Source organism: Lipophrys pholis (assembly GCF_963383615.2).
Source record: "Lipophrys pholis genome assembly, chromosome: 5".
NCBI classification, from domain to species: Eukaryota; Metazoa; Chordata; class Actinopteri; order Blenniiformes; family Blenniidae; genus Lipophrys; species Lipophrys pholis.
Window position 1 is genome coordinate 19615685 of NC_137628.1, and position 220682 is coordinate 19836366.

Sequence of the window (220682 nt, forward strand, 5' to 3'; positions counted from 1 at the left end):
ATGGGCGCTGGTGTAAAGGGCAATGAGAAGCATGTAGAAGATCACTCCGTGAGGTCCAACTGTCGGCTGTGATAAGGTCAAAACACTTGTTTTTAAACTGCGAGTGCGTCAGAGAGTTTTTCTTCATTTGAAGAGCCGACCGTCAGACACCAGTGAGCTCTACGATTTAGCTCCTCTACAGCTCTATAAATTAAATTGTTAAGAATTATTTAGACCAATTAGTGGCTTTAAATTGCCAGCAGATATTAAAGAGTGTGTGTTTCTCTGTGTTTGCGCAGTGAAGACCTGGAGAATAATCCAGGACTCCAGGATGTACCCTGCCTTCAGCCATTGTTGGATAGGATTTGGTCTAGTGTCCCGTCCTGAAGTGGATGAACTGGTATAACAGATGGATGAATAGATTTATATTGTGATTTGTTAAAACCGTTGAATGCACTCTCCCCAACCATGACTCACAGAGTCAACAGAGTTCAGATACCTCTAAAATTCATGGCTCGTTGTGTTCTTTATCAGTACTTCATACAGTTGATTTGGATTGTGCTCTGATTTAGGGCACGGTCAAGAAATTCCATCCCATATATTATTTTTCATTTCAAAGCCCTCATAACTACAACTTTATAACTTGACTACCACCCTAACCTTAACATTGTTTTCAACCGCTCTGTATTTGATATGTACAACAAAAAAAAAATCAACCATCAATGCTGTCACCTATGAGTCAAATCAATATCTATTTTCTTCTGATATCTTTCAGGTCACATTGAAAAGATTTCTATTTGACACAAAACAATGAACCAATGCTTACAGATCTTACTATTTATCATCTAATGTTTGAAATCATTGAAATTATAAGCGCTGATCTGCAAAAGTGCTATTCCAAGCAAGTTAGAACAAGTGGTACAGAAGTAAGAAGAAATCTCATCAACGCAGAAAAACTCAAAGATATTTTCATATGTGAATACAATCCACTCCAATCGAAACAAAGAGTAAGGTGCATCATCTCGTATGAAAAAAAGCAATGTAAGGAGACAGTATATGAAATGTAGTTAGACATTGTTCTTAAAAGGTAAAAGGTCACAGCCTCCTCTCAAACTTAGGTCATGTTTGTTTGTTTTTTCAGATTTCTGCTTTGGTCTTTTTGGGCGCTGGATAGTGGTGGCCAAGAGGTTAGGGAAAGCAAGCTTGTTAACAGAATTTGCTGCCAGCAGGTCACTACTGTGAGTCCTTGGGCAAGGCTGTTTATCTTCACCTGCTCCAGTTGCATCAAGGCTATTTGACATGAAAATGTATGGCGGATCACATGATCTGCTGTGGCGTGGCGTCTGCGTGCGGAGCAGCCAAAACACGATACATGGTCCTTTTTGTTCACTGTCTTGACCCTGTGTGCTAAAGTCAGCCTCCCCCACCTGATAGTCACCTCCCCTCTCTCTACTGTATTTAAGATTTATTTTTTGTTTTTCTTAGTTTCTGTCTGGTTTGGCTCTTGAGTGTTTCTTTACCATGTTTTTGCCCAGACCAAGTCTGATCTTTTGGCCCAGTGGCATCTTGTTTTTGACTCTTGCCTGTCTGACTACTTCTTTTGAATAAATGTTGCCTGAGAGGTGTGAACCTTGTTTAGAGCCCCGCTTTTCAATCTGCATTTTTGCATGTGGCATTGTGGTGAGGGAAACTTTTACCATCATATGAAAAGATTTCTTTCAGTGAGTTTAGTTGCATATCAAAGAAGCTGGTCCTATACTGGCGACTAAGGAAACGCTGACCCTAGTTTGGCGTGGCTGACGGGTTGTTTGGTCCTCGGCTTTCCGGTTTCCCCTCCGGTCACCATTTAACATAACATTCATCTTGTTGGACTGTGGGAGGAAACCCACACACATGTGAAAAGAACATGCAAACTCCACACAGAAAAGCTTAGCCCGTATTTGAACCCTGACCTTTTCACTGTGAGGCTAAATGAGAACGTAGCCCGCTTTTCCACCACAATGATAATCTGGAAACCATCGTCAAATCACTGTCTCAAACTATCATTTGCTGCATTAATGTAATAACGACCGTCTACATTAAGCTCCTGGTACTATACAACATAAGCCCACCCTTTTTGGCCACTTCAAGAGAGATATTGTTATAATTGCTTATCATTATTTGGAAGAGGCCAGCATAACAAAGTATGTACCCATTAACTTCACCTCCGAGGCTAACTGAAGGAGTGGGGCGAGCTCTACAAGCTCATGTGAATCTGTGTGAGAATCTTTCCAGGTGCAGTCTGGTTGATGGTCTGCGTGTGGAGTTTGTATGTTCTCTCCATATGTGTGTGACATTGCTCTGGGTGCTCCAGTTTACTAACACAGTTCAGGAACATGGAGCAGTTAGATGGAACGACGAGTGGAAAAGGCTCAGGGATGGAGATACAAAACAGAAGTCATGAATATGCAGCACATGCATAGCTTTGCCCCCTGCTCCATCCTTTTCCTCTGTATATTTTGTCAGATTCAGCCTTCTCTGAATCTCACGCCTAATACCTCCTCAGCATCTCTTCTCCTCACCCCATCCTCTCTCTCTCCTTCATAAGCCCCTCTTCACTAATCATCTGAGGCCCAATTATACTCAGTTGGCCCCACACCTCCTCTCTACAGGGGCTCTAGAGGGCCAAAATATAGCAATGCTGACTGACGTTAATTTGCATGACTTCTTGGCCTCCATAAGTACCACTGTTGTCTGTCTTCTGCTGTTGTATAGGAAGCCAAAGGAGGAGGAACAGGAGAGGAGCTAAAACATGTCAGTAGTTAGCCGTGTTATGTAATCTGAAGATATGGGAGGGGAGCAAAGAGGGCAGTGGTTGTCGTATCTCTTTCTAACTAACTAAGCACTGTCAAACTTGTGTGTGGCCGGCAGACATTGATTTAACATCAGCTCAGAATTTACCATTGTTGCTCTAACCATGTTTGAGGATGTTGCCACAGGTTGACATTTCAAAGGAAAATGTGTACGATACCCTCCGGTTTCAAACATATTGAATATTTTCATATCTAAATAATGCGTTTTACTTCTTAAGATTATTCCATGTTTTGCTGTCATAAATGCCATTGATATGCTCCAGAAAAATATTCTCTGAACTGCTGATCTGTAAAAATGCTATGGTATTACATTCTTGGTTTAAACATATAATACACAATACTGGACCTTTCGGAGAATGGGACTGTGTTAGTTGTTGTGATTGTAGGCTGATACATGATTTTATAAAATCAAAGCTACTAAAAAATGATCTGTACATGTCAAATCTCAGTGGCTTCAGATTATTTTAGATCCTATCATTGACATGACAAAGCTTGCTTTGCAAATTTTAAAAGGCACAGTAAACAACAGGTGAGAATTACCAAAGCGTATCGATGATTCCTCAAGCAATAGCCATCAAAATGTCTGCAGAGAATGTAGTCTGATAGACCAGCATACTGAATATTCCAAATAGAAATATTGCAACTTCATTACATTGTGCAGGACTTGTAGTGGGACCAGTAACTTCTTGATGATACAATTACAATCTGTCACACCCACACTTTATCGACAATATATAGCACATTTTAATCATTGATCTGTCTCAGACTATTACATGATCCATCACATTCACATGTCAATGTGTTCACACGCCTACCATGCAAGATGCTTGCACGCCATTGGGTGGCAATGCAACATTCTGTGTCTTGCTCAAGGAGCCCTTTACACATGTCCAGGGTCCGATAAGAAGTCAAACTCACAACCTTGCGAATGAAAGTGACTCCACTGTACCAATTGAGCCACAGCAGTCACTGAGTTTGAGGAGCAGCCCTGGTACTTGTTGACTAAGATGCTACTGAATGGAGGACATGATCGGTTGTCATTAATGCCTGAATTCATCAAAATTTACAATAATTCTTCTGAGTACAACATGAAAGTTATCCCACTGCCAGTGAAATTTAGAAGAAGAAAATGACAAAGATGACAATGAAGAAGAAGAACACGACAAAGAGAAAGAGCTGTTGTATCTATGTATGTTTTACATTTTAAACTGAATGAAAAATCAACTTGAATATGAAATCATGTATGGCAACCAGCATCGTTGTTGAACGAGAGGTTGCATTGATACCAGCCAATCTCTATATCACAACTGCTGTCTGTGTTTTTGTAGTTTGAAGCTATTAATTTGTTGTTCAGCTTCATTGTGGAATTTGTCTCTTTCAAAAACAATTAACGACTCTTAATTATCTAACAGCCTTCTAGTCAAATGAGGAAATCTAGCTGCATTAAACAAGTCCACAGACTGATTGACAGATGATAATTATATAACGGCAAACACACAACACACAGTCCTCTAGAACAGTGCAGCTTTTTTTATTCGTGATAATAAAGCCTTGCAAACTTCAAATTTGTCACAGTGTGAGCCACACTTTGTGATTTTTTCCTATGCACATGAAGAATTTTGTCATGCTATAAATTTTGAGGTCTTAAATGATGGATTTTAAAAACATTCTTTGTCCTTATTATTAATTGACTGTGCTTGTCGTATAATTGTGAGATCTCAACATTATGAAAGTAGTGAGTAGTTTAAGTTTTCTGTTTTTCATTCGCATGAAGCATTTCTACAACATTTAACATCATGTATTTACTTCCATGCTCTTAAAAGGTTGCTTTCATTTGGTAAAGAACCAAAAGGAGCGTGGACACACATGCGCACACACACACGCACACACACACACACACACACACACACACACACACACACACACACACACACACACACACACACACACTAGGTGCTCTTTACCCCGCTGATGTCCTGGGCAGGCGCCCAATATGCGGACAGTCTGGCCTGTGTCTCAAGCTGGGTATGTGCTGTTTTCTATGTGTGTGTCGTGTTGTCACCATGTCATGGCTTGTGTCCTATTATCACCCCTCTCTCTCTCTCCCCCTTTCTTCTCCCCCTACTCCATACCCACACACATACACACACACACACACACACCCCTGCCTCCTCTAAGATTCGGCCAGGAGCCAAGACTGCAGCAGAGGGACCCTCCATTCGGTCAGATTGGTGTGCAGGAGTCGGGGAGGGGGCGGGAGTTGAAGTGTGTCCCAGGAAGATGCTCTGTGAGGTCACACAGACACAAAAAAACGTGTGTGTGTGTGTGTGTGTGTGTGTGTGTGTGTGTGTGTGTGTGTGTGTGTGTGTGTGTGTGTGTGCACACAAAAACTTTGCATCCAAAAAATTATTTTTTTTTAATTCTCAAGGACCAATAAAATTATGGCAAATATTTACAAATAATTACTTCTTAGTTTCACATTACAGGTACATAAATGGAATATTTCACCAAGAACAGTCACTCAGGTGGACAGATGGACAGGTACACAGACTGAGTATGAAGAGATGCATCAAGCAAACTGCAATTTAATATTTCACAGAAAACCCAAAGCCAGGAAATAAAATAACAGTAATATCACTGATAGAAATATAAAAAAAAATATTTAAACATAATATTGAGTTCACCATTTATTTCCAGTTTTCTGAACAAAACTGATCACAGTTCAACAAAAAAGAAACAAGGAAAACAAATCTGAGAAAAAACAAAACAAATCAAGTGATATGATATCTTTGGCAAATTCGCACTGCAGTAAATTACATTCAAATATTAAGACAACACACAACACACACAGAGAAAAAACACCAAGTTTTGTTTGCAACTACTAGAAAATTGAATAAAAAACATACACGTTTTCTTAAAGAAGCATTTCTTTTACCTTTTTTTTTTTTTTTTAATCCTCCCCTCCAGAATATTTGAAGGCAATTCTTATCTTCATTTTGTGTTTGTATCTGTAAGTCTTTTCTGCTATTTTATGTTTTTTTTGTACAAGAATCTATCATTTAAAACAGGCATCACAGGCTTTGGTGAATGATACAGATATGTTTTTTTTTTTTCTTTTCATCAGGTTTGATTTTGAAGAAGAGAACAAATGGAATAATTAAAACCAAATTCACTATTTGCATGTGTCATTCAGAATTTGTCAGTCTTGTGTCTGTTTGTTAGGTTTTTTTTTGTTTGTTTATTTATTTTTTTAACAAAATGTCACAGATATAAATATCTCTTTTACACCCCAGATAGGAAGCCATGGACACAAAAAAAAGATTGTTACACGAAAGGCCACAGTAAGGTGAAAAATCATGTATGTTTTCTTTTCTTTTTTTCTCCTCTTTTTTTTTTTGATTGAAACATCTGCTTAAAAAGCACAGTCGAATTTTGTAGGCTGAGTCGTGTGTATTACTCCTCTTCCACAGTTGAATAATATTAAGATGTAAAGAACATTGTAACACTTCAGTATGAGATCTGTCCAGAGCCTAGTTATATCAGCAAGCATGAAACAGATTGTGCCACTAATTGCTGTCAAGATGTGATGCTGAATTCCCCTCAGGTTTTGAGAAGGCAGTAGCCATCTTCATGGATTCATATTGAGATACAGTCAGGCAGTGCACACTTGGTGAGAAATCATAATAAAGGAGGAAAAAACTAATTTGCATTTATTTCAGGTTTCTGTTTGACTTGGAGCTGGGATCAAAATTCAGGATGCAATTTATTTTCATGGACAGTAAATTGTAGCTGGAGCTGGAAATGAAATGTCTTTGTTTGATCTGAATCGTCTGTTTTTCTTTGTGTTTAAAAACGCTGTGTGGCTACATGAAGGGAAAACTGAAGATGAGATGTCATCTCACTGAATGTTCTTGACCAAATAAAGATGCCGGCACCAATATTGCCATTGAAATGACCTCGCTTTGGTACAGAAAACCCACCCTGCTTCATTCCTATGCAGAATTCCTGACAGGACCGTGAGCATCACGTCTGAATGGTCGGAGAGAAAAGTAAGAAAGGAGAGAAAAAAGGATTAATAGGGGCTGTCTGGAGAAAAAAAAAGGGGGGGGGGGGCGACTTTTTGACGAAGGTCACCAGCCTGAAATCAACAGAATAGTTTTAATATTCCTAATCCTGGCGGTGTGGCAGTGCTACAGGAGGCAAAGAGAGGAGAGACGGGCGAAGACGAGTGCACGAGATATGATGAGATTAGGGATGGGGGGGGATGAGCTTCTGATGGCACAGCAGGTTTGGCCTCCCCTGGGGAACACAGGGGCACAAGAGGAGGGGCGATCACCATTTCGCAAAGGACAAAAGGAGTTAGTGCCTGTACCTGTGTGTGTGTGTGTGTGTGTGTGTGTGTGTGTGTGTGTGTGTGTGTGTGTGTGTGTGTGTGTGTGTGTGTGTGTGTGTGTGTGTGTGTGTGTGTGTGTGTGTGTGTGTGTGTGTGTGTGTGTGTGGCCTCGGCCCGCCGTGCTTCCTTACAGTACCACCCACAATGACAATCCCCCACCCGCACCCCCCTGATCGCTGCAGTCAATGTCACAGCTGCCAATCGAAATGGCTGCAGGCCAATGAGAGTCCATTCTGTCTCCAATGTGAACCGGTTAGGTCACAGCAATGGCAAGGCAAGCTGTGTCACTATGAGATGCATAGTTAACAAATAATCCTATTAACGTATCACTGGATCCTTGGCTAGGCCGGATAACGGGCATTGACTTCAACCGGCTTGATGCTGCTGCTTCACGCTCGTGGCCACAGGAGGCACGACGGGGTTTACCTTCTGAAGGAGAACAACTTTCAGTCAATATTGTGTCATGTTTACATTGGTGTGTGTGTGCGTGTGCGTGTGTGTGTGTGTGTGATGCCACTAATCTAAAGCTCAAGTTGATAATGATCATAATTCAAAAATTAACAATAAAAGATTAGACTTGGTACATGTCCGTCACTCACTTGGCATTGTGTCTTCTGCTAATTGTAAAAGCAGTAGGCCATGTTTAACTCAGAATTTGGGAATTGCCAACAGAAGACCCTCTCCGATTGTGGAAAGAATGAAAAAATATGCACTCATGGGATGGTAGGATGTCTTTTTTTCAGTAATGATGAAGCTGGAAAGTAGTGTCAGACACTAGTTGTATTTGTAGTTCCTTTGCTCCTGTTTTAATGCACTTATATCCATATTCTATGTCTGCTTTATGCCGACTAGGGTCATGGGGAATAGAAGCTATTCTTGCAGAAATCAGGAGAAAGGCTGCAAACATCCTGCACAGGTTGTCAGACACAAATACACAGCATACATTAAGATATATTCTTTTATCTGTTCAGAAAGTCAAGGTTTACCTGATTCTACCCAAGCGATGTGATTTGGAGTGATCAAATTGTGCTTTTCAATCTGTATCAATACTAGTTATTACCTGGGTCACCTCATGTTAAACGTCCTCTGCCTTTTGTTGTATGTGCAGTACTGGGAGCTGATGAGCATAAAGGAGTCCATCGCTGGTTGAATTGAAAGAAACAGACCTTTCATTCTGGTGTATGTAATTGGAGCTGCCTGAAAAACATTTCCCACGTTGCTTGTAAGATCGTGAACCACATGTTTGTGTTTTTCTAGCAGATCTGTGACTGTTGTGGTAGATTCTGATTGTGATGCATATATCACATGATCAGTGCTTGGTCCTGAAATGTTACTGTGGATGCATTGGGGGTAAATTAGTGTCTGATATTGAACTTACTGTTTCAGGAAGGCTATTTTTATTCTACTACTCTGTGTTTGCCTGCAGGTGAACAGAGTTTTGTTGAAGGAGCTGCAGAAACGGAGGCTGAAGCCTGTTTTAGAGACTCGCGGTCAGCAGTGGGGGGAGATGCTTACATATAAAACTAAAGGCACTGTCCTTGTTTTCAGCTGGTGTGGTTCAGGTTCAATAATGCCTCAGAAGGATCAAGAGAAAAAGACGGAAATAAGGAAAGGCCCCTGCTGTGGTGCACACTGGCGGCACAGCAGGCGAACCGTCATAAGAGTCTTCTTTAGAGTTGTGTATGCACAACTGTTAAGGTCTACAAATGTAAAAGGATTCACTCTAGTGCTATTTCAAAAAACCCAGAAACAACAAAGAAACTAACAGCTTTGTTCCATGTTCATAGTTATAGTATGTTCATATATTTTATGTCTCACACTGCAGACTTGGTGCCTCCAATCTGTTAGCTAGTAAAAACTACACAGTAGCAATGAAGCGCTACAGTCAGCCACGCGTACCCGAAAACAAACAAATACAACCGAAGATATGTAAACACTCGCAGACAATGGCTAAAACAACACCACGCACCTTTAAAGTCTTTTTAGGCATAAAGAAAGCTTCATCACTAAAATCTAAATTCAAATGTGAATAATTGAAATCGCTATTGACATTGTGACTCTCTTCTCTTTCACTGATTACTGTACAAGGTTCGTGTGGACAGAATTGAAACAGGAAGCTACGTACAGATTTAGGACGACTTCCCCCCCCCCCCCCCCCCCCCCCCCCGCAAGATCAATGTAGTAGATTTGAGATCAGTGCTGGAGGGCAAATCCGTCCCACTTTGTCTGTACATGATGGGTAAGGCCTCGACCCCGGTGTCATGCATTGTCACAGCGCAGAACTGATGTGGACCACAAACATAAAAACAAAAGAAAACTTTCACGTAGATTTTTGCACAAAAGCAATGTTTTTATAGAAACCATTTCAGGATGTGAAAGAGCACAAGGACACGTAGTTAAAAACGGGGAGAAGACAAATAAAGAAAAAAACTTCACGATTTGAAAAAAAAAAAAAAATTCAAAGAAGTAAAATGGCGCCTTTGAGTGATGATTGAGTCTCTTTGTGCTTTTGTAGTTAGTCAGCCGATCCACAAGGGGGGGCCCATCTTTGGGGAGTTTAAAGAGAGAAATAGAAAGAGCAAGACAAAGAGAGAGAGGAAGAGAGGGTGCCAGTGCTTCCAGATTCTTCTTCTGAGTATTCAGGAGGCATAAAAACAATAATTACGTCTTGTTCAGGGGCACCTGCGTCATCTGGTACCACATGACAAACTATAAACAGAAAAATCTCAATCTGATCACATTTATAAACAAAGACTTCTTATATGGAAAGTTTTTCAGAGTTCATATTTCACTGCATCAGGATCATCATCGTCATCATCATCACTATTCTAGCACAACAGCGTGACACTTATAAATCATTACAGGCATTCACTCTCATCACGGAGTGCAACGCAGAAAAGCTTCTTTATATATTACTCTGTGTCTCCCTCCATTATAAATAGCTCTTAATCAGGAATACATCTTGGCTGGGGAGGCAGGATAGCACCGTCCTGTCCAGTAAGTCAACCTGGCGGATTGGATTTCTGCTCCGATGTGAGCACGTCTGTGTTACAGCAGAGGGATCATCTTTTTAGCTGTGCTTTTCTGAAAGGCCTGGCCACTGGTCAATGGTGTTTAAGCTAAAGTGTAGACATCAGACATGGATGTTGTCAGGAGAGCTCAACACGACACTCAGCCTTGATAGTATTTCTTCCCTGTGGTCATTTGTGGTACTGCAAACACAAAAAGAATCTGTTGACAAAGGGCGAAAATATTTCTTCTGCCGATATTCTGATTCTCAAATACAAGTTTGTAACACTGCTGACAAGACACCATGAACAAGTATCCAGTTATTAGGTTTATCTCTGTCATGTAAAATTATGGATTTTTATTTATAATTTTTTTTTTTAATCTCAGCATATTTTGAGATTTGGTTTGTGCATTTTTGTTAGACTCTGTCCCTTTTGTTAGAAACAAGATGAACAACTAGGAAGCAAACCTCAAGGCCATGGTCAGAGTCCAACTCTGCTTAATACATCCAGGGTGTGAGGATACGGCTTTTATGATTGGGCAATCACAGTGGCCTCAACCACTAAAGTTACCTGTTTGCAAAACCTCCCTCCTGAGCAGCACGGGTCACAATTAGACACAGTATAGGATTTCTCCTGCAAGTTGCTGCTGTGTGGATGGACTTGAAGTAGGGTTGACACAATACTTAATGGTCTTAACACTTTAATGGGCCTAAAACATGCTAATTCCAGAGTCAGGATCACTATGACACCCAACCACCCCACCATTTTTCTCATTGGAATTTGTAAGCATTAGAAACAAGGATGGTTTAATTTGTCATTACACATACAAATTCTGCTCTAAAAATATTTCAATAGAGTGATTAGTAGATATACCCTTCACTTGTTTTTATTATTTCTTCTTAAAAAATTAAAAGGGAAAATGTCTTACAGGGAAACCCCTGAAATCCTGTTTTGTTTTGGGGTTGTTTTTTTTTCTCCCGAACCCCGGGAGCTCTTCAGTGCCCCCCCAAGAGAAGGCCGGCCCCATAATTTGAAAGCCACTGAACTAAAACTGAAGTCAACGTCACAAACCTAATCTGCATGTTGACTCGTCAGAGCTCACAGCTATATTAGTAGCATGGTTGTAAAATGCAAGAGCACAAATTGAATATCCAAATGAGCTCAAGGGTGCAGGTTATATTAAAAGTAAAAAAATAAATAAAAAGTGAGTCTGGTCCAAGTCCTTACTGAATGTTCTTGGCCTCTACTATCCTATCCTATCCTATCCTATCTACTTCTGTGTGAAATCAGTCTGAATGGACTTGGGAAATAATCATTTTGTGACTTTTTGTGCTTTGTAAAATTAAAAAGCTTGACAGTTTCAGTACTCATATTGAGGAGTGGGGAATTGCAAACATTTGTAACACAGAATACCTTCATTAAAGTTATGGTATCCCATTTTTTTCCTCAAACACGGTCATTCCAAATTAAGTGTGTCATTGGACCAACTGCAAAGCGGTGATTTTAGTCATTCAGTGTTATGACGGTCGGATTGTCTTGACTCCACTGCACCATGGCATAGAAAAATGATTAATAAATGTTAGGTATGAAAAAAAAATACTGTTTTGTTAGTTGATTTTTCTGAAGTCAATCAATATTGTCCTAAAACTTAATCTCACCAGAAAATACAACATTAGCTCAGAGACCATATCACAGCTGAGTTCAGTGGTCCAAACACAAACTCCTGCACTTATAAGATGATTCATTGCAAGCAAAAACGGGATACTGTATCTTATAGAAGGATTCAAATATCATAAATGAAGCCGCTTATTAAAAAAGAATAAAAATATATATATATATATCCTCACAGTAATGAATCACTGATATCAGATACTTGTGATAATCCCCTCGATGTCGTCCAACCAAGGCAAGTTTGTACTAAGTGGTGCTGGTGCTATCCACCCCCCCTCCCTCGAGTCCAGCTCCTCACCCTCCTCCTCTCCCTGCGTGAGGGGTCAGTGGCGGTCGTAGGCAGAGGCTGTGGCGGTGGCAGCAGGGCCCGCCCCCCGCGATGTTGCACTGTAGTAGTACGGTGATCCTGAGGGGAAACACAATCACACTTTTCATATAACGCTTATATATTACTGAGCAAAAAAGTCACAGAGGAAAAACAGTTTTGGTGACCGATGAATCCCAAACATGATCGTACACGCACTTGGAGTCATCTTTCAGGAAATGAGTGTATGTACTCAATTAAGTCTACTTTATACATTTTTGTAGCGACCAACCATTTTTGAAACAATTCCTAGGCTGCTAAATTTTCCTATATGATCACTTAAACTGCATTAAATGTGTGGCAAATAATTTTGGGGGGAATACAAAACAAGTGAAATATTCAATATTTTACAAGAAATCAAAAAAATAATGATACTCTAACACAAAATACATGAAACAAGCGTCCACATTTTTTCCCATTTTTATCCATTTTGTTCAGTCTGTAGTTCCAAAAGTAGTTTTCTCCTTTGAGCGCAATAACTCTAACAAAGGCTACTGACACCCTCTCGCTCTCTGACTTGCCAAAGTGAATCAAACAACTGAAAGAACCATCCTCAAACATATAAAAGCCTTAGAATTAAAACTTTCGACCACCTCAGAGCAGATAAAGCCTCAGGCCCAAATCAAGGGCGTCCTAGACTCCAGGTTTGGAGCCATCACTCTATGTACCGGTAAGCCATTTGATGCGGAGCAGCAGATCACTTCTTCTACATGCTTACCAAAATAGCTCTAAATCTGGCCATGCTGCAACATACAAGCCAGTGACACGTACACAGGAAGACTGGCATTGGAGCTACAAGTCAAGAGATCCCAAACAAACTGAGGCTGGTCTGTGGAAGAGTCACACTTGAAACTTTATTATTTCATCTGTTCTAGGTTTACTTTTCTTCTGGCTAATTATCTCAACTGAAATGTGAAGTATTGAGGAAGATAGCTACAATACACCTTCCACAAAAATACAATACAATTATTTGCATATCTATTCAAAATATACATTTAAAACAAAATTGATCTGCTATTTGGTGTTAAAACCTGAGTGCAGTGGGCTGCATGGAGATTTTGTTAAAACTTGCATCACGGTCTTTTTTGCTCGTTTCTCTTCACAATGTCATCATGTTCACAGATCTGAGCAATTACCTCACAGAAAGTAATTTTTTTTTTTTACAAATAGAAATGATGGTTAAAATGACAAAAACATGACTTAGGTTGTAATAAATCTGAATTCTCTTGTAACAGCTTGGGATTACTTAAATACAGTGTAAATGTGGAATGAGCGGCTTCAATTTTCTGGTTAAGATTATTTTTTAACTTTGAATGTGAGTCGTGAAAAGGCTGGGATGAGATGACATGAGGTGATGAAGCTAATGACCGAAAAAATATTCTCCCTTTCATGTACCACCAATAAAATTAACTGGGTCTACTTCTTTGATTCTTTCAGCGTTATCGTCCTCCGTCTTTCACTCCTACACACACACACGCACGTACACACACACACACACACACACACACACACACACACACACACACACACGCACACAATCTAAGTGACAGTCTAAGCTGACACACTGAGTACAGCTCTACTACTACTGATCCCTTGAGTCTATTCTCTCCCCGGGGAAGAGGTCAATTCAATACTGTAACCCCAAAGCCACACACAGAAACCCACACTCACACACTTGAACACACACAGAAAAATTCACCTACACACACACACACACACACACACACACACACACACACACACACACACACACACACACTCACACAGGTACACACCTGCCTCTGTCACTTCCATCAATCAGCCAAGCTGTGGGTTGACAGGTTATGTCTGTCCACAGTCCAGGTAATCTCAGGAGCCTCTTTGGGGAAGTGAGGCATTAAGCCGAGCTGACAAACTATTTAGTCTCACTCAAGATTTCAGACGACTTTTCTTTCCCCCTTTGCCTCTTTTTTTTTTTTTTTTAAACAACTCTCTTTTCTTTCTTATCTTTCAACTCCCCCCTCACCTGTCCTCGCCTCTCCACTAAATAACAGCCTCTTCCATCAATCCTAAGCCTTTCATTGTCTCTGGATGTGAATTTGTCCTCATAATATGCGTCCACTGATCCATTATAATATTATAGGTCCTCATGGTCTCCTTTCTGTCCGTCTTTTTCAAATGTGGTCTACCGCCATGTCACGTCATTGCAGCTATTTGTGTGTTCACACTTGAATCTTCACCCATTTGCTCTCTTTCTCTGTTTCGATCTCTCTCCACCTACCTTGCATCTGTCCTGCCTGGCTGGTGAAGAGACTGGAGGAGCAGCCGATTTCCGTCCCCAGGAGAGACCCATAATCCTGCTGAAACACTGGGGGGTGGGTGGAAAGGGTTGGGGGGGTCATCACAGTCAGATTTTTCTCAAGCTGACCATATCACCATATCAGTAACATGTTTCTTCTAAGACACTGATGGGAAGTTTTTGTCTCAAGAAATTACAAATAGATCCCTAAAGTGCCAATACTTGTTTAAGTGTGAAGGCAAGTTTATATTGTTCTTGACAATGAAGACCCAACATGAGCTTATACCATCAGTTTCGACAATAGAGGATCTTTTACTTGGCATTTGTTAATACATATAGCGTGCAACTGTAACTCACTGGACTGTCGAATCTTCAGATGTAATACATTTACAAGACAAATTTGTGAGAAATTATGACTGGATAAAGTAATGAGTGAAATTAGCTCAATCAAATCAAGATGTCAAAGTAACCTTTCTCTCTTGCAGCTAAATTAAAGTAAAAAGCCTCTAAATGGCAAAAATCATAACGTACATGTAATAGATTTATGGTTTGGCAAACCATTAGCTTGCAGAAAATGTGGCAGTTTACAAGACATATATAAACCTGTACATGCAGAGGACAGGTTTCAGAGGAGGATGGGAAGGTTCTGTCTTCTACCCTTTGGTTGATATATCCACTGTTCAGTTGAATAAAGTTTGATGTAAAGAGAGATTCAACTGTCTGCCTGTCAAAGTGGTTTAACTAGCAAAATGGACTAAACGTGGACAGATGTATTATAAATACACACGCGTGTACACACACACATTTACACACTGGAAACATCCTACAAATCACAAAGTAGTGACTCCTAATCTGTCCCTTGCTCACTCTGTCCTCCCTTTTCCCAAAATCCATTCACACTCCAAATTGCTGGTCCTAAAAAAAAAAAAAGCAAACCTGTACAGAAGCATTAGTATGTCTATGATGTGCTGCAGTCCATAGTACAATACGGAATGAAATGTAATGTAATGGAAAAAGTGAACAGCGGAGCATGAAAGATACAAGACAGTATTAGAAGCCGGCAGTGGGATGTGAGGTAGAATGAAATGAAATTCACTGATACAATTATTGATCCAGTCCTGGTAAGCGGAACTGGCTACAGCGATATGGGATATACCAACCTAATAGGCTGGGGTTCGGAAATCTCCATGACTCATTGTATGTGGAATACTGCGGATGGGAATACGGACTCCCGGAGAAATCTCCCCCTGAAAGAGAACACAGAACAAGCAAGAACGAACATGTTTAGACACATATGGAATGAAAACTAGTACAGCTCATGCTGTTGGTTGGTGTTGTTTTCGGGATGAAGCTTTTAGTGTTTCACCTGCAGCCTCCACATCCTGCACTGAGGAGGAGACACACAGATATAGAAATGGATGAATATTAGCAGATAAAAGTTATCTGGAACAGATTTCTATTGTATGTTGCACATTGTGCGTAGATTGAAATAGAAAGTCGTTCACTTTTCATCAGTATTGATTCATTCATGTTTTATTCTGTGTGTATTAGTAGAAAATTAGAATTCAGTTTCTTATTTATCTTATATATATGACATATAACCAGTATACACCAGAAATTAATTCTGAATACTAAATTGCGACTGAATCATATCGTATGGATGTGACGTTTTTAGAGTGCAGTTTAAAGCAGCTTGTTTCCCAGCCAGCGGTTTGCAGACTGGTTGATAGTGACTGGACTGGAGAGAGACTGGAGTGGTCCTGCAGTGGATGATAGCTGAGCTTTTCTCCCTCATTTACTACTTACTGTCTGGGGTCTACTCTTCCTCTGGTCTTCCCCTCACCCCGTTCTCTTTATTTTTCTCCCTCGTCCTCTGGCCCGCCTGACTACAGCCCTCCTGTCACCCTTCACATCAAAACAACATTCTCCTCCATTTCTTCTCCTCTTTTTTTTTCTCCTCTCATCTCTCCACTGACTTGCTCTCTTTTTTCACTCTTTTGCTCTTTCTTTCTTTTCTCCTGAACCTTCACTCCTCCCAGGGGATCCCTCTCCCATAGCTGACAGTCACAGACCCCGATGCCCCCTCCCTTCTTGCCCCCCCCTCCCACCCGTTCCTCCTCTCTCCTTCTCGTTCTGTCGGTTCTGCCTCACTGCTCTCCTACACCCCCTCTGAGTGTCAGCCCCCCTGCTGCAGAGAGAAAGACAGAGAGACAGAGAGGGAGAGGGAGAACAGTGGAAGAGAGTTGCTTGCTTAATGAAGGTATGATATTAGACAGAGTGAACAAAAAGGAGGATAATTTGCCTGAGAAGTGCTGAGATAAAACACAGTGAAGCTGGAGACACAAAGTTTGCAGATTATCTTCCTCGGCTCGCTGCAGTCGGCTCACGGATTTCACTGAAGTCACTGAGAAACATTTAAATGTCTACGCTCTTCGTGTTTTTATGTACCAAGTTTTCTGTGTGTGTGTGTCTATATGTGTGTATGTTTAGCTCCGTCTGTCAGGTGGGGTCGGGATGTGGTCTCCATGGCATCCCTGGGTGCGAACATCCTCTCTCTTGTCATCACCGCAGTGACGGCAATGTGTCAGGTTGTTTAGGAGACGCGGGGCGGAGGGGAGAGAGGAGGGGAAAGAAGGCTCAGGGGTCTCCCTTGTGTAGCTCAGTGTCAAGGTCGCACACACACTGTCAATAACAAACACACACACACAAACTCACAAACAACCGCATGCCAACACACACCAGCCAAAACACAAATATGCTGTCAAACCTGAGGACAGGGGCGAGCACAGGGGGACAGGGCGACGGGGTTACCCATCTTTAGACGTGCTATTCCTACAAGCCCGCTGAGAGAGTGTGTGTCACAGACTGAATGATTGGGAATACACAGAGACAACAACTTGTAAACAATATTGTTATTTGGACTTTGTTTCACTGACACTTGTTTTTTTTCTGCTTTATCCCTCTGCAGTGTTCTTCACGCTGACCATGACCACCGCTGCAAGTCTGAGCCAGAGCAACCAGAGAGAGGGAGAGCGAACAAGAGTAGTGGTCCAGGATTGAAACACAAAAGCGTCGTTGAAGGCGGAGTGGAAGGGAATGAATGAATTAGTCGTGGGTCACTGGTGATTCTCATTAAAAACAAATTACTAATGTTGAGGAGGGACAGCTGTGCTACTGTGGCTGGTTTCTAATGACACACAGAGAGATGCACAAACACAGACATAGTATATGCACACAAAAACACACACACACACGCGCACGAGCTACCCCCTGGGAACACTGTCAGCCAGAGTGTGTAGACAGACAAGAAAGAGGAAGTGGCAAAGCTAAGTACCCCCCCCCCCTGCCCCCTCCTCCCAAAAGACACGCGTGCTTTGGGAACTCAACACATATACAGATGTGTAAGTACACTTATGGATCTGCCATCATGATGGCTGATGATGATGACTGAGTGAAATAGAATATTTTTATTTCAGTTTTTTTGCAAAAACTAAAACATTTGACTCAGGTTCTGGGACTAATTGTATGTGTCACTACTATGGAGACTTTTTGTGGACAAGACGTTGCCCACTACCAAATAAAGTAGTTGAAATATAACTTTAGGCTAAACCTTTGTTTGAAATGGAGTGAAAGATATTATTGTGTGCGTGTGTGTGTGTGTGTGCGTGCGTGTGAGGGTGGGGGGGTGTACTCACCTGGTACCATGCCAGTAAGCGAGGGGGTGGAGTAGCTGCCCTGTCCAGTAGGAGGGACATGAGGAGGGTAGCCTGGCAAAGTGGTGCTGGATAAATCTCGACCTGTAATCCCACAAACAATGTCTGCTGTCAGATTACTGCATTACATCTACCAACATTATCTTTAACATACAACCCCCATCATCAGTAGAGGTGTTTATTAAAGTAGAGTACTGCGCTACAATTGCAAACCTGTCTGTTACTGAGTGTAATTGAATCAATTAATCTATGATTAAAGAGAATTGCGCTCTGGATATACTTATTTGTCAAGCACCGTGGAAGACCGTCGCCTGAGAATAAAGCACTTCCTTTCTATGCCAACTGTTTGCACCAGAAGCTTTTATTTTGACACATCCAAATTGGAACACCGTGGGTCTCGGCCAGGACTTGAACCCCCGCTGAATCAGAGTCGAGGACACTAACCACTGACTAAACTACCAAAACACCTTTGGCGATGGTGATTCTTACAGGAATTTTGTCACCATGTCACTTTCAGAGAAAGAAGTGATTATGTAACAGGCGGAAGTGGAGCGAGCGAGCGAGCGAGAGAGACGGGGTGCTGCATGGTCAGGTAAGAGGACGTGAGGTGTCCTGAATTAAAAGTGTCAGAGAAGAAAAGCGTGGTCAAGTAAAAGTATGAAGCTGAACTCAGAACATTTCTCACAGATGGGAGCTCTCTCTCTCTCTCTCTCTCTCTCTCTCTCTCTCTCTCTCTCTCTCTCTCTCTCTCTCTCTCTCTCTCTCTCTCTCTCTCCTCACATTTTGCCATTGAAACAGTTACATTCTTAATTATTTTTCATTGAATAATATTATTATTGAATCATTAAGACACAAAGATTTCCTACACTGTTAATGTGACACAGTTGAGTATTAAAGTTATGTTTTCATGTTTGGACGTGATTTATCTAGGTTTGTGCCTGCAGGGGTGTCCAAGCTCGGTCCTGGAGAGCCAGCCTCCTGCAGGGTGAAGCTCTCTCCCAGTTGCAGCACACCTGGTTGCAATAAAGGGCTCGTTATTGGCTTTTTCACAACCTTGGTGATGACATCGTCATTAGATTCAGGTATGCTGAAGCAGGGAGAGAACTGAAACATGCAGGACACCGGCCCTCCAGGGGGAGGAGAGACAGTATAAGACAGGGAGAGACTGTGCGTCTTTATTGTATGTGTGATATGGATTTTAATTTTTGCCATTTCGTATTTATGGAAGAGGGAGTTTGTTTGAAGGCCTTCACCATGACATCTCCCTTGTGAGCTGGATGCTAAATCAGTTTAATTCTCCTATATGAATTATTGCAGGTTACCCAGAACTTATGAAACATCTAGGTCTTCATTAGTTCAAGATTTCATGGCAGCAAAACTAGTTACTGCTAAACCCTTTTTTTTAGATTGACGATTCAATTAAGTGACTAATTTTCAATCATCTAATTCAATTATTCCTTTACATAATTTGATTACGGTAATTTTTATTATGTGTGTGATTTCTCAGTGAATATTCACAACTTTTCTCTGGAATTTCTCAAAAATAACCATTAACAACGTGTCACTAACATGTCACTGTTAACCTTATCTATGGGAAATGCTGCAACTATTTAGACATCAAACACTTCTAGAGGACTTTAAGTCATCGAGACCCAGTAAAATCTTTACCAAGAAGGGGTTTGGTACCAACCTCATTGTAGCACATTACCGACTGGTGATTTTGGTCAATAAAAAAAGTTTAGATCATCACAGAAAAAGGTCAGGTGTCAGGAAAAAACACTGAGAATTACTTTATTCTAATGTGTGTCATCCGAAATGCATAACAATAAGACCAAATGTATCTACTTCTATGGCATTAACACCTGCTGTATGATATAAGAGATGCACTTATAGACATACATCCATCCATCCATCCATCTTCAATACAGCTTTGCCCTTTTCCGGGTCGCAGGGCACTGGAGCCAATCCCAACTAATTATCAGGGTTAAAATTTTATCATTATAGTATTTAAAAATTATATTATGATGTTGGTTTTTTTTTTTACTTAAAGCACAGTCGAGTCGTCCTGCTCCTGCCTTTTGTTTTTCCCCCCCCCTCTGCCTCTGTGTTTTCCATCCTCTGGCATCTATTAATTTCCAGACTCCCCCTTCCCTCGTTACCACCGCCGCACCCCCACCTCCACCTCCCTCTGTCTGTCACTTGGTGGATAGGATATATAACTGCATTAGACTACATGACAGTGTGTCGACCCAAATCATTTCTCTATGTTTGCACGCAGTAGACATTGGGAGTGCGTGGAGAGGGGGCCATCCATTCATCTTCATCTTCATCTCTCTCTCTCTCTCTCTCTCTCTCTCTCTCTCTCTCTCTCTCTCTCTCTCTCTCTCTCTCTCTCACCCTCCTCCTTCACCCTGCACATACACATTTATCATCATCATAAACAGCTCAGATGCTAACACCATCAATCCCATTCACTTCCCCTCCACTTAACCACCACTAACTAACTGAGGGGAGAAAAGGGGGAGGGAGAGGGAGAGGGAGAGGGAGGCCATAAAAGACCGAGATGGAAAACTGGTGGGAAACAAAATAGAGACAACAAAGAAAGAAAGGAAGTGTGACTATTATACGACAGCAATTATGGAGACAAAAGTAAAAGCATTCATTAAGACTGCATGCACAAACATATATCTAGTCACATTTAGTTGTTTAATAGTATTATACCACAGTTGTCTTTGTCTCTGCACCATTATGTCTGATTTAAAGCAATTGATCAGAGTTCAGCAGAGAACGATGAACAACCCTCTTCATTTCAATCAGATATGTCTAATGAGGGAGACTACAGCCACAGTCAAACTGCTTTGTATATAATGAATTAACATGAAAATGTACATAAATGAAAGCACACCATTTTAACTCACTCTCTGCGTCTTTGAATGCAAAACACATATAGTTGACAGCTCATTATAAACCGGTGAACTATGATTGTTAATTTGGTATCTGCAGTCTAGTAAAGCAACAAAATGCTTCTGATGCTATTAACAGACGAAGAAGTGCTCCAGTCGCTAAGGTCAGGTAGTTGGGAAATCCACATGTACAGCTTCTGTTATAAGCTGGATGTGCAGCTTGATATTTCACTTTGCAAAAATTTGAACTGGCAAATCACTTTGGTAGTTCCATGCGATGTTAGGAAATTCCTGTAGTTTGCAGAAGGTGCATTTAAATAGTTGGTTAGTTTGTTTTATCTTATCTTATCAATGGTTTTATAAGATGACTCATACTTTCTTGGTCCAACTTGTATTGGAGCAAAATTGGCTGAAAAATTAACTAGTGTTTGCTCTACAGGAAATATAATACAGATTTATTCAATGCTCATGAACTTACAAGCTGCACTGATAATTAGGCTGTGGTTATTTATTTTAGACTGAATTAAATTTATGTGTGTCTCTCCTTGCAAGGCTGTTTTAATAGAAGTCTATTTTATAGTCAAGTCATTATGGTGACCTGCTTTGGCTGCACTAAAAAATGGACAAAAGTCCCCCTTTCTCCAATTGTTCCCTCTGTACGTGTTTAGTTTGGATTCCTGCTGACAAGACAGCCACGCTCTTAGCTCAGAAGTGTTGTATAAAATGCATTTTTACACTAATAACATGAAAACTCTTACAAAGACCAAGATAGGTACAAAACAGACCAACAGTCGTGTTCTCTAAAGCCTTGTGTATCATACAGTCAAACACAAAAATTATGCAGCCATTATTATAATGATCATATTTATATTAATTCTAATAATGTTTTACTTCAGTTTTTTTTTTTTTATTGTAAATCATCAACGGTCCGGTATTACTCAAGCAACACGAGCAAACAAAGAAAAGTGGACAGCACATGAGTGACTACAAATGAAATGAGGCTCTGGAGTGATCGTTTCCTCATTTGTCTGCCCTCTTCATCATATATTAGCTCCTTCAACTCCCTCCCTACATGTGTTTTTCTCTAACAGATCCTTTCTTTACTCCAGCCTCCCGCCGTCCCTCTCCGCCTCCTCTCTCCTGTCTCTGCGTAGTAAAGTTTTTCTCGGTGTTTGACGCGACAGCGAGGCATTAGTGCAGACGGGCTACTCATCCGCTCAGGGTCAGTGCACAGGGCAAGGAGGAGAGGGAGGAGAGTGTGGAAGGGAGGAGAGACGGACTCTCTACAGCCCAACTTAGAAGGGGCAGACAGGGCCAGATCCTCTGAGGTGTGTGTGTGTGTGTGTGTGTGTGTGTGTGTGTGTGTGTGTGTGTGTGTGTGTGTGTGTGTGTGTGTGTGTGTGTGTGTGTGTGTGTGTGTGTGTGTGTGTGTGTGTGTGTGTGTGTGTGTGTGTGTGTGTGTGTGTGTGTGTGTGTGTGTGTGTGTGTGTGTGTGTGTGTGTGTCCACATTTGTGCATATGTATGCCAGTTGTATTGATGTATCTGTTCTCCACAGCTTTACTGTAGAGGTCAACCAACAACTGCGAGTACCTCGGTGCTCTCATGCAGCTACAGATGAACACACATCGTCTGCCTCTCTATCTCAGTCTCTCACAACAAACAGTCATCAGAGCAGCACATGTCAAAGCCGGAGGGATCGCGGGTGAGCAGCGTGTCCCTTTGTGCGTTTGCACTCTTGTAGATTGGGTGAAGTTTAGGGTGACGGAGAAATGCCCTGCAGATTTGAAAAGACCTTAGAATGGCGGACTGAGAGTGTAAATGTTGCTCTACAGTGTGTGTCCAGAGTATCAACACTTCAAGGATGCAATAAGATTGCGTCAAACACACAAACGTCTGATCCCCTAGAGGGAGCTCTATTCTGAGGGAAACGACAGGCAAGAAGATGCATGCATAATATTCAAAGGTGTGTGTGTATGTGAATATGAATGTGTGTGTTTGCATGCATAAGCAGAAATGGAAATTCTCTCTCTCCTTTTCTTTCTCTCGCTGTCTCTCTCTCTCTCTTTCTCTCCTCTTGCCGTGGGCAGGTAATATTCCTCAGTGGGTTCTAAGAGCAAAAAAGAGCCCAATCCCAGATTTCCCAAATTCCCAGCTCTATGATTCCCCTCATTACAGATGGGAACGTGAATGCCTTGTCCAAGTGCTCCCTGGTCTACACTTAATTAACCACGGCCTGTCCCAGTGCCCCTAAATGGAGAAACAGGACTAGACGGCGCTCTTACTTTCCCTCCATCATTCCACCTTTCTTCTCCTTTCCTTCTCTCCTCTCCTGAGATCCAAAGCACCGAGCACTTTAAGTACTTACAATCATGGAGCTTCTGAGGCAGACTTAACAGGCTGCTGGTGTACTGTGTTTTTTTTTTCTTTTTTTCTTTTCTATTTTGTGGCTGACTTGTGTTTAAATAGAAAGTATAAAATCATGCGTATTATGTTTTCCAATGCATATGATTAATTGGAGGGCAGTTCAAACCCATACAATGTAATGCCACCATTACATTGTATGAGTTTCATTGAAGTTTCACACTTCATCGTCAGAATATTAGGCCAGCTTATTTAAGAAAAATGTGAAATGCACATTTGCTGCTTTTGATCACAAATACTAAAGGTGCAGAGTAGACACTGGTGAAATATGAAGTGAACCCATTACATCAATAATGGTTGAAGTCATGGACTTCTCATTTCCCAAAATATAAGGCTTTCATTCATAATGACGTTTCTAATGGAATCAATAGCATTATACACAGACAGCAGATAGGTTATTACCTGCTTCTTTATATCGAGAAGATGATATTTTTTTACTTCCCTCCACCCCGAACACGAGGCTCGGGTTAACTCATCTGCTGCTGTCTTCCTCGTTAGGAGTCAATCTCCACTGTTTTGTGTCTGCTGCGTGTTATTAAAACCAAGAGTGTTATTCATCTTCTTTAAACTATCTGATTTAACGTGAGCTGAACTTAATGGTTAATCAGTCATGCTGACTGACCATGCTCAACTAATGTCACAACATCTCTCCGATGATAAAGCTCTCTGCATGTTAAAAGGAAAGGCCGAGTTGTTGTAGGCAATTGTAACTTTCTTTGAAGCATCTACTGAAGTATCTTCTCTGTTTTTAAAGATGTTTCGTTTGTTGTTGGCATCCATCAGTCTTGGAAGACTATGGTAGTTGTGCCGCTACCCCATTTTCTGTGGCTTGCACTAAACTAGAAGCATATTTTTCTAAAAGTCATGCTGTAAGACAAGTTTCAGAGTAGAAATGAATACATGAATTCATTAGTGAAGGTTGTTTTACCTGGAACAAGTGAATAGGACTGTGGGCCCGACACGCCGGCTCCTAATTCCGCCCCTGCGCCCGGATTGGCCAAACTGTTCTTCATCTCATCCAGTCCGCCTGTTAGTGAGGCCATGGCCGAATAGTCTGAAGTCTGGAAAACAGAAAGAGGGGAAAGAAAGAGTACAATTATGAAGAAATGAAAACCACAACTGTTACTGTGAGCTCCAGCGTGAATGCACAGCCGAGCCTGTGCTGCATACAGCTGTGAGCAATCTGTTCATTATACCCTGCTACATGACGAACATGTCGCACCTTCCTCCAAGCAGAGAGCAGAAGAGCTATTGTGTGACCACACACACACACACACACACACACACACGCACACACACACACACACAGCGACATACAGAAAAACACCTACAGCAGAGAGTTTATTGATCTGTTTACAAAGACAGGGATTTACTGTACAACTAAGTCCAACAGTCTATAACCACAGGATCAGCGTGCTCTGTCTCTTCATCTCCCTCACCCTCACTGGCACACACAGTCCATATACATCCAACACAACACACTGACACGCGCACGTGTCCACATAGACACATGGCTGCATGCACACACATACACAGTGGCATTACATAGACCGTGGCTAACACAAAGCCTCCAGATTCCCCTGGATACCAGCAAAAATAAGAACTATGATGATCTCAGTAGATACATACACACACACACACACACACACACACCAGTGCCTTTTTCACACACACCACAAAGGCTACAAATCACACAGAGCTTTAGAACCTGAAGTGACAAAGCGAAAAGTTTTTTTTATCCTCACTCTTTTTATGCATAATATTTCCTACATATTACAAAAGCAGATCAAAATCAAGAGAAATGCAAAAAAAAAAACCCTAACCAAAAAAACATTAAACTTAACTGATTTTGCCAATTTGTCTGGATGTGTGTTCATAAAGTTGTATTGTTTTGCCTGTAAATATAATCTTCTTCATATAATGCAAGCCACAATTCATAGAAACAGGACAAATCCACACAACTGCTGCAGTCTGTTCACTCAAAAACTACAAATAAATAGTCTGTTTTCAGCGTGTAGATTATGACCTTTAGCTCAGCAGGGATCTCACAGACAGAATTTGAAGCAGCTTCTTTAACGGCCCCAGTCAGCTCGATGGATGGATAATGGAAACTGTCCGCTCACCTGTGTGCGACCCCGACACACAGCCATGACCCATCCATCCTCATTTCACTCCCAGCTCTGAGGGTGAGAGACTAAGTGTGTGTGTGTGATGATTTAAAGTGATGGTGATGACAAACATAAGGAATGTCAGGAATGATGACCTCTCTTTTGGTCGTGCGTGCGAGTCAGCGTTGCCAGTTTATCACTCAGATGACCACTCACATTTACACCTATAGGCAATTTTGATTCATCAATCAACTTCACATTCATCTTTTTGGACAGTGGGAGGAAATGGGATTACCCAGAGAAAATCCTCTCACAGACAGAGAGAACATGCAAACTCAACCCAGAAAGGCCTGGCCGATATTTGACCCAGTCACCTTCATGCTTTAAGGCTACATGGTGTGAGCCACTGCGCCACTCTAGAATTGTCATGTTCTTCAAATCATAAATGTTGTAAACCATTTAGTTGCCAATAGACACACCGTGTGCGAGTGCAAGCCTCAGGGTCCGTGTCTGTTGGGAACATGTGAGCTGCAGGTTAAAACATTCTGTGAAATACGGTAATTACATGTGCCTATGTTGACAGGGAAGTAGTTCTGCAATCCGTGCATCCGCAGTCACAGCGCTCCGTAGACTCACGCAGTCGCTGCAGGGGGGAGTCGCGCCCAAATAAGCTGGTATAAAAAAGTCACGGATGCAGTGGATCCAAACACCGGTGTCGTGTAAACGGACCCCCCAAAAGTGAAGAAAGTTTTGCAGATAAACTAATTTTCATTGTTGTATAAACGGGGCCTGAGCGCAGTGTGTTTGGTGAATGCAGTCCCTCTGGTAACGCTGCAGCCGTCGGTGTCCTCGGCTCAGTATGTTCACTCAATCTGTTCAGCACGAGAGTAAGTGCACACAAAGCTCTTTACAGGGTTTAACTCTGCAAGTCTGCTCTGTACTGCAGAGTTATCTCATCATGAATGTTTCGGTGGCTTCTGGAGTGTGCTAATAAGCCTTCAACCAGGAAGCCATTATGACCAAGCTGCCTGACCTCCTGCATGTCATCAAAGACTGAGATGTAAAAGAGGGGTAGACCTAACCATGTGCGTCTAATGTAAGGACAGTGAGAACCCGTAGCTTCATGAGTGAAAGACAACCAGGTAATCCTCACAATGAAGCAGATTCAGAGCAGCATGGCCTCTCTCAAGAATAATTTAGCATTTAGTTTTATGTTTGGGTGAATATGTCAAATTTCTACATTTACTTTATAAATTTCATCAACAAATATTCACAACGGGACATGTTTGGCTTAGACTTGGAAAAAGTGCACAAGTATTTATCAGGTGTCTAACCACCTAAAGATTCATACAGTGCATGACCTGGCCCATGAAAATTAGTCATGGCTATAGTGTTACTGGTTTCACAGCTCCTGGGTTTGTCTGCAATTTGAAGTATCTTCAACCTCAAACTGTTTCCAATGTAGTGTGTTGGAAACATTATTGCTTTGGATGAAAAGTGTCAAAACCATTGTATTATGCTTTCATATTATTGATCAGCAACATTAAAGTCTAGATATCTCAAAGCAAATTGAATCAGGTCCGCTGGACTTGGTCAAATGCCTAGAAAGTGTGTGTGTGGGTGTGTGTGTGGGTGTGTGTGTGTGTGGGTGTGGGTGTGTGGGTGTGGGTGTGTGTGTGTGGGTGTGGGTGTGGGTGTGGGTGTGGGTGTGGGTGTGTGTGTGTGTGTGTACACTAATGACACCAATCAGAATTTCCTTTAGGTGATGAGGTGAAAGTTTCGCACTGACCCTTTTAATACGTCTGCATCTGTGTGTGTGTGGTTGTGTAAGTGTAGGCGTGTGTTTGTGCTCACTGACCTCTTAAACACCCCTGTGCTCGTCAGCGCACAACACAACCACTGGACTGTGACCTGCCAAATAAGAGCTTACTACAGACACCCCCCACCCACCACCCCTCTATCTGTGTGTATGTGTGTGTGTGTGTGTGTGTGTCTCTCTCTCTCTCTCTCTTGGTTTATCTCTGTCTCTCTCCCTGACTTCACATTTTAAAGCGCCTTTGTCTTACATCACACCTGTAGTTTTTTTTTTTCCGCCCAGTCGTACACGCTATCCCAGCACAATACGTCAGTCCCTCCCTCTCTCCTCCTCACTTGGCCACACTCTGTCTTATTATAATGGCATCTAATATTTCCATGTATCCATGTGTAAATGGGGGCCAGGCAGCAGCAGCAGAGAAGAAGGGGTCTGCCGTGGTAATTGGCCATGATGAAGTTTGGCCAGTGGGGTGACAGGCCTGCTAAGGAAGATGGATCATTCTCATTCGCCCCCGTAAATGTTGTCAATTCCACCACTCATACAGCGCCATCAACCCTCATCAAAGAGGAGGGACGCAGCTGCCGGGTTGCGCAGGGGTTGGGTTTTGGGGGTTGGTGCTGCTGGTGGGGAGGAGTTCTATGGGGCAGGTTGGAAGGTTACAAAAAAAAGGTGCCAGAGGAAACCTAGAACTGAGTGAGTTAGTCAAACGCAGAAAGAAGCTTGAAAGAAGGTGGGTAGAGAACATCTGAACAGAGGGAGCAAAGAAAGATCATGAGGTGGGAGTGAGACGATTAAGAAAACAGGGACTGTGGGATAAATGAGAAAGAGAGAATAATATATCACCAAATGCTAAAAGATAGTCAAGTAATAGTAAGAAAAGATGAAACCAGCTCCACCTTTGTTTAGCGCAAATAAACTGACCTTAACCATTAACTACCTTAGGGTATCTAGTCTTAAGGGTTGTGTCAGTCAGTGAAAGTAAATTAGAATTCAGGTCCTAAAATACTAAAGCACCACATCAGTAAAACATATTTGTAGCTGTGTTTGGTCCAAATTGCACGCAGGCAAGCACGGACGCTGCTGACTCAGATATCGTCAGGTAATGGTTTGGTCCAAATTTCACATCAATAACAGATGAGGCCTAAACAGCACACCCACACACCCACACACCCACACACACACACACATCCAGTTGGCTTGCACCATTTGCATAATAGTATTTCCCCCTTTTCACCATTCCCCAAACAGCTCCCGATTTCTCCATCTCCCATTCCATGCGCCACATTGTCTTGTGTAGCCCTGATGGGGAAAAAAAAAAAAAGGCTTGACTATAAACAAATACAATTCCCTCAGAGGCCCACAAACTGAGACAGGGATTGCGGGGAAGGAATTTATCTGTGCTCAAACTGAGCGTGGCAGCAGCATGGGAGGATATTCATTTCCAGACAGACGACCCACGTGGACCTCAACTCTCGGGAGATGCTGAAAAAGTTCATACATTTTGAATAAAAAAATGGGTTACTATTTCTTCTTCACTAATCAATTTGGTTCAAATCGCGCTGATCATTAATCATTGTTTCTAGACCTGGACTCTATTTGGCGAGGGGTGATTAATTGCAATGGCACATATTGTACTTGCAGATTTCTGTTTCTTCTCTGATTTCTTTCTGCAAACAAATCTTACAGTAAAAACCAAAACCAGTAATGAAGTCACATATTTAAAAGTGACCATACTTAATGATTTACTTGCTATGTTGCCTGCTGAAGCAAATTAAGAGAGAATTATTTGCTTACATGCTCAGCAGTTCCCTTCCAGGATTTATATAGTGTTTTTACTATCTCATTGAAAAGCTTACGGAGCCGTCGCTGTCTAAAATATTACATATTGAAAAGGAAAATTAGAAATGTAAGCAGGTTTCTAGTTTGTCAGTGTCTGAATGTCAAAATGAGATGAGCAGACACAGAATGGAAGTAATGACATGATATGAAAAATGTTATGCCATGTCGCAGACTTATTATTTTCTTGTGTTTTCTCAAGACCTTTCAATGTAAAGCTTGCATGTTCTCCCTGTGGAGAGATTCGAACCTGGTTCTTCTGTTTCTTCCCCGAGTGCAATGACATGCATGTTATGTGACTTTGTATTTTTAAATTGTCCATAGGTGTGAACAGGTGTGATTGTGTCTCTCCAGGCCTAAGTTGAATAAAGTGGGATGGATGGAAAGTAAAGGTGTTATTATGAAATGTGCAGCGCACTCGGTGGATTCATTTGAATCAGTTATTTGCATACAATATACCAAAATACACAGTACTCTGTCCTTGAAGTCAAGGCTGACAAATGTTATCAAAGATAATGGTGCAGAGTATTACAGTCAAAGTAATAGGAAAGTTACTTTTTTTTTTTTAAACTCTGTCAGCCTTTTTTGACCACCGATGCTGTTTCCAGCCTGCACAGGATATCTCTTAATTCTTTTCCCTCTTTTGAGAATCATGAAGAAATCGCTCTTTTTTCTATATACCAGTACAACCCACTGGTTGGTACTGGGATGGGCATTTGGACCCGGGGCAGCACTGATGGGTGGGGGCGCCGTCAGCCCTACTGATTTATCACCTGGGTAATAGGAAGTGATTGAAGGGAAATTCAAATGAACTCTCTCTGACAGGCACACATGCATACACACATACAAGCACGCACACATAAATTAATAGCGGGGCTTAATAGACTACAGGGAGAGGAGGAACAGGAGCCGGAGAGGGAGATGAGATAAAAGGATGGCTTGTTAGAGAAGAAAGATAGAGAAAAGGCCTGAGACAAACTGGATATGAAGACTAACTACTGGTGACAGATAAAATAAGATTTGCTTGTGAGGAACGTGAGCAGTTTTACTTTTTGTCTATTCAAGTGGGATCAAGGAAATAATAAATGAGGCCCGTGTGTCTGTGTCAGAAAGCTTAAAATACTAAGGAGCTTGACCCAACCACTGAAATCACTACATATTGTTGAATCCTGTACTGCTAAAACCTGTAAGTGAGCTTCTCACGCCTTTGTTTTCCACGTTTTCTCTTTCTCTTGCTCACATTCTGTGAAATGCAGCTCTCAAACAATATCACCAGCAGGGCCAAGTCTATCAAGGTCTTTTAGGAATGTCAGTCACTGCGCAACGTGACCCTCCTTGACCGCAACTCCTCACTGCACGCGTGCACACACGCACACACACACACACACACACACACACACACACACACACACACACACACGCACACACACACACCTTGGTCCACATACCAAAGAGGCTGAGCAGTGGCTGTCAGTCTGTCATTGTTAAGGGTATGACTGTCAATCATTCCCTCTGGGAAAAGGAGGGGTTGGTGGAGGTGGAGGAACAGATAGGGTTGTGGATTTGTGTCTGTGCGCGTGTGTGTGTGTGTGTGTGTGTGTGTGTGTGTGTGTGTGTGTGTGTGTGTGTGTGTGTGTGCACGTGCGTGCATTGGGATCTCTTTATAATGCAGTTCCTAAAGTCAGTTTGACCCCACCTCGACCTGCAGTTTAAAGGCACTATCCCAGACTCCGACCCCAGTGGCTTGACTGGGCTCAGACAGGACACTGATCTATGAATCATGGGTATTATAGTCTTGAGTCTATAGAGCTACTACAGCCAGTCCCTGTCGACCTCTCGCCCTGTGCCACTCCAGTCCCCATGTCGGTCAGGGGGAAGAGAATGGGTTAAAAAGCCAACCTGTGCCCCGTAGGTCTAAGGCTGCAACCTATTAGTGTTTCCACATACTATTGCTCCTCTAAAGTGTATTTGTCCTCGTGCCCTTGACACTGACTGAATAAATAAACAGAAGCAGGGCTACGTTTTAAGATTGTGGAAACAAAAGTGTCATTTTGAGACGGCAAAATATTCTCCCTAATTTTGACCGGAGGGCTGCAGATTAGAAGACATTTGAGAAAAGGTAGAGCGAATACAAATGATAGCTTGTTGTCATTTTGTTATTCAGCGTACCTCTTACACCTGTCTATTCCACTCGTATTTACATTAATTTACTGCTGGAAAAGGGCGAGAGGTCAATTTCAACGCAACATTAAGACAACAGACGCCCCTTTTCTCCCCCAAGGTTTTCTCCTCTTTTTCGTTCTCATATACAAGCAGCGCGCATACATGTATCACAAGATACGCACCAGCCTGTCAACAGCTCCATCTCCCTTCCCCAAGCAGCAGGAAGTGAGGTCATAATGACAGCCCGGTCAATATACTCATTAACCCCTGCAGTGTGACTAGATTATGGTAACGTCAATAGAGCAGGCCTGACTGAGTCTTTTCACACTATCGGATCACAGTCGCTCACAGCGGTCTGTCAAGCAAACAGGAAAAAAAATAAAAATTATGTTGATATTTTCAGATCAACTGCAGTGTTTTTTGTGTTGCTTTTTAAGGTAAGAGTTTTGCAGTGCAATGTGACCAATTTTATTTAAGTTGGCGTGGCATGGCATGGCAAGGCATAGCAGGCAGGCTTTTAAGCTCAAAGCACAGATAAGTGATTCTTATGGCAGTCAGAGAAAGCATCAGGCAAACAGGTGAAGTGAAATACTGCCAAGTCAAGCTGTACATCTCTGCAGCGCAAGTTCAGTACTCCAACCTGGTGTGAATCAGAGCTAAAGCATCATGGAACTACGAATTTTAATTTTAATATATTGAGAGGAAAGCCCCTTGAGACGCAACATCTCGTTTACAAGGGGGACCTAAAAAGTTCTCTGTCAGAAGTGGGATTCGAACCCACGCCTCCAGGGGAGACTGCGACCTGAACGCAGCGCCTTAGACCGCTCGGCCATCCTGACTGTTGTGTTTCTTGTAACTATTAGGAAGCAATCCAGCATCTGTCGACCAACGCACTCTGCGTTCAACTTTACTGAAATTGTTTGGAAATGTTCACAGTCATTCACTCACCTTGATTCACCAAAAGCAAAAATGGTTAAGTCTGATTTGCACTAGTCTGTCTTTTTCAATTGTGTTGCCCTCAGTCCCGGTTCTCTTGAGAGAATCTAAACAAACCTAACTCTAATACAGGGTGTATGAGCCTTGTTTCATTTGTTTATGTAAAACTGTGTCAGCACTGCAAATAGTGATACTGTAACCAAGGTTGCTGTTGGATTATCAACAATGAAAGCGGGTGCATCAGTTTTCTGACATTGCACGTTAAATGAGGAAACTAAAGTATGATTAAATGTGTTCTGCAACTGATTCTTTGAAATGAATGTGTTAAAGCCAAAGCCCCAAAATATTTGTCTTCTAATCCAAATTAGAATTAATTCAGTTATCATTTAGCCACGTGAATATAACCAGCACCTTGACTTATCACTTCAAATTGTGCAACCTCTCTGATAGTCACCCCGAAACTCTACGCACTGGTCCTTTAACGCCGCTGGGTATTATATGAAGCTGTAAGTTAAGCATACTTAAATAATGATTTTTTTTTTACTATATTTTAGCTGTCACTAAATCCATATTTGATAGTCTAGTGGAATTTCATATACTTAGGATATAATGGTTGACATGGTGAAAGCTTAATGTTACTGTCATTAGGTTAATTAAAAAGTGTGTTAAGTCTTGACCTGGTACAAATCGTTCGGTATTGAACTAAAGACCAGAATGTACCATACCAGACTTCAGATATCAAGGAGTTGCTTGTCAGTTCATTTTGCTATTCCTCTTTTGGTGTGTTTTGTAATGATAATAAATTATATAGAACACTACTATAGTTATTTTTTAACATTTTTCTACTCAGGCAGCAATGTTGCAACACGGATACTATTGAAGAAGTGGAAATCAACATTGGCCCGAATTTGGCTGAGCTCAGCACAAACGGCTGTGGCTGAGGCAGTAAAAGGTGGATGTCTGACTGGCCAACAGAGTACATCTGTGAGTTAAAATGCTCCACTTTATCTGGTGCGCCATGAGGTGGCATAAACTAACCTTTGCCTCCTGCAGCTGCCCTACTTTTCATCAAACCCACTTTCCAAACTAAGCCTTAGCCCATAGCCTGCGGAATGCCTTGCCCTTACCTTGCCAGAGTCAGGGCTCACATAGAGGTCAGAGCTGGATTGGATTGGACAGGATGGCTGTCTGTCAAAGAGGCGGTCCAATACCTCGATCTGCTGTGGCGAGAACAGCTCCCCCCTCATCTGCTTTCTGAGGAAGTCCCGCCCACTGTGGCCATGCCCATTGGCCAGTGGTGATTCCTGCAAACCTACATAGAAAAGACAATAGCAAGGTCAGGAAGAGTGTTCATGGATAATGTTCATTGGAGGTGTGATGTCCATTGTGAAAAAATGAAAAATCTGAGACAAATGAAAACGGAACGTGATAGCAGAATGAAGGGATGCATGAAGTCATGGTGATATAAATCAGGACAAGTGTGGAAAAAGAAGTTAGTGAACTCAGATGAACTCCAGTGAACTGAATTCAGATTGCGGGACTTCTTAGATTGTGAAAACTCAGAGAAAATGTTACTCAAATGCAATCCATTACAAAGCATATGCTGTCTCTCCTTCTTGATCTCTCAAAAGTACCTTCTCTCCTCTCATACATACACACAGTTCTTGTCGTATCACTCATACACACACAGGCACACAAATATATATTGCTGCAGTATCAGTATTAGACTGTGAGCTCTCGTATCCTGCAGTTATTGCAAAGCTGAGGGACTGAACGAGACAATTATAAGAACTCTGAAGAGTCGCGGCCCACAAATGATTAGAAAAGAGAGAACGAGCAAAAAAGATAAAGAGAAAAAGGGGATGAGGGTGAAAATCCCCCGCTATAGAGCCAATTCATCGCTGCAAACCGCTCCTGAGAGCCTATTTTAGTCCTGGGGGTCACTGTGTGTTTGGTGTGTGAAAGTGTGCGTATTTGTGTGAATGTGTGTCCGGGGTAGTGATATGACAGATGGGTGAAGAGGGGGAGGGTGCCATCAAATATATATATATATATATATATATATATATATATTTTTTTTTTCTTCCATTTGGACTGAAAATACAGATTCAGTTGTGCCAGACTGTCGTCTGCAAGAATAAGCAAAGAAAGAAAGACTCTCCAGTTGATTCAGTGCAATTGTATTTAACATCAACTAATTGTTAGTTTTTTTTAACCTAATTTGGATCGTATAGTAGTTTTTAGTTTGATCACAAATCAATGATGGAAACCTTGATGCCTTTTCACTGATTAAGGTTTGTTGGCTTGTTTTCACCCTAAAAGCTCGTAAGTCAATTAACTAACTCGCTGTGGATGTTTTGCTATAATAAGCACTTGTCTGCATTCACATTAGTAATTATAAAGATCTCTGCACATGCAGGAGATGCCATACTCATGACACTGATTATTGAGTGACAGATTGAGAAAACCTCTTTGTGGGATTAATTATTATGTCTTTGTGTTCACCTCAGTAATAACAGAACTGTGTGCCTCTTAAAGAGGGGATTTGTTTTGTTTACTGGAGGTGATTCTTGGCTAGTTGGTTGTATTTTAAAATGACAGGCCTGTTGTACTGAAGGTTTCTATGTATGAAATGATGCAAACTCGATATTGCGCACACACACACACACACACACACACACACACACACACACACACACACACACACACACACACACACACACACACAGTAGCTGATCTACTAATAGGATTGTGCGGCGTGCAAAATAACACGCAATATTAATTTAGCATGTTTGCCCTCATGAATATGGAATATTGGGAATGTGTTCCAGATCAGGAAAAATACTTCAATGTCCTACAAGCTATGTAATTTACCACATCACAAAAGGTGCTGTTATAGCATTTAGAGGCATTTCCTCAGCGACGCCGCCACTACTTTTAGTTGCAGACTTCATGATAGACTATGTTCTATGTCGTATCCTTTTTAGTTCTTGCAATGCTTCGGAATCTCTCCAGTTGCTTTTCTTTACCCCACAGTCTTCACTTTATTTACCACCCCATATTGCCTTTTTCTTTTTCTTTCATCCCTTTTTAATCCAAATCTTCAGATGTGTTTGCTATAACACTGATATGTCTGATAAGTTCCTCCAGCAACATGGCCAATCACGACACGAGAAGCGCAAGCAAACAAACACAGTCGCCATGTCGCTTCCATCGGATCAAAACCTTCATTTAAACACACCTGTTTATGTGTGTTGTCACTCATGATGTCGTCTTTGCCGACCATTGCTGTGGATGGCACACAAACTGAGAGCACATCCATTGAACAAGATTTTTGCGGGATATTTCTAAGTATAGTCCGATGTTTTTGTTGATGAGTCATTGATCGTTTGACTGCAACCTTTTGCTTTATGCAACTTGATAGACAACAGTTTGCTCTGGATATCCATTGTGGTAAACAAGCCAAGCTGATGTGACCCAAAGCTGAAAGATGGAGTTTCTGAGTTTGATCTATAGTAGAATTATCAATTTTTTATTCAGCTTTATTTTTTTTAACCATTCAATCTTTACACCCAAACATAGTTGCATGAAGTGGTATTAAAGGCTGCAGATCAATGTCAAAAATGTTAATTGCATCCATCCATCCATCCATCCATCCATCCATCCATCCATCCATCCATCTATACCAGCAGACCTTGAGTGAAATGCTGGTTAAACCCTGGCCAAGTTGTCCATCAAAAAATATACCACTTTTGAAATACACAGTATTCACCCCAGACCAAGAGACTGTCATGAATAAACTACATCACGCTAATTTTGATCTTTACTTCAAGTTGAAGAATACTTAAGATAAAAGATAAAATGTTGATTGAACAATTCAACGACATCACTAACAGTTGTTTTATTATTGTGCGATACATCAGTAGCAGCCGACATAGCTGGAACAGAATTGATGAGTTTTGTTCAGTTATCTCAGTTGAATTTCACATAAACATTTATTTTTTTCCATTTTCAACCTTCCAGTCTTCAAACGTGTTTGTTCCATTTTCACATTATTGAATCAAGTGATATTTCTGCTGAAATCGGTTGAAATGCGGGCTACACCATGGACAAGTCAACACTTTTGCACTGTTTATTCTTCTTCACATATACAGTTGCATTAAAATCTGTGCAATCTTCTCTCAAGTACCTTGAATAATCTTGGCCACAATCTTTACTTGTGCAGATAAAACAGGTACTGAATATCCTGAAAGCAAATCCCAGGTTTTACAATGACATTGAGTACCAGAGTCCTTCTTGAGTTGAGTTTCTAAAAAGGCACACAGTTAGAAATGGTATACAAGCCAGTGTGACTTGATTATAGGAACCTTTTCATTTTGGGCCAAAATCAAAAGCAAGGTCACCTGAAATGTCAGAAATAATCCATCAAAAAAGTTTTGTATGGTGGAACAACTGCAGTAGTTAGATCAAAGTTTAATAAGAAAGAGCTGCCAATGTGCAGTTTGGTCGTTTAGTGTTCACTTTAGTTTTCTTTCACTTTTAGGGATTATGATCCATCTAGATGTGTAAAAACTAGAAACTGTGAACAAAAAAAGAGGTGTAAATTTTCTTATGGAAAAATTCATTGCAACACGGTTCTCCAAGTTTATCATTGATACTCTTCATTGATTTTGAAGATGGGCAGTAAACGTCAACTCTATGGATTGTATCTCGCCGACACTGAAAGAGGGGTAACTCACAAAACCTCTCGATACGTTTTCACAACACAAAACCTCTTTCACCCACTCTCTAACAAACACACTCCTTGATCATAATCTCTCTTTCACTCCGAAACTAACACACACATACACACATATACAGATGCTGGCAGCGGTGTGAGTGTATGGTCCAGGTCTCTGGTGACAGACCAATCAGGCGGGAGATAAAGCCGGTATGATGCTTTAGCCTGGTAACCCACGGCAACCCATTTAATCCCACCGGCCAGTCCCCATGATGGAATTCAATTGATCAATCATGTAGCTCTGATGGCACCATTTCAGCCAGCTTATTGCTTTCTGCTTTCTCTGTTGCAACACACACACACACACACACACACACACACACACACACACACACACACACACACACACACACTGAAAGACTGACCCAAACCTGTCATGGTGGAACATCCTCAAAGAACCAGAGAGTGACAGAACGAAGAAGGACCTACTGTAATCAAGCAGTAAGAACAAAGCTTTTAACTTATGGTAATCAGTGTTGTCCATTTATCTGAATGAATGTGTGTAAGTGTGTATGCATGTGTATGTTTCTATGGATGTGGGTGTGGGTGGGTGTGTAGCTTGATATCCGGCTGGTCTCATTGTATCCATGGATGGGTAAAGAAACTCATTGCCGTGACGGGTTAAATCCTATTCACTGTTGGACACACACACACACACACACACACACACACACACACACACACACACACACACACACACACACACACACACACACACAGCTGCCTCTATCTCTGTGATTCAGTCTCAGAAGGGAAACGCTTCTCTTCCCTCTTTTTCAGAGCAGAACAAAACAAACAATGAGCCCTTATTGTTCTCTCCTTTCTGCCTTTTTTCCCTCTCTTCCGCCTTCTCCGTCTCTCTCTCTGTCTCTCTCTCTCTCCCTTCCTCCTGGTTCTCCTTCTCCATTACCATCTCCCTCTGTCTCAGCCAACCTTTCCAATTTTTTCCCATTCTAAAAGCCTCCAAACAGTTGAAATATTAAATTCCTTCAAAAAGTAGATCAGTTGTCACCTGTTAGTCTGCTGCGGCACAAGTGTGACTACAAATGGACAAGACACCGCCACTGTGCACTTGACATAGATTGTTGTCCTGATAGAACAAGAGTCGTAAGTCTGACCTCATAGCCCCTGTGTGTGTGTGTGTGTGTGTGTGTGTGTGTGTGTGTGTGTGTGTGTGTGTGTGTGTGTGTTTGTGTGTGTGTGTGTGTGTGTGTGTGTGTGTGTGTGTGTGTGTGTGTGTGTGTGTGTGTGTGTGTGTGTGTGTGTGTGTGTGTGAGCCCTATCTTGACTCCAGAGATCAAAGTTTTGGCAGAGAAGGAGGTGCTGAGAGGAGCCCAGGGTGAAGGGCGGAGATCCCCTCCCTCCTTCATTTCTTGCTTACTCCCAGAGTCTTTTATTTGGTAAGCTGCTGCATGTCACAGTGGATGCACAATAGGGTGAGAGGTCAACTTGGCATTCTGGGTAAATGCCATTCAAAGTACTGCTTCCTCAAAGAAATTATAGCTGCAAACTGAATTTTTGCTCAAACTGCAGTTTCACACTTGTTTGGCCGATTTACTGAAGTAAATCCTGGCTGTCCTGGGCTCCATATTCATATCAACACAGAAACACACATGCACATGCACACACGCACATACACGATCCACGTATAAGAGAATAGGCTATCGTACAATAGTCCCCTTTTGGCCCCACAAGTCAAGTTCTTTCATTCAGACCTATTCATCTCCATTCTGCCCCGACTCACCCCCCTACTTCCCCTCGCTTTGGCTGAGGGCAAAGGTCACCACAGGGCTTTAGCCCCACACACTCCTCCTTCAATATGGGCACACACACACACACACACACACACACACACACACACACACACACACACACACACACATACACATTCACACACACACACACAAACTGATCTTGCCTTCCTGTGTTCCCATCACTTGCGCAGCTGTTGTTTGTGAGTTTCCTGCTCATAGGTTCACGCCCATGCATAAATATACAGCAGATGACATAAGATACAAACTAGATATTGGGGCTGCTGATAACACCTCCATTACTTCTATTACTTTAGTTTATTTTTTTCTAGGGCTTAATGAAGCTTCTACAGAACCACCCTGTCTTTCAATAACATCACAAGGCAAGCAAAACCTAATGTTTTTCAGCAATATTGATAGGAAATTAAGCTGTCAATGAGTTTTTTCAGTTCATTTCAAGAGGAAGTCATTTATTTCTCTAAAGATTGTCACCTAATGTTTATATTATTTTTGGAAACATTTCAGTTTCAAATATGGAATAACCAAAACCTTCACGCTAAATTTTCCACTGTTCCTCAAATTCTCAAAAAGCACCTATAGATGTGGAGAAAATCTTCTTCTTTTTTTTTCATAAATTAACCAAACACGTATTTACCGAGAAGAATCCGAGGTTCAGTGTAATTGGCTGATTATGTTAAGATTATTAATGACTGTAGCATGTTTATGTCATGTGTGTCTAAGAATGTCTACAGTGTGTGTGTGTGTGTGTGTGTGTGTGTGTGTGTGTGTGTGTGTGTGTGTGTGTGTGTGTGTGTGTGTGTGTGTGTGTGTGTGTGTGTGTGTCTGTCCATGTCAGTGCATGCTGTTCCCCCCTGTCGCCCCTTGCTGTGTGTGTGTGTCATTATCCAGCGGGGGCCGCTCTAATGGAAGCTGTGATTAGCAATGCTGTTAATTAGACCACAGAGCCAGCCGTGCAGACCTCTGCCACAAGAACACTGCAGATAAAACACACAGGCAAAACGTGACACGGAGCGACATGATGCTCGAAGGATGCTCTTAGAGCACTTCAGTGAAACGTGAAGAGACCTGATGCTTTGATTTAAATTGTGCTACACAAAAGTCCAGTCACCGAAGAAAATAAAATAAAAAAAAACAGGAGGCAGATCACACATGTGGTACATGGTACCGCATGTCTTGCACATAAAGAACAAGGCAAAACAATGATGCTGCTAATTAGATTACACATCTATTCCTTCAACTGTAGCTCTGACCACAGAGACTTTGCTGAAGACATTATTGAACATAACAATGTGGGATGCATTCATGTAATTGCACATCATTGATATTGTTCCTATCAATAAGAGATTACTTTAAAGAGAAGCAGACATATTGTGCTGAATACGCCCATATATTGCTCTTCCAGTAAACAGTTGGATAATGTTTAGACTAAAAACGTCTGCTGTAACAATAACACAGTAGTGTAAATTTGCCCCCTTTCCCAAAAAAGGACATTTAATGAAAGAATTTGTATTTAGTTCTCATATGTGAATATTTAAGTCATGAGAAGATTATATGTGCACAAAAAGAATGGCAGTGATATTTGCATTTAAAAAATTACATTTATTTATATACATCATGAGGTCTATTTTGACTAATTGTTCTAATGTCTGTCTGTTTATATGCTCCCTTAATAATGAATATTAGACATTTGTGTTTACTCTCATCCAAGCCTTGAAATGTGGACACAAAATGGAGCTGACATTGTTGAGTTCACACAGGGAGATAAACTTTGATCCTTTGTGTGCTAAAATATATGCATGTGTGCATGTCTTTGTCTGTGTTAGGTCTAAAGTCTTTGTGGTCCACTGATGGGTAAGTGGGCTGCATCCGAGCATATCAAGGTGCACCTGGGATTCACCTGGAACCTGCTGGACTCTTCTGAAAATTCATCAGCAGTGGGAAATGCTCTACTGTACCCCATACTGTATAAGTGTGTGTGTGTTTGTGTGGGATAGAGAGAGAGAGCGAGAGAGAGCCCCCGCTGGAACTCTGTCACCCCCCCCTCGCTTCGACATCTGGTCCTGTCTCATTTACCGTAGGAGACCGTCTGTGTGATGGCTTTTTAATGCCACTGACTCCACCACATACACACTCGTAATCATGCACATATGTACGCACACCCACAAACACAAATATGGACATACCGTACATGTATGTGCTTACACACACTTAGAGAAACATAAAAACACAAGCTCAGGGCTTCCATCAACATGCAACATCGATCTGGTATGACAGCATCTATGATCAATAGTGCATACATAAACTGACTTCTCAGGACGCTCTCCAGCGAAGCACTGTTAGTAAACAAATCTGGGCTTCTGAATGAAGATATTTGGTTTAGAGCTCCCTCGCGCACGGATGTATACGCACACGCACACACACACACACACACACACACACACACACACACACACACACACACACACACACACACACACACACACACCTGTCATTCGTCTTCACGTGTTTTCTTTTTTTTTTTTTTTTTTTTCCATCAGAGCTTCAGCGCCTCTGTGGGGGCGAAGGAGGTCTTCAAGCTGCCCATCATCAGACAGTGTGTTGATGTATTTGTTTTATAGGTGCACATGAAAAAAAAAAAAAAGACCTTTCTACCTAAATATTCATACGGTCTCCAATATAGCAGGTATACTACAGCACAGTTGTTCACTCACCTTCGTCCCTCTTCCTTTTGCCCACATCAGCAGCCGAGCTGATACCCAGAATGCCACTGATGGAATACGAGGAACCGGCCGAGTCGCTGGTGACCGCTGAGACTTGTGTGGCAGCCACAGACGTTGCTGAAGATAGAGCACACGTCAAAGTTTAAAAGGATACGTCACAAAATCACAAGTTAGGTCGTTACATCTATGCCGTCGTTTTGAAGTTTTATTCTCTCAGTTTTTGCCTCATAGGCCAAACAGCCTCTCCAGCCAACATGCTATTCTCAATTTGAACAGCATAAAATCATATAAAGAACATCCAACTGGTATAAGTAAAAGTGGACTTGTTACCCCTCAGTTGCCTATTACCTCCTGTCTTGTTTTGTCTGAATTGAAAATAAAGGGGGAAAAGTGAGGCTTCACCACGAGTTAGACTGAAAATCCAGTGAAAACTGAGTATAATGTTAAAGCCCCAAATCCTACTTTAATCAATGTTGGTATAACGGTTGTGTGGTGATCAGAAAAAATCACGGTACAATAAAAGGCCTCACTGTGTGGTGAAAAAAAGAGGTGGACAAGCGCTTTAATATGTTGTCCTTTATTCTTCGAGAAACACGTTAAAAAAATGCTGCATCTTAATATCTGGGAAAGGAACTTGCTCTAATATGGATGTGGATATAATTTAAACTTCTTTGTTTGGATGGATGGATGGATGGATGGATGGATGGATGGATGGATGGATGGATGGATGGATGGATGGATGTCATTGAAACAAATCATACAATTAGGAATCAATAGATGAAAACAGTACTACAAAATTGACATGCAGAACAACTTCTGGAAAATGATGGTTCATTTTGCTACTTGTCGCAACAAAGATGGAGAACAACAACAACAAAGTAATCCGAGTGAACCCCAAACAATTTAAAATCCTATTTATTCTCTTCATAAACTCCAAATCTATGCACCTTAATCTTTCTCAAACTTTAGTCAGCCATACGGACTAAATTGAAGCTGGAGGGGAGAAAAGGAAACACAAAGGACAGGCCTCGGTTAGTGTTTTGCTCCTTGTCTCTTCCTCTAATCTTCCCCCTGGAGGAGACAAGTTCCTCGCTGGGCGACACAGCAACATACTTGTCACCGCTTCAGTGACACACACACACATCCTGAAACCTCCCAACACACACGCACCCACGGAAACATACAGTCACTCGCTCTTTGGTCCCTTATCTGTGCCCCTGTAGCGGACGTGGGGGCTGAGTGACAGTATGGTATCCCAGGAGGGACCGAAAGGTGTGGAGACAGACAACCTAATCCTCTCTCCCAGCAGACCCCCCAAACACAGAAAGACAAGACCGAAAGGGGAATAAAGAAAAAAACACAAGCAAACCAGGGGATCAAAGTCCTTCCCAGCCGTTACTCCTTCGACAAGGAGAGTATAATGAATGCATATCCCTCCTTTTCCCATCACTTGATTTAGCACTTCAATTATCTGATTTTCCTTTCTCTTTCTTTTCACTCTTTTTTTTTTTATCAGAACGTAACGCTTTTATTCTGCAAATCCAAATGTTCAATTTTCCGCCTGGGAGTGGGACCCATTTATCTGTGTAATCTGTAAGCGTGCGTGTGTCTCAGCGCATCTAGGTGTGTGTGTGTGTATGTGTGTGTGTGTGTGTGTGTGTGTGTGTGTGTGTGTGTGTGTGTGTGTGTGTGTGTGTGTGTGTGTGTGTGTGTGTGTGTGTGTGTGTGTGTGTGTGTGTGTGTGTGTGTGTGTGTGTGTGTGTGTGTGTGTGTGTATGTGCGCCTGTATCTGCTAATGTGAGTAAAAAGGCAGGAGTCAGGGAGCAGCGTGTGTGAAATTAATTTAGATTAATAGACAATGTGCGATTATGAAGATATGAGAGACACTAAAACACAATCCACTGCAGTGCGAACACAGAGAGAGAGAGAGAGAGAGAGAGAGAGAGAGCGAGAGAGAGAGAGAGAGAGAGAGAGAGAGAGAGAGAGAGAGAGAGAGAGAGAGAGAGAGAGAGAGAGAGAGACAGAGACAGGCTATCATATTTATTTGCAGATATTCATCGAATAAAAGGAAATAATGTTTTATTCGTAGTTGTAATAGATATAAGGGTTCAGTCTATAACAGGATAATTACCTTTGGTGAGCGTTCACGCGGTCTTTCTGAATAAAGATTATGTTTTTGGTTGCTTCAAATCAAAATCTACTGTTTGAAACATTAACAATGCAAAACAATTTTAGATTTTGACCATTTTTATCAGGCCTGTGACCGTGATTACTAACTTTCTCACTTCTTTCGGTTTCTCTCAAACTAACCCAGTGCCCAGTGACAATCACAGAAGATAAAAATTGTTGTCTGACACATTTAAATAAAGATGTGCTGCTTGTGTTCAACCTGGGAACTTAAATAATGGCCAAACATAACTTTTCAGTTTTGTACTTTTGCCCTGGAAAAGCACCCCTTACTCCCAGTTAGTTCCCTACGTCACCTGATTGGAACTCTAATTCTTAATATCTGCCCATATATCATATTCAGAATATTTAGCCACATTGACTACATAAGAAAAGAAAAGAAAGACACATTGCATGCAAATCAAGCATGGTAGCCCTGATTAGTGAATGGGATGTTTCAACAACGTTTTATATAATGCTTCAGGGAACTAGTGTGGAATCTATCTCAGTTCGAAATCATAAAATATTTGCAATCAGTTTTAGACATCTGCCACTGATTTTATTATAAATAAGTGACAAATGATTGTGTTTTTTGTATTGTTTTATTTTTTTGTGGGGTTTTAGTGTGTGAAAGTTGACCATTGAAACCCCCCTAAAAAAGTCAAAAAGGGTTGAAATCCCTTTCTTTCATGTGTTTTAGTGAGTGCTTGGTCATGGGTTCAAAGTCGTCCATAGTAGTGTGCCGTTTCATTGTTCGGAAAGATGGAATCAATTATATCTTCACTTCAAATCTGCTGCTCGATTTCTTTTTTTGTACTTTTCTATGTTTGTTGATCAAAAGCTCGGCTGTGCCACCCTGTCCATCATCATTTAGATTTTAGAATAACAGCAATCCTCTGCCGAGCGTGTTCAGTTATAAGCATAGAGGCCACAACAACGTAGATACGTCACAGGAAACCAGCCTGACACAGTCAGCGTGTTGTCAACTTGAATTATCAGTTGAGTTTTATTGTGATTAAGGTCATTCAGGTGGGCTTTTAAGATACTATAAAAAATCAAGCTTTTTTAATTGCTGTTATAGATTAACCAATGGGGATGCACATAGATGTTGCGAGCTCTTACTGCGATCTTTATCTTTTTGTGTATTTCAGTGCATGTCATCATTTGTCGCCATTAACAACTCTGCGTATGTGGTGGCACAGGTCCAGCTGGTAGAGTTCAAACGCCATTTCACCCATTCATGTATCGTAGTGTCCTTGAGCAAAATACTTAACTCCATGTTCCTCCCATGTTGAGCGAATGGGTGAATGTGACTGACGCGATGCCCAGGTACCCTTCATATAAACGACTGTAACTCGATTCAACAAATGAATTGAAACTTGGATGTGAGCATGTGTACTAATCATGTGACGACCATATTTTACTTTTTAGGTTCTCCTTTTGCCGTTAAGGTAAAAACAAAGCCAACCGCATCAGTAAAAAGCCTAAATATTCCCTCCCAGTAGAAAATGAGACATGCAAAGACCTGCATGCTAAACTTTGTGTAGCACAGGATCTAAAAGAGCGTGTTCCCATGGTGGTGCAGAATTTCAGTACATTTACTTTTCAGCTCACACTCTCAGCTCCAGAGGGATTCGCCCCAAAACAGTTCTTCTGTTGGAAAATTAAAAAAAAAAAAAAATGCCTTGACAGTTGGAAACAGGATTTTACGAGAGCGACCTACCTAAGTTGTGAGCCGACACTGAGCCCGTTTGACCGGGCGGCTGCTGCACCTTAGTCCGAATGATCCTGCAGGAAGAGAGCGGGGGAGATATTAGTGTGTGAAGCCGTTTCCAGCAGGTGTGTGTGTGTGTGAGAGATTCTGAATGACAGAGAGAACATGACCATCGTGGGAGCAAAACGGTGTGTGTGTGTGTGTGTGTGTGTGTGTGTGTGTGTGTGTGTGTGTGTGTGTGTGTGTGTGTGTGTGTGTGTGTGTGTGTGTGTGTGTGTGTGTGTGTGTGTGTGTGTGTGTGTGTGTGTGTGTGTGTGGTGTGAAGTGGCTCAGGCTGGCTGACATGGCAGAGGGGCCTCACACTTCCTGCTTGGCTGCTCATGCAAGCCTTTTCTTCCTTCTTCCTTTCCTCTCTCCTCCTTTCCTCCTCCTTTTTCCTCTCCTCTCCTCTCATTTCCTTTCCTCCCTTTCCCTATCTTCCCTTTCCTTTTGTGTCTGTTTTTTTTTCACTTACCCTCACACACCTTCCTTCTCTTTTGTCTGCCTCTTCTGCTCACTCCTTCCCTCTCTTATTTCACTATCCCTCCCTCTCTCTCTGCCTCTATGCTCAGGGGAAAGGGTTGTCATTGTACCATCGTGTTGAACCACTGAGCTGCAGCCACTTCATACATATGGAGTCTGGGGCCTCTTTGCTATTCTTTTTTTTCACTCCCAGAATCTCTCTCTTCTCCCTCTGTCTCTCTCTTCCACTCACACACATAAAACAGACAGCATTATATTGCTCGACGCTCTTCCTCGCTCCGTACCTGTTGCTATAAGTTGATACGCAAACAAACGCAGCAGGTACCTGTTGATGGAGCTGACGCTGGGGACGCTGTCGTTGTCGCAGACTCTCTCGGCCAGGAGCCTGTCCCGGATCTCCCAGGCAAACATGGTGGGGTTTTGGCGTTTATAATCGGCGATCTTGTCGACCACTTTGGGTGTAGCAACCTTTGGTTTGGATCCCCCGATTACCCCGGGGCGGATACTGCCCGTTTCATAGTACCTACCAATTAGAGAAGTGAAGATACTTGCGTTGGTCATGAGGGGGAAACACAAGAGACGCCTGGTATTGAAGTCAATAAGAATTTCACAGACAAACTGCTGTGTGCTTTCACTTGTTTGTCGTTTTGTTTTTTTATTGCACCTATTTCCACAAGATAATTCAAACAGCTTGAACGGTACCATGCTGGCTTTAGAGAATTTCTTAGAATAGAATTATATCCCACACTCAGTATATCAGCATCCTTCCATCTGTGGTGAGACGATTGTGGAGCATCCAAAATATCTATTTGCATAGGAGAGTGGGTGTGTTGTCCAATTTTTTGAGTGGCAGTCTTCATCACTCTTGCTGCTCTGGCATATTTGAATCATTTTAAACATTTTAAACATTATCTATATACTGTATATACATGGTTGTGTGACCTCATCTGACATCAGCCTTTGTGGTATACTGTATATTGAGCATTAGTGATTTTGCAAAACTCCAATTCCTCCTGGATAAGAGTATGTTTACATGTTTAACAGTAACGTTTGGTGATATTGTCTTGAAAGTGAGTTTGTGTAGTGCCTATTTACAGCTGCTGAGAGAACAGCTCTAAATAATCAACATATGTATGTAATGATGGGACGATTGATCTCTGACTTCTTGCTTTGGCACCCGAAGCTGTAATTCTTGAATGATAAAGGGGTCCAAATGTTTTCCGGTGAAATTCAGTTTTGATCGTTTTCATATAATGAAATGATCTCAGAATAATAAAAATGTGCTGCTTAATATTTGATGTTTGTTCAAGAGAGTTACAAGCAGGCTGCTTTTGACTAAACTCTTCTTGTTTCATATACGTAACCCTACACTGTTGAATAACACAGAATACAATGTGAGACACACAGCCAAAGCTGTGATTGGCCAACACATCAATTACTTCATTTGCATGCTACACAATCATGATGCCACATGACTTTAGATTGCATTTATTGCAGACTATATAAGATCTCACTTTGGGCATGCCTGTTGTTAGATAATGTTTGGATTTTTGTTTTTTAATTGACATTATGATAACAACAAAATACTATGTCATGTGGTATTTAGTGAACTATGAACCTGAAACATATTTCTATTGATAGTTGATTGTCATGAAATGCAAAAATGAACTGCAGGGTATATTTTGTGGCACGATCACTGCTCTGAAATAATTATAATGAGCTCTGCTCCATTACTGAACTCCGGACTCCAGAGATTCGACATATACACCATAAAAGACACGCACTTCTTTTTTACTGGCCTTTTAGTTCAACTCTCCTGGTGGTGATTTGAACATTGTTCCACTCAGCCTCGATTTTTTTTTTCCCCCTCTGAGCTCTCCAGCAGAGGAATGACCTTCCCTCTGTGATGAGGACTTCTTTCTGGCTTAAATTCAAACTCCTCAAAAATCACCTCACATCCCACCAGCTCCTCCATCAGCACCCAACCCTACTGTCCTGTGTCTCAAACAGCCAGTCCTGAAGTATTACTCACGTATCCGTGGTAATTAAGTGCTACTGAATCCTTCCTGTCCATGCTGACAGAGGGATCAGTGGAAAGTGATGCTAAAAAGAGTCTTTTTGTCAGTAATTTACCAACATTACAGTTGGTTTTACCATGAAATGTTGCATTTGTGCATTACTGTCCACCTCAAGGAAATATTTTCAGGACAATTTAACGGAAAAAAAGAAACCGTTTATAGTTGTTTCAGTATCCAATACAGATAACTACAACCACATATTTTATGATTTATTCTCCACACACCGAGAAGGAAGCGGCTTGTTGTATCAATATTTTAAAGTCTGTTTCTCAGGCTTGTGCAGAAGGTTCCAAACATACATTTCTTTTCTTTTACTAGTACTAAAATGAGTAGTAATTTTGTGGCATTCCAGGATTTCATTGGCATTTTGGCACCTCAGAGTGTATTTAGCCAACAGCAATCCGACCGTACCCTGTTTAATAAGAGACGGCATAAAATGCTCACCACTGGTTACATAACAGTGTAGTTTGGAGATTGTGCAAGTTAATGGCCTAATGTTAACGTAGCCCACTCAGACGCCTGCCACAAAATATCTCTGATGTCCGACTCGTCCCTGCTGCTGCTGTTTTCTTGAACAATTTCACATTGTGACACAGAGGTAGCAAGAGGCAGGGTGACACGGTGACACACACACACACACACACACACACACAGAGTCAGGCGTTTCGTGTCCACCATGGCTATTTCATGAATGTATTTGCATGCAGAAGGGCCATGGGGGCAGGGGGTGGTGGGAGGACAGCAAATGCGCCACACAGCAAAGAGGGGGATGCTGTGTGTGGATGCAAGCTGTCAGTCAGTCTTAAACCTGCTGCTTTCTCTCTTTCTCTCTCCACTGTACGGTAGAGTAATCCTTTCTGTGAAGATGTGAGTTCCTGTAAACGTGTGCTTCCTTGTCTTTCTTTTTGTGGCTGTACATGGACTTCGCACCTGTGTGTGTGTGTGTGTGTGTGTGTGTGTGTGTGTGTGTGTGTGTGTGTGTGTGTGTGTGTGTGAGATGCGCATTTTGACTTCACAGCTGGAGTATAAACAGGGCTAAAGGAAAAACAATCTATTTTCAAATGGAAAACTATTTAAATTATTCACAGCTGAATCATTGGTGAATAAACGAGTGTGGTTATTGATATCCGTACAACAATGAGCTAATACACACACACACACAAACACACACACACACACACACACACACACACACACACACACACACACACACACACACACACACACACACACACACACACACACACACACACGTACACACATTGTGGTAGAGTTGGTGTTTTTGTTCTGCTGGCACCAGAGAGACAGAGAGGAGAGGATAAAACAACCCTCCCTCCCTCCTTCCATCCCTCGATCCCCTCTCCTCCCCCTCACGGTAACGCTTCAGTGAGTTGAACGGCCAGGAAAGGGGAGGGAGGGAGGGAGAGAGAGAGAGAGAGAGAGAGAGAGAGAGAGAGAGAGAGAGAGAGAGAGAGAGAGAGAGAGAGAGAGAGAGAGAGAGGCATGGGAGAACAATGAGCAACACATTTTTTGATATAGCTGAGGGTCGCTGTGGCTAATCCTTACCCTCCGTCCCCACAAATGGTCTCTGTCTCTCATTCGTTTCCTTTTTTCTGCACCCTTCTTCTTTAACATGTCTTTTCTTTTTTGATTGTGTCTCTTGTTCATGTCTTTTTTCCTATTCTCCATCTCCCTCTGTCTTTTTTTTTTTAGGTGCAGAAATATGGTGCCACTTTCATTTTGATGCTAATTCCAAAAAGTGATGAATCTTTTCCCTTTTGTCCCCCTTTCTTCTCCGGGGGATGGAACGAGCAGGGATTTACTCTTGAATTTAGCTTTGAAAAGGCAAAGGGAGAGCCAGGCAGAGAGAGAGAGATAGAAAGGAGGGGGCAAGGAGAAACACAGAAATGTTGAGAGGGGTTGAATGAGAAATACAGGATACAGGGAGGGGTGAGGAAGGTGAAATAGCAAAAAAAAAAAAAAAAAAAAAAAAAAAAAAGGGGGGGGTGATAGAAAGAGGAGTCAGAGAAATATGAGTTAGAGGGAAAAAGAAGCAACTGAGAATAAATGCTGACAGAAAATGCAGCTTGTGCATGGCGAAGAAACTGAAAGAAAAAGAAAAAACGCTTGAAAGTATACTTTAGTTTGGCCAAGAACTTATCACAACTGGCTAAAAACACATGACATGGGCGACGATGACAGCATCCGATGCCGGTGCAGTCCAGCTCTGTGTTGTCCCGCAGGACGATCTACTTCACAGATTCACTTTCCGCAAATAGGACAAGGTTGAAAATGGTGTCAAACGAGGAGGCTGACATTTCGTCCACCTTAGCCATCTGTCTGACGCGCGCCACCTCGCAGTCTACCACACCAACACAACTTTTTTTTTTAATGTGAGTATTTTTAAGGACTGTCACCACACGAGCGCAGGTGTTTGTGTGCCCTTTACCTGCCCAGGATCTTGCTAACGCATCCATGGCTGACTCGTAGCTGGCGTGAGATGTCGCAGGGCCGAACCCCTTGATGCGCGAGTTCTACTATTCGCTGCCGGACCACGTCAGGGAGGGGCCTGCCGTTTACAAACACACCCCCGAGCTGGTTCACTCCACCGTGTCCTAGGAGAGAGGTCACAGAAGATACCTTGGATCAGAGCAAGAAAAATTGAAGAAACATTCGAGAAAAGTCGCAGCTTCGATCATGAAGGTGTTTGCTGGCATTGAAATCGTCCTTAACTTGTGCAACTTATGAGGCAGCGATAAGAAGAACTTCAGACGTGAACGAGAGATCAACTCTCGTGAATTTGCTCTGTCACTGCAGTTCATGGTCAGCACCTCCATGTGATGGCGATCTTAAATAGAAGAACTGAAAATTGGACTTTCCAACACAATTATAATCAGATTGATTGATTGTTCTGTCGCTCTCTTGTAATTCATTCAAGAAAGATGGACCCAGGGTTCTTTCCAGAAAGAGCTCAACACAATATCTGAGCTCACCAATGCACACTTTCAAATCAGCTGCTTCGCAGACAAGTGACAGTGGTGTTGGTCAGGAGCTCTCCAGGATCGGCTACAGTCCAGCCAGAAACAGCATGTCTTCTGTTCTCTAATTTGATGGCACACGTTTGTTTTTTGTTGTTTTTTTTCAGCCGAATCATTGTCACTTCCTCTTGGCCAGCAGTTGGTAATCCCGTACATTGGCGCTTTCAGCGACCAGGAATAGTAGACCAACGATTAGAATTCCTGAGCTGTCTGAAGTTGGGTTTTAACATCATCCACACTTTCTGGGATAGAATCCACAGCTGTTTGCCCTCTGACTGAAGTTAATTTACTATCTCAAAAGCATCTGATTTCTCTCCTGCCACTGATTTATCCTGCTCAGCATAATATTACCACTCGGACTACTTCAAAGTGCAAACTTTGCCCAATTTCACCAGGGGCAGGCTGAGCAACGATTTCGAGAAAATGAAGGGATTTCAATTAATTATTGACCAAGGCGAGGCCTTGGCCCCCTCGGTGAAAGATACCACTAATATTCCCCCTGAGGGATGAAAGAAAGAAAGTATATGAGGAAATGAGAGACAGCAGTGCTGGTGTACACTAAAGCAGAGGACAGGACAAGCTAAATCTTTACATGAATAAATTGCGTGTGAATCTCAGAGTGGGGAGGATTGTTATACATTTTTTACATTAATTCTTCTGGGAAGCTGCCAATTTCAACAGGTTCGTAGTGAAAAAGAAAAAAGCAGCAACTATACAGAAGAAAGCTGCGAATTGAAGGCAAGCGCAGCTAAACAGATTGATTCATACATAGTCTGTATTCAATGAATCGGAATATATCCTGAGCAGAAGCATATCACAGAGAAAAGAAACACACACACACTCAATTTACACGATTGTAAACTCTGAAAGGTTCGGCTAGAGTTGGGCAGGTCAGAAACCTGGAACATCTTGATTCAAGGAGACGGGGCTAACCACCACACCCACCACAATAAAGTACCGTGTTCCCAAATACTGCGAGAAAAAGAGTTTTAACTACATGGACAACAATCTCTCTCCCTCCCTCTTCCAAATCATATATTTACCAATATATTGTACGTGTACTGTATGTATTAAACCAGAGGCAAAGTATAAATCAACTAGCATGTCTCCACCATTTAATCCACTGGTTTTTGTATTACCATAGTGATTACGTCTTTAGGGGAAACACACACACACACACACACACACACACACACACAAACACACACACACACACACTAATCCTAGCTGTGGGGGTAATAGATTTTAAACACATAACCCCAGCAGGGATACCCCCTGAAACACCAAGCTGTCCCCTGAACCTGTCCCCCTGTCCCCATTTCCTCTCCATCAGCATAAAATAAAGAAGCACACAAAAAAAATGCAGGATGAGAATATACAAAAATGTGAAATCTGGAAAGTGCCATCCTGTGGATTCAAACAAAGGTATTTCCAAATGCAGACGGTCACTCATTTCTTTACCACTTCATTTTATTCCTCTCTGATAGAAGAAGACTCATTATGCAGACGTCTACTGCAGACAGCACAATTTAAGAAGCAATCACTCTTTAGAAGAGACAGCAATATAAAGGCTGAGTAATATCTGTTTATGCACTGTGGGCTGGGTTCAACCAACTCACACTACAGAGTAGGAAATCTTACAACGAAACATAGTCACATCCATTGTGTCAAAACCGGTTTGAAGGTGTGAATCCACTAAATTAAAGAAGATAGATTTTGATTCCTCAGATTACTGTCTGCCATCGCCATGGAGGCACATGAGTGTTATAAGTGCATTCGACGAAATGTTTGGATAAGAATGAGTCTATTCATTACGTACAGCTCGGTTTTTGTTTTACAGTCTTTTCAAAGCCGCCGAGCTTATTTCAGATTATCAGTCAAAATGTGAGGAAAGTGTCTGACCCAGGGTTGATGAAGTTCAGAAACAGAAATTTTAAACATCTGCAGGTTCGATTTCAAATAATCTACTTTTTTTTTTTTTTACTTTTTATCATTTTTATTTAAGGACACAGGCTAATTTGCAGCCATACAATATAACCTGGTATACAGTTATTTCTGATATGAATTTCAAATATGTGGTATTTTTGTGATTGCTGTGAATGTTTCCGGACTCGGTGTAATCTCCATGCATATTTCTGCTCCTGTCTGCATTGCTGTTTTGCAAAGTAAAATGTTCAGATTAGAGATATTAGCAGCGTACCGTGTGAGATAAGCTCCTTCTAGAACAGTGCATAGTGACAAGCCAAGCAAGTTTAGGTCACAATTTATAAGCCCTTTCAGAAGGACTTTATAATAAGCACACACAATGTCCTTATTTCGTTGGAGATACAGCAAACCAGTCCAACATCCAACTGCTGACTCCAGTTTTTTTTTTTTTTAACATATTTTAATGCATTTTGTCCCCTCATTACAAAGGCGAATAGCAGTATGAAGGAAAGGTGATGGAAGAAAACACTTTGGTACTTTGATCTCCAGCTGCAACAAGCCTGGTCATAGTCACTGTTTTCACCCCTGAGAGACAAATAGGTTAACTCATTTTACCAGTTCACTTATAGAGGGACAATCCATTGAGTTCAGGCGACTGACTCAACAGTTTGACGAGGAGACATTGCTGCAATGTCCAATTTGAAGTATGCAGCGAAAACTACACGCACATGCACAAATGCTTGTGCGCGCACGCACACACTCACACACGCACACACAAAACCATCTTCAGATATTGCTCAAAGCAGAGCAGACCCTGACCTACATGCACAGACTCAAGTCTTGAATGCTTGCTCCTGCTTTCTGTGAATACTTTGTATAGTTGTGCATTATTCCTCCCTCCTCTCTTTATTATTATTTCCTGAAACCTCTCGGTGAATAAAAGCACCATTTTTGCAGGGGTCATTTATAGAAGCCTACTGTGGTACATCCTCCTCACCACAGGTATCTGCAGAGAAGACTCACGCCCCCCCCCCCCCCCCCCTCTCTCTCTTTTTTCTCCGATAAGAGTAAATGAAATGGTTCCTTTCACCCTTCCTATCTGGGCCAGGGCATGAAATACGCCTTGCTTTATAAAGAGATGGAGAGGAATGACTTGTGACCTACAAAAACCTCCAGATAACTATTTATTCACTTATCTGTGTATTTACTGTTGGCATTAAGCGTCCAGACTCTTACCATTCTTGGGGTAGGCGATGGGGATTATGTGTTTGAAATTTATTTTCCAAGCTTATAAATACTGATAGGGACGGAAGCAAGAACGTACACATTCTATAAAGGCAATTGTTTATCTGCTGTAGTATAATTCTCCGAATAAGTTATACAAGCTCTCATTAGAAGCTTATGTGCTTTTTTGAAGTATTGATAAGGGAAAGACTAAATTTGACCTTTTTGTAATGATGGAAATGAGAGTAAAAATACCCTCCAATCTTCGCAGGTTTTTCAAGAAGGAACTATACTCCAACATTTCACCCAAATTACTAAACAAATTAACCACTTGCTCCTTGAATTTCAATCAACATTGACCAGCTCAAGAGGCTGAGTTGGAAATTAGGTACAAAGATTTTGCCAAAACAATTCTTGACTTCTGAACCCTGAATCTCTCTATAGGTTGAAGTGCTGGCAGGGGCAGCAGCTTCATTTTCCTCCTGCTGAATCAGAGCGGGACAGCGAGAGTAAGGGGACCGCTGGTCATTATGCATCCCTGTTGTATTTTATTTATTTACCTCTTTAGAGGAGCTGAGTTCGGAGCCCAGCACCTCCTTAAATGTTTGATTGATTCACTGTTTCCGGGAGGGGAAAAAATACAGAGATAAAGAAGAATATATTCGAGCTTCCCCATCCAGAAAATAAGGTCCATTAGGACTCTCTGTCTCTCACTTCACTTTACATTCCTCAATGTCTCCCTCTGTTCCCTCTCTCTCTCTCTCTCTCTCTCCCTCCCTCGCGCTCTCTCTCTCTCTCTCTCTCCCCCTCTCTCTCTCTCTCTCTCTCATCTCTCATCTGTCTCGTCACGGCCTGACGATTCAAAAATAAAGCAAAAGGCAAAACGAAACAAATCGCCACCAGTTTCTCTCTCACACGTACACTCTTTACTTTTCTCTCCGTCAAGAAAAAAAGAAACAAAATAAAGAACTAGAAATTACTTTTGGCTGAAAACCTGTTTGGAAACTTGCCTGCAAGAATACAGATGAAGCACATTTCCTTCAGCAAACAGTGAAGAGATCTGTGAGATGTGCCAAGCAAGCGGTTTGTGACATGTGTTGCGTATTCTTTCCAGTAAGATAATTAACATTTCAGCTCAGGGAAGGTTGTTAAAGATCTGCAGATCCTGGTGACAAAGAGGTCGTGAAAATCACCTATATTTTGATTTATAATTCTCGTTTCTGTATTTGTCAGTGGCCTCAGATCCGTTAAACCTTCATTTATTGGTTTCCTTTGGAAAAAATACGTCTGATTGATTAGTATCTAATCGCTCCCCTTTGGTGGAGCGATGTATTTGATGTGATTTTTTTTTCTCTCCAAGAGTGACCAAGGTAGGCCTGCACGGCCTCGTCTACTTAATATTCAGCATACCTCTATTACCATTACAATGCGTGATTATGAAATTCAGCTCATTATCATCACAATTACCTGGTATATAGATTTTTAAAATATTCCCCCTAAAGCCTATTGTGGAAGGACTACCACTTAAATCATCGCAACGAATATAACGAATTGTGTGCGCAATGAAAAAATAAAAATAAAAACACGTTTTTTCTTTGTAAATAAAAATGGCTGGAAATGATACATACACACAAAGTGCATCTATGAGACATGTAGCCCTGTAAGTATTCTACTAAGCACGCGGTATCAAACTCGAACGACGCCATTAAAACTTTGAAGCACACATATGCAGGTATGATGTGAACTTTACGCAGCGCGCTCTCGTCTCCAGACACACTGAGGCGCACAGCCCACATCCAAAACTCGTCCAGCAACATTTCCACGCGTCACAGTCGATTCATCCAGACCTCTCTTTTCTCTCTACCTTTGACATTTTTTTTTTTTTAGATGTAATCGTTTTAAAGCGTCTCCGGACTCTGACATATATAACTTTAGCTCCGCTGCTACCGTGAGCGCCGCGGATCATTGGCTTTGGGGAAACGGCGGGGAAGAGGAAACACGTTGATTCGTTCTAGCTTTTGGAAGTGTGTGTGTGTGTGTGTACACCCTCTTTTTTTTTTTTTCTTTCTTTTTAATCCTGCAGGATAACACACCGTGGGAACCTCTGTCAGTCACATCTCACGGCTTCTCTCCGGAACTAAACTGCAGTAAGATATATAATGCTTAAACTATTACACGCTAAAGCACCTTTAAGATGCTTTATTCAACTTTAAAGGGAGGGTAAAAAAAATTCTGCGCATCTATCATGCAGTTTGTCAGTATGTCGATTAAATTCTTATAGACATTTAACGTGTGTTTGAGGCTTTTTGTACCACAAAGTTTTTTGCTGCATTAATTTCGTTATTCAGGCCTTGCAAACAATTTTGGTGAAAGCACCTATTGTTCAAAACATTTTTGTCTAAATCCCAATACCATTATTTTTGTTCTTTAAAGAAGTATACAATCTGTAGTCTCGGGTAACAACATTTTATAAACTTTATATGAGGCGGGTGGAAAAACAAATCTGTCCGCGGTGACACGACTGCTCGAACCACGTTCTGTCCCCAATTCGATCCTGCTTCTGGCTGAACTGACTGCTGAAGTACCCTTGAGCAAGACAGTGAACCCGCTATATACTATGGGACATAAACCGAATCCGCCCAGAGATATCCCGCACGTGCACCCGCGTAAAGTAGCCTACCTGGTTTTGTGCAAAAACACCATTCAAGTTCAGCTTTTAGTCCTGCTTTGTTACCCCCCCCCCCCCCCCCCGCTCTCTCTCTCTCTCTCTCTCTCTCTCTCTCTCTCTCTCTCTCTCTCTCTCTCTCTCTCTCTCTCTCTCTTTCTCTCTCCCTCTGACCCCTGCAACTGCTTTTCCCTTCAAATCAAAGAGAGCAACAAAAAACCCCACACATCGTGTCTGAAATACAAGTTTAGGCCTGGCATAACCTGCATTTCATCACATTTCTCAAATCACTCCAGCTGTAAATCCGACCTCACAGTGTAAATTGGAAAATTACAGCGGACGAAGACGCGTAAAAATGAGCTGATAAAATAAAATGCAAATAGTAAAAGGAAAGGATTATTTTAAAGATCATTTCCAAAATGATACACTTGGTACCCGAAGCTTCCTAGTCAACATATTTGAAGCACTATAAACGAATATTCGACTAATCGAACCTTGTTTTAAAAAAAAAAGAATGCGCACAAATTAATTTCCGCAACGCGTACTTAAAGTATTTTTGTTTGGTTCAAGATTTCATTAATACCAACAAAATGATTAATTCCAGCACTTTGAATTTTAAGGAATTAAAGTGCGAACTGGTTTCAGGAGTTCATCTGTCGGTGTTCAAATTATTAATTTATTATTAATAAAGTAAGCTAATGTTGGTGTATTTATGCCATTCTTTAAAAAAAAAAATAGTAAATCCAATATACTCCATGAGTGAAAGGTTGCGTTTCAGCAGGTGTTCAGCAAGGAAGGCATGCACTCTGCTGTTATTGTTGCACATTCGTCTTGTGGTCTCGCGGTTGGTTCAGTTCAGGGCAGAGGCGATCATGCAGATATTATAAGCGTATTGACTTACTGTGCATCGCTGCAAACGGGTCGTGCTTACAGTGGATCTCCATCTGTGAATTTGGGCTGGAGGGCCCCGGTATACGCTGTCAGAGATCTTAAAAAAAAAATGCCACTGGACGCCCGACTTCAGTGGGGCCACTGCACTGATGCACCGTGACCTCCAGTGAGTGGAAACAGAGAGCTAAACAGTTCCCTTTAATGCGGAAAAAAAAACTTTTTGTTTCTCGGTTAAAAAAAAAAAAAGAAGAAAAAAAAAGATTACTGATCAAGGTACAGGTTGAGTTGAACTAGCAAAAAATAGTGAAATTTCTGATTTGTAGATGTGAAGGAAGAAAGAAAAAGGCATCAAATAAAGAATCAAAGACGCCCCCCCTCCTCATGGGGACGGGGCACAACAGCCGGTCTGTCCTGGTGTCTCCAAAACCAGTGGAGGGAAACAACAGAGATGGAGCTCATTCCTTCAGCTGTCCGTCTGCGCCAGGTTGCACCACTCTGACCGCGTCAAAATGTAAAAGTTTACACACACAAAAATCGGGTAAATACGCAAAGAAAGTATTTCCCCTCCTATCTGCCCTTCTCGGTCTGCTGGCTGTGACCTCTGAACTGCGTCTAAACCGATGGAGACTGAACTTTCGCCTCTCAGTCAGTTGAGGGGAAAAAAAAAATACAATTTAAAATACCCCGGGGTGAAAAAAGAGAAAAAGAAATGTTACAGATCCAGTGTCAGGCGTGTTTTTATTCGGAGTTGATTTCTGAACATGTCTTCTGTTAAATCGTCCTCGGCAGCTGCTTTCACATAAACACTTTATCTCCCAATCAAAAACGCCAGTGAGAGCGCACAAGTGCTCACATCTTGAAGTCCCATATCCAACCGTGCCAAAAACGAAAGAAACTACCGAAGACTGACCAAATAAAAAAAAAAAAAACGCGCTCTCTGCTTATAGCTTAGATGAGAAGGACTTGAGAGAGGAGTTTGTTTGAAGGCAACGCGGCTCTTGGTCAGTCTGTCTTCACCCCTCCGTGTTGACCAGGGCTCACTGCACAAACGCAGCTTCAGGACTCCCGGTTTATTTGTGACTTTGGAGACGAATGTCTTCGCGTCGGGGCAGGAAAAAACCCCACCAAAAACAGTCCTGTCCAAAAATTCAAAAAGGGTACTTTTCTCCGCGGTCACGTCAGAAAACCCCCTAAAGACTGTGGTATATATGTGCACATGAACAGTGCGGTGAACAGCTGCCTGCGCCCTGCTTCCACGGTGGCGCACAGCGCGTTTCAGGACCTGCTCTCTCGCGGACAGCGCCCGCGCTCACAACCCCCTGCAACCCTAACCCACACGCGCCGGCCAGCTGCCCGTCACTCACCGGAAAACTGGCCAATCACGAAGCGCGCGCGGGCCCCGCGTCACCGCCAGCCCCAGGTAGATCCGGGCAGGAGGAGGTGGGCGATTGGCTGAAGCGAATCCCGTGGGCCAATGACGCTGCGTATTCATCCCCCGTCCACCAATGAGGATCGCGCAGCGGAGCCGCGCTTGGCTCGGGGAGGAGACGATCATATGTTTAATTTCAATTAACGAAGTAAAAAACCTAATGCCTTTATACCCATTTGCGCTCAATTTATTCATGTCAATATTAAATGGCTAATTAATTGAGTATTACTAAAAACGAGGCTTAGTTGCAGCAAGGCTTTATAAATGAGACAAAGCTCAAGAAGTCAAACTGAATGTTCACCTTTTTTTTTCTATTGAATTGAGTTATTGCTGTGATAAAACAAGACAATGAAAATTTAAAAAAATAAAATAACTACATCCACATGCTTTCAGTAAATCACACTGAATTCAAAGTATTGAATATTTATGTTTCTTTAATCTTCAGGTCCACAGAAGTGAAAGCTGTTGGAAACAATTGGTCCTGCATAATCTCATTCTTTCCCCTCTTCTTCAGCGCAATGTTATAAATCTTTAGCTTGGGGAGGATTGGGAGGAAACACATGAAAACATGCTCATTACCTAATTGATTGTGGATCCAAACGGATGTTGTTTTTAATGAAATGCAATTGGCGAGCTCCGCGTTAACTCTCCAAAGTGAGTGAGAGAGAGGGGATTCAATACATGTTCGTCCCACCTGATTTGAGAGGGCATATCAAAGCCTCGCCCCTGTAATATTAACCACACAAATAGCCTAAAGCATGAGCCAAATTAAAAAGTGTTATTTCCCTTCTTCCTGTTTCTAGACATTTAATCATTTCAGTTCCTCGGTGCATATACTTCACACGCAACCGATAGATTGGGCTCATTTAGAGCTATATCACCCCATTCCTACCAATATTACAGCACAATTAGACATCAATTACTGCGTTAAATGCAGTCTATGTAAGTGCAGTTTATAATTATTTACAATGGCATACCAATAAACCGCATACTCTTTTACTTTACTCTGCCCACTTTTCTCTGAAGGTGTGCGTGCTTGATGTACCTCTAGGCAATGCATCTGTTACTGAAAAGGTCAGTGTATTATATTATAATATTTTTAGACTTGGAAATTCCATATTTTACATGACTGGTCTCTTTCCTTTACTTACTTCTTCGACATGTTGTAGTCATGAAGTACATTTTGAGGTGTCCCTATATCCTGCTTAAAATCCAAATACAGCGAAACAGTAACACACGCAGTGTTGTTACTAAAAGCCAAAGTTTAATAAGGACAAACACCCAGTTTCAGATCGAGCAGTGAACCTAACACATGAAATGAATGTTTCTTCAATGCTCTCTGATCGAAGGCTTCTCATATGAATGATACTGGAGGAACCACGAGGGGGCGTTCAACTGTGGCCAGTATACACACATCAGGATATACAATATACAGGCCCCTTTCTCTGTGCATACTTGAAGTTAAGAGTATTTGAAGCCTTTTAGGGAGGACTTTAGCTGATCAGGAAGTGTACCACTAGAAGCAACTGCATCCAAACCAACACTGAGCATCGAACATTTGTTCTGTGAAACGACCGACTCTCTTTCTCCTATATTCAACACTAAATATGTTTTCATGAATCTTCATTGATCCCACGTCTCTGTTCTTTAATCTACTGACAGTAAACCCCTTTTCCAACATTCACACTAATCCTCATTCATATTTCACATCTCTGTACTGAGTATCCATAAATTATAAGGCCTCATAATAATAATAAAAAAAACAACCTGACAGACAACAAACAGGCTTTATTTTGGGGAGTAGTTTAAAAAACCCCGAAAAGAATGAAATACCCAGGAGAAGTGCGGATAGGAGATTTGGATATTTGGATTGGAGCTGTTTCCCTTCAGCAGCAGGCCACGCGTGACAAAAATCTAACACATATGCTTTATTCAGCATATCTCCATTATATATATATGGGTATATATATGTGTGTGTGTGAGTGCATATATATATATATAAATATATATATACTCTTTTATTTTTTTATTTATACTTTTATTTTTGTCTTTTTTCCATTTTGTCTCCGGAGTTCTCTTATTTATTATTGAGATACAGACACCAGTGCTTCTCTCTCCAAGAGAAATAAATTGCAGTCGTTGCTGTTGTCTCTGCGATTTGCAAATTAAATACATAAGCAATTAAAAATCCAAACACAATCAATCATGTATACAAATTGTTGTTGCTTTAGGGTTGGAAATTTGGAGAAAACTTCCATCAGGGTAGGGCGACTTTAATCCGGGGATCCAACTCCATTACCATATTTCATTACCTCTCCAGTGCTGAAAATGGGAGGATGGGAGAGTGGAGGAAGAGGAGTAGAGGGGGTCTGTGTACTTTTTTAAACATTAGTAAGAATGTGGTTGAGTTGTGATAATCATTTGGAGGCAAATTGAAGCCCATGTTGTTGTTCTAGGGTTTCTTCTCTCTTTCCTCCTCCCCTCCCTTTCCCTCCATCCACCATGAAGGCTTCGGCTGTTTTGCTTTTTTACGCCCGAGCCTCGAAACGAAAAAGCAATGAAAAATTAATAGCGCATGTTAACTCCACCAGCTCGTTTATTACACGCCCGCTGACTGTAAACATAATGAGAAAGCTGCCGTATCTCTTCTTAAGTTTTCATTTGCTTATGAAATATAAAAGTCATAACTAATAAATAAAATATATGGACTGGAGAGTGAACCGTCCTGGACTTCCTGGGGTGGAACTGCACTGTGTGTGTGAAGCAGGTAAATCCAACTGTCAAACCCGATCAGATGGCCCTATTTTTAATCATTTGTCTCTTCGATAAGGAAAGTAAAGCCCAGTCTGTCTGTCAGCTGTCAGGAGTATGAGACAATGGTGGTCAGAACACCAGGCCGCTTCCTGCCACAACATGGGGCGCTTCAGGACAAAACGAAACTAGGCTATGCCTTCCGAGGTCATCTCTCTCTCTCTCTCTCTCTCTCTCTCTCTCTCTCTCTCTCTCTCTCTCTCTCTCTCTCTCTCTCTCTCTCTCTCTCTGTCCTCCAGCGTCCCTCCATCTTTACTTTGCTGGGCCTTCCTGTGCACTGACACTACCAAAGACAGGAATTGACTTGAAGTTTGCATGGTTTGATCTTCAATTTCAGTTTCTGGTGTTAAAAGAAAATGGATCCTGCTCCAGTTTGGTCTTTAGGGTACAGGATAGTAGCACAGTGAGGCCTGGTTGAGAGTAAAAGGTATGATGTGGACCAAAGCTCCATATTAACTGGTGATTCATTCGCCCATAGGCCTACATCCCGCTCCAGGCACGAACTGAGGAAAGACGCTATTTTGGAAAACAGAAACGATATAAAACCACAGCCTATTTCTCCCAGGCTGGAAAAATGCCCTGCAAGTCTAATTGTTTTACTCAGTAATGATTCGAAATGAATCACTGTCCCACAGCGACTGAGTGAAGGACCCTGCTTATTGGAAAGAACAGATCTACGTACTTTTACGCACCGACAACCTGCAGGGCGGGAAGAGAGGCGCTCTGATTAGATCCACACTCATTCTCCCGGATTCTCCTTTGTACCCAAGGCACGTATTTTAAAGTAAGAGGAAATGGAGAGGCTGTAGGTATAGGCCTTGGGCCCTAAAGACTTCACACATCATCAGGGGAGGGCCCCCTTTAAACTCTGATTTCCTCAGTGGTTAAAAGGTTATTATCCAATTGCCACAAACCCCACTGCTTTCACAGTTTGTCAGAAGGTTAGGGCCACTACACGAAATACTGCAAAGAGGGCATTATTTGTCTTACAGACCACAGCCAGCATTTGCTGACAAATATGCATAAAATGTCAAACGAAGGCTAATTATAATTTTTCTTACAATTATTAATATTGTTATTGAGACAACTTACACAATTTTGTGAAAACCAAACGGTGAAACAACTTTAAATGTAGTCTGTCTCCCTTTGAAATTGTATGTAACTTCTACCTTAATCATCTACTGTAAACGTGTTAAGATTTACTCAGCGACAAGCAAATGAGGGCACCAGTGAAGCATAATTTAGCTTTTCTGAGGGAAAAGACTGCGTGAAGCACAGTCATTGCCTGTTCAAAGAGCCTGATCACCTGCCCGCAGTTGCTTAATGACAAACGACGTTTTATCAATGCAGACGCAGCGGGCAGCAATATGAAATGATGTGATATCCATTGGGTGCCATAACAAGGTCGATGGCCTGATCCATTGCTGTACCAGACCCCGCTGGTTTATGAATAGGCCTATAAGAGATTAACCTGTTGAATAAAGTAATGGAGACACAGAGAGAGGAGTCGAGCTCAGACATCTTCAGACAGTTATGACAAACACTGAATCAAGTAGACATTTCTGGCCCACAAACGGATATATTAAAATCATTTAAAGTGTAAGCTGCACCTGATTCTTGTCCACACACCTGTCGATAGATGCACGTTTTAAAAGCATCTAACAAGTAATGAAGCACAAAAAAAATATAAAAATAAAAAAATCTACATCAAATGTGGTCTTTTCTTAGACAAAAACAAGTCCGAGGTACCAATCTGGGGCACTGATGAAGCACAACCACACTTAAAACCAACAAGTTCAACCCCCGTTGCTTCTCTACCAGGCTTGCAATAAATGAAATAATATTTTGAAAACTTGTGAAACTAAATCTAAAGTTAATCAAACAAACACAAAAAAATCCACGATCACAGTGGTTTAATTACAATGTTATATACATATATATATAGAATTGTTTCAGTTACACACAAAAGTCCCAAAGTTGCGATAGGATATTGCAAAAAGTTATATCTTGAAGAAGCTGAAACAGTTGTTTTTACTAGTTTTACGAATTAGACCAATTTAAGAGAACTCCGAAGAACTTGACAAAAAACTTTAAAAAGTTTAAGAAAACACTATCACTAACTTGCATCGCTATATATATATATTAAACAAAAAAAAACCGTAAACCTCTACTTTTTAAAAGTTTCGTATCACATAAACAAACATACAAACAAACAAACAAAAACTACATCAAAACATTTTAACTTTAGTGAGTCGTGGAAATGAAGGTAAATCGATGCGGTGCGGTCCTACCTGCTCTCCCCAGCCGCAGTGCAGGACTCCGGGGCCTCTGGTCCATGTTACCCGGTTAGAACAGGGGGAGGCGATGGAGGGAGAAAAAAGGAAAAGAACAAAAACTTTTTCCAGTGTCTCCCTCTGTTCTCCTTTCTCTCTTCCTCCTTCTCTCTCTCCCTCCCTCCCCCCTCTCTCTCTCTGTTATTGGCACAGTCTTCTTCACTCCCTCTCTTTTTTCTACGTCCTACAGTAGTTTTGGGGCGAGTTGTAGGTTGAAATAATTCGACCCTTCCGCTCCCTATTGCACTCCGTGCAAGTGCTCAGTCAGCTGCAACTAAACGCTTTAGGTGGAAAAAAGGCTTCGGGGGGAAGCGTGAAATGATCACGCCGGGTTAAAAAAAAAAAAAAAAAAAAAAAAAAAAGAGCCTCTCTCTCAATGTGCGTTCATGTTCTGTTCTTTTCCTGCATGAGCTCGTTCACGCAAATGCAACACGTGCACACACACACACACACACACACACACACACACACACACACACACACACACACACACACACACACACACACACACACACACACACACACACACACACACACACACACACACGCACGCACACACACACACACAGCGAAGATCCTCCACCCTTCCCTGCAGGGCTGCGCCCCCTCACTCGCATCTGTTACCAAGTTCCACTTTAGTAAACTTTCCCGCCCCTGCCCCGCTCTCACCCTTTCTTCTCCTCTTTTTTGTTAAATTCATTTCCGCTGGTGCACACCCCGTTGGTAGATGTGGAGTTCGTAGGGAATTTAACATGAAATCACGTGCGTAAAAATAGGGTACCATTACTCTGTGGAGTCTAACGTATCAGGGAATTTGTATTTATAGGTGATTTTATGTTCAGTGTCCTCTCGGAGTCTTTTACAAGAGCGTCTCCGAGTTTCATCTTTCCTTCTTGCTCTGCCAGTGCACCTGTTACGCACGGCGCTCTTTACGCACGGACTGAACTGAGTAGGGGCAACACGTGGAGCTACAACTTCACCTTCGTCTCTCTGCAGTTGGAGAGCGCAGCCCCATCCTCCTGCACAGTGTGTAACGTGTTTGTGACAAAAGGCGGATAGTTCCGGTGCTCAGCTCTGATTGTTCGCAGACACACACCTGTGAGCTCAAAACATTTCATTTAAATATTAATTTGCCAACTGAAAATTTCCACTCATACTGATACTCGCAGTTTTGTTTGGTTCCCATCGAGAACGTTATTCTTTGGCGGAACATTGACATAAAACATTTCCTGAACATGTGTGCTCAGTTTTTGCCTCTCCCGTCTTGTTGCAGACAGATTTTCTTTCTTTGCAGCCATTTGTGACAAACAGAAGGGATTTTACGCGGTTTGCTTGGAGGCATTGACGGATTGCACAGTGCAAACCAAAATGCCTTAAAGGTTAGAATCAATCATACGAATACTGATTAGAACGGCACGATTTTGCTTGTATATTAATTTCATTGACTATATTTTTGCAACGATCCTATTTCAAAGCATTTTCGAATAATTACCCATCTGTTAACTTTTGTATTTCTTCCAAACTAAATGTAGTTTTAATGAGTCATATTATACAGAACAAATAGAATTAGCTTGAATACAGTTTCAGGGATCTTCTAATAGGAAATCAGGAGTCTCAACGTGGCTTACCTGTTTAGCAATATGCAGTACAGCATTATGTTGGACAGAATATGTGTAAATAATCAGTTGTTAAATTCTTTCACATTTAGTGGCAAATCGATCTCATTTATGGATTTATTTTTAGCAATGAATCGAGAAATATGATTAATGTTGTCTATTTTTGTGCATTTCAGTGAATTGTATTATCTTGTAGCATAACCCAGTGTTTCTGCATAATTGCCTCTAGTAAGAAAGTCCTGAACTATCCAACAACATCCTCGCATTTCAATTTATGGTTAGTGTCATTGTATAGTGAAATTGTAGAATAAATGACAGACAAATAGGTTTCTGGTTTGTGTTTTTCGCCACGTCACAATATGGCCAATGGGCTTGACAGGATAGTAAAAAGAATCTAAAAAAATGTCATCACACCAGGGGGAAATATGTAAACGGGGCAACACAGCAGCATAATTCATCTGATGTCTTTGAAATAATATTTTACATAACAGCAGAAGTAAATTAAAAATTAAAAATTAAAAAAAAGCAATATTTGAGAGAGATATGCAAACTGTGGGTGTGTCCCTGTCTTCTCCTGCAGACCCTTGATTTCTGTCCTCCAGACAGCAGCAGGTCTCAGGGTTCACGCGCAGCCCCGACACAATTGAGTGTCGAACAAAGCGCGAGACAGCGACCCTTTTTGCTCTGCTTGTCGCCTCGCGCTGCAACACTACGACCCTGACCTCCGCCTCGCGCCCACAGCTTCCAAACATAGTAGCAATGTGACTCAAATATAAGAGCACATCCACTGATGAATCAATTATTGATGGTAACGTTTGTGGAGACACTTGAGTTGCATTTTAATGTCTGAAATGTGTCACATAAATAAAGATTTTATAAAGACATGTTTAATAAATCCCTATAGAATGTCTTTACTGTACCGACCAGTTCCTCAGCTCCCTCTAAGTGCGGTCACTGAGCAGGTTAAAGATGATTAGACTTCCATATATTGACATACAGTAGTTCTTGCCTGCAGGGGAAAGCCATTGAATCCTCGGTAGACTTGTCTCATCCTTATCTTTTTTTATGGACCCCATAGTTGAATCTGTATGCATGGCCATGGCTGTAGGTAATGCACTGCATTTCTTAAATGACTGTACAATAATCTGCTATAGGACCTATTAGAGGTTATGTTAATGTATTGCACCTTTTGTACTTTCAGGGTTCATTTGAGTTATTTTGTGAAATTCAGGAAGATGAAATAAGCCTTTTTGTTACAAGTGAAAGTCAAACTGCTAATATATGAGATAACACAATTTGTAATTACAAGTATGATTAATGATTAAGTATGTAATTACAAAATTAAGAGTCCATTTGATTAAAACTTGTTAAAAGTTATTTGTGGTGGAAATTGTTTTTTCCACCCCCCATGGGTAAACAAGAGAAAACAATTGAGGCCTACACAGCTGTAGGCTAGAAAATCCTTATGATGGTCATAAAAGGCAATTAAACATTATTATTATTATTATTATTATTATTATTATTATTATTATTATTATTATTATTATTATTATTATTATTATTATTGTTGTTGTTGTTGTTGTTGTTGTTGTTGTTGATGCAATGTTCATAATGATGATATTGTAGCACTTAAAATTCAGGTTAAACTAAAAAATATTCACGTATTATTATAGTGTCTATAATCAATCGGAGTAAGAAGAGTTATTTACATTTAATACTGTACTTTGTCTATAGTTTGTCTATAGTTTTCATTCTAGAGGATGTATTTTTATTTAATTTATTTCTTTTTTTTTGGGGGGGGGGGTTGTTTTGGTTTTTGTTTGTCAGACGAGAACTAAATGAAAAAGTCCCTTCAGGTGTCTCTCCACATTTGCCGTGCATTCAGGAGCTCGTCAGAGAATTCGCTATAGTTTGGATATTAATCATTACTTGTTTGTTTTTCCTCTTCGTGCTAATTAATGTAATTAATGTGAAGGGGGGGTCATTGGATCGGTGACCCGCGGGCTGACCGAGCGGAACCGGAAAGAATCGCATTAAAGCGCGAGACAGAGGAAGTAAAGAGACGATCTAAACACGTAAACAGGGAGGAGATATTTCCCCGTCTCTGTGGGACATTTAGCTTTCAGCAGAGCGTTTAAATTCAGTGTAAACCTCATAAAGACAAAGGTTCAAAGGCCTGTTCTGCTGCGGCGGTTTAGTGTTAGGGGAGATAGATTTCACTGTGGCAGGGACAAATTACATGTAAGCTTTTTACAATGTCACTCATCAAATGTTATCTAAATTATAACCAATCATTTTATTCGGTTTATTGTGGGGTTCTTTTTTATGTTATTATATATTATATGGGGATTTTGCTGCTACAGTCTTATTTGATAGAGCCTTATTAATTTTATATATATATATATATATCAATCACAATATCCTTTTTGTTGAAAACAAGTAAAGTTGCACTATTACTTTTCCCTATATTACTCCTGAACTTGATTAATGAAGTGAATCTATATGTCCTTTGTAGTATTTTGATTCTTGTACATTTATGCCAATGTACTTGGAATATTAGCATTAACTGTGATATTTTTAATAGTCCAAACCTGTGCTGCGTAAAAGATTAAAAGAAGCTGTCTGAAAATCGTATTTGATGGTATTGTTCTAATATGCTCTTTCAACCCCATGAATACCTTTTGGCTGTTTAATTAGGATTTTTTTGCTTTGTCAGTTCAACGCTTTGTTATATTCAGTATTATGAGCATTTTAAACTTTATTTTGAAAATGCCATATGACTAAAAGCACGATTGTCTAACTTAATAACTTGTGCAAAATGTCTCTGTCAAGGTGTTTCTCACTTGACTCTTTTAAAACTCCTGTGACTTTGACATAACTCTACATGTGATCCAGCACTATATTTCTAAACATTGATACAGACAAACCCACACTCGCACTTGGATAAAAAGTTTCCTTCAGTACTCATACCTTTGCCTTTGCTCTCCTCAGAGCCACTGTGCTGATTGAGCTTGCTTCTATATCCCCGGGATTTAATTCAGAGTGGCACTTCACTGTGGCAACACAAGGTTCCTCTTTTTGCAGCCTTGGTGCTTGGGTGTTTTTGTGACTATAGAGGCTAGAAGGGGGCTTAACGGCTGCAGGGCGGATTGAGAAATGGGACACATTATTTGTCCATGAAACATTATGTGACACAACATGACACCAGGCCATTTGTATGTAAAGGTAAACATTTCAGCGTGACGATTCGACAAGAGCGGACAAGGCTCCTGTCAATGTGGTTTTATACTCGCAACTGAGAAAGAGGTGTTGTGGCATCGTGTGGTGGTGGTGGTGGTGGTGGTGGTGTGTGTGTGTGTGTGTGTGTGTGTGTGTTGTATAGAGGTTGTATAGTGCTGCTGTTCACAAATTTAATCCCCATAGACACAAGTCACTTGGTCCGAGTCCGGTCTGAAAAGGTGTTGTCAGGCTTGTTCTCTTGTTATTTTTTATTTTTTTTCGTACTGAAAGCACGAACAGACTGCTGATCACAGGGCTTCAGAATAAGTGTCTCATATAGGGTTTTGTGTGTTTCACCTGTACTGTGAATGTACTTTCTTTGAAAGTGTGGTTGTCAAAGACTTGCGACAACAAAGGTTTTAGTAAACATCAGATTAAGATCCACTGATGAAAACACATTGACATGGGGCGTGTTGACCCACAGATTCTGCCTGTTGTTTGATTTACACTGAAAGAATACCCATGGCCCATCACAGTATGTTTTATATATCCAGATATCAGTACATGTCAAGCTATTGTCAAAGTCTTTGACAATCCATGAGCAGATTTTTATATAGGAAATGATAAGTTACGATGGGACTCATGTGGTCCTTTGATTTGCTAGATGATCCAGAAATGTTCCTCACCGAGGGTTTTCTAAGTAAGGTCACATCACTACTGAATTACCAAATTACATATAATGTCACTGCACATTTTATCCATATCGGCCAGCTCTGTGGAGAGGTCACTTGTGACTGAGTGATGCCGGAAAGGGTCCAGGCAGAAAGGCCTCACTGACCTTCAGCAGAACTGAGAAAATAAAACAAAGAAGGATTCTGTTACATGAGACAAAGTTATAAGCCGTGCCCTTGTGACAAGTTATTATTCGTCTTTGGTTGTTCTTCATCATTTCTTTCTTCTGCTTATGAGCTTTGCCGCTGATTAGTAGTGCATGCTCTACTTGGCATATTAACTCCAGTAGCGGCTGAATCTCCCTAAATACAACACTGGTTTCCTATCCTGCAAAAGCTGTTCGATGCTGTGGTGTCTGTAAGAATTAATGAAAATATAACACCTGCTTTCATCAAACGGTGATACGGAGTGATACGACAGTGCGAAATATGTAGGGAGAGAAAAGCATCCGTGGTGGGACTTCACAGATGCTGTACATACAGAATATGTGAATGAAGTTCACTCAGAGGGCCCCATATGGGTGATGCATGGGAGCCATTTTTGTTCAGAAGCACTGATCCAGGGCAAGTCTTTTTCTTTTTCCTTTTTTTTTTTTTTTTTTTTTTTCAGGAGGAAATTCCTCTTGCCTGGCTGCTTCAATACAGGCTGGGTGGTTGAGTTAAGGTTGTGTTTACATGCATACAGTATGAGGGAAGCAAGGACCAACAATAAAAAGGGAAGCAGAACCTCAATGAATTGAAATACATCAACACAGTTACAGCTAATCTGGTCATCTGGGGAGAGGCTGTGTGAGACAGCAAACAGTCAAACGAACACGACAAAACCCAGGTTTCATGGTTGTTAACAAAACTCACTTTGTTAACAACCACAAAAGGAAATAATGCTCCCATTTCAAAAGCTGAAACTAGTCATAGTTTTGCTAGTTGTGCTCCCACAAATACATTTCAAAATAGCTGCCAAAAATGGTCCTGCCTACTGCCGTTTGATTAATTGTTTCAGTTTTGAAACATGTCCTGTTATTTCTTAGCAAGTGCACTGGTCAAAACAGAACATGAATAGCTGAGTGTTACTTCGAATTTTGTGCAGTTTCTCTAAAATCCTGAGTGTTTCATCACACCGACGCCAAGCAGCGAAGACAGCTACAGGAGAACAGAGGCTTTTCCAGTCTTCTAGACAAGCGTTTCCGTACACACATGGCCATCAGTTGCAGAATATTGCCAATATGCCAGAGTGTCAGACTGAAATCCTGTTCTGATGAAGCACTCTATAGAAAGTGTTGGTGCAGTGTCTGGTAACAAATGGAAGAGAGAGTTGCCATGGCACATACAAATACTGTCAAATGAGAGCAATGACATGCTTCTTTTAACTCCTTCTTCCCAATAAAGATCATTCATCAGGCAGAACCATCCCCTCTGGAATGTGTGATTGGAAATCGGGGGACTTTAAATCCCTCACTCGGACCCCTCCATTCATCTTCAACACGCCATTGGTCTGGGCACCACTGGCCTGGAGATGAATCGCTGAACCAGATGCCTCCATTCAGCCAGTCTGCTCTACCATTTTTAAAATAATAATAGTAAAGACCAGCAAATGCATGGAACCCAAAATCAGGCAGCCACATCACAATTTCACTGAGGCAGTGAGGCATCCCAAACCTGCATCCAATTTAGAAAGATATGAGGAGCATCGGAGGCAGAGGCCCCTCATACGCACTTCCCAAAAACAAAGCAGAGGCAGGATTTTGAATATGTGTGTGTGTGTGTGTGTGGTTGTGTTTATGTGCGTTCAATGTATACATGAACTGGAAGAGGTGATAGTGTTGTGACATGAGGTAACGCCTAACCTTTGAAAGGAAACAATCCAACTTCATGATGGCCTTTCCCATGATGACACGCATGGAGAAACCCCTGGAATCAGATGGCATTCACCCTCTGATTCACTATCATAACGCCATTCGCTCACTATTATTATGAAGGCAACGAGTATAGTTGGATATACAGAGTTCACAATTATTCTCATGATATGAAAGGGAGAAAAAGATGGATGTTACTGTCTGCATGGGAGCCGGGATGGCATAATTGTGCTCTATCCTTCGTGTTCTAAATATGACTGATGGCGATAGCCAGACTGTTGAATTACATTTACATATAGATTTACATTCCCATCAACATGTAATAATAGCGCAGGCCTGAAGGTCCATAGTAGTCACTCACACATTCGTACACATACCCAGTGTGTGTGTGTGTGTGTGTGTGTGTGTGTGTGACAGACACACACACACACCAAACATATACATTGTGACACATTATAACTAATATTTGTGCTTTATTGAGGAAGCCACCATCAGCATAAGAATAGCCTATGCTATGAAAAACAGAATGAGGTCCATACTGGATCTTTTGTCTGCAGAAAGAAACACGATACCAAAGAAGTAAAGAGCAGCCGAGCTGACTATTCACTGTCAACACTGATAATGACATTTCATTGTCGTGGTAGACTTCACAATAATGTTGTTCCAGGCATGAAGAATATTCAAGATAACTTGACAATATCTTGCAAAACAACAGAGCACAACTAGTCCTGTTATTCAGTTTATCTTTGTTCTCCATGTGTTCTTTGTAGGCACTCAATTATACAGAGTGGACTGCAAAAGAGAAGAAATCAAAAGGTAGCTTATATATATACCAAGGTGTCCTGCAGGAACTGAATCAAAGTGACATTCCCCCAGAAAAATTCAAACACAACAAATAAGACCTAGGTTGTGATTGGCTAACCCCCCCCCCCCCCCCCCCCCCCCCCCATGACACTATGGGTTTCATTTCTGATTCGCTCATTGGAGCACACACTTTTAAAAAATTTAAACAAGCCAGAGAGAGAGATGACAGACTTTCTTGACTTCTGGGGCATTATTCCCAGGTATGGAGATGCATATTACTGTTGGACAACCATGAGAAAGTGAATTCTGCATATATGACCCCTTTAATAAATGCAAAATGATCACTTTTATTGTCAGTTTCAGAATATTTTTTTCTGAGCTAGTGTTTTGATTGCAATGGTGGCCTAGAGGCTAAAGAAGCGGACTTGGGATCGGAAGTTCGAATCCCACAGATAGGTCCCTGAACAAGACCCTTGCTCCATCAACTCCCAACCCTGATGTGGCTGCCCACATAGGAAATCCCCCAAGTTTAGTTTATAAAATGTGATTCTTCAGAAAATATATGCTATAATATAAGACAATACCAAACAAACTGTGATCTGAATAGATGTGCTTCTTTGGTAGAACAATCCATTCAAATGTTTCAGTTATGCCATGGGGTCATTTCAGGTCCAAATTAATTTCTTAAATTTGTGTTTAGTTTTAGGACATGATGCTGTCAGGAATATTTCAAACAATTTAAATTAGCTGCAGTAGTGAAATTCAGAGAGGATCTAACATGTTTCATTGCACGGACAAGGTGACACTGTATTACAAACCCTCTGTGAAAGCTGCTTCTTTGTCCCCCACGTGACAGACCCGGAAGTAATTTGCCTGTCACCCCGTGGCTGGCTACGGAGGAACGACCCCGGCTCTTTTAACTCCTCCTGTTTGTTGATAACGGTGAGCTTATTTCTCCTAATATTACACACAAAACACAAAGAGGATCAGTTTTTACTGAGGCCACCCAGTTTCTGTGTATTCGCTGTGTTTGATGCGTGTTTGGAAGTATTTGCCTCCATTGTTTACATCCCACCGGCTGCTCTCAAACACGTGGACAGAGTGGAGAGACAAATGCTAACCATGGACATTCGATATGTGGCAATAATGTGAAATAACCACTTATGATGAAAACTCTCTTAGCTGTCTTGTGCTGTAGGGTGAGATAAATGAAAGCAATCGTTTACTAGTTTCCCAAAGAGCTCAAGTGTGTCTCAAGCTGTTCGCTTGTTAGCGTGTAGCTCACTGCTGCTAACACCAGGCTAACCACAGTGAGATCACATAGTTACCTTAAATCTTTGAAAACACATTACTGCTCTCAGTTTTGTGTGTTGTTATAATGGATCTAGGTGTATGTCTCTCTCTGGGTCTTCTCCTGTTCTTTGACTGTATGCTGTCCGTGTTATCTTGAACATCCTCACAGCACAACTCAAAGTAAAAAACAACAACAACAGTTTGACTGTTTATGATGCCGGAATCTCATTTGTCCTTCATTTGAGACGAGATCACCTTTTGAAAACAGTAACCATTACATTATATCCTGCTGTAAACCGCATTTTGGGCGAAACATGATGCCACGCTTTTCCAATGTGCAGACAGCTGTGAGATAACATTACACTGTCACTAAGAGTTTAATCAACGACTTTGACTGAAGTTTATGTTGTCAGACGATGTTAACTAGTGACCAGCATCCCCCATAACACGAGAAAGAAACCCTAAATATTTACATGTAATGAGGGAAATTTGTCCTTTGTGAATAGTTTTTACAAGAATACTTTTAATAGTCTATGATACACTTACTGTTACTTGACCAATGCAGTTACAGACTGATCATTGCAGATCTACATAGAAACATTTTGAACCAGGCAAATGCATAACTTGACCAATAACTATACTCAATACTTTACAATCTATTATAATAGTTTATTTTTGTAGTTCTTGCCATTGAACGCATCGTGTTCAATTAATATTGGAGATAATTTGAGTTTGCATTTCAGTCAGTAGCATATATTCTCACAGACTTGACTCTAGTAATCATAAAGTTTTAGATTTATCAGACATGGACTGAAATAATTTCAACACTTTTAATTTTGGCAAACCAGTCATGGTGTACATCACATATTCAGTAAGAAAAATAGCAAAAGGTTTACGATAAACAAGTAAAGTGTTTGAAAATGGTGTTCATATATTCTATATGCTTAATTTGGGATCTATTTTCCTTTTGCAATAGTTATTGCCTTTATAGAATTTTCCTCAGTCCACAGACTCTACACAAGGTTCATGTCAGGCCAGTTAGGCAGCCAATCAGAGGACATTTTTTAAAAGATATTTTAAGTACTGTGGGCAGGAATGAAGTTCTGCTTAAAATTAAAATCAGTTTGTCTTTAAAGCTCGTTCAAACAGAAACATAAGCTGCTCTAAAATCTTTTTCGGTTGATGCTGTGTTGACTTTGGACTTCATGAAGTGAGTAGCAGATAACAGGACGCCAACAATCATCATTGACTCGGTTTTTTACACTGGAGTTTAAGAGATATTATTCTCTTCTTTCAAACTCTGGAAGAAGATTTTTCAGTGAGCGCAACTCTCCAGTCAGCAGTCTGATTACAGTAGATTGTGCTGAAGCTGACCAAGATTTCTTACTACAGAAATAGAAAGTAATGTTAACATAACTTCAGGATCATGCGGCAAACTTGTTGTTGCGCTGTAGTTTAAAAAAAAACAACCTCAAACCTAATTAAATAATTTAATTTGATATCGCCATATTACCGATTTACGATATAGGGAAAAAAACACAATATGGCGATATCCTTTAAAATGGGATTCCCCCCCCCAAAAAAAACATGTCAAAATTCTTCTTGCTTACCAAGACACCAATGGATGGACACAAATTTTCAGAAAAGCAGCTTTTGTTTATTTTCTTTCAACATGTGCATTCAAGGGACTCAGTTTAACTCCAATCTAGAGACACTGAACGGGTCAACGTTCAGGTTCTCTCTCTTCTGAGGTAAATTGTACAGCGTGCAAGTGTGCAGCAAATAAGTGAGACATTATCATTTCTTAATATTGTTAAAGTGCTCGATACACACAGGTGGTGGAACAGATTTATCGTTGAGCTGCTCTTTACGGCGACAGTTTTCCTGCATATTTTGCAAATAGCTTTGTTATGAGCGACGTCGGTCCGTTCAGAACCGAACCAATACCAGGCTCATGAGGTAGGCCCACGTCTCGCCACTAAATCGTCCGCTGACGTTGCTGCTGAGACCGGAGATTCTTGCATATTTCCTCCATGCGAGACTGTCATCCGTTTTGTTGCTGCCTACACTGCTGGTGGGACAGTTGTTACCCCCACGTGACTGAATCCCTTCTGCTGAATGGCTTCTGAGGCACAATGTCAAACTACACAATATCAAAACAACATTTATGATACTATGGTAGACAATATATACCGCACACCACTACTCCAGATATACTTTAGATCCTCTGGACTTGCACAGGTGGCTGATAGAAATACCAGTGGTAGATATTTGTAGACACTTTAAATGTTTTCCTACCTAAATAGCATTTGTGTAATATAACGAAGCTGCATGAGTGCAACACTAATGCAACAGTCCTTATTTTGATAGTGTTTTGAAGTTTGTGTCCTAAATTTTACTTGTGCCTTTACAAAGGGATGTTAGGGATTTGAGTAAATATCATTCTAGTTCTTTTATGACTGGGATCAAGCGGGAACTCAAAAATATAACGATTAAATCAGATTTGTTAAAGCTGATTTGTTATTTACAGTGTGTTCCCTTCTGGGACATATCAAAATGTTTTCAGTGAAAAAGGATAGTTTTGCCTGAAGAAGAGGAGTTTCCCCACCATAACACAGGCAGTAAAGTGAACATTAAAGACCAGCCGTGCAGATCACGTCCAGAGCACTTAGTCCTAAGTGGAGCTTTAATTAGGCAGATTAAGTGAAATCACCTATACTGGTGGACCATGACTGCAGCTTTAGGTGCACCACATTAACTCCACAGCTGTAAAACACAGTCGCTGCTTTGTCAGTTCCCAGTCCCTGTGCACTGTCGAACTTTTAACACAAAACTGTTGCCCCTCAGCAGCCGGTAAGACTCTCCTCTCTGTCCCTTTTAATCCCTGGTGGCCAGCTTGTGACCGTGTAGCGTGGCGTTTATGCAGTGTGTGCGGCCAGGGAGCCAATCATCTCCAGCCATCATGGCACAGACACGCAGGACTGGACAGAGCAATGGGCCGGTGCTCCTTCTATGTCGTGTGTGTGTGTTTCTGTGTGTGTGTGTCTGTGTGTCTGTGTGTGTGTGTTTATTTTTGAAGAACTGACACAAGGATTGGGGAAAATTATGAACAGATATTTAGGACACCATGAGTGTATTTAGGACACCATGTACCATCCCTGATGACAAAATCATTAAAAAAAAAATGTCCATGGTTAGTGTTATTAGATGTTAGTTGGAATCAGAAAATGATAAAGTTGAATCCTTGCCATTTAATATCTGCTCTGTTCTGATGATAAGCTCCACAGGTTAAAGAAAAAAATAACTGAGTGCTGCTGAACCGTTCTCTCTCAGCTTTTTTTAACAAGGTCCTATGGCTTTTAGAACAAGACTCATGACTTCTGTAATTGAGGTGGGTCTTGTGCCCACCTCAGTCCTTCTGTGCTATAGATGAGATGTGGTAGATTGTGGAGAGAAGGAAATAACTAACAAACAATCCTGGTGACAATGCAAGCACAGCACCTGGATGTTTTCAGGTGGTGGAAGAAAAGTTTTGTACTAAAGTTGGATTTGCTCTGGTCAAAACTATGTTAGACTTGAGGTCATCAAAATGTTGGAGGATGAGCTTCAACCATATGCCCCCAATCTAGGTTGTAGTTTTCAGTCCAATACGAGTCATCCACCATCCGTACTGCTTTATCCTGTTCAGGGTTGCGGGGCGATCCAAGCTCACTGAATGCAAAGGGCAGGGTACACCTTTTACACAGGTTGCCCATCAATCTGGTTCTGTGACTATAAATCCCAACAAAACGAACAGTAAGATGTTATTGTTCATACAGTTGGGATTCACAGTCATTGAAATCTGTCACTCTTCTGAATTAGATTTTTTTTATTAAAGTTTTTTTAAACCTGGCAATTATTATAATCTGCTGCGGTTACTATCAATCTTAGAGTTTTGTATTTTGATTTGATCACAAATTTGATTTGATTATACTGCCAAAAAATTCACATTTTACTAAAATAACAAATATTGTATTTTCCAGTCTCACGTTTCATCAGGATTCCTCCTGAAACATATATAAAATAAAATAATACTGTAAAAAAGCATCCCCTGATCACAAGACTTTTACTGCTGCTTTTACCCCACTCAAGTTTCCTGGCATCCCCCTGGGATGGCGACGCTCAACACTTTGAAAATCATCTGTGTAGGCTGATAATAGGATGGAAAACCCCAATGAATGTATTTTTTGCATAATTTATTTTCTGACGCACAAAATGCCAACCTAAGTTTTAAAAAAATTTAAGAATCAGACTTTATTTTTTAAGTTATCCAAGTTAACTTGTAGTTGTTTTTGTCATTTAATTCATCAGATCTGATTCTCGCCTTGAGCTGACACTTCTTCTTAAACCACTACTGACATAAAAACAAATCAATGTCGAACTGTATAATCATTTAACCATTGTGGTTTTGAGTGAGGCAAACCAATTACACACTAGATAAGAGGAAATTAGCTTCAGAATATGTTTTTTGTTTGTTTGTTTTATTGTAGTCAACTGGATATTTTTGAGCTTTTGTACTTTAGTCAAGTAAAATAAAATTTTCATCTGGAGAAAAATGTTATACATTTTTATTTCCCCACACTTCAGAAGATGATTCTGACAATTTCTCAGGAATTTAATTTTTTTTTAAAAGATGAACATGCTAAAAGGATAAATATTTGCACAGTTATACATCTGCACATATAAATATATGTGTGCACATACATTCACAAATACAAACTAGGGCTGAACGATTGTGGAAAATAATCTAATTGTGAATATTTTCCTCAATATTGCGATTTAATATGCGATTATTTTTTCAAGGTCCTCTTATGTATTTTTCAACAAACACAAGCAATAAATCAATCTGTATTATAATAAACAATATCAGATTTATTATACATAAATTGTTCTTTCTTATAGGCTAGGCTTATGTTAAGATGAAGTCAAATGAAACATGTATTAATATGAAAGACAGTTTATTTATCTTATACTTCAATTGCAGTTGTAAACTTACTAAATACTGTGACCTGCAGTCTTGTAAGCGTTCACCACAACAAGCCAACCACTTTGTGGTCCATTGTGCTTATCAAAGCCCTAAACCCAGGCTTGGTCACTATACTAATGCAGGGTTTGACATTAAGGATTTTGAGCGGTTTGCTCATCAACATTGCAGTAGGGAAGCACAGATCCACGTTTTTTCACTTCCGATCCGATTCCGATACTTAAATTTGTATATCTGCCGATACGATTCTGATAGCAGAGCTCTTTTTGCTTTATTAATTATTATTATTATTGTTGACTTTAAATGAGGCTGTAATAAACTCCTCTCTATAGTATTGTATGGATTATACAAATGTATGCATGCATTCTCTCAAAAGACAACTTCAGGTTAGTATAAGGGCAGAAAGGGAAGCAGTACAAACTATTTTTGTTCCATTAGGACAATGTAGGGGTCTGCGTGACGTCATCATCTCATCATAAACTAGTTCTATCTTTAAAACCTCAGAATCACTTTATTAATTCCTGGGGAAATTCTTTAGCAACGCAGCACAAACGGCAGTGTTTCCAGCTCTAACTCAACACAAATGATTGGGACTATTTTCTGGGAGTTTAGCGCGGAGTAGGATGCAGCTTCACGGAGGTGTGAATCGACTGCTCCAGCGGAGGAGCGAGCTGTTCATTGTTTTGATGCCACGGTCAGTGCTGTTCTCCTCGGCGAGCTGGCGTTTTAAAACGGTGACGTCTGTTGACAAAGCGACCGCCTCGCTGTACAACTGCTTTGCAAACATCCACGTTTCTGTGTTGCTTTGTGGTGTCTTGAGTGTAAAATCTGTCCAAACAGCAACATGTTGTCATGAAAAGTTGGATAGCTACTTCCCTAGCCTGCTCGCTGGCTGCAAACTGTGGAATGGATTTCCTGACTCGTTACTCCACGTCTCATTGAGACCCGCCTCCCTTCAGGAAATCCAGTCCACAGTTTGCAGCCAGCGAGCAGAGCAGCATCAGGGAAACACTTGTGGAGTCATTTCAGCAACATTGAAGTACAGATGAGGCTTCATGGACCAGAAATCTCCGCAGGTTGGATCGTAAATTTCCGATCCATAAATTACGTTGATATCGGAACCCGATCCCGGATCGGATCGGCTCCATCCCTAAAAACCACTAGCCCGTTCGGGCAAGGTGGGCAGATATAGGGGGACGCGCAAGTCGTCACGTGACCAGATCACGTGAGCGGTCAAATTGCAGCTCTTGTGATTAGAAAATCCTGTTTTATCATATCACGATATTATCGCAAATGCAATTAATCGTTCAGCCCTAATACAAACACACAAATATCCAGTGTAATTGAATGAAATTTTCTTTCTATTATTATGATATAAACTTGCAATGTTTGCACCTATTCCTGCTTTATGGTGGTGCTTTGAGTTTAATAATAATGATTTGGTCGTTGGTTTTGTCTCTGCAGTCTTCTCCAGCCTCTGAAGCCTCCCCAGTTGTGATTGTGTGCCTGTCAGCTGGGTGCATGTGCGTATCGAGTGTGTTTTGGGGAGATGGATTATGGCTACCAGGACCGACTGGACTTGGAGAATGACCTCTACCAGGACGATCACAGTGACCTTGAAGGGTCAGAGGTCGACAGTGAGTTGGAGTTCCACCTCTACGGCCAGCTTCACTACTCCTCTCAAACTGGGGAGACGGAGGAGCAGGACGATGGAGAAAAGGAGTGTCAGGAAAGTATTCCGCATGAGGCGATTCAGAGAACTAAAGACCTGATTAGAGAACCAGAAGACCTCATTGAAAGCAAGTGTCCATCACATGCAAACAGCCAGCTCCAGCAACACCTGAAAAAGATGAAGAAGAAGAAGGAAGAGAAACAGAATAAGAGGAAAAGTGACCCTAAACCTCAGAAGTCATCGTCGCCATTTTTTGAGAAAGTCATTGTGATTGACTCCAGCACTGATGTCATCTCCATCTCTGAGGACAGCACTGAGGAAGACCAGAGTATCTGTTCACTGAAGGGAAAGAACATGCACACGCATCAGACTTCCACCCCGGCTCAACAGGTAGAAGACACACAAAAGAAAAGTTTTATACACTAAAGAAAACAAGCTGCCATAGTAACCAGTTATTATCATGGAGGCAGTATGCAGTACACTGATCAATTTGGTATTTGTTCATACAAGCAATATTTCCAAATGTCTCATAATGTACTAGAATTGTGACCATAATGTGATTTGTCAGTCATTTAATAATGCATAGAAAACAGTTCATAGGGACTGCAGCCTTTATGTTAGTAATTTTTAAATATCGCAACAAAGCTGAAATATCTCTATTCAGTTTTTTATATGCCTTTCAACAATAAGCAAATAAGTCCCACATCTTTGCTGGTGTTATCGGTGTTAGGCCTCTATGTGTAAAAACATTTGTTTGCCAAATTGAAAAGAGCAATGAGTCTATTTATATATTTCCTCTTGTAAACATGATAAGCTATAACATAAACAATAGATGAAGTGAATAACACCGATCATGTCTTCATTGTGGCAGCAGGTGAGACAGTTGAACAGTTGTGATTGCTGATGAACCGGTCAAGGCATCTCCAAAACCTGAGTTCTTGTGGGGTATTCCTCATGTACAGGGGTCAGTAGGTATCAAAAGTAGTTGAAGGATGTGAATTAGTGACAGGGTCATGAGACTCATCAATGCAGGTGGTTAGCATGTGCTTGGCTCCGGGGTCTCATCTAAAGGCTCCCACAAACGGCACGATTTTCGGCCTTCTGAGGCCAAAGTGGGATCATGGGAGAATTGTTCATAAAATCCGCGGTCGCGGCTCAAATCGGTCGGGCTTTGTGCACGACTTTTAGGTCAGCTGAGGTTTCGATCAGAATACAAAAGTGCATTTTAGCTAGTTATGTATGAGGCTGCATAGATGAAGACAATTAATCTTGTCCCATACTGAGTCTTGTCCATCATTCAAAGTTCCAACAATGGGCACATGAGTATCTGAACTGAACCACAGAGCTATTACAGATGGTTGCCTGGTCTGGTCAATCATGTTTTCTCTCACGTCATGTTACTGGCTGGTTGTGTCTGCACTGCTTGTCTGAGTAACACATGGCATCATCACACACTATGGGAAGAAAGCAGCGTGATGCTTTACCACCTTGGATCCTGATATTTCTGCAGATGTTACTTGACACGTACCACCTACCAAAATATAGTTGCAGACCCTTTCATGGAAACGCTTTTCTCTCCGAGTGCCTTCATTCAGGATAGCCACAAAACAAAACTGGTTGAGGAGTGGAGTAAAGATATAAGATCCATTGAAGATTAGGACTGGCCTTGTAATATATGAGACTTAAGGGATCTGCTGTTGTTACTGCCAGATATCTGACACATCCTAACAATACTAGTGGAGTCCACGCCTCAATAGATGAGGACTGTTTTGCCAACAAAAGGACCTATAAAGGATAAGACAGGGTCATAATGTTATGGCTGATCATTGCATGTAAAGTGGAAATCCTATTTTGTTGATTTAAAAAAACCAAACCTGAGCTCTCTGTTGTAACTCTTACAATGAGTCTTGTAGAATCCTTCTTTAAGTGACTTAAGTTATTTGATTTGTTGTCATCACTGATTACAGTACAACAGTACACCCATTGAATTTAGACCCAATTTCCTTAAACTTGAATTCTGAATGCCTCAATCATCATTACAACTAAGTACTTAAATGTTGATGTTCACTGTAGTTACTATTGACTAATTTATTATAGATAATAATGTAGGCGCAGCGTGTTATTTTTCTATAGAAATCAATATGACTTTAACTCGGACTGCTGACGCTTCAGATAAATGATTGATTATCTGTACATTTGAGCTCCCTTTGACTTTGCACTGGATTGTCATCGGTGTTGGATGAAGAGTACAAATTACTGCCGCAACTGACAACTGAATTTTAAAAGCAAGCTTGAAAATTGGTGAATACATGAGCCACCATTCAGTAGATCATTGAATCTTATACACTCTGTTTAGCAATAATTTTTTTTTTTTTTTTTTTTTTTTTATTGCTGTCTGTTACTTTGTGAAGTAGTCAGTTCCAGGTACACAAGTCATCCTGTTGCAACTGCAATCAAAATTCATGCACAAAAGTTCAACACGTTTTTAACTCAGATCTAACATGTCAGTCCAAATCCCCAGTGTAATGCTTTCGTTTTATTTTCATAGTGAGGTGATGTTTTGACATCTAACTCTTGGTTGTTGATTTGTCATGTAGGATTCCCTAAAACAGGAAAGTAGTTGCCATGCACTGGTGATTGTGGACTCCAGCAGTTCAGAGTTTGACTCCGAAGAGTCCGAGTGTGAATCTGAGCCTGATTCGTCTGATTCGGACGCGTTGGAGAACTGGATGATCCTCGGGCGAGGGAATCAGGATGGAGACCAATCCATCTCCCTCAATCTTGAAGGAGGATATGACCGTGACACAGGTACAATTTTATTTGTATGCGTTTTCAATCTCTACTTAGAGTATCAAGCAATGTTTCTACTTTTGTGTTTTTTTATTTATTTTAAAGAGTATGACCAAGAGAATAGAAGCAGTGAGCAGATTCTGTACAGTCCAACCCTTTCATAACACTTATTCTACCTGCAGCGCATTGATAAGGAATGTTTACAGCAACGGGCTCCACTGTGAACAATCTGTGTAAATGCATGTTTGTATGCACATATGCAGCATCTGTGTCTGCATGTTTACGAAGTTGTAAGCTCTTAGCATTCCTGGCCCTCACTGTCTGCCCAGTTGCTCACTTCCCTAGTGCATCTTTAAGTGCGTTTGTGTGCATTATGTGCTGGTGTGTGTGTGGGTGTGTGGGCGGGTGTGCGCAGGCCTGTGCAAGTGTGAATATTTGTGTTTATAAAATATTCCAGTTCTAATCAGCATGCATGTGTACATACACATGGATACCAACAGTCATAACGCTAATGCCAAAAACAAACAAACGGAGAAACAACAACGCAGGAGAAGAGGGAGGGGAGGTTTGGAGAGATGGGAGTAATCAAAAGATGAATAAAAATGTTCCCTGCAAATCTCTTCAGATCTCCACATTATCTTAACCTGCAGCCTCAGCAACCTTTCCTGCCCCCTCCTCCTTCTCCTTCTCCTCCTCCTCCTCGCTCCTGCCTAACGCTCTCTCCATCTCATTCTTTTATCCTATTTTCTCTCTATTGTGCTCTCTCTCCCGCTCTCCCTCTCCTTGTGTCTCTCTCACTGTTTCTTCCTCATTTGAATTTCCCTGGGCTGATGTTTCTGCAAGAGTGCTCACTGCCTCCTCTGCACACAACTGGGCTAGAGGAGGGGTCTGGAGCTGGTGGGAAGGCTCGGGGTTTTGGCCTGGTTTTGGGAGGAAAGGAGGATTTTAGGTCTCTGTCTCTCGTCTGGCTTCTTTCTGTGATCTGTGGAGCTTGACCTCATGTCTGCACATGGGGGGTCATGGGTGTGGTGTGGATGGGGTCTTAGAGTGGGAGAAATGGAGGGGGGGGGGGGGATTTGTCAAAAAAAAGAAAAGAAAAAGAAAATAAAGGCAAGGAAATTAAGGGACGGGCCTCAGTAGTCTTGAACTGTTCCCCAGTTCTGTTCTACTCATTTGTTCAAAGAGGCAGGCGGTGGGTTTGTTGTTTGTTCATGTCAAGGAAAATTCCAAAAATGATTAAATTGTAAAATTCAAAAATACCAACACCAACAAAAGATGTGGCCGAACAGGTTTCATCTGTTTCCCAGGGCCTGATGTAGATCATATCTCAGGACCCTGGAACTCTATTGAAGTCTGAACAACACATCAGTGAGTAACTCTGCTGCACTGGGCGGCCTGTGTGTCCATCACCATGAACACCGGCTCTGTAGTTTATTTTCTACCAATCCTTCTGCTGTAAATGCTCCTTGGTGCAACCAGTGTGTATTTATCCACCACTGAAATTAGTCCCAAGCAAATGCACACTTCTAGAAGTTGTTTCGTATATAGTATGAACAAATAAGGATCAGTCTGAAATTATTAAATCGACCCAGTGTGCACCTTTCCAAGTCATTACTACCTATGCTGTTTTTAGCCTTTTGAAATATGATCAATCTTTAAGTGTTTTGGTCCATTTTCCAAGAGATATATAGTATGAAAATGAGAGCTTTGAAAACCATCAGCATGTGGTTAAAAAGTTTTGCTCTCGTACATGTCAATTAATGTTTTTTTTTTTTTTTTACATCAACCTCTGTTGTGTTAACTGTACGACCAGTGTACTATGATATTAAAGCTATAATACACACTGCAAACACGTAGTAGGTTGGTTGACTTTCTTTCTGACATGTTTTTGATCATCTCTCTTTTCGTCTCTGATAGTGTTGATGTTTTGAAAGTGTTTGAAAATAAGATTGTATGCTGAATTATTTTCTTCTCTTGAGAATTCGTTTCACTTACCCTTTTAATTTGGCAAGAAAAATCTGAATGTGAAAGGCCAATATTAGGTCCTGAGGATATGGCTGGTTGAATTTTTAAGACTAAAATAACCATTACTTCCATTACATGGGGCTTTAGATATAAAATGATTGATTTCCGCTTTTTTGTTTTCACGCTCCATGTTGTGTGTTGACTTCTGTAGCCTGGGAGCCTTGAGTGTGTTTTCACATTTATATGTGTGTCAGTCTGTCCTAGTAACTGGTTTGCACAGCAGTGACTAATGGTATTTGTTCGCCTAAACCCCATCTCAGGTTCACCATCAAATCACATTCACTACACTTAGTCCCCCCTCCTCCTTCATTCGCCAACAGAAATCGAATCCTTTCACCTTCTTTCTTGCTCTTTCTCTCCTACAAGGTGCTATTTGTTCGCATACTTTTACTATCTAATCTTTTCTCACCCCCCCCCCCCCCCCCCCCCCCCAAATATGTCTTTTTAATCGAATACACGGACACACATGCACACACAGATGGAGTGGCTATCTGTCACCCAGCTATAAGGGGCAGCTGTCGGTGGGTGGATCTGTGAGGACATCGGATAAGTAAAAAGAGAAAAGATAGTAGAAAAAAGGGGGATGAGCAGGGGCCGTCTGCCTGTCCGGCAGCTATGCAGCAGCAACCAGACGGAACAAGAGAGTGAAAACAGGGCTTCCCGAAATCCAGCTCAGTGCCTCTCCCACCCGGAATGGTGTGCGTGTACGTCCCCATGAATGAACCTAGGGCGTAGGCGGGGTGTGCTGAAGCTAAACTGGAATCGTAAGTGGTTAAACTTCACTCGGTGGTCACACTTTTTTTTCTCTCTCTGTTGCTCCCCCCAGTTGTCTCCTTGGTTTTTTTGTCCCCTCGTTCTTGGTCAGTGCACACCAAACTTTGTTTGAGGCTTAGAGAGTCAGCCCTGGCTTGCTATCGGGGTGGCCGATCACATTAGAGTGGGTGTGTGTGTGTGTGTGTGTGTGTGTGTTTGTGCTTGTGCGTGAGCGTGCGTGCGTGCGTGCGTGCGTGCATGCACGCATGCTTCAGTGAGAGGTGAATTACAGGGAAAACAGTGTGCGTGTTTCTATCTAAAGGTTAGCTCTCTCAATCTCAGGAGGAAGGTAAGCTCTCTTCTCTTCTCTTCTCTTCTCTTCTCTTCTCACTGTGCAGAAATGTTTTCTTCCTAGATTAGTCAAAACTAGCAGTACAGATGTTTTCGCGTTTAAATCTGACAGCGTGATGGTGCTTTGGGCCTGAGGCTTCTTCCTGCAGCCTCCTGCAGTCGGAGACCTCAGTTGGCCTCAGTATACATCGAGGTCACATGCCAGCATACTGGATGTGTAATATGCATTTAGTTGGCTTCTGTGTGTGTTTATTGCTTCAGGTATGTGTGTAAGCGCATGATTTTGTACAGGACGATGGGATTGTACATTTAGATTACAATGGCATTTTGGGAACCGTACAGTGTGTGAGAGTGTGTATTGCCGAGTGTGTAAGTGTGATTTGTGCGTGGGTGTGTGGGTGGGCGGGCAGGCGCTCCAGAAGGGAGACATGGATAGGATCAGCTCTTATCTTGGCTGCCCAGTGCCACACGAGGTGTAACGCCACACCCACACTACCACACAGTGTGTTTGAACAGGCACACACACACACACACACACACACACACACACACACACACACACACACACACACACACACACCATGAAATCGCTGTGCCATAGTTTGCGTTGTATTATCCAGTTTTTACAGAGAATATGCAAATGAGATGCTGCGACGGTGAGGGCCTAATATTAGCGCATGCGGAAAAAATTGTATGAATTCAGTTGACAGTTTCATATTTAAAAACAGCTTCTGATTGAACAATCACTGCATGCCAACAGCCTCCGAAATGTAATGACAGCTGGAAACGGCAGTCTCTTTGTATTATGAAAAATCTCTTCAGTCAGCGGCCATTTTTGGTGACAGTCTCTCTCCTTATTATGCGTTTGTGTCGTAGTATACAGATTTATAGGCAGGAATTCAATGTTTGAGCTTCACATTGTTTATTTTGGCAAGTTGTTAATATTGATCAACAATGTTCATAGTCTTTGGACGTGCATATGAATTCTTGCTTTTGCTGTTTTTGTTTTTAGAAGAACGTGTGTCTTCATTGTGCAAAATGACTGTCAGACTATTCCTGTAAAGCTCCTCTTGACTTTCACAGAACTCATTACAGAATAATTATCCATAACCGTAATGAAAGCTTGATGAAATTGTCTTTTTTAATTTTTTTATTTCATTTAACATATCAAATATGGCACAGCTGAATTCTTTTGAACTTTTCCGACTAGTTTTCTTCAAGTCATAATATTCCTAAAATAAGGAAAGGGAAAATTGATTGTCATGACATGTGAGAACCAACAGGAACGCGGTTGTAGAAAATCAGATCAAACTGGGAAAAAAAAGCAAAGCGGACCTTTTAAATTTATTTTATATCTGTGTGAATGGACGACTGGTAGGATTCAGCTTCACACACAGGGAAATAGAAATGAGAGTGTGAAAGCTAAAGTGGATGAGACAGGCCTTAAAAACCATCGGCCACGGTGTTGGTCCGTCAGGGACGGTTTGACTCCAGGCTAAGATCTCGGCGTGGCTGGAACACGGTGGATTTCTGTCTACACAAGCTGATATCCAGCTCCGTCTGTCAGTCCTGTCTGTGGACAGCGGACGGTTCTGCTGTTGAACTTCCTCACAGAACACCTTGCCTGATGTGGCTGCAAATCTGGGCTCAACGCTGCATTTTCCAAGTAGAATTAAAACTAAGTTTTGCCGTCTCTCTGAGCTATTTCAGATTTGTAATCTCATTTGAATCGCTTCATTTGAAGCTTGAAGTTGATTCGATTTGACTTGACATCATGTTACAATAGGTTGATTTTGGAATTAATTTGGGCGTATTAACATTAGATTTTGTGTCATTGCTGTAGTCAAATGTGACTGTGATGTGCAAAATAATTTTTAATTTCACCCAAATGTGAAAGCTAGATTATAGTATTTGTTTTTTTTAACCTTCACTTTTTTTCATTATTGAAGAATAATAATACCAAATTGTTATCCATGTAGATATTTTACTTTCTGTTGTGCTTCCTCTGCTGCTGATAATCTTCAGTCTCTTTTTCGCTAGAATGTTTAGTTTATTTGTACCACATCTATCTGCATCTGGATGGGATCAGCCATCCTGTCTGAAAGTAACCTTTATCAAAATAATCTATGAAAATGTTTCTTTTTTTTTTCTCCTGGAAACTTTGAATAAAAACACCCACAGACATCTGCGGTCGCGGCTGCCAGGTGCTCATTTGTATTAATGTAGCTGTTTGTGCTTTACAGTTAGTAAGGGGAAACATTTAAATATAATGCTGTGAAAAACAAATTACAGCTGAATATGCAGAAGTCATCCTTTTTTGTTGAGGACGGCACCTTTCAATGGACGTATGGCAGTTTGATTTAAAATGTTGTAAGGTGGAAAAAAAAACACGTATTAAGATATTTATTAAATCCTCCGTAGAGTTGCGTTAAAGGTCCCCTTTTCCAAGAAGGACATTTTATAACGAAAGTGAAGGTGTGATTCAAGGGTTGGATGTGTTCTGTGTGTTGGAGTGTGAAGGTGTGTGCATCTAAAGACAAAAGTATGTGTGGGTGTGTGTGTGTGTGTGTGTGGGTGTGTGTGAGAGAGAGAGAGCCCGTGTCAGCCTCACCACGCCTGAGGTGAGCCCAATAACCGTGCTGTGGCCCACTGGAACGAAGTTTCACCGTCTTTAGTTCCGAATAGAGAAAGAATGTGACTTTAGATGGATGTTACCACTCTGTGTTTTTATTTGCTGCTGTTTGTGATTTGTTGTTTTTTGTTGTTTTTTTTAAACATCAAATCCACTGCCAAAATTGTCCACATGAGTGAGAGAGACATATATTTTTTAATGGCCAAAATACAGGACTGTGTGTTTGCAGTAACTGTAGCCTGGAGGAAGCGGTAATAACCTGGAGACCAACGGGTCCCTACTGTAGTTTAATGCATGTGTATTTGTGAGTAGGGGTGGTAGGTGGGGAGAACAGGGAATCCCTCTCTACTACTTGAACCTTTATTTAACCAGGATATCCCACTGAGGGCAAGACTCTTTTTTTCTAAGGAATCTGCAGCCGACATTGTGCCCTGAAGCTACAGGATAAGCCATTGAGACAGACGCACACAGAAAGACGCTCATGTATGATTAAATAAAACTTCTAAATCCCAACACCTTAATCTCGCATTGTATGTTGTGGCAGACAGCATAGAGTGAGACTATAACAGTATTTTAAATGTCATGTTGCCAAGTGGTTTTCTGTTTACGCCATCCTTGACGCATTTTCTTCATCGTTTCTTTCGTACGTCTATTTTCACCGTCTCTTTGGGGAAGACCTGAAGTCAGGGAAGAAGCTGAGGAGGAGAAAAAAAATGTCAATTACAATTACCAATAATAATCATTCTAATTAAGCAATCACTTAATAGGAAATCTAATTATTGTGGGGGGTGACAGCGGGACAGAGGGAGGTCCTGTGGGAGTGTATTAATTTCAGTTCTTTTATTTGACCGGAGAACTTTCCCTTTATTGTCTTTCCCTGCTTTTTTGGGGCTGGGAGGGGTTGTAGAGAGGGCTTTATTAACTGGTAGCCTAGGGTGGTGATATTTTTTTGGGAGTTGGAGGAGTCGAGGGGAAGGAGGGTCTGAGAGATATCTATTAATATTAATAAGTTTTTGGGGATGAGGAACAGGAGGAAGAGGCGAGAGTGAAGGATGGGTGGGGGCGCAAAGGCAGTCATGGATCCACAAAATCATCCCTTCTCCCACCTTTTCTTCCTCTGCGGGCACCAGCAGTAGCAGAAGGGGAAAGCTATTTTGGAATCAGAAGTTCAGTTTAACAGTCAACATGACAAGAGGGACACTTGAAACACAAAAATACACACATTTAAGGGTCCTGCGCTTGGTATGCAAAAGCTTGTCTATTAATAGCTGGTCTAATGTTTTTCACAAGGTCCCAGGGGATGACTGTGTGTACGTGTGTGTATGGCTGTGGACATAAATTATAAAACTGTTGTGGGGACTTGAATCTGTTTGCACCCTCACATTATAGTGACTTGTCATCTTTGAGTAAAGAAGCATTAAATGCCAGCAGGTTATACTGAAGGTAGTTAATGTGTGCGTGCGAGCAACACTTCCTATAAACGCTCAGTCCTGAGTACATGACAGAAGCACTGCTACTGCGCTGCCACACCGCAGCTGTAGTAAATAGTTCTTCTGCACATGCGCTAGTAGATTGGACAATAACATAATTTGCCTCCAGAGTGTCCTAGTCCATATTCTCCTGGAAATTGAGGTTTTGTAGTTGAGAGTCACCATAGTAGCAATCCAACTTCGTCGTCTGCTCATACAAAGGTCCCTGTACCCACCATTGTTAATGTTTATAATGTATTGTGCCAACTTGTTGCCTGGCATGTTAACTTCACCGTTTTTAGTGTTTCTGCCATTGTATTGCTGTATGAACAGAACATTTCCATGGGTTTTCATTTGAATCGTCATGTAAACGGTGCCAAGGTTTCATATTAACTTTATACGCATGTGAGGGTTAAGATGTAGATTTACAGCTAAAGTTACAACTATGTTTAGGGTGAGACGGTTATTTGTGATTGATAGGATTTGGTGAAGGAGCTGATGAATGCATTATATCAAGGAGAAGGCCGTACACGGATAAAGCTGCAAGTGTATGCGTGTGTGTCTTGGCAGTGTACCACACAGACACACGTGTGCCTGTTTAGCAGTTTCCTCTCCAGAGGCTCCTGGCAGTGTGTATGTGGCCATTCCAAGGCTTCTCCCCATGTCTCTTAATTAAGGCTTTCGTCAGACAGAGACCAGCTGGGCCTGGTCTGGCCTAACTGGCACTCACTTTAATTTCAGTGAATCCAGCTCTTCCCTCCTCTTCCTCTCTCTGCCCCCCCCCAACCACCACCTTCACCTCCTCTCTTCTTTTTCTCGAGTTCTTTGCCCTTTGTGTCGTTCATTGATTGAATTCTGATTTAACCCACTGTTATATGTGGTGGGACTGCCGTGTAATGATGCTGCTGTTCTCTGCATCTTTTACATGTGTAAGCTTAGCTGGCTGACCTTTCCCTCACACCTGCCTTCAATAAGGCACTAATTAGGAGTCCCATTAGGATCTGAGAGATTGCCAGTTAATAGGCCCTTAAATACCAGGATTTAGATGTTTGGTGGAACATGTTAAACACTTAAGCAGCCGTCCTGAGAGGGGAATGCCAACAAATAACAGATAAAGTACAAGTATTTCCTCCCTGTTGTATAAAATCACTGTGGAAGACACATTACTGTATCTGTGGTATCTGTAATACTTTTTCCAAGATGGATCAGGCTAGTCACATTTCCAGTGACGTCACCTCAATCTTTCAACCTTTATATTGTCTGTTTATTTACAGAAGGAGAATTACTGTAGATTTATTCAGACATGCTGACACATTGGGTCTTTGATGTGCAGGATGTGTCATAGCTCTACAGTCCCATCTCTTTTAAAAACGGTTTCCAGATATGACAAAAGGTACATGCCGACTTTATGCAAACATGCAGATGTAGGCTCTGAGAAATCCGCTGAAAACTATAGTGAGAGGACTGTCACACAGTGGTAACATATTGGTAGTTTATTGGCAGACTATGCTACAAATTTCTTAAAAAAGCACATGTTAGCAAGGAATGTCTCCAAACTCCAGCATAAGAGTGCGTGTAAGCCCACACTCCACTTTTCTCTTTTTAATCCCTTAGCTCCACCCCTTCCTCCATCCACCCCATCTCTTTATGCCTCCACTCCCATTCCCAACCTTTTACCATACAACCAGACCAAGCCCCTGTTACGTGGCTGTTGCTATGCTGGGCCTGCCGTCTTTGGATTCATGCTATAGGCTTTCCAGAGCTAATCCAGCTTGTAACCACGACGTGTTTTAGAGGTCACTCAGATGATGGTGAACATTTTGTCCTCCTCCTGTACTTTGAGACTCGCTACTCCAGAGCGTGACGTGTCTAAACGTATGCTTCATCAGTGGGATGATTTTCCTCTGTATTGATGGGACAAGCTCGATGTGCACATCTGTATAACTGGTTTGACACATTGTGTGTCTGCGAATGAAGTTTAATTCTTTGCTCGTGCACGCAGCAACACACGCACGCACACCCGTGCATTAGCACACCTAGGCCGCCCCTTTATCCGAGGGATTATGGTTAAATGGAATGCTGAGATTCTGGCAGCGAGCGACCGATAAAGCCGAAGTCGGCGTTGGGAGAGAAAATTAATTATTGGGGGATAAAATCAGAGCGAAGGAGATAGTTACTGACTCGTTGGAGTTTAGTCATTGATATTTTGGCACAGGCTTCCAGACAACACGCAGAGTTAATCACACTCTTAATGTGAGACTACTTTTGTGTGTGTGTGTGTGTGTGTGTGTGTGTGTGTGTGTGTGTGTGTGTGTGTGTGTGTGTGTGTGTGTGTGTGTGTGTGTGTGTGTGTGTGTGTGTGTGTGTGTGTGTGTGTGTGTGTGTGTGTGTGTGTGTGTGTGTGTGTGTGTGTGTGTGTGTGTGTGTGTGTGTGTGTGTGTGTGTGTGTGTGTGTGTGTGTGTGTGTGTGTGTGTGTACCTGCAAGCTAGGCTGCGCAAACTTTTAAAAGGTTTAGTCAACGATCAAAAACATTCCTTTTGGATTGTCCCCAGTGTCTCCTATAGCTGCTGTTAGTTTTTACGGTGCCACTTGACAGCATACAGCCATTTTCCCCAGGTCTTGTATTCCTATCTGCCAATAAAATTCAACGTGGTAAGATGTACCACTTGTATCGCTGCAAAGTTGAAAGCAATCTAATGCTGAATTCAAATTACATTTTGTGAATTTAAATCATAAATCAGTTAGCCAGGTGTTTCCAACAAGATTGGTCTCTACTGCTGGTTGTATTAATCCCACTGAAAAGGCAGCACCATCAGAACTGGGTGTATGAATATCTGTGACGACTGAATTTAAACCTATTAAGTGCCAGCAACAAATACAGCATTGCTTTACTAGATTGGAGTTTTCTTGAACCTGTATGCAATTTTAGATGTAATTGGAAGTAACTACTGTGATTCAAAATCCAGATTTATGCTATTTTCTAGCTTTCTTGAAAAAAAATTCCGAAATGTTTTTGTTGAGGAAGACATCGTAAACTTGCTGTATAACTACAGAAAATGTTGTTGGTGAAAAATACAACTGACTTTGTTTTGGGTGCTTGTGGAAAAATGTAATTGTTGGGAGTAATTCAGGAATAAAATATGCCATAACAGTAAATCATTGAAACCGCATTGGAAATAAATCACTGTCATTTCTATATTACTGTATCACATTGTGACAACCAACATAAAATATTCTGGAATTTAATTTCTCATGCTAGCGCTCCATCTTTAGGGTTTTTGCTTTAGTGCTCATCTTTTTATTTTATTTTTGCTATAGAAATTATTTTTTTTTTATATTGACCGTTTAATCGAGTTTTTTGTGTTCTTGTGTCATTCAGTAGCAACAAGATCTGCTTCCATGAGTGTCTTTCTAAAGACGAGTCATCAGCTCTCCTTTGATTTGGCACTTTCATCTTTTTATAACTCAAATCAACAAATGTAAACTATGAGACAGGGTAGATAGTCGCTGTTTTAAAGTCATGGATAAAAAAAGTGTTGGATCTATTTTCCTTTTTTTATTGTAAGACAATTTTGTGCCAAATGTTTAAAAATCATCTGTGAACAAATAATCGTCCCTGACCTTACTGGACTTGTTTTATCTCGACAGATTAGCGTATGAGTGCTTGCATGGCTGTGTGCATGCGTGCAGGTGAGTGCATTGCTGTCCTTTGAGTGCAGACTGATCAATAGTAATTGGGTTGAATGTCTCAGGCCTGTTTCTCTCCTTTGTACTTGGGGCCTTTTGTAGGGTGACACAGGGCCAGGAGAGAAAGGGGGCGAGAGAGAGAATAGGAGGGGAAAAAAGGAGGGGGAGACTGAGTGAAAATGGAGGATGTTTGCAAGTCGACGAGCATGACTGATTCCTTCAACCAAAACTCCGGATATTTATTCAGCATTACTCACTAATCTAAAAAAAATCTTCCTGCCTCCCTGTGTCGCCCCTTTTCTTTTCATCCACACTTGAGGACTCTGTGTGTGTTTGCCTGTGTGTTCATAGCGAGGAGGTACTGTAGGATGATCTTGTGGAGAAGTCTGATAGAACACAGATAACTTGTTAAGATGCATTAACAGGCTTCTCATTTCTTCTTCTCTTTCTCCCTCTTGTTTACAAACAGGCACACTCCTGGAGTATCTCTCCACCCTCATCCCCTCGCCAGTCGGTTTCTTTTATGACTTCTATAAAAGCGACTTGTGATGAGCGAGTGTTGAAGCTCCAGTGGTATTAGCAGGGAGGCATTAGGCATAAACTCTAAGGTATATTAAAGCAACGGCCCTGTTGTTCATATAAACACGGCAATTCAATTTAGCCTGCCCCACGGGGAATGGGATTTCAACAGCTTCCGAGAGCTTGTGGAAGAAGGAGGGAGGAGGGCAAGGGAGGCATTGCGAGTGGCGGGATGAGGTAAGACAAGGAGAAGAGGTGGGATGAAGGGGTCTTGGAGAAGTGCAGAAGCAAGAGGAGGGAATAAGGGAGAGGGGCTGAAGAAAATGAGAGGGAGGTGTTGGGCACAGATGTGGAGATTAACATATTGGAGTGGTATGGTGGCGAGTTGCAGGAATTCATTATTATTGCTGCATTAAGTATCATGACGTCAGCATCCCTCTCGCTCGCCCCGCACAGTGATGAATACTATTGACACACACACACACACACACACACACACACACACACACACACACACACACACACACACACACACACACACACACACACACACACACACACACACACACACACACACACACACACACACACGTAAAACCCACACCGGCAGCCTCTGTGGCGTCTCTGCACTGCTCCACGCTTGGACAGAGCGTTATGTGGGAAACCCTACAGTTATATTATTCAATCCAAATTCAAATGGGCTTGTCAGGAAAGCTCCTGCTTTTTATTACCTGTCAGAAAAACCAAGGGAAGAATGGAAAAGAGAGGAGTAAATTAAACGACAGTAAATAAGACCCTCTATCTCGCCGTATTCTCTCCCCCTGCCATTCTTCCATTCCTCCCTGTGCTCTGGTTTGACGGCACACGCGTTTGGATACTTTGACAGCATGTTGTTGTTAAGCTCGGCCTGTAGTTTACCTCAACCAGGTTTTACATGTCAATCAAATGTGAAAAGGCTAATTATTTTGTTCATCACTGAATAATATCTGCAGCCAATCCGGAGCCCCGTGGGCCGAGCGCCCAGGTTGATATCAAAAGAAAAAGGCCTTTAATATTTGTTGGAATATCCATTTGAGAACAAGGAGTCATGGGACGGGAATTAAAGAGAGAAGACCAAGGGGGGCTTTGAGGAAGACCTGGAGGTGAGATGGAGGGATTAAAGATGAGTTGCACATGTGATGGCAGAGCTTGGTGATTCCTCCCATTACACACAAGCATACACGCAGAATAGCCTCCTCCCGTCTTGCCCCTTCAGCCAGGCATAACCTCTGCCATCTGTCCACCCCCCCTTCTCCTCCTGCTATCTTTCTCCTCTTTACATTTTAGCACTCTTCTCCTTTGCTCTTTCTCTTGTCTCTCAGTCCTCATCCCCGTCTGTTCATTTAGGACCTTACTTTCAAAGCTTTGCTCTCTGGTGGCATTCAGGCAGATTGAAATATTTCGTGGGGTTTTTCCCCTCAAGGCACAGCAATATTCATGTTTCTGTGGTGACAGTTGAAGGAAAGCTGTCCAAAACGATCACCGTTCATGCACATTTTTGTCATGAGGGCTGTTAATTCTTAACACGCAGTGCCCTCATCCATCGCTGTGAAAGAATATGATGTTTTGGTCGACTTGGATTGACTCGTGCATCTTCACTCTATTACATTCGAGCAGGCACCTGTAACCAGGGTTCAGGTCTGGACACCATTTTAGTCAATTCTGAATTTCTAGAAAAAAACTACTCCTATAATTAATCAACATCTGCATTACCTCATCTGGGGAAAACCTTTCATCTGATACTTTCTAAATCCTTTATATCATGCTCCTTTTTTCCGCTTTATGATAGCAAAGATCTGTGCCTCCCACCTCTGTCTGGTCTGCAGTGTCTTGATTAGCTTTTTTTTATGATTGTTAAACTGTTGGTTTGCTTGTTGCTCTCTCCATTCTGTTTTTTCTCTTTTTATCCCCTAATGCAGGGTTGTTTAATTCATTCTAGTCCAGGGACCTGTAAAGCCCAACTTGATCTCAACTGGGTCAGACCCATAAAAATCTTCAAATGCACCCTGAAAATGTTTCTATTTACATTAAAATATTTGCAGATAATTCATTTGGTTTTTACTTTGTGCCAAATTAAATCCTTTTGCGAACTGGTTTTGGCAGGCATCTATGACACCCCCGCCCTAACCCCTCCTGGAGTTTGGATCTATTGGAAGTCTCTTCCTGTAAAAGGCACTTATTCTCTTTCCAGTGTCGATTGTGCTTGCTCACGAGGGAGTGTTATTTTATTTCTTTATTTGAACTGACTCCAAAGTGCCATGAGGTGGCTACGTTGTATTTTGAGTAAAGCGGAGTTGAATTAAATCACCCTTTATATTTTCTCAATAATGTATGAAGTGGAAGAATTGGTTGTTATGTAAGTGAATTGTCTCTTTTTTTCATAAAGAATTGAGCAATTATATTAGGATTTTTGTAAATGTATGACTTTTAGGGGCATCTTGTTAATTTCTTTAAATTAAACAGTGTAAACGAGACCTGAATAACAAACGGGGTCAAGAAGGACATACACAGTGGTCCACTGTCAGGCGTCAAATGGATGTGGTAAACGGTTTACAGATTTAAAGTCGTTGGTTGCCAACGTAACAGAAAAATAATAGGGAAATAATTGGTGCTGCTCTAAAAAAAGGAACATAATTTTATTCCTGTGCTCTCAAATCTATTTGGGACTCCTAACTTCTGACTGCCAGGTGCAAAGGACAGCTGGATGCATTTAGAAACTGTATTTGAATGAAGCGATAAAAGAGCCATATTAGGCGCTCCTCTTCTAATCCTCTATTGTTCTTTGTCTGTCCCCTGTCCCACAGAGGGGCCGCTCTAATTAAAGACTAATAATTGTATTGTTTTATAAAGCCTATAGAGACAGAGATTCTGCTCTTTAATCATTCACTCCTTCCAACGTTCTCTGCCCATCGAGGGCTATCTCGCTGCATGAAGTCTATAAACACACTGTGACTGACTGATTTGTGTCTGTGTGTGTCAGAGGGGGAGCTGTGTGCCATACAGTAGGACTTGGAACGGAAAAAGCCAAATCTAAATTAGAACTTTAAAGCACTATTATTTAATTACCCTAAAGGCTGTGGATTTGAAGGATTTGTGTGTGTGTGTGTGTGTGTGTGTGTGTGTGTGTGTGTGTGTGTGTGTGTGTGTGTGTGTGTGTGTGTGTGTGTGTGTGTGTGTGTGTGTGTGTGTGTGTGTGTGTGTGTGTGTGTGTGTGTGTGTGTGTGTGTGTGTGTGTGTGTGTGTGTGTGTGTGTGTGTGTGTGTGTGTGTGTGTGTGTGTGTGTGTGTGTGTGTGTGTGCTGTTGTCCAGGATTATTTCAGTTTTTCAATTTGCCGTTTCTCCTCCAAGTGTGTGTGTTTGTGTGCCACAGAGTAACCCCTTATTGGTTGGGTTACTCTTTCCCTTTGCCCCTCCTTTACCCCTCTCCCCCATACACATACACATACACACGCATGCATGCATGCACACATGCTGAAGCGCCGGCAGATAAAAACGCATTATGGTAAATTCCACTTAATGACAAATTTTTAATTTGGGGAACAGGGCCTGGTGAATGGAGCTTAATTACCGGGGCCAAAGATCCCACGGAAAAATAACCCCCTCGACGTGCCCAACCTGCCCGATAATGGAGCGCTTCACAAAATGGCTCAGATTAACCAACGCCGTTTATCTAACCCCCCCTGCACCCCCCTTCTGTATAATAACAAAAATAACAATCATGAAAATTCTATCTGCCTCCCAGCCCCCCCATCACCCCGCTTCCTTCTCCTACCGTTTCACCCGCCCGCCCACTGCCTGCCTCACTCCCGCAGGAGGAAATTCATCAAAATGAAATTGAGGTTGCAACTCACTGGTTTTATTAAAATATATTTGCCCCTTACAGCCGATGTGTGCCACCGTGTTAGTGTGTCTCACCGCCCAAGACAAAAAGAGCTCCATGAATAATCTGGCCAGTTTTCCTCGACTGTCGCGTGTTGGTTTGTGCAGGTATGCCTTTTGCCACAAAATAGAAAACATTTGGAGACTATAGACCACTCGGTAACCATACTCAATTAAAACTCCACCGGCTGGTCTATTAAATCAAACATGTTACCATTGATACACCCAAACAGTTGAACTTCTGTGCGAGCATTTTTACTGTTTCATTTGTCAATTTCATCATCTTTTAGGTCTGTGAAATGTTCAGAAAGTTGTGAGAAAATGCCAATTACATGTTCCTAACACACATTTTTGAATCGACACTCAGAATTTTAAAATAAGTATAGTTACACTATTTTTTTTTTTTTATACACACATTGATTAAAATAATGGCTAGTGATATATTAATGGTATGAACAGTTGCTGTATGTGTCAGTGAGCTGATTTCATCATCTCAAAAATCATGTGTCAAAAACTGCTGTTTGTGTGAAGGGACGGCTTCAGTAAACATGTCTTCATTTGCAATGTGTCACAATACTGAAGACAAGTCGATTATTACAATTTTATCTTCTCATTAAAAGTTTGGTTTGCTCCTTTTCATAAATGACCCAAAACTCTTCAAATCAGTTTAAAGCCACGAATCACTGACATAATCTGGTACGGATTCATCATTAGATTAGTGTGGCCATCAAAATGTCATTTGAAATGTAAAAATGGCAAACCATTGTCACATCTTTCATCATTGCTGTATTGTCCAGTAACGTAGCCTTTGGAGAAGCCATCCATGCATGTTTCAGTTGATTACATGGGTCAGTTTTCAGTGCTTTGGTTGGACCAGCAGAACTGGTGGTGGATCCGGACGATGTGTTCAATAAGAACCACTCTGATGATCAACAGATCTGTGAAGATACGTTTTGTGCTCAAATCGAAAATCTCCACTAAATGGGCCGCTAACGGATATTAAAAAGACACAATGAGTACCTGTCCCGTGTTAAAATGCAATGGCTCGGCTTCGGATAACTTGAACATGAATCCTCTGCACGCACGCACACACACGCACGCACGCACACACACACACACACACACACACACACACACACACACACACACACACACACACACACACACACACACACACACACACACACACACACACACACACACACACACACACACACACACACACACACACTCCAGCGGTGCACACATAGCCTTGCTCACTTTTCTTGGCCTTCTCCGGTCCCTGTTGTTGTGTACCCTGATTGGACCATGTGGTTGCCATGCGGTTGCCAGGCCGCGCCCCTGCTGGGTGGTAATTGGTGTCTGTGGTGTTGCCGCGTGGCCACGGTGCTTTGACTGACAGGTTTGGCCACCTGCCCTGCCCTGGCTGCCAACATGGTGTAGAAGGGGGGCAAAGAAAAGAGAGGGAGGAGGTGGCACGGGCTGGCAGGGGGTGAGCACTCGATATGTCACGGGGGGGGGGAGAGGGAGATGGATATCAAATAATCAGAGGCGGCCTGAAATATGTGTTGGCCAAACACAGGCAAACTCAACAGGGACCACGGTGATGGCATCTGCCTGCATTTCAGTTTTTTGCCAAGCTCCAATGGCAGAATATTGTATTTTATATAAATGTCAGTGTGTTACATGAAAGGTTTGTCTCCAGGAAGCTTCTTGAGTTGAGTGATCATGATATTTAACTCACATCGTGCAGCAGAAAGAAATTCTGGTTCATTACTGGCATACTTATTTCCTTGTAAGCCTTAAGTTATTAAGTCATTGCCAAGGTTTTTGAGAGCGATATAAAATATTGGCTTCTCTGTCTGTTTCATTAATTATGCTTTTTAGGACTTTTGCACCTTATTCCTCTTAAACATTTTAAGATTTGGTCGGATATGTCTGACAGTTTATTTTTGTGTCCTTCTCATAGTTTCAGATGTATTTATCAATGACAAATTACAAGTTCTTTGAAAAGACAATCCGTTTTAGGTGAGAGCAGGAAAGCAAGTGGAAACTCACCCTGCAGACAACTGCTGTACTGTAAAAAATTAAATAAAAACCAACAGAACCATGTGATATTTGCAATGTCTTGCAGTTTCCTCCACATTTTCTCCATCCATGCATCATTATCAGAGCACATGGTGTTCGTATATATAACATTTGAAATATGTAAAAGTGTTTTGACTTGAAGACAATGACAAAGGACACAAAACACTAATACTTTGTGTTTTGACTTGTATTAGGGCACAGGAGAATGAGTCTTCACAATTTCTTAGTCTCATTGAAAGCTTTTGCAGACCAGCATTCACAACTCCAAGAGTTGAAATAGAAATACAAAGAAATCCACTAACTTTTAGAAGTGTCTATTACATATGTCCTTCAGCGACTTTTGCATTTTCTGAAGATGGTGTTTTCTTCTCTCCTGTGGCTCATCGAGTGAAGCCGTGTCAGTGGCTGTTCATCTTGACAAACCAAAGACTTAATATAACATAATTTACTCTTCATTTGAAAGGGAGCTGAGCTTCTCTATCAATCAGAGGTGGTGGTGTAAACCGTTTAATTTTCTGTACCGTATATTTCTGTATTTATATACTTCTGCTTTTAGAGCAATAATGCATTCATGAAACCATCTACACCTACACAGCGGATACATTTAAACTGCACAATGAGATTAACTGGTCAGTTTAAACAGACAACTTATTTAAACGTAACGGTAAATTATTCATCCACATTTATTTCATCCAACTCTGCTGCTTCTTCCACTCCTCTTCATTTGTTATTCTGCCAACCTGTGCCCTGTTGTGTTGCAGTATTCTCCATCCTCTCCTCTTTCTCCCTCTCTTTTCTCATCTCACTTGTTCTCCTTTTCTTTTCGCTGTTGTTTCTTACAGCCCGTTCAGACATTTCTGTCACACACACACACACACACACACAAAAACAGAGTTGGAGGAGAGCGGCCTTGTGCGTGCGTCTCTGCGTCTTGACTTTGCCAACCTTTTGGTGTGTTTAACCTCGCAGAGGGCAAGGCTGTAGGGCAGGGGTGATGTCACAAAGGAAGCACTTTTTTTTTTTTTTCCCCCCCATGTGCACACAAGCTCACACGCAAACATATGCAGAGCCTGCACGCTCCCACCCACCCTCACCATTGTCATGTATAGTGTTGCTAATCCAGCCTTGTCGTTTCAGTATCAAACATAACCTCCATTTGGGGGGCAAGGCTCCTTTTTCACTCCCATTTGTGGGTGTGTGTGTATTAGTTAGTGTGTGTGTGTGTATGTCTGTTAGTGTGTGTATGTGTGCGTCAGTGTTAATAGGTCTAGTCAACAACATTGTACAATGGGCGGGCTTGCTTGAGATGCCTGTTTAAGTGTCAGGACAAGGAAAGAGAGATAGCGTAAAGGCGGGTCAGTCCGAGCCTTTGATGTTGCTGTGACAGAAGGAAGAACAGCTTGTAGGTGACGCATACACATATTAGAAAGCAGGGTCATGGTAAGTGTATATGATTGTGACAAGGCTGACACATTTTATAGCAGTTGTGCATTTCTGATGGTGTGTGTGTGTGTGTGTGTGTGTGTGTGTGTGTGTGTGTGTGTGTGTGTGTGTGTGTGTGTGTGTGTGTGTGTGTGTGTGTGTGTGTGTGTGTGTGTGTGTGTGTGTGTGTGTGTGTGTGTGTGTGTGTGTGTGTGTGTGTGTCACCCCCCCGAGAGCTGGGTGTTCATGGTTCATTAGCCACACGTACACTTCCGTTCTGTTCTCAGTGGTAGAAAGGACAGATTCAATGCTTCTAGCACATCCCCCCACCCCCCCGCCCCCCATTCCTCCTTTTTGTTTTGTTCTGCCGACTCTGATGAACAGGCATGCAGCCACCTCCCCTCTCCTCCTCATCTTCTAGTAATCAGGGTACCTATGAGACAGACAGGTAGCATCTGTCGCCTTCTCTCCCCTGATCCATCCCTCCCTCTCCGTTTCTCCCCCTTTTCCATGTCATTGTGTTGAATTTCCCTCGACGACAGAATGATGAGATAATGTACGAGATGTCCCGCACAATCAAAATTAGTGCAACCCTCAGAAAGTACAGCAAATGGGATGATCGGTAACAACTTGGATCTTACTTGCCGTCCCAAAATCCAAGTTTTGTCAGATGTCGTCCCCAGCTATGATAGGCCATGACACCCACTTTTTTTTGATTTGGGCTAACCAAGCAAAGATGGCTAAAAGGAACACTTCACCATTAGATCAGTTGAAATTGAACAGTTGCAGTCAACATGGCGGAGGACTCTCTTGAGTCTGTTCAGCTGCTCGGTGAAGCCGCTGCCATCTGCTTTTTCAGCTCCTGACTCCTTCAGATCTGCTGGGCCACGATGGAACGAAGCTCTGATGGTTTGATTTTTTTTTTGAACGGGGCCTCAGTGTTGATTAGCATATTTTCACCCTGTGTACAGACAACAGCCCACCACCCACCCTCTTCTTCTTTCCTCCCCTCCACGGCCCCCCCCCTCACCCATGTGTTTGATTCCTCGGCCATGACAAAGAGCTTCACCCTTTATCCGTGTGTGTGTGTGTGTGTGTGTGTGTGTGTGTGTGTGTGTGTGTGTGTGTGTGTGTGTGTGTGTGTGTGTGTGTGTGTGTGTGTGTGTGTGTGTGTGTGTGTGTGTGTGTGTGTGTGTGTGTGTGTGTGTGTGTGTGTGTGTGTGTGTGTGTTAGATTAAGGGAAAGCTTCCTGCTCTTTATTTGGGAGATCCCCCCGGGAGACGCTTTGGGAATGACTTTCGTTGAGTCACTAACGCCAACACACACCTTTCACCCTTGCCTGTTTTTTCAAGCTGCCCATTGACTGGGTGCAGATTGTTGTGTAACTCCCGCACATATACCCCCACACAGACATGTGAAAACATCATGTATAGATCTTTGGCTACATTAAATATAAGAGTTGAAGCGAGAACCACGACAAAAAACACATAAAAATGTTCAAGTGAAAATACTGATATGAAAACACTAAACATTTCATTTCAAGCACACTGGCTTTTCTGGCATCTAGTGGTGAGGTTGTGAACTGCAGCCAACTGACTTCAGCAATCCCCTTGAGGTATGTGTGAGAACTTAATGGGGCCACGAAACTTATAAAGTCCAAAGGCTTATTTTTTTTAAATATCAGAAAAACTTAAAAATCCAGTAACTTGATTTAATTCTCATTATAATGGAGTGAAAACACATGGAAATGACCTGACACAAAAAAGCTCCACCAGAGATGCAAATTATTTCCCATTCACAAGATCGACATTGCTTGTGTAAGCCAATGACCAAATTACCATTACATTACATACGAGGTGTACTTTCAGTTAAAGAATTAAGTAATAAGTTAATCAACCCACTATTTCAATAATCACTTTGATGTTTAACTAAATGCGCCTCTTTCATGCCATGACAGCTTTTCTCTATTATGTCATTTCCCATTTATAGATAAGAAAAGTTATGATTGTAGATAAATAAATAAAACCAAGTACTGTAAATGTGAAATTCTCCCCTTTTTTTTTTGAAGTCTTGATCCAGTTTAGGTGTTTGGGTTTTTTTTTGATAGTTTTTGCTCCAGTTAAAGTATTTTTGACTGTACTGAAACCATATGAGCTCAAAATAATCTGCTGAGAGAATCATTCTTTGAAGTATGGGCAGCACATTTGCCTAAACATCATCTAACTTGAGAGGAGTGTCCACAGAGGAGACATTCATCGACCATGTGACTAATTCCTTGTAGTTTCCAAGTGACTCACACCCAGCACATATAGTGGTTAGCAGTCTCACCTCATATTGAGAAGGTCATGGGTCACAGTCCATACTAGGCCTTTCCATGTGGAGCTTGCATGTTCTCTCTGTACATGCCTGGGTGCTCCCGTTTTCTCACACAGGCCAAAAAACATGTATTTGAAGTTAACTGGTGACTGTAAAGTTGCTTGTGGGTGTAAATATTTGTGTGGAATTTTAACGCCAACAAACAGCATTAGTGCTCTCTATCAATCACCTGTAATTAGTTTTATTGAATTTTTTTTATATATATATTTTTTTTAATTATGGGTTCATTCTATTTACCAGTAATCAGACATTCTCTTACATGTAGAGAAGAAAGGGGTGGGGGGGGGGTATTCAAATAGATTTTTTTTCAGGACCTACAATGCAGTATTGAACTACGCCACCTCATTAAGCCGTGGAAGGCTGATTTCTACATTAGTGCAAGGTGTTATGACACGGCTGGTATTGTCCAAATTTTCTTTGATAAATGGTCGACTTTTCTTTTGGAAATGACAGACGTAATCCCCGTGAAACCGAGATGCTGTAGTTGTACACAGTGTTCTCGCTGAGGCATTTTAGCATGAGGTGAAATCACTTTCAAAGAGTAGAGACTGGTTTGGGATTGGATTGGTTGTTTCATTCTGAAGTTCCTCGTTTTGTGCGAATAGAGTCGCATGTGTTTTTTTTTTGGTTTTTTCCGGGGGGCGTGTGTATGTTTTTGAGGTGAAGGTCGTGGCAGAAAAAAGCCCCATCCAAACAGCAGCCATTTTAATTTGTTTGACAGGGAAGAGAGGTGATAACCTCCCTCTGCAGCCGCTCACCCGGGGAGCTGAGGGGAGGGAGGGGGGGGGGGGGGGGTCGAAAACACAGAGAGAGCAAAAGGAAGGAGGGCTGAGCCGCATAGCGATAAGGGTCTGGATCGAGAGAGAGAGAGAGAGAGTTAGAAAAAGAAAGACAGGGAGCGAGCGGCGCAAAGGAGAGTGTAATATTTGATTATGGCTCAAGGCTGTATGTTTGTCCAAAGGCTAAAGACTGTCAAGCAGCTAATCGCAGGGGTCGATGTGTAGGTGTGTCTGTATGTGTTTGTAAAAGCATGCAAGTGTGTGGGTCATTGGTATCAGTACATAATTTATTCTGTGCGTGCGTGTGTACGTGCGTGTGTATGTGCGCTGCGATTTCTGGATGTCAGTTACAGTTCTGTGGGCCTGAGGAGAATTCAGTGGCCTCCCTCAGGGTGCTGTTAGTGCCACTCTTATACAGATGTGCAGAGCTGCCGCTGTGTCAGTTTCTGTGTGTTTTTCTTACCGGAAACTAGACTTACTCCTCAGGGTTTATACTCCTTGATAAGGTTGGATATTGTCTCGTGTTTTTCTGCTCTGTTTCTTATCAAATCCTGCCTCCAATTCTGCTGCAAATTCAAATAAGAAAATGTTAAAAACCCATTTTCTTTTAAAGGTCACAGACATTTGTCATACAAGGTATACTTTAGAACTAAACAGGGTCTTTATTTCACTCAGGAATGGAGAGCTACACTCTTTTCTCTACACGCATATTAGATATATTTCACTCAAACTTTCTGCCATTTTACATTACTCACATTTTCACATTTTTTTCTTGTCCTAAACTGTACATTAGCTCTGTCACAACTTTAGCTTACTAGAAATGTGATGCAGGTTATTTCCCTGTTTGCATTACATTGTCAGGTGATCGGAGTCTATAAATTAAAAACCATTGTAGTGAACTTAACTTTATAGAATTGTAAAGTTCAATGACTGTTTGACAGAATTAAAAAAAAAAAAACATTGACCGTAAATAGTTCAAAAATAGAATTTTACATTTAGATTGTGACTGTAAAATATATATATATATATATATATATATATATATATATATGTTTAATAATGAGTTTTTTTTCCCCCTTATCTGCCAGATGCAAATACGCAAGATGAAAGCTGGTTGATTTCAGACAAAGATAAAGAGGTAAGTGGTAGAAGCTTTTTTTTTTGTTGCATTAAAAATTGTTTTACGTTAATTTAATGAAGCAGTGGAAAACTTACATTTTTCTCTCTCAAATGTATGAGTTAGTATCTAAATGATACAAAGAAATAAACCAACAATCTCTGAAGACATAATGTATGCAGTTCTGTCGAGGCGGTGTTGAACTGTATGAGCATATGTTTGTTGATTTCAGTGGGTTGTAAAATAATAAAAATTGTACTCAGCCACATTAGCCAATGGAGATTTGCATCAACAATCCGATGTCACTGAAGCACTGACTGCGTGTGTTTCAGGCTCAGATCTACAACAGCGACAGGGGCCCCAAGGTAGCAGCCCGGCGGGTGTCAAACAGATACTACACGGACAAAAAGGTGCGCTGCAGGAATTGTGACAAGACTGGACATCTCTCCAAGAACTGTCCTGAGCCTAAAGTAAGTTCCAGTCGGTGCACAGCCACGTCTACAGTTTACAATGAGTCTATCAAAGTGTGTAAAACAACAGTATTATGTTTTTGTGTGTCTGTGAATGCAGAGGGTGTCGCCATGCTTTCTTTGTGGCACCCCGGGCCACATATCCAGTCAGTGTCCCAACAAACACTGCAGTAACTGTGGCCTGCCTGGACACGTCTTCAACTCCTGCACTGAGCGGCCATATTGGCACAAGCAGTGCCATCGCTGCAACAAGACGGGACACTTTTTTGATGTGAGTATTTATCCTGCTACAAACCAAATGCAAAGACACATATCATTCATAGTAGGTTCTTAAGCATGACATTTAAATTTTTCATTACTTTATGAACATTTTCCTCAAGATTTTTACAAACCAGCCTATATAACCGACTGGTTCGAGTACAGTAGCTCCGTCTCTGGTGCCCTCTGAACACATCTGGCTTCTCTGTGCAACAGTTGATCCCAGATGCGTCGATCAGGTTGTGGTCATCATGCATCTGTGCAGACTGGGCAAGCTCCTCTGCAAGTCAGAAAGGCCACGGGTTGTCTTTGCGCTTATTTGTTTATTTGAAGTTTTTTATTTCGAACATGTAAAAAACAAAACGACACACACAAAAAAATAAAAAATAAAACTTAACCTACGACCTCATAGTTTGACAAAGAGAAATCCAAAGCCACATACTACTAAACAGACCAGCAAGCAACATTTATTAAGAACTGTAAATTAACCACAGTGGATTAAAGTGCTGAACAAGAAAATAAGCAAGATGTAAAAGTGCATAATTCACACATTAAGTAGAAATAACAAACGCAGTTAAAACAGGTTTAAAGGATAAACTCATAAGTAATATAAAAGGCATTAAAAAGATAAGACTTTGTAAAATTAAAAGTCTGCAGCTCACATGTTGTCGAACTTCAAAGAGAAAAGGTGGGTTTGAAGACGTGTTTTAAAAACAGACAGGGAAGTGGCCTGTCTGATGGCCAGAGGCAAGTCGTTCCACATCTTAGGCTGCAAAGGCGCGGTTCCCTCTGAGCTTACGCTTGGTTTTAGTTGCTCTCAGGAGCAGCTGATCAGCTGACCTGAGAGAGCGAGTCGGGGTAAAAACCTCAATCAGACCACCCTTGCCCTTTGACATAAATATACACGTACACATTCAAGACTGTGGTGGATGTGCAACTAATAAATGAATAAACTGCAATACAGAAAGATGGGGATTGAATAGGTAGAATACATGCCAGTTCATTCTCCTTAAAAAAACTAAAACTAAATAAATGATGGATTCAACCTTGTCCACTAGTGACCCCACCCACCTCCTCTTTATAATTAAAAAAGAGATTATATCTTGGAGCGGTTTATTTTTTTTCATCGTCCACAATGAGGAGTGGAGCTCCAACACCACTGACTCTATAAGCCAGAACATTATGACCACCGATAGTTGAAGAAAATGACACTGATTTTCCTTTCATTGTGGCACCTGTTTAGTAGGTGTGCTTCACTTTGTACAAAGTCAACATTCTGTCCCCAAATCTGATGTGTTAGAAAAAAAGAATAATCTACAGTTGTATGGATTTGATTGACTTTAACAGCAGACAGCGTGTGATGGCTGTACGGCTGGTCAGATCCTCTACAAAACTGCAGCTTTCCTGCGGTGTCCCAGTCTGGAACACTCAGGATTTTCCAGTGATGGTCTAAGGAAGGAAAAGCAGTGAATTGGTGACAGGAACATGGACGACCAAGGCTCACTGATGCATGCGGTGCCATGGAGGTCCCTCCTCTCCACTTAAAGGATCTGCCGTTAACATCTTGGTGCTTGCAACCCCAGCATGCCTTCAGAGCTCTAGTGGAGTTCATGTCCTCAACGGTTGGAGTTGTTTTGGCAACAAAAGAGGGAGAAACTCATTATTCAGCAGGTGGTCTTAATGTTATGGCTGATCACTATAGCCGTCACTAGACCATAAAAAAAATCAACTATAAATACTCAATACTAAATTTTAGAAAAGAAGAGTATATAATTGAAAAATGTATTAACCTGCTCCCAAACAATACCACCAGTGTTAACACAAGAAGACTGAGTCAAATATTTGGAGAATATTTACACATAAATTAATGGCATGAAAATAAAGTTTTTGGATTAACACAAATTAAGCAAACTCATCAGAATGGCCTCCAGCTTGGGAGAACTTACTGTGATTGAATTTAAATACAACAACCACTGTTATGATCAAATCTTGCATTGTGTTTTCTTTTTTTCCCCATTTATTCAATTGTTCCCTCTTTGATTTTCCCAAATCTCCTTATTTTAACTCTCAACCCCCCCCCCCCCCCTTCTCTCCCGTAATAATGAGCGACCAAGGGTCAACACACGCTGCTGTTCACATTAATTGATACACTTCAGCAATTACAGCTTAGTTATGTCTCTGCCATGCTGCATATTCCAGCTGTGAGCATGTGTGTGCAAGCTCGAGTGTGTGTCTGTGTGTGTGTATGTGCGTGTGCACTGGCGCTGAAGGGTGAATCTAATGACCATCAATGACAATTATCCCACCGCAGCGTTCATTACCCTGCCCATTTCTACTAATGCCATAGAATGGAAAACCCTGCGTGTATGTAAGAAGCTGCCTTATGTCTCCCACCTCCACCTCCACATCTCTCTCCCCCACCACCCCCCAAGTCAGTCATGTACTGCGCTCTGTGCAATGGATGAGTAACCAGGTGAACACCAGAGGGAAAGGGTAGACCAGGACACACATAACCCAATTTTTCTTTCTCAGAATCTCTCACCCGCTTTTTTTTCCCTCATCTCTTCATCTAGACCCTTGGCTTGAGCTCCTTCTTTTTCTTTTGCATATTGCTTCTTAAACAACAAACAAAGGTGTAAAGTTGTATAGTAATGTAATTACCCTTTTCTGCTAAGGCGTAACATTTTTTTTTCTTCTCTTCACACAAATTATACTCTTATGTATTAGTGTGTGTTTGAGAGAGAAAGAGAGTCAGGTCTCAGTCCCCTGGGTCTTTCTGTGTCTCTCATTAAAGACAGACGGTTGATGGAGCGCGAGTGTGTCGCTCGCCTCGCCTGTCGCCCTCAACAACAACACATACTACCCTGGCGGTCTGGAGGGAGGGAGCAAACAGGAGTGTGTGTGTGTGTGTGTGTGTGTGTGTGTGTGTGTGTGTGTGTGTGTGTGTGTGTGTGTGTGTGTGTGTGTGTGTGTGTGTGTGTGTGTGTGTGTGTGTGTGTGTGTGTGTGTGTGTGTGTGTGTGTGTGTGTGTGTGTGTGTGTGTGTGTGTGTGTGTGTGTGTGTGTGTGTGTGTGTGTGTAAAAGAAAAGAAATAGATGAGTGGTGGAGGGAGATACAGTTGTTGAAATTCATATTAATTCCTCCCACTATTCACAGCGAGATCAGAGTAAAGAAAAAGTTGCCATGCAGGCTGTTGTTGAAGGTTCAGATTTAAATGTCACGTAACGCGGTAATTGTTAAACGTGGAGAGCAAGTTGAACACTGCTTTTAGTTTTTCAGAGCGCAGGCTTCCGTCTGTCTCTCTCCGTCGGCCTCTCTCGCACTCAGTAGGTATGTAAGTAGATAAATCTTGTTGCCCGCGGCGACTGCGGCATTTTCAATTTCCCAGTGGGAAGTGGCGGCGGTTGGGAAAGGATGTCGGAACGCTTAAGGAACAGCGTGGAGAAGCCCCGGAGATAATGCTTTAGCCACACCGGGACAAAACGACTGACTGCTTTACTTACTGTTAGAGTGACTGGCTGCAGCAGAGACACCCAGAATGTAAAACAGTGAGAAATCAGAGGGATAAAGGTTCAGACAGAGATGCTGGAAGACACCTGGCGAGGCAGCCAGGCAAATAAATGACACTGTGACACTATAGCCGGTTTCTCAGATTCAGTTTGCCCCCCACTTTCTCAATCAATGAATAAATCAATCAATCATAATTTTCTTTCTTCCGCATAAAATCTGTATCACCAGCGTCGCCAGATGATATATTCCTCCCTTCATTTTCACGATGGAACGAATGCACACTGAAAGTTGTTCTAACTGAGTCGATGTGGTTTTGATGTTTTCTGTTGTGTTTTTTTCTCTCCTCAGGCTTGTCCAGAGATCTGGAGACAGTACTACATCACAGTAAGTGTCTCTTACCGAACCAACACACTCATCCTGGCACTGATCACACTTTCACTTCACCGCTTTTCATTCTATAGTGTTGTGTGCTTTCGATTGTATGCACTCATTTATTTATTTTTTTCTATCAAGATGACTGTTGCAGAGTCGGTCATATGAGTCATATCGAGAGATTAGTCAAATCTGGCGTTATTTTAGAATAATTGTAAACTTGTTGTCTGCGTTGGTTCATTTTCAGATCGTTAGATACATGATTGCACCTGTGGGGAAATTTACTTTCGACTACAGAGTCATACTTGTCACACATGTGGCCAATAACAAACAACAAACTTAAAATCCAAGTACAAAATTCAGGATCAAATAAATGCAAAATTTTAATCTGACATCACTGCATATTAAACTTCATGTTTTGGGCTACTGTTTTTTTTTAAAAACAACAACTTATGTATCAAATTTGTAGTTTCACATGAAAATGCAGAAATATTAGACCAACAATAAGGTTGTGCGAAAAATCAAGCAAATAGCCAAAAAGACGAGTGGTTGTTAAATCATAGTGAGTAACTGAATTTGTGTTTTAAAACAATTTACTACTCATATGACAGTTAAGGATGAAAATATATGTGAAAGATTTATACACAAGTAGTACATACAGTATCTATTTATAAAGACAAAGGTGCTGAACAGTGAAGTGAAACCGCCTTCATTATATATGTATCGTGAAATCATGAGTCATATATGTAGAACATAGATTTTTACAAAATACCACTCTTTGTTCTAATTTTAAGTAAAGTGTTTAACTGGTTTGTACTTTGCCTTTGTGTCAAATTTGATCCTAGTAGATGTTGTCACTTTGCCCAGACTCCCAATTAAAGCAGAAATGTAAAAGAACAAGGTGGTGTTGGAGCGTTGTGACTAAGCCTGCAGCTTTCTGAAGCCAACCCCACTTACAGGCAGTGACACTTAAATCTTTTTTTTTTTTTTTTATGCAAGAACGTGCCTGATTAAAGGAGAAAGTCCTGTACTTTACAATTCCTCTTTACCAGATATATACAGTATGTAGCAATAATAGTGTTTCAACTACAGGTATTTGACAAAATTAGTAACATTTAACCTGAAACTTTATGAACAATGCTATTTAATCAAACTATTTCCATCAATACATTATGAATGAGAAAGTGGAAAGGGTAAAAGCAAACCTGCTCATTTGTACCTAACAACTCTCAACCTCTAAACCAGGGTGGACAGTAGTAACCATGTGTCAGCTTTACTGTTGAAATGTCATTATAATTAACTAGGCAGTGACACTGACTTGATGAAAATGGTGCAACGGTTTATAAAGAGCAAACTGAAAGAATGTTTTTCTGTTACTTTGAAAGAAAAGGTGTCACAGCATCACAATCGATATGCAGTTTGTGATTTGTATTGACCTTGCCCTGTGGCAGATGAGTGAAGCATGGCACAAAATGAAATCAGATTAAGGGAATCAGACTTTTTTTCAGTTTTTGCTTCGTTTTCTTCTTAAATGCACATGTGGCATCTACTGGTGTGTGTGAGAGTGTGTGTGTGTGTGTGTGTGCGCGTGCGCGCTCGCTCGCGTAAAATAAATAGATGAGTGATGGAGGGAGATACAGTTGTCCAAATTCATATTAATTCCTCCCACTATTCACAGCGAGATCAGAGTAAAGAAAAAGTTGCCATGCAGACTGTTGTTGACGGTTCAGATTTAAATGTGCACAACACTCCCTTTGTAATGTTACCAAAAGTCGTGTGTGTGTGTGTGTGTGTGTGTGTGTGTGTGTGTGTGTGTGTGTGTGTGTGTGTGTGTGTGTGTGTGTGTGTGTGTGTGTGTGTGTGTGTGTGTGTGTGTGTGTGTGTGTGTGTGTGTGTGTGTGTGTGTGTGTGTGTGTGTGTGTGTGTGTGTGTGTGTGTGTGTGTGTGTGTGTGTGTGTGTGTGTGTTCCAAAACAATGTGTCAACGAGACAAAAACTGTGTGACAGTCGCATGGGCCATATGTCAGCAGGGAGACATTTACTTTGGTGTGTGTGTTTATGTGTGTGTAAAATATGAAGATAACTAGTTTTCTTGGTGTGTGTGTGTGTGTGTGTGTGTGTGTGTGTGTGTGTGTGTGTGTGTGTGTGTGTGTGTGTGTGTGTGTGTGTGTGTGTGTGTGTGTGTGTGTGTGTGTGTGTGTGTGTGTGTGTGTGTGTGTGTGTGTGTGTGTGTGTGTGTGAGTGAGGGAGTGATATAGACCTCAGCCTAAGAGAAAAGAGCAGCTTGTTTGTCAATTAAAAGACGTGATAAAGCATGAAATGGGCTGCCAACACCACGCGGGACGAGGGAGTGAGAGAGAAGGAAGAAGAGTGTGTGCTTGCATATATCTTGGCGTGCACTTGTGTGTGTGTGTGTGTGTGTGTGTGTGTGTGTGTGTGTGTGTGTGTGTGTGTGTGTGTGTGTGTGTGTGTGTGTGTGTGTGTGTGTGTGTGTGTGTGTGTGTGTGTGTGTGTGTGTGTGTGTGTGTGTGTGTGTGTGTGTGTGTGTGTGTGTTGGGAGGTCTGTCACTCTTCTCTATGGAGATTAATTAGCAGGGGCTGTCTAATGAAAAGGCAGCATCGTTAGCGCCGGGGTAGCACGGTGGGAGAGATGGCAGGAGGAGGAGGGAGCGGGACAGCAGTTCCAGGGGAGACGCCGGCAGAGGCGATGGGAGTTGAGTTTAATTGTTGCTCTTGTGTTGGCGTAGGATGCTCTCAGATTTACTGTAGAGTTTCACTTTCAGCAGAGAAATGCTGACGAAAGTCTTTGGACGCTTTGCGATATGATGAAACCTTTATAACCATTCTCTCTGTCTCTCTCTCTCTCTTTCTTGCTCTCTCCTTCTCCCTCTCTCTCTCCCTACGTATGTGTTTGTATTTGTGTGTGACGATGTGCTTTAACGGGTGGAGGATTGTGACCCAGGTCTAATTGAAGTATTTAAGCCATTTAAGCACTGGGAACAGAAGGTCGTTACAGATCCAAACTGGCATGGGGGTTAGGGGCCCACACACACATGCATACACACACACACACACTTGCATACACAGGGCTCCTTCTGTATAAGACAGTCTCATTTTATTCATGATGCTGCTTATGACCCTGAACTCCCCAATGTGAGAAGGTGTGTGTGCGCACAAGTCTCGGTGTGTGTGTGAGTGTTCGCTTTGGGAGATGTGACTCTGTCACCTTCCGCTGGGCTCAGCCAGGTGTGAAAAGGCATTCTGTCAGACCTCCCTGCTACTGGGTCCATTTATCCTTCGTTTGTGTGTGTCAGTGTGTGTGTGTGTGTGTGTGTGTGTGTTCATGTGTGTGCCGGGTCCGTTTATCTTCCGTGAGGGTTTGTGTTGTCTGCCTGCACCTGGCCCTCAACTAACAAACTCCTCCAAACCACACAGTATAGACCACAAAGCCCTGGAGTATTTACTGAGAAAGTACCACACACACACACACACACACACACACACACACACACACTTCAAATATATAGAGCTGCAAATGGAGTAAAAAGATACCCACAACATTTTCATCATGTTTGTCTCATACTGAGTTACATATTTAGGTATTTTACATTGTAGCTATTTTCTTTTTAATTCCTTCTCTACAGATTGTTTACTTCTACTACTCTTTCTCAGTCTACCTTTTTGTTTCACCAACCCACACACATACACACTTTTAGTGACTGGAACACTTCCCCACTCTTATGAGAATATTATTGTTTTCTTGTGATGATGGTCGGTTTTATTGTTTGCCTTTCGTCCTCTCCTCTTGTGAGCTCAAACGTTTTGACTCTGACTGTCTCATCACTTTATAGAAAGATGGCCTGCCCTGAAAAACACGACTCCTTTGAGAATTCAATACTAAACATGTTTATTGATACAGCAAATCTTGTCTTTATGCAGTTGCTTACATCAAAGGTATCGAATCTCCAAAAATTGGCTAATGTGAGACCACATTTCTCACCCCACAGCGCAGAGATGAAAAGAGCAGGGCGTTAAAGAAACTGCTCGACACTGGTCAATCCAACGCTGCAACTTTCTGTTTTAATTCAAGATTTTTCTTCACTGTCCATCAATATAATAGTGGCTCTTTTTGTATCAGCAGCATTTACAGAACATTAACATGAAATCTGTTGTTCACCGTTAACACTGAAGCTTTGAACCTGGTTTTAAACACGGGTGGCTCCGTGCTGAAAACGTGAGAGTGATGCCATGTTTCTGTTTGGCCAATCAAAGAACATGGTGTCCCAAAGTAGACCCCAAGATGCAACGCCGGCCTGAAACTAACATTTGTTTTCATTTTTGATGAATTACTTTGTAATTTTATGGATTAATGGCCCCAAATGCAGGTGGCGAGATCTACAGTGTCCCGTGTCATGTTGATTAAAGAAACAAAAATGACAAAAGCTGCAATTTCCCCACATTGCTGAACATTCAGATTTTCAGACCATTAAGCTGAATTCAGTGTTAGTTGTCAAAATTACAGATCCACGGTCGATCAGTTCATTACACGCAGTGTTTAAATTCATCTGGGGTTTTTTTTAAGGACATTTTTGACAACACATGGATACCGTTTTCCACCACGAATGATCAAAGTAAGATTAGAGGATGGTGAAAAGGACAGCAGTGATGAAAAAAACTCACCTGCAGAGTGGAGATTATTATAAAGGATGGATGGAGAGCAGTGATGAAAGGTCAAAGTGCACTTAGTGACCTACTGTCTGTACACTGGCTGCAATAATGCAAGGAAAGATCATGCCTAAACGTGTAGATAAATATATATTCCAGGCACAGACAAGTTGCTGCGAGGACCCTGCTGTGTTGTATCAAGACCAAAGCGCCACCCTCTGGCAGCTGTGGGAAAAATAGTTGACATTTGGTCCATGGGAGAGAGAGCGAGCGAGAGAGAGTGCGAGCTGCTGGGGGACAAGGAGGGGTGAGTGTATTAAACAGGTTGAAAGAGACGGGATGAGCGAGCAGAGAGAGTGAATCAGAGCACACAGCAGCTGATTGGTGCAGGTATATGGGTGTGTGAGCATTGATTGGGCTCTCTTTAGATAGTAGTGGTGACACCTGTATGTTGGTGTTTATTGATCTGGACCTCTGCAGACGGCGGCAGTGTGTGTGTGTGTGTGTGTGTGTGTGTATATCGAGCGGATTTTCTCCTCATGGCATTATCAGGGTGTGTGTATTGATCTTTTCCTTAGGGATGTGTGTGCATGTGTGTGTTTCAGAGTGAAAAGAAACCCGACTGTGAGCTTCTTGTTCGCCACAGAAATTAAGCTGTTTTAACTCCTCTCGATCGCACCTGACTATTACTTTCAATTTCCTTTTTGTCATCTTCTCTTATTTCACAGCTTGTGCTCAGTTCAGTCTTCGTGAGCTCAACGGCGGGACATTTTGTTCCTAAATCTTTTATTTTTATGGAAAGAGTATATCGTTCAATTTCAACACTAAAAAAGAAAAGTATCTTGATAATACAATGGAATTTTCCTGGGTGTCTTCATCATATGAAGAACATATTCCTGAAAAGATCAAGAAGTCTCACAGCCTATTGTCGTTGGTTAAACCAAAACTGATGCAAATCTGCCTTTAGAATATGAAAGTACTCGACAACCATCTAAAGTAGGAGAAAAAAAAGAAGCTTAAGATAAAAATCTCCTAGATTTGTTCAAGTCATATTGTACCTATGTTCCCGATGTATTTTTCTGCTGTATGTCTGCTTTGAATCTTCACTCTGTTGGTTAATATTTTCTCAAATCGGATGGTTCAGTCGACGAATAGTGGCAGCCAAGACGTCTGCTGTTTGTAGCATGAAGCAAACGGCACATGAACCCTGAACGTGGAGTCAGTGGTACAGAAAGGACTTTTGCTGCATGCATGTCTCTTTCCCTCTCTTTATTACTATACTTACTTCATCACTGCCGTGTACCTGTCCACAACTACTCCCCCCGTTATTTTACTTTTAATTCACCACTGTTTGTATACACATATATTTTTGAGACATATCAAAGTGTATTTTCTTTGTCAGGTTTACTTTGTGGTAAAAACAATGTGTGTGTGTTTTTTTTTATTATTTTATAGTGACAAATTATGTGTTTATGCAGTTTTCTTTGTATTTCCAAAGAAGATTTAAAGTGTCCATCCACAGAAGACGAACTGTGGTACAGATAATTTTTGCATTTGGTGTTTTTTTGTTGTTTATTTGAGATTTAATTTTAATAAACTTTAGCCAGCCTCACTTGAGGAACCACTTTGGACTTTCTTTTGCACACTGTGTGGAGATAGAGCGCCACTCAGTGGTCGAATGGAGAAATTCACCCAAACTATGGCAACATTCAGTGGCAGGATTAAACTGAAGAAATTCGTTTGGGTTTTTCTGTAATGCATTTCTGATTGTGTTCTATTCACACTGTGACAACAAAATACAGGCAAATTCAACAAAATCCTGATTATCCATCACACTGAAAGATGGTTGTCTTTGATCAGAGGCTGAAATGTTCTTAAACTTAATGAAAAAAATTATGAAATACAATATTTGTAAGATGCTTTCAAAGTTCTCTGCTGTATCATTAAAACACAGTTTCTTGAAGAATACAAAAACATTGATCCCAAACCATCATAAAACTCCTGGAAGGTGTAAATGATCATTTGGAAAGACAACAGGAATAATGTAATTACACATCATGTGAAATTATGTTTCTTATGATCGTATTAAAGCAGCACTGCTTTTCTGTTCAACGTCTTCCCGTTTTGCTGAACTTCAAGCCCCACTTTTAGTTTTAACCTTCATCCCACTTCTTTTTTTGCTTGGATGACCTCTTTTTTTCCCATTCCTTTTAAAGGGATGTGCTCAATTCAAACAGAAGCGTGTAAGAATCCTTTAAATCCACATGTGGTCAATGAGCTGTTTTTGCTGGCTCATCATTGTATAGTACAGACAGTCCAGTCCTCTCAATTCTGCCTCGTCGAAAGGCTCTTGACTCTTTATTCTCCCTCGTATTGAGACACCTGAACGAGCAGGGTGCAAGGAAAAGCCTTTTGTGTGCCTACTTATATGAAAAGTCTGCGGTCATCGTGGAGCTGTAGAATAGTTACACAGGTTGAGTTCAAAGTCAATGCAGGTCAATGTTTTACTTTGCATCATAAGAGGTGGTTTCACTTGGTCGTTTCTTTTTTAAAACTTTAAGCTTTATGTATTAGTAGTTTAGATGTTAATATAACAAAATGAACACCTCGAACACAACAGGGAAGACTTTGATGTAATTCCACATTTTTCTAATGTTTGATGGATTAAAAATGGAATTCATCATCCACAGAAATATCTGGGAGATAAGTTGATCATTAAAACAGTCTATTGTCACATCACCTGTTTTTAGGGGAGGATAGAAGTTAAAATAACTGTAAAACTGCACATTTTGCTGCTCTCTCTTAGGCGGACAGGTTAACATAATTCAGGTGTTTATTCTCTGGTAGTGTCTTCAGCCACACTGTTGGATTTACATGCAGAACCAAAGGAATGTGCACAGACACACACACTCACAGGTGCAGTGTTATCAGAGGTCTTGCAGGCTTTGCAGGTCATTGTGACTTTGCGCTTAGCTGGATGGTGTCGATTTTGTTGTGTGTACGTGTGCGTTTAGCTACTTGTGTGGAATTGGTTGGCTGTGATGTAAAATCGGGATTTAACATCCTGACTGGAGCATAAGAGTCCATCTGCATACAGTATATCCAAATCCCTGTCTCTCATGTCCATATATGTTGTCTCTGTCTAATTGGAGGGAATAGAAGTAAGTACGACAGCACGGCCTCACACTCGCCACAACAGAATGGGACGGCTGTTCTCAACAGCGGGCACCGAGAAAAGAAATTGTACAACTTTGGTTCGGGTTTGAAAAGATTAGTGTGTATCCCCTGCTCCCACTTTCCATAGTGTGACCAGATTACCGCTAGTTGCTGCCCCAAATGGGGAGGATTTCTCCAGAGGTGGCAACCCGCAGCCTTTCACCCCTGCATCACATTATCATTACATTCCAGGAGCTTTTTCTTTCCCTCTCCGAAGAGGAAATCAGGACTCCCACTGATTGTCTTCAGACTGATTGACTGACTGACGGGAGGAGATAGGAAGAGCCTCTGGGAATTAAGCGGCGTTTGAGTGCGAGTCCTGGTTAGGGCGCCGGGTTAGGGCTTCAGTCTTTGTGAACTGTCAGACACAAAGGGGGGCAGGAATCACATCTGGTTATTTGGAGGAACCCCCCCACCCCCACCCCACCCACCCCTACACACACACCTTACCCATCCTCCTCTGTAGCCTTTTTAAGTTCACATGTACACCTTCACCTTTAACTGTCTCCTCAGAGACACCGACTCTTCCCATTCACGCGAAATTACACTGTGATTAATTTCTTTGCAGTTGTTGAAATAGCACAGTTCATTGTCCATAGGAATAAGAGGATTAATGGTTCAGTCTTCAGTTCATTTATTGTATTCTGTCTGGGAAGATGTTCACCTTATAGCCATTTCATCTCACTAATTCACAACAGTCTAATTAATCCGCCCTGTTAACCTAATATGTACATAGCGGCATGTTGCGCAAATACACACACACACACCCATGCACCACAAGGGTCTGTTTGTTTTGGTATGAGCCAAGTGGTCTTGTGTTGTGTTGTGGGGCTGTTCTCTATGATAAAGCATGCAGAGTTGGTCCCCTGTGGGTCCTGTAACATATGCAAACCTCTCCCCATTGCCGCAATAACATATGCAAAACAGTGCTGCTGGCCTTGGCCCCCATGCTCCCACCATCCGTTACTGTTCTGCTCCCACCCCCTTTTACACACACACACACACACACACACACACACACACACACACACACACACACACACACACACACACACACACACACACACACACACACACACACACACACACAGTTATCAACACAATCCGAGAGTGTGTGTGTGTGTGTGTGTGTGTGTGTGTGTGTGTGTGTGTGTGTGTGTGTGTGTGTGTGTGTGTGTGTGTGTGTGTGTGTGTGTGTGTGTGTGTGTGTGTGTGTGTGTGTGTGTGTGTGTGTGTGTGTGTGTGTGTGTGTGTGTGTGTGTGTGTGTGTGTGTGTGTTCCCTTCAGATTGTCGTCTGTAACAGTCTGAGCTTTGTGTTGGCCGAAGGATTATCACAGCTTTGCCACCAGCAGCTAAGGCAAGGAGCAGAGGAGAGTGGGGCTTAGAGAGACACGGTGTGTGTGTTGGGGACAACTGTGGGAAAACACATTTGTGTGTGAGAGAGCGCGCGCACACTCGTGTGTCTGCGTGTGCATGCATGAAGGACCACGGATGGCCGTTTGTCTATGTACGCAGAGCGAGGTGCTCGGACCTTCTCAGATACCCCCCCACACACACACACACACACACACACACACACACACACACACACACACACACACACACACACACACACACACACACACACACACACACACACACACTTTGTCTCCACAGCTTGAGCCACTCTGGAAGCTCTTCCCGTCCTCTCTGCAGGGTCTCCCCGGCGGGCTCAGTCAGAGGACTATTACTTAACAGACAGGTGTTTCTCTATTGCAGCCTCTCATGCCTGAAGGTTTCTCGTAAGTTTATGGAGACAAACATCATTTTCAGACATGTTGGAGAAAAAATGCTTGCCTCAAGTATTGTGCTCTATTAGCAAAGGTTTAAAGTGCCAACACATTGTACGAGTATATGTTTTCTCTTTTACTTCAGTCTTTTTTTGACTGACATTTTCATTTAAGTCTGAATCCAACAAGATACAAGTAGTTCTACATACTTTCCAGCGAGCTTTGTTTCTTGTAGGTTTAAAGAAATGACATCCACAGCAGCCTGATCCCCTTCTCATTTCCATATCTTTATCTTTATTTACAATACTGTGGAAAACCTCTCAGCATCCGATATGTCACGTTTTCACAACTAGGGACACTAATTAAAAACATCCCACCAACAGTCTTGCGCGTAAAGAACACAGGGTCCTGGAAGTTATTTGTCCTCCAAAAATGGTCTCAATGCAGTGGCGTCTGTTCGGGTCACAAGAAGAGACAAAAGCATTTTATCAAGCAGATATTCACAGTATGTCTGTGGTTTGTTCCTTCATAAACGGCGGAAAGAAAAAAGGCTGTCTGGAGGAGAATGAGCCAAATGCAGATCTTTCTTCTGTCTTCTAATCTTCACATTTTATTTGGTAAATTAAAAAGAAATGCATTAACTCTTATTTTTGAAAGATTTTTTTGCTTTGCAGTGTTTTTTCATTACTTCCCAAATCTTTGCTCAGCACTGTTTATCAAAGCATCCCTTATCTTAATGGTAACACAACTGAAGTTTCTACGCCACGGCTGATGTGCATTTCAGTTTGACCGACTCCACTTGAGCCTGCATCAAATTCACTTTCAGTCCACAGACAAATTCTTTGGGAGTTCTGTCCAACAGGGGAAAACCGGCTCCAAACTGACCCGAGCTGTCACTCCTTCACCCTGTTTATAGATGCCCGGGACGCCTCAGTGTGAGATGAGGCCAGAGAGGAGGAATGAATGTCCATCCAGTTAATTAAAACTAAACGAGGCAGACAGCTCGTTCTGCATTCACGCCAGGTTTTCACAAAACTATCACAGGTTGATGTGAGAATGGGAGGAGATCTCATTCCTTTCTTTCTTAGCCTTCTCTCACACCTTCGTCTGTTCTGTCTATGTGCTGGATCAGAGTGTGTGGAGATAACACAAGCCCAAGGTCAGGGAGAGAGAGGCAGAGAGACCTTCAGCCAATTTACATGAAAGATGAATGGGAAGAGGCGCGAGAAGGGTGGAGGGGGTGGGGAGGGGGTCTGAGACAGGGACTGTGATCTCCTTTGGGTGCACATGTGTGTGAGTGCGTGCTTGCGAGAGGTCTGTGATCTCCTGGCCTTTGTGATGGAGATGGGCCCGGCAGGCCTGACCCGATAATGACGCGACGCTCTAATAGCATTCATCCTTTCTGCTGCAAAACTACTCAAGCGTAAAAGAGAGGGAGAGAGGGGGGGAAAAAAACAAGTGTGAGGGGTAGATGTGGCTTTAAATGAGTGTGTACGGGGAGGATGGGGGAGGCACAAAGGAGGGGAGTTTAGCTGAGCTATGTTTAAGAAATGACGTGGAGCACAAATCATTTGTAATCTCAGAATCAGGGTTGAGGGAGAAAGGAGGGGGCACCTCAGACGAGTGTGAAGGTGTTTAAAAGAATGGCATGAGGTGTGTGTGTGCGTGCGCGTGTGTGTGTGTGTGTGTGACATTAGTAGTAAATGCACTCTGCCTGTGTCTCCCCTCTCTCTCTCTTTATCAGTGTATATTTGCTGTGGGCGCTGGAGCGTGGAAGGCTTTCAGAACACTGGCCCATAGGGGGACGGGACCCTGTGTCCAACACACACACACACACACACACACACACACACACACACACACACACACACACACACACACACACACACACACACACAGAGACTCACACACACACAGTTCAGTTATCAAACAGGGTCATTACGGGCCTCTAACTATACCTCAGTAATCAATGGTTCATATCAGCACCCATATTCACCATACAATACACAGCAGTCCGTATGAATGGAGAGCAAGGGAATGATGACAGGAGAGGGAGAGTGGGACTCAAATAAAACGTTGAACCACAGTTTGATTGTGTCCATCGTGTTAGACAGGGAGAAGAATAGAATGTGGAGTTTATACACAACAAATAACAAGCTCTTTTCATTTTTTTCCTCTACATTTAGACTAAAACTGGCCCTCCTGCAAAGCCACCGGGAACATGTAAAGGCCGATCTCCCGCCTACTGCTACAACTGTTCCAGAAAAGGACATTTTGGCCATGTGAGTAACTCGGTCGGTTTGCTGGCTCCATTTTTTCTTGAAGCTCAAGCTGGTTTACAAGTGTAGGTAAGTATTTGGTACCTGGTGGCAGCCTCTTAATTCCAATCCAACTACAATGATTTCCACTTCTATATGGTGGCAAAATGCAGGACAAGCTACTATTGAAATATGTTTTCAGCACTAATTGTGGAAGTTACTTTTTATTTGTACATATTCCCCCTGGTGGTGAATGGGGTTAGGTCTTGACCCCAGTGTGGACGACTTGGAGTCGAATCTTTGTTGCATCAAGAAGAGAATCTATTGTGAAAACTACCCAAGTCTACAGGGCGGCACTTGAATAGATTTGGTAAAACTCCAGGAGTATGCAACTATGCTGAAGGTCACTTGTTTAGTATGTTGCTTTATATTCTGATGTATTGTTCTTTCATACAACAGTAAATCAACACAACTCTGTTTAGGCCTGATATTTGTGCCAATAGCAGTTACCGTATGCGGCCCCATTGTGCCGCCACAGCACCCATAAGTAAACAGACAAGCTATTCAAGCAGGTTAAACACTGGATGACACTTAATATGTTAAAACTTGATTAAGTAACATTACTCAGTAAAATTTCTTTTTTTTTTTTTTTTGCAGAAAATAAAAATAGAAACCTGTGATTTGTTCTGATCTGCCATGCATTTCTGGCCACATTGTGATGATATGCTGGCTCTGATATTTTGTTCCTGTGACTCTGTTGTCCCCAGGCATGCACACGACCGAGGATGTTTAATGGCGTGTACCCCAACGCACCGTTTATCAGCACGTATGACACTGTGAAGGAAATCAACAGCAGACGACACAGGATGAGGCTGAAAGTTAAAGGCAAGTCTCTCTCTCTCTCTCTCTCTCGCTCATTAAAGTAGTATCAACCCTTATATCTAACACTAAACCATTAAAAAAAATACTTGTTCTCAAATCTTTACAAACGTTTTTTCTCACGACTGAATTTGTTTGGGTTGTTTCTGCCTCCCCACTTGTGAGTTGAATAGGAATTCAGTTTTGGTTGATCCTGGCTTTGCGAGTTGAAGCTCATTGTACTCTGAATAAACGCCTGCATAAAAGAGAAAGATCAAATAAATCCTCTCTTGTTTTTCTTCCCCTCAGAACTGAAGGAAAATGGCTTTTTCGCTACTCTTCCTAATACCCCTCTCACTCCTGGTCCACCAAGAAAGAAACGCAAGAACAGCCAGACACCCCTCCAATCTCCCAGCAGCCACAAGCCCGGCTCCAGCCACATCTTCTTTAACACCGACGACACTGCCGTAAAACCCAAAAAGTACAAGCACAAACAGGAGGACACTTTTCGGAGTGCAAAACCATGGAAACCAAAGAGGCCGGTGCCAACCTCGAGGAACCCGCCACCCTCAAAACTAGTTCTGGATGAAGCAGATGACTTCCCCAGAGGAGGAGGGACAGGAGCAAGTTCGCAGAGAAGAAGAAGAAGAGGTTTAAACAAGAACAACAACAAAACGTGGAAAAATCAGGCTGGCAACGCTCACAGAAAGCAAACCTCGAATGAGTATCCTGCTGATGAGAACCTGTTTATCATCAAACAAAGAAAACGCCGAAGATAGTGTGGTGTTGTGTGCAGTGTAAATGGCAGAGGTCGCGCGACCACATTGTTCAGGTACATGTCCGGCCTCAGAGAATAGCAGTTAATGTCACTAATTGTGGCCTTTTCCTGGCTGCCATCTTGACATGTGACCAGGAAATGCATGACTTCAGTTTGTGGAATTAATTAGAGCTGAATTCTGTTACGCAGCTTCAGCTTCCCGGGCCTGGTATCCACCATGTTGACCCACCGTCACTTTTTCTTTTCACAGCGTCATCTTGTGTGTAATGTGACCATAACCGTTCAAATTGTGCGGTTTTAATGTTTGGAAATAGATGTCATACTGAAACAACATTTAAGAATTTGTACAGTTGTATAATAATAAGACAAATCAACTTCACCACTCTGCATTTTCCAACATACACAAGAGGTTTAGAGACTAATAACTGAGGAGCTGGGAGTAATTAACATGTTTATGTCTGATTTTGTCATGAATATCTTTTGGGGTTTTGTCTTTGTTGAGATTCATTTTAAAAAGTTGCAGAGATTTGAATAAAACTTTGATGAATTCCTGTGGCCTCCGCTCTGAACAGTTTTGAAGTTGTTGATGGTGTTTGCTGCTGAATCCCAAAAAATTGAAATGGTTTAGAAGTACCTCTCTTTAATTTTTGGTCAATATTAAGGAATTCTGATGTGTCATTCAAATAAAACAACTTTGAAAATTGGAATATGGCATCTTTTCACCTGATTTCAAGGCGGAATAACTCCAAAATTCCCAGTTGTCCCAGTTTCATTCCACTTCACAGTGATTGTAGACCATCCCGAGATCTCGCTCAGTCAGTATGAAGGAATTCTAATGTGTCATTTCAAAATAAAACAACTTTGAAAATTGTAATACGACATCGTTTCATCTGATTTCAAGGCAGAATATCTACAAAATTCGTAGTTGTCAAGGGGTCAAACGTTTGACCTGTTGGTGGCGCTACAGAAAAGGTCACATCATCACCAAACTCAACAGCGTTCATACTCTTGTGGTCCTTAAAGTTGTCTATCAGTGAATCATGGCAAGTTATTTTCCAAGAACTGAAAGCCTTTCGACTCGAAAACAAAGAACAACTAGAAGGCATTAAGGAAGAGCTGACCAAAGTGAATAACCGGCTGGGGGAAGCTGAGGAGGAAAAGTGCATCCCAGCAAATCCCTTTTTTTTGTGATGGTCTAAAGTATTTTAATCCTGAATAAAAAATGAATAATAAAGAATAGGAAATTTTTATTAATTAAACGGCACTGACCTTTCTGCAAAAACACTTTTTAAGACGGCACAACAAAACACTTTGTGATACTGTATCAGAAGTCCCATTTAGAAATGACAAACACAAACGCACTGAACTCCAGTAATGCACATAACACTAAAACAGTTCTGCTGATCTCACGCATGACTTCTATCTGTACAAGTAGAATTTATACAAATGGATTCTTTTTCCTTTTCTATGCCAATCTGTTTGTTTCCTTCTTTCTCTCTGTCTCCATTCTGTTCTCTCTTTCTAGGCCCCAACCCGAACAGTAGAAAGTTGCTAAAGCTATTTCTGTACAAGTTCCTTTGTCAAAAGGAAGTCTTCCCTTTTCAAGGTTGCCTGTTTGCTTCCTCATTTCGAATTGTTGAGTTTTTCTCTGTGAACCCAAAAAAATCTTCCAGTAAATTCAAACCTGCTTTTTCAGTCAAAGGTAGAACTTCCTCCACACAGGAATGCTCAGGGTCAAACCAGGGTGTTTCGACTGTTGGTGTGAACAACAACATCACCATGCTTCCCACAGACGGGCGTCTGTTTCGTGTCCGAGCCCGAGCAGAGCTGGGAGAGACCCAATTGGAATGCAAGCGATTATTATTGTTATTGGGATTTCTCTTTCTTCTGCTGCTGCAGTTTTGACGGCCTAAACATGCTCAAACCTTTGTGAAAATTTGCACACAAGTCAGAAGTGGCAAACTATTTTACATTTTACGGTCATTGCGCATCTGTTTGGTAAAATAGCTCCATAGCGCGCCCTACATTGTTGTCACATTCATAAACTCTAAAACGGGCACGACATTTAACAGGTTTCACCTATGTCCAAGAAATTTGGCAGACATATGCAGTGTTCCGAGCCACACAGAAATGTAAATGACATCTATTCTCTAAACCCAACAGGAACTCCGCCATTTTGCGCTATGTGTAAAACACGTGAAACACAATCCTAATTTGCATATGACGTTAGTGTGTGACGCAAAGAACACAAAGACAAAGAACCCACTGAGCAACAGTTGTCTAAAGCACGTCCTCGCTTGGGACATCATTCACGTGCCTCCAGGGGACGCTTCCAGAAATTGTGTACAGATCCTTACAACAGGGGGCCGTGCATTATCATGCTGCAACATGAGGTGATGGTCGTTGAATCGATGGCACACCAATGGGCCTCAGGATCTCGTCACGGTATCTCTGTGCATTCAAAATGCCATCGCTAAAATGCACCTGTGTTCGTTGTCCATGACATACGCCAGCATGCTGATTGCATTGTAATAGATATTTTCCCACAATTGTTCACCTCACAGCAAGTATAAATTCAATTGTTTCTTGTTAGAATTTACAAAATTTTGTAAAGCAATTCCATCACCACTGATTAATTTGATTGAAAACGTCTTACAATATTCTAAGGTGTTTCCAGTATTACCAGAATTGTCTATTGAAGGATGTAACCTAAATGCCAATGGATGTAACAACAGGATTAATAGAAAAGCATTTAAATCAAAAGAATTTTTGCACTTACGAAAGACAAATTTATCAAAATTTTACTGACCTAGAAGCTCTTTCAAAGTTGGAAAAAGCACAAAAGTATTTAGTTAAATGGCCACTTCCACCAAAGGTAAAGGAAACACATATATAAATTATTTACAGGATTTATCCAGTTGGTGAACTCTTAAAAAATAGATTTAGCTTTGCAGTTAATCCTTGTTCATTTTGTGATCGATCAAATGAATCATTAAAATACTTTTTTTTCTTCTGTCCTCTACCAAAGTCATTTTGGGACGATATTAAAGATTATATCAGTAAGACAGAGCTCTTATTACCTCACGACTTTATAAAGGGAAAATCTCTGAATCACCCTTATGAGCACACATTCGCTAAAAAGTTGAGCAAGCAAGTGAAAGGAGGTGACAGGCTTTCTGGGGCCTCATACACAGGCTACCGGGGACACATATTACTGTTCAAAAAGTGAATCTTGCATAATATGGGACTTCTAAACTTGAATGGGTGGAGTTAGTGCAACACTCTTAATAACCAGCTTTGCGTCAGTCCGTGAACGCAGCACAAGAGTAAACTCGTGTCGCGTGACGTCGTTCCGCCCCAGGTAGAGTAGAAGCAGCGAGTCGCTTCTCTGGTCTCACTTTCACTCTGTCGCGAGAACCGTCTCTTCACGGTGAGCGAATTCACTCCGTATCACCGGAGGCAGAAAGCCGGAAAACCTCTCGACTCGGACCGGCTGGACCAATGGACAACAGTTTGGACTCCACCGGGGACAGCAAGCTGGACCAGGCTGTCCGGCAGTGGCTGCAGTATGACCGGGTGAGTTGTCCGTTAGCAGGCTAGCTCCGTGCGGAGGCAGCGAAATACATGAAAAAACTCTTCCACTGCTTTTAAACCATCGAGGATTTTAAACGTGTTACATGGATATTAAAGTGTGCATTGAAGGACTAAGAGTGAAGATTCCACTTTAAATGCCAGTAAAGCAAAATCTCATTGTTTGACTTTACATTACTTACATTTCCACCCCTTAAGCAGATGTTCCACAAAAAAATGTATTATAAGATTAATGGAAACTATATATTAAGTCGTTCACTCATAAATAAGCTGAGTATTCGCCTTCCAGAAATAATCAATGGTGTGTGTGTGTGTGTGTGTGTGTGTGTGTGTGTGTGTGTGTGTGTACTTGATCATTCCTAAAAAAAAGGTTGCCGGATTATCTCAAATTTAATAAAATTCAAGAAATGGGATGATCTTTTACAGTCACTGGCCTCTTTAAAGTGTTCCAGTTAAATGGTCATAAATTCTTCATTCATAGACAAAACTGTATATTTTTGTGGTTGTTTTCTGAAGTACTGTTTGTCCATTTGATAGAGCAGCTGTTCTACATATATTAGGTATTCAGGTAGATCCCCTCTGACTGCACAATCAAGGACTTTATGTCACATCAGAAATACATTTATCAAAGAACCTTTTACCCAGAAGTTATTTCAAACTGTTAATCTAATGCATTGCTGCTTTATATGTTTTGCAAATTACCCCAACTAATCACCCAGTTCTTTCTGTAAAACAATTTTTTGGAATTATAGACCAATCAAACATCACTTCACCTTATCAGGACTTATGGTAACTATAATTTAATGCTCTGACTGAGGGTCCGTGTCAAATCTCGTGCACTCTTGACAAAAGGGGCCAAGTCACATGATATTTGAAAAACACACACACACACACACACACACACACACACACACACACACACACACACACACACACACACACACACACACACACATGATTAAAATAATGTGTATCTCGCCATTTGACCACAACAAACAGGGTCATTCTTTCTTTAAGTAGATGTGGGATGCCATCAGTTAGGCCACATTTGAAACAGATGCCACATTCACGAGTTTGAGGGACATTGTGTATCATCCCCTAGACGTTACAACTTTACGATACTTTTAGAGAATTTTTTTGTTTTAACTGAAGTTACTACTTTATTTTGATGCATGTTTTTCAGCTAGTAAGTAGAACAGGTGTACTCTTTAAACGTATCTCAAATTCTGCCAATAGTCAACAGATGTATAAATTGTCCACTATAAAAAGTGATATTATAAATATTACAGCCAAAACTGTAACTTTACCAGCCTCTACTATAAGTAATGTTAGTTTGTCCTCTCTGACAGTACATAGAGTATTTTGGGGTGATATTTACTTGTACATATAGTTGTTGTTAAAATGAAATACTAATTGCAATTACAAACTGCATATCAAATAAAGTCACATTAATCCCAGATGGAACCAGCTTATTAATACAATATTAATCTGATGAAGTGACAACGAATGCAGCCCAGAACTAAGATCAGTATTTGAATGTCTGTTTTTAACTTGTACTCTTTAACAAAACACACGTGATTTTCTTTCGCAGAACCCTAAAACAGCGTCGATGGTGAAGGAGCTGGTGAAGGACGGAGCAACGGAGGCTCTGAAGAAGTGCTTCTCGTCTAGGATGGAGTTTGGTACAGCAGGCCTGAGAGCAGCTATGGGTCCTGGCACTTCCTGCATGAATGACCTCACTATCATTCAGACCACACAGGTGCATTGCTGATTTTCCTTTGAGACTATTTGAAATCCCTTTGTCCTTGACGTACTGTGACCCACAACCCTCCATGTTGTCACCAGTCAGTGTCTCTTTGCTGCAGCATTATTAAATAGTTTGCAGACATGAAATGTTTTAATCCCCGTTTCGCCCCCCATGTGGCGCTATAACGAAGATCACGCTTAAATCATGTCAGAATACTAACTTCTACCATTTCCTTTGCCTTGTCTTGTGTCCTCTCTGAAAGGGTTTCTGTTGCTACCTGGAACAGAGTTTTGAAAACCTGAAAGAGCGAGGGGTGGTGATCGGGTACGACGCCCGGGCTCATCCGCCCAGTGGCGGCGGCAGCAAACGCTTCGCCAGCCTGGCTGCAGCGGTGTTCATCAGCCGAGGCGTGCCGGTTCACCTCTTCTCCGACATCACCCCGACTCCCTTTGTGGTAATCACTTGACTTTTTTGTAATTTCCTCAACACACAGTCGCAAATGTTTCAACACATTAAGGAGGAAGATGCTTTTGGTATATCGCCATTGTGGAGTAGAGTTGTGACAGACTTGTGAAGTGACATCAGACTGCTGCTGTATTGTTTGCTCATGGGGCAGAAACTATAGGGCAAATTCCATTCAAACACTCAGTTCTGGCTCGTGTTGTGTAACAAAGAAATGATTCCACAGGTTAGGTTCAGTTTGAGGAAGGGGCACCAGGCTTGTGTCTCTGTCAATATTAACACATAACTGACATTGGAGAGTTGTACTGAAACAAAATGATGTAATTCAGCCCAGAGATTAGAATTGTTGCCAAAATTAGAATTTCTAAATAAAATAATCTCAGAATAATCCTCAGCTGCCAACTGCAAAACAAGAGAGATCAGGCCATCCAGGATCATTCTTGGTTCCATCATTATTGGATTACATTATAAAAAAAATAATATTTTTATGAGCTTTGGAACTCATAAGTTAACATGCTTTCTTATGCTTTTAATCTTTGTGAAAATGTAAACTTAAAACATAGTAATATTTCAGTGTTTCTCACAGTTTTTAATGTATCTTTCTATTCATTACACATTTGGTTTGTTCCATGGTGTGAGAACATGCATGTTCGTCCTGTGTGGAGGTTCTTTGTGGAATTCGATATGAAGTTGTACTATCATCTTTGCAGCCCTTCACTGTTTCTCATCTGGGACTGTGTGCCGGTATCATGGTCACTGCTTCACACAATCCCAAACAGGACAATGGCTATAAGGTAAGACTTACTTATCATTGGTGATTTATGTGACTCACTCTTTGCTTTGGAGGCTCATTAGATTAGGTCAGTTTTCCTTTTGCATAAACTCGGCCAGCAATTATATTTGTTCAGCAAATGTTTCTCAATGTTGTATTAATCTGAACAGGCTCCATTGTATGCGTGTTGTTGACAGTGCCTGAATGTTTGTGTCGCAGGTGTACTGGGAAAACGGGGCTCAGATTGTGTCTCCTCATGACAAAGGGATCTCTAAAGCTATTGAGGAAAACCTGAAGCCTTGGCCAGAGTCCTGGAACACGGAGGAAGCTTTGAAGAGCGCCTTGATGAAAGACCCCTACAAGGATATCCACACACAGTATTTCAAAGCCATCCAGAAACACTGTCATCACAGGTGCTTCCCAGATACTGATCGGTTGGAAAACATGTGATTTAGGCCCCGTTTCCACAGCAACGGAGTGTAGCCGCAAAACTTTCCTCACTTTTGGCGTGTCCGTTTACACAACACCGGCGTGTGGAACAAACCTGGTGGACCCGTCGTGATATTCTAGTTTTGTCGTCTATATCAGTAGTTTTATAGTTGAGGCTCTCCCCTGATAGCATCCGCTTCGTCTGAAGTCCATACGAATGTTGGGTAGTCTCGATTTTCTTCACGTTTATAGCGTATGGTTCTTTGCAATCTCATCACAAAATCTCTTGGTCATCACAAAAACAAGCAACAGCGCCCTCCCGTGGCCCGGCTGCAGTGTAAACACACCCCCCCCCCTTTTTTTCTTTCTTTTTTTATGGATTAGGGGTCACCTGAAACGTTGTCTTGTAAATGGTGCCTCAGACAAACCTATAGAGTCGATAAGACCGATAGAAGGATACATACCAGTTACATGCTTTAACTTCAGCTTCTTTCTTCCCAGGGAGATAAACAAGAGCTCAGAGGTGAAAATCGTGCATACGTCCGTGCATGGTGTCGGTCACGCTTTTGTCCAATCGGCTTTCAAGGCCTTTGATCTTCACCCGCCGTACGCCGTCGAGGAGCAGAAAGACCCAGACCCCGAATTCCCCACCGTCAAATATCCCAACCCAGAGGAGGGAGAAGGAGTCCTGGTGTGCACAGTGCAGCCCACACATGTCGGATGCAGTCCTACACGGCTGATGCAGTCATGTGTTTGTGCGTTTGTTTATTTTGCAGACGTTGTCATTTGCACTTGCAGACAAAGAGGGCGCCTCCGTCGTGTTGGCTAATGATCCCGATGCTGATCGACTGGCCATGGCAGAAAAGCAGAAGTATGTGCTTAGATTATAATACTATATTAATGTTTTACCAGCTAAACTCTCAAAGAGCTTGTGTTAATGTGTACTTTGCTTCTCTGTAAAAACCCTCTCGTCTTCACAAACTGGTGATGCACTACATATTTTATTGTTTGTCTCTTTGCATTCGTGTCCATCAACTGTGGCTCTGTGCACGACAGTGGGCAGTGGAGAGTGTTCACTGGTAATGAGTTGGGCGCTCTGCTCGGATGGTGGGTTTTCCGCTGCTGGAAGGAACAGAACTCAGACGCTGCCGCTGTCAAAAACCTGTACATGCTGTCCAGCACCGTCTCATCCAAAATACTGCGCGCCATCGCTCTAAAGGAAGGCTTCCACTTTGAGGTAACAGCACTCTCAATGTAATACACCCGTTGAACTGATTTTTGATCCAAAACAACTCTAAAGTCATGGTCTCAGACAATGTGATGATCGCTATTTTTAGATTTCCTTCTTCATGGAAAGTATTTCACACTTGACATTTGTTTTTCTGATATTTTTCCTTATTTGTTAATGCAAAGGAAAAGCTGTCTTCTGGTTACACAAAGACGGCTGTATTTTTGTCCACAATAACAAGCCCCTTTACAGTGAACAGGTCACAGAAACTAAATCTTTAATGTTTTTTTGGTAATAATTATTCATATAAATGCACTCTCTTATAGGCAGGCTTCTGCACTGCTATATGCGCCACACTTTGTAGTTACTGTCAGCGCTCACTCATCAAATGATCTCTTATTACTTTTGTACAGGAAACATTGACAGGATTCAAATGGATGGGGAACAGAGCCAAAGATCTGTTGGACCAGGGCAAGACTGTTCTGTTTGCATTTGAGGAGGCCATAGGTATGCACACATACACACACAAAAACTCTCCACTTTCATTCTCACATATATTCACACTAGTGTTTGTCAACACACAGTTGGTCCTTTTTATTATTAAAATTAGTAAACATACAGATACATCAGTCTTATGTCAAATGAGGACTTTGGTCTTAGTTATTTTCGGTCCTGTGGTAAAGGTCATTTACAGGTATTCTGGCAGAGGTTCAGTCAGGACACATAGTTTAGAGCATTCCCATATAACAACATTATGATGCTGTAATTAGAATCACATACCTCTGCATACACTCCTAGTACAGGACGTGACAGCTGACCGGACACACTGGAGGTTTCTACATAGTGAGACTTAGTTGTCTGTCTGTGTTTCACAGGGTACATGTGTAGCCCCTCTGTACTGGACAAGGATGGAGTGAGTGCTGCAGCCATTGCAGGAGAGATGATCTCATATCTGGCCACTAAAAACATCAGTGTTTCCCACCAGCTCACTACCATCTATGAAGAGTAAGATATGCATGTTTCCATGACGCCACGTTCCGCTTGTGCTCTTATTTATGTAGACGGGAACAAGCAGACTGTAACTCTGTGATTCTCTTTGTCAGGTATGGCTATCACATCAGTAAAAACTCCTACTTTATCTGCCATGACCAGAACGTCATCCGCAGCCTGTTTGAGCGTCTGCGGAACTCCGGTGGTCAGAAAGACTCGTATCCCACCGACTGTGGTCGCTTTTCCATCTCGGCTGTACGAGACCTGACCACCGGCTACGACAGCAACCAGCCCGATAAAAAAGCGGTAAGCACTCGGAGACACGAGCAGCTCAGCAAACTCAATGTCCTGAATGTGTGATGGCAGGTAATGTTACTGTGAGACCATTTGGCTGGTCTTCATTCTCTAAGTATTGTTCTATCTTGTTTGGAATGTGCCAGGTCCTTCCCACCTCCAGTTCCAGTCAGATGATCACCTTCAGCTTCTCTAACGGAGGCGTGGCCACCATGAGGACCAGCGGCACCGAGCCAAAAATCAAATACTACACTGAGCTCTGTGCTGCTCCTGGGAACAGGTGGGTCACTGCACAGATGTGGTCAGCGGGAAATAAAGGTCTTCAAAATGAAATGTGGTATTTACCTCTCTGGATCTGAAGTCAAACTCTTTGACTCTGACCTGCTTCAGGAAGCCAGAGTGATTCAAGGCTTCTCTTGCGCCTTGAAGATAAACTCAAATATAGACAACCTCTAAAATGTGCACAATATTGCACACAACTACTTTTCCCAAGACTGAAGTATTTCATTTGTTCTTTGTCTGATAACAGGGAACAATCCAAAAATGGATGAAATTTACACTGAGGAAGCAGGACCAAATAAGTTGGTTGCCTGTTCATGCTGTATTTTTTTCTCATAGTAAAAACAAAAGTTAAGAGGGCATTAAATATTTGTTTTTCATTTTAATTATACATTTTTCAACTTTATTGGCACCATCACAGCTCATTCTGAGCTTGGCTGTTTTTTTTACTTCACCGAATAATAATATTAATATGAAGAAGCAACAAAGTTATCACAGCATATTTGTGAAGGGTGTTGCTTTTTTTTTTTTTTTTTTTTTTTTTTTTCTTTTGTGAAGGGTGTTGCTTGGTAATATAAACCGAACTGTCTGACATCTGGGATCGAGGCCAAAACCTGCCCATTGTAGGTTTGGGATGACTATGGAATTATAGTTACAAGGAAAATGGTTTCATTTTCACCAGCAGGGGGCCACATTGTCACCCTGCACATGTGCCACAGACTTGGGAGAGTCCTGGGAAGCAATTTAATGAAAAAGACATTGTATATCTTTGGTTTTAAACAACATACATGTACTTGATATATTTATCTTGAAATAAACTCAGTTTTACTGTTACTTGATTCCATAAGAATACCTGCATACAATGTGTCTAAAACGACTGGCAGCCTGCCTCTGCAACCAAAAATTAATTTTTTCGGGGATTAGCTTGCGTATAGCAATGGGGGACATATGGCCAGGCTTATATTGTTGCATTTTACTTTTCCGGCTTGGCTGAGTCTGAAGAGTTTGACACCCACAATCTAAAGGTTTCTGTTGTTATGGTTTTTGCTTGAGTAAAACTGGTTGGAGTAACTTTAAGTCTTTGTTGATGTTGTTTCTCTCCCAGTGATGTGACACACCTGAAGAAGGAACTGGACGACTTGGTTGATGCCATCGTTGAAAACTTCTTCGAGCCACAGAAGAATAAACTGCAGCCTAAACCAGAGTAGCGCTGATAGACAGAGAGGGCAACTCTGCTACGTGGACCAGCATTTCACATTGCGTCTTAAAGGGGTCATATTATGCTGAATTCACTTTCTAATGGTTCTGCTCTGGCCCCACCAGAGGAAGTACTGCCTCCTCTTCCCAAGATGGGCATATGTGGGCAGAGCCAGTCCAGCTCACACAGACACAGCAGATTCTGAATGCAGCTCATTGATCCAATATTCAAATGGCTGAAAATCAATAAACTTTGAATCCAATGTTTCTCGACCACCGAGACCCATGTGAGAGTGTTAAAGCTGTATAATATGACCCCTTTAATAACTCCTAAGGATATTTTTGGTTTAATACAGGGTTGAATTGATTAATAAATAAAAAAAATTACCCATTTAGATCAATCAGGGTAGCCTATTTTTGTTTGTTAATCTTTAAAAATGAGAAATGTTTATGGTAGGATTTATAACACAAATCTAGAAGTGTTTGATTTTATTTCTAGGAGCCCCTCTTAGCTTCATGCTGTTGATTCAGGTTTACTCTGGAAGAGAAAATGAAATGTTTGACCAGTCTATATTCACAACCATTCCTTTTTCCTGACTGTGATATTAGATGCACTAACTACAGTCACATGTATTTGATCTCATGCATTCCAAACTGCTTCAGTATCGGTGTCTCTGCTGCTAATATGAAAATTCACAAGAAATAGCAATTGAAAACTGCCCCACATCCTGTATATTTTTTATTTTTTGCATGCAGTGAACTGCTGTTAAACTTAAATCTGTATATTATATTTTCCAGAGCTCTAACAGTATAAGTAACTGCAGATTATTTTAAAATCTTAAACCAGTCCTACCTGAGTTGCCATTCTTGCTGTCTTACCACCTAATGAAATAAATCTGGGGCCACGTTGAAATAAACATCACATATGAACTTACGACATGGAGTTTTGTTATATCTCTTCCTGGAATTATAGCCACAAAAACTAACAATTTAAAACTTCTTACATTTTATTATGGTATTCAACCGTTTGATTCATTTGGGACTAGTTGAGTTGACAAACTACTGAACTATTATTCTGTGTAAGAATTATCTTTGTCTTTGACGTTTGGGATAAGACATTTGACAGAATTGGAATATCAGAATTAAAACGTTTTTTTCCCCACATCATTTTGTGAAAGCCACAATGAGCCTCGATGCAGGACTGAAAGTGTAGAGCACCCTCTAGTGAAGACATGGCTCGTAAATTGTATTCCACCCAAAGCTCATTCCCTGATATAAAGAAATCAAAGTATGCGCGTATCAGTCTTTCAATTTTAAGAATTAGTGACGATATTTTGAGTGGTTTTTGAAATGTGCAAGCGACAGCCTTTCATTGTGTGTCTGGTGTATTCCAAAACTGAGCAGAACATAGAACATAGATGACAAACCAAATAAAAACTGACAAGTGTCAAGATTTAAACCTCTCATTTTCTGTTTGGTCTGATCATGAGCACGTGGTCCCCTGCAGCGCAGCTCACACTTGTCATGGCACAGCCAGAGGAGGCAGGATCTGCCCTGTCTTCTATATTTAACCCAAACCAGAGACCTCCGGAGCTGCGTAAAGGTCTCTCAGTGTACGCTCGCAGCTGACCGTGTATTCTTCATGTGATCTGACACACCGCAGCTCTTGGCTGTCAAGCTCCGCCACACACACACACACACACCGTACAGGAGAGAACTTAACAGGTAAGTGTACCGGCGGGAGGGGAGGATGAAAATTTAGCCACTGATCAAATTGTGTAGCAGAAACAAACATTGAACGTTGACGTTGAGACGTTTGGTGCCTTCGTAACCTTGTGCGTAAAAAAAACTTGTTTCGTGCGTAAACTCCGGTGTGTGTTTGGCCGCGTTTCTCCAGGTGAAGACAGTTGTCGCTTCCGCATGATGTTCTTATATGTTACATTTGGTATAAGTTTGAGATGTGTGTCTTTATTACAAGGTCAAACGTGAGGTACACAGGCAGATGCTTTGTGCCAAACGTCATCGCTTTGTGGTCATTTGTGTAAAATTCTCATCATGTGTATATTATTGTCTCCTATGTCGCGTGCGAGTCTCGAGTCTATCTCTTGCATTTGTGAATTATGCAGCACAGCATGATGAGAGATCGGCTTGATCTCTCGCTCTCTCTCTTGAAGTCTTACAGCCGGCAGGGCAAATATAATATTCTCAGTTGAACGCGTCATGTGTTTGTGTGTCCTTGAGGCTGGAAAATGGGCAGTCAGGCTGTGTGTTTGTGATGAGGTAAACATCAGGTGACCATTGTATTGTACCCTCTAAATGACCATTTTGCAACACTCAGCTGATTCACTGGTGCCCTGGTTGAATTGACTTGGCTGTAGCGCAAGAAATAAGTGCAGATACAAATAAAAATGAATAAATAAATAAATCAGCAGCTCTACAAAATAAAGGTCTGATTTTCTGCTCTGTGTGTGAATCCTGATTCAAATCAGTCAGTTCAGCAGCCAAAGTAAATAAAATGCACTGTAATGGAGCAGGAAGTTGACTGAGAAGCAATGCTCTGATGTTTTCCAGATATAGTGGAGGCGGGCAGCGGCCTGTGGTCACCATGGAGGGACTTTACTTTGACGTGAAACCAAGAAAGCGTGACGCACCAAAGCCGAGGAGCTTGGAGAATCCCTGTCCTACTCTAACTTCGAACCACCGCTCATGTCCATCACTGCCCCATCTCACCTCTTCCACCCGGCCAGCCTGGGCTCGGGAGAGGACTGCATCTTGGGTGGGACAGGTGGAGGAGGAGGTGGAAGAAGAAATACAATACAAACTGACAATGATTGGTTATCTGCCAGTCCATCATCTTACCACCATGGCCATGTTGCCCTGGGTGGTGGCTGAAATCAGCAGGAGGCAGCATGTGGAGAAAGGAGCCCGGTCGGGAGGTCTCGGGCATGGAAGCTTAAACACCGTAACCCATAGTCACACAGTCTGTCTCTGTGTGTCGGCATCGTGGGTGCGATGCATGTCTGTTCTGGGAGAGGGAGTCGTGTGGGACCCTCTCACGCACACGGTGCTGTTCGAATGTCGTCCTCATCAAGTGACCAAGCTGATTCACAACAGCCAGGAGCCCAGCAGCTTTGCCTGCTTGGTGAGGGACACGTCAAACTGTGCCTGCTATGTCTTCCAGTGCCAGGACAGTAACAAGGTACGTGTGTTAAAAAAATTAGATAACTACGGTATCAAAAGGAATATTTGTGGAGGTTTAATCATAATTTAGACATGGATGTGAAGTAGTAGCTGGTGTTGGGTGTGTAGTACTTTCACCTCACTGAGAACATAAACAGTTTGCCTCTTGCTTTACAGGCCATTAGAAGTTTTGTGTGGGTGATTGGGTTTTCTCCGTTTACTCCAGTTTCCACCAATAGAGAAAAAACATGCCCCAGCAGACAGGCGGCACAACTTTCACAGCCAAGGGCTTCTTATAAAGGGACTCATTCTTCACATTTAATTGTTACACTCTTTGCTTTTCAAATATTAACCTACCCGTAAGGATCAACTGTGATGCAGCTGTCATACATCCCATAATGCTCTGCAAGATTCCTAATCAAGCTCATCCCTGACTTCAACTTGTAGAGTGTTGAACATATTCAGATCTTTGAATGTTCGTGGTGACACTGTGCTCTAATAGGTCATTAATGTTTGCTGGTTTCTTATGGATGAGACAGCTTTATGATAAAAATTCAGTTTATTGACGGAATGTCCATCAGAACATATTTGTGTTGACTTTACATTCAGATAAACTATTGAGGAAAACAATTCTACATAACGTTGGAAAGGAATACTTTGCTTATACCAGAAAGAAACCACCAGCAGACCCACAGCCTTACTGGATAGTCGGAGAGCTGGGACAGGACAGAGAGCGACAGACGGGTTGACATCAAACACCAAGTTAATTCGCACACTGCAGACCTGCTGGAAGCAAAGATCATGAACACCTGGCTCCATACTCAAAGATCAATACAGGAAGCTGAGGCAGTAAACTAAACACAGGCTTCAGGATTGACACATGAAGTTATTGACATGCACTGGTGGCATTTCAATGTATGGTTAGTAAAAGAAAGTAGAGACTGTCAGCATCTGTAAATGGAACTGGGAGGTGTCTGAATCACAGAGGAGCCTGCTAGTTGTTGTTCTGCCTCCCTTTCTACTTCTAGAGACTCTGGAACATCCAGTGAGCAGCACTCTGAAAGCAAATTGTTGTGCTGGGTTAATGTCATACTAACAGATCCCTTAGATATGATGCGGCCTGATTGTTAAGAGCTTTGCTCAAAGCAGAAAAAGAAATGACGGCAACTCAAAGAAGTGAAATTACTGACAAAAGTTTAAGTAGATGTTGCGTCAATTGTTGGGTCTAATTAGAATCTAGAGCAGAACGACCATGGCCAGAATGCTGGGAGGGGAAAGAAAAACAAAAAGGTTCAGTCTGCCAACAATGTCTACCTCATATTAACTTGTATGGCAGAAAGTGACCTGAGCATCCAGCGTGACCGCAGCAGTATTTATTATGACATCCCACCCTGAGAAACTCGATCTGGCTTGAGCGGCACGCTGGCGTCACAATCAGTAACACACGCAAACACCAGCAAGCACGACATCCACGAGCAGTGTTGACACACTGCTGACCAACACACTGCTGACCTCTAAATCCTTTCACCTCTCCTCCACATGGCCTCGACCCACAGCGAAGCAGCAGCAGCTGCTATCGAAATAGGGCAAGAGACATTTGAGAGGACGCCATGCCCAACGTACCAAAGACTTTAAATACCAGAAAGATGCAGACAATGAGGAACATTCCGTGTGAAACGGAGTCAACCACGTAATGTCTCTTTGACCTTTACCTGGGACTGTCACCCCGACTCCTCGCAGGGCACGTGAGCACAGGTATGGGCTTATATGGCCCATACCTGCAGGCACAGAACCAGTGTGTACTGTAAATATCACAAAGTGTATTTGAAGCGTAAACACATACACACAGACAAGATGTATATAATCAAATACAGACATGCTTTTCACATGCGCCTATCTTTATGTGAACAGCTTGCGGCTAAAGTGCTAAATGGGGCCTTATGTTATTAGATTTCTTTATCAGGATCTGTGTTGGTTATCGGTCTGGAGAAAATAAAAAAGAAATGCTCCACATCAAACCACACAGGATATGGAACCGGGTTACCATGGAGATCGATTCCTTTGGCCCAGCTCCTGCTGCGATGCGGTTATCTTGAAGTTTGTGTTGTGTGTGTGTGTGTGTGTGTGTCATCAGTCTTTTTGTCTCTTCAAATATGTGATGACGATGTCAGGCTGACCACCTGTCAACCCAGCTCAGTCTCACTCACACACACACACACACACACACACACACACACACACACACACACACACACACAACTGCATGCTAAGTATGAATGCAATGTTAAGGCTTGCGGGGGCTTAAAATTCTCCCTGTTGTTAATGCTGCCTTTTCTTTACTCAATTAAATGATGTGAGCGAGATTCTTTTACCAAGATGAAGGCAGGTGAACTATGAAAACGTTGTGTGCAGTCAGATTGATTTGATTTTTCATAAAACAGGCTTTGAGCGCTTTTCCATTTCAGTCTGCTATATTCTGCTTTATTTTGTCTACAATGTATCAATTTTATTTTGAAGCTCAGACAAATGTAAACGCCCTCTTTGAGTTCATGTGTGAAAAGAAGAAAATAGCCCGAAGTGTTTGATTGTAATGCAGCAGAAAGTAATCGGTGTAACAATGTGTTTGCAATCTCTTGCAAATGACCTTTTAAACAGCAGAAAAATACCAAACCACAAAAACATGGAACCATGAAAAGAGGACAGACCACATAAAGAATCAAACTTGTACACATCAGAAAATAAAATGTTGGCACAGAGACGCGAGAGTTTATATAAAATACAGAAAAGTTATGAGAAAAGGGATACGTACTCTCGTCTCTTTGGTCTCTATTGTAGATACCAGCCATAATAGATTAACTGAGACCTAGACAGAAACAAATGTCTGATATAAGCAAAAATGTCATAAGAAAAAACCCCAAACAAAAGTCCTGCAGTCTTACTGACGTCCTTTTCACTTGTGGGGACTGACAGGAGCTCTCTGGTCTGAGAGGTGTGAGCACTGGTTGGATTGAGTGTTTAAAGAGATCAGAGGTGTGAAGAGACGTGCCAGCTCAGAATATTACATTTCATCACCTTGGTCTAATCTAATCTATGTACAAGAGGCAGATCAAGAAAAGCTTTACGCTCTTTCTCTAAAACATTTTGATTATTTCACTTCCAGAATGTGGTAAACCTGAACAAACAGTTGGCCACTTTTCATGAAACAAAACCCCCCAAGTGTATTTTCTGATATTATAAATGGACAGACTCCTGAGTTGTCCAGTGTCACAGTTAACTAGTGTTATTGGTCTCGGTGGCTGACAGGATCAGTACATTTCTACTCACTAACACAATGTTCATCCATGATTTCTGTCACTTTCTATTGGAGGTGGTGACGGCGCGGTGGCGGGATCGTTCTCCACACAGTTCAGTCTCTTGTCATATGAAATGTGTCTCTTGCCAAACATGGTTGCACGTTGTCCTACCAGATGGTCCGATTCAGCTTGTAGCATAACAATGTCTTTTAAAAAAAAAAATTTTATGGCAATTTACATAAACTCTAGTTTTGGGATAAAAATTAATGACTTTCTCCAATCCGTCTTTTGTAAGTCATAAACTAAGATTTTCAGTTCTCGTACAACACTGAGACACGGGGGTGAACAGCCGATTGCAGCAAGATGCTGCAGTGAAAGCTTAGTACAGTTTGCTTCAGCGTGGCATTCATACTGCGAGGGGGAGTTTGTGAAAACATGAAAGGGAAGAGAAGAGATTGGGGAAAATATTCAGAATCTACTTTTGTTACTGGAGTTTGTGACCAAAACATTAGTTCCTGGTCGTCATGTTTTAACTTTTCATGTCACAATGTAACCAGGCAGTGCGACGGAGAAAGTATTCAGACACTAGAGAGAGATTTTCTTCTGCTTATTCTCGTTTGGTTCAGTCGGGTGTCTTGAGTGCTGGTGGTTTGTTTTTCTTGCTGAAGCTGCATGCTGGTGGAACAAAATGTGCTGCTGGCGTGTGCGCGCGCGCGCGTGTGTGTGTGTGTGTGTGTGTGTGTGTGTGTGTGTGTGTGTGCGCACGACTGGAGGAGTGAATCCTCATCACAGAAATGTGTCTGTAATCATTACCACCCCAGACGACAAAAACTTTGCCAGATATTTCACAAAACATTAAATATTTATATATTTGCTCCTCGTGTCATAAATCTTTTAAAGTGGGGATATTTCGGCAGTTTATTTGTTATTATTATTTTTATTAGGATTAACGGTTTTAAATGAAAGTCTGATTCATGTGTAATGCTCTCTGGTGCCGACTGTCATTTTGTATCTTGTGGGATATTCATGAACAAGCAGATATGGGACATTAAAACCTTTTAGACATTTCATGTGTGTGGTTAAAAATAAACTCTGTGGGAAACGGTATCATCAGTAAATACATGAGACACTTCCTTTTCGGTGTCGGGGGACAGAACTTCAGCCCGGCCTGTGTGGTTTCCCTTTCAGCTAGAAAGTAGTACAGAAAGTAGCCACTAGATGTCACCAAAGAATTATAAAAAGAAGTTTGACAAGAATTTGATTATTGTGTCCCTTCAAGAAATTTTTTTTTTTGTGGTGGTGGTTTAACTTTGCCTCCCAACCTTATTACCTTTACAAGAATGTAAATATAGTATAGTCATTTAATACATTTCATTTCTGTTAATACTATGGCTCACTATTGAGTGCATATACAAATACCTGTTTTTAATTTGAGAATTGTTTGGTTGAATGCACGCCAGGTAGCCTGATGTTTACAGATTTTGTTTTAGTTTGAAAGATTTCCATATGAAAACAAAGTTATACAAACACTTGTTCACCTCTAGACTGTTCAACAGCTCTTTCTTCTTCTGATCGCTTCATTTTCATCCCCGTCCATCTTCATCAGTCTCAATATCATTTTCTGCTTCTTTATCACCCTCACACTGACTAATGAATTAAGTTTGTCTATATTTGATTTGATGATCAAATGACTGCTTTTCAATTTGCATGATGATAATTTCTTTGTGTGTGTGAGATACTTGATTGGTTGCAAGCGAGGGAACATTATATCTTTAATACCAACGCGAGCTAATGGTTGATTTCCATTAGAAATCACTTTATTTATTATTTGATGGTTAGATATTGTTCTCTTATCATTAATTGTCACTCCAAATCCCTAAACGTGACTCAAATTTCTTTCTTTCAGGTTTAAAAATAGTTGCTCAATCTGTGTATAGTTTTCAAAAAATACTTTAAATTAATTAATATCAATGAAATTGTATTTTTAGCACGCCGTGCATGCACAAGATCATATAGGAAAGTCATGTATAAAAAACTAAACTAAACTGAAAGCTTAAAATTAAAACATTTTGTCAGGACTGGTACTGAGAGTGGCTATTGCAGTTAAGTTGAATAAAACTGAAATACTTTTAAAGAATATTAATAAATACATGCAATGTCAAAATGACAAAGGAAAGGTAAAACTGGTCTTAAAGGCTTTAATTATTTAGAAGGAAAAACTTCTTTGCATAAAGCTGAGTTAACCAATACATTTTTTTTTTCATATGTATAAGTCAAAGTCACCGTAGTTTTTCCTCATTATTTCATAAAAAGATAAGGTTTCACCTCGTCGACATAATCTGTTCTATCCTGTAAACGTCAATATAAAACGGTCTCAGATGGTGACCAACGAGCCTTGACATAAAAAAGGCTAAAACCTTGTCTGTTGTAACAAAAAAAAAAAGTACCCAGAGCTCTGTTGGTGCCCCTGGGGCTTTCATTCCTGCTTCATTGTGTCTGTTCCTCCTGCAGACAGGAAATGCTGTTTACATTCACTCCGAGCAGCAAAGATAACAGAGGAGGGTTTCATGCCACAGTTAAACGGTGAAGAGCTGCCGCCTAAACTTTGACTGGTCCCAGACAGGAACTGTGTCCAGCCCATCCCCTCAACCCACTGGAGGGTTCAGTGTGTCAAGGTGGCCACGCTTAGATGAAAGACGGTCAGAGGATATTCCTTCATCCTTCAAAATACAAACAGACGCTGATGGTTGCGGATTAGAGAAATACCCGCCATTATTATTATTTTTTTTAAACCTGCAGTTCAGCGTCTGATTTTATGACATGAGATACACATTTCTCTGATGGGTGAAATACAGATACTTTTTGTGAATATGAAAAAAATGTTTTACTTTCTGCTGAGATGGTGAAAATTCTTACTCAAACCATTAATTGGCAATCGCCGGTTTGATTCTCACAGTGGACAGGTTATTAATGTGGGCCCCTGAGCAACGCCCCTCATGTCCCCTCATGTCCCCTCATGCCCCTGGGCGCCATAATGCCAGCCCAACACTGCTAGAATGGGTAAAATGCGAAGACTTGGGGGGGGGGGCGGTCATGACCTACAGGTCAAGGAGCAGATTTGAGATAGGAAGCCTGCAGGTTCAAATCCTACGACGCGCAGATCCCCACCGTGGTCCTTAAGCAAGACTCTTGACGTTTGACCCCTATCAGCTCCCCATTATTTCACAAAGTATGGTTAGTTTAGTTCATTGGTTCAGTCAGTGTACTTCCTATACTAGTCTAAATTTGACACAAATGTTCCCATTACATCTAGTTCAGTGTCACAGTATTATAGCCTCACCTAAGGCGTCGGTGTTGTTATTGTGAAGGTTTTCTCCGGAAGCGTCGGTGTGCTGTGGCGGAGCCTGACGGCCCCGCCGCGCGCAGGATCCTCCTCCGCTTCAAGGAGCACAACTTTCCCAATGAACTGATACCGGAGCGTCGCGCGTCGCCTGGAGCTCGTTTAACCGCTCAGATTCGGGCTTTTGTCAAGTTTATGGCGAATGGGATGAAAGCGCGGTTCCAGCGGTTGAACCTGTTCAACACCAAGCAGGAGCAGAAAGATGTGAGTGGACTTTAGAAGCTGTGTTTTTTTTTTTTTTTTTTATACATTTTGTTTTGTTTTGTTTTGTTTGGTCCGTTTAGCTAACGTGAACAGAGACGTTAGCGGAGCAACCTGTTGTTAGCCAAGTTCAACAACTCCAGCAAAACGGTCGTTACCTGTTTATTAACGCCTTATTGTTGTTCAGAGGAGAAGCCTCGTTGAGTTTAATGTCATTTTATTGAGCCGCATGTTTGAACCCGCAGGCTTGTTTTCATGCCTGTTTGCATTGACGGTGTAAGTGAAGAGAATCATCTGAACTGGATCTGAGTGAAATGAAACCACGAATCAAGTTGTTGATGAATTAATTGGGATTTTTCTTCAGTTCTTAAACAATTGTCTGAATCGTGGTGTTGGAAAATTCTCAATTATTTTGTATTTCCATCGGATAACGATGATCATGTCAATATTGTAGCTGGTGTAAAAGTTTAGTTGTAACTTTGGTACTTTAATACATTTAGTGTCGTCTACATCTGTACAGGAGCTTCTAAATAGTTATTCATACTCTCATTTCATACAAACTAAAATGATTTAAGTATTATCTTTGATAAGTTTGCTTCAAATAGAATTGGGAAGAAACTGATTTTATAAAACATTAAAAGTTTAGGATACAGAAGTAAAATATGAAAGGAACTTTTTTTTTTTCGTTTGTCAGTAGCATTTTCACTTTATACAGTTCTAGGAAGAATATCCTTCTTTCAGGCCCTGTTTACACGGCAACATCTCAAGTGAAAACGCTTCATTTTCGAAAGGTTTTGCGTTCACACTGCAACGTTTTACAAACAGTGTCTGTTGACACAGAAACGTTAAACGCAAAAGAAAACGATGTAGTTTTCATGGAATTGAAACCACACACACATGCGCACAGGGAACAATATGCTATAAACATAAACAATGCGAGTGCACGGACATTCGTATGAAGAGACGATGGAGTTGGATTGCCACTCCAGGTGACTCTCAACTATAAAACTACCAAGTCCCAGGAGAGTCGGGACCCTCTGGAGGTGGCCATTGTTCTTATTGTCCACCGACTTGTGCAGAACAACTATTCACGGCCCCCCTCAGTTCAGCTCTTCAGATAGCAGTGATTACAACATGGTCATCTCATGGCACTTTTACAGAGGAAGAACCCGCAGTTCCACATGAGCAAGCAGCAACAAGACGCACTTGTGAAGAAACTTTGCAGAACGAGGCTGCGAGGTGGCAGCTTTCGGCTTGACTCGTTGGGGCTTTAGGGATAGTGAGAGAGAAAAGTACAGGACAGAGAGCAAGAAACAAGTAGATATCAGGCTGCAAGAAAATCCACTTGTGCTGATGAAGCCTCTTGCTGTGGACTGAATGGGGGCAGGCGGCATATTTCCTTATAGATCAAGCAAGAAGGTGGAGGGAGAGGACTGACGAGCTCAAACTTCTTAATAGAGAAGTTAACGTCTTTTCTTTGACCTAAAGTCCATTGTTCACCTGTGTCCTCACATTTTTTATCAGCTCGATATCAATCCAATTTAAAGGATTCAAATAATCCATAGAATAATCATCATGTTACCTCCTCTCCAGCTGCCCGGTCTCGCTGTGGAGCATCACTTTTATCTCTTCATGCTCACATTGATGGTGTTGGTTCTCCAGTGTTACTGGTTACTCATCACCAAGGTGGTTCCATAAAGCTGATTTCATGAAAATCCTGCGTCTCAGTCAAGCCAGACTGAGTGTGTGAGTGAATGAATCATGGCGGCATCACCTCCACAGTCATTGTTGTGATTCCAGGACTTCACTTCTGGAACAGGAGGCAGGTTATTTTTTCACACTATTAGTCACACCATCTGTCCTGAGCCTTTACTGCAGCAGTCTGTTGTGGCTGGTTTCACACACACTCCGCTTCTTAAGTTGTATTAAAGTCGGACGGCAAAGTATAAGTGAGGATAGCAATGTGTGAATGCTCTGGTTTTTAATTGAACCACATATGTGGAATGCCTTGTAATCATTAGTGGACTCAAACCAAAATTCTAATTGGGTTGTAAATGGTATTAATCTGTATGATTAGATTGTTTGATATGAAAAAAAACCCATTTGTGAATATCTTGTTTGAAGAGTTACTTTAAAACTTATCTGATAGCACAACAGGTTACCTTATCACCCGGGAAACTACCATAACATCAATGACTAAAGTGATGGCTAAAATTGTCAAGATGTACTTTTGTAGATTGGATTTTGAATCTCTTTTTTGTTTTCTCTCTCTCTCTTTTCGCTATATATGTAACTAATGTTCTGGTCTTGTGTGTGTGTATCTCCAATACCGCATTTTATTTGATTTCCACTTTTCATGTGACACACTTTGTACTCCGTTGTAAAAACACGCTATTAAACCAGAGGCACCTTCCTGTGTTTAAATAGCTGAAAGTCTGTTAGCCGTCAACCTGCTTTCCCATTCGTCTTTAGTTCTGTTCATTCAATGGCTCCTTGTCTCACCTGTCGTGTTTTTCGCCCTAATGTAAGACAGCCCACCGTCGCTTTGAGGCCTCTGGGGTGAAAAACATTGAGGCTTTCTCACAGCCTCACTGACCTAATTTAATCTCAGTGAAGAGTTGCCTCTGACTCAGCAGAGCCTTTGAAACAAGCCCCTTCATTGTGCTTTTCCTTTTGGCTTTTGAAAGAGTTTGTCCGGGTCACTTTGTGTGTTATGATGTGACTCTTTAATCCCGATAGTGAGTTCAATGTGCTGAGCCCTTGTGGCAAATCATTTTCAATCTCGGTGAAACATTCGGCTTTCCCCCTCCGTTTACTACTGTCCTGTCCCTGTCAGTGATGCATCTCGTCGGCTGTGTGTGTTTATGAACTGAACTTTGATCTCCTCTGAGCCATGTTCCACCAGGCACAAGACTCGTGCACGTGACCACGGGAAATGGGACTTTCAGCCCAATTTCTGCTGTGGTTTTTTTTTTATGGCTGGGTTGTGTGTCACTGAAATTTTCAGGGACTTTTCTAGTCCTTTTGACAGTCGTCCACCTGGTATATACGAACGGGAAGTCTATTCAGAAAGATCGTCTTTATACGCAATAGTTAGTTTGAAGTCGTAGGCTGTTTGAGTCAGTTTTTCCATGGGTGGGGTGGAGGTTCCTACACCCATGTGCCCATTGCACGGGTCATTATAGAAGCGAGCTTCAGATGTTAATTTAATTTGAGTCAATTATTCAACATCGATGTTTATTTTTTTTAATTTCATATCAGTGATGTGCCTTTTGTATCGGGACACATCTGCACTGGGTTCCTCAACCTTATGAATAGCATGGGCTTTGCAGAAAACACTCTGTAAAACAGAGGGCAGTTTTGTTCAATGTAATCTTCTTTAATTTAGTTTCACGGTACAGAACATATTGTATTCAGAAGATGTCAACACATCCATCTACTGCAATTACTTTGTATCAATTCAGAAATCTTGAAGTGGCCTGAGCTGGATAACACGAGATAAACGTAGCATCTCTGAGTCAGACGCTGGTTGTCACATTCAATACACAATTACCTTATAGTTGAACTGAATGCACTCATTTTGCATTATATATGTCATATTATGTCAACTCTTCTAACATGGTCATCCATAGAATTAGTTTTGGGTGCTGCACTTTCACAACATCATCTCGTACGAATATGAATGACCCGATTAGAAGATGAATAGATCCTGGAACAGGGTTTATTTGGAGGAGTTTACATCTTCTCTCTGTGTCTGGGGGATTTTACTACTGGAAACTCCAGTTTCCTTTTAGTTGAATCAAAGTTTTCTCATCTCCAGTGGCTAAATTTATAACTTAAAATAACTTAAATAAAGCTGAATTTATGTCAGGATTCTGTTTTTGTGGGGACACAATGTAATATAGTTTTAATGGAAATTATTATGAATTTCATGGATTCTGCGGTTTTGTTATGTTGGCTCCTGTTGGGAATTTGCTGGTATTGCTATCAACTTTCAAAAATCTTCCAGTTGACTCTGCTCTTCACTTTATCACCACGTTTGACCTCTTTGCTCTTTGCTCTTTTTGCAAAACACCAAAAGGGTTTATTTTGTTTATTGCACCAAACTGCAGCTTCTCGTTTACCGCCGGTGCTTGTGTAACTTCCTCTTTTAGAGCTCAATACTACAGTAGTCCTATTTAACTCTGGCATGTTTAGGAACACAAGCTTTTTCAGTGTTATTCCTCTGTGAGAGGCCAAGTCTGTGGGTCACTGCCTGAGGCAGCGTCCAACTGCCTTCCTGTCTGAGATCAGCCTCATGTAAACGTTCCAGAGTAAGAGATACTGTGTGCTGTGTGTGTCTTTAGCTTAGGCTGCTCTCCGACAACCAAATCCTCTGTCGGCCTCCCTTTCCCTCGCCCATTATACAACTACACATCAGATGTTTTAGCTCTCTGTACGGAGTCTGACTAGGAAAGATGTTTTGGGGCTGAAAATGGTTATGTGAAGAACGAATCCAAGATTAGATGACGGGCGGTGGTGACGTACAAAGAAATGTAGTCGCTGTTTTTTCTGCATGATCACAGAAATGAATGAAAAGAGTGCATGTTCCTTAAAGCAACAAATATTCTTTTCAATTGTATATGAATAAGCTATATGCTTTGTAGAGTTGCTTAAATAGTGAAAGGTCAGTGAATTTGTCGCAGATTGGTGTGATTCATTCCAATTGTTTGTATTATCCAACAACCGGTGCAGACTGGTTACACATTGAAAAGCTGCGCGCAGCAAATTCAGACTTTTCTTTACATTTAGCATTTATCATCAAAGTTTCCAGTCAGATTGTTTCTATTAACAAGACGATATGAACTGTTTGAGATTGTGCTCGGGAGGACGGCCCGTTTGTGATTTGTCTCTGTGTGAAAAGTATTTACACAGGCATATTTCCCGTAGAAACTTGTGAGAGGGGAGTGACTGTTTGAGGCGCTTAAGGAGGGCGATAAGTCTTAATGCTGATGCCATTATCAGTCAGTGGGAGTGAAACTGGGTAGGTGGGCTGAAATACAGCTAGAAAAGTCAAGACCAGTATAATGAAGACAGTCGACTCTCCTCCTCCTCTTCCTCTTGATGGCTCTTTATCACAGAAGGACACAAAAGAGAGCGTAGGAAGGACGGAGAGGGATGAGCAAGGATTAAATGTATCTGTTGATTCAAGTGTCTCAGACATTCGGAACCGTGAAAGTAGCAGGGAGAGAAAACGGGGCAAAGGGAGGCTTGGGGGTGGCAACACAGAGACGGTCTGTCAGTGGACAAATAGCAGACTCTATTCTCATACCAGGATGATTAAACAGAAGCGACAAGAGATTGGAGAGTAAGAAACAGTGTAGGAAAGCAAAGGGAGTTCTCTTTAAATTCATGGGAGAATCAAATGGTCAAATGAAAGAGATATACATTTAAATCCCCGTTTAAAAGATGACAATTAAAACCTGTTCCAATGATAATAGTTTCTCCCGGAGCTTTAGCAAATGTTTGATCACGGTAATTGGTAATTACCAATGAGAGGGTGGAGGCGGAGTCATGAGGCGGTGAAGAGGATTGATTTCAGGGATGTGTGCACAGACTTTGACATTATTAAATAAGTTGAGATGAAAAGAAATGATGTTGCATTTTAAGGTATGTTTCCAAACATGCTGAATGATTGTCAATAATTCTTTGAACTTCTGCATGCATGCACACACACACACACACACACACACACACACACACACTGAACTTAACCAAGCATTAACCATAGCTTGACCATAAAACAGCCTTGGAACTTTTGGAGAAACTTGTGGTTCAGTGTCTTCACCTTTCATCACATGGAAGGACAGATATGCTGACACGAACATTAAATCTCTTTTGTGGCGACTGTGTTCATCAAACAGAATTCCTAAACATTATGGTGTTGGCATGAAACCCAGGAATGTACTTCAGTGACTATTTGAGTAACTGTGGTCACAGCCTTGAAAGTGGAATACAAGGACCTTGGAGCTTTCTAGTATTGAACTTATGTTTTATCACATTTTGACAAAAGAAAAATCAAAGGATCAAAACTATTCTCTCAGCATGGGGCTTTAGGCTGACACACGGATCAGAAGCCGGCGAGTATGTGTTGCAAAGTGAGGCAGGTATTGTTTTGATAAGAGAACGGGAGTTGGCAGAGCTCATGCCAAGGCAAGACGCAGCAGGACCAGGCTGTGAGTGTTTGTGAGACTGCCGATTTAGTAGCTGCTCAGGCATCTCGCAGTAGAGACGTCAGCGCCGTGGCTCAGCCACTGCTTCTGCTTCGCTCATTTGCTTCCTCCTTTTTTGGTAATTGTCCTGGTACACTGCCAGTGTCGTGCGGCGAACTGGGTTCACAATAGCAGAAGCATTGTACATGCATACTGTGTTTGAACTTGAATTATCACATTACATGACTGTTTTTTGTTAGCTTTTTTTTTTTTTTTGTATGAAAGTTTGTCGGGGAGTAAAAAAAACCTACAGCCGTAACCGTTATTAGGATGATCCATTAAACTGCTATAGAAAGTATTCATGAATTAATTTGCATCGCAAACTCATATTTGGGCTGCGGTGGTTGAGTGGAAAGCACTTTCACTTCACTTCAGTTCAAATTGAGGTTGGATCCAGGTTGAGAGGCCTTTTGTATTGGGTTTGAATGGTTTCCCTGTCCATGCATGGCTTTTCTCAGAAAATTGGTGACTCTTAATTTCCCATAGGTGTTAGTGGACTGTCTCTGTGCTCGCCCTGTGATGGACTAAAGACTTACACAGGGTATACGCGCAGCGTTCTGCCAGAGCACGCTGCAGTCGGTTCCAAAATTCAAGAGTATGGTTGATTGAATTGATACTTGTGCTACGCCATCCCAGTTCCTACTTCATCACACTTTGGTTCCTGTTTGTCGCTGGGGTTTGTGTTTAATTATATGGAGGAAGTTGTAAAAAAAGATTGCTGTGGAAGTCCAAGTAACACAGAATCGATGTATTAAATCTTTTTCAATAGAGAGCCTTGACAGCTACACCTTGCTTAAATACATGAATTGAGCTATTTTCCTTTGGAAAGAGCAGAGTTTTCTGTGTATCTGTCTTCATTGCTAATGTGCTGATGCTGCAGAGTGTTGCATGAGATCAGCAAAAGGTAACTAACTAATCATCGGGACAGTATGTCCCTGCTGCTCAGAAGATGAAGCCGGAAGAGTGTTGGAGTAACAAAGTTTGCTTTGTGTATCAGTAATCTGAGCTTCGTCTTATCTACCTTGCAGACTTGACATAAGCAGTTTTTTAACCAGAAGAATCTGGTGGGATTGAAGCGATTTTTGCTGGGTTGCAGATGACTTTATTCTGGTTGACAACAATAATGAGAGGAGGGGTTTTACACTTTCACCTCACAGCTAGAAATTTCCTGTTTGAATCTGCTGTCCTTTCTGTATGGATTCTACATGTTCTCCCTGTGCGTCGGTTCCTTTTCCACCTAGAACCTGAGTCTCATTTCAAAATGTAAACATGTTTTTGTCAATGTGTTTAGAATTTGTTTTGAGTGTTTTTTCCCTGTAATGGGCTAGTAGCCTGTCCAGGTGTGTACACTGTGTTTCCTCCAATGTCAGCAGAGATAGACTTTTGTTTGTCAAATGGCAGTGGCGGATATGGATGGATAGTTGATAACTAGCGCCGCCCACCTAATGCATTTCTTAACTAATTCATCTTTCTGTAACCTTGTCATGTTTTGCTACTGTACTAGACAGTTGTCATCTTTAGCAGGGGGGTAGTCAGGATAAAAGTCAGGCATTTGCAGCTGAACAATTTTAGCCCTGATAATTTACTCCTCAGACTGTTAACAATGCAGACTTCACAGATAAATTGCGGTTACAGTCGATCAGCCTGATCAGTATGTGTTATTAAACTGAGGTTAACACCATAATAAGTGAAATGCATCGACAATACAATCATGTGATTGACCAGTTGATCATGTCTTTGAGTGTTCTTGTGTTTGGACCATTAATGAGTAACAGGGCTCAGTGTTCTCCTGTGTTTACTGGACCATGTGGCCCACATTTGTCTCATACCAACCAAAAATAGCATTACCGTATTTTCACGACTATAAGGCGCACATAAAAGTCTTAGATTTTCTTCAAAATGTGCGGCGCGCCCTATGGTGCAGTGCGCCCTATGTGTGTGTTGTTGTTGTAAAGCGGACGTAGTAGTGAACACCATGAGAACGTTAAAGGGGGAAGTGTGGGCGTGGATTGTATATAAATGAACGGGTATGTGCGTTATGCAGAACATCGTTGTTTTAACAACCCTGAAAATGGCGAAGAGACACGCTTATGAAGCACAGTTTAAACTGAAGGCAATCAGCTACGCGGAGGAACATGGAAATCGAGCAGCCGCGAGAGAATTTAAGATTAATGAATCGATGGTTCGCAAGTGGAGGAAGCTGGAAAACGAGCTCCGACAGGTGAAGAAGACGCAGCTGAGTTTCCGCGGACATAAGGCGAGGTGGCCCGAGTTGGAGGAAAGACTCGAGCAGTGGATCATCGCACAAAGAACGAGTGGGAGAAGCGTTTCGACGGTCACCATTCGACTAAAAGCAGTAACGCTAGCAGAAGAAATGAAAATTGAACATTTCCGCTGGACATCGGTGTGAACCGGCCGTTCAAAGTAAGGCTGCGAGCGGCGTGGGAGCGATGGATGACCGATGGATGACCGATGGATGACCGATGGATGACCGATGGATGACCGATGGATGACCGATGGATGACCGATGGATGACCGATGGAGACCACAGTTTCACTAAGAGTGGAAGGCAGCGCCGGGCGAGTTATGCCACAATTTGCAAATGGATTGTAGATGCTTGGGCTAGCGTGTCTGCTGGCACTGTTGTTCGAGCTTTCGCAAAAGCCGGCATCATTTCCAAGGAGCCGCACGGCACGGAAAGTGACTCTGACAGTGAAGAAAATGAACCTGGTATGTTTGATGGAGATTTAGCGCAGCTGTTCAATTCAGAAACAGAGGACGAGGAGTTCGATGGGTTTGATTGATGACGATTACAGGTAAAAAAAATGTTAGTACTTTGTAATCAATACTTAAATAAAGCACAACCAAACTCAGTTTTGCTCCCGCTCTATTTTTAAATACGCACACTTGTATGCTTGTGTGCGTGTGTTGTTGTAATGCGGACACCATGAGAACGTTAAAGGGGGAAGTGTGGGCATGGAACCCGCGCCCTATAAGCAGGTGCGCCTTATGTGTGTGTTAAATGCAGTAATGGCACACATAACTGAGACTGCGCCTTTTAGTACGGTGCGCCTTTTGGTCGTGAAAATACGGTACATTTTCCATAATACCACAAAATCGCTACTCTTTCAGTCTCCCCTCACTTCCTACACACACACACACACACACACACACACACACACACACACACACACACACACACACACACACACCGCTTTTAATGAAAATACCATTAACTCTGCTGCAGCCATTGCAGTTAGCGACTCATACACTCACACATTATCCAATCTATGACAACAAACATGTACCATCATCAATTACCTATATCAGCCATATTCAATAACATTGTTGTGTCCAAACCTCATGTCCTCACTGTCCACTCTTCAATTTGCCTGTTGTATCTTGTCACAAAATGCTCTTAACATGTATTCCTATCCATTAAAAACACGATACAATACTTGGACAGGAGCTACAGAGCTACCACAGATGGATTTGTTAGAGCATTTGGGCTCATGAGTAGTTGGTTCTATGTTCTTAGTTGTTGTCCATGTGTTTTGTTTCTCTTAAGTGAACTTAAGAAATACCTAAATTACTAATACATGCAAACCCAATTTTTTCTTCAGCTTGTTTTACTTTTAGACGTCATGGCACTTTTTTTTTCTCAGCAGAAATTGTCATAAAACTGCTCCCTAAGGCAGAAAAGTGAATTGCTTGTGATTTGTTTGCCAAGTTAAAAGTTTGGCTTGGATAACCTCTTGTTAACGAATGGCGTACTGAGACAATTGAGGCAACTATATCAGATTGCACCATCACTTCTCATGAGATGCCTGCTCAGATGGATATTTTTACTGTTAATCAAATTGCATGGAAAAAAGAAATCATTCATTCAAAAAAACTAATGTATTGCACATTTCAGAAGCTGCTTCCTTAAAGTCATTTAAACTCTGTTCACCATCAAACTGATTCCCAGTCTCCAATGCTGTGCATTTTGACATTTTTATTACAAACAATGTGCTTCGTCTTCTATTGCTATAGTTCAGATTCTGCTTATATGTCTGTGCATCACTTTTCCTGGTCCCTACAATGTGTCAGCCCCTTTTAATAGTCATGGCAATCCTCAGTGTTGATCATGGAAATAGTGGATACAGAAAAAAAAAACCTGTGTTAACAACAGCCCACAGTTACAGTTCATTATTTCAGCCTGTCCTAATTTAACCCTCAGGAAAGGTTTGTTTTTTCATACTCAGCATCTGTGTGTAACAGAAAACTAAAAGAAGCACATCCCAGCACGGCTTAAGCCTTAAAAATTAATAAAGTTTGTTTTTAGCAATGTATCCCCCAGCAGCAAATAACGGATAAGGTGAGAGAAGTATTCATGTACTTTGAAAAACGGGCTGTTTCTCTCAACAGATGAAAGTGGCTCAGTGCAATTAAAGGAAGTTAAAGCTCCATAAATATGTGCATAAACGACTCTTAACACAAGTCTAAATAAAGGTATTACTTGAGTGATATACCAATTTTGAAAAAGCGGAGACAGATTACACTAAACTCTTTACGTTTAAGTTGAACCGTGATTTTGAAGTATTGTTGCCAGTTACTTCTCTTCTTAACCACACCCTCAGAAGATCGATTTTAAGAGTTTTTAATTTGATCCTCTACAAATGTATCTCTCCTAACTTGTTTTTAATTAATTATATAGACCATGACAGTCTGGTGCAATAAAATGTCAACCTACTCACAATGTAGCGAGAGTCCATTTCTATTTTTTAATAAACATCGTGAGGTTGTTGCCTAAAGCTTCAGTTAAGCACTCGTCACTCACCGCTACCTCACCGTCTGAAACTCTACATGTATACATCAACTACCATGGACTCTAAAGTCATTGGGCTTAGAGTGTAAGTCTTTTTGACAGTAACATTGACTTTGGAGCACCAATATCTTTAATGTGCTACTTACACATGCAAACAAATGCGTGAGCTTCATACTGTCTAAACGTCTCTGCCAATATACTTCTGCGCGTCTATTTTCAAAGTCCGTGATGACTAACATGGCGATGGCCGGAACTAACACAAGCTTCTAGGAGATGTCCAGAAATACAGATGTAAAAAGCACAGAAAATGGACTGTTGTCTCGGTCTATAGCTGTATGTGGAACTAACGTGGAGTGTTTCTCAGTGAACTAAGAGATCACATTGATTCAGACGTTGCCACTGATAACTGATCTCTGTGAGAAAATGGTGAATCTGTCGAGGTTTAGTTTCAGTTTTCCAGCATGAAATGACTGGTCGGACTGCCGGAAGATGTAGGTCGTTCATGTGTCCTTGAACATGCTTGCTGTCCGATGTGCGTACATGTATACCAGTGCTTTTGTGTAAATGCCAAATAATATAAATCTGGACTAGATCAACATGTGGTAATCCTGAAAGCAGACCAGTGCCGTTTAGATCCACTTCAGCTGAGCTTGTCTGACCATGTGTCAGTCACACATTTCCAGCAGTTGGCAGAAAGTATTTAGCTGGCATGCAAAAAGCCAAAATGCACATTACCACTATGTCATAATAGGAATAGTGGTAAACATTCTGCTTTAAATAGTTTTTTATTAGGTAAAAGTAGACATTACTGAGAAAAAAAATGGTAACTAAATCTTATAAGGCTTGACAGTGAAAAAGAAAGGAGGTATGAGGAAAGGAAAAAAAAAAAAAAAAAAGGCAAAACCTGCTTTGAGACTTAAGGTCTGAATTCAGCTTCTTTTCAGCTCAAGAGGAAATCACAGTTCAAGTAATTCATAACACACTTCCCACATTATGAGCAGTGCAGCTCGTGAGGTGTAGCTCCTATATTGGGAGATGAAAAAATAGCTTTCTGGGCAGTGTATCTTATGAGCTATGTCTTCTATTTCTCATTTTTGTATCATAATAATGAAAAAAAGTAAATCAAATCAAAATATATGTACATGCTTCCTGCAAGTGCTTTTTATTTTTTGCTTTTCTTTATGAACCAGAGCTGTGATATTTGATGTGTTGAGAGTCACCTCAGCCTTTTAAGATGTTTTTTTTTTTTTTTTTTTTTTTGGACTGCGGTAAGAAACTGGAGTACTCGAGAAACCCATGCATACACATGGAGAACATGCAAACATTCTTGTCTAACCTGGACTCAAATATATGGTACCAACTACTAAACTACTCCAGCTCAAACAAAGCAATTCCAAAGTGTATGTAGTGTGGCAGAAATAAGATATGTATATAGACTTGTGGAAAAATGTCAGGACTTTCCCATAATGTTGTGAATTTACAGATCATCTGATGCAGTTTTATTTCTTCTTTCACTTTCATTGTGTACAGGCAACCAGCCCATTGTTTCGAGTTGTTTAACCTTATTTGGAGTCAGGGGGATGTGATCATATTATACATGGATGCTAAGCACTCATATGTTCTGCTCAAGCCATTAGTAATATTATTATAAGTCTAGACTGTCCGGTCAAATGACATGCAATTACCAAATGAGTGATTACTGCAGCTCTTATCACTTTCCCCGCTCTCTCTCCAGGTCCCTGAGATCATCAGTACATTGAGGCAAGCTGGCAAAAGCTCTGCACGCAACAATGACGTCGGCGTCGCCCCCAGCAAGACTCGCTCAGGCTCTGGAGGCAGCGATGCCTCTGACACATGTATTTCGTCTCTCTCTGCCACGACATCCTCCTCTGCATCCGCCCCTGCTGTGTCCCCAACAGTCTTTGCCAAAAAGTTTGAGGTATTGTTTTGTGGCCGTGTGAGTGTCGCTCACAAGAAGGCTCCGCCAGCCTTGATTGACGAGTGCATCGAGAAGTTTAGCCAGCTTCATGGCTCAGGGACAGCTGCTAAAGGAGGAAATGGCGGGGGGTTGGCCGGTGGGCTGAAGAGGGCATTGGCCTTCCAATCAAATGGGCTTGGAAATGGTTCCGTTGGTGATGGTGCGGCGAGGAGCCCCACCCCGGGGGCACGTCTATTCAAACGAGACCCCAGCTTCCCCTGCCTCCAGGCCCTGGATGAAAATGGCTTGTCACCGGAGATTTCTAACACCAACACTAAGGATCCAGTCGCCCGCTCTGCTCAAGTGCAGCCCACCAGTCTGCAGGAGAACAGAACCATGCTGTTTACGGTAATTTTCACCAGTGAACATGCGCACACTCTAAATGTCACATTCCAATACCCATCCATCCATTAGTTAACCCATCCATTTTCCATATCGATGTTGTCCAAACTCTTTTTGTGGGAAACTGGAGCTTATCCTAACCAATTCTGCATGATTGGCCCTGTAACCTTGACATTTCTCTTGTCCATCACACGGCTTAATGCATACAATCACTCAGTCACTCCAACTGCGAATTTAGTGTCAATTTAACCGAGTAAGCTTGTCCTTGAATTGTGGAAAAAAACTAGTGTACTTATAGGAAACCCAAAGAGACCCAGGAATAACATGCAAAACTCCTCAGAGAAAGGCTTCAACCCCCCCCCCCCTTTTTTTTTTTGGTCCACAATAATAAAGAATTTCTAACAATAGTATTACAACAATTAACACTCTGAATTAACTAAAGCTACAGTTGGAGACAATTTGTAGTCTTTTTATTTGTACATACCAGTCAAAGATGGATTTAGTGTAGTTGTATGTCTAAGAAACAACATTTGTTTTTGGGGATTTGTTTGTCTCATCTCGGGCCACACTGATATTTACTTACAGTTCAAATCATACCCTGTCACATTAAAAAAATTTTCATTTCAGTACATTTGAAAAACTTATTTAAATCCACAGAAAGGTCAGATAAATACCCTGCGGTCTAAGTGACTCACAGCCCATGATCTTCTCTATCTTTGAGAGCAAAAACATGTGTTTTAAGTTCTCCGTTGCCCATCAAGGGCAAATGATAAAAATTAAAAAAAGAGATTTAATATTGACTCAGCAGGGATAAATGCTGACTGCATCTCAAAATAAGCCATGTCATACTCCTCATGTTGACCTTGACCTGACCTCTTGGTGACAGTAAATTTCCTGTTTGAACTACAGGCAGGAAATTGTTATCATTGGCACAGGAACCACCAGGGCCTGGAGCTGTCCCTGTCAGCAGATTCCTACTTGGTTGGAGCAGTGGTTCTCAACCTTTTCAGAGTGTACCACCTGAGAAAATACGAGCTCTTTACTGTTATGGCTGAGCTGAACATACAGTAGCGGAGGCTTATGCTATTAGCTATGAACGTATTACTTATGTAGACATTACTTTCATTCTAAGTTTTCTACTCTTTCAATAATTGTATTTTATTTTCAAAAAGAGTTTATAAAAAACTAAATTGCGCCCTTATACCACTAGAGGGAGCTCAGTACCTGTACCACAAGTTGATGATACACCCTGGCTGCCTGAATGACGTCATCACTTTTTGTTCAGTTTAACACAGAAACAGCAGAAATGATCGTTTTGACAAACTACACAGATTGACAACTTTTCTGTTAACCCATATCTGTAATTTTCAAAAACAAAGGATTGCTTGCTTCTAGACAACTCCTAAGTCTCTTTTTTTAGATCATGGAATGACATTGATTCATGATCTCCAAATGACATGAATGGGGCTGTCCCCTAAGTTAGAGATGTTCTAGATTTATCTTTTACGGCTTCAGAGAAGGAGTAATAAAATCACCTCATTTCTCAAAAGGAAGAACTGAAAGCATATTTGTGTGCTTCCTGTTGTGCTATTTAAACACCATGTGAGCTCCTCACTGGCTGTTAATCCAGAGTCTGAGTTCATTTTTAATGGCAAATATTCTATGCATTGGCGATTGTAAATTTCCTGTAGATATTCATGTGTGGTGGTGATTGTCTGTCAGTCGGGGTGGTAGTCCGGTGTTGGAAAAGTGACGAGGCTGTGCTGCATGACAACTCACCCATTCGATGTAAAGGACACAGTGTCAAGTGTCCTGCCGAGCTCTGTCGCCCTGTGCTTGACAGTTCCATGAGCAAACCATCACATTATTGCTGTTGAATGATTTGTCTGTGTTTTAGGTGGGCAGGTCTCAGATCTACTTAGTGAGTCCAGACACTAAAAAAGTGGCCATTGAAAAGAGTTTCAGGGAAATCTCCTTCTGCTCACAGGTATGAAGCACAGCTTTCTTTGCAAAAGTGATATGCGGTGTCAGTTTGTGTGTGAATTTAATGCCTGTTGTTTTTTTTTGTTTTTTTTCAGGGAATTCGTCATGTGGATCATTTCGGCTTCATTTGCAGGGAGACAGTGGAAGGGGGAAACTGCCACTTTGTGTGTTATGTCTTCCAGTGTACTGATGAATCACTGGTGAGACGGATTCCCTGTTTCTGCTGCCTAACACAGTTCACTTGCCTGTTTATACAACAGACTCTAAACAAACTTTGGGCCAATATTATTGTGAACATGGTGTACAGTGGACCATGTTGTGTTCCCTGTGATCAGTTTTGTGATATTTCCATTAGTGCTTCCCACTCAATGTTCATATTTGATAAGTCGACTGAGTAATAATTTAACACCTCATAAGTTTACTTCATTTACATTTGATTGCCACAACATATGAAGCAGATGTCACCAGAGACCTTTTCTGTTGTTGAAACTTAAATGCAGCTTTACATGGTAAGGTTTCTGACTCAGAGTTCCCCTGAGCTATGACACACCAAATGGATTTTATCTGATTAATAACCTTGACTGACCGACTGGATGGACAGACATGTTTGTGTGTCATACAGGGTTTTTTGTTTTTTTCATGTTTTTCCAACAACAGAAGTTCTAGTTTGACTTTACTCAAGCAGCACCCTGTCAATGAAGAATACTGTATGTGTGGACATTTATTTGAATCCATGTTCATTATATGATGTAGGATATCTTGTGAGGAAGAATGTCTATTTATTTTGCTGTTGTAGGTGGATGAAATTATGCTGACCCTGAAGCAGGCGTTTTCCGTGGCAGCCTTGCAGCAGAACGCAAAGACCCAGAGCGAGCAGTGCGACAGCTGCCCCATGCAACAGCTCCACCGATTGTGTGAGAGGATAGAAGGTCGGAGACTGTTTCTCAACTCGTGTACAAAACCTACGACAGGAATGATCAAACTCAGTATTTTCAGATTTACAATGTGTGACGCTGCACTTACACTGAGCGAACAAGTAATGTTGATGATTCATGCTTATTGTATAGTGAGATGTATACGCTATATTGCTGTAAGCATGTCTTTTTCTCGACCCTCGAAATCTCACAAAAATATTAAACATTTTTAGGTATTTACTACCAAGCTTCTGTCTTAACTTAGTTGTGACAAACATGATACTTGAGAAATAGCTTTGTTCCAAAGGTACAAATAGATAAATTGATGTTTGTTGTTGAATCATTTTCAGGTCTGCACTCGTCCAAAACCAAACTGGAGCTACAGAGACACTTGGCCACCCTTGACAATGAGGACCAGGCGTCAGTGTTTGAAAATGCGATGGTAACACTGCTGTTATATTTGTTATTTGAAGGGCAAGGTGGGAATTCTGCTCAAGTTCTCAACTGCAGAAGTCAAAATGAGCCGGTCAGATTTATGAGCAGCACTAGTACATACTTGTATGACTTGGCTGACATCTACTGGTGGCATTGCTGAACTGCAACACGACACTGACAGCAGAATGTGTTTGTCAGTGGTTGTCGGTGTGATTTTGCAGCAGCAGGGGGTAACCTGGAGGTTAAAGTATGTCTTTTCCCCTTTGTGTTTTCCTTATTTTTGTGAAATCATGATAAAAAATAAGTGAATGGGGGTAAATTATGTTTATTAATTATACATAGTAATTATATTTTACGAAGACACACAAATCAAATGTGTGTGTTTTAGTATATTAATACATGTCATTTACATATCTCCATGTGTGTCTCTGAAAATTGCGGTTGCAGACATTTTATAATAGAGCACTTAGTAGAGATATATATAAAGTTAAAATCATTATTACTATGTTTATATACTGATCAGCAGCCATTAACAATTTTAACTGATTCAGTGAGAAAGGTCTGGAAATCCTACTCTTACAATAGGCACATAGAAACTGTTTGATTGCTTTTTGTTAAAAAGGCAGTGCATCCATCATTTTCAACACAGTCACGGTTTTAAACAGCAGATTGATGACCTTCAATAAAAAATAAACGTTTTTCTGTGATTTTCTAAATCAGACTTGTTCTTGTGTGTCCAGAGGGCTCGTCCAAAGAGTGATCAAGAAGAGAATGAGTTGGTGATGGCCTCTTTGAGGAAACTGTATGAGGAGCAACAGAAACGCCACCAGCACAGTGTGCCTGGAAACATCAAGCAGGTACTTTATGAACGCCTAAGAACACAGACGCTCTCTTTTTTTTCTATATTTTGTTGTGAGTGCTGTTTTGAATTCATTCTTTAGCAGCAATGGTTTTTACGACGGACACTAATTCAAAAACGATTCACTTCCATTAACAGAAAAAGTTGTCATGCCGCACCGACTGACCGACAGATCTTCGTTGTTTTAAACCTTGTCTGTATGCACGTAGGTGTGTGAGATTGCAGCTCTTGCACCCGCGGAGACGCAACAGCAGAGTAGCGGTCGACAACGACTCGAGCAGTTCAAGAGCCGAGCCAAGCGATCGCTCACAGAGTCCCTTGAGGGGATCTGGAAGGTAACAATTCTATTGTTATCGGTGTTTATATGCATGTTCCCACACGCTTGCACTTGTATAAAGCCGTGAGCAGAATTTGTCTCCAGACAATATAGATGCATCATTTCAGATGTGTTGAAGAGCACAGTAACTTAAGCACATTAACAGTCAGCTTTATTTTAAATGTTAATGCACTGCAATTTATCATTTATTGTATTTTAGAAAAAGACATAATTTGTTTCATGTACAGTATTTGGGATTTTTTTTCATCAGTATTTCACATTTCACAGATATCCATTCAGGGGTTATGCCTTTGTGCATGCCACAAATGCTCTCAAACTCTATTGCTTTGACCATAAAATGAACAGCCATTGCCTAAAATACAAATTTGAAACATTTTGAGCACAGAAATAAGGATTTAACCTATAATGTTGCATTAAAAAGCATCTCAGATGATAGTTTGCATGTTCAAGCCAAGTGCATAACTTAAATGTTTGTTCTTTGCAGGGAAGCAACAAGGCAAGAACTCAGAGGGGAAACAGTGAGGGGAGTGAGAGCCTCTCTGTTGGTGTTGTCAACATCAGCCAGGACCAGACGTTTTTAGATGACCCCTTACCTGCTTCCTCCCAGCTACGACCCACCAGCCCACTCAGGTAACCGCACCCCAACACAGCTTAGTCAGTGCTTTAAAAGTCAGCGCTGTTGTGCTTTTCATCTTATTTGACCTTTAGCAGTCTCTTTCGTGCTCACTTCTCAGTGGTGGATGGATTATGTTCAGCCTTCTCAGGGAGTGCATGTCACAAAATTGACCTACTATGCACAATTTTGTGTTCTCTACACGGCAAACGTCCCCCGACTCTTTATTTCCTCTTCACACCTTCAGGTGCCACAACTCGACAGGAGACCTGAAGCGCATCGACAACTCCCTGCGCCTGTCACCCTCCTCCTCCTCTTTGCCCGGTGACGCCAAGTCACAGGGCTTTCGCCGACGGGCCAGTACCTACAGCCATTCTCCCACCCCCTCGTCAGGGTTTGAGTTCTCACCTTCGCACCTAACAGTTCACACACCGCAGGAGCCGACTGCAGCGACCAAGCCCAAGCTCGTACGACACTACTCTGTCAGCACAGACACCCCGCACCAGAGCAAGTAAGGAAAAAGTGTGTGCGCGTGTGTGTATATCACATGACTCAGAGGGTATGTATTTAGGATGTGTTTTATCAACAGCAAATCTGAATTGGCTACAAAGCAACCATTTATTCAATATTCAGAGGTCCTACATTCCAGCCCGGTGACATGCACAAATGTACTGATGACAGCATTCTGTTACCAACACGGTACACACTATAAAAACCGACACCAAACCGGGGACACAGAAATACTCATCAGTGATACTATTAATGACTGATGATAGAAGAGAGCATTTTCTGTGACTGGGAGAAAACTGTAGAGACTGGTTCCCAGAATTCTGAGAGAACTGCTACTAAACCTTAAGAAAATAAGTCTTATCAGAATATTTATATATTATACATGTGGTGGGTGTCAGTTAAAGCATTAGTTCCTCAACTGGGATACAGGACCCCCTTTAGGATGGAACCAGAAAACACTGGGAGGGCTCGACTCTGCCTGTCCTCAGGTTGTCAAAATTAGATTTGCAAATGTAAAACAAAATAACTTTTGACAATCTAAAGCAGACCGCTTTAGTATGTTGGAGAGAGCAGCATTTCTCTTCACTACTTCATATCAATAGATTACGAGCCACTGAGTCTTTCTGCAGCTTTATCTCTTCCCACTCTTAACTTTCTGGTCATTTTTTTCCCCCCTGTCTCTTTTTAAACGTTGTAAATATACCAGCTCACATGAACCACAACCCGGTGATAATGATTGAATCTAATGGTTGCTGAGATAAAAGGCAAGAAGTAACATCAAATAAGGAAGACTACATGATCCTTCTGCTATTGGTTACACAGCAGATATCACCTTCTAGATCTGGCATGATGAGGAGTAATTAAAAATAAATAAATCACAAGATACCAAATCTAACATCCACTGCTTTCACTGCTTCACCAGCTGTAGTCCTGTTGTTTCTAGCTTTACCCCCCTCCTTTTTTTCTTTTTTTTTTACACATTGCTCAGTGTCGTCTTTTCACCCTTTCATTCTTTTTGTATTTGCACCGATTCTCAGACATATCCCAAACGACTCTCCCCTTCCTCCTCCTCATCCCTGCCCTTCATCCCACTCTCTTCTCCATTTTCCTTCCTCACCTTCTGCCGGAGCCCGGTTCAATAAAAGGAGGTGAGCGTCTGCTCGTCAGTTCAACTCATACATGTCCTTTTTGATGTTGCCTGCCTATTATTGTATAACAAGCCATTCATACAGAGCGATGCTGTCTATAGACAACTGTTTGGGAGCCGGTTGTAATAATAATTCAGCATTTTTTTAAATCTTCTGAGTTACTTAACTCGGTGTATAAAAGGCTCATGTCAACAGCCAGCAGCATGTCTCTGTCTGAATGGATTCAGTGTTGCTTTGATTTTCATCTGCCTCCTTATTTTCACCTCCATCTCAGTCCTCTGGGTGGTCTGCGCGCTCGCCTCCACTCCTCATCCTCTGTCCCTAATTTTCTGAAATTTCAATTTCTGGCCCCTGTCCACGAAAATGACTGTGCTGAGCCAAAGAACAGGTAGACACACACACACACACACACACACACACACACACACACACACACACACACACACACACACACACACACACACACACACACACACACACACACACACACGGTTTTTAATCTTTTGCTTGTGTTTGTGTTTTATATGAAGAGTTGTTATCTTTCTATTGAGTAATATCAAGACACGTATGACAAAAGTTTGGTGTCTGTTTGTTCTGTCAGTGATGTCGCGGCTCTATCCACACCAACTGCGGCCTTTGAGTTTGGGGAAAGCCCTTTGCGTAGCCACCGACATTCATGGAGGCAGCAAATCTTCCTTCGGGTCGCCACACCCCAAAAAGGCTCAGATGCCAATGGTGAGAATAAAGTCATGTCATTCAAATCAATGCCTGATTTATGATTTTATTTGATGGACAATTCAAGCTGTAAAATGTTCAATTGTGTTTCGCTGTCATAAGGCAAAGCAATGAGACAAGTTTACCGTACCTGCAGTACAGTGAAATTGAGTTGCATTCACTCAAAAATAGATTATTTCTAATTGACATACTGTGCATCTGGAAAGTGTGCACAACATTCTACTTTTACCACATTTTGTTATGTTACAGCTTTATTCCAAAATGGATTGAATTAATCACTTCCTTCAAAATTCTACACACAATACCCCGTAATGACAACATCTAAACATTTTTTATTTTTTTTGAATGTATGCCGATTTAAAAAAAGTAAATAAATAAAAACTAAGAAAACACATACATACAACACGTATATGTGTATTAGCAACTTTTTCTCAGTACATTGTTACAGTACATCCTCTTTGCAGCACCTCTCAAGCTCCATCAGGTTGGATGGGAAGTGTCGGTTCACAGCCAATTTCAGATCTCGACAGAGATATTCAATGGAATTCAAGTCTGGGCTCTGGCTGGGCCATTCTGGTTGTTCAAAACGCGTTCCATTTAATGATGATGGAGGCTCCTGTGCTCATGGAGACCTTCAAAGCAGCAGAAATTTTCTCGACCCTTGACCCCAGATTTGTCACTCAAGTCAATCCTGTCTCGAAAGAACTCAGACAATTGGAATTCATGCTTAGTTTATGCTCTGACATGCACTGTCAACCACAGACTTCCCGAATCAAAAACAAATTTTTCCCAAAACTTTTTTCACAATGTCCTTATGAGGTGTGGTGTGTAGAATTTTCTGGGAAAAATAACGTTGTAGCATAGCAAAATGTGGAAAAAGTGAAGCACTGAATACATTATACTCTTATCAATAGAATTTTATTTTGATTCCCACGTTTACATTTGAACTTCAACTGAACTTTTATTACTGGGGAAAAAACCCCATTTCAAAATACATATTTTGTTTCATATTTTCATTTAACAGAACTAAGGGACTTTATACCTGTTTCACTTACAATATACTTACTTCTATTAAAAGTAGATAGTGCAATCATTCTGTACTACCAATTGCAGATGATGCAAGTCATCGGTAGCAGACCAGTTTGAAAATGTGTAACAAGATCATGAAGAAAAAACAAAAACATAGTGCAGTAACAAAACCTTTCCACTCGGTGTCGCTGTTTCATTACTCGTTCCAGTAAATATTACGTGTAGAAACAGAAACTGTGACAAGAGATGACTTATACAATAGCTTTTTCTCTTTTTAATAGGAGGTTAAGTTTTTAATTAGCGCACTCCTCCTGGCAGTTTGTCTTTTTATACAACAAGTCAGAATACTCACAACATATCTGGCAGGTATAAGTGTAAAGCAGGGCTGTCTTGACCGAAGTGACGTTCTACTTGCACATAATATATCAGTCATCTGTTTTCTCACATTATAAGTGTACATGTCAGACAGTACAGATGTGGCAATCGTGCCTGTGCCTGCGTGTCTTCATATCCTGTGCTTTGTTAATTATATGTCCCGTGTACATACGACAGAATAAGTGTTGACAGTTGGGATTGGTGGGTTGGTCACGCTAACACTTTTAAGTTGCTTGTGAGAAATTGTATGATCCACACATGTAGACATGTTCAAACATATTGTCTTCCAGTAATAATAGTGGGAGTCTTTTCCGTGTTAGACTTTGCCTTTTTTGCCATGATTAAACAGTATGTTTTTTTTTTTTTTTTTATTCTAACGTGCCTGTGTCTTTGAGACAACTTCATTTCGTATTGAGAGAACTATAGCCTTCCTCCATGTTTAGCTTTCTCACTCCACAACAACAACAAAAAAAAAACTGGGTTTGCTTCCAGACTGGCACCTTTCCTTAAGATCCTAGAGAGTTTTTTTTTCTTTTTAATTACTTTAGTACCTCGGTACTCCAGCTTCCCTCCACAATCTTAGACATGCTTCTTCGGTTAATTGGTGACCCTCGATTGCACAAAGCAAGAGTGTGTGTGTTTGCTTCTCTCTGTTCAGCCTTTCCTCTGCTCTTCAAGTGGGTATAGTGGATCTAAAAATGGAGGCATCAGATGTGCAATAGAATCTAAGCCTTATGTACCAAAACCGAATAAAACAGTAATGAATTAAGAGATATTTTACCCTTTATAAAGGTAAACAAATCTGGAAGTAAATACATAAATAAACTTATGAAACATAAAACGTCAATTCGGTTTTGAGGCTTAAATGCCATTATTTGGTTGAATTCTATTACATATATTGACATTGAGAGATGTGGCCTTTTTTATGAATTTTATTTTTTACAATTTGTTTGGCTATTTGTTGAAAATATTCTCTACTCATATACTATGACACCTGATATATCTTGAAATCTGTCTACATAAGGGAACGCTTTGATGGAAACAGAGTTTGTAGCTGTTGACTTTAGTATTTTTGGTTGAATATTAGCCTTTTCGGACCACGACATTGACACCTAGTGGCTAAAAAGAATTCTCCTTGTGCACCCGTTGGTTTTTTCTCCACTTGCCCCCTTGTTCTCTCTTAGTCTTGAGTTGCACAAAACATTGTTTTTGCGTGTTTAATATTGATTTTCAATTTAGAATGTTTGTTGTTGTTGTTAAATTATAAGTGAGATGGGTGGGGGAAAAAAGCAGATCTCACATTGCACCTTGAGAAAGCCAAATTTACATCATGATGCTCTGATCATGGAACTACAATGAATTGTAAAATACCGTCACTTACATTCAGTGATATATATTCGTTCCTGCGACTCTTGCCGATACATAGCCAAAGTGTCAGCTGTAGGAAATAATGGCACACGTCACAGAATGGTTGATCCACCGAGCCAAACCCAAAATAGAAGACAGCTTTGATGAACATGATGTACTTGTTGTTGGAGCCGTCGCACACTATAAATTTTATTCCACCTTTTATGACTCTTGTGTAGCTGCCAACGCAGATACAATTATGGCTGGTGGAGGAATGAAGAACACAACAATGAAAGAAAACAATATTAACTTGCAAATTGGCCTAAATAAAATTTCAAAAGACACTTAATGGTCAGAGTATTTGTAATACTAGCATTATTTGTAAAACAGCATAGACCTGCTATTTGCTTGTGTCTTTTTGTGACGTGACCACTGGGGGATGCCAGAGTTTGTTTCCCACAGTCTACAGTGTGTCGTTATTGGTACACCTTCACTGCTACAAAAATGTCTAAATAGATAAATTAATAGTTGTATGATATAGTCTCATTCGCTTCACTCACAAAGGTGACATTCTTTGCAGGAACAGAGCAACATAGCAGAAAGTTGCCGGTATGAAGTTAACGTCCGTGCACACCTTGGTTCTTCACAGGACTGATTCGTATGTTTTATAAATGTATTGTGGAATGAGGGACTGATGTCATTTTTTTTTAAGTTCCCACCGAATATGTTGCTTATAAAGATTATTAAGGTTTAGGCTGATGTCGGCACGTGAAGCTTCCTCTTCAGGTCAACAGCAGGTTTGACTTCTGTCCCCTGCACCATTGAGCTGTTTACTCAAAGTTTCTATTGCCGTCGAGTGTAGGAAGAAAAAAAGTGCATTTAGCAGCTCAGGGTGATGGGCTTTGTAACGGCTGAACGCAGCAGAGGGTAGAGTTGGGTGTGTGTTTGTGTGGCTGCGCTTAAATGCATGAGGTCATGGGTGTGTCGTGCGTGCGTGCGTGTGTGTGTTACAAGGAATGGCAATGTCTCAAGGTCATGTTGACTGTCCACACAGTCACAGTGCCAAAGGAAAGCGCTCGCACTGTTTATTCACTGTGTGTATGTGTGTGTACATAGGCTGTGACCTGATTCTCGCCAAGTTGTTTGCTTTTGGAATGAAATATAGGTCGTTGTGGAAGTGTGTATTTTATACAGTATATATGTTGCTTGAATTTTTTACACTTTGACTGCAAACTTGTTGCTAGAGTTTTGTTGAAAGAGCAGTCTGTGTTTGTCTAACAAACAAATGACTCACTTAAGAAAGTCCCCTTGTCTTTGTGTGCGTCTGTTGCACACTTTAAGTCCGGTTTGTCTTTACTCTTCTCAAAACTGAAGAGGTCAAAGTTTGTATAGTCACCCTGCTGGTTCCAGTCTGTCTTGGAAACTGTCTGACACAGACACAAAAGGCAATACAGTACGTAAAGGTTAACCTCGTCCGGCACAAAGAGCACCATTGTCATCGTGTTTTGTGTGTGATGAAGTACACCACATAGGTTTGTCTTCGCGGCATTAAAAGGGTGTGTATACTTGCATAGTTTTTTTTTTTTTTTTTTCCTTGGTGCAAGTTTTGGAAAGATAATCATCAAAATGCCATACGTGAACCACAGTGTCACTTTCCGTGTGGGTCTGCGCCTCGAATTGATCACAATCATGATGCTCTTAAAAACTAAAAGCAAAGCAAATTATATAAAGACAGTTGGTGTGTCTTGTCTCCAAACAACACAGAGTATTTTGAGGTTTGGGATCCACCCTGTACTTTTGGGTGGAGTTACACAAACACATTATTTTAACTTTATGTGTGTGTTTTGCACTCAACTTTGTCAAATACATCTATGTTTAGATTATTCTATTTTGCACAAATGAGAAATGGCAGTTTGGTAAACTATAGGCTTTTTCACTGCTGTTGTGTTATTCTCACCTATATACAAAGTAAACACCTTCAAATAATATAATACTGACTTCTTTCATACCACTCCTGTAAATCTCACATGCCTTGTTAATGCAAAACAACACCTCAAATTGTTAAAGGAAAACAGTTGATCTTTTAGGAGACAGAAATGTAAAGAAAGTCGCATGATTATCTACAGCTATTATCATTTCCACATTTCATGGGTTTGTGCCAAATAAGGTTCGGAAAAATTCGGAAAATATTTTTGTAAGCTTGTTTTTGAATAATAGGCCTTTTCAAATCTCCAGGTCTTGCTCTTAATGGTTTAATGTAAAATGTAATGGCATTTACACCATTTTGTAAAAATTTGATTTCAAGATGTAATCTCAAATTACAGATCATTTTGACCCTGCAAACTCCACATATGCTCACCTATGGTTGTCAATGTAGCATAATGTGTGCTGATAATCTGTCTTTCAGAGCTTGGGGATGCTTGTCTCGAGGGGGGTCGAATGTGCGTTGGCCAGGTGGTGGGTGGAGGAAGCGGGGATGCATCAATGAGAGCTGTCCCTGAGGAGAGGAAGAAGAGGAGCAAAGAGGAGCTCAGAGAGCTGTGGAGGAAAGCAATCATACAGCAAATCCTTCTTCAACGAATGGAGAGGGAGAACCAAAAGCTACAAGGTGAGCTGCAACGCGCAGCGAATACTGTTGAATATGTGAAGCTTCTCTGTCTTTAGAAACCAGGCAGGAAATCTATGTTATTCACTAGTCTCCTTTGAAAGAAATAATCTCAGTTTTGAATGAAAAACTACATGTTGTTGGCTCATAGTCACATTTTAGATTCACATGATATGATGTATTCCAAGCTTGAATTGGCTTCATATGTCATCTGTCAGCATGATGACATGCAGCCATTGTTGTTTCATTTGAAAATGGTATCTATCATTTGTCAGTGGGTGGGATTACATGAAAGGCTTGAAAATTAGATGATTAGATTTCAAGACATCTCTGGCAACTTGCCTTTTTCCAGATGTGAGTTCACACAGGGTTGGTTGTTGAGTTCACAGCCACTCTTCTTCCTTTCAGGAAAAAATAAGTGAACTCGTTATGAAACGTTACTGTGTGTGTGTGTGTGTGTGTGTGTGTGTGTGTGTGTGTGTGTGTGTGTGTGTGTGTGTGTGTGTGTGTGTGTGTGTGTGTGTGTGTGTGTGTGTGTGTGTGTGTGTGTGTGTGTGTGTGTGTGTGTGTGTGTGTGTGTGTGTGTGTGTGTGTGTGTGTGTGTGTGTGTGTGTGTGTGTGTGTGTGTGTGTGTGTGTGTGTGTGTGTGTGTGTGTGAACTGCTCCACCTCGTTCCTGACCTAGTTGGCTGGTACCTACATAGACCTAGCTGTGCATCACACCCTTGGCTGCCTGAACAATATGCAAAGAGGTTACTTCACACACAGTGCTCCACCCAATCACACAGATAGCAATTATTGCATGTATAACAGGGTGTGGATGGAGAGAGATTGTAGGTCAAGTTTGTTTAAAAAATCAAGTCCAGTCAGCAAGCCGACATGCACAATCTCGCCGTGATCATGGAAACCACGTCAACTTGCACATCTCTCGCATGTCGAGGCCTTAACGTGTGGTTATGGTGTAATTGTGTTTTATTGCTCCCACAGGGTGCGCTCCACCTTTCTATCCGTTACTTGCCCGGGTGGAGCTAAACTCCCTGTCCTCTTTCAATCTGTCCTCTCCAAACCCGCTGCTGCCGGCTTAAGGAGAAGTTTGAGAAACTCAGTGCGGGCTGGGTTGCTGCCAACGTGCAGCTCCTGATGGACGAGACTCTGCTTGCTCCAGACAGTTGATAAGGAGCGCAGCGCAGCCACAGTCTCACCGACAGCATCTATTCTTACACTGGGTGTGTCAGCTATCCGCTTTGCCCGAGTTTTCTCCCCTCATTACCCAGTTTCGCCTTCCTGGTCACTCCTGCTACTTTCTTGAATGTGATTGCTATAATCTGCAGCATTTCATGAAAAGTAGACGGGCCGATTGATGTGCTCTCCATTCAATGTGTAGTTTTAGAATGTGGGTATTCTGTGAAGAATATACTCCTAAAAATATTTAACATATTCCAAAGTTGCCAATTTGAAGGGGGTTCCAATTGTGATTGCAGCGGTCGACTTTTAGCAAATTCTTTCTTCAGCAACAAGATTCAGAATGATTCTCTTGTTCTGTCCTCCAAATGATTTTCTGTTTCCTGATTGGGGGGGGGGGGGGGGGGGGGGGGTTTGTCCTGTCCTGCAATGATGATATCACTCTCCCAAACGTGTCCATGTTGCAGCTGGTCTCTGGGTGGACACCACACATGAGCGGAAAGGGTGGGGTCATCCACAAGGGGAAGCAGGGAGAGGTAGTGTGGTTCACATAGGAGACAAATCTACTGAATCTGAAATCTACTGAGAAGGAAGAGTTGAGGGTTGGTGAAGGTAGATTGAAGATCAGTTGTGGGTTAAGAGATATACAGCAGAGAGAGAGGAAGGGTGTTGTCACACCGAGGGGAACAGTTTAGGGGTGCAGGGTGTGTTCTCACCTCCTTTGTTTACTGACATCAACTTGTTAAACAGAATGTGGGTTTTTTTCTTTGCTTTGTCGTCCATATTATCTGAATGTTCCAAGTAAAGGTTTCGTAAACACATCGATCGTGCAAAAATATATTTTACACAGTTTAATCATCGGCCACTTGATGTTGTCAACAATGGCTTTGCTTTGGAAAAAGTCAACAGGCCACAGATGTGTTTTTTTGTTTTTTCCATCTTTGTTATGGTAATTTCTTCAGTACTCTTGTTTACTTCGATCAAAGTTCTTTGCAAATCATAAATTTATTTTGTGTTGGGCATATTTTGCCATCAATAGACACAATGTGTCAAATGTATGGGCCAGCCATCTACTTCAAGGGTTAGTGCAGTTCAAGAAGCCCAGACTTCCCTGTCTTTAGCAGTTTCTACGAGCAGCCCTGCTGGAAGGACCCCAAGCTCCTACTGAACCAAACAAGAGATATAAACTCTTTTGCAGGTCCTGCTCTCAGTTGGATTTGTCTGCTAAACCTGTAATGTGCTGCGACCAGGGAGCATTGCAATTACCGTAATTTCTGGACTATAAGCTGCTACTTTTTTTCACACGCTTTGAACCCCGCGGCTTATACAATGGTAATGATGCAGCTAATTTATGGATTTCTACACACACACACACACACACACACACACACACACACACACACACACACACACACACACACACACACACACACACACACACACACACACACACACACACACACACACACAGCACTGTGTGCAGGAATTTCCAACACTATGAAAGACAGATTTGCGGGAATTTATGAAAATATGAGCAAATCCTCCGTATTCCCATATTGAAATTCCTGCCCTGTTACAACGTGGACACCTGCAGTTTATAGTCAAGTGCAGCCTATATATGTACTTTTTTTTTTGCATGCATCTTATATTCAGGTGCGCTCAATAGTGGAAAATACGGTAGATACTTGGACACCCTCCACTAGCTCCTCTCAGTGGAGAGTAATAGGAGATCTATTTCTCTCCAAGTGGCAGAGTATTGTATATGGTAAATACAATTGTATGATAGATAAATCAAATGTATTATGGACATTTTTTTGAATGTTAACAATGATCAGTGGATAATTGGCACATTATTTCATTTCCTGATCTGCCTTTGGTGTATATCAGTTAAGAATTTAGGTGTTAGTCTTAGATTCATGACTTTTAAAAAAAAAAAAAAGTCACGCCACAACCAACATCATATTTCTAAGCATCAACTTATTTTTCATTGGTTTTGTATGCTAAGGTTTATTGGGCTCTAATGACTTGAAAATCAACTTACACATTTTGAAAGTCTTCCCGTCTACTAGTGCTGGTCAATACTGGAGACAAAAACATCACAAATCTGAACATAGGACTTTTCTGTTTGAATATTAAAAAAAATACCTCAACAGAGAAGGAAACCCCAGTTTATCCAGCCATCATTCATCCCTTCTTTTTATTTATTATTATTTCTCACTCTCTAATTCAATGTCACAAGGGGCTGGAGCAAATCTGAAATTGATGTTTTTAAACTGGGGGAGGAAAGTCTCCCCTTCCCAACTTGAGCTGGTGTTGTTGTGAGTAGAAAGAAATCCCTAATATTAAGTACTGAAGAAGGGAGGAGTCATTTTGCAACACACTGAGTTCTGTGTGCTACATACCAACATCCAGATTAAAGTATTATTGAATCTTATGAACGAGTATAAGTGCTGAAGGACCTATTGTGTGGAAGATTAGAAAGAAGAAGAGCCATGGCTCATGTTTTAAAGACAAGCCCACTGATGAAAAACCAGCATGTATTAAATGAAAGTTTCGGGCCAGTGTAAGAAGGGTGAATTTGATCAAAGAACCCTCTGTAATTACCACTTTTTCACAGCGTCTCTCAACTTTATTTTGCTTTATAGTAAACCAAAGTTTCAATGTTCGAAAGTGTCATTTTGAGGTTCACCTCAATGCAGTGAATTATGAACAGAAGCTCTAAATTAAAGGAATGAACTGACTGAGCAGGTAAACTTGGGTCATTATTTCATTCACCCTGAAACATGCATATGGAGAAAAATGTGAACATAACATATTATATCAGCACGAGCATCAGGGTCAGCTGACCCGCCATACTTTCCACAGTTGGTTTTGGGTCGGGCTCTACTGTGTTGGATGTTCATCCAGCTGTCAATCAAATATTGGCCAAGCTCAGCCAAGTCAACAAAATGCCACTATAATGCACCTGCAACCATGAGCAGTAGAATCATGGCCACTAAATGACTGGATTGTGTTTTTATTTGTCACATTTTTAAAAGACGAGAAGCAGAGAGCAGTCAGCTGCTGCTGATCGTGGAGTTGAGATTTCGTTGGCAAGTTAAAGAGCCATTGTTGTGTTTCATCTCCTCAACGACCACTGCACTTTGTTTTACATAACTCTCTTCTCCAACACCTGTTTCAAATAAATGAGTCGCCATCAAGCTCTGCAGAGGCCTGATAATGAGTCATCCATTTGAAGCTGGGAGACATCTAAAACGTGCTCAGCAGTGGTACTGGAGGTGGAGGATTGAGACGCACCAACAGAGCTCATAGGAGCACCACTGCTCCACCCAAACGACTGTGGTTTAAGACACAATGAAGGTTCACGATTGGACTTGACACTCAAATTGTGAGTTCTTTGTAAACTGCTCCATCGATATGTGAAGTAAAGAGGAACACAAAGACCACTGGTGTTGTCACAGTGCTTACGGTGTGTTCTCTGTTTCCTTTGTAGACTCGGCGAGCAATCTGCAGAACAAGCGTCTTAAGTTGGACTATGAGGAAATCACTCCATGTCTGAAGGAGGTCACTCTGGTGTGGGAGAAAATGCTGGGAACTCACGGGAGAGCAAAGGTCAAGTTTGACTCCGAGACCATCCATGCTGCAGTTGCACAAGGTATTTATCATGTTCCACAAATATGCATATCAGTGCTTCACCGAAGCGTTTGAGCATTTTTCTTTTAAATAAGCAGGTATCTTTAAACACTGACCTCCAGCACAAGAACCGAAAAAGAAATCTTGAGTTTACTTTTTATTGTTAGCCTCTGTTCCATTTTTCAAAATTTTCCCCAAATGTTTCCCTTCAACATTTTACCCCTGGTGTGGTTCTCATTGTCAGCACTTTCTGCTGTGTCCACTTTCTAGTGTCAGCATGTGCTGCACAGGGAACAAGAAGGTTATCTCCTGTGCTCTCTCCCTCAAACAAAATGGATCTAAAGTCCACAAACATGCCTATTCACAGAGTCAACAGTAAAATAAATGCAATCCTTAGATCACAGTGGATGTAGGACAAGAACCTGCTCATCCAATAAATTCCATATTACTGCTCCTCACATTAAGACATCTATGTCCATGAAGGACGAGTTAAACATGATGCAGTACCCGTTTTTCTGGTGAAGAGTTGAATAAGGATAAAACTGATGTCACTCAGTAATTAAGTGAGAGAAACCCTGAAAATAGGGGAAGTTGCTTAACTTGCTCCACTGAAATGGAGCTAAAATCGACACACCAGCAGCTTTTTGAAGCTCATTACCATATACTCCTTGCTCCTAACCAATAAAGGAAGTTATTTTATCAACAGCCAGACAACCAGTGAAGATGCTGCTTTCCTATGTCTGATCTAAATATCTGATATTTATTAACAAACCACTACTCATGTGAAGCTGCCCAGATGGCCCTTCAGCTGTAGATGTGAACGCGAACATGCAAGGCTGAAAATGGATTGTACCATCTGCAATGTCGATATATTGTCAGTCCATCTAGAATGATTGATATTCACCTGTTTGGTTTGCATGTCGTGCCATGTTCGCTCTAATTCACCTCGTCCTCCTGTCATTTCTGACAGGTGTCCCGAGGCAGCATCGAGGCGAGATCTGGAAATTTCTCTCCGAGCAGTACTTGCTACGACAGACCGTCCCTTCACGTCCCCCCTCCAACCACGCGCCTTACAAAGAACTACTGAAGCAGCTCACCTCGCAGCAACACGCCATCCTCATTGACCTTGGTAATTGACACACATCGATAGGAGGGGTTGTCTTGTAATCATAACTTTACAGATTTGAGCCCCCGTTTCACCGTGTCCAGATGTTGAAGTGTTCGTGAACAAGTCACTAAACCTCAGATTGCTCCCAATTGAAGCTGAGTGCCTTGCAAGGCGCCGCCACCATTGGTGTGTGTATGACCACGGGTGTCTTCGCTTCACCCTTACTTAGCACTACGCAGCTAAATCTCAACTACTTTGAACCATTTAAAATGGGCTCAAACTTTCTGCCTCAGCACGTCTTCTATTGTAGTGTTCTATTCATTTTCTGTCTGAGTTCACAAGCCGTTGATTTGATGAGTATCTGCCCCTGAGAAGTGCTGCTGGGACAGCGTCACAACACAAGTGTGTGAAATCTCAAGCAGCTTTGATTTTATTCAATGTACACTTGATCATATCTGTCAAAACTCTGTTTTACGCTGCACACCCTGAAATGTTCCCAACACCTCTCACCCAAAAACCCACACACACTCACCACACCCATATAACACCCACATGCATACAGAAACACATCCACCCCCACATCTATCCCTTGAGGACTTACCCGCCCGTGTTCTTGTGTTTGACCCCGCAGCTTTCATCTGCCTATTATGTTATTCACTGTACTTCAAATAGTGCAGGGTAGTGACAGTTTGCTTACATAATATGAAGGTTTTTTTTTCGATGGACACAGTATTTACAATACGCAAGCTACACAGGGGTTTGAATTAATTGATAATTGGTACCTCAAATAGTTCATATATGCAAAAAGTTTTTTTTCTAAAAGTTGAATAATTCGGGTGTACAAAGTGAAGGTGCACATCTTACTTAAACGTTGTTGAAAATACAAACACATACATGACACACGCACACAGACTTTTCCGTCAGGCGAGGGAGGGATTTATTGATAAACATAAAGCCCCGACAGCACATTCTTTGCATACACACTTGCACAGTTCTCATTGTATTTCCTATAACCTCACACCACTCTCTGTAATTCAAGAAGCCCTCAGTCCCAAAACACACACACACCTGCCACTTAGCAGACTGTCTACGTAAGAACGTTCTTTTACTGAGCCCAGTCCTCATTATCTTGTCATTCTTTTAAAAGGTGCGTGTCCCATCCCCCATTACATGTTAAGCTTCTGAAGCAGAGTATGCAGTTTTGACATAAAGCCACATTCATGTGTGTGTCTTTTCTTGGACACACGCTCTGCGCTCCTCCCTAGCTTGAGCAGCATAGTGTGAAGTCTTGCATCCTGAGGCAAGGTCCGCCAGTGAATCTGCCTCGTTCAAACATGTGAACGCTCCCAGAAGCCGCGATATCAGTTGAGCCTTTGTTTTTGAAGCAGCATGTCAGACGAAGTCAAATGAGTCAAGTTTGTTGAAACAATGTTTTTAAGTCTGAGATGTACATCATGGTGGTCTCGCATGTCAAAATAGAAACCATGCTTGGCTTAAAAAAAATGTAAATATTGGTAATGTGTTGCTTTTGTTTCTATTGTAGGTCGCACTTTTCCCACTCATCCTTATTTCCAAGCCCAGCTGGGAGCCGGGCAGCTCTCTCTGTATAATATCCTGAAAGCCTACTCCCTGCTTGACCCCGAGGTAATCTCTTTTCTTCTGTTCTTTTGGCTCTCATTTCTGTCATCTTGTTTGTGTCTCTTCACCTCACAAACCATCTGTCCTCCAGGCATAATGCATCTTGTCTCATGAAGATTAAGGTTTGGTTATTGTTTCTATTGTAGGTGGGGTACTGCCAGGGCCTGTCCTTCATTGCTGGAGTGCTGCTTTTACACATGGGGGAAGAAGACGCCTTCAACATGCTCAAGTTTCTAATGTATGATGTAGGGCTCCGGAAGCAATACAGGCCTGACATGATTATCCTGCAGGTAACGCATGCACACACACACACACACACACACACACACACACGAACAGATTAATTTAAATAGCTCCTCAATGATGATAGACAGGAACCAAGCATTTTGTTCTTCTCAAACGATCACAAAGTACTGAAGGTCTTCAGGAACATCAGGAAAAGTGGGTGTAGAAACAGTAACTGTCCAAAACAAATCTCCACAAAATACAGCATATTCACACCCACAACAATTTGACAATCTGAACATTTACAAATAAGAGACAGAATGTGCAACCTTGTTTACTGTTTTCATAGACGTTTGCTTACTGCTGTTTCCATTGTGTTGTTGTTTATTTTCTCCGAGATGTTCTTGATGTCGTCTCAACTCCTACTTTCCACACGAGCTAGTTAAAGAATTTCTAAAATTGTCCATATGTGTAAACCTGTTTGTGACTGATTTTCTGTTTAGATGTGGTAGCCAAGCGATGGACGAGTGACCCGTTTTGCATAAACCTTGTTTTTTTTTCCTCCTGTGTTGGCCAAATGCAGCTCTTTGGCTGGTAGAGAACAGGAATGGATGCAACCTGGTTTCTCATTAAAAAAGCGTTTTTCTTCTTGTTCACGTGTCAGATTCAGATGTACCAGCTGTCGCGGCTGCTCCATGACTACCACAGAGATCTGTACAGCCACCTGGAGCGGCAGGAGATTGGGCCGAGCTTATACGCCACCCCATGGTTCCTCACTGCCTTCGCCTCACACTTCCCCCTGGGCTTTGTGGCCAGAGTCTTCGGTGAGCTTTTGAGACGTCTCCATTTCTACATCTCTGGTTTAATCACCACATCGGCTCATTTTCTTGAGATGTGCAGATGTTTGGCCGTATACAGAGATTTTTTGATTATCTTCACTTCACTAACTTGTAGTATTTGTGGTCAAATATTACAGTGATAGTTTAGGTAAAGGGAGGAGAGTGGTGGAGCAGGAGAAAAATCTGATATTGTAGGCAAAACATATATAAGTGAGAATGACGTACAGAGAAGATGGTTATTGGTGGTTATAATAATGATGAAACTCTAACCACAGTTCTTTTGGAGTAAAGCTTACTATTGTATGTCATGTACACATAGACATCAAACATAAAGTTTTTATTCGTTCCAATCTCTTGTTTTAGAATTTGTTCCAATATCATCATACTTACACTTTTTTATTTCTAATGTCTTTGCTTACTGTCCCTCATTCCCGCCTTTGTGTTGTTTTCATGCTTAATTTCTTATACGGTGCTCAGTCACTGAACCAGACTCACTGGCTCCTCGTGCTTAACTGAGCATAACTGTGTGTGCGTGTATGTATGTGCATGCGTGCGTGTATGCGCGCGCGTGTGTCTGCGGGGAGTGTGTGCGCCAAACACTTGCAGGGCATCATGTTTGCTCTGTTAAGTATTTGATATTGTACGTTGGCCTCCACACCTCCGCTCTTACTCCTTAATCTTCTGTGTGATCTCATGCTATCCAGCCAAACCCTCACCACACCCTCGTGCATTAAAAGTAAACACACACACACACACACACACACACACACACACACACACACACACCTTGTCCGCCTATCCCAGATTCACCACGACCTATATTTGTTTGTTTAACCTTTCGTTTGTTGACGTCAAGCATTAAAGCATTTAAATCTCAAAACGTTAAACTTTGCTGTCAGCACCTGTCATCATGTCACAATATATCATTAAACAAAAGCTGTGACATCAGTTCTTAGTTATCCTCCTGTTCTTTTGTTATATGCATTTTTTTTCCCCTCCGTCTCCTCCTATAACTCTCTTCTATTTGCCTTTTGACAGATATGTTGTTCCTACAAGGGTCAGAGGTCATCTTCAAAGTTGCCTTGAGCTTGCTGGGGAGCCACAAGCCCCTGATCCTGCAGCACGAGAGCCTGGAGTCTATCGTGGACTTCATCAAGACCACGCTGCCCAACCTGGGCCTGGTGCAGATGGAAAAAACCATTAACCAGGTTAGAAAAATGATTTACATAACAAAGATATATGCAGTGGACTGCTTAACTCTGAAGTAAAACAGAAAAGGAAAGTAATCACAGTATTATTAATGGAGTGTATTAAGGATACTCCACCAGAATCCACGCGGGAAAAATGAAAAATTTAGAACCCAGCTTAAGTTGTTTGTCTACATCTCTAATACGTTGTCAATACCTTTCTGAAAGAAATTCATCGTTACACTCGGGCGAGTGCGTATTTCCAACATTTAAATTTTGCCGAACGTCCCCGGGTTTGTTGACATCTTACGGTCACGGAAACTCCTGAAGTTTCCCGAGGCATTGTGAACACAAGATCCAGTTTGTACACTTGATCTCGCGAGCTCTCTGTTCGCACTGGAAAAATCATTAATGGTCAGTTTCACAGCATTTAGGACTATCCTCGTGGCTTGAAGACTTTTTATTTGAGAAAGTCTGGCGTTTTTTCGGGCTGAATTGGTCAAATATTTTATAATATTTATAATATATATATAAATCATTTATAATATATTGGTATTTTTGCTGGAACTGCCGCGATGCCGTCTCTCATATGCCAGAAACCCCTGCAGCAGTTTTCTAAAGATGAGGCCAGTCAGTGAAACAGAAACACAGTTTGATGGGTACAAATTCCGGTTTGTTTGTAAACATATCAACTTTGGTGTGATGGATTTGGGCTACTGTGAGTTGGAAATGAGTGGCAATGGACTTCTTTTTGTCTTTCAGTTTATTCTTTGAGCAGAAGGGATAACTTTTATGGGAAGTATATTTTAAAGATGTTTTTTCTGTCAGACTCTTTTTGGACTGGACCAGGGTACCAAGTGTAAGCATCCAAGGTATTGTTTATTGTGTCACTGAATCAGTTCACTGCGCTGATCTTTTTTTTAAAAGACGGTGCTGTTGTGTAGAAACATTGTCGTGACTTCAGGACAATGAAGGAATATGTCTGTAGAACGGCAGAGACCATCGGTGGCGTCCACACCCTGTTTTTACAGCAGTGATGAGAACAGGCGATGGGTGTGAAGGAAATGTTTTAACCTTTACCTCCATGAGTCAGTGTTTGAAGATCTACTGCGTGTCAGTAACATCAGGGTCACCTGTCAAATCACTCCAATAACCAACGTTTGCCAAAGTATGAGTAAGTTTTCTTTGGTGAAATATACGCAAATCGCTCTGCTTCTTTCAAGTACCAGTAATGAAATGGAGGTTGTGTCACGATTGACAGGTGTGTGTGATAAGTCGATCTTGTTAAGAATAGCGCACCTGCATGACATCTCTGAAGAAGACGTGCATTCTTCTTCTAATTTGCATGAAACATTAAATGAGCTGTTTGCCGGTACTTTCCCTCCAGGGCCACTTTTCCAGCTCAGGCTGTGTGTGTGTGTGAGAACTATGGCGTGACTCACAGTTTCATCACTAAAGAGAAAAATGAAATTGGGAGTGTACACACACACGGGATGTGTGGAGCCTCAAGTCCAACACAAGACTCCATTGTTTACTTTCTACCAATCAGAGTAGTGACATCAGAAAGAAGAGGACGGCGATCAGCTGAATGTGTGTCACTTATGACATGATTCATATCCACTTCTACACATTTCTATATTCTAGCAATAAAAGTATATACTCTCTAGATGAGTTTCCTCCTCATTTTAACCTAAAATGGCCCATAAAACTAAACTATTGATGAATTGAAAGCAGCTTTGCATAAAGTGAATCACATATTGTTCAATCTAATTACATTTTTCCTGTGTGTTGTGCACATTTTCAGTATGTTGTGTGCGTTCTCTTGTAGGTATGCGAGATGGACATGTCCAAACAACTGCAGGCCTATGAGGTGGAGTACCACGTGCTGCAGGACGAGTTACTGGAAACGCCCCCGACCCTCAACCAGCATCAGCGAGCTGCACAGCTGGAAAGAACCAACCAGAGCCTCCGGCAGCAGAACCTGGATTTACTTGAGGAGTTGCAGGTGCACATAAGAACATAGATAAATACATGTTACCTTCTCTTGTACTTGGCTCACATGTGCACTATCTCTCCCTCCCTGCGCCCACCCAGGTGTCCCACGCTCGGGTCTGCAGCTTGGAGGGTCAAGTCGAGGCCTTAGTCCAGTCGGAGGGTCGGCTGAAAGAGCAGGTTTCTTCTCTGGAGGAGGAGAAGAAGCTGCTGGCGACCACAATTCTACACCTCCAGGGCCTCCTGACCAACCATGGCATTCACAGCGCCCCTGATGGAGACGCGCTCACTCCGCCCTCAGAAAGACACGCAGCAGCATCACAGCCGGAAGCCAAAGAGGCGCTGGATAAGCAGACTGTGGACTCTGTGCCGCAGCCGCTGCTCCTCCCAAAGAGTGTGTAACTGCGTCTTATAATTTTCCAAATGGTCAGGTTGTACGCAGGAGGAGTCTGTTCTGAAAGGCACTGGAGGTGATGGTCGTTAAAATGGTCATTTCTCCTCCCGGATAGTTTAATGAGAAAAGGGAAGACTAATATGAGTGGATGTAAAGCAGATGAAAGAGAAGAAAGAGGGGTATAACCAAAAATTGTAACGGGCGGCTCAAGGCATAAAAATAAAACAAAGCACTTTTTACACCGTCAGTTTGATAGAATTTGGCTTCTATCGCTTAAGAATTGAAAATACCTGACAGGTCGACTATGGAGTGGAACAAGGCGAAATGGGTTGGGCATTCTTCTCATGAAGGCACAACAAGCTCCTGGAACAAACACTCCACTTGACAGTATTGTGAATCATAGTGTTGATCTCTGTTACACAGCACAAATAACAAACAAAGAAACATCCCAAACAAGAGAAAAGTTAGTGACTGGTATCAAAGAAGCTAGATGAAGGGACGAGTGAAGAAACAAACTTCATGACAAAGTGTTTTTTGTTGGTTTTTCTCTCATAAGAGTAAGATATATTGTTCGCTAAATGATCTTAGGTCTCGGTTGATGGTGCTCATATTCAGAGGTCAGAGATGAACTATTTTTGATTCTTCCTCCTCATTGCCAGTCTTCCGCGGTTTAGTTTCCAGACCTCTTGCATTTTAAACTTCATCTAGTTAAGGTAGCTCACAGGAAGAGCAGCACAATAAATCCAGTCCATTTCACGTCCTGTTTTTCCACCTTCGAACATGCTGTCGATTCATCTGTGCATGTGGGAGTGTTGGACGGGACAGCGGTCTCATTTCTGACTCGTAGGGATCGACTTCTTTGAATTACTCCAAAACACGCTTTGGTCTGAAGCTTCAGAGAGGGAACGTTTGCTCTTGAGACAATCCGTCAGCTATAAACCATTTACTGTACTGAACACACTGAATTCCTTGGCGCCGAGCTGCAGCTCGCTGTGTTTGTATGTGAACCTTTGAATGTTACTGCGTGTTTGTGTCCTTGTGCACTTTTGACTGCAACAAATCTGTTGATTCACACTGTAAAGATTTTGTTTTTTGCTTTTACTCCCTACTTCATTGCACGTTTTCTGTGTTGTTGATTATTTACTATTACGGTTATTCTGTACCTCAAAATATATTTCATATTCTTACAGCACATCTGGAGTTGGTCCTTTCTTCGTGTGCGTGTGTGTGTGCACGCACGCGGCTCTCGACGCCTGTGTGTTTGTGTATGCGTACAGTAGACTCCCTTGTGTCAGGTGTCAGACTGTTAACATTGTACCACCTCCTGTCTAAACATGTCAGTCACTCTGAATGCTGTGGGCCTGATATAAGGTTTCAAGCATATGGGAAAACAGTACACAGCATTTAACAGTCAGTCATGTATTTGTCTCCAGAAACTCCTTCTGAGTTTGAAGAAAAGGCATGTCTGGACATGTTGTGCATGCATCTACTGTAAGTGTGTATACACAACAGGAGAAGAAAGCCTGACCACAAACTTGAGTATTTGTCATAATAAAGCTATTTCTAGTTTGGACCATTGAAACTCATGTGGTTTGAGTATTCGGAGGCTCAGGATGTCTCCCCGGGACTCGCCGCGTGCACGTACGTCCTTCTGTTGACTCCTTGTGCTTCTCCTCCTTTGCTCTTTGAGTTCGAAATCCAGCTCAAGGTGACGTGTATAGAATTTCAGGGCACTCCCAGCAAAAACCTTTTTTCCTCGCATTCCTATAACTGTGTTAAGTTCTCTAAATGCACCTCTCAGATAACCAGCTGCTCAGGTTGGAGACAGCTACTCATCTGGAAGCTTCATGGTCATAATGACTAAAGAATAATAACTAAAGAAAATGGCAGTGAGGAGTGCCATTATTATGTTAGCTGGGTGTGTGTCCACGTAGAAAACTAAAGTGCGTTCATGTTTTTGTCAGTCCACCGTATTGTAACAATCTATATTCATGAAAAGCAGGAATTTTAGAACATTTTAGACTCCGAGCAGCAGGTCATACTTAATGTGCCTTTGATCAGTCTTTTCCCAAAGCGAGCCCCCCTGAACCTGAGCGCTCTGTGGGACGAGGTGGATGAGCAGTGGATGTGTGACATGCTGCTCCGTTGGGATTGTGACGCATGTAGTGGCTCGGTTGTTTACGTCAGGCCTCCTTTGAACAACAGCTCAAAGCAACGTCACCAGCAGGTATTTGCCAAAGATTCAAGGGCGACTGAGCAAGACGCTTTGTCTCGGTGAATAAATGAACCTAACGTGTCCTGATATTTTTTCGTTCAGTGTGCATTGTCTTTTTGATGGTGGTGATATTGTTGCCTTGTGGTTATCTCACAGTAAAGCCTCAAGGTTGGAGTAATGAGCTTGTGTTCAGAAGTTTACAGGTTCGATTGCCACTGAAGACACGTCACCAGTGTCTCCCTGGATTTGACTGCATTTCCTTAGAAATAAGTCACTCATGATTACAAATCAACTGACAGGTGATATCTTCAGAAAACTCACTCCGGCCATACCTTGTGAACATGCAAAACAAGCTCGTTAAACAAGTATTTAATAGCTATGTAGGCAACAAGACGGGGAGCCTCAACATCGAGCCAGAAGGGAGAAAAGTGCGTTGAGATCTGTGTTAACGTCCCCCTGCTCAAATATCACGATAAAAAACTGTTTTTCTTCACGTCTGGAGCTGTGTCGTTAGTCACACGCCTGCCGGCCTGCACCTGCAGTTCTTTTCTAAATTGTAAATTGACTTTTATAGAGCATTTCAACACTTGAGCAGGCTGAACACATGATCAGTTGTTCACCCGTTCACTCAGGCTCACACGCCGTCAACCCTCCTAAGGTTTGTGAGACAACTTGCTCCATCAGCTGGACACATCCTCGTCTGTTTCCACTGCTTGAGTGAACTTCATGAAGCTCAGCAGGCTTTACTATCAGAGGGTCCTTGATTGCAAGTTCAGTTTCTTTTATTCTTCGCATGTATTTAATCCATGCTGTCAGAGGAATGAAAAGGAACTACGCCAGTATAATGAAAATAAGAACGTGTGGGTTTATACCACTACTCCTGTACTGACTCCTTAAAAGTGCTGCCCTATAAATGGCCTCTGTCCTTACAGACTTTACCTCAGGCAGCAACAGAATAAGCAGTGTTTGTTCTACTCCAATACCGTAATTAATGCCATCAGCAATGACTGAGGTTGTCAAGACACAGCTTTTGACTTGATCCAAACTAAACACTCTGCCTGAATGGAGATTTCCATGAAGCAGCAACAAAGAGAGTCAAGTTCTTTACATAACTTTCAGAAGCCCGACACACCTTCCTGCTCTAATGTACCAGATTAACATGACTGCTCCCTGTGTGGACACACCCAACCGACCGCAGCCTCATCGATGCTTCTATTCTGTGACAATCTCTTGGTGCTGCTGTGAACCCGTGCTGATTCCAATGCGTGTGTGATTTTCACCTGCCGTGTCAGTTTGAAGTTGAAAAGGGTATAAGCTCATTTTCTGTTTTCTCACATGACCATGGTGAAAAGTTGGCCGACTTGCAGGCAGATTGTTTTAGTTCTAGCAGGATCAAACTGCCGTCTAGAGTGCTGCCGACTCTGTGTAAACAGTGCACAGAGTGCGTACAGGGTGTGTGTGTGTGTGTGCGTATGTGTGTGTGCGTGCGTGCGTACGCACGTGTGCTTATGTGTGTGTTGATGTGACTTTCTGCCAGGTGGTTGAGCAGCCTGCCAGAGACTGTGCCGTTGCCGGGAGTTTTGTTTTATTTGACTTGGCATGTGTTTACCCTTCCACACTCCACCTCAGCCCTGCCCTGCCCTGCCCTGCCCTCCCGCTCAGCTCCCCCACATGCCAGTATCCTCCTAGAAACCTGACGTCAACACACTCCACCACAGGCTGACGGGGCAATTTTAACATTACGATTGTATAATTACATATTAATTGATAAATAATGGCCTGAAGGCCATTGTGAGTTTGTAGCAGCTCTGAATGTTTTCCTTCTGATGGTTTGAGGCAGTTAATAACTGTTGTGCAAACACAGATAACAATGAGATTCCTTCGTTTTCAGCTTTAAAAAAAAAAGGACTGAAAGATGAACAATAATTTAGGTTATCACTGTTGCCAGAAAGGTTCATATCCGGCGACTATGAATGTTTGCAGAAACCATCTCCTGGTTTATGAAGATATTTTATGGGTTGACATTGCTGTGGTTTGTATGCTATCGGCCCACCTTAACACACTAAAAGATATTGATTCCACTCTTTAATGTGGTGCATAAAGTAATTCAAGTTGGTTTATAGTCAACAGTGATCCTGTGTTTAAAGACGACGAACAGTGTCGAGATGAGGGTGCTCCGGTCAGTGAAAAAAGGTCAAACTGTGTCGGTAACGGCTCATAAAGCCCCGCCGTGGCAGTAAAACCTGATAAGCAGCGACTTTTCCTGCAGCACCTGGATAACCCAGAGTAATAGCGAGCTGTAAAACTCCTGATTAAACCTGATCTGTGATTCTCCATGTGGCTCTTTTACTTTGATTCTCATGATGGAGCTTTACCTTGTTGAACTAAATAGATGTTTGCTCTGGCTAAAGATCAGTAAATACCGAACGCCAGTGATTTCCTTAACGGTGAGCCAGGGCTCCTTAACCAACTCATATAATGATATAAAGCTTAACAGCTTATAATTGACTGTGGGGAAACCACAGTAACCACAGAATCCTGATGAATACACAGAGAGAGCAGGCAAGCTCCCCAAGCCCAGCTAGATCACCTCTAATTCTAGAGTAGCTTAACATTCTTAACATTCTTACTGTTATATTTACATATTTAACACTAACTATTCTTAATGCAGGAAGATAATTATTAAATATAACTTAGATATTGGAGAAGGGGTCGAATTTGATAAGATTATTTCTTCTGACCCCTTTTCAGGCATGTTAATTGGATATACGAGGTGTGTGTGTGTGTGTGTGTGTGTGTGTGTGTGTGTGTGTGTGTGTGTGTGTGTATATTGGTTATGTATGTGATTGCACAAAATGTATGAAATGTCACATGCCTGAAATAAATGAATTTGAAAGAATTAATTAAACAGAATACTATGGTACTTTGCATTTTGTGGACACACAAATAGTATTCTCTTTGTCGTGTCCATCTATCCTCTCATCATGCTCCTTTGTTTTTCTTTAAAGGTCCCGCATTGTGTAAAAAAAATCATTTTCTAATGGTTTTCTAACAGTAATATGTGTACCCATAGGCTGTATATGCAGCTCCAGAGCAGAAGAAAGTCTGTCATCTTCCTCACTTGCTTGCTTTTTTTTTTTCACTGAATGTATGGTCATCCAAGCGATTCGGAGATTTTCCCTTCATGACATCATGCAGGGAAATAACCACTTTTCTAGTAGTGGATTCTCCCTCACAGATAGATAAAAACTTACACAGATCACTGATGTAATGAATACATTGAGTATAAGAGAAATAAAATGGAACAGAGTTCCCTTACAGTTAGCAGGAGCTATCGTTAGCTTCTTGGTTGTATCCAACAAGAGATACGACCAAACTAAGTGACATATTCAGACACACAATCATTTTCGACAAATCATTCCACAGAGTCAGAACTTCTTCAGCAGCTTCTCCTTCTGGGTCAGATTCTGGTTCAAACTGGTACGGCTAAAAAAACCTAAAAACTGCATGTCTCGGAGCCATAGCAATAAATTCACCGTAAACATATGTGTATGTTACCAAAACTGCATGTCCTTTCCCTGAGACCAGGTTTACACGTACACAGGTTTTTGTTTTTACAAAAAAACGATATTTCCCTCCTCTACATTTAAAGAAAAATAAAAAATCTTCATTGACACACTCAGAGCTACTATGAGCCTGACTAACCTGTAGGGGGCAGTGTAACGAGAAGCATGAAGCCATGATAGCCAATCAGAATCCTGGAAAAAAAACTCCACAAACTGTGACATAAATATCCACCTACCCTCCTTTAGATGCAACCGGAGACGCAGAGTTTATACAGATCTCCACTGTGGCTGGAGCTTTCAGGAATCATCGTTTGTGGTGAGTCGTAGCCGCGCTTATGTGTAAATGCACGAAATATCACAGTTGTAAATGTGGCCTGAGAGTGTGAGGTCTCTCTGGCTGCATCTGCACCAGTGTGTCTCGTCTCACGTTTTCAATTATCCAATCGTCTTCGTCCTCTGCTCAGCACCTATGTGCAGCACCTGTGGTCTCCCTGCCTTCCCTGTGTATTTAAGCCTGTCTCCCTCTGTTGTCCCTCCTGATCTCCCTGCGTCTCCTGGACGCTAGTTTATGGTTTTTGTTTTCTCTGCTCCCGTTTGGATTCTTACCCCCCTGGACTATTATACCGAAAAAATTACTTTTTTATAGAGCTTGTGAGTCTGCGTTTGGATTGGTTGGCGTGAACAGACCCGGCTCATTGTACAGACACAGAAATGGCCTTTTGTCAGTTGAGCTCAATAGAGGGACTCTTGCACTGGCCGGAAATCAAGATCTAAGCTGATTTTGGGGCAATAAAACGTTGTTGGAGCTCTGACACCTATGTGAAATTGTTGAAAAACTGTATAATATAAGACCTTTGACATGGTAAAAGCCTGCATGACAAAATTGAATGCAAAACATACTTACAGGTTAACATTTATTTCACAATCAACATCTTGTTTTAGTTGCTTCAGCTCTCTTCATGATTTCTTGACATCAATATGGGTGTGTCACCCAACATTTCCTGCCTATTGTGTATCAGTTAAAAAAATAAAAAAAACCCTTTGAAGCTTGAACTACCATTTAAGTGAAGGCTTTTTTGTTATTGTGGTTTTTAACATTACTCCAAAATATTGTTTCTTTCCAGGTCCCGATGGATCAGAAGTTGTGCGAGTTGAAGCAAAAATGTAATTCTATACAGCCGTCGATGAGGCCGCGTTGGTGGTTCATAAACAAGCCAACTTTGATTAGAACGTATGGAACCGTGACAGAAAGTCGTTTCTAGGAAACGTCAAAGTCCTGGTGAGGAAGTTGCACATGTATCCCACCCTGTGGGTTTCAACATCGCCCTCTTTGTAACGCGCGCGTTTCATCACTCCAACCAGACGTTGCAGGTCTGCGTGTCTAAACTCCTAGTTAACGTGTCAATATTGCGAAAGGTTGAATTCAGTGAATGACACTCGCATTCCTGTGTAATTTGACCCCGGTGTTTGTTTGAGTTACTTGATTGACACATAACTAATTCAGGAACTTCATAACACTTCCTCCTGCTTCTTTTATTAGCCGCTGTGCCCTCGCCTTGTGTTTGATTCCAGGAGGTTTTTTTGGTTGAATAATGTAAAATGTGACGTGATGGGTTTTTTTTGTTTTGGGATTGTCCGTGGTTGTTACTTATCAGTGACTTGGGTTTTTGAGGCTGCGGAGGTGAAATGGTCAGGGAGGTTTGAGATGTTAAAGAGCTGTAAATTAAAGGACGACAAGAGTTGGTTTGAGGTGACGGCTGCCGGCTAGACTTTTAAAAGAAACTGATTTATGGCTGATGAGCACTGAGCAGATTGACACACACACAAAATTGGGGGCGTAAAATAAAACCTGCGCTATGTGATGTTGTTTCTGATAGACGACAGGATAAGTAAACATATTTGAATAAAGGCTCAATGCAAATGATCGACTTATTGTTTTTATACTCGGACATGTACAGACTGTCAACACAGGAATCTGACCAATATTGTTCACAAAATTTATTCATAGAAGAATTTGGAGAAGAGACACCAACAACTACATTCATTACACAATTTATCAAAAATAAACATATTTACCCTTTCAAAAATTAAATCAAGGGATTCTGAAAATTAGATGATTTGGGGGGAAATTGAAAAAGTTTCTTCCTTCACAATAAGACTTATTGCTGCTGTTTTCCCCCAAAAATTATATTATGTATTATATATTTCCTCTATAAAACTTGTTTGTGTAAACAAATTGACAATATACAAAAAAAAAAAAAAATAGGAAAAAAATGTTGACAATGGCACAGTTAGTTTGAAACTTGATGAACAGGTGCAATAGATCAATGCTGGTTGAGTGAAGTTTGGCTCAACTACAGAATTTGCAGTAGATTGTTGATTTGAATTCATGTTGTCTAAGTTAATAAATCGCTGACTCACTCTGAGAAATATGATGTTTCCTGTGCATAAGGTTGTCTAGATTTTCATGTTCATGCGCCTGTTTTTTTAATTTCTTAGTTTCTCTATAGCAACAGAGACCTGGGTCAGGCGTCCTCACGCCTCAGTATGACTATTTCAGCCGGACCGCTAAAGGTAGAACATGCAGGCTTCTGGAGACGAGGATGAAATGTTTACATGTGAAACACAAACCCAGCATACTCCAAACATCCAGTCAGAGCCAGGATGCATGATAGTTTATTATAAAAATGTCAACACATAATAAAGCATACTACATAAATACTGTATGAATCTGGCACTGTTGCGCTCAATTAAGGTCTGTTTTTTCTTTTTTTGCAAAAACATTTTCTGCAGTAAGAGTTTACTCTAACGTAGAAATGACAGCTGCTTTAAAGAATGATTTGTCGCCTGTCAATCAAATACAACATTGTCAAAAGTTCAGTGTTTCCCTCTCGAATCTTCTAAAGTTTAAATATGAGGAAGAATATAAGAGAATATCCATGTGACTGCTGTCCTCGAGAAAATGTAAAGAGCACAATGAGACGCAGAGCCTTTACGAATGACCTCACACAGAGAGAGAGAGAGAGGGGGGGGGGCAGATTATGAAAGAGAAGGATTGTAATCGTCCTGCTGAGTCACGAACTGCTAACATGGAGCAGCAGGCTGCACAGAGAAAAAACATCCTCACTGGAAAACCTGGAAGGATGATATTACCCTACTGTGTGTGTGTGTGTGTGTGTGTGTGTGTGTGTGTGTGTGTGTGTGTGTGTGTGTGTGTGTGTGTGTGTGTGTGTGTGTGTGTGTTTGTTGTAGAAGGTCAGGCGCCACAGTTTGGGTGTGACCACCGCTGTCCTGTCAGCACATCAAGTGTCCACAAAACCCCTCCCTCTACCCCCTGCTCGCTCCCTCGCTCGCTTTCTCTCACCCTCTCTCTTTCACTCCCTCTTTCTTCCTCCCTTCCTCAGAGCCAGGGTGTAACCAAGACTTGTACTTGTCAGTTACTCAAATCTGTAAAAAGAGAGGGGGGTCTTTGTGTGTGTGTGTGTGTGTGTGTGTGTGTGTGTGTGTGTGTGTGTGTGTGTGTGTGTGTGTGTGTGTGTGTGTGTGTGTGTGTGTGTGTGTGTGGGAGGAAAGAGAGCAGTGGGCAGGTTTACTTGAACAATAAAGTTGTCTGTTGGTTATTTCTGAACCCTGGAGAGGAAGCTCAACTCCCAGCAGGGTGGAGGGACGATTCATGAAGCCCCACCCAAAGCTCACACACACACACACACACACACACACACACACACACACACACACACACACACACACACACACACACACACACACACACACACACACAGGCTTCATTTTTCTGCACTCATTGATCAGAGCCACACAATACAACACACAAGTTGTGAATACTGTGGGGTTTTTTCAGCCTTTGAGTTTAGCAAATATTTTCAGTAAACTGTGACGATGTTGTGCCCGATTTTCGTTCATCTTTAAAAAATGGAGCGGCGCCTTCGGGCCTCTGGCTCAAGGTTTGCTGCTGGTTAAATGCAAAATGTGAAATTGAAGCAGTCTGAAGTAATCTTTAATCATAGAGTGGAGTTAAAAGAGTTACAATGTCTTGTTTTTTTTTTTTTTCTTCTGCAGAACAAAACTGGTAATTGGAGAAGTTTTTTAAAATAATACCTTATGTCCTGTACACACATTAGAATAATTAACATTAGACATAATAGGCATAATCGGCCACCTTTAATGACGTTAGCACCCTGAGAAAATACTTCTCCATTGTGTAAAGTACTCAACTTTCTTCTGTCACTTATTCAATTTGGTTCGTTTGACTTACAGTCCATCAGTGTGGCTGTGGTTTAGTTGGAACGGTGAGTAGGGTTTGTCTTTCAAATGCAAAGTTGGCAGTTTGAAGTCCCATCTTGCTTTGTGAATGTCCTGCAGCGTTTAGACACTGAACTCCAATTGGCGAGGAATTGTGCGTGAACACCTTGCATGGGATTTGTCACCGCTGCTGTTTGAAAGGTGCGTCAAAGTGTAAAAACATTTAACTATTTGTGTAAAGCCAGAAGTGCCCGCTGAAGCTGTACAGGGTTTATAAGTAAAACCCATTTACTGTCTTCTTTTCCCCCTCAAAGGCGTAGGCAATTGGGCGATCTGCTGCGAGGGAGTCAAACTATGTTTCATCTGCATTTCTGCACTCCTAATAACACACCCTCAGAGTGACAGTAACACACTGCACCACTCATGAAAGAATAAGCTTTTGTTTGGAGGTTGTACAAACACTTTCTGACCACATTTCTTTTTAGAATCAACATTCCCATTTGAGCTTTTTACTGGCACAAGTGAATTTGTTATTAAACGGATCGAGTGCTGCACTGGTTTCCTGGTGTGCTCGCCTCTGGTGGAACTCTGGATCCCAAAGTCACTAAAGGAATGACAAATAAAACCATAACAGAAAAAAAACCTGAAACAAATTTTAAGTTTTTTTAAGGTAAAGGTGCTAATATGCACATACTGCAACACGCTTTGCAGGTAATATTTGAACATGATATATAAGTCCCTGTCGAAATGCCACAATAGTCCATCCAGTCTGAGTTGATGTGTTTCATTGTGGACCAAACTTGTGACCAGAAAAGAAACTTTCTATATCCATTCTATAGTCATTATTATGTCCAAATTGCATTTTGGATCATGTTTTTGGATTTCATGGGCTTAATAAAAAGCTATACCGTTCTTGAAGTGCAACGTGACGTGACGGCACGCCCGCACATTGCTGCCTATATGCAAATCAGAGGCGTCGCTCTGCCTCAGGGTGGAGCCGGTATTTACCTGATAACAGGTGTGTGTGTGTGTGTGTGTGTGTGTGTGTGTGTGTGTGTGTGTGTGTGTGTGTGTGTGACTGACTGGACAACAATCGGATGGAAGGTGATAGACATGCTCATCGGACCACTGGGAGTGGTTTGATGACGTGAGCCAAACGGAATTCCTGCTGTTCCACTCAGCCATTTGAATATTTGAAGAAGAGTAAAAATAGACTTTTCCTGTAAGACTTTTGCTTCTTTGCGTGACAAAGCGACCGGGGTTGGGCTGCATCGTCTATTCATGCAGTCACAAATAACTCTCACACTAATAGCTGGTTTTAATGTTATAATTAAAAAAAATTGCTGAAGTAAATATAAAAGTTTAATTGTATTTTTTTTTCCTGCTCATCTACAAAAGAAATGTATGACAAAAAATGTGGGGTGTTTTTTTTTTTTTTATTCCCAATGAAGACAAGTTCCCTTCACAAATCAATGGTAATGTGATATAGAGGAACCAGAAAACTTGTTTCTAATTTCTCTTTTCCAGATGTGTGTTATATAATGCAACAGATTTCCCCCGTCACTGTTTTTACGAGACACTCCATACCACAGAAAAAAAGAATTTACCCACACCTGTGCCCCAGGGTGGAGACAGACAATTATCACAACTGCCGAAATCCCTTTCCGTACCGACCAGACAAGCACTAATTTTAGGTAACAATGTGTGATTTTTGAGCTGGTGTCGTGTGTGGAATCAAAGTATCAGCTCACATCAATCATTAACAGTCCAAGATCAGAATCATCCAGCTGGCAGTCATCACCTGCCTGTACTGGCACGCGGCCTCGCCGTGATCACGTTTATGGAAAATCTTGGCTTTGGTACGATCACCAATTAATTGAAGAGATATGTGGTGGATATCCTGCGACTAGTCTGTCTTTAGTTTCCGTAAACAAGCTGCTGTTTCAAATATCACGACAACAGATTAAAGGACACGATTGTCTTTGGTTGAACTGCAATCCTCTTGATGCCAGCATGCATTTTCATTCTAATAATAACTATAATATTTATGATGGTGGCGGTCAGATGAGGCAGGCCTTAGGTGTGAGTAGTTATTTGTATGGCCGAGAATGTATGAAGCTAAATTTTAATGTCAGTGCGGTATTCAATAGGGAGCCGGTGAAGCTGCTGGAGGTCCGGTGTCTGAGTTCTGGATTGTCCTCAGACTTTCTATATGACATTCCTGAGTTTAAGTTCTCATTGTTTGTTTTGTTTGAATGGAAACAAACTGCACTCAAAACGAGATGAAGATAAAAATGAGAAGAGAGAAACATTAAATTGCTGAATTGAAATGATGCAAAAAGGCAGTGAATCACTTGATCAATATAAGATCAACAACATGATGTACGTAGACGTTCCATATTTGATATCCATTGAGACGACTCCAGGATGACTGTACACAGAGTAAAAATACACAAGGATAGATATTGATGTGCTTCTGTGAGATAGTCAGATAGCCAGTGTATCCCCACTGCAGTAATCTGAAGACACAATATGACAGAATACAGTATAATGTAACGTAATCTAAGATATGGTACATCATAATTGTGAGACAATTGTGTGTGTGTGTGTTTTTTTTTTTTTTGAGAATTCTGAGTAATTCTCTGTTGTGACAATGCTTCTTGGCAAAAGAACGAATAAGACACCAATAGAAAGCGCGCTTACTTCCATTTATAATGTCATCGATCTGTCCACACACAACACAAAGAAACACAACATGTTACAATACAACATGATTTAATACGATACAAGACACAATACAATAGAAATATACAATAGAAAACACACAGGAGGCAACATAACACAATACAATACAATTGGATTTTTTAGGACTATAGATATTCTAATATAATAATATAATATGTCACTAAAAAAACATATATTTGATTTGATCAAATGAGACACAATATGACATATTCTGCATTATGATTGTACAATATGATAATATGTTCTGATGCACATCAGTACGATGCGCTAATATATATGACAATAAGATATAAGACAACGTTGACTATTCCAACACAACTTTGTGAGCCATTTACAATGAAACTATCACTATTTTCATCATCTGCTTTTCTGACATTTGTTTTCATACGCCGTCTTTCCTCCTCCACCCACAAATGCTTCACTCTGCCTTCCCAAGCAAGAATTATCAGATGATATCATTGATTTTGAACTCAGATTTCTTTTATGATCATCACGATCAACATTGCTACGACTCAAAGACACCGGCTCATATGATGAATCATTTTTGAACTCACTTAACTTGTTAGGTGTGAGAACAGAACGGCTGGTGTGCATCCAGTTCAACACTTGACAACAACATAGAACAAATCAGGCTTTAACAAACATTTAAATCCACGTAATTGTCTCCTACCTGAGTCGTTTTTAAGAATGGTGCAGAAATACTAAACAGCAATGACGGCCGTCAATGTTTGCTTTCCCTTATGAATGGTTATGTTTTTCGATTTTCTTCGGGCACACCTCACATTTCAATTAGTGATAATATGAGTATCGCCATGAGGCTGCCTCTCTCAGTACACCTGTGGATTGCTTCAAATACGTGCAGCCAGAAAAAAATGAAAAAGGAAAGCGCGTATGAACAATTGATCATCTGTTCTTAAAGTGGTGTGTGTTGGTACCATGGTGCTGCCTGTAGTGAACGTAGAAGACACTAATGTGATTGTTCCCCTCAGAGACATTAACAGACGCTCATACAGCTCAGAGGGGGTCATTCCCACTGAAACACACTATTGAATATGAAAAATATGAATATGGAAACAAAGTATCAAAGTATCATAATGAAAGCAGATCATGACCCCCCCCCCCCCCCCCCCCCCCCCCCCCCCGCCTCAATTTCTTTGGTAACTTCTGCTATTCAAACGTCTCCAACGGGAAACAGAAGCACTAATAGAGACTTTGTGTTTATGACTGATCATCATCTTCTTTCTTCATCAGTCTGGGATCAAATATAAATCAATTTCAGTGAGACTCGGGAAACTCAAATAGGAAATTGCTATAATTTGTCTTAACATCTCCTTTTGCTTTTGAAAGAAGAAAGACAGAAATACAACCGGTTTGGTTTTCTGAGCTTTTGGTTGTGTCATCTTGTCTGTTCTTGTCACTCTATGTCAGCGTCGTTGTTATTGTGTGAGAGACTTCATAGCAGATAGTGAGCAGTGAGAGGAGCGAGCGACATGGAGGTCTGGCTGCCTGTCTCACCTACAGCTGGTGACACTGCCAATGTAGCAGAACACATTAACGTGGATTAACCCAGAAGATTTGTCTGAACATAGAACACACCCTGGACACTGTGTGTGCATATTTCTCCACTTACTTTCATTACACAGTGATATTCTGAGGACCGGCCTTCTTTATTTGTTACCAATGATATGATTTATTAAATTGTTGGGTTTTTTTGGTCAAATATTTCCCTGACCAGCAGTATGATATATATAATATGAATATGAAATCATCTGTTAAGTTTGTACAATTTGTTGACAAGCAATAAATTGACTGAATGAGACGTATATTTTTTGCACAATAAATGTCCTTAAATTGCATGCATGTCTGACTGGATGTCTCTGAAACACTGACGACCTCCAACTAAATACCACTGTATTACTGTCTAAGGTAAATTTATTTATTTATCTATTCTGAAGAAGCAATGGAAGTATGTTTGCACAGGGTTGATGTGCTAAGACACACTATATCACCTTCCTTTTTTCAGATTTTAAAGGTAAATGCATCAAATCAAGTGGGGACGAGGGTGAAGTCATGACTTACCGTAGAATTAGAGGAAACCTGTGACGTTTTAATTTGTAAGCTATTTCAGGTTGAGCATAGATATTCAGATTTGTCGTCTGTTCATGTTAAGTTTGTACAATTAATAACAAATAAGGAAAAACCAAGAAATGGTCACTTGGCAGATAACGGGTTAATATTTTTGGCCAGCTACTGGACTGGAGTGATTTAAAAAAAAGATTGGCATTTCAACAAAGAAAAACTGAATCATACCAAATTCATCAATATAAAAAAAATTCCAAATTATCTTGAATTCTCATTTCGAATTAATTAAACGTTTTTCAAATCTCTGGCTGCAGACTGACGGTCAGATACAAACATTACAGTCATCTGGTAAATCCTCACCAACCATGAATGCAGCTGACGGCTCAATTCGTTCGCCTCTAATCGACCGGAGCAGGTTTGTCACGTTACCTGGCAACTGATTTCATTAAATGCTTCTGTAACCGCAGTAGAAGGATTTTGTGGTCAGAAAGATTCTGGTAATTAATTTTCTATTAATGCCACAGAAATGTTAAGACAGGTTGAACTTGTTTGAATGAATAAAACCCTGTGATATTTTGCTTTTAACTCGTGTGAAAACGACGACGATCACAGACGTCAGCGAAAAGGTAAAACGGTCAACTTTAAATTAGGTTTAGAAGGTGAACATTTGATGGAAATCGTACACAAATGGCTGATTTCTGCGTGAACATACTCAGCAAATATGTCATCGTTGTTTGTTTTTGCAGGAGCGGCGTCGGCTTCTGTTCATAGGAATGAAGCTGACATCAGGTTTCATCTCAGTGATTTTAAAGGCTTGTTCCAGTGAACTCTCGCCATGAATCTGCACATCTCTTTACACAGAAACATTCCACAGCTTGTTTATGAAGAGGTTAGTTTATACCATGGACAGATAATACTAAATGCGATTTGAAACATGATTGAAACCCACCTCTCGGAGAAAAGTGTTGGTTTTTCAGGGCAAATAAGAACGTTGACATTTTCTTGTTTATTTAATATTTTGTGGAAACACAACTGAATCGTCTGGCTCTCTCCTGCAGCGGATCATCAAGTCTCTCTTGAAACTTTTGTTACTGACTGATCTTTGTGAACAGCATTGGAACAGTTGTGTAACGAGAAGAGTTTGGCGTTTGATGAGTCCTTGACGTCAGCGAAGCTGTGGGTTGAAGATGCTTTCAAAGAAAACAACCTTTACACTCAGAATAACCACTCTGTGAGTGTGTCATCTTTTTCAAAGCCAGGGTGTGGCCTCGTGATTTACCCTGGAGGGGGTCAAGCTGTTTTCGACTTCTGCCTTGCCCTGTGCTGGTATGTACAACTTCGCGCCCGAAAGAGTTAAATGTTTCACGAATGAGCAAAACCTTTTTTCTTCCAAGAATCAAGTTCAGCCATCAGCCTCGCGGCAGCTCCACATTTCTCATTGAAGCGCCATCTTGAGTTTCCCAAAAGGCTCATTTTACCCACATGAACCTCTTTGGTTTTAGATTCGGTGTAATCGTGGTAAAAGTTGTGTTTGCATGAGGTGTTCCACAGTAAACCAGCCAGTAAAACACCTTCTTCACCAAACGTTTAGCAGCTGCTTTGCTATTTAACATTTGACAATACTTTCTGACTTTTCAGGATCGTTTTTCTAAAAACAACTCAATCAAACATTAATTATAATGCATTGTGTGTGTGCGTGCGTGTGTGTGTCATGCTCTACCAGTGGACCGAAGTGTAACAGGTTATTTAGCCATGCTTGATTTAACATAGAGGACAACAGCTGGAAATTAAGTTTTAGTGTATAATAATGCAGGCCTTTTATTTTTTTTATTTTAACCATGAAATACTTTTAGTTTTACAATATGTATTGATTCACAATAAATAGCATACATGGATATCTACATTTAAATTCACCATAATTCAACATCACTTGCAATTATTTGTTTGTTTGTTTCATGGATCCGTTTTGACAGTTTCATGCTGCACAGAGTTGAGAGCTGACAATCACGAAATTGCTGAGAGCATTTTTATCTTACAATCAGTATGAGTTTTGAACACGTGCAATAAGTTACTCGCAGAGATAGAGACAGAGCGTGTTTTATAATTCACCGCCATGGTTGCACAGAATCACATTTCATGCAACAGTGACCAGCTCTGTTTATTTATGTCTAAGCAAAAAAGTCCTGTTCATCACTGCTTATGTTTAAAAAAATTAATAAAAAAAGTACACTTTTGCCTTAAAACATATTCACAGAAATCAGACATGGCTACAAATGGACATTCTTCTTTATACAGAGAGAAACGACTGAAACTTTTGACCTTGTCTTTTTGTAATCATATCTGAAGTCAGAACAAGAAAACATGTTTAGGTACAGGAATGCGCTCCAGTCACACCACTCAGAAATACCAACAACTTGATGGACAATGTGAAGGTGTGAAACTCCCTTCATTCTGTGGAACCAGATTAATTCCCAAACTGGCACTGACGCAAGCTCTTCTCTCGAAGTCACTCCTGTTAGTATCTGCTTTGTTGTATCTGATTCAAACTCAACAAAAGGGACTTTCCAAGGTGAAACATCAGTGATACAAACTTTAATTTGTGTGTGAGTGTGTGTGTCTGTGTGAACATGTGTGTGTGTGAATGTGACAAACAATGTAAAAGCGCTTTGGGGGCCGCTCACATGGTGGACAAATTAATTAAATACATTTATCATTTAATCTGAAAAAATTAATAGAATTTTCTAAATGATAGAATTAGAAATGAACCTTTAATGACTATGATCATGAGAATTGATTTAATTTAATTGAAATCACATTCCAAAGGAAAGTCACATTTGTATGTATTTATTTTTTCTCCATCAGTCAGGTATTCTGGGGTTGACTAATGCAAATAATAACTTAAGCTGACTCCCAAAATGAAGCAGAGCACAACGTTTCCATCATAACGTTTACGTCAGTTAAAAACACAGAAAGAGCAAAATTATAGCTCCGGATTTTTGTGATTTGATGACGGAATCAGCTGCAGCCAACAGGGTTGAACTTTTCTAAAAACAAAACTCAAAACAATGTCCCACTTCTGTTTTTACGTTTCATACCGTCGTTTTACTTTTCACGATACTCTAAACCTCATCTGAAATCTGGGCTGTCGTTTTTGAACGTTAGTGGAATAATATCAAGCTGCAGCTCTGAACTGATATTTCACAACACTGGAAGGTTTTTCTTTTCCCTTTCATTGTGACACAATGTGGATTTCCTCACAACTGTTGGAAAAAAACAAAACATTTTCTGTTGAAGTGAACTGAGCTGAGTGGGATCACAGTTGTGGGGTCGTTGCAGGCTTTAATTGATTCTTCAGAAATTATTCTCACAGACAAATAGTAAAATAGCCAAAGAGTTTTGAGTAGCACCGTCATTTAGATATTTAAAATCTGACTTTGAGTTGATTTTCTCTCCTGTTGACTTCTTCTTTCCCTAAAGCGGCTCTCCATGATCTTATCTGGACACGTCGCTCTGAGTTTTGCCTTTGCTATTTTTGCCTATTTTTGGACGATCCAGGAAGGGAGGCTTTCATGAATCAGATTTTTAACGTGCATTAATCGGATTTGTTGGACAGTGTATGTCCCGAGCTCAGGACGGAAGCTTTGACTGAGGACACCGAATTCAAGCAATGAGGCCAAGGAACGGCAAAGTACGGAGGGTTGAGGAATCGATTAAGATCATATATTGGCAAGAATTAAATTACAATCTTATCAGCTTTGATCATGTCAGTTTTATGTATATTTGTTATACGTGAAGAGTTTAGCTAGTGAGCTGGTTAGACCGCCGCCTGCCCCCAACAGCAGGATTTAAGGTAGAAAAAAGATAGTAAAAGAACAACAAATAACCGCAGACAAGTCAGTGGCGCAGATCAGAAACTTGCAGCTCTGGAGCCAAAGGTGTGTGTGTTTTGTCTAGTAAAGCAAGAATGGATTTCATATGTTGATCATGGAAAGATCAAGCAAGAAAATATCAACTGGTTTTTTTTGGGTTTTTTTAATTGTTCTAATTCTTGTGCTTTCACCAATTATTCCATCATGTTTAAAGTGATTTCTACTGATAAATAATTCTTTACTGAGTGTTCACACTGGCAGAACTTAGTCTATAAGTTTTTATTGCACCTTGGGGTCAGAAACAGCTTGATGTTCTTCGTCTGTCATTTCTGACACAGAGACACACTTACAGTGACTTATATTCAAGTGAGACGCCACCACATCTCATGCTTCACTTCTCTTGTAGAGGCGCCTAAGCCTATGGGGATGTATGTTCAGACATGAAAGGCTTACACCTCCACCAATATAGAAAACATCCACATGAAAAACCAGCCATGTTTCAACAGTCTGTTCTGCAACATACACACACACACACACACACACACACACACACACACACACACACACACACACACACACACACACACACGCACACACACACACACACACACACCCACACTCACACACACACACACGGGCGTCTGTCATCACTGCCTGTGCTGCTCAGTGTGCCTGTGCACTGAGGCATGGCGGTGCAGAGTGTGTGTGTGTGTGTGTGTGTGTGTGTGTGTGTGTGTGTGTGTGTGTGTGTGTGTGTGTGTGTGTGTGTGTGTGTATATGTGTGTATGTGTGTGTCTTACCTGTAGCTGTGCCACACCTTTTTTGTTAAAAAAAAATACGATGAGCCTAATATCCTGTGTTGTTTGCTTCTAAATCCCTCTGGCTGAGTCCACATATGTACAAGTACTTGGAAAAAAATACCTGCAAAGATGCCTAGCGGACAATTAAAAATTACGGTAGTGAAAACCGACAGACAAATAATAAATCAAATATTTTACCAGTCATTTTGCTATAAGTAAACGTTTGCCTAAATAGCCTTTACACACACAATAGTGACAACATTCAGTTTAAGAGAGTTTCTTTACAACTGCACTTTCATTGGCTGAGCCTTTTGGAGTGAAGGTTGTAGAATCATCTCCTCTCTCTCTAGAACACAAAACACTGACTGAGCCTGTTAGAGTGCCTTGTTAAACATATTGATTTACAATGGCTATTTGCCAGGGAGGAAAGGAGGACCTGTTTACTGGAACTATGTTGAAGGAATTTTAATGAGAGGCAGTTCCTCATCAGGCCTCATCCACTGGGCCGTCATCCTGCACTAGGACCAAGCACTGCTGTCCCTCTGTAAAACTGTTCATTCGAAGAGTTTCGGTGGCTGCTTACTGTGATAAAGGTGGTTTGTGGTCAGTTTAGGGGTCATATGGGTTTATTCTGATCACAATATCCACCACATCTAATGTGGAGTGGACTCAACACATTATGAAATAGACCTTGTCTACATTAAATTACTCTTCTAATGATGGATCAGTGACAGATGCAGTCATACTGTAAGATACTTTTTCCCCCAAAAAATATCAGTACCAAGGGTATAAAAATCATGCTGAGTTTGTTTCCATATAAGATTTTCACCAAACCTGAACATTTTGTTATTTTAACTGATTTTAACTGATTCGATCAGTATCCAGATAATCCTCATCCATGTGTAACATAACTGAAACAGTGCTTCTTAAACTTGTCATTTTAGTTTAAATGTGTATTTTCCAACTATACAAAAATGACAATACTAATATTGATATGATATTGTGGATCCATAAGCCTTAGGGTTAGGTTTAGGGTTAGGGTTTTCCCTGCAGAGTGGAGAAAACAGGGCGAGGCCCAGAGCATCAGAAGATGTTGATGAGGTCAGTGTTTCTTTTAAATAAAATGAAGGTAATTGTGAGCTTCTGGGTGTTGTTGAATCTTTTCGAAAGACATATGCAGTCATTATATTTGTCAGAGTCATAAAAACGCAGTTCCTTAAAGCAGGTCAGTTCGTCACTGAGCTTAATAGTTAGTTCATAGTTTCACACAGTTACATAATTTGTGTTGTGAATAACTTAACTTATGAATATATACAGAATAAGGCATAAATTAAAATGCCACTTTTGCAACAAAAACATTGGCAATAATGTGATTACTATTACAACTATGATACTTGTAGTATGATATTTCAGTGGACTCTGTATTCAAACGTTTCCCCATACATTAAAACAGTTATAGAGCTGCTGACCCCCCCCCCCCCCCCCCCCACCCCCCACCCCCTCTAACTGTTTCATCCTGTTGTTTTACAAGTTACTGTTTCACTAAAGCCTGGTTTACTGGAGGTGACGCATGTCATTAATCTTGAACAAACCAAATCCTGTCCAAAGTGCCTGTGTGTTTCTTCTCAGTGTCCTTTTTTAGGAAAACTGTCTTTATTTATTCTTTATTAAAAACCATCGGCAACCAAATCCAGATTCAATCGACGGTAATTTAATAAATTGAACATGAGACTAACGAACACACCTCTGGCCGCTCAGCAGATGGGTAAATACAACACGACAATAACATGTCTATAAGAGGGACTTATTTACTGAGACATTTAAAACTGATGCAAGAAGTATTAATAGGTAACTCATTACTTTATATTTCTAGTAGTAAGTATAGTGACTACACGGTTTATTAAGTGAGTAACTGGTACCATAACTCATTTTCAGTGACTTGCCCAGCACTGATTGATACATTTCTTGATATGGAGTTCAGTAATTTCACGGGAAGTACACTGCACCGTGGTCTCAAGGTAAGAATCTCCCCGGGTGAAGTCCCGGTTGGGCTCAGGGGCTTTCTGTGAGGAGTTTCCATCTTCTCCCTGGGCATGGGAGGGTTTTCTCTGGGTATTCCCGTTTCCCCCTACAGTACGAAAACTCTAAATTGCCCTAAGGCGTGTGTGTGAGAGAGACCGCCTCTCTCTCGGTTTATGACGGACTGAGGATGTGTCCAGATGCACCCTCCCTCCACCCACAGTCAGCTGTGATCGGCCCCTCCACCCTCAGTTGGACGAAGTGGATGAATAGTGAATAGTATATTAAAAAATTTACTCCTAAGCGTGCCCAAAGGTTCAAATATTAAAAAAAAAATTATTTTGAAGCCTACTATATGTCTACATTTGTTTACCATTCTATGTTTCTCTGAGAGAAATGGACATTAACCATAGATAGCTATTGTGTATGAATGGAATGTCTTCTGTCAGTTCACAAGTGGCGGACATTGCTTTTTATGATTGGTGGCTACCAAAGCTATTTTTTTAACTGTGATTTTTAAAAATATATACATATATTTGTTCTAATAACACAATTTCAACGAGCAGCAGCCAGACTGTAATGTTCAGGTTCATGGCAAAGGCAGTGTACAGGTATTATAAGTGTATGGGAAGAGTAGTGGCATATCTAATGTTCAACAAATGGTCCGTGCACAGTCAGGTGACCACGGATGGTGATTCTGAGGTCAGCAGTGGAAGCATTTAATCCGCACCACATCATTTGTTCCTGTGTAAATGTCACTCATATTATCCTTTAGTTGTCTAGCTTTAAATCTAGTGTGAAATATAATTATTGCTGCTCTAGTTATGTGCAGTTCAACATACCATGGGCACCGATGCAGGTCAGTATTTTAACAAATAATACACATAACTGTCCTATATTAACAAGCCCCACAATAATATATTTACTGTACATCTGCCTGTTAGTTAGACACAAAAGCTTTCTGTTCCAGAGCTCCATGCCAGGTTCAACAGTTCCAGTCTTACTTTTCACTCCTCTGATAAACATTACTGTACTCCCCTTGTTCCTCATCACACGTTGCCTGAGCTGGTATCTTGCTGCTGAGTGGTGAGATGTGTAGTACTGTCACCTTACATTAAGAAAACTTGGCTTGATTCTGAGCCGCTCTGTGATGAGTTTCTTGGGTTTCTCTCACAGTCCAAAGGCACATTTATTAGTTTCATTCATGACTCTGAACAGGGAGTGTGACTGTGAGAATAGGAGAAAATCGTTCTGTCCATGTTGGCATTGTGACAGACTGGTGACCCGTTCAGGGTGTATCCTGCTTCTCAGTGTTAAACTTTATTATCTATCAATGTATTGTGTTTTGAATTGAGTCACTGTTGAGCAATGCACTTGACCAGCATTAATCTAATTTGGCAAATGATCTCATCAGGCCTCACAGTGAGATCACCTTGTTTCAAAGTCTGTGTTCGGTGGCTTTTCTGTACCATGTTGGCATCTTCTCACTGTGCATGGATTCCTTTCTCCAATGCTCCAATGTCGGTCCACAGTCCAAACAATATCAATTTGAGGTTAATTTGTAACTCCCTGTGGTTTCCTTGTGATATATTGATGATTTGTTGAGGGTGTACAATGCTTTCACTCATAGTCAACTTGGATCAACTCGGATGGCCGTTCATTTCTTCAGTATTCAGTTCCTGCTTGGCTGTTTATTCCCAGCAGTGGATTAACTCTCAGACACACACAGACTGTAGCTCAGGTAGTAGAGAGGATCAATCTAGATTAAGGTCAAGCATCTTGTCACGGATGGTTCAAAGGTGATTGTGAAAAGCTCTCTGAAATGCTCTGACACGACCAGGAATAATAAAAAAAAAAAAAAGGCGGTGATGAAAATGTGCTTCCCAAGTAAATTCCATCAACAACAACAACAACAAAACTACATTTGTGGAAAACAGTAGAAAACAACCATACAGTATCTGTTTTTCTGTTGACTGCTTGTTGATATTGTTCAGTTTTCATCACCATTGTCTGCATGCAGAAAATCTGTCCCAGAGTTAAACAAAATATAATCAGAATAAAAATGGACATAAATGTTCCAACTTAAAATAACTTTCGGTTTGTTCAAAAAATTCTTTCAATTAATGTGATGCATGCCACTGATGTTCACTAGGAGAAAAAAATATATAGAAATGATTTAATCTACGCAAACACTTGTATTAAACACAGGAAATGTTTAGAGTTTTGTTTCTTCTTTACATGAGTTAGTATCTGTTTGCAGACGTCAAAAATAAACATGACAATTTCTACTCAAGGACAGTGATACATTGATTGTACACATGTACAAGTAAAAAGGGATATTTATAGAAAATACTCAAGTAAAACTACAAAGTACTCTAATAAAAAAACATCCAGAAGTATTTGTTGCCCAATGGCATAATTTAATTGCATTTCTATCGTGATTTTGTTAAGTTTACATGCGTCAAATATACAGGGTCAAAATCAATTTCTGGCAAATAATAAAGGGGATAAAAGTTAAATTACAGCAATTAGTTTAGTCAACAAATAGATTTGAATGTTCTAATAAATATTCAAGTTATTAGCAACAAAAATGCAGATGAAAATATCTTAATAGAAATTTAAATTGTGGGGACTTTCACCTCAAAGTGATATGAGTATTTGTTTAGTTTCATTAGTTACATCCGCTTTCCATGGCACAATGTCGCTGATGATACTGTGTTCGCAATTGCAATCAAATTTTGGATACCAGAAGAAGGATGTTTCAAAGAGAGGGGTGAAAAAGCACCACACAGGTGCCACATGGGTACCACATAAATAAATACACATATCTCTTATTCATCATGGTGCTTTCTTCTCTGACAAACAAAATCTCCAGTACAGCTTCACGGGGTCATGATCCATCACATGTGACCTAATGTGAGCTCCATGGGACCTCAACAACCACAATGACATTTGTTGTAACACACATGAACCACAAAAGTCTCATTCTTTCTCATTCCACAAATCATACAAAACACACCTTAGTGTCAATCACACTTTTTTCATATATTCTGTGACTATTAAATGAAGCATGTCGCTTCCCAATAAAGGGTAGAATAGTATTGCTATTACAATCCTCTCTTTCTTTGCGGTTTTATAATCCCATAATATGATGTAAAATTTATATGAAAATTGGGTTTTATTTGTTTTTTCTTGTTTATTTTCCAATCCGCCGATTGACTTTTTGAATGGATCATTGGGGTTCGGGTGTCAGTGTTGAGACACAAACTTTGGCCACATTAAATTGCTCCGGCCAATTATTCCGTGTAACCAACAGCTGCCCTGTTATTGTCGGTGCTGTTGCAGCTTGCACAGTTTCTGTTTGGCGCTCAGCCGCAAACTCCAGCCTGAATTGCAACACACGCGGGCGCGCTGCGCGCGCACGCACGCAAGCACGCACTCAGCGGAGTACCCCGCCTCGCCTCGCCCGGGGCCCGCCCAGCCCCGCCCCGCCCGGCGGCCCGACCCCACCGAGCACAGACGGTGGATCATGTGACAAACGGCAGCAGTTTCTGAGCCACACAGAGCGCGGACACACACACACACAAGTAGATACACACATGCACGCAGAGTGAGCGTGCGAAAGCTTGAGAGAGAAAGAGAGAGAGAGAGAGAGTTTCGTAACTTGGGGGAGTTTTGCAGAGCCATCGATCACCGAGACGTCCTGTTTTTTTATTTTTTTATTATTAATATTCTGATGTCAGTGACAGTGGAGGGCTAATCCGACCACCGCTTGCGTCACGTTTTCACCCCGGCTCCCTAATTGAGTTTCTCCCTGAAAGAGAAGGACTGAGTGCCGCTCAGCAAGGCAGTTGTGAACCCGCCGCCTCCAGCCTGCAGGAATAGACCGAGCACCTGAGAAGTAAGTCCAGACCCGGGACCTGGTCCTCCTTGTTTCCTATCGGATGTGCTGCGGTAAAAGTCCGTGATTACAAACGTGGTTGTTTTAAAAGTTCGATGCGGTGGTGGACGTTTTGTGTTGGAGCTGAATTCATTACAGGAACTAGATGCGGTGCCTAAATCCAGAGCTTGAGGGTCTGACTTTAATGAGATCAGTCTGTGTGAGTGTGATTAATGAATTAGTTCAAGCTGCTTTTAATGACAGCAGGTTTCTTTTATTTTCTTTTCTTTCTTTTTTTTTTTTTTGGGTGGGTGAATCAACGCGTTTGTCTGTTAAAATTTTGAATGTAAATTAGTAATTGAAACACATATATTTTGTATTGATCGTTTATGTAAAATGCCTGTATTCTTCCTGTAAAGGCAGCCGAGAGTCATTGCTATTTTTAGACTATTTGAGTTCCTGCGGAGTTAATTTACTCTCAAGCGGGTTTTATTTGCACATTTGACTTCTCCTGTTAATAGTAATTAACATCATGTTACTACTTGTTACTACATGTTTTGGTATTTGTTGTAGTATTCTTTAGACCGTTTATTGACATGAATTTGGAAAATAAAGATCTCTAGATAGCAGAAGAGACACTTATTTTGCCAAAAACTTTGAAGGGTTTATTTCCAGATACTGCCTCACCTTAATTGCTGAACTTTATTGTAATTCCATCATGAAAGTTATTAGGTTTCTCATTCACGTGTTCTTGGATTAGATGATCAGACAGACATAGTGGACTGATCGAGGTGCAGGACCAGAGTAAGAGGTGACCCTCTGTTGGGAGATTAGGGTCAGAGCTGAGTGCATAGCTCCACACTGATGGGAGTGTGTGTGTGTGTGTGTGTGTGTGTGTGTGTGTGTGTGTGTGTGTGTGTGTGTGTGTGTGTGTGTGTGTGTGTGTGTGTGTGTGTGTGTGTGTGTGTGTGTGTGTGTGTGTGTGTGTGTGTGTGTGAGAGAGAGACAGGTGTGTGTGAGAGAGAGAGTAACATCTTTACCGACTCTATCACACCTGAGTCTTTCTCTTGGCCCTCTTGTTTCACTACATCCTTCAGAATCTCTCTCTCTCTCTCTCTCTCTGCTTCTCCGTCTCTGTCTCTCCCTGTTTCCTGTGCTTTGTTTCAAGGCTGAGGCTTGCGTCACACATTCCACTTGGCATATGAAGCCCTTATCCTGTTTAGAGCCCGGAGTGAGAGAGATCGAGGGAGCGAGATGGGAGGAGAGAGGGATGTGGGGGGTGGCGGACGGGTGGAGTGAGGGCGACATATCGCTCTCACTCCTTCGCGCTGCGTCTTTGTCTTAAGTTCATACTTGCGTCCCACTCCTGAGAAGTGAAAAGAAAACAAAAGATGAAGAAAGAGTTGCTTCTGTTTGTGCATTTCTCATTTATTTGTGTGAACTTTGGATGGTGCTCACACGCCCAAATACCCCACCCATCACTACGCCTCTTTTTCCTGAATCAACATACTGATGTTATCTGGTGGAACAAAATGCGCAAGACTGTGTGCACACACACACACACACACGCACACACACACACACACACACACACACACACACACACACACACACACACACACACACTGCTCAAAGGGCATATGTCCTCGGGAACATTGGGGCTAAACATTAAACCCTCTGGATGCTGAATAGTAAGTGATTCTACCGGAGGAGTAAAGGAACGAAGGACACTGTGGCTGACAGACAGCTATAAACTTGAAAAGCTATAACGAGTTACACAACTTCACATGTGTGCCAACACATGCTTGCTCATGCAGTCATATTAACACACACACACACACACACACACACACACACACACACACACACACACACACACACACACACACACACACACACACACACACACACACACACACACACACACACACACACAGTTACCACTCTTTAGACCACTGGATTGAGCCACTCTGACTGTGTGACTCTTTCTTACCCCCCCTCCCCATGTTTGAGGTTCATTGAAGTTTTGTCATATTTTGGTTGAAACCCACTTCGTTTTCTTCCCCGTTTCTGTCTCTGCCTTGTTCTTTCCACTTCCATTTAGACATAGTTTGGTCAGAGCCGCTGTTTTCTTTGCCTTTTCTCTCCTTCCATTCCCCCTGCTCTCCTCTAATTCTTTGGGTAAGGAGGTGTAGTTTGTGTGAGCGGTGGTTGTGAAGGGGAGGGGGGGGCAGGAAACCACAGGCCCCCTGCAGCAGCACTCCCCATTTGGCTTCTCTCTTCTCCTCTTCCTCCTCCTCCTTCGCCTCTTTACACCCCCCGACCCATCAGGCAGTGTGGAAATAATAACAGTCAGGCTAAACTCTCAGGGCTTCCGCTTCTCTCTCTCTCTCTCTCTCTCTCTCTCTCTCTCTCTCTCTCTCTCTCTCTCTCTCTCTCTCTCTCCTCTCTGGCAGCGCTGCTCGTTCTCTCCCTCCCTCTGTCCTCGGCCGTCTGGAAAGCTTCACGCCGGTGCTGTCTTTGACAAGTTTGACGGGAGGTGTGTGCACATGTGTCAGTGTTTGAGCGTTATGATAACTCTGCTGTGCGCCTAAATGTGTGTAACCCTGTTTGCGTGCATGTGTGTGACGATGGATCCTGTTTCCGATTCCCCGCCGATGGCCCCCTCTGGCCTCCCCCCGAGGTCTGGAACCCTGCAGCCTTACAGTCTGCTGGAGAGGAGCTGAGAGGGGCTGTGTGTGTGTGTGTGTGTTAAAGTTTGTGCGTTTGGGGGAGTATAAAAAGAATGGAAGGACTGGGCTTGGAAGTGCAGATGAGGGAATGGGAAGCCAGAAGAAGAGGATAAGGGGCTTCAGCAGGGGCCTGAGAGTCAAAGCCAGAGCACGATTAGGAGCCAGGAGTAGGAAGTGAGGTAAGGGGTTTAAATTAGGGCGCAGGGAGGTGCACTTAGGGGTGAGAGCTTGGAAGAGGCAGCTCATTTGAATGAGTCAACGGCAAGAGGAGAAGTGTGGAACAGTAAGAAGCCACACGAGTGGCCAGACAAAGAAAATGTTAAACACTGGACCATTAGCTCGCCACCTGGGTGAGTCATGAATTTTAGGATCTTTCATTAAAAAAAACAAGTAGTGTGTCCCCTGGGGGCTGAAACAAGACTGTGAGTCAAGCTGCTGTTGAGGAGTGAAACGTGTCAGTGTTGCAAGCTGGGCAACTGGATATCGAAACGTCCGAGTCAGGACGTAAAGCAGCAGAACTTCTGACTCCAGGTGAGACTGACGGGAGAAAAGAGGCAGGCAGCAAGAGAAGCTTGAGACTTCAGTGTATAAGTGTGTGTTGCGGCATGTTCTTGGACAAAGCTGTTGTCTGGAGGTTTCTGGTCTCTCTGGTGATCTCATCATCTTCAGCCTGTTGCCATTAGTGTGTGTGTGTGTGTGTGTGTGTGTGTGTTCTGTTGAGTTAGCAGAAATTTGGTGTGCGCTTGTGAGTGTGTACAAGTGTGTGTGTGTGTGTGTGTGTGTGTGTGTGTGTGTGGTTGAATTGGAAGCCAGGGACTCCAAGCCACAATATTTTCCCCTTCAGTCACGTTGTTTTATATCATTCATGGAGAAGGGAGAGAAAGCGAGTGCGGGGTGGTGTGTGGTTCAGATAAGTACAGTAGTAGAGACGTGAGTGATTGCAGACGAGTGAGTGAGGAAGATGTGTTGGAGAAGCTCTGGTGTCTAAAGCTGGAGGAAAAGAAGACAGGGCAGTAGGAAGTGTTTGCTGAGTGGGTTGGGGTTGAGTACACAGTAGCTCTACTGACCTAGAAGGACAATATTTGCAGACATGCACAAACACACACCCACTTGTAGAGTGCAATGGGAGAAAAATATTCCTCAACAGGCCTGTCGGGCTGCGTATTTACCCCACGGGTGCAGTATGCACTAGTTTGTTTACTTTCCAGTGTGCTTGTGCTTTTATTTCCAATCTGTGGCTTTTACCTGGAAATTCTGTAACAAAGAACGAAGCGCAGTAGCTGATTCCCACTAGCTCTTCTCCAAATAGTCCAGTTTCACACCAGACAATGTGTCTTCAATTGTTTGGTCCATAAACTTAAATCTACAGGAAAAGGAATATGAACTTCACCATTTAAAGGTCACATTATTACATTTTATTGAGCCAAACGAACCAACGAGTTTCAATTAGTGTGGAGAAAATGAGCAAACAGCCGTGATGATCTAGACCACAACTTTGTAATGTTTGTTATCTTTACGAGTCAAACTACTCAGGCTGTTCTTTTCTTGCTCCCTCATTTAATTTCTCAATGAATCATCAAGTTGTTGCAGCTCCGGTTTCGGCCCAGGTCCTGGATGAAAGATGTAAAGTAGCTCAACGAAGCTTCTCTGGCGCGGTTATTTTAGACTTTGAGCAACTTCTTGTGTCTGTTGTTTTATGAGACACCCCGAGGGAAGCGTTGTCTCCTGCTGACCTGTCGTCACACGTTGCCTTATTAACCTCCTCGTCTCGTTTCTCCATGTGGGGGAACTAACAACTCGTCCACGCCTCTGTCGAGATCGGAACGAATTATTTAGGTTTTTGATTCTGTGACCGGGTGACCCCGAACTATGACCTCATACAGTATTTGTCACATTGACCTGTGACTGTGAGTAGATTAGTCTTGTCTTCACGTGGAAAAGGTTTCAAAAAAAGTGCATGACAGGTGAACTTTTACAGGAATGGTACAAGTGCCACTGGGGTTTCTTACATCATTTGTAAGGGGAAGATTTTCTGCACCACGTGAACATGTATGTATTTCTCAGAAGCGCACGTATGTACCTCTGAATCTCCCTGCAGCTGTCGTCAGAGGATCTATTAGCTTTTGCTGCCATAACTGCATACTGTGTCGCTCATGCCTGAGCACATTTCACAGAATTCCACATTGTAAAGTTTCTTTGAATAGGAATTAAGCTGAAATTGCTGGAAACGTATTTTGTTTTTACCTTCGGATATTAGGAGCTTCAGAAATGTTCATATGGTCCCCTGGGATAAAAAAACAAAACAACTACTGCTATATTCGACAAACAGCAGCCTGGAATATTGCTTGTATGAGTGTCACTAATAAGAGGCAAAAGTTAGTTCATCGTTAATCAGTCATTTTGTGATTTTGAATAAACTGTAGCTCCAGTGAATTTAATATCGACTACGTATATTGTCAGAAATATAGCTGTTTTAGTTGAAACTATAGATGCTGCATACAGTTTATAACAAACTCTGGTTGTAAAGCAGCTTTTTGGGTACAATTCTTTGTACAGTCTCATTATAACAAGTCTTATATGTCAGTGAATGAAGGAGTTGTGGTTGTGAACAAATATAGAACGAACTCTTAATGCAGTATGAATAAGTGCATGCTTTAGGGACTTTCACATTTGGCACAGTTTCTTTCTTTTTTCCAAGCCTCGAATGAGCTTTTGGGCATTTTGCGTTTCTTTGTTTCTGTAGTGAAAACACATGTATATTCCTCCAACACTGAAGCTGCTTCCTTTGTCCTTTTCCAACCTCATGCTCTGTCTGTTTGTGCTTCATACTTGCTCTTATTGTCACCTCGCTGTGCAAATCGCCACTATAATAGAACAACTGCTTGACCTTTAGTTGAACCACAATACAATACAAACCCGGATTACAAAACACACACACACACACACACACACACACACACACACACACACACACACACACACACACACACACACACACACACACACACACACACACACACACACACACACACACACACACACACACACACAGTTTCTACCTGACTGCGGGCTCTTTGTTTCTCTGGAGCCGGGCAAAGGGCGAGGCTTCAGTCGTCATGTTCACACCCTTCCTGATAGAACTCGCAAGCATCCTGCTCCTCTATTGGTGTGCTCCCCATCTGGGCTCTGTGTGCGTGTGCGTGTGCGTGTGCGTGTGCGTGTGCGTGTGCGTGTGCGTGTGTGTGTGCGTGTTCCACTTTGTGTTTGTGTGCTGGCATGTGTTTACATGTGTTCTCGCCCATTTGTTAATAATTAAAGACCAGCTTGTCTTCAAACTGTGGACTTTAATCAGGTCACACACTCTCAGACTCCCTCGGGGTACATTCTTTGACAGTTCATGTTGCCGTAATGCGCCAGTGAACACACACACGCACACGCACACGCACACGCACACGCACACGCACACACACACACACACACACACACACAGATGCTCATAAACACACTCATTTCGGCACAAACAGACTCATCCCAGCTGCACATGGCCATTCAAAGCCAAGGTAACAGGAACCACCTTTTGAAACCTCACACGCTTTTTGATCCAAACACTTGTCCAGCCTTGGGAGGGTGTGTGTGTGTGTGTGTGTGTGATGTGGGAGGCTTCACAGTCCTGACTTTGTCACAGAGCCGTTTTGAGGCCCCACCAGACCTGGGATTGATTGTGATCTCATAAAACAATGCGCGCAAAGTTGCGTGTAGCATTGCGAGTGTCGAACGTATTCAAATGATGTCCACCCTGTCATCTGTCAAACGGATGGATTGATCGGCAGTGTGAGAAATGAAAGAGGAGATCTGAGCGTAAACTATGCTCAAAGCTATTGTCTGAGATGGCTGGCACAAGCAAGGTTGTTGCTGACAAACCTCATGGAGCCACCGCCTCCTCTTTGTGTGGTTTTCATTGTGTGTGTTGTGTAGAGATTTTGCTTATTTAAATTATTAACTGTGTTTTATTGAAAAAGATATAATCAAGTAAGCGTGTCTACTCGGGCGCTATGTTTTACGTGCCCCTTGATTTACCCCAGCGTTGTTTCCATTAAACTCTTTATTCAGATCAAGCTGATGAAACCTGTTTTTTTTTTGTTTTTTTTAAATCTACAAGTAGCTTCTGTCATCTGCGTTAAACAAAGCGACAACTCAAAAGCTTGTATTGACCGTGTATGTGTGTGTGTGTGTGTTTTGTCTTGTAGGAGCCTGGCCTTTGCAGCCATGCTGATATATGATTACCCTCTGAAGACAGACATGGAGACGGTAAGACACATGTGTTTGTGTGAATGCAGCTTTGTGTACTTTTCGTGTGTACTTGTGTGCTCGCGTCATGCCCGAACATGTATCTTAATTCCATACAGTAACCATGATCACACGCACACACACACCTACGTTACTCCTGCTACGTGTCTAGACAGACGGGTTCCCACATTCCTGCTCTTCCTGGACAAACAAGCCACTGTACAGTAGAAATTTGCATACAATGGGGACACACACTGCCAGGCAGTATATAATGAGCAGTAAGAGACATAACAGTTATCTGCTCTCAAACAGCTGAGTTAAAGTTTTTTTGGCTGGCTCCAGTTGTTTGTGTGGCAGAAATGTGTTTTCCCTGTTATTCAGAGCAGAACGGAAATTTCTAACTCTCTGCTCTTTTGTCTCTGCTCACTTGTTTCCTTCTCCTGCATCCTCTCTTTCTCCCCCTTGCAGTCCTTCTACTCCTCGCTAGTAAAAAACCCAGAACCATACGGAGTGATCTTCCCCCATCCCGCCAACTTCTACATGCACACCTTCGCCCAGTCCCAGACCCCCAGCAACCCCACGCAGTCCCAGGTGGAGCCTGTGGATCTGTCGGTCAGCAAGCGTTCCTCCTCCACCTCCTCAACTCCTTGCTCCTCCACCTCCTCCCCCCGCAGTACCCCGCCTTCCCCGTACAGCGCGGCGAGCCGCGCCTCCCCCCGCTGCTCGCCGCCGCACAACCAGCTGCGTTCATCGCCCTCGCACGCCCTCCAGCACCCCGCCTCCTCACTCTCTTACCCCACCATGGTGGCTCCGCTCATCAACCCGGGCTCTGGGGTCATCCAGGGGTCAGGGGTCATGGTGTCTCCGGTCATGGTGCCTCTGTCTGTCCTCTACCCCTCGCCTATTCACCTGCGCCAGCCAATAATGGTGAGCCCACCTGTTGGCGTTGACGATGACCACCATCGAAGCAGGGAGCACAAGACAGGTGAGAGGATATGTCTGTTTTTCTATTTTTTATGTATTTTAACTTTACATACTGACATAAGTCAATTTAATTCACATCATCTTATTGTTTTATGCAAGCGACTGAGAACCTTTTGACACGTTCTTGCTTAAAGTACATTAATCTTTTGTTGAAAATGTGGAAGTCTTATTCATTTCCTCTGTTATTTGAACAGTCTCTGCTTAGTCTCATTTGTTATGGAAGCAGTTTTTCTTCTTTTGGTGGTCAGCCAAAGAGCACTGAGATACAAAGGTCACACTCTCTGCATTTTCGACCCCTGACTGGCAAAGATGTGACAGAATAAGCATGTTTTTATAGTAGCATTACAAAAAAATATATATCAGTATGAACGGGTTAAAAATACTAATGAATACTCCACATCGTCTCTTATTGAAATACCACAGAGGATATGTTTCACTTCAAACTACATCCTGATAGTGAAGCTGGAGAAGTGTTTTAAAAGGATTCATCTTCTGTGGACCATGAACATGTGGCATGTGTGTCGACTCAAATGATCCTGACCAGCCGTTCACATCTGCTGATTGTTTTGCATCTGCACAGTTCACTCCGCGAAGCCCCCGGAACCTCGAGGGGACGCCCACGATCTGCACAAGCCAATCAAAACGGAGTGTCGCCCTGAACTCCTTCATGACCCCCACAGTGGCCTTGAGATGAAACCATCCGTCATCAGGATACCACACGAGTACGAGTGAGTCGCTCGCCGACAAATGCTCGACCCGCAAGTTTTGAAAGAGGCACTGACTGTTTCACAAGTTTCAGCTTCTCCTGCACTTTATATAGCAGAAGAGGTCAGAGACTCGCGCTGAACCAGATCTGTTCTTGTTCCTCTTATGACCTCTTTTAAGGGCATGTGCCGTGGCGGGACTCGGGCGGTTAAAGCTCTTAAACACAAGAGATTAGCTCGCCACTGAAATGTGCAGTGTTAATACAAGGGAATAATCCTGATTCGTGCGAGAATTTACAAAAGCACTTCGTAGCCTTAGTTTGGAAAAATGTGCACCGTACGATTAGTGATTTTTAAGGAAGGAGAAGAAAACTATTTTCTGTTACAAAGCTTATCCTTCTCAGGAATTTGACTCATGCTGGTGGTGATTTCCCTTGAATTACTTATCAAAGATGTTATTCACATTGTGTAAGTAAGTGTATGAGTAAACATCTTCAAAATCGTGTTTTTCATCCTTAAATGGAAAAGGTGGTTTAAAGAAAGAAAGATTAGCTTTCCAAACAGAAAATATCTCGCTTTTCTTGACTGGCTGGTGTTTGATAAAGATTAAAACAATAATGATAGTGCTATGCACTTCCTTTCACTTCTCTCAGTCCATTATTTTGAAAATGCACAGAGCTCATTGGTTTGCTTGCAGAGGTGAACTTAGATAATTTAGATTAAGTCTGTAATGTACAGAAAACTAAATGCAGGGCCTCATGAGCAACATGTGAAGACAGATGTTTCTCTTTGTCGTGTGTGTCTGACCCTAAATCATTCCACTTTGACGTCTCTTCCTATAAACCCCTCTCATCAGTCACACCTGTTCTCAGCAGCCTTTCCCCTCGTCTCCTTATCACCTGCTTGGAAGTAACAGGAGTTCATATCAGCCTTTTTCCATCCTCCCCGCTTCTCCTCCTTGCTCGGGCGCTTCCTGTCTGTGTTTGGTACTCATTGTCCCAAGTCCCTACTCCTTTTTTTTTTTTGGTTGTTGTTGTAACTGTTTGTATTTCTCACCACTACCTCCTTGTCTTCTCTCTGTCCATCTTTTACAAAAAAGTGATTTGTCCAAATAGAAGTATTTAGAGTATGCCGCCTTTGGAGGTTCTTTCCTGTTTATGTAAATGTTGTACACGTTTCCTTTTCGACAGTTGTCAGGGTGGTAGTCTGTACAGGCGGCTATTGTAACTGCCAAATGTAAAATAATTGAACCCTAAAGAAAAAACAAAGGGCGTGTTTATGTCTGTCACCACCTCTCCTCTCAACATACTGATCTTTACATCTGTGTGTGTGTGTGTGTGTGTGTGTGTGTGTGTGTGTGTGTGTGTGTGTGTGTGTGTGTGTGTGTGTGTGTGTGTGTGTGTGTGTGTGTGTGTGTGTGTGTGTGTGTGTGTGTGTGTGTGTGTGTGTGTGTGTGTGTGTGTGTGTGTGTATGTGTGTACGGGCCACAAGGGAATTTTTGCACATTCCTTTATCAAAATTGACCTATATGGGATTCGAATTTCGACATTCGACGCCTGTTCTCAGCTGCCGCATGCACACACACACACACACACACACACACACACACACACACACACACACACACACACACACACACACACACACACACACACAGACGGAGCATTGAGTTAGAAAGAGGCCAGTAAAATGTCAAGGTTTCCACACTTGCAGAGCTTGTTTTGGGATGTACGTGAGCATGACACCGAAGATCTGTATCAAATTCCAGTGAATGAATAGCTGAATGGTGGATTAAAAAAACATAAATGACAGAAGTTGACAGGACAAAGCGAGGCGTGGTAGACTGGATAAAGGCGGGAGGTGTTTTTCAGCTTCCTGAGAGGCAGAAGTTGTTATTGCACTGAAATGACCGCGTTGCAGCCAAATCAAACTTGAGTCAGATTTCAACATCATGAAAGTGGACGTGGGTTCCATCTGCTGGTGACATGTGGAATGACGCAGCAGACCCTGACCCAATTTAAACAATTTTTTTTTTGTAATCTCTCACAGGGGAAACAGCCCGTCAGTAATAGTTCACTCGGGCATGAAGCATCCTCTCCCAGCCGAGTCTCCGGACACCCTGAAAAAACGGCGAATTCACCGATGCGACTTTAGCGGCTGCAACAAAGTGTACACGAAGAGCTCCCACCTGAAAGCGCATCG

The 220682-nt window shown here is 41.5% G+C and overlaps 5 protein-coding genes across 8 annotated transcripts in view; 4 read left to right on the plus strand and 1 right to left on the minus strand.

The window, feature by feature from the left end:
* Positions 1 to 9550: 9550 nt before the first annotated feature.
* Positions 9551 to 65046, minus strand: pax5 (paired box 5). Of its 2 annotated transcripts, none has more exons than XM_080464299.1 (12): positions 64473 to 65046; positions 50647 to 50812; positions 46445 to 46642; positions 45607 to 45671; positions 41709 to 41834; positions 33657 to 33757; positions 24515 to 24647; positions 18244 to 18345; positions 15709 to 15795; positions 14531 to 14617; positions 12205 to 12312; positions 9551 to 10436 (listed from the first exon to the last, which is right to left on the minus strand). In XM_080464299.1, the coding sequence occupies exons 1-11, from the start codon at positions 64516 to 64518 to the stop codon at positions 12230 to 12232; spliced, it is 1194 nt and encodes a 397-aa protein (XP_080320425.1). In that variant the 5' UTR covers positions 64519 to 65046; the 3' UTR covers positions 9551 to 10436; positions 12205 to 12229. The 2 variants fall into 2 exon arrangements, with proteins under 2 accessions (XP_080320425.1, XP_080320424.1); XM_080464298.1 differs by having other exon boundaries at positions 33573 to 33757; positions 64473 to 64979.
* An 8542-nt stretch (positions 65047 to 73588) lies between these two features.
* Positions 73589 to 125678, plus strand: zcchc7 (zinc finger, CCHC domain containing 7). Its single transcript, XM_080464710.1, has 10 exons — positions 73589 to 73679; positions 80518 to 81115; positions 83323 to 83533; positions 106624 to 106673; positions 106985 to 107122; positions 107223 to 107393; positions 111239 to 111274; positions 123099 to 123194; positions 123938 to 124055; positions 124338 to 125678. The coding sequence occupies exons 2-10, from the start codon at positions 80603 to 80605 to the stop codon at positions 124805 to 124807; spliced, it is 1803 nt and encodes a 600-aa protein (XP_080320836.1). The 5' UTR covers positions 73589 to 73679; positions 80518 to 80602; the 3' UTR covers positions 124808 to 125678.
* A 2483-nt stretch (positions 125679 to 128161) lies between these two features.
* Positions 128162 to 137251, plus strand: pgm2 (phosphoglucomutase 2). Of its 3 annotated transcripts, XM_080464396.1 has the most exons (14): positions 128162 to 128382; positions 129989 to 130156; positions 130407 to 130598; positions 131317 to 131400; positions 131598 to 131791; positions 132309 to 132498; positions 132584 to 132678; positions 132864 to 133044; positions 133449 to 133542; positions 133911 to 134040; positions 134139 to 134331; positions 134466 to 134599; positions 135704 to 135837; positions 136098 to 136727. In XM_080464396.1, exons 1-13 carry the CDS (start codon positions 128308 to 128310, stop codon positions 135804 to 135806), a joined length of 1833 nt encoding a protein of 610 aa, XP_080320522.1. In that variant the 5' UTR covers positions 128162 to 128307; the 3' UTR covers positions 135807 to 135837; positions 136098 to 136727. The 3 variants fall into 3 exon arrangements, with proteins under 3 accessions (XP_080320522.1, XP_080320521.1, XP_080320523.1); XM_080464395.1 differs by having other exon boundaries at positions 135704 to 137251; XM_080464397.1 differs by having other exon boundaries at positions 128186 to 128382; positions 130431 to 130598; positions 135704 to 137251.
* Positions 137252 to 145694: 8443 nt separating this feature from the next.
* On the plus strand, positions 145695 to 185910 carry tbc1d1 (TBC1 (tre-2/USP6, BUB2, cdc16) domain family, member 1). Its single transcript, XM_080463024.1, has 20 exons — positions 145695 to 145872; positions 158666 to 159256; positions 161148 to 161237; positions 161329 to 161433; positions 162030 to 162162; positions 162498 to 162589; positions 163323 to 163439; positions 163651 to 163776; positions 164263 to 164408; positions 164639 to 164902; positions 166651 to 166784; positions 171943 to 172143; positions 176815 to 176976; positions 177925 to 178083; positions 179606 to 179706; positions 179847 to 179990; positions 180590 to 180749; positions 181803 to 181972; positions 183780 to 183956; positions 184046 to 185910. The coding sequence occupies exons 1-20, from the start codon at positions 145804 to 145806 to the stop codon at positions 184343 to 184345; spliced, it is 3441 nt and encodes a 1146-aa protein (XP_080319150.1). The 5' UTR covers positions 145695 to 145803; the 3' UTR covers positions 184346 to 185910.
* Positions 185911 to 209422: 23512 nt separating this feature from the next.
* The window catches only part of klf3 (Kruppel like factor 3 (basic)), a 12473-nt gene continuing 1213 nt past the window's right edge, over positions 209423 to 220682 (plus strand). The window contains exons 1-5 of the mRNA XM_080463482.1: positions 209423 to 209794; positions 216753 to 216813; positions 217261 to 217777; positions 218357 to 218504; positions 220530 to 220682. The exon at positions 220530 to 220682 is cut by the window's right edge and continues 14 nt beyond it. Of these exons, the coding sequence (XP_080319608.1) occupies positions 216772 to 216813; positions 217261 to 217777; positions 218357 to 218504; positions 220530 to 220682 (860 nt within the window). The 5' untranslated portion in view covers positions 209423 to 209794; positions 216753 to 216771. The remainder of the gene's footprint in view (positions 209795 to 216752; positions 216814 to 217260; positions 217778 to 218356; positions 218505 to 220529) is intronic.

Excerpts from the sequence above, each read along its gene's own strand:
- pax5 (XM_080464298.1), bottom strand. The coding sequence starts at position 64,518 with ATGGACCAGAGGCCCCGGAGTCCTGCACTGCGGCTGGGGAGAGCAG. Across the intron at positions 15,796-18,243 it reads GCTTACTGGCATGGTACCAG|GGGGAGATTTCTCCGGGAGT; the intron begins GTGAGTACACCC and ends GTTCTCTTTCAG. Across the intron at positions 14,618-15,708 it reads TCCGAACCCCAGCCTATTAG|TGTTTCAGCAGGATTATGGG; the intron begins GTTGGTATATCC and ends CCCACCCCCCAG.
- zcchc7 (XM_080464710.1), top strand. The coding sequence starts at position 80,603 with ATGGATTATGGCTACCAGGACCGACTGGACTTGGAGAATGACCTCTAC. Across the intron at positions 83,534-106,623 it reads AGGATATGACCGTGACACAG|ATGCAAATACGCAAGATGAA; the intron begins GTACAATTTTAT and ends CTTATCTGCCAG. Across the intron at positions 123,195-123,937 it reads GAAAAGGACATTTTGGCCAT|GCATGCACACGACCGAGGAT; the intron begins GTGAGTAACTCG and ends TGTTGTCCCCAG.
- pgm2 (XM_080464395.1), top strand. The coding sequence starts at position 128,308 with ATGGACAACAGTTTGGACTCCACCGGGGACAGCAAGCTGGACCAGGCT. Across the intron at positions 128,383-129,988 it reads AGTGGCTGCAGTATGACCGG|AACCCTAAAACAGCGTCGAT; the intron begins GTGAGTTGTCCG and ends TTTCTTTCGCAG. Across the intron at positions 134,041-134,138 it reads CTCACTACCATCTATGAAGA|GTATGGCTATCACATCAGTA; the intron begins GTAAGATATGCA and ends TCTCTTTGTCAG.
- tbc1d1 (XM_080463024.1), top strand. The coding sequence starts at position 145,804 with ATGGCGAATGGGATGAAAGCGCGGTTCCAGCGGTTGAACCTGTTCAAC. Across the intron at positions 161,434-162,029 it reads AGTGTACTGATGAATCACTG|GTGGATGAAATTATGCTGAC; the intron begins GTGAGACGGATT and ends TTGCTGTTGTAG. Across the intron at positions 166,785-171,942 it reads AAAAGGCTCAGATGCCAATG|AGCTTGGGGATGCTTGTCTC; the intron begins GTGAGAATAAAG and ends TCTGTCTTTCAG.